The 238,011-nt window shown below is 40.0% G+C and overlaps 11 protein-coding genes across 21 annotated transcripts; 7 read left to right on the top strand and 4 right to left on the bottom strand.

Annotated features, from left to right (window-relative positions):
- Positions 1 to 7,077: 7,077 nt before the first annotated feature.
- nbeaa (neurobeachin a) lies at positions 7,078 to 80,768 on the top strand. Its single transcript, XM_026328555.1, has 60 exons — positions 7,078 to 7,377; positions 29,536 to 29,767; positions 31,436 to 31,536; positions 32,998 to 33,093; positions 33,346 to 33,467; positions 35,388 to 35,514; positions 36,382 to 36,501; positions 37,620 to 37,766; positions 42,508 to 42,705; positions 43,766 to 43,899; positions 44,180 to 44,288; positions 44,674 to 44,826; positions 46,569 to 46,737; positions 50,613 to 50,692; positions 50,824 to 50,886; positions 51,269 to 51,366; positions 52,241 to 52,333; positions 53,243 to 53,351; positions 53,458 to 53,539; positions 53,802 to 53,925; positions 54,064 to 54,256; positions 54,840 to 55,526; positions 55,726 to 56,175; positions 56,716 to 56,933; positions 57,174 to 57,327; positions 58,328 to 58,411; positions 59,138 to 59,318; positions 59,887 to 60,011; positions 60,127 to 60,195; positions 60,319 to 60,487; positions 60,854 to 61,236; positions 61,862 to 61,998; positions 62,712 to 62,866; positions 63,746 to 63,872; positions 65,018 to 65,137; positions 66,093 to 66,226; positions 66,873 to 66,934; positions 68,558 to 68,622; positions 69,155 to 69,263; positions 69,493 to 69,659; positions 70,763 to 70,887; positions 70,991 to 71,140; positions 71,551 to 71,687; positions 71,865 to 71,982; positions 72,295 to 72,397; positions 72,502 to 72,617; positions 73,336 to 73,448; positions 73,789 to 73,929; positions 74,035 to 74,154; positions 74,433 to 74,585; positions 74,711 to 74,875; positions 75,039 to 75,128; positions 75,728 to 75,920; positions 76,786 to 76,857; positions 77,271 to 77,426; positions 77,791 to 77,961; positions 78,131 to 78,232; positions 78,377 to 78,573; positions 78,685 to 78,836; positions 79,145 to 80,768. The coding sequence occupies exons 1-60, from the start codon at positions 7,078 to 7,080 to the stop codon at positions 79,233 to 79,235; spliced, it is 9,111 nt and encodes a 3,036-aa protein (XP_026184340.1). The 3' UTR covers positions 79,236 to 80,768.
- A 958-nt stretch (positions 80,769 to 81,726) lies between these two features.
- sertm1 (serine rich and transmembrane domain containing 1) lies at positions 81,727 to 90,252 on the bottom strand. Of its 2 annotated transcripts, XM_026328679.1 has the most exons (3): positions 90,160 to 90,236; positions 83,825 to 83,937; positions 81,727 to 83,081 (listed from the first exon to the last, which is right to left on the bottom strand). In XM_026328679.1, the coding sequence occupies exon 3, from the start codon at positions 83,066 to 83,068 to the stop codon at positions 82,727 to 82,729; it is 342 nt and encodes a 113-aa protein (XP_026184464.1). In that variant the 5' UTR covers positions 83,069 to 83,081; positions 83,825 to 83,937; positions 90,160 to 90,236; the 3' UTR covers positions 81,727 to 82,726. The 2 variants fall into 2 exon arrangements, with proteins under 2 accessions (XP_026184464.1, XP_026184463.1); XM_026328678.1 differs by lacking the exon at positions 83,825 to 83,937 and having other exon boundaries at positions 90,160 to 90,252.
- Positions 90,253 to 99,344: 9,092 nt separating this feature from the next.
- Positions 99,345 to 101,385, top strand: ccna1 (cyclin A1). The gene is made up of 7 exons (XM_026329360.1): positions 99,345 to 99,503; positions 99,629 to 99,848; positions 99,966 to 100,081; positions 100,230 to 100,456; positions 100,611 to 100,839; positions 100,935 to 101,048; positions 101,158 to 101,385. The coding sequence occupies exons 1-7, from the start codon at positions 99,345 to 99,347 to the stop codon at positions 101,293 to 101,295; spliced, it is 1,203 nt and encodes a 400-aa protein (XP_026185145.1). The 3' UTR covers positions 101,296 to 101,385.
- A 489-nt stretch (positions 101,386 to 101,874) lies between these two features.
- Positions 101,875 to 114,038, top strand: LOC113143088 (spartin-like). The gene is made up of 17 exons (XM_026328554.1): positions 101,875 to 102,139; positions 102,797 to 103,612; positions 104,854 to 105,048; positions 105,517 to 105,673; positions 105,936 to 106,130; positions 106,323 to 106,484; positions 106,597 to 106,687; positions 107,485 to 107,745; positions 108,058 to 108,064; positions 108,577 to 108,656; positions 108,753 to 108,835; positions 109,518 to 109,628; positions 109,866 to 109,906; positions 111,049 to 111,147; positions 111,635 to 111,688; positions 112,184 to 112,284; positions 112,764 to 114,038. The coding sequence occupies exons 2-17, from the start codon at positions 102,818 to 102,820 to the stop codon at positions 112,930 to 112,932; spliced, it is 2,601 nt and encodes an 866-aa protein (XP_026184339.1). The 5' UTR covers positions 101,875 to 102,139; positions 102,797 to 102,817; the 3' UTR covers positions 112,933 to 114,038.
- Positions 114,039 to 116,069: 2,031 nt separating this feature from the next.
- dclk1a (doublecortin-like kinase 1a) lies at positions 116,070 to 156,837 on the top strand. 3 transcript variants are annotated; one of them, XM_026328056.2, is made up of 18 exons: positions 116,070 to 116,176; positions 116,423 to 116,489; positions 117,109 to 117,498; positions 118,134 to 118,483; positions 130,965 to 131,064; positions 133,697 to 133,804; positions 140,829 to 140,923; positions 147,874 to 147,955; positions 148,774 to 148,946; positions 149,428 to 149,547; positions 151,190 to 151,336; positions 152,226 to 152,359; positions 152,480 to 152,557; positions 152,761 to 152,857; positions 152,982 to 153,062; positions 153,159 to 153,272; positions 153,487 to 153,560; positions 154,456 to 154,652. In XM_026328056.2, exons 3-18 carry the CDS (start codon positions 117,144 to 117,146, stop codon positions 154,511 to 154,513), a joined length of 2,166 nt encoding a protein of 721 aa, XP_026183841.1. In that variant the 5' UTR covers positions 116,070 to 116,176; positions 116,423 to 116,489; positions 117,109 to 117,143; the 3' UTR covers positions 154,514 to 154,652. The 3 variants fall into 3 exon arrangements, with proteins under 3 accessions (XP_026183841.1, XP_026183840.1, XP_026183842.1); XM_026328055.2 differs by lacking the exons at positions 116,070 to 116,176; positions 116,423 to 116,489; positions 117,109 to 117,498; ... (1 more) ...; positions 130,965 to 131,064; positions 133,697 to 133,804 and adding an exon at positions 139,258 to 139,401; XM_026328057.1 differs by lacking the exons at positions 116,070 to 116,176; positions 116,423 to 116,489; positions 117,109 to 117,498; ... (2 more) ...; positions 133,697 to 133,804; positions 153,487 to 153,560 and adding an exon at positions 139,258 to 139,401 and having other exon boundaries at positions 154,456 to 156,837.
- A 693-nt stretch (positions 156,838 to 157,530) lies between these two features.
- rfxap (regulatory factor X-associated protein) lies at positions 157,531 to 160,965 on the top strand. 2 transcript variants are annotated; one of them, XM_026328383.1, is made up of 4 exons: positions 157,531 to 158,216; positions 159,160 to 159,270; positions 160,067 to 160,180; positions 160,890 to 160,965. In XM_026328383.1, the coding sequence occupies exons 1-3, from the start codon at positions 157,791 to 157,793 to the stop codon at positions 160,169 to 160,171; spliced, it is 642 nt and encodes a 213-aa protein (XP_026184168.1). In that variant the 5' UTR covers positions 157,531 to 157,790; the 3' UTR covers positions 160,172 to 160,180; positions 160,890 to 160,965. The 2 variants fall into 2 exon arrangements, with proteins under 2 accessions (XP_026184168.1, XP_026184167.1); XM_026328382.1 differs by lacking the exon at positions 160,890 to 160,965 and having other exon boundaries at positions 160,067 to 160,828.
- Positions 160,966 to 161,509: 544 nt separating this feature from the next.
- smad9 (SMAD family member 9) lies at positions 161,510 to 167,730 on the bottom strand. Of its 2 annotated transcripts, XM_026329014.2 has the most exons (9): positions 167,576 to 167,730; positions 165,870 to 166,035; positions 165,497 to 165,648; positions 164,503 to 164,718; positions 164,034 to 164,294; positions 163,715 to 163,825; positions 163,341 to 163,562; positions 162,520 to 162,776; positions 161,510 to 162,096 (listed from the first exon to the last, which is right to left on the bottom strand). In XM_026329014.2, exons 3-9 carry the CDS (start codon positions 165,537 to 165,539, stop codon positions 161,953 to 161,955), a joined length of 1,254 nt encoding a protein of 417 aa, XP_026184799.1. In that variant the 5' UTR covers positions 165,540 to 165,648; positions 165,870 to 166,035; positions 167,576 to 167,730; the 3' UTR covers positions 161,510 to 161,952. The 2 variants fall into 2 exon arrangements, with proteins under 2 accessions (XP_026184799.1, XP_026184798.1); XM_026329013.2 differs by having other exon boundaries at positions 165,497 to 166,035.
- A 3,367-nt stretch (positions 167,731 to 171,097) lies between these two features.
- On the bottom strand, positions 171,098 to 175,452 carry alg5 (ALG5 dolichyl-phosphate beta-glucosyltransferase). Its single transcript, XM_026329401.1, has 10 exons — positions 175,154 to 175,452; positions 174,254 to 174,422; positions 173,867 to 173,913; positions 173,547 to 173,615; positions 173,334 to 173,426; positions 173,117 to 173,230; positions 172,960 to 173,019; positions 172,716 to 172,867; positions 172,110 to 172,195; positions 171,098 to 171,711 (listed from the first exon to the last, which is right to left on the bottom strand). Exons 1-10 carry the CDS (start codon positions 175,214 to 175,216, stop codon positions 171,596 to 171,598), a joined length of 969 nt encoding a protein of 322 aa, XP_026185186.1. The 5' UTR covers positions 175,217 to 175,452; the 3' UTR covers positions 171,098 to 171,595.
- Positions 175,453 to 175,623: 171 nt separating this feature from the next.
- exosc8 (exosome component 8) lies at positions 175,624 to 178,744 on the top strand. Of its 2 annotated transcripts, XM_026328218.1 has the most exons (11): positions 175,630 to 175,687; positions 176,097 to 176,133; positions 176,546 to 176,609; positions 176,685 to 176,758; positions 176,848 to 176,893; positions 177,065 to 177,170; positions 177,276 to 177,321; positions 177,419 to 177,515; positions 177,716 to 177,836; positions 177,926 to 178,032; positions 178,521 to 178,744. In XM_026328218.1, the coding sequence occupies exons 1-11, from the start codon at positions 175,671 to 175,673 to the stop codon at positions 178,637 to 178,639; spliced, it is 834 nt and encodes a 277-aa protein (XP_026184003.1). In that variant the 5' UTR covers positions 175,630 to 175,670; the 3' UTR covers positions 178,640 to 178,744. The 2 variants fall into 2 exon arrangements, with proteins under 2 accessions (XP_026184002.1, XP_026184003.1); XM_026328217.2 differs by having other exon boundaries at positions 175,624 to 175,687; positions 176,546 to 176,758.
- Positions 178,679 to 190,039, bottom strand: supt20 (SPT20 homolog, SAGA complex component). 4 transcript variants are annotated; one of them, XM_026328214.2, is made up of 24 exons: positions 189,896 to 190,039; positions 189,395 to 189,504; positions 189,247 to 189,282; positions 188,952 to 189,077; positions 188,138 to 188,264; positions 187,950 to 188,053; positions 187,684 to 187,800; positions 187,469 to 187,522; positions 187,185 to 187,324; positions 186,898 to 187,054; positions 186,429 to 186,485; positions 186,214 to 186,288; positions 185,483 to 185,652; positions 185,363 to 185,395; positions 185,139 to 185,250; positions 184,911 to 185,016; positions 184,619 to 184,774; positions 183,774 to 184,086; positions 183,584 to 183,699; positions 183,294 to 183,346; positions 182,552 to 182,656; positions 181,833 to 181,923; positions 181,033 to 181,121; positions 178,679 to 179,671 (listed from the first exon to the last, which is right to left on the bottom strand). In XM_026328214.2, exons 2-24 carry the CDS (start codon positions 189,395 to 189,397, stop codon positions 179,525 to 179,527), a joined length of 2,487 nt encoding a protein of 828 aa, XP_026183999.1. In that variant the 5' UTR covers positions 189,398 to 189,504; positions 189,896 to 190,039; the 3' UTR covers positions 178,679 to 179,524. The 4 variants fall into 4 exon arrangements, with proteins under 4 accessions (XP_026183999.1, XP_026184000.1, XP_026183998.1 ...); XM_026328215.2 differs by having other exon boundaries at positions 183,584 to 183,696; positions 189,937 to 189,981; XM_026328213.2 differs by having other exon boundaries at positions 189,937 to 189,980.
- A 36,855-nt stretch (positions 190,040 to 226,894) lies between these two features.
- ugt5d1 (UDP glucuronosyltransferase 5 family, polypeptide D1) lies at positions 226,895 to 231,003 on the top strand. Of its 2 annotated transcripts, none has more exons than XM_026328178.1 (4): positions 226,895 to 226,950; positions 228,588 to 228,883; positions 228,987 to 229,700; positions 230,242 to 231,003. In XM_026328178.1, the coding sequence occupies exons 2-4, from the start codon at positions 228,593 to 228,595 to the stop codon at positions 230,824 to 230,826; spliced, it is 1,590 nt and encodes a 529-aa protein (XP_026183963.1). In that variant the 5' UTR covers positions 226,895 to 226,950; positions 228,588 to 228,592; the 3' UTR covers positions 230,827 to 231,003. The 2 variants fall into 2 exon arrangements, with proteins under 2 accessions (XP_026183963.1, XP_026183962.1); XM_026328177.1 differs by lacking the exon at positions 226,895 to 226,950 and adding an exon at positions 228,367 to 228,450.
- The last annotated feature ends 7,008 nt before the right edge of the window (positions 231,004 to 238,011 follow it).

The raw sequence follows: 238,011 nt of genomic DNA, 5'->3' as shown, positions 1-238,011 counted from the left end.
TGGCACTGCCTTGGCTTTTTTGTTTCTGCTCTAGGCAGCGTTGCTATGGTGTTGCTATGATACAATATCTCTGCAGTGCCACCAAAATCCTATGTGGATGCTCTTTGCTGGAGAACAGTCTGGTGCGTGTCTGTGCGTGTAAATATGTGTGTATGAGAGAGTGATTCTGACGTGAGCCCTCGGCTGTGTTGGGGAGAGGCTCCAAATCTAGCTGAGTTACTGAGATCAAGTTGATTCATGCTTGGTTATTTCTGACAAAATGGCAGAAAACAGAACCATTGTTTCTAAACAAGACAATAAAAAAATTAGAATTGAAACAAACATTGCCTTCAGTTTATGTAAAATGTTCTTCAATGTTTAATATTTCAAGGAACAATAGCAAGGAAATCACAGCAGATGCAGTCTGTGCACTTATCCAGCAAGTGGCGCTGTTGCCCCATTGGAGTGTGAAGGTCATGAATGAATCTGGAAAGTGTGCCATGAAACATATTCTTAGAAAACTGAATGAAGAGTCATCAGAGCATCATTGGGTTCTCCCTCAGGACATTTCACTTTTCTCTCTGTATGTGCTTTGGATGGATGGAGGAAACGAAAGCTCCACAGCCCAGATCAATACTCAATCACATTTACCTACTTAGCTGAGTTAGATGGGGGCTCTCAGAGGACGATGAAGGAGTTTGAATAAAGATGCTGCTCTCGTCGAGCCACCTGTAGGCCAAGGTGTCAGATAGGAATAGAGAAAACATTGCTTTAACTTCTAATTCATTTAACATGTCAGTGGTTTTATCTAGAAAGTAGGGCACATTATTACAGCTCCTGAATGTTAATGATCTTTTACTTTGTGGGTGTATATTAGTTCCACTGCTACATGTGCACTGACAAATGAGGAACAAAGTGTAAACTAAAATGTGCAGTTCCTTTAGAACATGCAATGTGATTGGTGAAAGCTGCTATGAGAATTAATCAGCGCCATAATATATAAGGAAAAAATAGGCTATTTCAAGCTGGAAGCATAAGGGAGTAAGGAGGTTTAAACCTGCTCACTAATAACATCTTAGAGTTATTTACGGTTAGTGTCTAAGGATGTCTAACTCCAGTCCTCAAGGGCTACTGTCCTGCTTGTTTTCCAACTATCCCCGCCCTTGCGGCTTCTGACTGGCTGAACACGCCTGATGTACCTGCATCAGTGAGAGTGAGGTGGGGGGGGCAGGTGGAAACCAGCAGGACAATAACTCTCCTGGACTGGAGTTTGACACGTGCACGCCAGTGGCTCGTAAATGTAAAATGACTAAATGCATTGATTATCACAATATTAAAATCCTTGAAAGTATAATTACACAGGGAACTGAAGCAACAAAGAGCCGTATTTAACAAAACCACGTCTAAACTGGATAGTCTGACTGAAGCAGCAAACAGTGACTGCCCTGTCTGCGTGGAAGTGACTGGCAAAGGCGCCACGAAGGGAGAAGGCAGAGAAGGGATGTGAGAAGAGCAGCTCTCCGATGGATCGTGGCTTCAGGACGCGAGAGCACAGGCCACACCTGAGGTCAGTGTTGTGGTTGCAGAGTAAATGTTGACGTTGTGACAGAGACTTTTTTTCACATCGCAGGCAGCTGGAGACTGAGCAGTTTTGCAGACTCAGATCATTTCTCCCCTGTTTCCACTGCAAAATGATGAGCTCTAAAAACAAATAAAAACTGGCAGAAATATGTAACTAATACCAACAATAATAGAACCCTATTTTATAGCACAAAGCTTTTGGGACTGATTCTGCAGAAAAACTTTCTTGTATGCCCCCAGCACTCACACTAATTACACTGTGGAAAAAACACACTGACAAGGTGAATGACGTATTTTCCCCCTAAATCCACTTCATTCAAGAGAATTAGGTGGATTCGATTGTATTTTTGTGGTATTTTTGGAATGGTAGTTCTGTCTGCCTTCATACTCAAAGGCAACCTTTAATTTAGAGCAATTCTGCACTGGGTCTACACATCAAACCTAAAAGATCAGCAGTGTTTTTTTCCCACACAGTGACCCTGTTAAAGGATTTGACAGTGATCTCTTCTGTTCAAAACGGAAAGTGTCTGTCCAGCTACTCCCTCTGCCCAAAAACCTTTTAACCAGTTCAGTTTGAAATAGTTGATTTTTGTCTAAGACATTTAATGGATAGAGAAAATATATGGAATATAGAAGCATGTGGATGGGACAATACAGAGTGACAGTAGTGATGACATAGTAAAGGCACAAAATTAATCATTTAAAAATTCAAATTCTAACTATAACACTAGGAGAACCAACACATTACATTTCCCTTTGTAAATTACTGCAGTGTATAGCCTGTCACTTAAGTCCAGATCGCTTAAGTCTAAGTTTTGTTTGTGAATTCTGAATGCTGAAAAAAAGACTGTACCATATTTGATACTAAATACTATACTAAGTATTCTTATAGAAAATATACTTGAGTGTACATTTTTTAAAAATTGATAAATAACATTAATGTTGAGGAACTAACTTTCTTATGGCAAAACTAATCAGATTTTGTCTTTCTTTCCAATTCTTTGTTTTTTTCCTCCACCAAAGATATAAAGAAATTATTGTACAAGTGATGGCAAATCTTAATTAACTCAGCCTCACTTATGTAACTCTCTAATTAACAGTTCAAAAATAATCAGATTTGAAGAAATCTCTTCTCATCACTCATTAAACAGAATAACATCATTCACGCCACCTACAGAACTCAGTAGATGTTTGCAGTTATGAACTTTGAATGTTTTTAATGATGTTCCTGTTTGTCTGCACCACGTTCACATTATGAACATTAGGCAGAGAGGAGGGAAAAACAAGGGGGCAACAGATGTAGCTCCTCTGAGACTGGCTAATCCACTATCTCCTTCCAGACACCCATGGTAAGGTCATTAATGAATAAATTATCCAATGAATGAATTATTGATGAGACTGTGTTGTCAGTTGAGTGTACCAGTATCTGTGAGTGGCTGGCCTGGTATCTGCACACTGTTACAAAAACTGCACAATTGATGTTGACCATGATCAGACCGCTATAGAAGTGATAAATGAAGATGATGTCATTTCTGGTTACCATGTTTGGATTTAGAATCAGAGCAAATTACAAGTAAAGATATAATGTGCCGTACAGCAAATAAAATCCAGATTTCATCCAGCTTAGAAGAGGGGAAATGCCTCCAGAACAGCGGGAAGTGTTGTTAAATAAGCTCGCTTGTTTCCCAAAGATTGCCAGGTAGTGATTTTCCATAAAATCAGATGCTTAACTCCGTGACTTAAACCTAATGGAAAGGCACAAATTGGGGCTAGAGCAGTGTTTGTCATGATGCCAGCTAGTCTAGTTATTATTGGCTGGTCGGAGATACTGAGAGATGTTACACTTTTTATAAGTAGAACATAAACAGGATGAAGCCTTCATTATATGTGGTGGTACCATTTATGCACATGGGCCTGAACCCAATCCCTATAATTTTCTATTTAATTTCCCCAATTGCCAAATTATTAGAGAAAAACACACTTCTCATATTGTTCAGCACAGTCAGCTGTGCCTTTATTCCACTTCCTCTAGAGCAATGCCATACTTTTATATTATATAAGTAAAATGGCTAAACTCAACATGCTTTTATTGCCATGGGTGCAACACTACATAATAAATTATGTCAGTGTTGTGCATGTGTTTATACACAATCAGCAGTATTTCAGCTTGACAGATTAGACATCTTTAGACATCCTCAGGTCTGGAGTAGAATTTTTCTGAGGGTTTGTCTGCATGATAATTGGCTCATCAGGCGGTTGAGGGTTTATGGGGTTGAAACGATTGAGCCATACTGGGTCATTGTAATGTACACTGACAACAAGTCCACATGCTGCTAACAAGCAATGCTAGTACATTGTTCGGGGCTCTCTGGTATATACTTTTTCAGAGCTGCCCTTGCAATTCTTCAAAAAAGCCTTCAGGGAGATATATCGTACATAAGCTTTTTCATCAAACTGTTTTAACAGGTGGGTTTTTCATTATTGCAGTTCAGGGGCTCTGTGTTCTCACCCAGTCAAAGAGCCAAGGCCTTGATCCAAGTTGTATAACAGGCTCCTTCATCACCGGTGACAGTTTCCAGACCAAAGGGAGAGTTAATACAAACCAGTGCCTCTCACCATTTGAATAATTAAAATGAGGAGCTAGCTTATCATAGAAATTGAAGTACTGGAATTTTTACTTTCACTAAGACAAAACTGACTTTTTAAACTTTAGCATTGTAGATTTCTGAGTTCATCCAAAGTGGGTTTGATTCATAAGAGCAAACAGTTAGTCTGGCTAGCCAGGCTATGCCATTCCATCAGTATTACAGTAAGTGAGTGAATGTCACACAGAATATGAACCTGCTTGTTGAAAGTATTTAGTACCAAGATCTCAGGGGATCTAAGCAAAGAGCCACTAAATGTTGCCTAATGCTCACAGAGTTAGAATCTTTTAGTCTATTACCAAGTCTCATTTCCAGTAAATGAGTGAAAAAATTGCCAATAGGAAGAGAGTTTAACACTTTATTTTAACATAAATTCATGTTTCCACATTTTTTAGTAATGTTGTATTGAAACTGATTAAAATCTTCAGAAAATAATGTCCAGAAAGTTCACAAAGGGAATGGCACAGGGTTCTCTGAAGTCTGAATGACAATTAAATAATACATTTTTAAGACAGAAGCAATATAAACAGTAAGACTGAAAATAAATGACTATGACCTATGTAATTATAACATCTGTCAACAATAAGAAATTCTCAGTAATGCCAGAAAAAAGATCTTTTGACCTAATTCAGCTCATTAGTGTTTTTAATCAAAAGTTTCTTCACAGGAAATGTTCAGAGAAAGAATTAAAACTAAAATGAAAAGGCATAATCCACTGCATGGAAGGAGACAGCAGCTGTAATCAGTTTGATCTCACATCTTCATCAACCTCTGGATACACAAACACATAAACATGGATGTGGCCACACACAGCCATCATGATGCTGACATACATCCGAAACAGAAAGTGTTACGTGTTTCTATCTGAGATCAGCCATTTTTACATCGACTCTGCTTTTCAGTTGACAGTCAGAGCTTGGGAAGCAAAGTGGAAAGAGTAACATTTTAAATTTAGAACTTTTGATGCTGCCTTGGTATTTTAAAGGCTATAAATTGTGGTGTAATTTTTGTTAAAGTCTGGTCTGGATTAGCAGCAATTTAAATGACAACAGTTCATTGATCCTTGTCAAATCAAAATCAGCCTCAACTGTTACACAGAGCAAAAAATCCCAGCAAACAAACTGCATTTTCTCCAGTATGCGCTGATCAAACCCTTTCTGAAAGCTGTCACCTCGGCTGCACTCTTGCTGCCTGATCCTCCCTGAGTACAGTCCTCTCTGAAGCTCCAGCACTCTGATCATCAGTCCACATAACACACTGGAGCTAATTCCATATAAAGGTACACCAGAAAAGAGAAAAATGACTGCCTGGCCCCACATGCCGCCCATCTACTGGAGGTAAAGGAGGGGAAACAGAGAGATAAGGTGGAGGACAGATGAGAGAGAGTGAGTGAAAAAGAGAGGAGAACAATGTTGGTGCTTTCACCCAATCACCAAGCAGATCCCGGTTAAGACCTTTCTTTCTGCTAAAGAAGTCTTTTGTGGAATCATGACAAAGCTGGAGAACCAAGCCTTTGTCTGAAAACAAAGGGGAGCGTGTTTGCCAGAGAGAGCTTGCCATTGTGATTGCGTTTGTGCATGTGAACCCGAGTGTGTGCACATTCGAGAGCAAGATAGCATGTGTTAGTTTGAGAAATTGCTTCTGTGAGTGTGAGGGAAGTGTGTAACAGACACAAGCCTCGTATGTGAGTGTGCAATTGACGACTTGTGTGCATGTGTGTTTGTGTGTCTCCATTTCCTTTGTGCTGATGATTGGGCTGAGAAAAAAATAACGAGATGGCCTCTGCTCATCTGTAAAACTCTCTAATGATCTCACATGTGCACAAAAACATGTGCAAAGCACACACTGACACACACATACCCAGAAAATGACACACCCATGTCACCCCCCAACTTGTCACCCCTGTCAACAGTCACCATTTCAAAGAAAATAAGGAGACATCACAGAGACTGCCACTGGAGCCTATATGGAAACAAATATGCCTCTATAGCTTCCCTGCTAATGGAAATCCTACCCAGCAGATGTGCCCTGTTGGAAGAGCACATGGGGTGTGAAACAGGCTTATGCAGTGGACCAGTAGTCGCGGTGTGTGCGGCTACCATGGGAAGACTGTGTTGAAGGAGGTGAAGAGGAAGAGACAAAACAAGGGTACAAGAGTGAAATCAGGGTCAGTAATAAGCAGAACAGGCTTCTGAATATATGAGCAGCCTTTGTCTGGAAACGAGAGCTCTAAACTGCATGAACTCCACCTGATTTGATCCCTGCACTGCTCCCAAAAATATCCCACAGTATTTAGAATTTTAGAATTTGTTTTTTTTTTTTTTAAACTATGTAAAACCAACATTTTATAGTTGCGCCTCCGGGGCTAATAACTACTAAAAACAACCTCATGGGCACAAAAAAACAAAAAACAAATTTAAAACCAGTACAAAACACCCAGTAGTTTAGATGGTGTGCACTGTACGAACCCATGCGCGGACAGCTCCATGTTATTCCGCTTCTGCGCCTCCCAGAAAGTGTCCAAATGCGCATGTGCCGCTAGAGCGCACTACCGCAGACAGGGGGCGTCAACATGGCGCTCTCTCCTCGACGACCGCACTGACTGCAACCTGCCAATAAGAGAGGGAGAGACAGGAGAGAGAGAAGCGTAGGCTACCGCTCTGTCAAACCTCCATCCTTCTTCCCAGCCCTATGAATCCACACACGTTTCCAGGAGGATAGGGCGCATTCCGAGGATTTTATTTTAAACACCACTCTTCTTTGTTTTTCCTGCGCATTGGATGGTTTTTGTGCAGCAGCAGACGCCCGAGCTTGTAGAGCAGGTGTGAGAGACAGCGGCGACCGCTCCTCTCCTCCCTGTTTCCAAAGGGAAATGTCGAGCGAGAAGCCGGTTTCAGCACCACCGGGCTCTGCTTCTTCGCTCACGGACACAGACCGAGACTCCCATCCCCCGTCGGGCTCCTCCGTGCAGCAGCAGTTCGCCTCGGGCGCTGGCTCCGGCGCCACCGGGGAAAGGATGGTGTCTGCAGCCGGCTCTATGGTCCTCCCGGCCGGGGTGATCAACCCCGCTGTCCCAATCAGGAATATCCAGATGAAATTCGCCGTGTTGGTGGGCCTGATCCAGGTCGGGGAGGTTAGCAATAGGGACATCGTGGAGACCGTGCTGAACCTGGTGAGTGGAAACGGGGCCAAGCGGTGTTAAAAAGCACAGAAAGGCAGCCATAGAGCACAGCAGAATCACTGCGCCCTATGTTTTATTTACGATGCTTCACTACCCTGGTTATGTGGCTTTTAGAGGGTGATGTCATTTGTTTGTTCGCAGGATGGATGTGGGATTTTTCTTTCCTGCAGATAAACATGAGCATACATAGGACCGCATGTTGGGGAAGAAATAAAGCTGTAACCTTATTATTGTACAGCCTAGAGGACTTGAAGGAAGCATGTGACCCTACCGAGGCACGGAGGAGACTAATCACCAGCCATTGTTGGCTAAATCACACGTCGAAAAGACACTGGCAGTCAAACAGAGGTGGATAGGGGAAAGTGTACGCAGGCTTTTCTCCTGACCCCAATATGTTCCCTGAAGTGATGCATAGGCAGGTTGGAACAAACAGTGCTGCGCACAACACCGAGACCCAAACGTAATTAATTCGTTTTCCTAATGAGAGAAATCACGCAGGTATGCGCGTCAGTCCAGCACAAAGGCCGACTAGCATGCTGCTACCCATCGACATATGTGTGTGTGCATGAGTATGGCTCAAAATTATGCATAGGCCTTTTGTTGAAGGCAGGGCCGTGCATCCCTGTGCGCAAAGAAGTGATGTAGCCGTGAAGCGATGAGCAGTTTGTATATATGCTGCGCGTCAAACAGCAGGTATTATATTCATGGATCAGATATGAGTTGCCATCCACCTTTCCATCTTTCCGCCTCCATCTGATGTTGTGTCGGCGATGCTGGGCCTACCCAACACAACACATCAGAGGATTTAATCCAGATGGGGATTTTGACGTGACTGGTGTTTTCCCGTTACGAAACAGATGAACAAAATGTACAGCACATGTAGTTCTGGGAGACTAACGCGTTAGGAGGATATAGGACGTGTGTGGTGGATGCTGCCAGGCTGTTTTCCCTCCTCCATGCATCAGGCGATGGTGTGTGCTGCATGATGAAGGGGGGCACTGATCATTATTCATTTTCTTTTAAGGCAGAGGTAGGATAATGTAGACATGCAGGTATTTATATCCCAATTACAGTGCAGTGCTTTCTATATAGTAGGTTGACTACTTCGTATAGCCAGTGGCCTATTTACTTAGTGTATGCTTGGAGCTGGGACAGCCTACAGCTGGGCTAAACCATTTTCCTCTCAGTCAGACTGGTGAGCCATCCAGATTCAGGTCGCTTCTCATCTCCAAATCGATTATTGGTACTACACAGGAAAGCAGGGGGGCTTTGCTGGCTCAGTCCGACCTTGTCTTCTTCCCTTATAACCTCCCTCTGGTAGCACAGGATGATAACAATCCATCCTGTTCCACAGCGTTCTCCTTCACTCTGGAGGGGCTAAGGAGTGATGCTGCCTGCATAGCCTGGCCTGGCAGGGCAGCGCCATGCATTTAAAAGCAGGTGGAGAGGAGGAGGAGGAGGAGGTGTAGAGGGGGTTGAGGGAGGGTGGGGGAGGAGAAGAGAGAGAGAGAGAGAGAGTGGAGGAGGAGGATGAGGTGGTAGGATGCTGCAGTGGCTATGTGCTCAGAAATCACCAGCTGATGCAGCGGAAGAGGAAAGGACTGGTCCACATTAGATGAGTGAAAGCTCATCAAAGAGAAATTGACTCTATTTTACAGAAATACCTGCATTTAGCTCCACGCTTTATTTATGAACGTTTGTCTGATGCAGTAATACACAAAAGCCTGACACCCTGACAAGGTAAAGCAGTATGCATTGGCCCTATAAAGCTTTACTTGCCTTAATCCTGAATTGAACAATCAGTTGTGGTTGCAGTGCTGCCAATAGCTAAGCTTGTTAGGGAATTCTGTTGCCCAGATCCTTAATTAAAAGAGTTGAAACAAAGAGGTGTGGAAGCAGGAAACCTCAGTGGTCATGCTGCTGGTACAATGAGTCCACTGTGACCCAAAAGCTGATCCATTATTCCAGTCAATGTGGGAGACCACAGCAGCCACATTCTCCATCCACTGTGGCTGTATTGATCAGATCCCACTGCAGCCGGTGAAACAGATGGCTTGCCGGCTGGATCAGATAGGCTCCCTGCTCTATATGGTATGATGCCGGCCTTTGGCTGGAGATGAACTGCAGAGTCTCTAGAAAAAGGGAGCAAAGACAATAACAATCAACATGAGCCACAAAGACAAACAACAGATCAGATCCAGTTTGTTATTGTTGCTGCCTTGCTACACAGGATGTTTGTTTCTAATATTGTGAAAGTAGAACTTTTTAAATAAATGTGAAGCTACAGATATAGTGGCTGCAGCACACATATAGAAACACACAGATTTTGTGTGTGTGTGTGTGTGTTGGGGTGGGGGGTTGCTGGTGGCGAGGTGCTCAGTGATTACCATCAACAAGGCATCGCAGTTGTCAAGGCAACACTGGTCTTTGACTGCCTGCCTCCAGACGCGCGACCACCTGGTATTGCTTTCCACTTCCGGGCTTCTGTCACAGTGCTCTGTTGCAGCATTTCTCTCCGTCTCTCACAGTCTTTCTTTGTCTCCCCGTCTCACATTGCATGCTAAAATTAAATGGCTTGAAAAACTCTGTTTGAAATAGCAACATTGACTTAATCAGTGCTGACTAACTGGAGAAGGTGCACACAGGTACAGGTAAATACAGGGGGAATAAAGCTTGTTTAATGTGCAAATGTTGGAAGAATTAAAGTCAAAAGCCTTAACCAGGACTCACCAGACAGGCCACACAGTGCTTCTTGTTTGAAATTGAAGTTCTGGTTCTCTAATGGAGGCATAAACATAATTTCAAAAGCTATTTCCTCATTTATAGTTTGGATGATGGTGGAAAGCATGTTGGATGCATCACTCCCAGATCTCCCATGTTAGATGTGTTGTTTTAACAGGTAAAAAAAAAAAAAAGCTAGGGTCTACTATTCCAAACGGGCTCTACAGGACAGAATACTTTATGATGTGGTGATGGACCCATTTAATGTTTGTGTCATCTGTTTAGAGGACGGTGCTTTCTTTTCCCTGACCTCCCTGATACATCTGCGGACTGAAACCTCACATTTTTTGAGTTAATGGTCAGCCATTTCTGCCCCAGGCTGTGGTTGTTTGCTTTGATATATTGTGTTGTCGGATACCGGAGAGAGGAACACAGGCGAGGAGTAATGTTTGTTGACAGAAGGATGAGGGTGACATGTGATCTATCTATCTGAACTGTACTGCATATATATTCTTTATAAGAAGAATTGAGAGGTATGCTTCAAATGCATCCAAGGCTGTGCTGTCAGTGAGGCTGCCTAAGTACAGCACCAGCTGTGCTTATTTATAGACAGCTTTATCTTGTTGTAATGCTTTTTTGGGATCAAAATGGTGTGTTTGTCTGGTAGAGAAATAGATTGGTGACACATTCAAGCCTCATACTTGGTCTTTGTGCTCTTTTTTTTTTTTTTGTTTTTTTTTGTTTTGTTTTTTTCTGCTTTTCTTTCTTTCCACTTCCTTCCTGGTCAAATGCGATATGTTCTGGCAGTGTCAGTCCCCATCCGAGCAACTTTAGCACTCCCACTGAGTCTCTGTTAGTAAATGTCTCATTATTCTTGTCCGCACACTCAACATTCATCAAGGTCACCTGATACCACGTCCACAGCCAGGAGAATCAGTCAGCACAGCACATTGAGTATTATACGTGAACCCAGACTCAAAGAAATACACATAGGAGCCCTCAGATGTTCATATGTTAATATTCAGGGCCAAATGAGGACAGCATATTTGTGTTTTGTCATATTCTCAGTTAAGTTGATAATACAGAATCTTTATTTTCAGAGCAGTGACAGCGGCATCCTGATTTACGCCTCACAGCTTTTTAAAGGAGTAGGTCACAGAATTTGTAAACATGTTATGCATTATGCTATTTTTGCCCTGACGTGGTTTGAAATGCGAATACAAGATTTTCCAAGTTTGCCTTGTGGCTGCAGACATAGAACATTGGCTAACAATCTCCCCACAGCACTGTAATCTGCTAGCATGGCCAATCAGGGGAATAAAAATGCGTCATCACATGCTCACTCAGCCAGGCTGATGACTCTGATAACAAAGGTCAGAAAAATAGTATATAGAGTAAAATATGATGTGGCTTTACTGGTGTGAGATTTTTGATTTGTGACATAGAGTATAGTGCATTGTTCATCTCCCATAATTCTTTAATGTCACTATTTTATTGTCATGTTTATTTTGCTGGTGTCTTTGTATTCTTGTCATTGACTACTAAACAAGATGATGCTTGTTCCATCAAGCTGTTTGTAGTGTTACTTTTCATGGACTTTGTTGAACAAACTTTGAGTGATTTCTGTGATCCTGTCAGTTTTGATGTCAGATGTGCAGTGGTCCTGTTGGTATTACAGCCGAAATGATTCAGTTACTTAATTGATTGGTTGATTGACAGAAAATTATTGGTAACTATAATACAAACATGGCAGGTTCCAGATTGTGAGATGCGAGAATCTGTGGTTTTTCTTTGTCATAAAAGGTACTTAATTGAATATCTTTGCATTTGGAACATATGGTGGGATAAAACAAGACATTTTAAAGATGTCACTTCAGGTGAACATGAAATTCTTCTAAGAAGCTGGAACATTTTTTGCATTTTTGCCTGAAAAATAAATGAGAGGTAGGGGATAATTAAAATATTTGCGGATAGTTTTCTGTTGATAATCTAATTGGTGAGGCATCTAATTCCTTAACTTCGTTATATTTTAAGTGAGTTATGAAAGTTATGTATTTTCATATATCAGATTCTGTTTTTCTCAGGGGGAGGAGCCAACATTAGCCTCAGGATAATGTTATGCAAAGAGAAGAAAACGTCTGCAGGAACGTTGAAATTATGGGACAACTCAAACTCAAAATGTTTTTACATAGGTGAGCTGTCAAGTTAACTGCATGACCACACACAGATATACGGTACACGCACATACTGGCATTAGAGGCGGAGGACAGAGGGTGTGGCTTCCACTGCAAGGTCAAAGATGCTATTACTGTCTATCAAGCACCTGGGTTGTTCTGACCCCTGCATGTGCCAGAGAGAGACAGAGCGTGCCTGACAGGTGAAAAACGATGATGTGGGGAGGACGCTCATCTTTACTTCAGGAAGAGTTGAATGCGGGAGAAAGATGGTGAAGTGAAAGGAGAGAAGTGATGAGAGAGATTTCTGAGAATTTCAGAGGGAAAATTGATTGTCCTTCAGGTGCTCTTTCCTTCTTGAGTGTGACCCAGGTCCAGCTGCATGGTGTTCTGCGGGGGTCTGATGAGTTTCGGCCCCCCTGTGGAGCCTCATCACGCTGTGTGTATCAGTGCGCTCCTTTCCTCTGCTCCTGGTGACAGAGGAGTGAAATACAGTAGGAGTTCTTTGGACCAGAGTAAACAAGAGAGTTTGCAGACTTCCATTATAAAGCAGAAAGCCTGTTAGAGATATCTTGACATTTTGTGTTTTAATTGGCCATTTTTCTTCATCAGTCACATGTCACATTGTAGGATTAGCTTGTTCTGGCTTGTTAGCATGGTTCTTATTCCCTCTTGAAAGCAAGGACTGCAGTAGTAGTTTCCATGCTCTGAGGCATGCTGGGCCAATGTAGAAACCCTTTCCACAGTGCAAAAGATACCTTGGGAAAGGAAAATAACCAATTAAAAATCTAAATGTCAGGTAGTCCCTTGAACAACAAACACTGTTGCGCTTAAATTCTGTTACTTCTTCATAATGATCTGCTTTAGAGCCAAATTAATCTTTTTTAGGTTGCTACGCTGCTTCTTGTAGGTTTCATTATAATTTTGATTTCAGCCTTTTTAGGTTAAATTATAAGATGATTTGTGTTAAACGCTCTGCAGTCAAATTTGTATGTGTGCGAGTGTATGAGTTAAGTATCCATTCGAAGCCGTTCACCTTTCTGTGTTTCAAAGTGCCTCAATTCTGCTCCACTTCTCTAAATTCCTTTCATCCTTTGTTAGCTGCTATTTGCAAATGCTGGGATTTCTCTGAGGATAAGCCATGTCAGAATTTGGATAGGGCACCTTCTGGGAATGGAGGGAACAAAGAATAAAAATGTCCCTTCCTTGCTTAACACCTTTTGTTGCTTTTACATGGCCTCTTCCATCTCTACACTCCTTATCTTCTCTAAGCACATCCATTTCCCTAACCCATGGAGTAATCTCATCCCTTGCTCCCTGGTTCCTGGTTGGATGAAGCAGCTGGTATGGATGATCCCTATTGTGAGGAGGTAATGGAGCTGTCTGCAGTGCCATCCCTGTCTTGTCCCTTTTCTCCACTCACCGTCTCCTTACACTCATTTTTGCTACGTTTTAGCCAAAACAGCCTAGAGGGAGACTGTCTGCTGATAACCATTTGTCTGCCATTGTCGCATACGTGGTGGAGTGATGCTGTTGTAAGTGTGGATGCAGAGTAGAAGAGTAGAACGGAATAGATGTAAAAAAAAGGAGCTGAGAAAAGGAGAAACTTTTAGTATTTTAAAGTATTTTATGTGCTTGTCATTTCTGAAGACATTTAAAGAAAGCAATTGTTGAACTGAATAATGAAATAGCTACAAGTTGTTGTTTTTTTAAGCTCTTGATTGTCATCTAAATATAAGGTATTGTATTTTTGATCTCTTTAAGATGCAAGAATATTACAGGATCTTTCCCAACAATTTCCTTTGTATTGATGCATAAATTGTCATCTGACATCAAATATCTCCTGCATTGATCTACAAAAGTAGACATCATGAATGAAATATGGATTTCCAAAGGAAAGCATGTGCTCTTTAGCAGCTACATTTCACTTCTGCAACATACATTTGACCAGTTTTTGTTTAAACCTAATACTAATTATATTAATTAGAATAATTGTTCTACTTTTCTTGTTGTTGAATTTATATACAAAATCAATTCATATAAATTCCTATATTTCCTTTTTTATTAAAACAAAAAAACAAAAAAAAAATATTGAGCTCTTATAATAATTAAAACTGTTAAATGTACAAAGAAATGTTTTCATTTATTTAACCTTTCTTTAACCAGGGTAAAATCCCATTGAACCTAACCCCTAGGGTCCCAATGGAAGCATTAAAAGTCAGAGAATACAGCATGAAACATATATTACTCAACACAGACAACGGTGAATAAAATAAAATAAAAACACAAAACTGTTTTCAGTGTCAAAATCTAATTTTCTAAGAGCAAGTAGAACAAGTAGAAAAACAATTAAACAGAGAGTTTACAGTAGTTTAAAATTCAGTCAGTGGTACAATGAAATAAAGCAAGGAAAACCTCAAGTACTGTCTATACTAATATTAGTGAAACTGTGACCAGCTGCTCATAATTTTTACTCCATAAGTAACTAAAACTATAAATTGATTAACAATGAGTTATTTCTTGTTATTTTACTAACCCTAATAAATTATTCATTTCTGCATTAATATTTATTTAAAGGCTTTTTATGGCTTTAATGTTCTTGTTTTCCTCTCTGCCTCTTGTTTCCACACAAGTATCTGCCTGGTTCATACTATTGTGTCTGGCTGCTTTGTGTTTTTTGCTAAATGTGTGCACCATCTGTGTGTGTTTGATGGCAGGAAGGGCTGATTTTTGTGGAATCTTCATGTACGTTATTTGAATCAAAATCATGGTCAAAGCATTGCGGTTGCTTTGCATGCACATGTGTGTGTGTGTGTGTGTGTGTCTGTTTCAGTCTGGCACCCTTACAGTGCACTAATCTCCAAATTATAATGAGCTGGTTTGTTTGAATTACCTGTGTGCTTGTAAATGTGTGTGCCCCCAGTGTTCCAGTGCGAGTTGATAAATGAGTGTTCCTACAGACATTTGCTTTAGTCTCCTACACCTTCACCTGCACAATTTTCTCTGGTAACATACTCAAACACATGCACATGTACACAAAAAAATACACACACTGCTCCCTTCCTTCTTGTAGCCCACATCATTGCCTGGCAGGGGTGATTTTATATTCATGCTGGCCTACTTCGCCTCTCTCCCTTGGTACCTCTCTCACACAAATACACACACACACACACACACACACACACACACATACATCTGCTTTACTGTGAAGTATAGCTAACTGTGTAGCTATTCATCATGCTGCATACTGCAGTGGATGAAAGTCTATTATAGCAAACTTTGTAGTGTGTTTGTATGAGTGTACCAAACTATTCAACTTCTCCTAATGTTATTTTATACCTAGGACATCTTCCCTCTCATTGGTATGCTCATACATCCCCTGCAGCACGAAAAACAGTGTCAGTAGTCGTAACAAGTCATTTAACACCACATTAGATTGGTTAGTAGATCTACACTCGCTACCAAACCAGAACATTTTGCACTTCAGTTTACTTCCATCTATATTCTGCAGGGAACAGTATGTCAGGTGTATATTGGCCACATGCAGTAGACTTAAACTAGCGAATGCTCATGAGAGCTGCAGTCTCTAAAGGATTTTATCTGATAAATCCACTTCAGTAATGGCAGAGAGCTGGAAATGAAGAGTAGCGTTGAACAGGGATATTTAAACTTTCAGATAGGATTTTTTTTTTTTTTTTTTTCACAAGGCAGCACAGTGTGATGAGAAAAAAACCCTTAATAATATCTTGTACTAGTTAAACATACCAGACAATGACAATGTGCTCCTTCATTGTGTTCCTTTCATTTGGAGGTGATACTGCCTGGCTAGTACTGCAGCAGAATTGGCTTTAGGGTGCACAGTAAAGTCAGGTGTGTGTGCTCTATGGGTTCAGCGGGGAAAGTAAGAATCCTGATCTGCTGTGGAGACGTTGTTCGACAGTAATAGTGGCTGTCTTTCAGTGCTGTCTACAGCTCACTCAAAGTAGAAGGTTTTGTAGCAGCATTTGATTAATCTTACATTGTTTATAGTGTTTGTAACTAATAACAAGCCGTGTGGGTGGGAAGTTGCTAAAAGCATTAAATTAAATCATACACAGGAAAAAGTTTGTGCTGTTTGATTTTAAGTGCAGCTTTTTAGAAAGAAGCTATAAAAAACTTTGTTCAATATGGATGGTGTCATTCAGCTTTAAACTAACTTAATAAAATACATTAAAAAATCACCAATTCAGATTTTTTTAAATTACACCAGTTAAAACAATGCCAATGGCAATATGCTTGATTGACAATGCAAACATGATATCTCTATGCAGTTATAAGTACGGCTGAGGCTGCTGGGAATATCATTAGTTTTGTGGGTATTTGAATGAATATGTAGAATACTGTGCCAATACATCCAGTATATGTTGAGATAATACAGACTTAGCAGGTTTATGTCTTAATTCAAGTTTTACATGATTGTGAACAAAGCGACACAAAGCACATTATCAACAAACAGTTTAAAATATAACTGCAGTATAAGAGGATTTATACCCAGTAGTACAGTGCCAGGTTTTGCATCACCCCTCCTGCGAGCACTTTCACACTTTGAAACATTGGAGGAGAGAGGGGGAGGAAGAGGTTTTTCAGCCAATACCTGGTGGTAACTCATTGTGCTGCACTGCTGCCTCCTGTCTCCACCTTGTCCGCACGCCCCTTCCATCACGCCGCTCAGTTCCATTCCTCGACCCTCACCCTCCCTCTGCTGTGTTCAGGCTTTTGTTCCAGGAAAACTATTAGGCTGAAAAACAGAATGTGGATGAGGAGAAGCATACTCGTATAATCAAGCTGATATATGAAGCGAAAAGGCGTTTTGTTTGCAGTCTATGTTTGCTCATGTTGCTATGGGGGTCACATGCTGAAATATCTAGTTCATTCATGCAGACACTGAACTAAAAAAATGTGACTGCCTCATTGCTTTTATGGATTATTCACACTTATAGTTAATTTTTCTTTTTGATGTGTTTTGACATGATCCCTTCCTCTGTATAAGAAACTCGACTTGCACCAGCTTCTTTTTTTTTTTTTTTTTGGCTTGCTCACTGTCCTCACTCATCCTAAGAGTTATTTTAGACTTTGCAATAGTACTTGACGTTTTTTTATGTTAATCTTAAAATCACATTTGAAAACAGATGTTTTTGTTTATTTTCTTTTCCAAGTGTTTGGTTTTCTGGAGGAAGAGAGTGTGAGCTCGCATTTTGGCAATGGGCTGTGATATTTTATCTTTTTATGTTGATTTGACCTTTTAAATAAGGAAATTGCATTTTGTGGGAGAATTTGACATTTGACATCTCCATCTGTGGAGACTTTATTTTTTTAGGTTACTTCTTTGATACCATTCTACATTTACACTGTGTGTATGAGTGTATAATATTATTGTAGTAATTTGTGTTATTTGGAAAAGTAGTATTATTTTAATTGAACTACACTGAAGCTGGAGTGATGTACTGTATTAGCCATTAAACCTAATGGTTAATTGAACAGCAGCTAATGAAACTGAATCTCATCATTCAGAGTTTAAGCAGCATTATAAAGCTTTAAGGTATGAGATGCTTGTAGGCCATGCAAGGCAAAATCTCCCTGTGCAAAGACATATTTGAAAAATATGGTGCATGTTAAAATTCACAGTTGGTCAATATATGCAACATTTGGTCACCACAAATGCAAACCTTTTTCAAGGTTTTTCTTCCCAGGCCTAAGCTCCTGAAAAGCGTTATACTGTTACTGCTGTTTGTGTGTGTGTGTGTGTGTGTGTGTGTGTGTGTGTGTGTGTGTGTGTGTGTGTGTGTGTGTTTGTGTGTGTGTGTGTGCACTATGTGTGGTCTTTTGTACAAAAACATCACACCCCCTGCTTTGTGTGTGTGCGCGTGTACATGTGTCATTGCTGACTCTGTCTTATGATGATGGATTACCGAGACTCATTGGAGCTGCTTGCCGCCTCTCTTATATTTCATCGGCTGTTACTCATTGGAACAGTTATGTCTATTGTTCCAGTAGCCGGTGAATGCGGACATGGATTTAGTGTGTGTGCGTGTACATCCACACATCCTACAGTATCTGCTGCAGTACACACACTCCAACCAAACAAACAGATTAGGGATCCTGAATTGCCACCAGCCTGGCCTGAGTCAGCTCTGTCGGGCTTATCTGCTGACCTTTGAACTTAGCAGCAGTTAGTCTACACCTGCTTCCCCTCACAGACACACTGATACAGTCTGTGTAAAGGCTCTAGTCATTCGGATACGAAACATTTAAGAAAAGCAGATAAATTCTAAACTATGGTTTTGTTACTCTGATCACTGAGTGAGTATAGGGGCAAGAGGAAATATAAGGAGATGACTTGTAACTCTCAGTTGCCCTCTCTTGTCTCTGTTTTCATCTCTAATAAGCCCAGTGAGGTGTAAGCAGCATGCAGGATGCCCTGTAGGGCTTCACTTCCTGTCATCTTCTTTGAAATTAGCACATTTGAGTCAAGTCTGGAGACTAGGCACGAAGCCCTTGTTAAAGTGCAGCATCTAAGCCTTGAGTCCTTCCTTCTGATGCTTCCACGAAGGATGCCCTCGTTACTGCCTGTCTTGAGGAAATAATGAAGAGAGGAAAATCAAGCTGCCTCTTGTCCTTGACAGAATCTTATTTTTACAAGTAGAACAGGTTGAGAAAACACTAAAGGACACCCCCATCTTTCACCTCACCATTCAGCTTATGCCTTCTTTCTGTCTTTCTCTGTGTCAGGTAGAAAATACAGTACCATGTCTCATTTGTTTTATTCTTTCCTTTCAGTGGTGCCATGGTGGACTCTCTGTCACCACCTCTCCTTGATGCTGTTTTCTCCCTGCCTCTTAGTTCTTCTCTTTGGTCTTTCTTCTTTTTCTCTCGAAGATGTTTTCTCGCTTTCACTCCTTTCTCCTACTCTAAACCACTTTGTCCCTTAATGACAGAAGTCGCCCTTGGTTCTTTTCTATGAAATCATACAGTAAGTATTAAGGTGATAACACATATCTCATAGTAGTTTTTGTTCTGCTAAGACCTTGGTATTTCCTTGATAGAGAGCACTGTAGGTGTTCTCTTGCTACCACAGTATTTAGGTTTTAGCAAAATCTGTGCTCATCCAGTTCTATGTTCATTAGCTGACTTTCTGAGTTTCAGTGTTTATGCTGTCTGATCAGCTGTGTCACTGCTAATGCCAGCTGCATTTGGTAATGTCACTACCTTATATGTTTATTCTTTTTAGTCCAGTTTATTCCTTCTCATTTTTTTCTGGGGAGGGATCTGGCTAACACTGAATGAACTGCTAGAACTCAATTGAAAAGACTGTAGCTTTTTGAAAAGGCTATAGCTTGAGTTGGTAGTACGTTGAATAAGAAGGATGTAAATTTATTCATGAGAAAGTGCAGTGAATTATTATTTAGCTGGAAGGCATGATTCTAAGCAATTCTCTGCCATTGTTAGTCACAAGCACATACTTTCTGTCACTAAATTTATATGCTAAAATGTTTTTTTGCAGGAAATATACATAGAGGGTGACTTCAGATCCCTAACTCCCTTATAGTCATGGTTAAAATGGGAGTAAATGGCTTTTAATGTGAGTGAGTCCAAATGCAAATTACTAACAAAATCAAATCACTTGTTCACTGGCTCACACCTGCTCTGCCAATAGGCTGAAAATAAATCTTTTAGGACATTTTGTAGGTAGCCTGTTGGCAGACAGTCTTTCTTGGTGGGGGTGAAAAGTGTATAGTATACTGTAAAAATAATGCCATATTTAGGAAATCTGGCTACAATGCAGTAATATTATTTGTGTATTTAGTAACATAAACATGAATTTGTTTTTCTTTTATTTGTAGTTGACTGACGTATTAGCACATAACTTATTTTCTTTGGTTGGCCACCTCTTAACTGGAGTATTTTCTATGAAAAGGTCCAGTAATGATGCAAATTAAAGTCAGAATAAATTTTCATGCAGATGTTAGGATGTTGATGACCTACAGTTTGTGTAATAACTTGTATGTGTGTGTGAGAGAGTATAGTGTGGGGTTCTGTAAGACAAAAAATGGAAAAAAATGTTTTTTTGTTTGTTGCCCAAAGGCATATGACAAGGCTTTCTGCTAGATCCGTTACTAAGCCTCTTTGGCCAGTCAGGTGGCAGACATTTTAAACTGCAGTTGGATGAAGTCAGAGTTGTGATCACTTGGCTGCAGCCCTCAATCCCTGCAGTCTTTGTACATGCATTTGTTTCTGACCTGGATTTTGTGTCATTCGTGGTGTTTTGCTGTGCTGCCTACAGACAGCGGAGCTCTTACATCTTCGAATTTCATATCATATTTTGTTGTCACTAACTTTCAGTACTTGAAAAAAATCGTCGGTATTAAAATGGAAATTAGCACAGTTGCAGTTTCAGCTGTTTGTCAGTGAATTTTGCAGTTCTAGAATTTCTCCTGTAGCCTCCCACTGTCAGTGAGAGTGTATCTGTCAGCAGACAGAGCAGGAGCTGTCCGTTGTGCTGAAAAGAGTCTGCTGTATTTGTCTGTCTGCTCTGTTTTTCTGTCATTTCTCTCTGCATTCCCAAGCGAACGTTCATACCATTACTGGTACTGCGCATTTCCTTTCCACCATGTTTGTGACGTCTGACCTCACTTTTTTGCAGTCTCCCTTTTCTCTTGTTATTTTCTGCTCTTTTTAAAGCTTCTCCGCCTCCCACTGCAGTAAACAGACATTTGGAGAAAAAAAAACAACATTTTTTTTCTTCAAACTGCTTGTATGGTAATGACGTGTCACCTTGTTATTATTGGATAATTTTGGAAAGATTCATTGTATCCCTGCAGTTCTCTCCTTCTGTGTTCACTCATGCTGTCACTCACATGAATTGCTGCTGCGGCTGTTGTGAGCATGTACGAGTGTGTTAGTGACGAACTGAGTGAGAGTGCATGTGTGAATGACTAAGACCTACAAGACTTTTTTGCAATGAATTGTTTAAAAGGCTTCTGCCCTTTGCACACTGAGAATGTGTGTGTTATGGCTGACTTTGTCAAGTGTGTGTGAATGATGGTGCGCCTTTATCTGTATGTGTGATGTTTTAAGCTTGCACTTGACAAGGATTGAGTTGGATGTCGGAGGTGGGAAAAAGCACACTGAACTGGTCTGCAGTGAACTGGAGACTTTCTAGAGGCTTTCATAAAGACAGCTCTCAGCAGGTATTACTGTCTTATCTCGCCCTCTCCCATTCCTTCTTTATCCAGCTCTCCCCTTTTGGTTTCTGGCAGTGTTAATAGAAACTGACAAGCCAATACATGGGAACACTCAATAGCTTGTCTTTTCTTTGATGTATGTACAGACGCACATTCAAGGTTATTTTTGTGGAAAATGTGCCCAGGGTAGAGCTGTTGGCAGTGAGAACATAAGTGTCTGTGTTTTGAATCACGCAGAACTCTAAAGAAAACACTTATTTTCTAAATTAGAGGTAGCAGTTGCTTGATTAGAATTTTTCACCTTTTGATCAGAAACAAGCTTTTTGCCCCACGGCCACAATGTTTATGCATACCCAACTTTTTCCATATGGCAATTTAAGCCCTGAAATGACTCAAGGAAGGAGGAGCTACTTTTTTTTAAATTTTAATTTACTGCATAAGGGCTCACACCTAAAACCTATTCTTCACACATAGTCTGGCTGGATTCTAAAAAATTCTTTCTTTGTAGACAATTCCTCCTTGTTGATTTGATGTATTTTTTTCGTTGATCTTTCATATTATGTATTAATGGGACAACATAAATATATTTTTGCCATCTGGCTTCATGTTTGCTTTGCACTGTGGTTGCTTACAATCATTTTCAATCAAAATTTTGGTTCATACTTCCAGTGCTAAGGGAACAAAGCCAAAAAAAAAAAAAAAAAGCATGCTGAAAAAATGCAAATACTGATCCAAGCAGGCACATAAACACTCTCAACCAAGCCTTTAGCCTGGCTTATTTTCTCCCACTTTGTCTGTATTGGCTCTGTGATTGGATGGCTTATGTATGAGAGGGATGAGAACAGTGTTGCCATCAATGAGGGAATAGTGGTTGCTGCATAGAGCATAGAGGTGAGTGCTTGTAATGAACTGCCATCTGCACTCTACCATGGTGAAATTGCAATGTATGCATTAAACAATTGCAGCTTATATTGTGTGTGTATTGTGCATTGAAATGAAAGCAGGTGCCATCGGTCTCACACCGTTCAGTACAACTGTTTGGATGTATGATCCTCCAGTTTCCATTGATACATTACCTTTTCCTCACAAATATAATGCAATCTACAGTTGGGAGATACACATAGCCCAAGAGGTAATGTAATTATTTTTCAGGCATAGCGATTTTTTTTTTTTTTTTTTGTTCTTTGTAAAATAAATAAAATCCAATATATTGACACTTAATTAGAAAATAAGATCAAGAGTCGGCTCTGTGAGATGGTACTGTGGCACAGCGGTCTTTGAGCTAAATGCTAATGTCAGCATACTAACAAATTGGAATTTTGACCCACCGGTGGTTCTAGATGAAAAGTTAGGAGATCACCAACGTTATTACAATTCATCTTGAGGGAGGCAAGAATGTCTGTGCCATAGTTTAAGGCAAGTATATGTAGTACGTGTGGTAATACATTAAATAGCTGGCCTTCACTGCTGATATATACACACAAAATCCTGCCTTGCTTGTGCTGGTCTAAACCACATTTATATCCGCCGGTGTGGATTTACATAATCGCTGCTGTATTTTTGCAGTCTTTTTTTTTTTTTTTCTTTTATTCAAACCGTCCTTTTTTTTCTGTATTCTTCCTAACTCTGCACTGTTGTGATTTCTGCAAGATGCTTCACATCTTTCTTCCTGTCAAGTAAAAATCCTACACTTGATGCAGAACAGCTCTGAGATATTCTGTGTACTTTTTGCTATAATCATTATTTTGCTAACTTGTGACCATCTGACTGTGTGTGTTTGTGTGCTCGTGCTAACTCTGATTATGATGTTGCTGCTGTGAATAGTGTTTGATGAGTGGGGGCTGTCTTGTCATATCTGCCATCTGTGCAGACACTGGTACAAAGGCCCATGGGAAATGCAGTCCAGGGGTTCCCCCTCCTCCCTCTGTGTCGGGAGGCTCCAGTCAGTCAACATGTCATTGTGGATCAAACTCACAGAGAAAGACAAGTACACATCCTCCACTTTTCATAGTTCGCGTTACTTCTTAAAATGCCAATAAATACAAATGTACATTTGAAGTCGTGGAGACCAAGATGATGCCTTCAGGTTGTTTGTTTTGTCTGAGCAAAACCCAAACATCTTCAGTTAAAGACATACAGTGCAACAAATAAAAGCAAAACTCCTCACATTTGAAAAGCTGTAAAGCCCAAGATGATATATTCAGGATGCATGTTTGCCTCACTATCAGTGGAAAACCCCAAAATATTCAGATTAAATCATGTTAATATGATGACAAGCAGTAAGTCCTTATGTATGAAAAGCTGGATGCGGCCAAATGTTTGGCAGTTTTGCATGAAAAATGAAGTAAACCGTTATTTGATCATTCTTCTGTGGATTGCCTCATGAATTAATTGCCTAATTGCGTAAGTGCCCCAGTGACTTTCACTAAAAAGACTTTGCCAACATTCAAACATTTTTTGTCATTGTTGTCTTTAGAGCCATTGAAGCCAATAAAACCACATAGATCCTGTCTAAAGCCTGTTACAGTATGTTTGCCTTGAATGGGACTTATAGCCAGAGATAAAATAAACTGCTGGTCTTATCAATGCTGTTTACCAGAAACGAGGTCATATAGAAAACAGAATGCGGATTATTGAGTGTTTAGTGGCCAGTTTAGCCTCAGTGTAATCCATGTCTTTTTTAGAGATTTGCTATGGTCATCATCAGCGCACTAAACCCCCTATTGCACATTGTATGGCTGTGGGCAATAAAATCGCTCTGCCATCCAGATAAGAAAGCACAATAACATTCAGTTGCTGTGTTGCCCTCTTTTTCTTTTTCACTTCATCCCTTGCGTTCGCTCTCTCAAACACACACACTTTCTCATCAGTTTTCTCTTCTGGCCAGTCTGTTCTTCCTGCCCTCTGCAGTTCACACCATTCATTCTCTGTTTGTTTTTCTCCCTTTCACCTCCCTTTCTAGTTCCCTTTTTTCCCCTCACTCTCCTTCAATTTTGCTCTCCTGCGCCTCGTTGAGCCCTCTTGGCGAAGCGTTAAGTGTATAATCAGTGATCTCATGTCTAGATGGGCCTCTCGTCTCCTCTCTCACTCTGTGCACAAAGGGACTGAATGGCCGCGGCTCACTCAGGGGACACAAATGAGTAATGAGCCACACACACACACACACACCAAACAAACACATACTCATACCCACACCTCTCTAGCACACTCCCAGAGGCTTTGAAGTTGCATATTGATGATGCTAGCTCCAAAGGCTCAATTTAATGTGCAGAGGCAGAGGAGGTAGCTATTGACCGTCCACTCGCCCCACTGACCTGTCATCTTTGACGGCTGTAATGAGCAACAGGTGTCTCTTTTGCCAGCTTTGGCCTTGATAATCACCTAGTATTCAACATTCAGTCATAGCAATCAGTCAGCGTAATAGCTCGTTTGATTGCATAATGGCCTATGGTGGGTTGTTGCGAGATCCTTTTCAATTAAATAATAATTATAATTAATATTACATACACACACACTAGGCTAGACTTAACCAAATTTACAGTGGCAATAATGTTTATTTTTATGATAATATATGAAATGTATAATTTATGAGAGAATTTCCATCTAAATCTGCAGCTTATTTTGGTTTTTTTTAAACTTATTTTTAATTTTTAAAAAACAATTACATACATGGTATAAAACCATTACAACATACATTTGGCATTTTCACCCATTTCCACCGAAATGACTGATAAACAGTCTTAAAGACAAACAATATTAAGAATAAATTAATCACTATCCAGCAATTAGAAGAGTCATTTTTTAACAATACTTGCTGGGACACCTGTGCTTTTCCGACTATGAAATAACTGCAAAGTGTAAAAGGCCTATTGCCCTTGGAGTAAGTCAGGGCTGTTTCTGAGCAGTGGGACTGTTTAAAAGGGTCAGATGGACAGAGGGACTGTTTGTTTTTCCAGCCTCTTAGAAGAGCTGGTTTTGGCTGGTCAAGGTGCCTGCTCATATAAGCACTTTGTGGTGTGAAGACGGTTCTGGCACTGACCCTGCCTACCCTCCTCAAACTCCCATCTCCCTGACACAGGCAGAGTGATGCCAAGCTGAGTGCCAGCTTCCTTCAGGCTCTGAATGAGCAGCACTGCAATCCCGGCCAAGAAAGAATTAGAAATGGAGGAGCAGGAAGGACAGGTAACACATAAATGTGCAAAACAGAATAGATACATCACATGAAATAATGTCTTTTTTCAGATGAATTTTAATAATCACCACAATTGGAGTATGATGAAGTGAGAAAGATCTGGCAGACAGACTTCTCTCAAGCCCATAAATACTCTACTGTAGGAGGTTAGTCATCAGCGGTTAGTCCTGTGGGAGATACTCTTACATTTCAGACTGTTACTGAAAGTGTTTCAAGGTTAAAGCAAACACACAGTGCAGTGAAAGAAGAACTAAAGCTTTTAGTTATATTTCAATATTTTACAGTTTGGTATATTTTGAGTGTAACACAGCTCAGCATTCTGTGTTGGCACACAACATGCAGAATCGCATTAAAATGAAGCAGCTTTTGTGCTAGTATTGTTTAACTGTCAGATGTTCATAAAACCTGAAATATGAGCTGTGGGGAAGAAAGGGATCTCCTTGACGACAGTCTCAGTTACTGGTCTCCTTGTTTTTTTTTTTGTTTTTTTTTTAGAGGTTTGTAAATATAACATACAGATATGAGTGCTACACATGCAGAGGAATAATATAATGCTGGCAAAATAAAATTGTTGGACCAGTTGCCAGTTCCTTTTATCCTGAGATATGTAGCATAATGTAGGTTCATACTTACATGTGTGTGTGTGTATCCTTTAACCACCTGGGTACATGTCAGGGTAGCGAAGGCCTCTTGTGTGTGTTCATTGATGTGACTGCACACAGTGTTGGATGAAAGGACAGATTGAAGGATACAAGTGTTTATGCAAAAGGGTGATGTTCCCTCATAAAACTAATTAGTAGTTTTTATTTCTGTGTGCATGGTGACGATGGCAGTGGTTCTTGAGTGCACTCAAGTGTGTTCAGGCTGTTTGTGATCAACCTTATTGCTATTTAGGCAGCATGTTTATTTATATGTCAATTAAAAGCCCCACTCAAGCAAATAATGAGTGCAGAAATGCTTGGGAGTCTATCATTTTTATGGATGCCTCATTAAATGGAGGATGTATTTTTGATGTGAGCATTTGCATCCTGAAAAATATTTTCTCCCATATCCTTTATTTGTCCCCCACCGCCTCTCTTGTCTGACTGTCCTTCCCTTTTTCCTGGTGTTCTTGGTCCAGTATCACCCATGTTGTACTCACGTTTCAAGGTGTTGACTCTGGTGGAGAAGAGACAGTTATTATCAGGGAGCCTCATTCTTTCGCTTACACTGCATTTACTGTGCTCGTTCTTGTTTTTCTCTTTAGTTTTGGTCACGAGACTCAATTTGTTGCCATTGTTTGCATCACCCCTTTCGTCTTCCTGTGATGCTCTGAACTGTACATGGGTGGGAAGTGTGAGCAGAGAGAGATTATGCTTTTGCTGTACATGTGTAGGTATGCCCTGGGGATGTGTGCGTTTCTGCGTTCAAGTCACTGTGTATCTATCGGCGTGTTTCCACAGTGCGAAGACTCACTGCGCTCTCTTCCTTAAGGCTTCTCTTGCCTGGAATGTGGAGCATCGTCACACTGGCAGGTTGTATAGATGTTGTAGGATACAGTGATCCCCAGTGTGCTCTATAATTGGGAATCTCAAAGGAGAAGGGAAAATTCAATGTGGGATGAATTAATTCTTCCTCTTTTTATTCCATGCCTGTTTCAGGGGTGCTCTCTAATCTGTGCTAATGCATTCGCAGAGTGCACTGAATCAATTCACTGCACTGAGAGACAGAGAGGAGAGAGAAAGGGACAGAATGAAAGTGTAGTTTAAATGACAGAGCCTAAAGTCTAAAACCTGATCAATCACAAAGTGACAGTGAAACTTAAGGCAAAGCTTCACCTAAGGCATCTCACTGGAGCTGAGCCTAAGTCTGTCAATTAGCCAAAACGTGAAGAATGCATGCTTGGTGTTTCTAATGATTACTGCTGCTAATTTTCCATTTATGTCAGTATTATATGTGGCAGCATTGGAGAGACAATGCACCGCCCTCAATCTTCTTTGTGTTTTTTGTAAGACCATCCGTCCAAAACCTCCAAACAATAGAAACACAGACTGAAAGCTTGGTGGAAAGATGCCATTTATCTTTTTCATTCATATTAATGTGAGAAACAATAGTCTTATTGGTCCACACAGATCTGATGTTTTCATCTGTCTCTGCTTTTAGCTTCAGTGGAACGGGAGCTTCAGCAAAACAAACTGAAAATGCACATAGAAATAAGAGGACGGAAATGCATTTTCTAAACCTATAAAGAAACTTAGTGTGGTATCATTGTAAATATGAAAATTTGCTGTACTAAGGCAAGTTAGAAAGTCTGTGAACTGGTTGTAGCAGCAAAACCCATGAGTGTATTTAATTTACCCAGGGTACATTGTTTCATAGTCTCAATGAAATGAATATCATGGTATTTGTTTTATATTAATATGTATGATGTAGCAAGTGACAACAGTTTCACATATCACAATTATGAAATTTATTTTGCGTTTTTTTTCCCCCCAGAGCTTTTAACCACATTTCCTCCATGGATGGTGTTTGCTCAGTTGTCATGGTGATGGCTCAGGCAGCAATGTGTCCCACTGTTATGCAATAAATAAGAAAAAAAAAAAAGTACATATATGTAAAACAAAAATGTCAGCACCACCTTTTGTTTTTCATTTTATAAACTTACAACTGCAATTACAGTATAATTTTGTAAAAATATAATCAAGCCATTAGGACAGACCACTGATTTAACTCCCAGCTCTACACAGAATAGATTTCTTTTCTATTGAATAACCATATATCAAATGACCTATCCCTTTATTAAACACATTCCGTTTTTATTTTTGACCATGTTCGCATATTCTCTTGTTCACGTTAGAGGACAGAAATCACAGGACTACTCTCTTTTTTCATTTCACTGTCAACATAATTTCTGTACTTTTTTGTTTTTTTTTTTTTTAAAATTAGTTTCCTACTCGGCCCATGTGAGGACCACAGTTGTATGGACACAGATAATCACATGCACTCTCTTTAATTGTTCTTGTAATTTTTCGTCTGCTAGCTTCTCTTTGCGTCCTGCATGTTTCTGTGAAATCTGATTTAGTAACCTCGACGGTGTGCTGTCTTAGCTTGTTGGTTGCTATGGCTACGGTTTTTCTGGTGAGAGTATTATGCCGAGGATGAACTGTGTGGGTATGTTTGTGTTCATGTGGTGCCTGAGTGAGTGTGCCTGTGTGTGTGTGTGTGTGTGTGTGTGTGTGTGTGTGTGTGTGTGTCTGTGTGTGTGTCTGTGTCTGTGTCTGTAATTACAGTGCATTGGCCATTAAAACATTTGCACTCAATTTTAAAGGTATGGTATCCTATGATTAATGCTGTCTGAGAGCACAGGGACTGAAAGATGTTCTAACAGCACCAGTGTGTGTTTGCATGGTTGTGTGTGTTTCTGAGCAGGCCAGTTTTATACCTGCTGTATTTTGAGAGTGATTGTAGTTCGCACTTCACAGGAGAGAGAGTGGAATAGAGACCAGGTTTTGTGTGCGTGTGTATGTGTGCAGAGAGGGAGGACATCTATTTGTTGCAGTATGTGCGGCCCCTGGCAGAAGAAATGCTTTCCTATCCACAATCAGCATCCATCAGAAGCCAGGCTTACCTCTCCTACAGACAAAAGGTTAAATGCTTCACTAAATCATTCCCTCTTTTTGTTCTCTCTCTCCTCCCACTTGCTTCACACCACCCCCCTTTTTTTCCTGCTCAACACACTGCTTTCACTATCCTCCTTCCTTTACATTGGTTTCTTGACTATTCCTGCCTCCCAAACCATGTCCCTCCCCCTCTCTCTTTCTTCATCCTCCACCCTTCCTCCTCTTCCCTCACCCTTTTCCAGTTGGTGGGTGGCGAGTTTGACCTGGAGATGAACTTCATCATCCAGGAGGCAGAGAGCATCGGCTGCATGGTGGAGCTGTTGTCCCACTGCGAGGTGACGTGCCAGGCTGAGATCTGGAGCATGTTCACAGCCATCCTTCGCAAGAGCGTACGCAACCTGCAGACCAGCACAGAGGTCGGCCTCATCCAGCAGGTGCTGCTCAAGATGAGCACTGTGGACGATATGATTGCAGGTGAGCGACGGACAGATAAATGTGCATATGTTGTACATATGGCTGAAATCTCAATGACGTGTAGCACGGTTACATCCACATATACATGAAACAAAAAACTATTTTCTTTGTTTTACATTTTGCAGTGATTCCAATTATGCATTAATTTGCACAGCAGGCTAAGAGATAAGACAGTAAGTTCAGAACTGATAGCTGTTATGTTTAACACGTCATCGATCCATAAAATTCCTCTCGTGCAACACAGTAATATCCTCAGCTCTGCTATTTGTATGTAGGGTGTGATTGCACATACAGCACATACACAGCCATCTCTTTATATGACCATATTGACCTTGACTTCCACTTAATGATGCTTTCGAGTGTATGTCCTCTCCTGCCGTCCCCCCACAGCGTTCTTTCTGTCCTGCCTAGAACCGCAGGATGCATAATCTGTTTTATAACTATAACTACAAGCTTTCTATGCTCAACACAGCACTTAAATCAATCTCATGCCAATTCTCACACACTCCCTTACTGAACCATGATTCTAAAACTTATTTAAAATGACCTACATGGATTGATTGTACCAAAAACAGAGCTTGGGGGGTTTCAAATCTAGGACATGATGTATTACGTTTTTCTCTCATACCGAGCACCTCTGTGTGCTAGCCTCCTGCTTTATTCCCAATCGCTGGGCTCTAGCTAATGAAATATTGTGGGAAGACTCTATTCATATCTAGCAGGCCTAATGGGAAAGAAGTGCCTTTGTAAGCAGATTGCCTCAGTCAGAGAGGGCTGTGCTGTGGCTCTGCCATACCCAAGCTGGTCTGTTTTATTGTATAAAATGAAAGTCAAGGAGTCAGGGAGGTCATTTTGACTAAACAAATGTCTTTTAACACAATACATTTTTTAATTAGCTGCTTAAATATTCAGAGGGAAATATTTCTGAAGCCTTGCTTTTTCAGCTTCATGACATGTAGTCATTAAACATGGAGGAGTCTAGGACTGGTCTGTGAGTCTTAGTGAGGTTGTTTCCAGGATGCTACATTCAGTGCCCATTGCCTATTAATATGCAAACATATTGAAGGAAATACTGCATTTACTTGACAAGAGTTAAATAAGGATATTGATGCCATTCATGATGTCTGTATGGTACATTTAAATCTAGAGCCAGCAAGTGATTCATTTTATCTGAGACTCCTTTGGATTTTACATTACATTTTTACATATTTTACATTATTTTTTGTAAATGGTGCTGGTGGGTTTCATTAGCTTTTGGAGATGCCCTCGGTAACTGTTTCACCGTTTTTCCATCAAGACTCATTCACATAACATGCAATCTTATTGTCAATATTAGCTGAAGTATTACTTTACACAGCTCTGTGTTTGTTTAGCTAATATCTGAGAGTACTTAATACTTTCTCATGTTTGAATATTTGGTGTTTCAGGATCAATATGCACTAACAAGATATTACATTGTGGTTTACACATGAATCACTCAATTGCAATGCACAGAAATTCTCCTTAAGATTCAAGGTTGTATGCATTTCCTACAGTCGAGGTTCCCTGAGCACTTTTTGAATGCACTTACTAATTGATTCCTGAACACTCAGTGTGTCAGTAGAGGTACTGACTCACAGGATGCCTTGTTTTAGCTGTCTTAACACTCACTGTCTGCCTTTCTCTCAGACCTCCTGGTGGACATGCTGGGAGTCATGGCCAGTTACAGCATCACAGTGAAGGAGCTGAAGCTGCTCTTCAGTATGCTGAGGGGAGACAATGGCATCTGGGTGAGTTTCTGGACACAGATACTACATGATGCTCTGATAGCAGAAGAGTGGCAGATATCTAGGAAAATCCCCCAGTTTTTATTTCCCTATTTGTATTCTTTTACCAGAGCTGCTCTTGATTATTGGGTTTAAGACCAATTTTATATTTATACTTTTTCCATTTTTCTACAATTAATATTTAGGAAGGTAAATATATATGATGCAAGATTACAAAAGATACAAAGATTAAAAAAACTGTCACTAGTCTGAATGTCATTTAATGGGATGATCATGTTAATAGACCAGAATAGAGGATGTATCTCTGTTTATGTTTGGATTGATTTGTGCTGCATGTCAAGACAAGGACAATTTAGCTTGTGTTTTTTCCTATAATTGATTTTATTAATGCAACAGACGTTTTATTCTTATTGGTATTAGTAAGTAACAGTCTAATCAGCTGTGAAGGTGAAACATTCATGAAATGGACTGAAATCATAATAGTTTTTTTTCCCAGGCAAATCCCTTGTTTCAGTTTTTAACGTCTGTTTTATTTTTTATTTCACTCATACACTTATTTTATACTTATTTTATTACAATTTCATTCTCTTGTTTCAGTCTAATTGTAGTGCTGTCTTTTTAACGGCTTCTTATTAATAAAATTGGTTTTTGGATTAGGTGAAGAGGAGAAATACGTTGCTCTTTTGCAGTTGCTGACTCAAGTTTACTTTAGGACCTATGGTGCCTTTGAGTACCTGTTAATGAGATTCATTTAGGAGTTAAGAGTCTTGAGTGCTTACTGCAAATTCCACTTATAGTGCTGCTTGTTGTTGTCATTTTTAAATGCTCCCTGCAGTTTGCTGATTGGCTTCCAGTCACTGGGTTTAGTTGTGGAGTGGATGCTTTAAAAACTGAACTGTGGACATTTAGCGTGGTTTTATTGGTTTACCCTTCGGTGAGCAGGGACGGCAGAGTTCTCCTCCGCCGTCCCTGCTCACCGAAGGGTTTTGTGGTGCCTTGACAGCTGCTGATGCCTGCTAGCTATGTCAATATACCTCGTCTCTTCTCGCCAGTCTAACCCTCTACTCAGCCTCCGTGACATCCACCATCAACAATCCCTATTCACTGATCAGTGGTCCACAGCAAGATCACCATCCATCCCCTGTACACTCTCTCCATACCACCTTTCTCCAATAACTATCAACTCCCCATCTACCTAGCCCCCATTTCCCTGTCATTTCCAATTTCTCCTCCTGCCAGCGACCCTCTCATTGATTTAGGGGTTGCCATGGTATTGATCAGGTGTTGTCAGGGGAGGGTGGAAGGGATTGAAGCGTTATTGACCGAGTGGAGTTGTGATAGAGATGTGAGGTCACACCATGTTTTTTTTCCTGTGTGTTTTACCAAGATCTCACTCCTGTGTCACTGAAACGCACCTGTCACATGATGATAAAACTCACCTTCTTCCTTCCTCATCTCCTGTAGCCAAGACACGCTATCAAGCTCCTGTCTGTGTTGAACCAGATGCCTCACAGACACGGTCCTGATACCTTCTTCAACTTTCCAGGACGCAGTGCAGCGGTGAGACTGAGCGATATACACAAACAGCACACACACCTCAGCTTTATTATCATAAATTTGTCTAATTTATTCTTTGTGCATCCAAATTGCTAAAGAGCCCTTCATGGCATTCTTGTTTGCAGTCAGTCAGCACTCCTTAATTGGCACTTACTCCACCAGTGCACGGAGTTGAATGGTGAAAAAGAACTAATAATAAAACTGATTACTATAAACATTTGCAAGAGCTGCTCTGATGTATGTTTCCTTACCCAGGCTATAGCATTGCCGCCAATTGCCAAATGGCCTTACCAGAACGGATTCACTATCAACACTTGGTTCAGACAGGATCCACTCAACAACATCAACGTGGATAAAGACAAACCATACCTCTATTGGTGAGTAGTACACCAATCATTTGGACCATTGCATGATAAAATAAAATCCCTGCAATGGGGATACAGGGACTATAAAACATTGTGAAGTACTTTTTCTGAATTTAAATGAAACATTCAGACTCAGCACGACACTATCAGTGTTTCTTTTGGCCATGAATCTTTCATTTCTGTTTTGTTTACTCAATGACATCATGTCAATATGTCTGCCAGTGCTCTAACAGAGAAATTTAATAGAAGACGAAGAAACAAAAATGTCAATGGTAAACATTGGGTCTTTGTGTCAGTCCTTCAGAAGAAGGGTGTCTGCAGATTTTTTTAGTTTAGAGAGAAAAGGCTGTACAGGATGCACAGGGCTGAATAAAACAAGTTCAGGGAGGCTCCCTCTGCGTGTTGAAAGGTATTCTGGTGAAAGTAAGAAGTAACTAACTAAAGTGAACAAAAATGGAGAAATATTCACTGGACTGCAGACTTTTGCTCTGCTAAAGGAGAATTTAAAGTCATTGTTTTGTTCAATAATTGTAAATTCAAAAGATAAGTGTACACAGGCAAAGCAGCAAAGCCATTTGAAAAGATACAACCATTTAATAAGGGACACTTTAGTTTGATATATGATAAAAACAATTACTTTAACTGCCCATTGCCTGAAATACAAAAGATTTTTCTTTTTTTTTCTATTATGGGAGTGTTGGACATGATCACATAGCTACAGGTCGCTGTTGTTAGTAATCCCCCTTCTACAGGTGTAAGAATCCTAAACAAATAATCTCTTAGCTGAATAAATTAATATTCAGAATTTACCAAAAGTTTGTTTACTGAAGCAGTTGAGATGACAGACATTTAACCAGACTGAATGACACAGACAGGAAGTTAACAGATAAACAGATAATGAATTAGCACATAACTTTAAATGTCATGGCACTCTATTAAGAGTGTGCTGCTGGGCGGATGCGTCTGCTCGTTGTGCATCCATGGACATCTCTGGCCTTGAAGGTAGCGTTGCAAGTGTAAGCCGTTAGCCACTGTGAAGCTTCATTAGCTTTGACCTTTTATTTAATTGAACTCTTTTACTCCTCTGCTTGGCTTCTTCCCTCTTCACTCTGTGATGCTAACCAACAGCGTCCTGCCTTCACCTCTCCCCCCCTCCCAACTTCAAACTCTGAGTCAATACTGACAGAAGGATAATACTGAAGAATCAGGGAGCTAGTCGGCTTCAGGAAGGATAACATGCGTCTGTATATTCTCTGGGTACCATCACAGGGATGAGTTGTCACCATAAAAAGTGTTCGGATGTTATGCTGTTTCCTTAGTAACCATTTGTCAGGAGTGTAGAAAGGGGGAGGGTCCGCTCCTCTGGCCCTGGTCTTATCATCATCCCCCATGTGCAGCTGCTACTACAGCCACCTGTCTGATACTAGGCTCCACGGCTGCGTGAAGGCTGCAATAACCCACTATGTGCAGTCCTGACATGGACGAGGGATTCGCTTGAGAGGGATTTATATCTGCTTTCTGGTTCCACTACATGTGTGATCCTTCTGCGGCTATTTTAGTAGTGAAGTGTGTCTTCTTGTTTCATGAAGTAGCTTAGCTCTGAGGCTGGGTTTTACATGGATGTTACGAGTGCAGGAAGAGAAACATTAGGGGGAAGAATGGAGAAAAGGGGATTATTAGTATTTCTCACTGGGAGCCCTGGTGCTGCTGCAAAGAAAGGACTTTAAAATCCTACTTTTTCATGGCTGGTTTTTGCTTAAATAATCTCATACTGTAGGCGGCTGTGAAAAATGCCCCAGTCGTATTGTAGGAAGATTTCTTTTCAAAGAATCTTGTCTGTGCGTTTTACTTGGTTCATTTAACAGGTGACAATGAAAACACTGAGTTACAAATCAACTGAAATGAGTGCAATTATTTCTGGTTCTTTTGCAGTTTTCGCACCAGTAAAGGAATAGGTTACTCTGCTCACTTTGTGGGGAACTGTCTCATCGTGACGTCATTGAAATCAAAAGGAAAAGGCTTTCAGCACTGTGTGAAATATGATTTCCAACCCCGCAAGGTAAGGAAACACACATCCTTGCAACCAAATATCTCATCTGAATGATTTTTAGCCATCTTAGTGCCACTTGTTAGATGAGACAGCAAGACGCCAGTCTGGCTGCTCTTTTCTTCTACATATTCTCTCTTTGCACTCGCTAGGTGTGTTGATGACTCTTGATAAGGTCTGTCAATTAAGACCGCACACTGCCTCTCTACCGCACTGTCAGCATTCTGCTGCTGTCCTACACACAAACATACACACACACACACCATTGCATGCGCACACACACACACACACACACATACACATACACATACATTCATTTGATGAGATAGCCTTCCACAGTGTTTGCTGACCCGGTAAAATGTCTACACTGCCTAACAAAGTTCCCAGTGGTTTAATTTAATCAATTTATAAGTCACCATGTCTCACAGCATTGTGTCCACAGTGTGCATGTGTGTGCATGTATGTATGGTTAGTTCACTCCCCGTCTATGCATGCACCAGCAAAATTTTAGCAATTAATGGTATGTTAAGGTGAGCTAAAAACATAGCAACAAAAGCGATGTGATAGGTAGCCCTCTTATAGAGAGACTAAATGTTAGGAGGAGCATTCTCAGTATTGCAAAGACAGCAGGAGGCTTGTACCAATATTCTTCAATAGTTTGTATTTATTAAATAAGTTAAAAAAAAATCAGATAACTCATTTCACTCACCACATGCTTCAATATCCTCAAATAAAATTGTCTTTCGGTACCAATGTACAAAATAATATACAAAAGCATCTAAGAGTAGAGCTAAGGCAGTGAAGGTGAGGCAGGGAATTCAGAGTTTTACAAAAGCAAAAGAAATGCATTCAAACAAAATGTGTGTTTATATTTTTCAGTGGTACATGATCAGCATTGTCCACATCTACAACCGCTGGAGGAACTCCGAGATCCGTTGCTATGTCAACGGTCAGCTGGTCTCCTATGGCGATATGGCCTGGCACGTAAACACCAATGATGTAAGGGATGATTTTTGTCATGTGCACTGATCTGTATGATGAACAATTATGATTTAGGATTTCAGAAAAACACATAAGGTAATGAAGAAACTTTCACAGACCTAAAAGGCAGTGGTGCAGTGCAGGGTTACTCCTAAATAAGGGCTTCTGTACCTGCCTCAGAAATCCATTGCTGCTGTGGCTCTACTTCACATTGCCCTCCTATTGTGATATTGGCAGACATTAAAGGTTTGTCCTCTATATTCATCAGCTTGGGTGGAGTTGCCCTTGGGCCCTATTCCATCACCACTCACACAAACTCCAACTTCCAACTTTTCCATTAGCAGGCGGCAGGTAGCATGACCCCTCAGTGGCAGCACAGCCTTCATTACACTTCTTCCTGGTTGGCTCTTGACATTGCTGCAATTACTGAGGGGTGGTGTTATTCTATAAACTATAAGTAATTCCTTAGCCTTGGGTTAAAATGCAGCGTCTTGAAAACACTCTTACGAAAAGAAATGTACAGTTCACAAGGGAAAGAACAGGTCTCAAAATGTGTTGATGCAGGATTTGTTTTGTCCTAAAGGATGAAGATAATGCTGTGATAAAGGCTCTCACAGGAATGGAGCAGATGAAAGATGAGTGGACAGAAAGAATGTAAGACTAGGTGATGCCAGGGTTGGAACAGATGGATTAGAAGCCTAAAAGTCCATCTGTTTTTAAACACCATCCTTTAACATGCATTTATGACCAGACCAATTAATTAACTGAGATGTATTAAAATTTTAAGATCAACAATCTCTAAGCAGTCATTTGTACTCAAAGGTGTTGGTATGTCCTAAAACTGAAAAACGCATAATCTATGAGAGAGATTTTATGGCTGGCTGGAACTTGTAGTTCCACAAAGCTAGAATTAGATAAATAAGTAAAAATGTCATGTCTGTCATACATAAATAAATAAATAAACAAATAACATGTCCTTCTTCCAAAGTGACATAGAAACAGAACATGAGACTTACTTGTCCACTTACTTGCGGTAGTCATGTTAAACCATATTAGAGTTCACAAATCTCTATCGATCTCTATCTTGTGTTTGAAAAGATTAATATGACATTTTTTGTCTTCTGCCTTTCTTCCAGAGCTATGACAAGTGTTTCCTGGGTTCATCAGAGACGGCGGATGCTAACAGGGTGTTTTGTGGTCAGCTGGGAGCCATCTATGTTTTCAGTGAAGCTCTTAACCCAGCTCAAATTTTTGCCATTCACCAGCTTGGTCCAGGATACAAGGTAAAGTGTTCATATTACCAAATACAGTATTTTTGTATATTTGTGCAAACAGTGTATACCCCTTTTTCATCAGGAGTACTGAGAAAACTTTAGAATAGATAAGGCATAATGTAATTTTATTGTCCACAACTGAGCATTTGATGGCTGAGCTGTCTTCATGGTGGTTATTCAGTAGATACAGGAATATTTTACATCTTGATTCGTTAGTGTGCATTTCTAATTCAAGAGGGGGATATTCTTAATTCTCAACAGTAGACTTGTGATTTAAACAAGCGGCATTGCTGAAATCATTTTCTGAGTGGTTACCTTGATGAAAAACACAACTATAGAGGCTAAAGCAGCTTTGCTATACACTAAATAGCTCCTGTCTGGCTCACACCAATTGTAAATGCTGATGTGTCGAATTTGTGGTTTGGATGTATCTGAGGCTGGATTTTTGCCGTGAGTTTGAACGCAAAACTTTGCGTTCCTGTGGTACATACTAGGGTCCGCAGTGTTGGGTGTTACTGGTGCATTAGAAATCACCATCTCTGCCTTTTGGCCTGGTTATCGGTGACAGCTGAGGTTCTGCAACACCTTGCCAGCTGTCTGCTTCTTAATTTGGCAGGCATGCATGCTTCAGGCCACTTACAGCTTGTTTATGGAGGTGTCCAAAGCTGTCAAGACTCCTGCACCATGAGATCGCACAGGTATCTGGAGCTACTGATGTGTATGAACATCTGCTGGCATTTCAATAGAAAGGGTAGATGTATGCTGAATCATAAATGTGCTTTAATTAGCTAATAAAGTGACACTTCCGAGGAAACACATTGACAACTTTGTCTCACATGCAGGCTTGGCTGAAAGTATCTTTACCAACATTGAAACAATGCTCCACTCTTCTTGAAAATTGTTTCTTAACTTATTAATCACGGCGGAGAAATTTAGGTTTTGACAGATATAGAGACAGACATACCTTTTGGTTTGGCATAGAATCAAACAAAAACTGGAATATTGTTGTTTATTCTGAAAAACTCTTCTGTAGTGGCCTGACCTCCAAGATGAAGGTACAACAATATCATCATACATCACTTTAGGACCCCACTTCTCAAATAGAAACATAGAAGACTGACTGGAGTTTGCAAAAATGCATATTGAAACTCCACAATCCTTGTGGGAGAATGCCCTGAAACAAAATGAGAGCTCTTTGGTAAGCTGCAGTACATCAGCTCTATGGTCGCAGAAGAAAAGCTTTCAGATATTCAAAGAAAAGAATACCACCCCCACTGTGAAACGTGGAGGAGGCTCAGTGATGTTATGAGGTTGCTTTGCTGCGTCTGCCACAGGGTGTCTTGAATCTGTGCAGGGTAGTGCAGTGAAATAAGAAGATTATCAAGACATTCTGGAGGGAAACATGCTGCCCAGTGTCACAGAGCTCTGTCTCAGCTGCAGGTCAAGGCCTGTCCGACAGGATAATAACCCAATAACACAATGGATGAGGAACAAAAACACTGGAGCGATCGGAAGTGGGCTGCTGTGAGTCCTGATGTTAATCCATTTGAACGTCTATGGAAAAAGCTTGCAGCTGCACTTACATCAGACCTGGGAGAGCTGGAGCAGTTTGCTGAGAAAGAGTGGTTTAAACTACCAGTTGAGAAAAGTAGAAGTCACATTAAGAGATACAAGAAGCACTTGATTGCAGTGATTAACTCAAAAGTGGGGGCTACAAAATAGCAGGCTAATATTTTTTTCCCTATGCCATTTCATTAGTTATAATATTTGAAATAACATGTTACATTAAAGGTTAAAAGCAACTTGTCTGTTCTACTACGTCTGGAATAGGGAACAGTTGGCGCCAATTAGTTTTGTCAGTGTAAACTTGTGTTTTTTAATTATGTTGTTTTCTTTTTTAACTGTCAGTCACATCTGTAGGAGCATTGAAGCATACACATTCTACACTGAACCACACATGCAGCATAATGGTGGGATTCAGTGTATAGTTTAACACACCTTATTTTTCTCTCAGTCCTTGTCTCTCTCTATTTTGATCTTACTTTCTCACATCCTATAACATAAGGCCCGTTATGGACTGGAGTCCCCACATATTCCTCCTAATGATCACATGCTTGGGGTTTGCTGTTTCTCCACTATGAATACTGATTCCTCTCTCTGTCACAGACCACAGTTTCCTGAGGCTGATCAGTCAGATGATTGCCTCTCTGCATGGCGCAGAATGGGCTTCTCAGATGCCCAGAAGAGACCATTAAATGCCTCAGTTGTTTCAAAGCCTCAGGCCTCTGTGCTGGTATTGTAATGATGAGTGGGCGGATTTTGCAGTCATTTAAAGAACACCACCAGTGGAACTCAGCTTCCTGTCCTAATGCAAATGTAGGCCAGTCCTTGTTCTCCTGACTTCATGGTGATGTTGATGTGTGTATATGACAAGCTGCTCTTGGGGATTTGCTTAATCGGTATAGAAGAGAAGTGTATCTATGTATGGTGTACAGGGTAACTCTATATGTCTGCTTGTCTGCTTAGCTGTATAAGATTCTTGGTCTCAGCCACTGTCAGTGTTACTGTTCAATAATGAGGAGTAAAAACAGACATTGTGCTCAGTCTGCTAAACAAGCCTTCAGCACAGTGAGGGTGTTCAACGTTTTCCCACTTGACGCGGCTCATGATGCCCAACATGCTGTGTGTACTCAATATCTGTACGTGTGTGCAGTTCAGCACTCCCATGCTCCCCTAATGACAGAAGAAGATAGAACATAACATCTTGTTTTTATGTATGGGCTTTAGTCAGAACAAAACTTGTTTGTCTTTCAGTGTGTATCCTGTGTATGTCCTGTCACGCCGTGTATGTCGCTGGTTGTGCGCTTCATCAAGAGTTCAGATGTTGTCATTGCGCAGCACTGCCAACACTCTGGCCACAACATAATTAATGACGCGTGTGACTCTATCTGGACACCTGTGTTGAATGTCTGCGTGTGTTTTTGTGTGTGTTGGTGAGGTTTCATAATTACATCAAATGACATGCCCTTAACTGTCATAAAACATTTATATCTCAAGCTGGAGAACTGGTCTTCATTCAACTGTGTGCAGATGCTCAGAGGCACAGGCTGAGCTGAATGGAGTCTGTGTGTGTGCTGTTATCACTTGAGGCCAGTGTTGTGTCTGCAGCAGTCGGGTAGGAGTTGTCGCTTTGATTCCTCTGTGTGTGTGTGCGTGTGCGTGTGTGTGTGTGTGTGTGTGTGTGTGTGTGTGTGTTTGTGTAAGTAGGTGAGGGACACACATATAAAAGCACGACTGTGTAAAGCTTTACATATGTAAAAGCATTCACTTTCCTGTAGTCTTGGATGTTTCTCCAGCTGCCTGTAGAATGCCTCTGTACATCCCTCAGTACTTTAAAAGAGTCAGCAAAGCTCTTTTACACTTTCATCTACCTGTCTCTCGGTTAGCACAGCAACAAGCTCACATTTACGCAGCCACATCATTACATATGCACAAATACACACACACACACACACTTTGTAAACACACCACAAAAAATGGTCTTACATGGCAAAAAAATGTGCATCTTAAGTGTTTTAATTTTACACTCAGGCAATTAAGTTTTTTTTTTTTTTTTTTCAATCAGAGGGCATGCTAAACTTCAGAATATCTGCAGTATTCTAGGTTACTTGTAGGAGATGAGTTTTTTTTTTAACACAAATGTTCACACTATCAAGTTAACATTAATTACTCCTGCAAATAATGTGTTTGTGATAAGACTGCGTGCGTTAAAGGTGTGCTTCAGATCCAGCATAGTGGTCTCTATCAGCTCCTCTTTATACAAGCAGTCTGTTTGTGTCATAATTCTGATAACTGGAATGAAAGTGGAAACCTGTGGTCGACACAGTGCTGCAAAACAGTAGTATTCAGCCCTTGGACAGAGATAAGGATGTCTCCATTGTGCAGTGTTCTTTTTGCTTCCATGTAAAAATTTGTGCTGGATGGTTAAAACTGCTCAGGGCACATTTTCTACAGCAGACCTCAGATGAAAGGTTTTAGAGCAAGACAGGCCTACAGATCCGTGAGCACCCGGAGGTTTTCCTTTATAGTCAGACTGAACAAGGCACCTGGGAACCCACCCGCTCGAAGGCGAGAGTGGCCTTTGCCTGAAGCTGCTGCAAAGGGCATCAGAGCAGCTCGAAGGCCATTCATCTGCAGGGCTTAATATGTAGCAGCACTACTGCACGATATATGGATCCACCAACCTGTGCAGACAGATATAGACATAGACGCACACCTTGCACTATCTGCATGAAAAAATCTGCTTTATATTTCATTTTTCTTAAATAACTCTAAAATAGTTTAAATAAAAGGTTTAGATTTCAACAAGATATTTAGCACATTCTTGGAGACAATTTTTGTGCCAGACAAATAGAAAGTAATATGAATAAAGTGAATAATACAAATGTGCCATGTTCTGTCTGTATACTGTATGTGTTTTTTGTTAGTAGACTACAAAGATAGAAGATAGATTTGGAGCTCAGAGTGCTTCTCTTACACACATGCGCCTCCTGGCTCCATCTCTTATTCCGGGCTAATTGAATTAGTGCCTGGGTTAGTGCTGTGTTCATTAAGCTAATGCTGTGTTGTTTACACACGGCTCATGTTGCAATTAAGCAGACTCCATTTTGGGTGTTGAACTTGTACACACAGACACACACAAGTTTTTTCCCTACACAGCGTTTGACTTCTTGTTTCTCCATCACTGCAGAGCACTTTCAAGTTTAAGTCAGAGAGTGACATCCACCTGGCTGAGCACCACAAGCAGGTGCTGTATGATGGCAAGCTGGCCAACTCCATCTCCTTCACCTACAATGCCAAGGCGACGGATGCACAGCTCTGCCTGGAGTCGTCCCCCAGGGAAAACCCGTCCATCTTCGTCCATTCGCCACATGCACTCATGTTACAGGTCAGTCCGACTGGATTCTTCTAAGTGGCCGTTCATCATTAGCCAGGTTCAGACCTCTGAATCACTGCCCACATCTCTTGATTTGTTCAGCAATTCACATATGAATGATAGATGAGAAATGAAATGGCAGTTCAGTCAGTTTATCAGACTAGTGAGTCACAGGCTGACTCACACAAATTGCATTTGTGAAAAATCTGTAGTGCTGTATTTACCTTGCTTGGAGTGCTATAGATATGAGATTTGCCACAGGAGGGCAATGCAAAGTTTAATAAAGAAAATACTAAATGCAACTTATGAAAGCGGTTGCTACTGCACTAAATACAACAATAGCAGGCTATCAGATTTCTTTTTCATTTTCACTCTGCTGTTAATTTAATAATTTTTTGTGGATAGTGCTTAAGGTTGTTTTTCAGGTGTCCATTCAATGTTGCTTTTGCTTTTATTTGCATGTCATCTTGATTTTGATTATAGTTACAGAATTGTTTTAGTTAGTTAATATACAGTAGTTTGTATGCTTCTGAGAGCCAAACAAGGGATTTATTGCACTATAGCAATAAGAAAATATAGTGTCTTTACGAAGCTATTAAACCTAAAATAGCTAAAAATCAGGATATCTGCAAGTTAACAAACAGAGAATAGATATTAAGCAATGAAGAACAATCCAGTATGTACATCATGTATTCAATATGTTCACAGGTTTAAAAATACAAGTTTTAAGTTTTATTTGTAACTGTAGGAATGCTGTATTTCAGTAGATGTTCTGGCGTAGGTTTGTATATGAGAACTGTATTTTGTAATGGTGGTGAGTAACTATATGGTTTTATTTGTTGTATCTCTGTGTGTGTGTGTGTGTGTGTGTGTGTGTGTGTGTGTGTGTGTGTGTGTGTGTGTGTGTGTGTGTGTGTGTGTGTGTGTGTGTGTGTGTGTGTGTGTGTGTGTGTGTGTGTGTGTGTGTGTTGTGTGTGTGTGTGTGTGTGTGTGTGTGTGTGTGTGTGTGTATAGGTACATACAGTATAATACATGTCTCTGTCAGCATTAATAGTCACTTTTCATCCCACAGGATGTGAAGGCCATTGTTACTCATTCCATCCACAGTGCCATACACTCTATAGGAGGCATCCAAGTCCTGTTCCCTCTGTTTGCTCAGCTGGACTACAAACAGCTCAACGACAGCAGTGTGGACACCACAGTCTGGTGAGTGGTCTGAAAAAACGATGGCACGCAACAACTGACTGGAAAGCAAAGATATGGACACTACTAATGATTTCTGAAGACGTTACAGTAAATTGGTAAAAACAATATAAATGCATTTTCTTGTTTTCTACTGCCAAAAATTCAACTGCTCAATAAAAAATCATGGAGAAGGTGAACGTGTGTGCGAAGAGATAAAGCAAATACAAGACAATTTGAGGGAACATGTAGAAATCCACCTGTGATCTCCACACATCATTACTGAAGTGTGTTTGTACTGCAGTGCTACTCTGCTGGCATTCCTGGTGGAGCTGTTGAAGAGCTCAGTGGCCATGCAGGAGCAGATGCTGGGAGGAAAGGGCTTTCTGGTGATTGGGTACCTGCTCGAGAAGGTAAGAGGCCGTCACAGTGAAGAGTTTTTCAGGTGAATGAGGAGACTAGCCTTGGTTTTCAAGGTTAATAGTCCATATTTATGATGCTTATGTGACTACATACTTTCTTCCTCACGGGTATTGCTGTGGGTCTTAATTACATTTGCGCTCATCACTCATCCACTGTATATGCACAAGTGCTGAGTTGTTTTATATTTACTACACAGCTCAATTCCCGACTGCAGCATCTTCCTCTTACAAATGCCTTAAAGGATGAAATGGACAGAGATGATCTGAATTCATATGACAGACATTTTCTAACATTACTGACTTTGTTTCTGGTGTTAATTTATTGACACCTACATGTATCACAACGTAGTCACATCATCTCCTCTCCTTTTTCCAGTCATCACGAGTCCACATAACTAGGGCGGTACTTGAACAGTTCCTGTCCTTCGCCAAGTATCTGGATGGTTTGCCTCATGGAGCCCCACTCCTCAAACAGCTCTGTGACCATGTCCTCTTCAACGCTGCCATCTGGATACACACCCCTGCCAAGGTCTGTTTATTTGTGTGTATGTGCCGAAAAAATATATGTGTTTTTGTGTCCTTGCTGCAGAAAAAACAGATGACAGTCTGAAAAAGAGAATTCCTGGGGTGACTCAAGACAGATGTGCCAGACAGAGGGGGAAAAAAAAGCAAGAGAGAATGTGTTTTTTGTGGTTTATATTCTGCAGGTTTTATCTGAATACAAGGAAAACTGATACAAGCAGGCAGCAAAAAACAAAGTGGAAGGAGGGTCTGATGTGGTGATTGCCCTTTACAGTAATATAGAAAAGGGGTTGTAGGACAGATAGGGTGGAGCTGGCACATCACCCAGGGAAAAGACAGAGCATGCAAACAAAGGAAACAAAGAGAAAAAAGTGACATTTGAAAAGACCCCAGGACAGGAGAGAGATGTGCAGTCTTCCTTTTCTTCCTCACTCTGAACTAGATGTGAGTGTTCCTGGCATTCCCGTGGGGGCCAGTCAGCTCTAGACTCTATTATTTTCAAAACTTCCTGACTCCTTGTCTTCTTCCTTCTGACCCTGAAATGTGATTGGCTCTTGGGTACAGCAGATGTTAAAAGGATGTTAAGGTAAAATAAACATGAGGGTGGTTGTAAAAGTGAGAATCCAAATCAGAAGAACCACGTCTAGAGAGCAGAACATGATCAGAGTGGTTGGACTATGTGGTAACCTACTGGGGGTTAACTTTCAATTAACAGCCATTATAGAAAATATCAATTATTTGCACACTACCACAATTCATCAGGTTCAGGGTCAGAACAAGCCAAGCATAACAAATGTAACTAAACAGCAGCACACACAAAAAAAATCTATAATCCTTTAATCTTACTTCCCTTGTACTGTTCTGTCTCCCACTGAGCTTTATTATTTCCATTTCTCGGGGTATTATTATCACCTTCATTACTGGCGAGAATGACCCTGGTCATATTCAGGTCTTAATGACACACTTGAGGAAGTTGCATCTGAATGTCGTGTCCCATCTTTCATGCCATTGCCCTGAGAGCAAAGAGCATGTTTTCTTTACCAAGCACCCCTGCTAAACGTAATCCTTTCTGAGATGGGGGAATGTTTGTTACAAGCTATTATTGGCAGCACTGCAGCCTGAGCTACTGATGATCAAAGAATTTAAAGATTTTCTACAGCTCAGCCTGCTGTAAAGAGCATGAGAAAAATACATCAGCTCTGTGTGTGAAATGTAATGTAATGAAGGTCATTAAGGTGAGCTGAGTGCACTCCGTTGTAGATGAGTTGTGACATGGTGTGGTTAGGCCGCAGCACTCCTCTAATTTCATCCACCTGAACAGAGATACCTCCTTAAGGCTGGTCCTTAGTGTCGTGGTCACTGTAATGAGATCAGGCATTTGTGGACAGGTTCTAATCTGTGTACAGGATTGGTTGAAGGACTTTCAAGAGAGGGGGAAAGGGTGCGGAAGGAGCAAATGAGCAAATGGAAAGAACCCTCCTGAAATGTTAGTGTTGACATTTAAGGTGGATTTAAGGATGCTTGACAGCTTCAGGCACAGAAACTTCAAAATAACACAAACCAGAAAAGACTGGTGTTTTTTGCTGGAGGGAAGTTGCCTCTCATTCTCCTGTAGTCGTCTTTTCACAATAAACACACATGTATTATTTGTTTTAGGTGTCTGAGAAGTTATATCCATCTGTCCACCTTTGTTAATGTATATAATACTATACCTTGATTTACTTTAAAAATGGGTGTGTGTTTATACAGGTCCAGTTATCCCTCTACACGTACCTTTCATCAGAGTTCATCGGCACTGCCACCATCTACACCACCATTCGTCGTGTGGGCACGGTCCTGCAGCTGATGCACACTCTTAAGTACTACTACTGGGCCATCAACCCGCTGGAGTGCAGTGGAATCACCCCCAAAGGTCTTGGTAGGTCTGTGTGGTGTGCAAACAGAAACAATGGGAGTCACTTCTGCACCTCCTAATAAACACCACTAGAGATTCAAACACAGTATTCCTGACCACTTGCTATACTACATACATGTACATATTGTTTTTATTCTCTATTCATATCTAAAAATGTACCACTTTGTACAAACCATCCCTTCCTCTGCAGATTCTTTACCATCCGTTATTGACGTTTTACTGTTTTTTTTTTGCCGCATCCTCTCATATCTTCTTAAAATAAGTTCACAAACCCTGTTATGACTTCAATAGTCGTAGAACTATTTGAACATGGCTTTTATCTGTATGTGCAGTGGTAATGTCAATCTCTGACACACATCAAATATGAATTTACATTATCCAACTGTCTGTGTTTGTCTTTCATCTTCTAAGGTTATCCTGTGTAAGGTCACATAACATAGGAAAACAAAACACATTCACACAGATACACACAGTGCCATGGCTGTAAATTTTCAAATCTGACAAGCACACAACAGTTGGCCATGAAACGAGCAGGGTTTGAAAATCTTTCTCGAGCCAGTTTTTTTCATTAATTATGGAACTATTTCTGGAGCCTAAAAAGCCCATTGTGATATTGTGTGAGATATCATTCAACACAAATAGACCTGAAGTAACTCTGCTTAATATAGGATTGGATTAAACTAGCAGCTCTTTTAAAAGTAGCTGATGGCTTTGTATTAGTTAAATCTACAGACGCAATAGACCTTACTAAAAGGAGGACATCACTAGATAAAGGTTTCAGTGGATTAATACATAGAGAGTGTGTGAGTTTTACATTTTTAAATCAGAATTTTTTTCTGCCACTTTCACATTATGCCCCAGTAATAAACAGGTTAAACACAAGAGCAGTTTAAATTTTAGCCAAATAACAGTAATACAGTATATTTATACAAATTCTACAGTATTTCTGGATCTATACAATAATTTACACCTTTAGGTACTTGTTAAAAATGTCTTTCTTTTCTTGATTATTGGTAAAAGTCTGTCTTTTGTGGAGCTGTGTCAGGAAACAAGTACATGTCATGCTTGATATGCAAATAGTGAGCAGGTTTATAGGTATCTACTCTACAGAAGAATTCTGCTATAATATACCACGTCCAATCTGCATAATCCGTGACAGTCACACAAAAGCAGCAAAACATTTGAAGCTGTATTTCTGGCCTCCCATGGTACAGTAGTAAGAAGCTAAGTCACTGCTTTTTATTACACAACCTTATATGATCAAAATCTTCTGTAGTACCCCAACTTACATGATGCAAATAAGAATTATCTGTATTTTGTAACACAACTATAGCCTACAAGAGTTTTCTATATTTGAAGAAGAATTGCAGTTACAATATATATAATATTCCAGTCACAACACTGTGCCAAATCCCATTTTATTTCTTCACTGCCTTTGTAATAGAGCAGAGAACAGTGTTACTGCAGCCACTGTTGTTACACATCAGAGCTTCAGAAAGGTCAGAGCAGGCCTTTCACTTTAATCAACCTCTTTTGCCCCGGACCCTCCACTGACTGAGTGTATGCATCCCGTGTTGCCATGGCAACATACAGGTTTGACTGGCAGATCCAAGGGAGCTTTTGGAATTTCTAATCAAGTGGCTGTCTGACTTCCTTTCTGTTTGGTTAGACTGCTGGGATTTAGCCCCATAAAGAACCGCTGATAACGGCAGCAATTATCTTTTGACGCATATTATTGGTTTTTTCAAAGCTACAAGATGTGCAGGTTGCGGTTTGGAAATCTTAATATGTGTGTACTTGACTATACTGTGTGAGATATGCATTGGTGGAATTAATTTGCACGGTAATAGATAAATAATTTAAACATACACAATGGGCTTTGTGCATAAAAAAAAGTATTCAGTTGTGCCTCAGTTTGAAGTAATGAGGTTGAATTCTTTGAATCAGGTTAGAAATATGTCCTCTTCAGGTTTTACAAATAACTCTTTGATGTTAATGGAAAATTGCTTTCAGGACCAGAAAAATGGAGAGGCTTACCTAATGAAAACACCTCAGGCCTTTCGTACCAGTCATGGGCATTGCTTTTGAACTGCAACACAACAGAAACATTGAATAAAGGGTTTGAGTGAAAATAAGAATGTGGCTGAAACACATTTATAATGACATACTGTAAAATGTCTGACTATATACTTTTGTCCCTTGTTTCTATTCATTTTTTTTTTACATTTCCTTTCCATATTATCTCTCCATCTCTCAATCTATCTATCTATCGATCTATCTATCAATCATGTATATATATAACACCATAACACCAAAAGCTGAGAAACAGTTAAACTTAATATAAACCTTTCCATTTTTATTTTATTTATTAAGTCAGAGGTTGCACTCACATTCATGTGATGCATCCAAGCATTTGTTTGACACAGAGATGCTGTGTAACCTTGATTGATGGTGAACATCACCATGCCACCGACATGTGCCAGCTTGACAAATAAGGATGATCGATCACAGGGGACTGCTTAAGTGTCATGTTTCATCTCATATGGTTCAGTGCCAGCAGAGCATGACAACAGGAGAAGCTTTATTTATATCGTCTTTCTTTCACGCCCTCTATCTTTTATTCTTCTCTTAGCTTTCACTGGCTAAGCATCCATGGGTCAGATATCAGTTTAAATGTTCTCAGAGGGCGAAGTACATTTTTATTCAGCTTATAACAAACGCCGCTTCCAATTGCAGTACTTCTTGCTTTGTACCTCACATAAAACGAGGCAAATTCCAAACGTCCTGACACAGCAACTTGTGCAGCAGCAAATGCACACAAGTTGGATGTTTATTGTTACCTTTTAAACTTAACAAAGCTCTGCTGGGAATGGAGAGTGCTGATGAGAACAGGTAGCTTGGAAGGTTTATTGTGTACTGAGGCTTTATTTGATAATGACATCTGTAGGGAAGTTGTTGAGGAACATGGGGGGTGAGATGTCTTCTTTACCTGCAATTATTTATTTGGGGCCATTACAAGAAAATGCCCTTATTTTTAAAGGTGCGGGGCTTATATCATCCTTGCTCTGATCTGAATTAATTAATGTATGTTTAGAGTATTTGACAAGATATTCCATTAGTGAGCAGATTCATTACAGCCGTCATAAATTTCTAGTGTATCTGATGTGCACATTACATACAAAAATGAAGCAGATCAATGAAAATGCAGTGCCAACATCTTGAGTTGACAGTTCTCATGATAAACATTTTAAAAGTGCCATTGTGCTCTAGTTTCAGACGTGAAGGGGAACTTTGAAGCCTCTATTGAAGCTAAATGCAGTCAAATGTCAGAATAAACGAACCACAGTGATGTCTCCTCATAAAGCATTTGTTTGAAGGCACTGGACGTCTGAATCATGGTACAATGGAGATAAAGATTTCAAGAATGGTAAAAGACATCAGACCTTTTAGAAAGAGAGAATGACGTCCGACCCGCATGAGAAACTGCTTGTGTTATGCATCAGATGTATTTGTGTTTTTAGCTGGATTATTTCTTTGAACCCCACCACAGCCAACAACTGATGGAGTGCCAGAGCTTTAAAGGAGATACAGTTGATTACATAGGGTGTTTGAGCCATCAGTCGCATTTTTGCAAATTGCCATGTTTTTGCTGTAATCTGTAAAATTAGTACAACTATCCAGGCTGCTATTGTGTCCCTGGAGTTAATGACAGTGATTTACAGTCCACAGGTCTGTCATAGTATTTGTGTTTTCTGTGTTTTTCCTCTGCTCTCACTAACCCGAGATACCATATTACAGTAGAGATTACTCAGCTTGAACTAGCGACTTATCCAGCCAATCCTCAGGTATAAAAATGGACTCTTGTTTTCTGTGTTCAGATGGACCGCGGCCGTCCCAAAAGGAGATCATCTCGCTCAGAGCCTTCATGCTTCTCTTCCTCAAACAACTCATACTAAAGGTGCAGTGAGAAAATCTGATTATCTTCATCACATAGTTTAAGTTGCAATAAATCACAGTTTTTGCCATTATTTCCAAAAAACAGAAGCCCCCGAATATTTTGGTGAAACACACCATGTCTGTTTTTCACAGGACCGGGGTGTGAAGGAGGACGAGCTACAGAGCATTCTCAACTACCTTCTGACAATGCATGAGGTAAATGCTCAGCCCTGTGTTAAAATAGACACTTTGAGAGAGGGCAAAAGATGGAGACAGAGACAGTGAGAACAGTTGAGTGGAGCCGGTGGCAAAATATGAATTATAATTTGTGGGCTGGAGTTATGGTCCACTTGAACGAGTGAGAGTGTGAGTCAGCTTCTGCACTGTGACAGAATGAAAAATGGCGCAACAATGAACTGAACAGAATGTACTCTTCTGTAACAATTGTGTCTATTCTTGCTCTGAAATGCCACCTTCCCTTCCACAATGCCCCATCGATGTCCACCCCTGTAACTCTTCCTTTGTCCTTTCATCCCTCTGTTGATCTGTAGCTTTGGTCTTCTTCCTCCTGTTCAACTTCACTTTCTTTTCTCTGCAGGATGAGAATATCCACGATGTGCTCCAGCTGTTGGTGGCTCTTATGTCTGAACATCCAGCATCCATGATCCCTGCTTTTGACCAGAGAAATGGAATAAGGTAAATGCTGCCCACACAAGCATTTTAAAGATCTGATGCAACACCGGTTCCTAACACCATGAAAAAGAGCTTTTTCTTAAGAAAATATGATCTCTCTTCAAGGAGCAGTTGCATTATATACAGTATGCCTGATCTGTGATATTGACATGTTTAAAGACTCAAAGTAATAATTTTGATTAGAAAAGACTTTTCTAATAATATAGGAACAGTTAATAATTTAAAAGCAAGGGAGAGTTAGAGGAAAGTATCACTTATTGGTTTAAAATGTACCAAATGTGGTTGTTAAAACAAAGAAAAAAAACAAACAAAAAAAACATTCTCGGTCATTATTTTATCTGTCTGCAGGCAAAACATAAATTCTTCCCTGTGTAGCTAAGTCACTGTTCCGTTAAATACTAATTTCACATGTAAAAAGACTTCGAGCTTTAGCCGAGCTGCTTGATTTTTCAGCGGTGGACTCTAACTGTGCTGGTAATTCCCCAAAAGCACAACTACACATGGATGTCTTTTTGGTTGCCATGGTAACTCTTCTGTTGCTGGAGAGCCTGTTAGCAAACGGTATTGTGGTTTTGTTCTCCCATTTTTTTTTCTGTTTTGATTTGTGAGGAAAATGCTTAAGTCAGCCCATGTGTTAGCAGGTGTCTCCTACACACGCGATTACGGATATATATATATATATATATATATATATATAAAATATATAAAATAAAATATATATAAAATATATATAAAAAAAAAATATATATATATAGATATATATATATCTATATATATATATATATATTTTTTTTTTTTTTAATTTTTTTTTTTTTTAATTTTTTTTTTTTACTTACTGACGTATAATCTGTGTGGCTTTGTGTTTGACATGCTGCAGGGTGATTTGCAAGCTACTAACCTCTAAGAGTGAGAGCATTCGGGTCCAGGCCCTCAAAGTCTTGGGCTACTTCCTCAAACACCTCGGTCACAAGTAAGCACCTCTTTGTCTCTGTGCTTTCTGTCTGTTATATTCTGCAGTTTGGCTTCAGGTGTTCAGCAAAAGGTGAATCACAGAAACAAGGGAACAGCTAAAAATTTCAGAGAAGGATAAATTTTTTTTTTGTCACAGCTAAATGTAAATGTTGCATCAGTTTAAGGACATCTAGAGGCCACACATTTTGGTTTAAATGAAAAAAGACACTGCAGTAAAAATTGAAGAACTATACCAGCGCAGTCTCCAGTGAGCCTTAGGAGTGTTTGTTTGTGTGTGTAATGTGAAGATAATGTCCTCATCATCACGTCCAGGCAGAATAATCATTTTGACAGTGTGCACTGGAAGGGAGGTGGAACCTTGATGAGCAGCAATGAATGCTGGGGGATTTATTCATCCCATGTGACATATATACCTCTCTCTGCACGACATGGGAGCAGACTGCCACGCTGCACCTGAGCCCCTGCAACTTCAATCCCCCACCCACTTAATATCTGCTTGAACCAAACATCCTGTAGGGCTGCCTCTTTAAGCTTATATGTCACAAATTTTAGATGTAGCCAGATAGTAATTTATTCACACATAATACACCACAAATACAGCCAAATACATTTCAGTGTATTTTTATGATAGTATTTAAAATACAAAAATAAGTCATAGTGATTTTTTATTTTTATTTTACAGGGCTACTAAATTTTCGGCGTTAATTTTGTTAGTATTCATTTTTCCTCCTCCATGGTCCTATCCTAACTGACAGGGCCACATGGTGCCACCTGCCAATATTAAACTGTCATCAAGCCAGCAACCATCAATGTCAGTTGGAGTTGTTGTAAATTGTGTTATGAATGGCAAACTGTGTGTGTGCGTGTGTGTGCGTGTGTGTGTGTTGTGTGTGTTGTGTCCTTGCAGAAGGAAGGTAGAAATCATGCACACACACAGTCTGTTCACACTGCTGGGGGAGAGGCTAATGATGCACACCAACACCGTCTCTATCACCACCTATAACACTCTGTACGAGGTAGGTCATTTATGCACTGCATTGCTGTAGCCTTGTGCATGAAGCAACACACTTCTAGTCTGTTTTGGGTGGTCAGAGTTTAATTCCAATTCTTTTGTCTGCACAGATTCTTACAGAGCAGGTCTGTACTCAGGTGGTTCACAAACCCCACCCTGAGCCTGACTCCACCGTCAAAATCCAAAATCCCAGTAAGTACTGAAAGACTGTAGTCTGTCTCTCTGTGTTCTTTGGTCTGCATTATTTTAATCCAAGTAAACAGACAACAAAGTCTGAATTCAATAGCTCATACTGCTGCCACCTCCTACTTGATCTGCCTGACACTCTACTGCACCTGATAGCTTTCTCTCGAATTCAAAATATTTTTTATGTATTTTTGCTTCTTCTACTCTCTCTCTTCCCATTCCTTTCCCAATTTGTCTCACCATTACCTAATGTTTTCCTCCCACCCAGTGATTCTAAAGGTAGTGGCGACACTGCTGAAGAACTCCACTCCCAGTGCTGAGCTGATGGAAGTCAGGAGACTTTTTCTTTCCGACATGATAAAACTCTTCAGTAACAGCCGTGAAAATCGACGGTAAAAGCACACAAATGGCTATGCTTGCATTAATATAACTATACGTCAATTATTTCTTTCAGTGGTTGTATTTTTTTTTTTTTATGTTAAGCTCATGCTGCAGCCCTACTCACATGCAGTGCTTGTGTTTTGTACCAGCTGCCTGCTGCAGTGCTCCGTGTGGCAGGACTGGATGTTCTCTCTCGGATACATCAACCCCAAAAACCCTGAGGAGCAGAAAATAACTGAGATGGTGTACAACATCTTTCGGATCCTACTCTACCACGCAATCAAATACGAATGGGGAGGGTGGAGGGTCTGGGTTGATACCCTGTCAATTGCACACTCCAAGGTGAGGATGGGATATATATATTTTAAGCCATATACAGTATGTAATTTAAGGAGCATGCGATCATGTATTCACAGCCCAATGGATTTGAGCTAAAAATATTGACTAATGGAGATACTGACTTGTTGAATCGAGCTGAAGTTTGGAGAGATTAATGGGGAATATTCTCTTTACCATGGCAAAATATCGATGTTTGTTTAAAACTGCCTGCACTTTACTGGTGATAGTGATTTTTAGGTATTGATTGTATGACTGAAGCTATAATAGTCTGAAAACAAAAAGGTTTCTACTGTATATATTGACTATTGCAAAACCTGTAGGACACAATATGATTCACAATAAAAGTAATTTCCAGTAACTGAGCCTTTCTTTTTACTTTTGACTGGTAAAACTCACCCATTTTCTCATAGCGGTCTAAATGAGAGAGACATTATGGATGATTGTAATTGCCCTGTTTCTGCTAGTGTCCTAGTTTTATCCATCCACAAGAGGCACCTGGTGGAGACAGTATTGATGTGGAGGCTAACTATTGTTAGTGCTTGTGTTCTGATCACATATCCAATTATATCCCCACCATCTGTCACAGGTGACGTATGAAGCCCATAAGGAGTACTTGGCTAAGATGTATGAAGAGTACCAGCGTCAGGAGGAGGAAAACATGAAGAAGGGGAAGAAAGGCTCTGTGTCCACCATTTCTGGGCTTTCTGCCACGCCTGCCCCTGTTGTCAATGGCAACCTGGAGATTGATGACAACTCCCAGACACAGACCCCTGAGAGCGAGGCAGAGTACAGCGAAGGGGCTGGTGGAGACTCACGCAACCTACTAGCAGAAGGCGCTGTGAAGCGACCCAATGGAGAAGCCCTGACACCTGGGGAACAGAGTGCTGGTCCAGGGGTGAGGGTGGAAGTCCATGACCTGCTGGTGGACATTAAAGCAGAGAAAGTAGAAGCCACAGAAGTGAAGCTGGATGACCTGGACTTGTCTCCGGAAGGTCTTGTTGGAAGTGTAGGTGGAGGGGGTGGAGGAGGAATGGAGAATGGACCTCTAGTAGAGGTGGACTCCCTCCTGGACAGTGCTTACTGTGCTGTAGTTCAGAACCTGAATGGGAATCTGGCACCTAAAGATGACACACCAGGCTCAGGGGTTGGGATGGGGCCAGGTCTGACCCTGTCAGGTGTTAACCTTGAGGATGATGGGAACATGGGTCCACTCATCACACTGGCTGATGAGAAGGACAGTGTCCCCAGCAACAATGGATTTCTCTTCAGTAAGGTAGGATGTTATATGAAGATTATTGTGGTTAAATTAAAATCTTATCTGTGGAGCCACATCTTCACTCACTGACCTTGAATGTAATACCACCAATCATTCACAATGGTATCTCCATTATTTTCTTTCCTTCTTAGTCTTCCTGCTTTCCCAAATGTTTTATTGTTATTCTATTTTTTATTATCCCATTCATCAATTCCAGGTTGATGAAAAACTGCTTCCTGCTCTGGCAGCCACAGACCCTCTTGTCCTACCCAGTCCAGACCAGTCCACTCCATCCGGGCCAGTACCGGCTCACTCAACTACCAGTGCCAGTGATGACCTCAGTCTGCTGGCCCATATGACGAGCTGTGGCTCTGATTTAACACAATCCCAGACCCAGGCTTCTGTGGAACTTCCGGAGGACGGACCCTTCAAGATCCAGAGCCCTCTTGCTGACATCAGCTCCATTGCTGAGGCTGAGAGTCAAACCCAGACCCAGAGAGGCCCTAGACCAGATTTCCCAGAAGGAGAGGGAACATCAGGGGCAGAGGGAGAATCTGTGGGTCTCAAGACTGGTGGAGACACAGCAAGCACCACCTCTGATACAGAGAGGTCAGATGATGGGAAAGACAAGGACACAAAAAAGATCCAAACTACTGCAACCACTCAGGTTTGTTTATATGTGTTTGTACATATGAGACAATGTATTTTTTTCTACTGTTTATGAAAATATGGTGTAAATATGCTTGGCTTTGATAGTTAAGTTAGTTAAGTTACAAGAAATCTAAAAGGAAAGTTAAAATAAATGCTTAATTGTTCATCTAAAATTAAACATACTTGGGAAGCATTAACTCACTTGATCTTGTTATTTTGTACTTGCAAGTAGTAAGAACTGTTCCTGAAACGAAATTACATGGGGAAACTGTAACCAACAATTACAGTCTGATGTGTTGTTCACTGACCTGATAGAGTAGAAAGGTTTAACAGCTTATGTCAAAGGCACCTCAGTGGCAGTAATGGCTGAGGAAGAAGAGCTTTTTCACTTTACCTCAATTCATCCTGCCAGTCCAGGGAATGAACAAGTGAAATTTGCCTCCAGCCTTTAGGACATTGCTCCTTCAACGTTGGTGTCTTTGATAGTCCTATGAGTTTGTTCTCTTTAGAATTTGAATTTCATATCTCTGTATGCAACCCCCCCCCCCAAATGAAGGCCCTTCACGGTCGAACTGCAGCCCAGCTTGAGCGGGATCTACGAGTTGATCTGGGTTTCAGAGGCATGCCCATGACGGAGGAGCAGCGCCGGCAGTTCAGCCCTGGCCCACGCACGACCATGTTCCGCATCCCAGAATTCAAGTGGTCACCCATGCACCAGAGGTTGCTCACTGACCTGCTGTTCGCCCTAGAGACTGACGTGCATGTGTGGAGGAGGTGAGTTAGGATGTTTGGGGTGTGTGATCTTTTCTACAGTCAGTCAAAGCAAACCTTTAACAGTGTGGGGAAACTCTCTATGTTACTGCTGTGTAGTAGCAAGGCCACAGCTAATACTACTAGGACTGATTCTCCTTTGTCAGTATCAAAGATATTCAAAAGGTCAAATGATACCAGTGATTCTTAATGCCCAAACTGTGTTTTTGTATTTTCTGTCCAACTCTATTTGTCGTTTTTTAGCCACTCCACCAAGTCAGTGATGGATTTCGTGAACAGCAATGAAAACATCATCTTCGTCCACAACACGATACACCTCATTTCTCAGATGGTCGACAACATCATCATAGCTTGTGGAGGCATCCTGCCTCTCCTGTCTGCTGCCACCTCCCCCTCTGTAAGTGGCTCTGTTCCACCCCTCTGTGGAAGGAGAGAACACTGCAGGTCAAAAGCTGCTTCATAGGCTTGTAAATGATGAGTTAATGGCAAACACCTTTTAGAATCAGCTGAACATGATTCCCCTCATGTTCACGGCAGCATTAATCTTGCATGATTGAAGAAGTTAAATAATAGGTTGTATATGTTGTTGTTTTTTTTTTTTTGCCTGTATGGTCATGATATGTCACAAATGACTTCCTAAAGAGCCTTAAAAGTTACCGAAATTATATGAAAAGTTCTGTTTTATTTCAAGATAACTTTAAAATTGGAGTAAACTCATTCAACTTTCAAGAACTTAATCTGGATTCTTTGCATTTGTGTCTCTATATATTTAACTGTCAACATAACCTGTGCAGTATTTTAACCTTTATTTGATCTTTGTTCTAATCCTTTTTATTAACAATCTATTTAATTTCACTGTTTGCTAATTATTTATTTTAATCATCTTTCTTTTCCTCTCTGTGTTACATGTTTTTTGTATATTTTCTTGTCTTTTTTGTCTCTGTTTTTGTCTGTTTTTGCATGTGCAGAATTCTAAGAGTAGTGCCAACACTGTAAGTTGTGTTTTCTTGTTCTCTTTCAATTCTACTAATACTTTGTTCTGGTTTATTTATCATTGTCATTGGCACTAACCCCTGCCAGTCTCGCATCCATTGTGTTTCTCTGTTGTGCTCCTTTGCTGCTAATTAATATTCCCCCTTATATTGTTTGTAAATATTGTGGCTATTCCTTGGTCACGCTGCATCAGTGTATCTGGCTCTTAAAGATATAATATTCTAACATTTTTAGAATATTATACAAATATGGGGATAGAATAGAAGGTGGTGGATCGATAATAAGGTGAAATTAAAGTGAGAAGACATTTTTAGAGGTGAAAATAGAGAAAAAGCATGAGATTTCTCCAAAAATCCTTGGGGGTTGCATCTGCTAAGCCTGTCCCGTTTTTATCAATACTAAAGAAGGCAGGAGGAGCCGGACCCCAGAGAGGGTCAAAGGGAAAGGAGGTGACCCCTGTTCCTGGGGGAAGAGGCGCAGGGTTAGAGGTGCGTAATGAGCCTAAGACTTCCACCGTCACCAGAAGAGCTAAGAGCACCAACCCAAGACTATCTGTCCTCACCTTGTGTGTCTGTTATTCCCCAAATGTCTGTGATCACTTGCTCTGACAAGCCTCGCGATGCTTGCACTTTGTGTACTCTTCACAGCCTTGCACATCCTGTTTACTGAGGCAGAGACACAACAATCTGCACACTGAGTTTGATTTTTTTTTACCCCTGACATGCTTTGGTCATAATGTAATCTGGCAATTAAATGCTTAAGTTGGTGCAAATATTAGCGTACTTCAATTTCCTCTGAAATGTTTTCTAGACTTGCCACTGTTACTGCTAATAAGCCACACGGGTACTGTTACAGTCCCACTGTTACCATTACTGTACCTGTGTGTCATCAAGCTGTACATCCTTTGTGTTGTGTTGCCAGATTTCATCATACAAGTAGGCATTTCACTTAACCAGCATGATACTCAAGGTAGCGTTTCCTACTTGTTGGTAAAACCAGCCACAACTGCTGCGGTCGTGCTTGTGTGAGACCCAGCTGCATCAGTTTTCACAAGCATTCCTCTAAAAAAAAAAAGAGGACACAACAGTATTTCGCCATCTTTGTAAAATAAGTGAGAGAGCACCCTGTTCATTGTGTTTAGTGTTGTGTAGTTTTACACTGAACAACTGGCAAGCATTTGTGATTTTTTTTTTTTTTTTTTTTTCCCCCCCTAGACGGAGTTGGAAAATATTGAGGCAACACAGGGCATGTCCTCAGAGACAGCGGTCACCTTCCTGTCTCGTCTAATGGCCATGGTAGATGTGTTGGTGTTTGCCAGCTCCCTCAACTTTAGTGAGATCGAAGCAGAGAAGAACATGTCTTCAGGAGGGCTGATGAGGCAGTGCCTCCGGCTGGGTGTGTGCTAATTTGATGCCTTTAATCTTGAAATTTTAAACCTATTCTAGCTTTACTAGGCTCACACTGATGAATTTGTCAGATAATTAATTAACCTATAAGATGTCAGCAAAAAATGTCTATTACTATCACACTTCAAGTGATGTCACCAAGTGTTGCAAAACCCAAATACAGTATATTCATATGATAGTGATGATGTAGAAGATTCAGTTCCTCTTATTAACAAGTTGGAAACAGTCAATTCTTCAGTTTTGCTGAATGAATTAAATTTGTTGTAAATGAAGTTACTGTTACCTTATCAATTAATAAACTGTTTGACTCAGACTGTTGACAAAATATTCTCCCTATTGATAAATAGTGTTGAAGACAATAGATGTGCTTACAGTCACTCCAATTGTATGCAATTTGTGATTTAATCTAATAAGTGATTCAAGCTTAACAAATAATCACTAATTGATTTGTTAGTTATGGCAGATTCATACACCGATCCATTTTTTTAAACAGAAATACACATGAAGTGTAAACACCCCACTATTTTATGGTACTTACATGTTTCCTACTGCGTCAGTGTGCTGTGTGGCAGTTAGGAACTGTCTGGAGTGCAGGCAAAGACAGAGAGATCGAAGCTGCAAGTCCTCCTTAACCAGCAGCAAGTCACAGGACAGCCTTCACAGTGCCTCCACCAGCAGCAAGGTACCGCACATACACACGAATCAAACGCACATCCGCCACACAGCACTTAAAGTCTGCCACAGAGACATGCATATGTATGACAGAGCGCATTTGGCTTTCTGTCTTCCATATTTAGCAGGATCCAGACAGACTGCTGCAGGATGTAGACATCAATCGTCTTCGAGCTGTGGTTTTTAGAGATGTGGTAAGCTTGTGTTTTTGTTTTTTGTTTTTTTTTAGTGTATATTGTATTTGTCTGAATAATATATTTAAGGAAAAATGTGTATGTGTTTTTTTAATATAGTTTTGCATGTGTGTGTTATTTTAGGATGACAGTAAACAGGCTCAGTTTCTGGCACTGGCAGTCGTCTACTTTATCTCAGTTCTCATGGTGTCTAAGTACCGGGACATTTTGGAACCCCAGCGAGAGATTGGCAGGTCCACAAGCCTATCAGGAAGAAGCATTCGTCACGAGATCAACTCCCCAACCAGTACAGGTGGTTCTCATTTTTCTTTTTGCAATATCCTTGTTATTATAGGGTAATCTTGGATGAGCCTGTGGTGACTCATCATTGTAGCGCTGGTGTAGTGAATATGAGCTTCCGACGAACAACAATACCTTTGTCAAGAATATAAGACCATTAGAGTAAGGAAGATGAGAAAGGATGAAGAAGCGATGGCATTACTTGGCAACGAAATTAAAGCTTAAAAGCAAAAAACAACTGACAGTGAAATGCTAAACCAAACAATAATTTGTGGAATTTCTTGGCAGTGCATTTAACAAAAAGAAATAATTTTTTCTATAATTACATCACTGTTTATCCATGTAAAATCACACTGAATCCAATATGTTATTTCTCCAGAACACCCATCCACAGCCTTCCCTGACCGCGACAAACAGACCCCCACCCCTGTGGATGACTCTCCCCGGGCTGGCCTCCCCCACACAGACTCAGGCATCGGAGAGGAGGGCCATGTGGCCGGATCCTTGAACGGCTCAGAGATGGGTCTGGGGCTTGGCCTCAGCCTGGTGGGGAGAGAGACGGACAGAGACAGAGACATGGGAGTAGTAGGAGGTGGTGGAGGAGGCACAGATCTGTTGTGTAGCTTGTCATCTGACATTAGGAGGTCACAGGAGAGCCTTCTGGATTCTCCCCACAACCCAAGCTCCACCCCTAACTCTAGCCAAGCCCCGCCTTCATCCATCTCCAGCATTAGTCAAACAAATAAAGGCATCAATGTCAAGGTGGGTGTGTGGGACCCCATTCAGACCCGGCTGTTTGCAACCATAAGTATCTAATTAGGTTCTGAGACAGGCTGCACAAACCATTACTTGGTCAGTGGATTTCATTTCTGCAGCCAATATGCAAAATGTTTTGTTATGTGAATGTTAATGTGTTTCTATTAAAGGAGATAATAAACATGGTCCATAGTCAGAAAATGCATTTGTATTTAGTCAACACTATTAAGTTCACATGTATCCATAAGCAACTTAAATGTGTTTTTAATTATCAATCTGTGCTTTTAGCTGTGTGGTTGCAGATAAAATTTAATGCCACGTCTGAATAGTCAAAATGTTTCCACATGTATTTCACAGAGGTTGTATAAGATTATATTTTGTTAAAACACACACACTTTTGTACTCATGTACTGTGGAGGAAAAAAAAGTACATTATGTTGGATTTGGACAAAAGCAATAAGAGTATTTTGCAAAGTGATATATTCTAAAGCTGACACTGAAACGATATTTAAAATATCAGAAAATATTAAGTTGAAATACAGCCAGGAATTAGTCAAACCATTAACCTGCTCACAGTTTAAGCAGCTTTTGTTTTATATTCACCAGATTTGTTGTTCTCTGTGAAATGTAGGAGATCCTGAAGAGCTTGGTGGCAGCTCCAGTTGATGGCGGGGATTTGGGACAGGAGTCTGGGCCGACACCCTATCATCCAGACCCTGCCCTGAAGACACACCCCATGCTGCCCATGCAGTTCCACTCCTTCGACAGGTTAGCCCCAGTTACTGTTTGATACAGAAGAGGAAGGAAAACAGACCAAGATACCAGAGTCAATACTGCCTGAAACAGCCATCAGTGAATCGATATTTCCAGCCAATACTGATCTTTTACAAATAGTACACTCTTATTTGTCAAATCAGTTGGGTGCACTTCTCAATCTGAGAAAAATAGACTTTCAGTTTGAGAATTCTCTTGTATAATAATCTATTATAAGCTTTATAATATAAAACCAATATTGTTGTTAAATGTGACAGGATATAACGGTCTGCCCAAATTTTTTAATGTTCCTCTTGAAACTATAAACACATTAACTATCCAGAGAGTATCAACCTGCTTCCACTATATCTTCTGTGAATCACTTAGCCTCCTGCTTTGTGGCAGCTCTTGAAGACTAAATTACTGATTGAAGGAGGTGTCCATCCAAATCCATCCCTGAGATGTCCACCTGATGTGTGACCCATGCAGACGGGTTTAAAGTAATGACATGTCAAACAAATGATAGACCAACAGTAATGCTTTCACTTCTGAAGCTTTCATCTCAGAGGCAGCTAAAGTCTGATGTACAGTCATCCTCATCACCACCATGTTCTCGCACCCTGCCGGCACTGATCAACACCCAGAGCTAGGACACCACTGAGGAGCATTTAATGAGAAATATTGAACATGTAGGTTTCTTTCATTCATTTGTGTGTGATCTCTTATAGGAGTGTTGTGGTTCCAGTCAAAAAGCCTCCACCTGGCAGCCTTTCAGTGAACACAGTGGGCACACCCACCACTAGTGGAGCAGCGACTGCTGGCAGCACACCCAACATTTTTGCTGCTGCAACAGCAACACCCAAGAGCATGATTAACACTACAGGTGAGAGATGACACACAGAAATAATGTGCTCATATTTAGGGAATATTTTTAGTCATATAAATGTTTGCACTGCATCTATTCAGTGTGCATTTAAAGAGAGGAAGCAGACAGACACCTACAGGGTGACAAAGGAGGTTGCTGAAGCTGTTCTGTGCTCTCTGCTGAAAGCCAGAACAATCTAAAATAGAAACAAAGTGTACAAATAGCACTTAGATTGTTCGCATATTTAATGATCAAAGTAAGTTGATGACAGCACAGCAAAGTGCAAAATACCTTTCTTCTCATCACGGATGTTGCACCTTAGCGAATAATAGGAAAGTTGATTTAGCCACCTCTCCTACACTAGACTGTACCTTTCACACAGCTCACATTTGTTACAGGAAATACAGAGAAACAAAATGTCCGATTATAAGAAAAATATGTGTCAGATATTCTTTGACTCTTGGTATTAAATAGGATAAACCTTATGATAACAAGATGATCATAAAACACACATGAGCTGACATATGGATCAGTGTTTTTTTTTATGCAGCATCATACTCAGCAGATCCATTTTAGCAGAGTGGATTTGTATTCATGGCTTTGTCAGCCTGCCAGACATATTGTACTGTATCATAGATAACTAATGGACAGGGAAAGTATTTCCCTGGAATGGATTCTGTATATTGATTGCAAAGCTATTTTCACAAAAAGGGGCCATTACCAGAAGACAAGTAGCTGCATGTCCGGTGAAATGGTATCCAAATTGAATTTAGTCGCAGCTGATCAGAACATTAATACATTCCCCTGTGCGCTAATCTTGGTGTCTCCTGATTCATGTTACTATAATGCTTGTCTCATTTCTCATCACTCTCCTCACTCATTCTCTGTCCTATCTAGGTGCCGCAGATTCTGCCTCCTCTTCCTCCTCCTCCTCTTCGTCATTTGTCAACGGCGCAACCAGTAAGAATCTGCCAGCAGTGCAGACGGTGGCACCAATGCCAGAAGACACTATGGAGAATATGAGGTCAGCGCCCTCATCATCAGGAAGCTCTTAATCTCTTCAATCATTTACTTTTCTCCTGCAGTTTGTTTTTGTTTCTTCCTTTTGGCTTTTTTTATGTGTCTGTCTTCTTGGGTGCCTGTCCTTTTTTCCATTTCATTTCTGTCCTTGTTTCACTTCACACTGAAGTCTTCACCCTTCCCAAAGGATTCTCACCAACAAGTCACTCGCAGTCATTACAGATATTATGCGGTGTGGTTAGATATGTTTGTTTGGAATCAGGAATCACTGGGGTGCACCTTCATCCTTTTTGAGGCCTAGGTAACGATAACTAATATTAATCATTATAATTTCCTTAAGAATGTCATGAGCAAAAATGTTTCAGATGTTCAAATAATTAAAATAAGTTTTAAAACAATACACAGTACCGAGTGAGTGTTACAGATACTGTACAGTCACAGGTATAAAATTTATAGTGATATAAAATTGTATATAGAAAAAATATTGGTCTCATTCCAGTATTGCTCTTTAAAGCTGCTATCAACTATAACAGTCTTCTGGAAGCTATTAAATCTGTGTTATCTGTGTAAACTCACACTCATATTCATATTGATGCTCACATGCACACATACTGCCTACACTTCTTGCTCACTCTACATTATGGTTTGCTTCATCCCTGACATGACAGCTGTGTTTTACTGTAGAGATTGAAAATATCTGCACTAATTAATGAGCTTTAATGATTTTTAAACTCCACAAGCGTGATGTATTTCATATTATTTCTCATAAATATACTGTATTATGTTTTTTTGTATTTTGTTACTCTGTGTAGGCGACTGAAAATTAATACAAATATATATATATAAATATATAAGGATGATCAGCAATGTGAGACTGTTACTAATTAGGAAATAGCATTTCAATAAGAAATATATAGTTCCTTTGAACATTGTAGAAGTTTGTACTGTAATATTTCTGTTAATGTCCTCTCTCCTTACACATGATAGATAAGTTGTTATGATATGTGCAGTTAATGTGTGCTTCTAAAAGTGCACATGCGTGTGAGTGGGTGGGTGGGTGCATGTGTGTGCATGTGTTTCTTAATCAGTGTGCGTGTCTGTATGTGTATGTTTGTGTGTGTGTGTGTATGTGTGTGGTTTGTATTGCAGTGCCTATTGTGAGGTGGCGCAGTGTGCACTGCGCAGCGGTCAGACGCCTCCTGAGCTCAAGTCTTTTAGCTCTCTGGCAGGCTTCCAGGCAGCCCCCCGCGATGCAGGACAGTGCTTTAGGCAAGGAGATACTCGTCCTGTCCCCATGCCCCCTCTCCCCCTCTGCCCTACCTCCACCACACACCTCTGCTATGCCCAGCCACTCCTAAATGTTCCCAGAATGCCATGCGAGAAAGGACAAATATGTTTGCCAAAAGCTTTAACACTTGGGATCACTTTTGTTTTAACATAGTCAACTGTGTCACTTCTGTCATGGCTGTCCTCTCACACTAACTGCAAACTCGAGATCAGACCTAAATCAAATACAAATAACTTGTGCATTCGTCTGCTTAAACCGACTCGAGTGCTTGTTTTAACCTCCACTGCAGCTTTCACAAATGTCACTCACCTGGCACGCTCAGCGGGTTAAAACAAAGTTCAGATTTGTACACATTAGTGACCCAGGTCAGCTTCAGACATCACATGCTTATAAAACCAAGAATGCACACTTCACTGCCATCATGGCTCCATATTTTACTCTGCTTTTCTTTACTCTTCCAACCTTGATTTCTCAATTTCTTAACTGAATATAATCCACTATAAAGATGTGTACCATTTACGGTATAAGACACGTTAAGATTAACATTCCAGTGCAGTTTTTAAAAGTTGATTAGCTCAGTGATTAGCCTTTAAAGTGTAGTACCATGAAGATTTTCTTACCCATACTAACACAGGCGTAGTGCTTTTATACCAAACTCTCATTACACACTCTTTAATTCTGTCAGTGTGTGTATTCCTTGTTCATTTCAGATATATTATTTCTTTCTCTTTTATGTCTCTGAGCTTGCCTTTTCCCTATTCTGTGTAATTTGTCCTCCCTTTTCTCACCTGTTGCCACTCAGTTCTTTCTTGCATGTGGTTCTTGCTCCTTTTATCACCTACTGTACACAGTTTTCTTGTGCTACCCTCATCTGTATGTTTCTTATTTTATCTTCAGTCCTATTTCCTTCATCTTTCTCTCTTATTTCGACCACAGCATCACCACCAAGCTCGAGCGTGCTCTGGAGAAGGTGGCGCCCCTGCTGAGGGAGATTTTTGTGGATTTTGCCCCCTTCCTGTCCAGGACGCTGCTGGGTAGCCATGGGCAGGAACTGCTCATAGAAGGTACAGGTGCTGTACACGGCTCCTTTTTCTCTAACTGGCGTCTCTCTGTGGAGTCTCCCCATTCACTGTCCCTCACAGCAATGTATGTGTATGATGAAGAGTGAGAGAAAAGGAAATGAGTGAGCAACTGTGTGTGTGATGAGTTGAGAGTGATTGAATGTGTGTGTGAGTGAGTGTCTGAGCTGGCTGCGTCACTCATTCGTCAAACAGGTATGAAGTCTGTATTTAACACCATTTTTAATTAGCTAGCTAGATAATGGCAACTTTTTTAGACCAGATTCTGCTGAGTTTTAGTTCTAATACTGCTAGTAGTAAATGTGATGCATTCTTCCCTCAGCCCACCTGCTTTCTGGCGTCCTGTTGTCATGATCCACTGTCTCAATGTTGATCTCTCCTTCTCATCACTTCCTGCTCCTTCTCCTCTCTCCCCCTCCTCTCTCCTCCCTGATCTTGTTCCCTACTGTCTGTTCCTGTCTTCTCTGTGGCATGCTTTTTATAAACTTGACTGTGATGACTGTATACAATAGCACAAACCACTGACACTACAGTGTCTACTTTGATGATATTTTTGTGTCTCGCAGCGGTGTGTGCTTGTGTGTGTCAGAAAGAAAACAGAGTGGCTTCTGACTGCGCTGTATGTCCTTGTGCGCAGGTCTGGTGTGTATGAAGTCTAGCACGTCTGTGGTGGAGCTCGTAATGCTGCTCTGTTCTCAGGTTGGTTATTCCTCACTTACCCTCTGTCTTTTTTTTTTTTTCTTTTTTTTTTCCAGCCCATACACATATAATCAATTTTGTTAAAGCCTATGTTGTCACTGATTTGTCACATTTCTAACTCTTTTTTTTTTTTTTTTTTTTTACACCCATAATAATTGGCTCAGCCTAATGCAGCCAGGAAGCTGTAGAGCTATTGATTTGCCCTGTGAGAAAGGATTGACTAGATAATGAGCACATTGCAGATGTCATATAACGTCAACTCATATGCATCATCACACCGTAGTTTTCCATTATCAATATTATGACTTTTCTTCTACTGGATTTTACGTTCATGAATGTCATTAAATAACAAAGACAGCATCACTAATTGAATTATTGGGGCTATTTATCTATCTTGCACTCAAATCTCTATCTTGCACTCAAATCTCTATCTTGCACTCAAATCTCTATTTTACCAAATAACACTTAAAAAGCTTAGTGACAGTGAATAGGCACTTACCGCTACAGAGCTTTCCCCTTTATGGTGTAGGTGACCAATGTTCTGTTTCTTTTATGTTATGAAGTTTGTTTCCAAACTATTCTCTGTTTTGCTGGATTCTGGCAGCCTGAAGGATCTCACTTCTTCCATCTTGCTCAGCTCTATCATGGTCCCTGCTTCTTCTCTCCTTTGTTCTCTCTTTATGTTCAGCTGTGCCTTCAGACAACTCTCTGCTTTTCTGGTCCATTTCAGTTGGAACTGCTTTAATCTTCCACCACTCTCTACTCTGCCCCTTCCTCTCACCACTCCCTTTTCTGTCCCTCTCCTTTACTCTCCAGGCTGACTGCTCGTCAGCATGTATAGTATTACCCCTGTCTCCGGCCTTGTCTGCCATTAGAGGCCCGGGAGAGCAAACCCTAGCCCAGATATCGATCCTCTGGATGGGGGGGATGTAACAGGAGATGCTCCCACGTGTCCTTCACAGCCTTAAGAGCTAGTGGAGCTAATGGAACTCTGATAGTTTGAGGCTTTCAGCAGCACTCTCATCCTGCTTAGAAGTCTCAATTCACATATGCACAAACACATAAACCACTGACATACTCTTAGACAAGGGCAGTCTCACTGACACTTATATAGAGAGCTCTAAAGATATTTTTTATCCTTACTTTCAGCAGTATTTACTAGTGTACCATTATACTGATGATGGTGACTGATTAGCCTGTATATTTACTCTTGAATAAAACTGTTATCTCTTTATTCACAATTTGTACATACTGAGCATCTTATTAACCACAGCAGTCACAGCTCTTCCAACTAGGGTTGGATGATGTGACAATATACTGTACAGTATACTATATACAGGAATTTTGTTGTAAAAATATGCAGCAAAAGCTGTACATTGGGGCTATTACTGGGGCTATTATTGGGGCTGTACATTAGTCCACTGAAGCTAGTGTTGCAAATTGAGACAGCTTCCTGATAATATTGGACTTACAGGGTTTTTGTTAAGTACCTTGAATTTTATCTGTAAACTTGTCTTCAATTTAAATTTCAGAAAATTTACTGTGTCAATATAAAATTACATGTATGGTGATAGGTTAAAATGCTTCTAACCATATTCATTTGGGTTTGTCCTCTGCACTTAGGAGTGGCAAAACTCCATTCAGAAGAATGCTGGACTGGCCTTTATAGAGCTCATTAATGAGGGAAGGTAATCCATCACACTGACTATCACCCCACATAATTCCCTGTAATTCACACATTAACATTAGTACTGTTATCAGTGCTTAACAACTAATGGGTACGATAGAGCCCTAATGAGAACCTTGCCAGGATAAATGCACAGTGCCATGTGTGTTCAGTAGGAAGCCGAATCATTAAAGCGCAGTTAAGTTTACAGCTGATTTGTGCTGGTCTATTTTCAGGGCCTGTGATCTTGTTATTTTAGTTCAGAGTGTTTATTGGAGTATTGGTGCAAATTTTAATTAACGAATAATTAAAGAAAAAAGATAAATATACATAATTAAACAGGATCTCATGCAGCGCTACTCTTTAGACATACTGTATACTCATGCATACATACGATAAGCTTTAGCAAAAAACCAGGAACTATTATCAATGATATAATTTGCCATATTGAGGAGAATTTGTTCATACACCCTCCTGTTGAGAATTAGACTTTTTTTTCTAAATGGGAATGTTGCTAATTCCAGTAATCTTTGTCACATGCCCATGTTTACCAGACTTCTGTGCCATGCCATGAAGGATCATATTGTGCGAGTTGCCAACGAAGCAGAGTTCATCCTGAACAGACAGAGGGCAGAAGATGTGCACAAACACGCTGAATTTGAGGTACACATACATATAAATAACCTCACCTCTGTTCATGATGTATATGACATCATTATGGACTTTAGGTATATATCCATGTGAAGTGGCTAAAATGTAATGCTTAAAATATTTTTTAATTGTCATCTACAAATAATTTTAGTAAAAACTCAGATGTGCTGTACAGCCAGTCAATACTGTTTCTCACTGTTTGTCTGGTCCTTTTATCTCTTTACCTCCCACTCTCCTACAGTCTAACTGTGCCCAGTATGCTGCAGACCGGAGAGAGGAGGAGAAAATGTGTGATCACCTCATCAGTGCTGCGAAGCACAGAGACCATGTGACTGCCAACCAGCTGAAACAGAAGATCCTCAACATCCTGACCAATAAGCATGGAGCGTGGGGGACAATGTCACAGAGGTGAGGGGAAGATGCAGGGAACTGCATGTCTAATTGTACTCTGGGACATTGTTAGACTATACAGGATGTAATTACACTGGTTGAGTGCTCACATGGAGCATTTTAGAAAGTGGTATTTGTATGTAGTGGTTATTAAATCAGCACAATCTGTCATATATGGATCATAACACCGTGATGCATTTCCACTATGTATTATTGCTTATATTTGTGTAAATACAGTAAATGTAGTTTTGCACAACAATTGCATAATAAATTCATGAAGCCAGCTGAGTATCATCAGCTTCATATCACAAACTCTGAAAATGAATTTCAAGTTTTCGTATTGTTTCTGTGCTCACTGATGAAATGCAGAACAATAAACACATTTATAAAACATTATGATTCAAATAAAGCAGGACTGTGGAAAAACTTAAACCTTATTCAACATAATTCAATGTACACCAGCAGCACAAACAGCTAAATCTTAACATTGTAGCTGGCTGGTATCTATGAGACTGATCTCTTTATTTAGTACACTCACATACACTCATTAAATCGGTGATTGCTTGTTATCCAGATCTGCCTCCAGACTGGCAGCTACTCTGAGGTCATGTGATTTAATTTGAGGACATGTGACAAGCAACATCTGAAGCCTGTCTTCATCCTGTCACTGTTGATGAAGTAAATTGTTTACTGCAAAGTGCATGCTGCTAATAGAAATCTCTTGCAGTAAGATAAAAAAAAATAAAGGTAAAATTGGTCTGGGCCCAGTATTTTCAGCATCTGTTCACATTAGCAACATTTCAATCACGTTGGCATGACTTTAGTTTCCTTAATAAAAACCCTTTTACTTCATAGGTTATATTAGTAATTTTTATGTCTTCTCCTAAAGTCCATTATTGGTCAAGCTTACAACTGTGTTCAAATGCTGCCCTTTATCACAATAAAAAAGAACATTTTGTCTGTAGGAAATCAGTTTTGTAATTTGCTAGAATAAATGTCACATGTCACTTCAGCTTAACCTTTAACTTTATTGCCCCAGAAGGACACGTCCTGATATGCATGTTATTTTCCTGCCACGACTGTAATAATTCATCTTGACTCATACACTTTTATATCTTCAGCCAACTACATGACTTCTGGCGTCTAGACTACTGGGAGGACGACCTGAGGAGGAGACGGAGATTTGTGCGAAATGCCTTTGGATCAACTCACGCAGACGTGTTACTCAAAGCTCTGGATGACTACGGTTTGTAATGTGTACTGATGTTCTCACGTGTGGTACTTGGTCAATACCTCCTTTTTGCATACACATGATACTCACAGGCACTCTTAAAAACATGCACACACAGGTACGGAAGAGGAAGAGGAGGGGCTTAGGTCGAAAAAGAATTTCCGCAGCCAATCAGTGGTCGCTCAGAACCCAGAGGCGGAGTTAATGCTGGAAGGAGACGATGATGCTGTCAGCCTGCTACAGGAAAAAGAGATTGATAACCTTGCAGGTTAGATGGATACACAGGCACAAACACACAGACACTATACTGCAGTACCATTAAACTCTAAACTGTCTGACGTCTTGTTTTTAGTTCGTTTCCGTCCAAGACTTTTTACCTCCAAAGGCAAGTTGGACATTTGAAAGTTTTGCAGCTACACTAACAATCCGGCTAATTTATCTGACCTAAGAAGATGAAATTATAATTTGAATGCTGATCCAAATCAGACCAAACACTGAATTTATTCCAGCGGTTCATCTCTAATTTACAGAAGTGATTATGACATGCTAGTAGGAAAAATCAAAGAAGCAAATAATCAAATGCCATTTATGTGCCATGTGCTTATATATCATGATCATGTCAGAACTATGTACAGCACCTAAAGCAGTAATACCTGAATAATACAACTTTCCGTCCAGGCCCTGTGGTTCTGAGTACTCCAGCTCAATTGGTTGCTCCAGTGGTGGTGGCTCGAGGAACTCTGTCCATCACTACTACTGAGATCTACTTTGAGGTGGATGAAGAGGATTCTGCATTCAAGAAGACTGACGCTAAAGTGAGGACAAGTTACCTTTCTTTGTCATTGTTCAGTGCACCTAAAGCAAAAATTTTGATGTAGAGGCTTACATGTACTGACTATAAATAGTTTATGATTTATGATTATGATTATTTATTTGTACATATTGTTCTTTATGTTAAAATATTGTTTTCAATAAATGTTTATCCTGAACAGGTACTGGCTTACTCGGAGGGTCTGCACGGCAAATGGATGTTCAGCGAGATCCGAGCTGTGTTTTCCAGACGCTACCTGCTTCAGAATACAGGACTTGAGGTCTTCATGGCCAACAGAAGTAAGTGCAAATCTCTTACTACTTACAGTAACATGCTTTACATTTAATATCTCAACCACTATATGCATCTGTTACCAAATCCAATAGTCTTAAATCCTTGCCACTTATATATTTTTTTTATTATTGGCCATCACTACAGCCTCAGTTTAGCAAAAATAGCGACTTACTGTCTACTTTAGTTAAGAATGAAGACCACTAACTCTAACTGTGCTTAATGATTTATTCCTATGCAGCCCCTAAATAATAATGTGAGTGACTGACTGTGTTTTCAACATATTAATTATATATTGTTTGTTATTGTTTTCTCTGCAGCATCTGTGATGTTTAACTTCCCTGACCAGGCCACAGTGAAAAGAGTGGTCTACAGTTTGCCACGGGTTGGGGTAGGAACAAGTTACGGCCTGCCGCAGGCCAGGTAGGCGCAAGGTGTAGTCAGTCACTTCATGACTGTTAGAGTGGCAATTTTTCAGGTTCTGGACAAAGTGCAACTGTTTCATTGTTCTTGTGTGTTTGTCACAGGCGGATTTCCTTGGCCACCCCTCGTCAGCTCTTCAAGTCGTCCAACATGACGCAGCGCTGGCAGAGGAGAGAAATCTCCAACTTTGAGTACCTCATGTTCCTAAACACAATAGCAGGTAAAGTCAACTTTCAGTCATATTTCATGAGCTAGGCCAATGCACAACAAGCCTGAAAATACCAGGTGAAGTACTTGAAACATTTGAATAAGCTGAAGTCATTAGTAAGACCTGTAAGTACATATGCATCAAAAATATGAGTAAATGCAGCACAATGACCATGCATATATATATAGTATTACATGAAATTAATTGGAATAATTACTGCAAATATGTATTTTATATTTTATATTTGTCTTTTATGTGCTGAAAATATTTAATTTTCATGTTAATAGATATTCTAAATCATATGTAGGACCATATTATAAAATATAATGATTTATGTATGTAATAGTGCAGTAAAAGTGCAGCGTTAGATACTAATACTCATCTAGATAAATATCAGCCAGTGAAAATGTATATAAAAGCTTTTAAATGTGCTGACATGTAGCACTTTGTCAGCAGCTTATGGTTTTATGCCTCTCTTTGTTGGACTTTTTTTTTTTTTTTTTTTTTTACCACAGACTTGGTTGGTGTAATTGTAACACCAGTCTGTCACTTGCATTAATCTCATAATGCAAAGACGTGTGATATAACAAGACTAAGATAGACACCAAAAACACCAAAGCATGTTGTAATGGTGTGGGAGCATCTTGTGACACAACTAAAATGGAATAATGGATCCTTTCATCCACTTTGTCATTTATTTCCCTCTCATGTCCATCTTTTGTCCATGCAGGGAGGACCTATAATGATCTGAACCAGTATCCTGTCTTTCCCTGGGTCTTGACCAACTATGATTCAGAGGAACTTGATCTCACTCTACCTGGCAACTTCAGAGACCTCTCCAAGGTTAGAGCACTCAGACAACATTTCGACACTTTTTTCAATGAATTGTGCTAAGATAGTGCTGTGAAGCTAAAAGGGTAAAAAAAAAAATGTCAAGCAGTACCACTCATACTGTACCAAGGTTCAGCAGAAAAACCTCTTTGTTGCCATGAGAGTAAAAATGAACAAAACCACATAATATTATTGATTATCTCTAATTGGCAAGATCTTTTAGTGCCAGTCATGATTAACCATTTTGATAATAATAATAATGTGTGATATGCTGTATTAGGGAAGAAGAGGAAAAACTGCATGTTTGGTTTAATCGTTGACATTATAATTATTTCCCTGTGGTTTCTTCTAGCCAATTGGTGCACTGAATCCCAAGCGGGCAGCGTTTTATGCGGAACGCTACGAGACCTGGGACGATGACAGTACGCCGCCTCACCACTATACAACCCTATACTCCACTGCTCATTCAACGCTGATGTGGATGCTCAGAATAGTGAGTACCTGCATAAGACACTGACAAACTATGACCAACAGCTTCTATTTAAACACATGCCAGACTCCCAAGGCTTCTCTTGAAATGATATTATTGTCCCTGTAGGAGCCTTTCACCACATTTTTCCTGAACGCAAATGATAGCAAGTTTGACCATCCAGAGAGAGCCTTCTCTGGCATAGGCCGCTCGTGGAGGAACTGCCAGAGGGACACAGCTGATGTGAAGGTAACTATTCCTGTTGGGCTAAAAAAACGACCTACAGAAGTGATTGGTAAAGATTATTAGACACTATTAAAATCAGACTGAAATCAGTCAGTGTTGAGACATATAATTTAAAAAAAAACAAGTTTTCTGAAATGCCTAAAATAATCGGTTGTCTGAGCCTGGAATTGAGTTTATGGTTGAAAGTAATTCCAGTTGACACTTTTTGATGACACAATTCACTTTTTGATGTGAATTGTAAAATCCTGAAACAAACAACATGCATCTCTTGTGTGCATTAGGAGCTGATCCCAGAGTTCTACTACTTGCCTGAGATGTTTGTCAACAGTAATGAGTATGAGCTCGGGGTGCGTGATGATGGAGTCCCTGTGTGTGATGTGGAGCTTCCTGCCTGGGCCAAGAAACCTGAAGACTTTGTTCGTATTAACAGGATGGTGAGAGACACAGAGTCTATTTCAAAATAGAAAATCTAAACGTTTTTCATCTCTGCCCTTAAAGCCACTGGAGACACACTAAATATATTCTTGGCTTCTTTCTGCCCCTCTCTGCACCTGACCAGGCGCTGGAGAGTGAGTTTGTGTCGTGCCAGCTTCACCAGTGGATCGATCTAATATTTGGCTACAAGCAGCGAGGGCCAGAGGCAGTCCGAGCTCTCAACGTGTTCAGCTTCTTGTCCTATGAGGGAGCCGTCAACCTAGACAATTTAGACACTGTTCAGCGTGAGGTCAGCTTTCTACACGTCAGTTGTTTGACTCATATTAATGCAGTGCAGATATCTCATCTTCTCTCTCATGCTGCCAGATTTCTTCAGCAGATGTTTTTTTCTCCTAAGTGAATAAACGTGCTCTTCCTCTCCGCCCTTAACATCTCTCTGTCTCTGACTCTAGGCGATAGAAATGCAGATTCAGGTCTGTGGTCAGATTCCCTCCCAGCTACTCATAGAGCCACACCCGCCTCGCTCCTCCGCCATGCACCTGGTGAGAAAACTGAGCCTATCTAAGCAAATTTAACTTTTTATAATCTTAATTGCACAATGGTTTTTGTATTTTTTATATGTACTCACAAAGAGATTCTTGTGATAAACTCTAAATCAACTGTGTACACACCTCAGATGTCAGCTAAGGTGGAATACGAAACACAAATATACTTGCAAATCTTTTACATTTTTTAAGCCATTGTCACTAATATATTTCAATCCACTAATATCTGAATTACTTCCATTACCAAGGTCAATGGAATTGTTCTGCCCTGGTTTTAGCCTCTTTGTCCTCCCTGCTACCCTCAGCATCACAAGGCGTCATTGTTTTAGCATCAGAGCCACCCATGTCAACCCAAACCTGTCAGTCCTGAACCTCGACCAACCAGTGCCTCCTCCTCTTCTGGGCCCAGAGCCGCCCTCAGTGTGTGTACCTGTTCTGACCCTGTGGTCCCACTAACATACCTTTTCCCTTCCCTCCCTCTGTCCCATCTGTTCTGTCTCTCCCTCTTCCTCCGTCCCCATCCCTCCCTGCTCTCGCCCCCGATTTTCCCTCCTTGCTCTGCCCTTCTCTCTTCTTCTTTCTCTGTCTCTCACCAGTGTTTCCTTCCCCAGAGCCCTCTGATGTTTAAGGATCAGATGCAGCAGGATGTCATCATGGTGCTGAAGTTCCCCTCCAACTCTCCTGTCACACACGTCGCAGCCAACACTCTCCCACACCTCAGCATACCAGCGGCCGTCACTGTCACATGTAGCCGGCTGTTTGCCGTTAACCGCTGGCACAACACAGTTGGTGAGTGCTTGTGCTGAGGGGAGTTGGTGTGTGAGATGTGTGTTTGCAGTTAATTCCGTTATTGGGAGTTATTTTCTGTGTAGCTGTAAAAGGCATAACATTCCATCTCGTGCCATTTAATTATGATGTCCAAACATGAAACTTCCCCAAATCTTCATCTCATCGTCGTTTCTGAAATTATACTACTAACATAACTTGATAATACAGTAACATCCAATAAGGACAGTTAGGTGTTATCTTTTATCAAGGAAAATGATAAACACTGGTGGTTCCAGCATTTTAGATTCAAAGAATTTCTGCTTCTCTCTTTTTATAAATGTAATAACTTTTTTGGTGGTTGGTCAGGCAAATGCAGAAGATCCTGTAAACAAAAATGTTCATATAAATGAAAATATATTCAGTAGCTGTGCAATTATAAGAACCTTATGGTAGCAAGTAATGCTTCTAAACTCACTAAGATGCTAGTTCATTCCACAGCCCATAGTATTTGGTTTTTGTTGTATTGAATTGTATAGTATAGTTGTTGCTCTAATGTTATCCACACCTTGTATGTTGACATATAAATTGTGTTCATTAAAGCCTCAGTGAACCTCATTGATGTCCTAATTAGCACAGCAGGCTAGACCTAATTAATCACCGTAATGTGATTATGGAGGTCATGGCGCAGTTCAAGTGACTTGTATTATTGATTGTCACATGAGGCACTTACTGTATTTTTTAAAATAAGCCTGCATCAGGGCTTTCATCAGAGACCACATGACCAGTGGATTATACTGCATGAGAGCATTTAGCAGTTATTCTTCACTGTTTTATGATGTGTGTAAATATATATCTGTGTGTATCGTTTGAACCCTCAAATCTTCAGGTCTTCGTGGAGCTCCAGGATACTCCCTAGAGCAGGCTCATCATCTTCCCATTGAGATGGACCCTCTCATAGGTCAGTGAGCATCTCCACCACAGATTTGATTGGTTTAGCATTTTTGGCCCTTAAAATCATAAGGAACACTTATATACAGATTTGTTTATAAAACATTAAACTGCAAAATAATCTTAAATTACCATGTCTGCAACATTACAGTGAGTAATAATAATTATCATTATACACCTACAATTGTCTGTAAGCAGGTAATGAGGGCAGCAAGGGCACTAGTTGGACTGTTGTATTCCAACATACACACTGAGATACTGTAGAGTCTGGGAGGGTTTACTAGAGTGTTATCGATACAAACATAAAACCCTGAATGAGTGATGATTGAGGAGCAAAGCTTTGAGTTCATTCAGTAGCCTGTTAACTGTGTCTGCATGTGTATGCTCTCATTAACCCACTAACCTCACTGTGCACTCATGTAGCAAACAACTCAGGCGTGAACAAGCGGCAGATCACTGACCTGGTGGACCAGAGCATCCAAATCAACACACACTGTTTTGTGGTAACTGCCGACAACCGTTACATCCTGGTTTGTGGCTTCTGGGACAAGAGCTTCCGTGTTTACTCCACTGAAACTGGTAAGTTTTGTCTTATTTGCCACGTACAATGTGAGCATTGTACAGTATAATTTGACAACTGTCAATTTTTTTTTTTTTTTTTCTCTCTTTATTAAAGCTACGATTTGTGATTTTGTCATAAGTTTTACTTCAAGTCATCTATGTTTTAATCTATTTTAATCTAATAGGAGAGATTTGGAAAGCTGCACCTACATAACCATAAAATACAATGTTGTACGTATTGATTCAGATTTCCACTAGTCTCTAACATGGTTGTTAATCCACTATCTTGATGTGCATTTCGTCCTGAAAGTTACAAAACTGTTGTCCTTCAGAAGTAGAGGGCAAACACTGACTTAACCATCTACCTCCCTCCTCTCCACAGGAAAGCTGACCCAGATAGTTTTTGGCCACTGGGACGTGGTGACGTGTCTGGCTAGGTCTGAGTCCTACATCGGAGGAGATTGTTACATCGTGTCAGGCTCCAGAGATGCCACTCTTCTTCTGTGGTACTGGAGTGGACGACACCACATTATAGGGGACAACCCTAACAACAGTGAGTGGCTAACATGGTGGAAAAAAAGCTTGTTGGAATGTTTGTCTGTCTTTGTGTGTCTGAGTGCATATTTGTTCCCAGCTCACAAATTACTTTAGAAAACACTAGAGCTAGAATGGTCTGGTTTGGGAAGCTCTAGCTAGAGGTTTCTGTGCCTGTTCTCTTCCAGGTGACTATCCTGCTCCTAGAGCAGTACTGACAGGACATGACCACGAGGTGGTGTGCGTGTCTGTCTGTGCAGAGCTGGGATTGGTCATTAGCGGCGCTAAAGGTTTGTATCATTCATATGTCTGTCTGTATTTAGAAAATATTTAAATTTTACATGTAGATTTATTAAATGATTTGTGCAGTGAGTATTGAATATCAGTCTAATTCAATATCTTCTACACTATCTTGTTTTGGTCTTGCTCCGCAGAGGGTCCATGCCTAGTCCACACTATCACAGGGGACCTGCTTAGGGCCCTGGAGGGTCCAGAGCTGTGTCAGCGGCCCCGTCTTATTTCAGTGTCCAGTGAAGGCCACTGCATCATCTACTATGAGAGAGGCCGCTTCTGCAACTTCAGCATAAATGGAAAACTGCTGGCCCAAATGGAGGTCAACGATTCCACCCGGGTAAGGCTGTCAGTATGTAAACATACTGGGATATTACTGTGATACTGTGTTTTCTTTTTTTTTTTTTTTTAAATTACATATGAATGTTTTCTTTTTTTTCCCTCTCACCAGGCAATCCTGCTGAGTAGCGATGGACAGAACTTGGTGACAGGCGGTGATAATGGAGTTGTAGAGGTGTGGCAGGCATGCGACTTCAAACAGCTTTACATCTATCCAGGCTGTGACGCCGGCATCCGTGCCATGGACCTCTCACATGACCAGAGGTAAAACAGACAGGGTCCCACTGTGACAGATAGAAATAGATGTAGGAGGTGTGGTGATTTAGAAGAAAGCAGACAAATTCAGAGCTCTGTTTTCCTGAGGTCTAATGGTGTTGAGGAAACTGGGTCACCTAAAAGGGGACAGCAGAGGATAATAAATGTGATGAGTAATGAGGCAGTTTTTTTACCCAAAACTCGGATGATGTTCTAGGCACCAAGGAAATGTGTAATGATCCTCTGCAACACTATGAATATGAATAATTTTATGTTTCTAGTTTGCAGATGTGACTTTTAGTGTGCTCTACCCTCAGGACTTTAATCACTGGCATGGCATCTGGCAGCATTGTGGCGTTCAACATAGACTTCAACCGCTGGCACTATGAACACCAGAACAGGTACTGAGGTGGACAGCATGGGGAAGAGGAAGATGGAGAGGAGAAAAGAACAAGAAGGGGATGAGATGATGTATTCTGCTGTGTATCTGCAACACGGGGGAAAACTACAGGTACTGAGAAGAAGGAAAAACAAGTACCGAACCTTAGGCTCTATTCCCTTTAGAAGTTTACTTGATCTGAGGATATGGCCGTGCCGGTGGAAATAACCTCCTCTGTGCATACGTGTGTAACCACAGACACATAATACCCTGAAGATACACACCAAAACCTGCTAATGAAATAGACAAGACTGCAGAAGGGGGAAAAAAGAGCAAGTCAAGCAGACCTTGTAGAGGTCAGTCATACCCGTACCACTCACAGGACTGGTGCAGTTGCTGTTCCTGGTACGCTTAATGCTTCACAGACAAATATCCTGAGTTCTCTTTATTGTTTTCTCGCTTTACAGTTTTGTTTTATACTTTACATTTGAGGGGAGCTCAGTCTTGGAATTATTTGGGTGGACTCTAAATTAAGACTCCTTCAATGTGTTTAAACTGATTAGAAATGGTCCGAAATGATCCAGCCCCACCCAGTATTTCAACACCGGTGCTATTGGCTTGATCTTAAATTCCTCCTTGAAAAATTGCCTGGGTTTATAATTTCTTCTTTCTCCTTTTTTTTTTTTTTACTTTAACTGTTTAAATTTTATTTTATAAGATTTTTTGTTTGTTTGTTTTTCTTTCACCTGCAGCAGGGTTAAATCTGATTTCTATGTAAATAAGGCTCTGCTTCCTTCAGAGTCTACACTTGTTCTTTCACTACACAAACAGTGCTTATCACCTTTAATTTATTATGACTTGCTATATGTAAAATATTGTGTAATAATTATTGTAATGTTGACAAAACTGATGGTAATAACAGCGGTGTCAAGGATGGTGAGCGTATTGCTGGAGATGATAATGATGATCTTGCCAGTGCCACCAGGGATGACAACCACAAGACTGACATGATTTCCTTTGTATATTTAGTGATTGTTTTGTCAAATATGTACATAGAGTCTTGGTTCAGGCTTGGTTGGAGACATAATCAGCTGAATAAGACTGAATTGCAAAGGAAACCTTCACATACCCACATTTGTTGATTATTTAAAAAAGAGAATCAAATCAAGGTAAAAGTTTGTTTTGTATTGCACTTTGCACCAATCACATATCTTTATTTATTAGCTTGGTTCTTTCTGGTCGGCTGCCATTTCATTTAGATCCATTTTACCTACTGGATTATTTGTGCATTGATGTTTGTATTTAAAACATGAGCTCATGTGTGATTATTAAGTTTTACAACCTCACCGTTGTAAGCAATATCATGATTCTGTAGCTGATAGACGTGGGAAGGAAGGAGGAGGCGGGATGAAATGTGAGATGTACTGTATGTGTGAAGCCATCTGGATCAAATGCGCACATGCACATACTCTATCGACAGGTTCAACTTACGTATCCAAAAAAAAGGTTAAATATTTTTGGATCTATGAAACCCTAAAAACTATTGTATTCATGTTTTATTGCAAAGATGTAAAATATGACATGTGTGAGTTGAAAAAAATCATAAGAAAAATAAAATATGCAAAGAATTTGATGACTTTTCATTGATCACATTGTGTGTGACTGAAGGTTTCTTTATTGCTTCATGACATTCAAGGGCATCCGACCGTAACATTTATGATGCATGAGTTCAAAATGAATCTAAGATGATTTCAACACATGTAATAAGTTACACTTTAAGGTTGTAGGGTCACCTCTCATAAAATCCCATTAAACGAGACAAGTAACTCAAAGCCACTCCTGTGGAGCAGTGTCACAGTGTGCAAATTTAATTTACCACGGGTGGATTTAGTCAGTTGTTGCTGTGGATTTGTTCTACTAAGGTTCTGGGAGTTTCAGTTAAATTACTTTACACAGCCGACCTAAAAAGAGAAGTATTGTCATTACAAGAATTTTTAAAAAATGTATATTCAACGTTTAAGAGGAAAAAAATCATTAATGTCACAAGTTACATAGTACAAGTAAATAGTACAAGGTAAGGTAACGTCACTCAAGTTGGAGATGAAAATATTTTTAATATACTTTGTATCTTCATTAATTATCTCTCAAATTCAACTGACAAAATAACATTTAGGATGATTAAGACAAATATCTGCAACCTCTCCAGATTAAAGTAGTGATTTTACTTCTTGGTTAATTTGTTTTAACAGCTGTTTTAAACCTTGATTTTCTCTTAAACCAAAAGAACACAATAACCTCCTAACTGGCATGAAGCGTTTTTTAATTGTGTGCCTTTATTTTTCTGAACAGTATAGTTGGGATTTGATATAATATGTGAGGACAGTGATGACCAACTCCTAGTTTTTGACAATCATCACTACTTTCTGAGCTTACAGTGTTGGTTGCCATTGAATTTGATTAAAAAAAACAAAAAAAAACAAAGATGTATGAACCAATCTTTAAATAATTTTTGTTGCCGTGTCATAGAAACTGCATCTCACATTATTAAAACAAAAGTACATGTTTTGTGCAGAAACAACCATTTCTGTAGCTTAACTCTGGAATACACATGACGCTGACAGCTGCACAGTGCTCTCGTTCTCGTTTGAGCTGACAGGCAAGAGAGGGTAATCCGTTCCGGTGGTAGGCCTGTCTTTCACAACCAGAATTTCATCTTGTAGTTTGTGACAGTTTTGACCTGGGTTCTTGAGCTGCAGTCAGAGGCTTTCTGTCTGTCGAAAGTCTACCACCTTCATTTCTTTCTCTCTTTCACATCCACACCACCATGTCTATCATCTCCTCCGTGCAACCTTCTTGCCACACAACCTGGGGGATCATGAACTAGTTTGGCATTTTTCAACGTATTATAGCCTTTGTTATGGTTTTAAAAAAATGAGTTACAGCATGCTAAAATCATCCTGAACATCTAAGACACCAGTATACATTTCTGTACAAGATAATGGACTTTATTCTTATTTAATGCAGATTTTGCAGTGTAGTCTAGAGACATTGTGGAACATGCTGTACAAAGCTTCACTTCGAAACAATCTTATTTGCTCTACAGTAAATATGACAAGTACAGTACAAGAAATTACTTTTACAAAAAAGGAGGAAGGAGGATAATAGTTCGTCAGTATGCTTTTTCCTGCAGATGGAAGGCAGTTTCACAGGTTCATTTGTCAGTTGTCTGCTGAAATGTGTCTCAGAAGTGTTCAGTCACCCCTTAATACCCTTTTCTCACAATGTGAGCTATACATCCCCTGTGCCACCTGACCCACTGGATCACCTGGAACAGAATATGCATGCATGAAGTGTAAAGTCCCGCTGTCAGTTCCTTCCTGGCTGGTGGTGTATGTTAATATGTCACAGTGATGTGGGGCTGGGCCTATGTGCATGCTTGCTTGTTATTTGCATGTAAGCATGCATGCTAGAGTAAACACACATGACCATATGTGTGCGTGTGTCATCCCACCCATCTCCCTCAGGTGGACAACGAAGAGATGGTGGACCTCTGAGATGAGATGCTACAGATTTCCATGTTGGTGAAGGAGCTCCCTCCCTCACTGCTGCAGTCTGGGACAGAGGAGGAGGAGGAGATGATGTTCTTCAGCCTGTGGAGGGAGATGATGAGCAGCGTCAACAGGAACACCAGCAGGCCGAGGAAAAGCCACACATAAACATAAACGTTGCCAGGACGTCCTGGTGATGAGGCAGCTGCAGACGTAGAGGCAGAGGTTGGGGAGAAACGGAGGAAGGTTCCATTGTCTATTGGAGAGATTCCAGTCTCATTGTGGTCCACCAACGGGACATCCATCCCTGACATCCTGGCTGACGTTCTGCATTGATTTCCAGGAGGAAAAAAAAAGAGTGAGATTTATTGTAAAACAACAGAAACACACTTCTGCATTTATTATTTAAATGACCAGCAGGACAAATTTGTCTTTTGCCCAGTGGAGCTGCCAGGACAGTTCACTGCAGCAGGTGCTTGCTGACACAGCTTTCAAATATATTCATAGGAAACTTCAAAAAAACTTTGGCTGATACTAAAAGAAAGACAGAGAGCACTTCTCCAGGTCTGAGTCAAGGCCAGCAGTTTACTACAAGAGCCCAGATTCAGAACATGCTTCTATGAAATGACAATTGCAAATAATAGTTATTGATTTTGCCATTTTTTCACACCCAGTGGGAAGCTAAGGTCATTATGAACCCCCAAATTGACTCACACACCCAAAACAGAAAACAGAAACAGAACAGTTAACAGAAAACTCTTTTATGACATTGCCTTAGCTGGTTTTGGGGCTGAGGTGATTTTACATTATACATAAATAACTATATAAGTAACTAACTATACTGACCAGACTGTAAAGCATAGTAACAGCAGGGGGAGTGCTTGTCTCACTGAATCCTTGTCAGGTTCATTGCCAGGAGCTGTGTCTGCTCCTAAATGAAGGCATCCTTATCTGATGAAATTAAACTCCACATAATCAGCTTTCATAAAGACAGCCGAGAGCCAGCCCTCCTCCACTCTATGTTAATGCTGCTAATAGTGTTCCACTGCAAATTATTGCATGGCACCAACCTGACTAGAAGATGTGCCTGAGCATTGTGATGTAGAAATGTTCACAATCTTTGCTTTGGTGAGCCACAGAAGGAAAGAGGCTCTTTTGTATTTGGGTTGTGTCTTGACTTGATCTATGACAAAGCAAAAAGACACTTCAAAGAGCAGAATAATTGACCATGACCAAAATGAAAGCAAGAGGTCAGCACACACTCTTTTCATCACCCAGTAGTGTGTGTTCATTTCTCTCTCATTCCTGTCTTATCTGACAGCTCTCCCCTTCTTCCTCTCCCCCTCATGGTTATGTATTTCACCATACAGCATATGTGTGCATGGCCACTTGTGTTACATTCAGAGTGGAGGAAACTATTTTCATTGTGACATTGTGAAAAGCAGAACTGTACAGAGTGAAGTTTAGGTTTAGAAAACAAAAATCTGGAAATTGGCTTTTTTATCCGCTGTGCCAGTGACTGTTTACTATGTATGTCTATGAACAAAAAATTGAATTAAATTCAATAAAAGTAAAAAAGTATAAGAGGGAGGGGTTATTTGATATCGCGAGATTGGACGGTTTTTTGGGCGCGCTGTAAAAATTTGAGCTAGTTAGTTTTTGCAGTTTTTTACCTAGCTAAAATAATCCAGGCTAGTGTAATGCATTTATAAGGTAAATAAAAACTGTGAAAGTGACAGATACAATGCAAGGTGGTATTGAAATAACAGACAATAAGTTATTGTTGTCCGGGCCAACTGTAACAGTGGCAGTGATGAACATCTTGTGGAGGCCATCAAGGTAGGCAACTTTAAAACTACAAACGCCAGATTACGACAATTTGTGTTAAAACTGGAGTCTGAACATAGACATGATACACGTATTTCCCGATTCTGTCACTTTACGAGGGTGTCGTTATATCCGATATTCGTTGCCAATAAACCTCAACAAATGGTTAAAGAACGACATCCCTAGTGTGTGCAGAACCTGCCTGAGAATAATTAGGTTTTTAGGTTTTCTCCAGTATCAAAGTGAGTCATTGACACTTGGTGTTACATACGGTGGTGTTCAGGAACAGCTAGTGGTAAATTCGGCGTACATAATTTGCCAAACTGTAAAAAAATATAAGTTAAAACAAGGGTTAGGTTTTGACCACCACAAAACTCACTACATACATAGCAGCACTTTTAAAAGTTTAGCTAGTTAGCCTGCGTTTTGTAACTTGTAATATCCGACAATAAACAGTGTTTCTGGGTGTACTACAGTGGGGTTATTGTGTGAAAATACAGTGTAAACTTTTGTACACACTTTAGGTTATTGTTTAGGTCGGTAATAATACTGTTAATTTAAGTTTTCTTGCACGACAGGGATATTTGTTGAAAACTGTAGCAACGTGTTAATTGACATTTGGTAAAACTTTATTTTCTTTGATGTCATTTTATAGTTTTTTTTTTCATTTTATGGTGTATATGGTGTGTTAAATTCAAGAACAATGGTTTTAGACGGGCATAACAAAACGTTTCATATTCCTCTACTTAGTTACATCACTTTTGAAGTAAAGTCAGCAACTCTGTTCCCAAACTCCTTTCTGTTCTTTTTATTTGCTCCCTTTTATTCTCTTTGCCTTCTCTCTGCTTCTCTCTGTCTGGATGGTAAAGTTGACAAGATCTCTGTTCTCTTTAATTTAGCCCACTGTACCTTCAGGGAGATACGCAGCATAATGAGTAAGGCCGTATTCTCTGTCTGTGATTGCATGGTCTCTTGCCTCAGCTCTGTTTTCTTTATCAAGTACTCCCAGTGGTCTTACCAGTGGAATGAAAAACTGTCCTGCCACTTTTGTTAACTTCTGTGGCCTCCTACTCTCCTGCAACTTTTCAGAGTTGAAGTATTGATGGTAGCTCAGCACAGACAATACCCTTCCCTCCCGCTGCTGCCTGATGGCAATTTATCTTTTTTATGTTCTGTGTTGTCACTGACATCATAGCTTTTGTTCAGTAAAGTGATTTTTTTTTTTTTTTTTTTGTTTCAAATTGCTCATGTACTTTTAGCTCAAAATGTGTCAGGAATGTTACATTGAACTCCCCCCTTCTAGCTCCTTGTACATATCTCTGCCTTAATTTATTGTGCTCTTCTAATTCTGTCCAGTGTCCTTCTCCTGTCTTTCCCTCCTACTCTTACCTGCTCTGTATATGTTCCTGTGATTAATGATGTTTTGAAATCTGTGACGAAGCTTGTTCATTGTGAGCCGAAGTGGCTGATAATTGTGCCTAATGATGCTTTTTGTATCCAGGCAACAAGGTATGTTCAGTTCTTTTTCAAGCTGATCTACTTTAAGAGGGCAGGCCATGCAGGCCCGCTGAGGCTGAAGAGGTCAGACATACATGTGCGCACACATACTCCCGCCTACATAAATTAAATACCAGTAGTTATTTTCTTTAGCAGTAGCAGTAAGCGTACTACAGAGAACACAAAGGGTTAATGGGCTTGGGACAGTGATAAATCCTGAGGAATAATATTAAATGTTTTGATATTTTTCATGAATTAGGCAGAATGACGTGTTGGATCTGTGTAGTTTATTCTTCTCTAAATGGTCAGGAATCTTCTCTATGTATTTCCTTCCAAGCAACTCTGACACATGTCCGCTCTCTTATTTGCTTCATCTTAAAGTGTAACTTTTAAAAAAATACAAAAACTGTGTTTGACTACCCTCTCTCTTGTTTAAAGTTTCAGGTCTGATTCACCCCTGAGCACATTCAGCATCACACTCGGGGTACTGACATTCCCTGGAGTACACGTCTACATTAGTGCAGTTAGGTGAGAGGTGAAACCCCTGAAGGTCAGCAAAAATAAGAATTTGAGTGAGTCCCCTTTAAATGATCTTTGTTTGACTCCTCCTCAAGATGTCATTTTCTGGCTGCTGTTTGCTGTTTCTCGCTCAATTTAGTCTTCATCCAGTTCTTTGGTCAGCTGTGCCAGCATTTAGCTAATAGTGTTCTCTTCTGAGTCTGTGCCTCCTTTTTTATCACTCCCCCACTGAGCTGTAATCTTATTTGTTCTTGAGTCTGTGTAACAAAAGCCTGGCTTAACTTTAGCTGTTGCTGAAGTTGCTGTTTTAGTTCTTTGAGACCTTGCATCCTCTTGAACAGCTCAAAAAACATGTGTTTTAGCTGCTTGATGAGAACTGCTTATCAACATAAACATGTCAAGCCCAGTTTGTAGCATTAGAAATGATTACTACTTATTACATATTAGGTGTTTTTGAATTCCTTTTAAAAAAATGCATGCATGTAACGAAAATGGCTCTAAGGGCCTCCAATTTCTTTTAAACATCAGCAGATAATATAGTTGTCAGGGTTGAATAGACACCATGTACAGTGGCTATGTGCTATCCTCACTGCTCTTCTGTGTTACTCTGAAGAGATTTGGTATTTTGAAAACATGAATGGCTTCTCCGACTGCTGGTCCAGGAAAATAGAAGCTGGCTGTAGCTGCTTGTGTGAGAGGCAAGGGCAGTGACCTCACTAGTTTCAGGAGATTTGTCAAGATCAAACATCACTAGAACTGAAGGTTGTTTGACTTCCATCCATGTCCTTTTTTAACAACCTTCCCACTCAGGGGCCCTTTAAAGCTCAGGAATGTTAAGGCTGTTCTGCTTTGAAGTCCTCCCATGTTTCCCAGCCCGGACATCATCAATGGGTTCTTGCAGTAGATCTCTGCCTTTTCACTCTGTCACCATTGCCCTCCCAGCTACGTCAAGAGCTTTTAATATATTCTCAATAGCCTTGGCTATCTCTGCTTCACACTCTTCAAACTAGGCTGCCTTGAGCAAATTTCTCTTCATAAGTTTCATAGCTTTCTTCTCTCTTTTCTAGCTTTGCTTGTTCAGTCTTGGTGCAAGCACATGTTCTGAGCACCAGACTGTATCTGTTGACAATGAGCTTTGACTCCCAAAGCTTCCTCTTGTCCTGATAAAACTCTGTTGGTAGAATATCTTCAGCCAATCTCCTCCTGAGACATTGTGGTGCGTATCTCCCAGTGCTCCACTTTCTCAATCTGTTCCTCGCCCTCATTTCCGCCTTCATTTTGTCATCATAGCCTTACAATCCTCACTATCACTGCTCTATGAATATTCTCATAATTAGTTTATTATGTCCTGGCTGCATAAATATGTGCTCTTGGAGTCCTCTTTTATTATATCATTTTGTTGCTTTTAAAGATTCATATGAGTCTAGTTTATATTCTTAGAAAACATAGAACTTTTGCCTAAGGCTTTTTTTGTATTCACAAAGGGTTGTCCTTTAAGGGCCATAAATAACATAAACCAACGCACTGTCTAGTGTTTCTAATTAAGTCTTGTGCAACCTTGAGGCAGAAAATATCCTTGGACATTACTGGAATTTTTACAGTCCATCCATGCAGCATTAGCAAATATTTACTAAAATCCAAACTTCCCAACAGAGACACCTTCTGTTGTCTGTTCTGGTATAAGCTCTTTGCTTCATGAATAATGGACAAGATCCATGTGTGGCAAAATGTCATGACATTTGAGCCGTGTGTGTGTGTGCGCGTGCATACTTTCTCATCAGTATTCGTACCACATTCCTGAACAAACAAAGACGAGCTGAGCCAATAGCAGAGGTACCAGGGATACTCTTTCAACATGCACAGACATATGTGTAAAAAGCAGATTTTTACAGACATACATGCATACATACACACAAATTTCCATTTCGCTCAGCATCATTACATTGACTTTCATTCATTTCCTGGAGACTTGCCATAATCTTACCCGTAACCACTACCGGCCTAACACTATCCTTAACCTTAACCCTAACTTTAAAACAATTTGTCTCTTTTAAAATGCAGTGCTTTCAGTCTCCACAGTCTAGGAAAAACAAGCACACACACACCCATGTATACACAGCTTCAAATCAAACAACAGATTGCCAGGAGAGAGGAGTAGCGTGAATTTTAAACATGTTAAGTTCCTCATATTATGAGCCTGATCAGCTGAAAACAGACCCGCGGCTCAACCACATAAATTAGAAATCAGCCCTATATACCACAGATAACCCACGCAGAGCGTGATGAAAGCCGAAGAAAGTGATGTGTTTCAGTCAAAAGGTCTCAACTATTTTCCCACCATCAATTTCTCTCCAGGTTAGATTGTTTCAGTGTTTACTTTAAAAAGATGTTCCTTTAAAAGACTGTGTACTTTTATAAATACAAGTAATGCAAGCCATTAAATGATGGACACATCTCCAAATTTAGAAAAAAATGAATTTGAATGAGTTCACAGAACAATAAACTTATGTTTTTATTCATTGCCTTTACATTTGAATGACAAAATCTAACTGGCACCTGATTGCACTCGAGGCAGCACCAGGGGTCGAGTACGGCTCAACTGTTACCGACATGAAAGTAAAGATTTCAAACAACATAACTGAAATGAGATCCAAAAGGTGCTCCAAAGGTTTATTAAAACAGATGTAAAAGTAACATGAATTAAAACCTTAACAGATGAGAAATGGTGATCATTATGAACAGGAAGTATTGGCCGGTGTTGATAATGAGCTCTTTTGCTTTGATGTCTGAGTATTTGTGTGTGTGTCTGTGTGCCTTAGTTTATCCCTGTGGCGAAGTGTATTTTTACACCTCGTTCTCATAGCTAGTAATTACTCCTGATAATTCTGAGCTCAGTTGCCGATAAATTTGATATTGACTCTGTGTGCAGCAATTTGTTAGTCTGCGTTTATTATGAAGAACGTGGTGATGCATGGCCATTCATCATTTTAAGCACAAACAAACCCTTCTTGTTCTCATTGCCTTGAAAGGACACTCTCAACGTCCTCTTCCTTTTTCTTTCAGTTTGGGGTCACAATTGCTCCACTCTTCAGTAAATCTGTCCCTCTTTTTCTCAGCTGCCACATAGGAAGCCCTGTTCATTTTTTAAAATTACTGAATGACTGAATATATGAAATCTTCCCACCACCTTTTTTATGTGATTCTGTAACTAAAACTACTGACAAGTCTCTGAACATTTATATTTTTGTCCTCCGTCATTTTAGTATTAGTTTCCTGTTACTGTATGTCCTTTCCATTGCTGTGCCAGTGCATTTTCTCACTGCTGCTATGCAGTCAGTGAAAAACCTCTGAATAAAGTTACCAGCAGCTGAAAGGAGACAGGTACATTTGAGGTGAATAATGCCTTTTTGTATTCAGCAGGAATTCCCTCTTACAGATCAAATTAATGCAGTCTCTGCTCTGTCTCCCTCCTAAAACCAAATTTGAAACATTTCATCAAAAAAGCAGCCCCAGTCATCAGTAACATACATGAAATTGGTGCAAAAAAGGAATGGTTACAGACCGTCTTATGTGTGAGGGAGCTGTTCCTCGCCTGTGTTCACATCGTGGAGAAATCCATCCCGTTGTGTTTGGTCTTTCAGCCGAGCAAACCAGATCTGCTGCCCCTGAGATCTTTTCTATGAGCCTATCCGCGCTCTCCCTCCCCCTCCCTCTCGCTCTCTGTGTCATTCAGCGTGACACACACAGTCAGACACGCAAAACAGGCACTACAGCTGGAGTAGACGCTGTCAGATGTGGACCCTCTCTCTCAATGGACTCATGTACAAAAGGGAGCACACATACGAGGCCTGTAAATGGTAAACTGTAACTAATGAATGACAGTGATCTTTTCTTTCTTTTTGTGGTGAAGAGGAATAAAGAGGTGGCAGTGTTCACTCTAATGTGCTCCATTTCTTACTTTTCTCTCACCTTTCAGTACTGATCACATGAACAAGTATAAATGTTTTATACTCATTCAGCAGTAATTAGGAAACATGGGCAGATGGGGAAAAGCTAGCATACAGTCAAATAAGTGGTTTGATAAATTGAGAAAATCAATATTTTTAATTACATATCCATCCTCTCTCACACAATCAAGCCTTTATTTTGGTTTTCATCCATTTGTGGCCTTGCTCCCTGCTCTCAGCAAACTACGTCAGTAGTCAGTATCCAGCAGAGAGCAATAGCCGGTTTCTATTGTGCTGGCAGACTATAAACCGTTCAGATGAGCCCCCAAACTGGCAGATGAGTAAGCACTGCCCAACAAGAAACAAAGAGCCTTTAACACAAATTCTTAGTGCTGCTCTCAAACCTTTCCTTCATCTTCATCTTTTATTTAGTCTTTTCCTTTCCCTCTCTGTCTGTTCGTCTGATCCCCCACTAGACAGTGTTGCTGTATGTCAAGATTTAAGCACCTGTGTCTCTTAACTTTTCCAAAACACCTATTTTTGGACAAGAATAATCAATTAATATAATAAAGATCATTATGTTCTCAAAGAGATTTTGTGAACGAAATGCTGAAAATAACTCAAAATTATGTACTTTATGTACATTAAAGGATCAGTTCACCCAAATGATACTTTTATCACTTTTAGTGACAGGCACTTTTATTCTATCTCATTCACCTTTAGAGGTATTAAAGTTGTGAATTTATCTGTACAGATTTTAAAGTAGGCATCTAGTTTTTTTTTTTTTTTTCCACACCAATACAATGAAGGTGGAATTTTTTTGTGGTTCTGGCAGCTTCTTTTACACTTAAACAAGCTCTTGGGCACAGTGGTGCTTTAAGCTGAATGCTAATGTCCTCACCGTGATGTCACTAGCACGCTGATGTTGTGCAGGAGCAGTGTTTACCCGTTCACCATCTTAGCTTTGTGTGTTAGCATGCCAACATGGTAACAGTTGAAGGGGATAAAAATGGGGTCTGTTTTGAAGGTGTTTGGTCATGAATCAAAGCAAAGGACTAATCTGACCAGATGGTGGCACTAGATGAAAGTTAATAGAGCCATGAATGACTGTCTGTACATTTAGGTGTTGAGGAAGTTTGCCTGTCTGGGCAGTTTTAATAAGAAAACAGCAGACAGGACATATTAACATGTCCAGCAGCAACAGCTTCTTTCAGGTTTTGCAACATGTATTAAAAGTGTGTTGACAATTCCTGCCTGATGGCAACACTGAAGGGACACAGCACCTTATAACTACAGAAGAACATAATAGGACCATCCCTTACATTTGTGTGAACAAGCTACACAATCTATATTGAATACTTTTTTTTTTTAAGAGAATGGTTCTGGTTGAGAAAACATTACTTTACTTTGATGGCAAAAAAGATTGTATGAATCAGTGGCTCCTTTTTGAAAGAAGAGCTTTTTAATAAGGTTCAGACGCTGTTGCTCTGAAATACATATGTGCATGACTCTGAATCTCATTTAGGAGCTTGTTAGCACCTTAATGGTATTCATGAAGGTGTTAATTGTGTGGCAGATGACGCCTGTCTCTGCTCTGTGAAGGGGAAAAGGCACCTCCTCCTCCACAGCTGCCTCTGTCTTGTGCCATCTGCCCACTGACATGGGAACCAGAGGGGAATAGCAGCATTGGAGAACTGAGAGAGTGCAGATGAGAGGAAGATGACTTTATTTCACATCCAAATCTAACATTTACGAACGTTAGATGGCTGGTATTTCTGTGTGCTTCAGACAGAAATTTGACAGCTATGTGAAGAGTTCTGGGATTCATCTGACGAGCATCCATTTGTGAATATGTTCTTAATCTGAACCAACCGAAAAAAAGAAAATGTTGATAAATAATTGAATGATCCTGCTGGCACTTTCAATGCTGACAATGTTCTTGGTGTTGAGAAAGAAACCAGGGCCAGAGGAAATGAACATCACATTTAACTATTCTAATAATTATTTCCCCTAACCTCCAATATACTAATCACACTCTGCAAGACCTTTTTTTTTTAAACCAATGACAGGGAGTCATTATACACATAATACCTTTTTTTTGTTGTTGTTTTTTTTTTTTTCTTTTTCTAAAAAGAGGATAGGTTTGGCAAAGCAAATTAAGGCTTGTCTGTGTGAAAACTCAAGTATTATGTGCTTTTGTGTTGTGTGTTTATGTATGTGTGTGTATGTGAGAGAGGACTGAAGGATGGAGATAAGAGCTTTGGCCTCAGCTGGCTTTTGTCACTAATCCCGGAAGGCAAAGAAGTGGCCACTGAGTCCGTGTCATTCCCTGATATTCCAGCCTGTTCTGACTCTGTGCCATCCTAGTGCTGCCCTTGTGAGGACACCAGTCTCTACACTGCATTTTAATGAGGGGAAGATATGCAGCAAAAAAGGGGTGGGAGCTGCATTTGGGAACTATTTTGGGCTAAAGTGTCTGTGTATGTTTGGAGATTTGACAAGCTACTTCTGCTAAACTGATGGGAGCATCTTTAAACTCTGAAATGAGAGACAGGAATATATCAAAATATTAGTTGAAAATATGTTAGAAGTTCAGTGTATTTTGGGTGCAGCAGATATGCTTTACATCTTTAGAAATCTGAAAGGGTTTTCAAAGCTTGAGAGGCTCACAAAAGCAAAATTTAAGACTAATGAGTGCAGGAAAGGTTTTTAACTTGTGTTCTACCAATTGCAGGTAAAAGTATCTTTGTATCCATCATCTCAGAGACAGAATGTAATAATTTTGTTTTTTTTTTTGCACCTCCATGATATTGCACAGTTATTTGTTGATGTTCAGTGTTCTGAAGGTTCTGGAGAGCAGACATTAGCCAATAAATATGTGTTACTCTGAGTTTTTCATCCCTCGCAGTGTCATACCAATCAAAATGATCTCCACAGATCTGATGGCATGGAGCAGAGAGAACATCCTCACACATACGCTCACAGGACAGCAGCCTGACAGGCGAGTACTTGTCCAGAATAACAATGAGAGAGATGACAATGTGATATCGGCACTGTAAGATATCCCCCACAAGCAGAGAAACAAAAATGACAGGATCCACCTACAAAAAACATGTCTGTTGAAGAAACCCAAACTGGACTAAAGCCTTTGGAAAACACCATTCTACTAAAACCATGAGCACTAATATTCTTGTTAATTTTGCCCTATCCCTCTGAAGAGTGCACTCTAAATTCATGAAAAAGGAGAAGAAAGGAAAAAAATATCTGGCTCATTTGAATATATGAATAATTTAGTGCACCAAAAGATTTGGGACTCTTAAATTGCAAATAAAAAAAAAAAGTCCTTACTCTTCAGACATTCATAATTCATACGTTCTATGGCTCAGGATGGAAAGACCAGTAGCTATTTGATGAACAAGTTAGTCATGTAAGGTATAGTGAATGCATGTTGTCAGTACAATGTCTGAATCATTTTCATGTCCTTTTACCTTTCGGTTAGAGAACATCAAATGGATGACTTCTACTCTCTCTCTTTCAATGGCTTCCTCTCTGAATCACTCATTAATAGAAAAAAACCTTAAACTTTCATAAAAGGTTTGTGCCGTTATTGCAACAATTGCATATTCAATAAAGTGTTGCCCTCAGGTTACTGATTGGATAAACACTGTGCGTATATTTGTGTGTTGTGGCATTCTGGTTTTAAGCAGCGTGATTATTCTGCCATCATAAGAAATGGACAATAAGAGTGTTTCAGTCAACACCGGCTCTCAGAGCTGATTTTGTTTTCATGCCCCTGGCTCATTACGGTGATTAAAGAAAAAGATTGGTGCCAATGTTTCACATCATATTGCTCAAAAAAACAAAAAACATTTGATCCATCTGAAGATCAGTACATAAAGCATCACTGCGTGACCTTCAGAAAGGATTATTTTGAACATCTAATATTTGACAGCATTTTGATGTTTATTAGTTCTGTATTTTAGCATTTTTCTTGACTGACACCAGTGCAGTTTGTCCCTGATGAGTTGGTACTGTTAGTTGTCCCATATACCTTTTAATATTTAAGTTCTGAAGGGCAGACAGCCCTCATTCAGAGCTAATTAATGCTCTTAATTGCCTTTAAACTCAACATGACCTGTCTATGTAGTTGTGTTTCCAGTTCAAGTCCTTTTTCTTAGGGTGCATGCATTATTTTGTCTAGCCTGTGGACACGTGAAGAACGAATAATCATACAGTAGACTCCTGATTTTAGTTGCAGCCAGCCAGTAATCAGATTGTATCATGATGGTGTGTGTAAACTGTGAGCTGTCTTGATTCATTTCCCCAGTGTTTTATTAACCTAGCTGGGTGATTACTCACACTGACTTTAAGGTGTAATGTAAGTGGAGTGATAGAGAGTGGAGGATTGTGGGGAAAATTAAATACACTTAAAATAGTCATATGACGGAGGGCATCACACTGTAGTATCAGTAACCAGATGTTATAAAATAGCACAACTTCAAATGCTTGTTTGTCTATGAATCTTAAATTCAGATCCAATCTTGATCAGTTAAGCTGCTTATCTCCGTACCGAATGTGATGGGTAAACGCTACTTCAGCATGAATAAACTCAGAGGGTTTGGTTGCCTCTTTCTCTTTATCCTCCAGGTTAGTTGCCTATTTCACCTTTTTTTGTTTTTCTGAATTAACACTGGCAGAACTTTTTTTTTTTTTTGTGCTGAGTATCTGAGACAGTCTCAGCTATGATCCCTCCCAACAAGTATAACATCACTTGATGAGGGTTTTTTTGAGACATAAGACGTGGCCAGGGCAGCACAGAGGATGAGTGGTTAGCACTGTTGCCTCACAGCAAGAAGGTCCTGGGTTTGCAACCCGGCCTTTTTGTGTGGAGTTTGCATGTTCTCCCTGTGCTTGCGTGAGTTTACTCTGGGCACTCCGGTTTCCTCCCACAGTCCAAAAACATGCATATCAGGTTGATTGGTGACTCTAAATTGCCCATAGGAGTGAATGTGAGTGTGTGGTTGTTTGTCTCTATGTGGCCCTGTGATGGACTGGTGACCTGGCCAGGGTGTACCCCTGTCTTTCACCCAAAAGAGAGCTGGGATAGGCTCCAGCAGATCCCCGTGACCCTGTTTAAGGAGTAAGCTAGTATAGATAATGGATGGATGGATGGAAGATGTGGCCATGCTCAGCTGGGAGACTCTCTAGGATGGCACAGTATCTTAGAGGTGACAGTCAAATCAACAGCCCATCTAGCCCACGCCTGTCACCAGCAATACATCACACTAATGAAATGGCACCAGCCCAATGCTAACTGTCATAAGCAATCTTTGTCTGCTTAGTAACTGAATGGAAATGGGGAAGATGAATTAAAAGACAGAGGAAGACAAAGAGACTTTGTTTGAAGGAGGAGAGTAAATATGAAAATATACTAAAACAGTCCATGCAAAAAAGAGTGAAGGAGCCCTCCATCAAATACAAAAGTCAGGAAAGTATTAGGAATGGTGGTTGGCAGAAGGTTCAGTATGAGGCCTTGTGACCAAAAGGTTGCAAATTGGAAACCTTAATCCTCTTGCTTTACTGGAGCTGCTCATCCTCAGCAGCAGCAGCAACATGACAGGACTGCAGGTTAGACTGGGTCCTCTCAAGATCCCATACCTGCCTGTTTCATATACCTCCTCTAGTTCTTGCTGCGACTAAATAACAACTAACATAACAGGAGTTTAGCTGAAAAATGTTCATGTGATTTGTGAAATTACTTAAAACATGGCCAAAATATCTTAGGGTCAGTCATATATTTTTTTTCAAACATATTACTGATATGTTACGTCTTAGGCTTGTACCCTCATAATTAGACTGCATCTGGTTACATATCCTGACAGGCTCTAAAATGTGTGTGTCAAACATATGTCAAAAGTCTTCTTGAATTGAATACAAATGAAACTCATCAGGATGTTCAATCATCAGTGAAGAGAAATCCTGCCATCTGATGGACAATGGAAACACTTGCAAGCTGTTTACAGGTTAGTGTTCACTCGCAGAATAGATCTTTTTTAACTTTAACTTATTATTTACTTATTTAACTTTTTATCATTTGCATTAATTGGTTATTATCGTTTTGTGAGTTTCTTACCAATTTACATTGTTTTTAGTGGACTGTAGGTTTTTTTTTAAAGCACCTTAGTGCAGCAATTTACAACTGTTTTTTGATTATACAATCCAGTGTTGTATGATGACTGTATAGGTAAAACCTTTCTTTCTCTTGATATTTATTTTAACTAATGATGGACTAGTTTTGCAATATATTGTCTATTAAAATAGGTGTCACACCTTAGCTGGAGGACTAAAAAAAATGTGTGAGCAGGTCCATAGGTTGTGAGGACACACACCATTTGTGTGTTTAAAAAAAGAAAAGGAGGAACTGCAGTCAAGAGATTTGTGAGCATGAATAAATCACAGTAAAATCTATGTTGATCACGACAGCACTGCTTTGTTACTGGCATCAAGTACAAATCTCGGATACAAATCTTGGAGCAGCTCCCAGTGATGGAACGAGGGAAACAGTGACTGCTCTAGATTTGTGAGACAGACAGGACATGTATAAATACATACTGTAGCACTCTGCTAAAACAAGCTGTTTTGCCACTAGGAGGTGTGAGACATTTTGATGAGAACTAGAGGTGATGTGTTTCTAGCGCTGAGGTTATTAACAGAAATGATTCGTTTCTCTGTGTAGGTAGCTGTGTAAAATTAGCTGCTCATAGTATTTTGAAGTCCAGAGACTGACAAGACCATAAGATCCATTTTTACTGTCCATATTTCGGATCAAGCGTTTTTACATTTATTACCCCCAGAAAAGCCATGTTACCTGCCCCCATTTTTCATGAGCTGAACTCACAGCTCTAAGACTTTTTCTATGTACACAAAAGGCCTTTTTCTCTTTTATTGTGGCCAGCCTAAGACACACCTGTGCAATAATCATGTTGTCTAATCAGCATCCTGATATGCCACACCTGTGAGGTGGATGGATTATCTTGGAAAAGGAGAAGTGCTCACTAACACAGATTTGTGAACAATATTTGAGGGAAATAGGCCTTTTGTGTACATGGAAAAAGTCTGAGTTCAGCTCACGAAAAATGGGGGCAAAAACAAAAGTGTTGCATACATTTTGCAGTTAAAGTTAGTAAGTTAGTTTGTTTGTTTTTGAATAAATTCTAATTTATAAAATTTAGACTATATTTATTTTAAAAAGACGATCCATTGTTCCAGTTAAAAATCTGAGTATTAAAGTTTTAGGTTCAATTTTAATTAAATGAAATCCCTAAGGGGGTCTTGTAAACATTAGTTCTATAATCACAATAAGACCATTAATAGAATTAAAAAATATGGTAGGGATTAATTCATACTGACACTTCAAATAAAGCTTGATGTAATTCTTAAAGGGGACGTCAGGTAAAATGCAGTGGGGGAGGGGGGGATGTATGACGTAGGCTGTCAAGTGTTCCGCCCCGGTACGTGATTGGACGAAGAAACAGCTGATCGGTTAACAAGGCGACACCCTGCAGAAAATCGCTGGGCAAGCATCGCACACCCAGGGCTTTAGCGAGAGGTCGCTGTTTGCCTCCAGATTAGAAACTGTTAAAAAAGTTAGTTGTAATTACTCCTCTTAGGTCGTTAGTGGAATACACAGGTTTCTGGCCGAGTAACGGTAAGATGTTAACTATTCTGATCCTGAGTCTGCAGTGAGAACCAGATGGAAACCTGTGTCACATTTGAAGCTGACCAGGAACAATTGTTTATGTTTTGTGATGCCATAGTGAAGCTATGCACTTTTAGTTTGCAGGCTTGTTTTCTTTACGTGTGTGTGCGTGTGTGTGTGATTCATGAGATTTTACTAATTATTGTAACCATGGTAATGTTGCTTCTGCCACCTTCGCACCTGCGCGCAGGAGATTTGTGCACCACGTCTTTGTGATTTCACCAACTTCTTCAGTTTTCTTCTACTGCTACACTTTCTTTGATCGGGACACTTTAAAATGTTCCTTTAGTTTTTGTACAACTTTTATTTTTATTTTGTGCATTTTCTAAATGTAATTTTCAGTAAAAGTTGCCTAGTTTGTGTGATTTTTGTTTAGTTTTATGTGCTGAGCTGAAACTAATAATTAGTCGAGCTATTTTCATTTTTCAAGCAGATTTGCCAAACGCTGAAATGTGATGCCTTAATGCTCTCATTTGTCATATATGGCTTTGAATTCTGAAATGCGAACAAGCATTTTTTGTTTTTACCTTGTGCTCCTGGAAATATATAATGGGGGTTTTCATAAAACAGTCTATTACTTTTTGATGCTGTACTGTAGTCAGGGAGGCCATAAACTAATCACTTTAACACTGGCATATATCCTGATGCTGACTCAAGCTGTTTAATTTGAGCAGTTTTTGAGACCCTTAGAGTTAAAACAATCTAGTTTTTCAAAATAAAAACAGGTATGTGTACCTGCAGGTATGTTTTTAATATATTTTTAATAATGTTACAACCCTTTAAATTTATCCTGCATTGCTGCTGGGTTTTTGCCTTCCCTAATAACAAGCCAGCTGTATAGGACATACTGTGCATACGGTTTAGGGGACTGACAAGCTTTGCAAATGGAACATAACACGGTTTGTTGTGTTTAGGTGCATATGTAATGATTTTATGTATTTCAAAAGAAAATTTTGTGTTTCTCTTGTTTTTACTTTCCTTTTTACCATTTTGGGCACTTTTTTTTTTTTTTTAAACGTTCCTGATTTCCTTTTTTATAAGATGAGCTTCAGCACAAACGCCCACTGTGGCAATCACACTACAAAAGAAAATATTCCCCCATCAAGCAAAATAGACTCATCTCAGGTCCAGCGGGCCAAGCAACGGACAGTACTCGGTGTCTTGTCAGAAAATGAGCAGCGTGGTCAGTCCCTCAGCCAGGTAAGTGTAGCAGCCAGAGTGGAGGAGGGCATTAAATGTTAATGATTTTGAATGTCACTTCTCCTCACTGAACATGCACATTTCAGCTTAGTGTGCCAATCATGTTGACTCATTTGTTTCCACAGGGGAGCCAATTTTCCAAACATAGTACCGTCTCGGACAGCTCTCAGCTCAACTCTCTTGACTGTGCCTCCAGTTCCAGCTATGATGTGTATGTTGAAGAGGCTTGTGAAGTTGTTCTTGCAGCATCTGGTAAAGAAGTGTGTTCAGACAGCTATTACCTAGATACCAAACCTGGTGCCCTACAAAATGAAGATTTGAGACTCCTGCTGGAGTTGAGCTCCAGTGAGTTTACCACAGTACAAAACATATTGCCATGTAAAACTCTTTTTTAAAATTTTTTATTTTTTTTTTTCCTTGTCCTTTCTTGTTATAGATGATAACTTCTGTTCACTCTTTCAGGTTCTTGTCAAGATGCTTCTATGCAGTCTGAACCAGGTGAATGTCAGATGTCAGAGAAGATGCTGTGCATGTCGGACTATGCAGAGGACATTTACCAGCACCTGAGGGAGAGTGAAGTGCGAAATTACCTGAATTATCAGCATTGAATTATTTCTGTCATGTTACTTTTCATGGTCAACATCATTGCACAACAGCTATGGGGTATTGTGCCTCACTTCATTGCAAATGCTTTATGATAACAGCTTTTTTTTTTAATAATGCCAGAAGACGTTCAGCCCAAGGCCAGGCTACTTGGAAAAACATCCAGAGATCACCGGTGGCATGCGTGTCATACTGGTGGACTGGCTGGTGGAAGTTGTTGAGGAGTATAAGCTCCGTTCAGAAACGCTGCACCTTGCTGTCAACTATTTGGACCGCTTTCTCTCCTGCACAGCATATTTGAAACGAGACAAGCTGCAGCTGGTAGGAACAGCTGCATTGCTGATTGCTGCGTAAGCACCTGTTTCTGTTTCTCATTCACACTTTTCCTGCCCGGTCGTTGATTTGTCTCAATCATTTTGTGGCTACAGTAAGAGTCTGTCTTATGGAGGAGCACCAAATCAATGACTGACCACAGCTTACAACCTGATATCTCTCCTCTTGTAGAAAATATGAGGAGATCTTCCCTCCTGAGCTGAATGAGTTTGCGTATATCACAGACAACACCTATACTAAAAAACAGCTGGTTCAAATGGAGCATGTTGTCCTAAAACTGCTGGCCTTTAAGATGGCAGCACCCACCACAAACCAGTTCCTTCGTCTTTTCATGTCCATCCACTCCGTATGTGGCAACACGGAGAATCTAGCCCTGGTGAGGAAAATCAGCTATTTAAATCTCAGCGAGACTTTGGGTTTATGCCCACTGCCTTTGAGGATAAGTTTTTCCATTTCCCTGGATCATATTTTGGTTTGTCTTCTTTCTTCTTCTAGTATTTAGCTGAATTGAGTCTGTTGGAAATTGATCCATTCCTACAGTACAGCCCGTCTCTAGTGGCAGCTGGAGCCTATTGCTTAGCCACTTACACTATAAACAGATCTCTTTGGGTAAGTTTGTTTATATCAGTGTCTTGATTCCCATTGAAAGATTTTAAGGAATTAAGCTAAATATGACTTTTTTTTTAGCTGAATCTGTTCTGAATCTATCATATTTTAGCCTGATTCTTTGTATGATTTTACTGGATATACCATGGCTGAAATTATTCCCTGCCTGAGTGACCTCCACAACCTATATGTCAGTGCAGAGAGTCGTCCACAACAGGCAATCAGAGACAAATATAAAAGTTCAAAGTAAGTCATGACTTAGGCCAATAGGTTTTATAGTAAGTACAAATATGTCTTTCATGTGGTTTGCAGTTTCTATGGGTTGACAAATCAGACGTTTACATGACTAAATGGATGTTTTCTGTCTATTTATTCCAGGCATTGTCATGTTTCATGGATCACTCCACCTGCTGTTCTGCCTTTCTTATAAATCACTGTTTCTCCTTCTGAGATTCTACCACCAACAGTAGCCCATACACGCCACATCACTCTGGACATTTTAACTTTAGATTTTTTTTTTACAGTTTATGCTAATGCAATAAACAATTAAAAAACTAACTTCATGATATTTTCAATACGTCATAAAGCTGTTTTAAGGTCATTCGTTGTAATGTATGTGTGATGAGACAAAATTCATGTTAAATCATGAACTATAGCGGCTTCCATATTTTTTTTAGAATGATTATAAAATATGGTCAAGGACTTTTGTGAGCTTTATTTTTTATGTCTTTTTTAATGTGTGTAATGCTACGTGTAATGTGCATGTGTGACCAAATAAAGTAAAACAAATTACGAAATCAAATTAGTAAATAAGGTAAATCTGTTTATATTCGCCTTTCATTCCTTCGAAAATAAAAGTCGCCGTGCATTTATTTTGAAAGCGTTGTCTGAAGCTAACGCGTGTTAATTTGACGCTTGAGTTTTGCTACTTCGGGTGAGTTGAACCAGTGAGGAAAGTGAACAGCTAATGATGTGAGAAGGCATTGTTACCCTCCTGAAAGTACAGAAGAACTTTGAAAACCGAAATAACTCTGAAACTTAACTTATTGTTTTTCTTCCTGTTCCGGTTTAATAAAGTCTAGGTAAAACTCAAGGTAAGCCAGATTTAAATTCAGCTTTATGATGTGTTGCCCAGTGGGTCTGTTAAGTTACCATGCATTGTGTGATATGGTTAATAATGAGATATAAAATATTATAATAAATAAAGTGTAAACTATTTTAAAAAGCTATTTTAAATGTAACGTTACATCCCATGTCTGTTGGTTAAGCTTGCACGCAGGTCCTGGTCTGGTTCTTCAGGTAGAACCTGATGTGGTTGACCTCATCCACATTACAGAGATTTTTCCGAGGTTAACTCATGCACTCTGCTTTAATTCGTTCAGACTTTGCGAGTGTTGTTGATGCATTTAAATTCCTTTTTTATAGCGTTTAAACTGCCTCCTGCTCAGTTTCCTTTCTCACGCTAAACTTAGGTGCATATCTTGGCGCCGCAGGTAGCTGTGCTGACTTTCTGCCTCTCACCCTTGACTCATGCGTTTTTATATTAAGCTTGTGATATATTGAACTAATTGAATTCTTCATTTTCAAAACAATTACTCCTAAAACAGTAGTTTTAGTTGTAGTTGACCCTAGCTTCACATTCATTATTTGTATGTTGTAACTAACTAATTATAGATATATATTTTGGACATCATTAACTTTTGTAAAAGTCTTTGCAGATAAGTTTCTTGATTTGATTATTTCTCCTCTAGTCTCTGTATCTACTCCTCAGTATGGCTGAGCCTGCTGAGTTGCTGCTTATCAAGGATCAGTATGAGCTGGCATTTCATTCTTTGAGTCGTGGGTTGGCTGCTGAAGACGCTGGGAGAAGAGCGGAGGCTCTGGAGTATTACAGAAAGGGTCGACAACACCTTACCCAGGGCCTGCAAGTTCCTATTTGGGGGAAAATGCAGCAGGGAGCACCCTGGGATGAAGTCAGGCAGCTTCAGCAGAGGATGAGGGACACTCTGGGTACTGTCAACACCCACCTCTCTGACCTGGAGACCTCTCAGCTGACAGCAGGAGGACAGAGGAACCGACTGTTGAGGAATCTTCCTCCCACTCTTTATCCAGACCTCACACCTAACAGTCAGCCTCCCCATAGCTCTCTTCACCATCTATACCCCACCATACCACCTACTACACAGAACGCATCCCTAACCCCAAATACTGCCCCTGCCAGGCCGGCTCCACCTGCTGCTCGATACAGACACACACTCCCTCCAGCATCTACAGAAACTATAGCCATGGCTAACCCAGGGGACCAGCCTCCAGCTTATACACCCCAGCCCACCGATGGGCACCGTAGCCTGACTTATGGTCTTCCTGGAAACCGCTTTAGGACAGGAAAGCAGACTGGAGCAGTAGGAGGGTATGAAAATGTGCTGCTTTTCATTCCCTTTGGGGTGCAGATGTTTTTTGTGGGCCCGAATGGACAGGTCAGCTCCCTGTCTAATCCAGGGTACCTTCGCATCATTGCATTTGAAAGTACAGATCCCACTGATAGAAGACCATCAACATTTTTACATGTAAGTAAAGTCTTTTATAATATTTATATATATGTCAAGAGCACATAAACGTGGAAATGGCTGTTAGCAAAGCTTTACCTTTGAGTGTATGTAGTGTAGTGTAGTGTATGTGCAGATAATGCTCACATTTGAAGAACAGGAATCTATGAATTTATGGCACTTTTGTCTCAGTTGATTGAAAGAGTTATAGAATATTTTTCAGTCAGTCGACTAATCCTTTGTTACTAGTTGTTTTTGCTCTGGTTACACTGATATGAAAATTAATTGTGGCTCAAATTGATGACGTTTTGTGGTCCAGTTGCAACAGAAAAAATGTTAGTAAAACAGTAGTATTTCAGTTTTGGCAAAACCATGTCATTTAACTTTTATGGCACAAGCTCCCATCAAATAGTCTCATCCTGTGTGTGAACCGTTGACGTATGTGACAATTTCATATGTCTGTGTGACGATTTTTGTATTGAGCCCCTATAAAACTCGTAAACAACAATAATGCATTCTGCGGCCTCTACAAAGAACGTATTATGCCATGCTGTATAGAGCAGTGCAACCCATGACTCTTGTTGCTCTCCAGCTCAGGCTGGTAGGCTGCCCTCTGACTCTGCTTTGTTTCCCTGTAAGACAATGGTCCCATTAACAGATGACTCTGCACTTCTGTTGTGCCGCTGGTCAGTCTCCTGTGGCCTCACAGAGGTCGTTCTGTCAGGTGGCATACGAGTGGTGTGATACAGCAGCAACTCTGTATCTCTGTATCTGTATGTAGGGATGACTGACATAAGCCCTGACAGAGCTAATGTTGTTAAGTGTCTTTGAGAAAGGAAACCATTGATGGAGTAGGACTGTGTCTGCTGGGAAGAGACAATACATTTTTATAGGGGAGAAACTGGCTGATGTAACATTTATTTAGGCTTTACAAGAAACCAGCCTAATTACACCTGGAATGATTTTCAGTTAACATCTTATTTTTGACATGACCCTGGGAGAAACAAATAAGGACCTATCCAGGCCATTATGTCCTGTTTTTTTTTATTTGAAAGGACATCATTGTATTGTGTGAGTAGAGGATGTTAAATGTATGTGGTTAGTTTTAATCCTGACCAACTACATTTGGTGATAGTTGGAATTAAAGCAACCATACGTCTGACCATTCCCAACCACCACACTTGCTTGCTTTACTTTACCTTAGAAGGAATTCCATGAATGTACAATGTGGGAATTATTTTTGTGTCTAATGTCTGTTCAAGGTGTGTGACCGGCGGTACCTGCTGACAGCAGACATTCCAGTGTTGTTGGCTAACTCTGGGATCTTCATGTTCCCTGACTCTTTGGTCGAAACCCCAGGGTCCTATGTGGGCATAGTGTTGTCCTCTGAACTGCCTGCTGCTGACCGCGAAGCGTTTCAGGACCTTCTGTCGCAGCTCGTTGAACTCAGGATCCAGGTTAGTATGGAGAAGATCTGCGCATGTGTATTTATATGGATGGAGCAAATGCTTTATTACAATGTGTTGAGGGTGTTATTATCCAATTAAAGAGAAAACAGGATGGGCTGTGGTGGGGATGTTGAAATTAGCTGTTAATGTCTAACTGTATATCTTATTGTAGAAGCCAGTGTCTCATAGCCTGCAAGTATGTGTTTTTCCTTTTACATTTACCCCTCTATTTGTGTTATTTATTTTCTCAGCAAAAACCCAAAACTCATTTGAGGATGTGATAAATCTGTTATGATAGTGTTTTAGATATAAAGTGTGCATCACTTTTAATCTCTTGCAGAAAATAGTTTTCATGTTGTGGGTAATAAAATCTCAGTCAGGCCTTACAGGAATGTATGTTACCTGTTTGAGTGTGCGCACATTTTAAAAGCATGTGACTCGGTGTGGCTTTCATAATAACTGTGGCTTTTCTGACAGAGTCAAGATGAGGCAGGGAGTGAAGTCATCAACTTGAGTACAAAAGTTCCTCTTGCCCCCCCACAAGAACAAACTAAACTGACAGTACCACTCAGGGATAAGGAAGAACCACCACTTCCTGGGTGGAGTGAGAAGATGGCACAAGGAATCTTGTCAGGTCTGTCTGTAAGCACAAGCCATAATAAAGGAAAACAAAAATCGAAATTTCATTACACGATGTTGTACGCAGACTGTAAACACAGTAGATGTTCCTCTACAAAAAAGACCACTAGAGGGTGTTGTTTACTAATGCAGCAAGCTCTCCTGAACAGGATTCAGGTTTTCAGGGTACAATGTCTTTATTTGCCTGCAACAGATATTTTGATAACACAAAAATCGATAATATTCCTAATGTATCAACCAAAGTTTTCTGTCTGTAGGAGCTACACGATTGAGTCAAGGGCTTCTAAAAGGAGCAGAAGCCACTGATAGGGCCATACATAAAGGAGGAGCCAAGATCCGGGACCATATCACACCTGAGGAAACTCCCAAAGAGGTCAGCCCCCGTGTCACCAAAGGTCTGCAGGTGACTCAACAGGCCACTGGGGGTGCTCTGCGAGTCAGCCAGTTCTTAGGTAAGAACATAAATCAGTATAGGAAGGACTAGAAATCATCCCACACATAGAATACAGTCATACAAAGAATATAAGCCCAAGAATTTTTTCTTTTGTTTCTTTCTGTGTATGTCAATTGTTTCATGTACTGTAAATTAACATGGCTATGCACTTATATGCACATGTCTACTGTATATATGTGTATATTTACAGTTAATGGATTGAGTACAGTAGCAGGACATGTGGTAGACAAGATGGCACCCCATGTGAAGAAACATGGTGCTAAGCTGGTTCCAGAGTCTATGAAGAAGAACAAAGATGGCCGCCCTTCCAACTTAGATGGAGCTAAGTTTGTGGCAACCAGTAGTGTCCGAGGTATGTACCGGAATACTTGGTCATGTTTTGGCATTTGAAATGTTTGATTAAAGATGGGAGATCCAAGTCCTTATAGAACACTCCACATTTTTTTCATTCACATCCATTCCAGGTATCTCTGCTATTTGGACCAGTCTGGAGACCGGTGCAAAGCTTGTTGGCAAAAGTGTCGCAACTGAGACCGTCACAACAGTGAAGTACAAGTAAGTTCTGACATTTGCCATTTCCTGTTTTTCATTTACAGAAATGTTCTGATCATTAATTAGTTATTGTAGATCTTACTTTTATTTTCAGCCTGTAACTCAATCTGTTCAAAGAATAATACAACACTGGATCTAAACTTCTTACCGTCTTGCTTTCTTCTTGGTCTGTTGGGGAACTGACCTGCTTTCACAACTATTTCTTTTCAGATTTAGGGGCTTAGAGAATCTATTAAACACGCCCAGCAACATATGACTGCACGGGGGGAGCAAAGGCAAAGAGTTGTGAACTAACTACTGACCCTGACTAACTCTTTTACCTGGACTCTTTAACCAAGTCTGAAAACAACCCTAAATAAGACATATTCCAAATCTAGTGCATCAACTATCACAAAATTATCATCAAACTAACTTTTGTTGCGCTCATTTATATATGGACAGTATCTGGCTAAACAAAATATAATTTTGGGTTGTTGTTGTTTTTTTTTTGACTTTTAATCCTTTGGTGTGCGTCTTTTCAGGTCTGTCCATGTTAACTGCAGCTAAAAGTCTGAATCTGTTGGGTGGTGATGCTCTGGCTGTTCAACCTTTGTATAGCTCTTTCTCCTGGTTTATTATTAATAAAACCACTACCCAGCAAAATACAGTTATGGTTTTCTTGGACCTCAGTGTTTTGACATGAATGACAGCAGAACAAATATTACATATTTGCTCCAGCATTCTAATTTTGCATACATCCTCATTTATTTGGCTAAACCAAACAATATTTTCCTGACTCCACCATATTATTTGTGGTGAAGGTATGGTGATCCTACAGGGCAAGCCACAGACACTGCTCTCCGGTCAGTTACTAATGTTGGCGTGGCTGCATACAACTTTGACAACCTAGGCCTCCAAGTCTTTCTGAATACAGCAAGCAGAACGACAGCCAAGGCAACGGCCAAAAGCCTGGAAGGACAGTCAGCAGAAGCCAAAGGCAATGATGTACAGAAACAAGAACATCAAGCTTGGACTGAGGGGAAGAAACTACAGAAGAAAGAGGATTCAGAGAAGAAACAATAGTTTGAAGATTGTAGATTATTATCTCAAATTGATAAGTCACCTTGTCATTTGCAGTAAGTATAAGCACTTACTTCTGGAGTAGATATTTTGTTGTATTGGTTAAGAATGTCAACAAGGGTAAGTACAATTTTACATCACAAGCACTTAATTACATATATGTATATAGGCCATAGTTGACAACATTATTTTGTGTTGCATGTTTGTAAACTTTCACACAAAAAAAATGTTTTTAAATAATGTTATACAAGTGACATTATAGATTTATATATATTGTATTTTTGTATGTTTTTAATGTAAAACTTCATCTATAGCCTACCAGTAAACTTGTATAACTAACAGTTTAACTGTTTAAATCTGTATGAAAACTGCCATTGGAAATTACAGCAAAATAAAAGCATGTTGTATATAAAAATGTCACATTTGAACAGTGAATATTAATTTAAAAACATACAAAAATTTGAGTAAAACGCTACTCTCGTACGCATTCCGAGTTCTGCTTGTTTATTGTAATTAGAAAATCTGCGACATAAATCAATAGGCCTATATATGCCATTAATGATGACTGTTGAATTAAGAAACTTAACTTTCAGACCTAATTAAGCGTGAAATGAGTTTTACAATATGACCGCTTGGCAAAAAAAAATGTTATCGTGTGTATTGAAAATTTACAGATGTATTTCTGCGCTGTCATTTCAAATCAAGCAGGAGCTTTTATTTTTAAACTTCCCGCTAAATCAGTTCCTTTTTTTCCGACGCCGCCTGAACAAACCGGAAGCAGCAGTCTCCGTGGAAACTTTAAATCGCAAACTTTTCTAGAGTTGATTTTCTGAAACATGGCTGGAGAAAACGACTACAGCAAATGCGATTTGGCACATCTGCAGGCAGAACTAGAGCAAGAGAGGGAGATAAAGTAAGTGTTTGTTGCAGCATTATTAAGGAAATTAAATGTTATTTTTCATTGCAAATAGCTAGCTAGCTATATTTCTCATCTGACTCTTGGCCGTAGAGAAATGCTTGAAGAGTCGGTGTCTGATCTGCGGAGCACCATGTGTGAACTGCAAGAAAGACTGCACAGCGTTGATGGAGAAGGTGAGTAAAACTGGGTGAGTTCTCAGAGTATTATTTATTATATATCTACAGTTTTATAGAGATTTAGGGTTGTTTGACATAAAGATGGAAAGTTTTCTCAAAGATATTAGTCAGATATTTATGGGTCCACTGGTGGATAGGTTTGTACAATGGAGATTATTTAGTACTGTGGCCACTCTCCCTAGAAATGAAACAAGTCATCATCCAAATAAGTCATCACCATCCTCTCTTTGCTGCCTCTTGGTCTGGACACCAGTTGTCCTCCAGGATAGCAACAGGGTAGTTATGCCAGCAGAAGCTCAGAGGAAGTTAGGTGATGCAGCAGAGCAGAGATCCTAAACATCTGTGTAAATGTACTACAGAATTGCATCAGACAAGAAGGTTTAATCAGTTCAGGATTTTACTTACTCTTCCACCAGCATCAAAGGTTTAATGATTTGACTAGTTTTAGTAACAAAATATAACAAGACACTATAAGATTATAATTGTTTATGTCTATTAGCTAAAAGCACATTATGTTTGTCTGTTCTTGTGAGTTTCTTGTGACTTAAAACCAGGTAATTAGAGTGTTCATATGCTTTTTCTTGCCGCTGTATCTAGCACCTTGACTCTCAGGGGCAAGATGTTACCAAACAGAAGCCTAGCTTAGCTCTTCAGTGTTTTCTGCTTTCTGCTGTACCAGAAAATGAGTGGAAGACAAGGTATGAGACACAGATAGAGCTAAACGTGCAGCTGGAAAGACAGATCTCTCTCATTCATGAGAGACTGGAGGACCTAAGAGGCAATCCTGTTGGTAAGTTCACAGGCACAAGATGAACATAAATCTGTCCACTTTTATAGGAAACTGTAAAATTAACTTGTGTAAGTTGTGTGTGTTAAATGGCTGTTGCTCTTAACCTTATTAATGTGTAATAATAACTGGAATGTAAAAAAATTAAGAAAACATTAAAATATATTCACCCATCTTAAGCATGTTTGTATTTTAATACATGTACACAATATTGTTCATTCACTCTCTTGTCTTTCACAGATCGATTGGCCTCAATTCGATCTTATGATGATATGCCAATAGTGAGTGCTCTGTTTTTTTTTTTGGTTTTTTTTTTTTTTTGGACTGGTATCATTTTGTGACTTTTTTTCCAAGTGCAGACTAACAAACAGATGATCCACTGGAAGTGTATATAAGATAGAAGCTCAGACTAGCAGAGAGAGACAGAGACACAGAATGAGAGGTGAAGGCAGACAGGACAGTAAGGACACTGATGTCAGCTTCTCTCCATCCTCCCAGTGATGCAGGCAGAATGAAGCCAGAGTTTAATCGCAGCACTGTAATCACAGGATTACAAACCATGGGAGAGTAATGCACACTAATTACATCGTTTTAACACGCATGAATGGCACACACTGAAAGGTTGCACAATACAGTCTAAATATGTGTGTATCTGTGCGCCTTAAGGCAGAACTAAAAGGAGCTCATTAGTGTATCCACTGGCTGCAAAATTGTGGACTGAAGATCTGTAGGGGAAGTCTGAGTAGTAAGGCAGACAATGTGAGAGGAATGTAGATTATTTTCACTTAGTACAGTGAGTAAATGTTGGGACCATTGGTCATTGGCCATTGTCAAAAAAAGCAATGCAAGATAATATCACAGTGTATACGCAACATGAGTACTTGTCAAGACAGACTTCACAACTATTGATTAGAATGATTGTCAGTGTGATATAATACATAAACAGAATTATTGCACACATGTATGTATGTACACACATTCAAATGCACAAATATGTCAGTGCAAGCTGCAACCACTTCTAAAATATTAACTAGTTGACTTGAAAGTACCAGACTGATTCTTGAAAACTGGTATTAATACATCTCATCATTAAACGCCCCGCTGACAGTGACATTCATTACTGACGACTACAGGTGCTTTTTTTTGGGGCCCAGGAATTGTATGAAGTCTCATTCCTCTGCTTTGCACTATGGGCCTCATGTTACCTTACCATGTTTAAAGGTTTATTTGGCTATTAAATAATGTAAGAGCCTAATCCAGTTGTGTAGTTCTGTTTTCTGCATTAACTGTTCTGTTATTGATTGATCCTAGCAGACAGCCGTGTACTTCTAGTACAAAATGATTCGTAATTAGCACAGCAGCTTCATATTTTGTGGCCTCTTTGTTCTGAATGTTGCTAATTAATGGAAACACTTTGCTGCAGGAAACACTGAGACAGCGTCTGAAGCTCCTGACTGAAGAGAAGTCTGACCTGCAGGGTCAGTTGAGGGACTGCCATCTCAGTATTGAGCAGGAGGGAAAGGTGCGGGTTGCAGTTGTTAAAGCATAGCAATAGGGATTTTGTGCTGAGTATTATTACAACGTCTGCCGGTCTACTTTTATTATTTCTGAGACAAGCAGCTTTAAATTTTTCCAAGTAATAAATAATTCAGTAACAAATTACCATCATTAGTAAAGGATTGAAAAAGATTTAGCTGATATTTTGTTTTGCATTCTTTTTTTTTTTTTTTAACAGCCACTGATGCAAAATCGAACACTAACCTTTGTCCTGTATTTCAGCGGCTTGGCCAATATGCTCTTAGTTTAGCAATTTGGTTCTTTGTGTATTGTTCTTCTCAACAAACAGCAAGATATTAGTGTAATAAAGGTTTAACATGCAGCATGCTCAGCCAGCAATCCCTGTTGTAATCTGTTGCTCATTAACATTAATGACTTCTCTAGTACAGAAACAAGCACTACACACAAGCAGACAGGTGACTGACAGTTTCTTTCTTTCTTTCAAAAATCAGGCGTTTCATAAAACCAATGATGAGAGGCGGGCATTCCTTTCAGAAATTGCTAAGGTAAGCGTGCCCTGTCATCCTTGTCCATGTATTTCTTACGAGCCATTGAAAGTTAAATATATGGCACACTGAAGTACATCTGTAATGGATGAGTTCTACAAAAGGTCAATACATCATACAGAGCAGTCTGACATGCTCTCTAGCTCTCCACTTTTAGGCCTAATTATGATTTCACATTCACCCTCTAATGTTGGTCTGTCTGGTTATACAATAGGTGGGTCTCTGTTCAACAAAATAAGCGAGTCAAGGACTTTCTGCCTTATACTGCAACAATGTTAGTTCCTGTAGGGCTTAAATTAATACAGCTGCAGGAAAGCTCAACTACATCCGTCTCTCAAAATTTTAGAAACAAATCTTTACATATGAAGTGCATGTGACGTGGGCTCATGCCTGCACAAAAGTGCACATACAGTACATGTGCAGACAGCTAAACATAATGTTTCTGTATCTGAAGTCCACTCATTGTAAGTACTCATGAAGTGTCCACTGGCCCAGCTGTCCTCCACAGTTGAAGCCCAAAGAAGGCAGTACTGCACTCAGCCACAGAGGGCACTAGAGAGCAAGCAGAGGAGCTCAGTGAGGAACAGCACTTACAGGTAATGAATACAGTAACATGAACAACAATGCAATGAACAAACTACACCTTCAAAAATGACCATAGAACTGAATTAATTAACAAAACATAATATCAGAAGCTTCACAGAAGTAACATTTAAGAGATTCTGGTTGCTTGAATTTGATACCAGCTTGTTTTTATTTTCATTTTTATTTGATTTATTATACCTCCTTGACTCTTAAATGGTGTACTAATAAAAGCCATCTTAGAATTTATGGGTCAGTTAATTTGCTTTGGGATCAGCCTTAAGTTTGCCGTTAGCATACCGTCTTTTTTATATGTATCTAATAAAGTAATCATGTTGGATATATCACCAGGAATTATTGAAGGGATAGTATATTTCAGAGTGTTTTTGTTGGAAAAGTTGAATTGAGGAATCTGTTAGCACAGTGAAATACATATTTTCTGAGCTTCTACAATCATGCTTTCATTCCCACACACTTTTTCCTTGGTTTGTAGAGGGAAGCAGACCACCAGGAAGGCAGAGGCTGACTCTATGAAAGGAAAAGAGAGGGAAGATGGAGGAGGAGGTAGTGATGGAAGAACAACTGAGAGAAGAGAAGACAAGAGATCTCAAAGGGGAAGCAGGTTACCCACCTTAGAGCGCTACCTGAAATACAAACCCTAGTCCAGACCTGGTGTTTTTAGGAAGAATTACCGTTGTTCTCTTCGGGTATGCTAGATAATGTCAGAAGAAAATTTCTATGCACATACTGTATATTTTCATAGCCAGAATGTAGCTTTAGGTCCTTCAGCTTTCTGTGACTTTTCTTTACATTTCTCAAAGGGTGACAAGAAGAAAACAATGTAGATAGTTTCTAAGCCATGTTCATTATTGTATTGTATTATTATTACTGTTCATCATTCTTCGTTTCAAGAATAAGACCAGTTGTAACGGTAAATGCTTGAGGGAGGAATATTACAGTCTGAGTGTACTGAGGTCATCTCCTAATGTGCCAGAACCCTGCTGAGTCTGACATTTCTAGTGTCACTGCAGTTTTTACAAAGCACCCTCCTACGACTTGCATTATGTAAGCAGCACCACATCCAACCACTCTCTCTGTATGTAGTCCATCTTCATCACCAACTAGTCACCCCCGTTCCACCCACTGACCGCCTTTAGAAATGTAGGTGTAAGAAAGCTGTGTCAGTATAAGATGCAGTAGTTATTATGAAAATTGTCAGAAGCTGTTTTGTTTCTGTTTGTGTGGAGGTTGGAATTGGTTCTTTTCACTTTTAAAACTGTCCACCTTAAAAATCTGGTAAAAAAGTCTCTCCCAAGCTGAATTTTAAGCTCTATATTCAGATATTAAGATATTCCAGCTAATTTGGATGTGATATTTCAAATATGTTTTAATATCATAGAGTAATTTATAATTCCATTCAATGAATAAACCAACTCTAAATAAATTACTTGAAGACATCATCAATCCAAATCCTAATGCTCTAATTTTCAGCTACCGGACACATTTATTTGTGTTTGTAGTGTAGTACTGTAAGGCTGGCTGAGGTGGGTATGATTCTGCAGTGACAGGTTGTTTGTCCCAGATTAATGACTTAATTTAAAGATAGCCAGTCCATGCTTCCATATGAAATGAGTGAGCACATTTACAGTGCACCACTCTCTACCTTTGTTGTTTGTTTCTTCTTGTCTCTTTTTCTCTGTCTTTTACGCACCAGCTCATTTTAGTACAACTCACTGCATCCTGCCTGTGAATAACAGATCCACAGAGTAACCACCTAGATGTGTTCTGCTGACAGGTAAACCACTGACAAATCACTACAGTATCTGTCAAAACACAGTGAATCACATTGCTCCTGTCTGCCCATGGTAATCCAGTTAGCTCTTTTTACTGTACTCTCTATATAAACATGCTGCAAGCAATGCAGCGCACACACACAGTAAGAGCATATGTGTGTGAGACTTATTTCCAAGTGTGCATGCTTGTATTCACATGCATACATGTTAAGTAAATATTCATGTGGAATGAATGTTCTTTCTAGATGATCCCAGTATTTGCACACTATATACTACGTTGTATGAAACTGTAAAGAAATGATCGTAGCACAAAGATGTACTGAGTACAGATAGATATCTTTATAGTGTGAGTGGGTGGGCTTTTAAATTTTTCTCATGGGCTGTGAAATTAACAGATTTAATTTTCAGATTCTCCACAGTCTGTCCATTCACACCTGATCTCCAGCTTTGTGCGCATCATTCACTTCGTAAATGCATTAGCAGGGAGGTGTGGAATTGTGCTTTTTACTTGTTTTATAGTGTCTCTGAAGTAACTATTAGTCAAAAAGTGCCAGTCATAGTGACTGAGAAAAGAAACCGCTGGCTTTTTTCATGAACCACAGCAGATCATAAAACTGTCTCATCCACGTTAAATGTCCTCTGTACAGTGTGATTTACAGAAACAGTAAATTGTGCCTGCAAAGAGACTTTGATGGCCATAATTCCACATCTGTTTTTATACTAACCAACTAAATGTCAGGAAATTGCCTCATCATGCTCGAGGAGCAAAGATGACCTAACTTAAAATTACTCTGCCCCACATGTGCCCTGTTTCCCCAGGATTAATTTAGCTAGGAACTCTGTTTGTGACGCACACTGGGTGCCTGTGTGTATCTCCCCAAAATAGAAAACTCTGTGATTTCTCTTTCTGTCACTGTCACACACTGATGCATTCATGTGCATGATCACACAAATAGGTCTGCTCATGGAAGCAGTCATAAAAGAGGCTATCACATGCTGCATTTGGCCATTAAAATGTCTGGTATTGTTTGGTTCAGAAAAGACAGAATTGGATAGTGAATGGCCTTTAAAACAAGCATTAAGCAAATATTACACAAATACAAAGAAAATAAAACGTCTTACATAACACAGCTGTAAATGTTCAATATGTAAAACAGTGTCTTCCACCTGTTAAACCACTTTAACAGGATGATAGGAGAGCAGTATTTTAAATGACTGGAGCTGTAACTTTCACCATCAGTGGCACAGATAAAAGCTGGGACTCACATATGGTTCATCACGGAGTGGTGATGGAGTGGAGCTGGGTGGTCTCTGGAGGCCAGGATGTAGGTCAGCGCTCTTTATCGCTTCCACTGCTGAGAGGGACAATTTCTCGCTGTCACAATACCAACAAACTTGAGAGCATATCAGAAGAAACAAGCTTATGATAATGAGACAGCAGCATCGTCTCCACCCCCCTCCTTCATGCTGCTTTGTGCAGTCCTGTGTAAATCAACATAATAGAGAGGAATCACTCACACATGCAATCCCAACGAACTATTCATTCAAAAAATGAATAAGTGGGGTTGCCTACAAATCATACCTATCACACTGCATTTCCATAGTCATAAAAGCTGATCTGCATAGTTTGCTTTTCAGCTGCCTCAGAACCCCTAGTACGTAGAAGAGGGGACTAAATATGTTACATAACACATCACATGCAAATATTCTGCTGTGTTAACACTCCAGTCTCAGGGTTTTAATCAGCTGAAACTGCCCCATACACTGCAATATGTATAACTTAGATTTGTCTCTTATTGACTGACTTCACTTGTAGCCTGTTTATGATATGAAGATTAATAGTTAATTAATAGTTAAATAGATTTTGTTCATCGACAAGTGAAAAATAAACGGATTTCTATTTTTTTCTTTTCTTGCTTCTCCTAACTGAGCATCACAGTCATGTGGCTTCAAAGGAGAAGCCCACCTCCTCCAGCCGACGCGTGTCTTCTGGGCTGGGGGTTGCAGGACCAGCAGCATCCCCAGCACGGGTGTGAAGCGTGGGTCTGCATCCTAATAAAGGGTGGGCTGAATGAAAATCACGACAGAAATGACGTGAAGGAGGAGAGAGGAGGTGGGTGAAAAGGGAATGGGAGGGGAAGCAGCTGCTACCTAGTTCATTCCCAGCCCAGCCTCTGCTTCTTGCTCACTACGCACACACAAAAACGCATATACAAACACGCACACACATACACTCTGTCTGGTGTTTGCTGGTGGAGCACATCAACCGGACAACAAAGGGACGCACCGTGGGGGCTCTCTGCAGTCAGGCCAGGATCCAGTGTCAGTTCAGGCTCACTGAACTATTTTTTCTCCACAGCCACAGGGAAACAGAGCATCAGTCAGACTGGAGGTGACCGTCACAGAAGCGTTAATCGCTCGTGTAGGTAAGCGTGTCCCTGTGCGTGTCCCTGTGCGTGTCCCTGTGCGTGTCCCTGTGCGTGTCCCTGTGCGTGTCCCTGTGCTCCTTTTCAATAGATATGGAAGTGATTGATTACTCAGTTTGTCTTTCGCACCGTGGTCTGAAAACACACTTCTCCGTGTTTCCTTTTAATGCTTCACGCCTTTGATCGTAAGACGCGAAAGTGAAATGTATCTTTAATGACACTTTAAGTGCTGTGATAATTGTTTTAGGGTTTGTTTGTTTGTTTGTTTGTTTTTTGTGGGGCAGCTCCCACATTGAAAGCTGCGCTGTGCGCGGAGCTTCTGAATATTTATAAAGAGGAAAATTATTGGGCCGTTATCGATTCGTGACTGTCGCTCTCTCTCCATCCGTCTGCGCTTCAGAGCAACTCACTCCGTCATGAAGCGCACTGTCCGCTGTTCGGCTTAAGAGCACTTAATCTGTCATTAGGGAGTTATTTTGGGACTGTGCAGCCGCCACGAGCGCAGGCAGGCAGGCTACTTTATCAGTCGTGAAAACGCCTCCCCGGGTTGTGTCTTCCTTTTCGGCACCTCTTGTTTGAAAACTTTTCCCCGCAGCTTTATCCTCCCGTTGTCTCCCAGACAGTACAGCCGTACTTGTGACCCTCGGCAGAGAGATGGAGATGGAGCATTTCGACGAGCGGGACAAAGGTCAGAGACACGGCCGCTCCAGCGCCAAGATGAACGGGGTGCCGAGTCCCACACACAGCGCCCACTGCAGCCTGTACCGGACCCTGAAGACTCTGAGCGCGGAGAAAAAAGCCAAGAAGGTCCGCTTCTACCGCAACGGAGACCGGTACTTCAACGGGATAGTATACGCCATCTCAACAGACAGGTTCCGGACCTTTGACGCCCTGCTGGCTGACCTGACCCGCTCCCTGTCCGACAACGTCAACCTGCCCCAGGGCGTCCGGACCATCTACACCCTAGACGGCTCCAAGAAGATCACCAGTATTGAGCAGCTGGTAGAAGGTGAGCAGAGAACCATAGCTGGACGCACCTGTACATCACTCCTGATTTCTAAAAACACAGTCTGAGCCGTCAGCTGCTTTGTTATGCGATGTTCTCTTCCTCATCGCCCTGTACAGAATAGAGTCAAAGAAAAATAAGACAAAATCAAAGATCAGCAGTGGAAAATGTGAAGTTGGACCCATTTACATTTAGAGGATGATGTAAGGTCAGACCCAGTGACATGTTTTATGGACAGTGCGCTGTTGAAAGGATGAATCCAATAGAGCCAATTTAGATTATTATGAATGTGAGTATAAAGCCTTTCATCTGATGGGCACATGCTGATACAGACAGTGTTTTGACTCAGATTAGCTCTATCTTGGTTTTACTGTCTAATATTAAATTAAGAGAAGTGACATGGGAGGGATTGTAAGTGGATCATGTCATGGTCGGCTGTGCCAGCTGTTGTTACATGGTTAAAATATGTTGAACAGAACAAAGGTGCTATCCCAAGATGATGTGTCTATTTGCTTTCTTCTTCCTTTATCTACCTTTCTACTCTGTGTTCTTTCATTTTTAATATAATGTTATTTGAGTGTTTTTTTTAATGTGGTCTCTCCTTGCTTTCCTCTCCTCGTCCTCCCTAACCCCAACAGGCTGCAGCTACGTTTGCAGCTCCATTGAAGCATACAAAAAATTGGATTATGCAAAAAACGTGAACCCCAACTGGTCGGTGAATGTCAAGGCCTCAGCGGTGTCCTCCCGCGGGCCTCCTTCCCTGAGCAGCGCCAAGGCCGTCGACCTAGAGAGCCGTGAAAACAAAGACTTCATACGTCCGAAGCTTGTGACGGTGGTGAGGAGCGGAGTGAAGCCCCGCAAAGCTGTGAGGATCCTGCTGAACAAGAAAACAGCCCATTCCTACGAGCAGGTCCTGACTGACATCACTGACGCCATCAAGCTCGACTCCGGTGTCGTGAAGAAGATCTACACGCTGGAGGGGAAACTGGTGAGAGATCTTTGCATTGGTCAAACAGAATGAATGATGATTCATTTGTTAGTGTTTTGCCGTTTCATGATGCCAAAGGACATCAGACATGGTTGGTTGGCATCGCTGTTCAAAGTAACTTTATGTTTCTATGAAAATGTCCAGTCCAGAGACAAACCTTTGCAATACTGTGAGTAGGAGGTCGTGTTTTGTTCCGTCCCATTGAGATAAGATGGAGTTTTCTTGAACATGGTTTTAGCTGCGACAGAGTGATTGAAAACTGTAACTAAGAAAAATGTATGAAGGTTTGTGGTTTTCCATTAGTGTTACTCAAAGAGGGGGAGGATAAAGATCAACAGGCTGATAGGAGGATCAAAAAGTCTAAATATTTCATGACCACACTCTCATTTTTGTTTCATGAGCCTTTTATGAATGAACAGCATTTGTGTCCCCGTTCACAGCCAGAGCTGTGGAGACAGCGACACAGACGCTGGAAGAGGTCGAGAGAAGGTAAAGATGAAAGAAGCTGGTGATAAATGGAGTCTGGGTTCTCACCCACGCTGTAGAGATGTGTGCCAGAGCTTTGCGTCTGAACACAAATAAATCAGTCTCCATCCCCTCCATAGTTCACCCACCTATCCAGCTCCCTGTCTCAGCTGTGGAGTGAGGCGCTATAAAAAGAACACACCTTAACATAAACATAGACTCATGCACATATTCTTTACTACAGCTCCACAATGAGGTGATCCTGTAATGGCAGTAAACATCATGCATGTTTTCCTTGTACTTGTTCATGTGTGTGTGTATTTGTCAGAGAGGTGAAGGCACAAAGAGACAGACAGCATATTAAGAGTTTCAGCTTTTATTTGGAACCTGCTTTAGATCTCTGGTCTTCATGTCAGCTCTCCATCACTAATGCCACCCCCTGCCTCACTGTTTCTCTCTGTCTGCTCCCCTCTCTCGGGCTCATGTTGTTATTGAATGTTGTGACAAAACCACGCTTCCCCTGGCAGTTGCATCAGAATAACACAATTATTTTGAAGCAGATTTTGTTTGATGCCATCCTGCCATTTTGTTTCGTTCAGCAGTACTAAATCTCCTAAATGGCCATCTTGTGACCCATCCTCTTGGATACCCTCTTTGCCCTATGGACTTTTCATTCCTAATAGACATGATCAATCAGTATGTGCTGGCATTGGAATGTCATCCTGTGTGTGTCTATTTAACGATCCAGTATAAACCCAATCAGTCAATCATTCCAGATTTCCAGCTCTGACCTGCTCTTAGATCCCAGCACCAGCCAATGAAATCCTACGATCAGGTTTTCCTATAAAAACCTCCCTTTGGGGATTAAACTCTTGCTTTTGCACAATGCTTGCTAAGTCTGTGGTCGCCACTGGTTACGGTTATCTTGGAGATTACACAATAAATGCAGCTTTTGCTCAGTTACCCACTCTGCATTTGGAAGTAAGACTATTATGGTTATGCTATTTTTAGATGCTGTATTGATTGGGCCTGTAGGCATGGTAACACGCTCACTGCCAAATTGGCTGGGCTGAGTGCAGAACCAACTCCTTCCTGTTTTATGTGTGTTTGTGTACACCTGCGTGGGTTAATGTATGTGGGTGAGGTTGCATTTGTGATTATTAACTGCACTGAAAAGGGGAGAAAGAGGAACTCTTAAGGCAAGATGGAATTAAAGATGAAAAAACAGATTCAAACGTAGACTGGATCAGAGCATCATTGCATATAAATGAATGTGTGAAAGGTCTCAGAAAACACTGGTTAAGAAATTTAAACTCCCTATGAAATGTGATTAATCCATGGTAACCATTATGGAGAGAGAAAGATTATCAGGCTTAGAGTAACAGAAAATAAATCTCACTGCCATTAAATTTGAGACACAATCAAATGTGTTTTATGAAGTAATAATGAGCTAACAATTACTTAAACTATATCTAGATATACAACAAAATTAAAAAAATATAAGTATATTGATTCATGAATACAGCAGAGATGTGCTGGCTAGTGGAAAGACTGTATGTGAATGACTCTGCAGTATACATTATTGAATATCAAGAGTATATGCTAAAGGTAATTACTTGAGTGCGCACTGGGATGAGGTTACTTGAATGGCTAAGTAGAATACGTGTGTGTGTGTGTGCAGGTGCATTCGTATGTAGGTACTTGTTTTTGTGGGCGGGGGCTGATGCCGTCAGCCGAGCTGTGTCATTGAGCCTGACGGAAGAAGTAGGTTTCTGGGCCTGGCTGCCAGTAAATGTTGAGTCCCAGCAGAGCTGCAGTGCTGAGAGAGACCATCTGAGAACCAGAGCTCAGACTTCTTGCCTTCATTAACCCCTGTAATGAGGCCAGAGACAGTGGGGCAGGATGTACATCCCCACAGGCCTATTCTTCATTGCTTTTTCTTCATCTCTAATCCTTATCAAGGATCGCAGCAGCCTGCAAAGCTGTTTACATGGATATTTTTTTTGGCGTAATTACTCTAATTATTTCATTCTATTTACAAATGTCTGGCAGCTAGAGTATTATGAGATGAATAATAGATCATGTTTTTCGTATTTGAAGTTCAACTAAGAGTTCAACTCAGAGTTACTGCTGATAAAGAGGAGACGACATATGGCAGGCTGGATGGAAGAATATTTGTTATTTGCTCACTGGGAGGTTGGCCCGTTGTGTTCATTTAGGATATCATATTTCTGTCTGTAATACCTGAAACTGAATGAGGAAGTATATCAAGTTCCGCCCCCACTGCTATATTGATTCTCCCACTGTCTCAGGTTAACTATGTCAGATGGGTGGTATTTTTAGCTCCATCCTCTCCCCTTTGGGGTTACCACAGCCTTGTATTTCTGGCCCAGCTTTCACCTTGGCCAGTTTTCTGTAATGATTTGCTGTAGTTGCCTAGAAACCGGCCAACCTGCTGTGATGTCATACAGTAGCACGGTGGGATTGTGTAGTTGGATTCGTCTGATAAAGAAGATAGACGGGCTGTAAGTGGCTTAGGACACGGACATGGCACGCCTATTAATGCATCTAAGCTCTGTTTACACACACATACACACACACACATACACACACACATACACACACACACACACACACACACACACACACACACACACACACACACACACACACAGCTGCACAGCCCAGCTGCCAGCACTGAGCCTTACGAGGCTCACACATGCTTAGACACAGACAGTGACACACACTCTATTTAATGGACTCATCTCAATTTCTGCTCATGCATCACTTGCCATTAACTGTAGGCAATTATCAACCAGTGCATGGAGTGATGCCACTTAGTTATCTCTAAGTTTGGTTGCATTGTGTGTGAGTATTTCATTAATAAGATCTTTTGGTATGTCTCTCAGTGGGCAATAGGTATAGATATATCTATATTGTAGTCTATTAAAAGTTTAAAATGAAAAAGTCCATGCTGTGACTCTTAAGTCTAGAAAAGCTCATTCCAGAGCTACAGAAAATATAAATTTTTTCACAGAGTAGTATGCGCCATGGAAGCAAATTAGAATTTATTTTGTAGAAGTGGTAGAATTCCTCTTTTAAAAAATGTTTCTTGTCTTTCCTTAAACAATGGATGTAGTATGAAACATTTTAGGGGGTTTAGGAAAGAGATGTTGCCATGTTGGGTGGTTCATTATTCTGGTCCTCATAAAATGAGATTTTTGATTCTGACACCCACTGGACAGACCTTTTCTGGTTTGTATCCAAATACCTCCAAAAACAAATTTTATTAACAGTAGAATTAGCTATAGATTGTGTTTAATGCTGATTAGGAAATATTAACTAATTGAATTGAATGGCAAACAGCCTGTTAGCCTTTTCGCTGTTAGCATATTAGCTCTATGCACTGCTGTGCTTCTACAGCCTCAGAATCATGAGCTATAAACTCCTTGTTTGTCTGTGAAGTTTGTTGTCAGGAGTTTTCAGACTTCCTCGAACCTTGATATGGTCTGTCATTGAAGCGACATTCCTAATTATGAGCAAGTTATTTTCCTTTCTGTGCAGCCTCTGTTATCTGTGCTGCTCAGCCTACTGTGGCATGTTTCTCTACTGGTTCAAAGCCACATGTTAAATAGAGGTTATTGTAGAAGTGTGAGGATGAACCACTTAATCACTGTACTGTATCTGCAGTGCAGCCCTCACTTCTCAAACCGCATTGTTGGCCTGTTCTTCTCCTTGTTGGCAAGGCTAAAGAGCTTTTCATATCTTTTTTTTATCTTCCTGTTCTGTTTTCTCTGCAGCCTCCGTCTTCTTCTTTCTTTCTTTTATGCTCTTTATTTCTCTCATCTTCCTTTACTTATTTATTTCAGTCTGTCTGTCTCTAGCTGTTAACACACCATTGTTTTTACAGCTATTTAGTCCTCATTTAATTAGCACACTCTGCATGCACCCCCCAAATCCAAGAGCTGCAACATATGGCTGTGCTGTCTCTCCCCCACACTCTGGTCTCTCTCCCTTTCTCACCCACTCCCCTCTCTCCATCTTTCTGTGTGTCCTTATTCCACAACACCCCGCCTTCATTTTTCATTTTCCCTCCTGTTTTCTCAGTTTGCCTCTCACTCTTTGTCGCCTCCCTGTCTCAGTTCTCTCCTTTGGTCTGTATCCAGCTCTGCAGGGACTGTATAGAGGGTGATACAGCAACATCACTTGAAAATATTACATATTACGTGCAGCGATTATGCTCTGCTCACAATAAAAGCATTTAGCTGTTTTTAATCGCTGTTTGATGGATTGTGTGCTGAGGATATCACTTTTTGTTCTGCAAAGGAGCATTATGGGAAACAAAGTCCATCTGCTCCTGTTGTTCTGCTGAGTCACAGTTACTCAGCACAACATCTTGTGTGTGTCTGTGTGTGTCATGCACCTAGTGCACAGTTCTTTAGCTAATAATATTAGGAATAAACTACCATTTTTTGTGTAAATAGGTTACTCACAATGTGTTGTTTATGGATTTTTTTTTTTTTTTTTTGTCTGTCACTGTCTGTTTCAGTCACTTTGTTTGCCTGTGTGTGTCTCTGTCTATACCAGCAGGCGACTGTGGCAGATCGGGGGGCTGTCTGTAGTTACAGGATCTGCTGCCAAATTAGGATCGATGGCAGACGTTTCAGGCACTGGCAGACTGAATCTAGTCACATCAAAACACACACACACGCGCGCGCACACACACATACTGACTCATGCACTTCCTGCCTCTCTCACTCTCTAATCTGCATTTGAAAGATTGTGTCCCAGCTTCATGCTTTTAGCTGCTTAAAGAGCAGGACTGTGACATATGTTGACAGTCAGAGGTTTTGTCTAACGGTTCAGTGAGGGAGTCACTGAGGAACCAGGTTGTAACCATTAGCAGGAGAAATACTTCCTGACTCCAAATTGAAGGCAAAAGCTGTGCTTTACTAATAAATTTATTGTAGTGTAAAGTATGTATATACTCCAGTAGATACAGTGCAGTGCATGGCAGGATTCTTGCACTCTGCCATTTTGAACTAATTCCCTGTTTCAAGTTGCATCTTCTATAGACACTGAGTTGTCATCAGTTGTCATATGGAGTTTTTTATGATGTTTTTAGTCTTATAAGATAGTAAACCAGCTATTGGTCAAAATGTCATATTTTCCATACTTTCTATACTTTCTGATATTTTATAGACTAAATGGTTAACTGAGAAAGTGATCAACATGAAAACAATTGTTAGTAAGTTTAAGTCTCAAACAAAAAGTAATGAAAAGACTCGCGCACTGACTAAATGTCCCCCTACAGCATTATACGCACGCTTGCTCACATATGCACAGTCATCCCTGAAAATAGATTTAAGCCACTAGACTGAAGGGGCAGAGAGATCAATAAGTGAGAGATGGATGAAACCAGCGGAGGAATGAGCGTTTTGAGAGAGGCAGTTGGATAAGAGCAGGATGGGATGACATAATTTAACCAGTCAGATGAGGATGACAGAAAATTATGAAGTTAAAATTAAGGGATCCTAAAAAAAGCAGAGAAAAGTTTTAAAAGAAGGAGGACACGTTGAGGCGGGTACTATGTTGCATCCAATTAGTGTCCTTATGGGAACAGCATTGCATAATTCCTCATTTTTTATTCCTTTCATGACTGCAAAAAGTGTCTTCCCTTTCAATGCATACAGGACAGGGAGAGAAATACAGATGCAGCTCCAAAAGAAGTTTGCTCTGCCCCTGTGGAGAGCAGAAGCTGTTACATAAGTTGTTATGCAACAGAGGAGGCAGGCAGTCTGCTGTGCTGGTTTGAGGTGAACGCAGCAACACGAGCATTAATTGACCTCACACCACTGCTGCTCACTTTTCTACTATTTGTCTTTTAGTTTTTCCTGACTTTCCTCGTTGCCCATATCTCACTGTCATTTGACATCCTCAGATGACAGAGTAATATTACATGGCTATGAGCAGCCTGCAGACTGAAGCAGTGGGAGTTCATGTGCTGTGTGATTTCTCTCTCAGGGTCCCTCTTCTTTCTTTCAGATCGATTCCTGTCTGCCTTTCCTCTACCTTTCAGCCACCATGGCTCTTTGTCTGCACATTTCTTTGTCTCCTTTAGTCTAGGGAGATTTTTTAAAAAGTTGCCAGAGACTAGGGAAATACATTTTATCCACTTCATGTTCAGAGTGAGAATGAAAAATGTATTTGCAGATATTTTAATGTACTTTATATTCCTGACAGCAGGTCTCTACAGAGACTTCAGCACCAGCTGTTGTACTGCTACAGATCTTAAGTGGCCACTATTGATATCAGTGCAAGTTGAGATAAGATAAGATAAGATTTATGAATGGAAATTCAGCTGTTTGTATTTCCCCCCGTAACATCAAATGACATTTTCTCTACAACAAATGTACTTTGTAGTTATTGATTTGTTGCACCTACACAACATATTGTATTGTATATATATTTCAGAAATACTGACGAAGTCTGTTGCAGCCCTAACATGCTGTTGTCTAAATAATAAAACCTTGTCATTAGTATTATATTTTTAATGGCTTTACTGCTAGGTATTCCTTCACCTCTGCAGCAGCTTTGCACAATTTTATCCCCTTTGTGTCCCTGTCTCTCTTTATCTGCTGTCAGTAGATCTCAGTCTTTCAGTATCCATCTTCTTGTCTGTCTCTTCAGTCTGTGAGTGTTTCAGAGCAGCAGGGCAGGCACTATCAGCCAGCTGCTGGTTGATTCAGCACCGTGGACAGCTACACTGAGCTAAGCTCTCCTGGCAAGCGTGCAGCGACAGCTTGTCCCTCCAAAACATGCTCTTTCTGTTGGCAGGATTATGTTGACCTCACCATGTCCTCCATGTAACCACTGTGAATCTATTGTGGCACAGGAGATTAGAGGCTGAGTCTCCAGTCTCTTTTTCTGTTTTGTTTTCTTCTGGCTTTGTTGTGGTCTGTTTGTTTTGGTCTCAGAGAAGTGCCGCTGTGTTTCTTACCAGAGTAACTACAATTAAATTATCAGTAATTGCAATTAATTTTTTTTTTTTCCCCCACAGTGGATACCCTCACACATTTACACTTCACTTACCTCTGAGTGGCTGTCAGAAACTCCCACTCAACAGCGAGGAGCTGACAAACGAGTCCTCAAGTAGACCTGAAATTTGACAGGGAGCCAGAAATTGTTACTGATCATTTGTTCTCAGCAGCTGATTCACAGGAGCTACTGGTGATAACCAGACCAGACAGACCGTTTAAACACTAAAAGCTGCGATTATGCACCACCAGCTCTGACTGTGTGTGTAGCTGTGTAGTCACATGTACATATATGCATCAAAAATGACCATTGGACGTATGACTGTGTGTTGTTGTATTTTGACAAAAGGTGAGATTAAATACTCTGTGTTTATGTTAATTGTGTTTTGCAAGCACATCTCCTCTTCCTTTCCCTGAGCGTACAAACCCCCTCCCAACCAGACTGACACTTGAATGTTATTGACCAAAATGCGCTGCACAGACCCAGATCTGGAAATGTTTTACTCTGTCTGCTGCTCCAGTCTGCTAACTCAAATAAAACCACATACGGTTTTAAGTCCTTGTGTGCCTTTCTCTTTCTTTCTGTTTGATCCTTCACTTAAAATCCAGATATTTATTGTCTTATTTTATTCAAGACCAAATTTCCTATCTACTTTTATTATCTGCCATCAATTCAATATGTTTCTATCTTGCATACCACCTTTCCTTTGTGATAGTACTGATGTAAAGGCTTTCTGAATTATTGTTGTGTGGAATGGCTTGAGTCTGTCCACCTCGTGTGCTTATTAAACAGCACCACCATGTGGTGTAAGGCATTTGTCTGTCTCAGTTTGTGATCAGCCTTTTCAATAAGGTTAGGCAGATTAAATGAGCTGGCCTCTCATATCTCATATCCCTAAACCAGCAGATTTCGTTATGCTATTGGTGTTTAATGTCAAAGAAGAAGAAAGAAACAAAGAAAGAAAGAGAAGAACAAAAAAAGGCAGAGACACTCCAGTAGGCATAGTGATTCCACACTAGGTGGCGTAGTGAGAACATGAATTGTTTTATTGAATCCATTACTGCATTTGTTGTGTAAAACATTTTCAGGAGGAGAAGAGTTACACCTCTTTGGTCACAGAGTAATATCTTTTTGTGTAGTCCTGCTATCTCACTCTTGTTGTACTGTTTTTAGTTCTGGGTATTTCTAATACCAATGTCCTTTGCCCTTTTTGTTGTGTAAGAACTATGGTGTTTATTGGACTAACTAGGTGTGAGTGGACAATAAGGGAAGGAGACTGTAGTTTGGCAGGTGCATGACATGTGACATACAATCTGTAAACCTGCCAACCTCACTCCTGTAGCCTTGATTTTACAATAGTATTACGGAAATTTAAAGTTTTATATAATGTGGTTGCATCGTGACCCAGAGTGTTTTTGTTACTTTAATAAACATGGGTGAGAAGTGATGGCAGGGTTATGAAATTGCCAATTTCCAGACTCTTTGTTGCTCTTTTCTCTCATCTTATTTTAGTCTCTCTTTCCCTCTGTTGGTTTCTTCCTGTCCTTGTTTCAGCAGTGGTAGATGTTGTGTAACGCTGGTTCTCTGTAAGAAGGAAGCACCAGAGACATCAAAGCAGCTTGTTTTTTCATTGGGCTGAGAGAAGAGCTCAGAGGAGCAGGCAGGAATAGATCGCCAACACTGCTCTTTTCCCTCCGTCCATTTCCTTCCTTTTTTTTCCCTCTAAATCTTTGGTCCATCTGTCTTTATTTAGCTTGTCAGGAGAGTCCTGCCTCTTCTCAACATCATTTTTTTTACAAACGGGACATATTGTGTGTGTGTGTGTGAGTAGTTTAATATTAACCAGGTCATGTGCCACTTGTATGTGTTTGTGTGTGACTTTTGTGTGAATGACACAGTTCTGTAGCGTATCGTGCCCATAGTAGATAAAATATGAATGATGGCGTGCTCTATCACAGTCTTCACATCGTGGCACGCAACAGCCATGCACCACTGCCTAGAGGCAATATCACCATGGCAACCATACTTTTTCACACCCTACAGTAGGGTGTGTTGGTGTCTTGGCCCATGTTAATTTACCCTCAGCTTAATGTGTGCCCTCAGAGGCTGGCCTACATGAAGACTGTCACTCTTGTCACTCTTTCCCCCTCACTTCCTCTTCCCTGATTTTTCATCAATCTGATGACTCTCTCTCTCCTCCCTGTTTATCCAACATTTCTGGTGTAGAACAGTTTCTATCTTGGGATGAAGCTTCAAAGAGCCTCATTTCAGCAACCTCCTCTTAGCTGACTCTGGTATCAGCAGCAACAGTCCAGGCCTGAGGACATGGTCTGAGTCAGAGAGGCAAACTCACATCCCTCTGCTCCCATTAAGCAAAAATCCTCTGCTTTACACAGATAAGTTGTCCTTTCAAAAAACACAAGCATAAAACCAATGAATTATATCCTGTATCCTTTGATTTCAAAAAATCATTTCCATTACATAAATGAATACATCAAATCAATTGATCAGCAAATCTTGAACATGAATGAATCGTTTTTCAAGCATAAACTTTCCAGTTCAAGCTTCTCGATGATGTGTGTATTTTATTCTTCTATTGAAGCGTGGTTAAAAAGTAAATATACAAAGGAACTGTATTTTGGCTTTATAGAGTACTTTTACCTGAGTACTACAGTAATCTGACAGTTATAATCCTTGCCTGTGCTAGTATAAAACATGTCTTCTTGTCTAAATTTTAATAATTAAATAATCTTTTGATTTTTTTTTTCTTGAGTAAAGATGAGATGTCAAACACTTCAGTGGCCAACACTCCAAAATGTAAAGATTAAAAAAGTCAAATAGCAACTAAGTATTGATATTTATATAATCAGTTGTTTAGTCCTGTATCAGCCTGAACATAATGAGACATGTCATCAGTATTTCTCAATACAACATCTTCAAATTGCTTCAGGTACTATGAGAAAGCCCTTTTTATGAATATATGACTACAGATATGAGCTGAGACAAGAACAGCATATAAAAATATTAATTGTAATCTTGCTATATTTTGAAAGTAAAAAATGACTCTGCTAAGTGGACAGAACATAAATCAAATACTATAAATGGTTTGTAGCAATATAAAACTGATAGAAAGATAAAGATAATGAAAATACTGTAAAATTAAAAAAGTACTCTTAGAGGTAGACACATTGGGGAAATGATTACAGCACCAGCGTCTGTATCGCAGCCATCTTGTTAGAAAGTCGAGCCTCTCACCTCTGAAATAATCACCAACACCATATCAGGGGATATCAGGGAACAAAGCAATATGCACTCCGTTATGAAACTAGAATAACATTGCTTCTGCACATACACACACACACACACGAGTATCTGTGTGTGTCGATGTAAAAACGTGTGTCCAACAAAGACACAGAGACTTGACTTGAATATTTAAGAAGAGCCATACTCCTCAGAGAGTCTATGTCTGGGATTAAACCTGTTTTTTGTCCCCCGTTGGGTTCATTTAGAGTCTGTGGGGGGTAAAGCAGGATGACTCCCATCTACACACACACACACATACATGCATACTATTTATCTGTTTATTGGGTATTTTGTTGATGCGGTTATATCAGCAGTGACTTTCTTTTGGGATGTTGATCGTTGTCTAATATGAATCTAAATGGATTCTTGGCTGTTAATTCCCATGAAAATGCAATAACAGTAGCTTTGCATTTCTATGTACACTCCAGGTGGTGCTAGACATGCGTGCAGCATAATTGTAATAGCTCTTAATCGGTTTTTAGAAGATTTGTCATAGTGAATAAATGAACTATTGTCTTCCTGTAAATCCCTCTCCGCCTATTGTGAAATGTAATTTGGAATATTGATGGCTTGGGATTGAAATGTGATGGTTGGCCTGCGGGGTGTAATTAAAATTATTTGACTAAATCATGCAAAGTTTAGATCAGGTATAGAATGAGCTGTCGACTAAATCAAATAGAAAATAATACATGCCAGCATGTCACTTAGCGTGTTTGTCATAATAAATACCCTATTTCTGAGGCAGAGTAAGGGGTTTACAGACGTAAGAAAATCAACAGCATCCGTCTTGTACAAACAGAATAAAAATGTTAAAAGCTTGGGCTGAAAGTTTATGAAAAATTAGTTAATCAGCAACCTCTAGACAAAATAATTAAGATTCTGCAGACCTGCTTACCAAGAAAGGATCGCTTATTTAATGATCCTGCTCCTGTTGTGCTGCATTTAGTGACCCAGTGTTTTTAAATCAGTGCCTATCAGCATGTAAGTGTAGGTTTGGTATTAGCTTCACAGCATGGAGAGTGTCAAAGAATGACAGTGAATGATTTAGATGTCTAACCACGTATATCTCTGTGTAGCTCATATATGCACGCCACCTCTCTTGTCTTACTTTCTTCTCTTATTCATTACCATTTATGAGATACTAGCTTTCAGGGAATAGAACTGCCCACCCTGCTTGCTTCCCTGGATGTTCGGTGCACGAGCTGCAGCGCATCAGCAGATTAGTGAGTCAGCAAGGTCTCATTATAGTCACTTGATAGACTGATTAAGCGTAAAAACAACACAGCCCTGCAGTTCAGGGACTCGTTGGGCATGCGCACAGAGCGCCACTGAGCATGCATGCAAACAAAAACACACACGCACAAATAGTTTCCTATCTGTCTCCTGGGGCTCACTACATGTGCCTCTTCACCTGGGCACAGGCAAAGTCAATTTTGTAAGCATGTAGAGCAGAGCACGAGTGTCTTCTAAAGAATGCAGTTTATGTACTATATGTGTACACATACTACATATCTGACTACCAAGTTGCCATTTATAAACAAGCTGTGAAATCGCTGTTGTGGTAAAGATGCTCTTGGCAGCTGTCAGAGGTGAATTCCTGTAACAGTGTAAGAATGAGGCATAGCTGACTATGACTTAGAGAAATAATAAAAAAAATCTGTTTCTTTCTTTCTAGGTCTCATGTCTGCAAGACTTCTTTGGCGATGAGGACATTTTCGTTGCTTGTGGACCAGAGAAGTTCCGCTACCAAGATGACTTGATGCTGGATGAGAGTGGTGAGTCGACTGTTGCTTCCCCTGACATTTCCATGCTGACATTTCACGTTTGTCTGTTCGGCCTGTCCATCTGATGATGCTCCTTTTCATCCTTCAGGCAGCTTCATTCTGCCTTTTTTTTAAGCTTAAGCAAATCATCATTTAGTGATAAAACAGAAGTTGTGGTGAAACTTTATTCTGTTTTCTATTCAACTTCAAGTTGATCATTTCACTATACCATGCAGCACCACATTAATCTAATCTACAGTGGCCCTTGTAATTTACATAATTATAAAATTACTATTTTCACTCTTTAAAAAGAAATTACATTTTTGCAATTCCTTGGCTATACTGGTGATGTATTTTAGTTCTTTTCTTTGATACTGTTATTTGATCCCGTAGGTGTTCATGAAAGAGGCTGAAATGGATGTTAATTTTGATCAATGTAGCTTCAAAGTGTGAGCAGAATACGAACTGGCATTTGTATATTTGTCTTGCACTTTTGGACACATAGGAAAAACAGGCAGTTTCTTTAAAAACAAATGTGGTTATGAATGCAGTGTTATCTGGCTGTTCATTTCCTGTGTATCACTGACCCCTACCTTCTGTTCTCTTCTTGTTGACCTGTGAAAAGGTCATCATGTCTTTTAAGTTGCACAACACCCCTCATCCTCTCTGTGTATGACAAAACTCCCCAGATCAGATGGCAGAAGTTGTCCAGTTTATTATTCTCCATTGTCTTTTGCAGCTCCTCATATCTTCTCCTCTCCCTTCACTCAAGTCATTGTCTAACCTATTGTTCCAATGTTCCTCTTCCTCCTCTGTCTGCCCTCCCACCATGGTCTACCAGGGATACATTCTGTCCCCACTACACCCATCTGTTTTGTTGTCTGTCTCCCCCTCATGTCCCTCCCTCCCTGAAGACTCCTGCCATTTAGTGCTCATCTGTATTCTCACCCTCTTATCTCTGTTCTTGTCTCCTACATGAATGAGTGTGCACTGGCCTTTGTTCAAAGGTTTATTCATTTCATTTGTTTCCCCTGTATCCCTTCATCCATTAAATAATATTCATCCCACCTGGGTCGTCACCTCCACCTCCTTCCCGGTTTTGACTCTCTTTCCTCCCTCTCTCCCCCAGTACTCTCCTTTCATTTGCAAAATATAATAGCTGCTTCCATTAACCAGTTTCCCTTTGGTAAGCTTCTTCTCTCATGAGAAGGATCACAAAACACCCTCCTACATGCAACAAGGCATTTTAAGACCATGTCTGCAGGCTATCTGAATTTTCATTTGTTACTGATGATGGTCTCCACAAGCATCTTGTTTGAGTAACAACCAATAGGCAAGAAATGAAGCGTCTCTCATGGCCTGCAGCTTAAGCTCAAATTCTACTTTCCCTGTCCATGCAGCCTAGTGGTCTGTGTGGTGTAAATTTCATTACCTGCTTATGTCAGCCAGGACTGTATGTGCAGACCACACATGTACAGTTGGAGACGATAAATATATGCCTCTAACTGCCAGACACCAACTTTAACCCTTGTCCAATCAAAAAGCTAGACACACTGTATTTTTTTTCAGTGAGCTAGAAGACAGCAAACAGTCTGACACCTTTCATGTCCTGGAACACAGAGGGCATGAGGCAGAAACAGACAGATGGCAAACAGACAGTGTGAAGACGAGACAGTCAGTCTTAGAGCTGCAGACAACTTTGCCTTCTCTCAGCATCACTATAATTATCGCCTCTGCCGCAGCCCTGGCACTGTCATCATGTTAACACGCTGCATTGTACATTAATCACTGGGCCACAAAGGCTGCCACACAAGCACATGACACACACACAGACATGCATTCATATACACTTATACACAAAGGCGCAGACAGACACACACACACAGCAGACTGTGTATAATTTCCCCTTCCCGCTGGTCGAAAATGGTAATGAGCTTTAATGGGGCTGGGTTAATGAACAGGAGAGAAGTGAAGTTTTGGGGTTGAGGGAAGCACGGAGGCTGTGTGAGTACCATCACATGGCTCATTTATCAGGGCTGTGTGTCTGTAAAATATCAGACCTCTATGAGACATAGCTGTCACTCTTGAAACACCACAATAATTGTATCTGGAAAGTAAGTGAAGGTCAGACCTCATTTTTGCAGGGGACCTGAAGGTAAAACCAATTACAGCTGTATGGATACATTAATGGTTTGGTGTTTTCTTGCAGTATAAAGGTCAAAATCAATCAAAATATTAAAATGATAGTTAGAAAACCATAAAATTAGAATTTCTGTCAACGGATCTCTCATCTATATAAAAACCCTCATTTGTTATTGGGTTAAGGCTTTTTGATTAGATATGTGTGTTACAATCAAGAAGTAATGTTATAGGGTTACACTTTTAATATTCTCTGCTTCACTGCATCTGTTTTGTGTGTGCCATCAGCAAGATTGCAGCGACTTTCTCGTCCTTCACTTGTAGCGGTTCAGTTTGTATCTTGTTGGGTTTGGGCTTTAAACACTACAGCTGCTGGATTTGTCCCATATGCAGGCTCCTTTTCTAAAACCCATCAGTTTTTAGAGACTATTTGAGAGGATGAATAATGGAATTTATGGTTTTCAAATATTTTCTGAGCACATATGTGTGGTCTGTGTGCTTGCAGAGTGTCGTATGATCAAGTCGGTGACATATGGGAAGATGACTGCTTCTCTGAACCGAGGTTCCCCTAGAACCATTGTCCAGTTACAACGTAGCAAGTCCCCTGCGTCTGGTAAGACAGTAAAACAAGTTTCTTTCTTCTTCTTGTCTCTCCTTCCTCTCAGGGAATCAATTTTGTGATGGTATTTGGTGTCCTGAGTGCCTGTCTCTGTATCTTTGCATCTGTGTGTTTGTGCATGAAGAGTGTGTGCAGCATCTCTGACCTGATGGACACAGTTGGGAATTGTTTGCATCCTGATACATCCTCATTCAGCTGCCTGGTACTTTCTAGCTCATTACTTAATCAGCATCGCAGCAAATGAAAAGAGTAAGAATAAACACTGCAATGAAATCAGAGCACTGCGGAGTGTGTGCCAGTATTAACTGTGTGTGTGTGTGTGTGTGTGTGTGTGTGTGCATGTGTGAGCTGTGCTTCACTGCATGCAGAATATGAATTCAAATGAGAATGTTTTCACAAGGGATTGGAGAAAAAGGCAAACAGGGATGAGAAAGAAAAAAAAAAAGAGGGGGAGCTAGAGTGAAGATAAGAGGGAAAGAAGAGGGTAGGGGGTTGGTGACTCAATCCTGCAGCTCCCAACAAACTGTTCTTCACCTGACATACTATTAAAATATCATAAAATGGCAAGAGATTTTTCTGGTACCTGCTGCATTTTGCAAAATGTGTTCAACACACACAGCAGACAGCCAAGTGCAGCTCTGTGTGTGGCAAACATTCACTCTGTCCCAACGCTGGTAGGTGATTAGTTTTGAGCTTTAGCAAACATCGGGTTGTTCTATTCCTGATTGCACAGCTTGAGCTTTGGCTGTGTGTAAAACACCTAGTTATGCAACAGAGCACCTGACTTTTCATCCTCTCTGTTATGATTTTCTGCTTTGAGTGCACAGAGGCCTATTAAGTTGGGGACTATTCAATGGATGATGCAACGTACTGAAAGTCCCCAGAAAGAAGCTGCTCCACCTGTTATAACACGCAAGCAAGAACAGACACACTTTTTGTGATATCTTCAAACAGCTATGTAGTGTTGCAGAATGAAAACTAACAGTTCTAAATATGCTTTCTGAGATGTGAGGGAAGAGGTGAGGTGGGGGGCCAAGGTGTAGAGAACCTGCTGTGGTGAGAAGAGAACGTTCTTGATGCTGATGTCTTGAAAAGTTTGGGGAAAAGGTTATGAGTGAGTCATTCACTCTCTGATCTCATTGGCTGAAGGAAGTTGGGAATGGTTTATACTAATGTGTGTGTGTGTGTGTGTGTGTGTGTGTGTGTGTGAGAGAGACAGAGCAAGAGAAAGAAAACAAGAGACTGAGACAGAGGGAGGAAAAACACTCGTCTTGGTTGCTATAGCAACATAGCACAGTAGGCGCATGTACTGTAGCTACAGACACAATAGCCTGTGATAGCCATATATGGCAGCGACTTCCTGTGAAATGGCCTGCTGACTGACGCTCAGTCCTGACTCAGACTGTCCCGGTGTTTTTTGCTTCAAAGAAATGTTCCCTTCTGGCACTGCTTCCGCCACTTAACACCATCAAATGTTCCCTGAACCGCTGGGGATTGTTTTCTACAACACTGTATTCTTTCCTTAAAATCACCAGTCTGTACCAGAGGAGTTGCTAGTGGAACAACAGGAGAAAATGAAAAATTACTGATGGAGCCACTGCTTCTCTTTTCTGACTAAAAAGCACACAGTGTCCCCTTCAGCTGAGAACAGCTGATCCTGTGTGTGGTACCACATATAGAGGTGCCTGTTCATGTGTTCATAAGAAGCACTTTCTAAAAGGTCAATGCAGATGAGTGTCACACTATAGCTTCACTGTTTCAGGCACAGTTTTACATTTACACTTTTTATTTGCAATTAGTTATCACATAAATGTCTAATATACAGTATAACAAGTGCATTTTCCCAAAACTATTAAAAGTAAAAAAAAATCTCAAACTCTTGATGATTAGTTATTAGCTGAGTTTCAGAAAATGTACCAATAATGTTGATAACTGATTAACAACCAAGCCAAAGTGCAGAACACTGATGGCTTTATCTTTTTAAAATGGAGACTCTTGTGCTTTCTGTTTTAGATCATTGTGAACTGAACATGTCCAGGGTTCATAGGCTTTATAGGACAAAACAAGTGATTTAAAAATGTTACCTGTGGATCTCCGAAAATTTGATGCACTATTTTTTGCTATTTGTTTAAATGTTTCTAAACATTTTATTCAGTGAATTAAAAATATAACAAATAGATTTAGTGAAAGTACTTTTTAGGTGCAACCCTGAATCAAATTAAATACATATGCATGTGAGCACATAACAAAACAATCGGCTGTGAATCCCTCACATTAACATATTTCCTATAAATGTGGATTCGGCGAGTGATTTTAGGGATGTTGGTTGTTTGCTTTTTTCTGAGTTTTCAGCCTCATCTGGAGTGTGTGTGTGTCATTGCCAGCTCCTCTGCTATCTACCCTCATGTCACTGAGTCCTCTTTGACATCACGGCTGAAAGTACAGCCAGGAAACGTGAGATGTTCTTCATATAAACCTGCTGTAGTTTAGCTGTACACAGGAGAGTACTCTGACCACATATTCACCTTAATTGACATCACTGCCATCTAATCTCCAGCTAAAAGAATACAGTTTGCATAGTTGTTAAATATAAAAATCTAATTTATACATTCATTCTACACAATAAGACATTTAGAGGGAAGTTGTATGTTATTGATGCAGCTATACTTAAAATCATTTCTTTGAGATCTTGGCAGTAAAGTTAAAAGTATGGACACCTCATGAGAAGGCTCTATCTATTTATTCATATAGAGATACAAGAACTTTTAGACTTTTTTTTATTATTTCTTATTATTTCTCATCCACACTTGTGGAAAGCACAATAAAGAATAGTTATAAATAAAATCTCTGCAGGTCTTCAGGTTGTCTGAAAGCAGCCTCCAAATCCCATATTCATTTTCCATTCAGCCAGTGTTAATAAAATTCTTCATCACATCTAATGATCTGGACTGAAGAAGCCGTGCAAAGATGTGAAGCATGAATTCTGTCTGACATGGTGAAAGAGAGACGGGGAGAGTGAGAGAGCATGTAAAAGCCTTCACCACCTGATGTCTGTCTGTGTGTCTGGCTGCTCCTCGTTCAGTTTGTTTGCTGCTGACACCTGGACCCCAATGAGTAGCAGAAAGTGTGTGTGAGATGTTCAGACGTTACACTGTAACATTATAATGCTTGGAAAAAGTAGCCACCCATCTTGGAAGTTCTCATCTGTTGCTACATTACATTTATATCTAAAATTCTAAGGAAAAGATAGAAAATGAAAGTTTTCTGTATAAAATTGTTGATAAAAGTCAAACTAATCAGATGATGGAACAGCGAGTGTTGTGAAGCTTTGTAGTCGGTTTTGTTGCTTTATTGGAGTAGAGACACAAGCTTTCCAGTCAAGTTATATTAAAAAGTTATCAAGCTGCTTCCCAGCACAGTCAGAAGCTTCCTCCCCTTCCTTGGGCCGTCAAAGCGTCGAGACATGCAGCATGTGTTGTATGTTGGGTAGCTGAATCATATTGTGGGTCTCTATAGTCAGTGATTCATGAGTCTTTATCGTCATTACACAGAATCAAATTACAGTTTTAAAAAGCAACAAAATGATTGAAAATGTGACACAAAATCTCATCATGCTTTCATGTGTTTCAACTGATTGAACTATGCAGAACAGTTTTACTCACCTTACAATTTTAAGGTATCCACACTCATAGTGTAGAGGGTCTGATGTGGTGTTATGTTCTCTCAGTTGTGTGTGTGTGTGTGTGTGTGGGCACGTTCTTGTATGTCAGCTTGGCACTTTAATCACTCGAGCTTCATTCTTTGATGATCTCACAACCCCAGCTGAGTTTCTATACACAGACCCAGAATAATGTGCGAAAACAATTTGCACTCATACATAGATTCTCTCCCTTTGCTTCCATCTGTCTCTCTGCTCTCCTCTGATGCCTCACGTCAGCCAAAATTAACAGAAAACTGCAGATGGTGTCAGCAAGCGTCGCTCTGATACTTCAGGCTCTCACCTTCCTCTTTCTGTCATGAGCAACTCCTTATGACGGGAGAGGCTTCACGGTGAAGTGTGCAGGGTAACCCACCCACATGTAATGCCAGTATTTCTCCAAAGGCTCAGCTTCTGGCTGTGACACTTTCCAGACTGTGATCCGGTGATGTCTGCAGCCTTCACCACTATAAAATCTCCTCACATCTGCCTACACACATGGACCTTCTGAAACCAGATGAACACAGGGATCATAACAAACAAGAGTCTGCAAGAAAAACAAATTCCTAGCCAAGGCAGTATTGTTATATGCACTAAAAGCAAGATAATGACATGCTGCTAGGCATGAAATAGTATTGGATTATCTGTTTCCACTCTTATGCTCTTTCAACCATCATAAATAGGTGATGTTAGACTTTTTTCCCTATTTTATAGGTCCCAAAGCTTCTGTCATGACACATAGCTCTGGTACACTGGCAGATTTTGTGTGGTGAATTCCTGTGTGTGATAATATAGTTATGTGGTACAGAACACATCTCATCAGAGATGTACAAAGAAGTTGAATGGTCAGTCTCTAAGACCGATCCATTGATTACAGATGTTTTTCCCAGAAATGGAAAAACGGAATTGAGAAATAAAACAAACCTTTATCAGGATAACTACATACCTTTATCAGGATAACTACAGATCTTGTCAGTCATTGTTAAAATATTAAATAGACTCTCCTGGATATATGTCTGTATAGCCATGGATGCTTTGTTCACAGCTGATGTGTTAAAACAACAGTGTTTTGTTTTGTTAGTCCTGTGAATAGATGCATTGGGGCCAACTAAGAGAAATGCATGGGCCCTGCAAGAAGACTCTACAGGGAAATCATTATATTTCAGTCATCTGGCAAATGCTTTTGTCCACTTATATCCCATAGACACACATCATGAGCAAGATGGGGCCCAGTGTGTTGTTTCAGTACACTGTGACATGTAGACTGGACTAACGATGCGTTTTTGAATTAGTCTTTTTTTAAAGCACCACTGATGTTTCAGATCGTTGAAGGTCTTTCTGCTTTCACACATTATTCTCCCTCCTCTGTTCTTCACCACATCTTCTCACCTGGCCAGCTCTTTGCTGGAGTAGGAAAACTCCTAAAATAGAGATGTTGATGTTGTTTTGTGTGAGGTTTCAGGTCATAAACAGCAGTTTTTTTTGTTTCTGGAGCGCGTTTCCACAATGAACGATAATGCCTTCAAACTGCCTGTGCCCATTCTCTCTATCCGCACTGACCTCTCCTTCCCCTTTCACTGGAGTCTTAAATCACAACGCAATTTTTTGGCATGGAAAATTAAAAACGAAATTAAAATATTAAACTTTAATATATATATATATATATATATGTATTACTGTTCTTTCTCTCTCCCTCCTTTTCTTTTCCCGGTGCGCGTCAGAGTTTGCGCAAGCAGCCTCCCCGCCCCTCTGAGTAGTACAGCTCTGCTCCGTCTCTCCCATTCACCACAGTTTACTATCACACTCGAGCGGAGCGCATACAGAGGTGCTGTTCTTCTTCTCTTTATCCCGCTTTGGATTATCACTGTGTTTTTCATCATGCTGGAAGTGGAAGGTAGGAACCTAACACTACACTTTACTGGGCTTTTTTTTTTTTTTTTTTGTTAAACGGCACCTGTCATTTTCCCCGACAGCGTAAACTTTACGTGTTCCCGCCCGGAACAAACGGTGCGTGGACATATGCGCGTTGTTTCCTCCACAGGGTGTGACTTTCGATACCACCGAATCGGCCAAGTACCTTGTTGCGATTTTTCTGAAATAAAGCCGGTGAGAAGCGTGTTAGATGTCAATGCTCATGTTGTGTAACTGGGAGGAGTGTCTGCGTGTGCGTAACGGCGATGTTGAATGAAGATGTCCAGGAATTGTTTAAACAATGGCATTTTCCTATGTTTTCATTTCCCACGTCGCGTTTGGTAAAATAAAAATACTTATGTAAAGCGCGGGGAGCCGTGAGGTTGTAGTCTGGTGTTGGCTTTGTCTCCTTTGTCTTCGATCATTCAGAAAGTTGTTTGATCTCGACAGGGGAAATAAACATTAAACACTGAAGCCTGGGCCACATCGCTCCCCCTGCTTTGGGAGGAAGGATAGATGGCTCTGAAAATGCAGTTTGGTGCAAATGAAACATTGTTTGTGTCCAGGTTGTAGGTTAATACATCATGTGATGACAATGGCAGTGACAGAGAACAAGGAATCTGCTGATGTTTTATTTTAATCTGCACATTATTTACCATATCTCAGTTGAAATCCACCACCCAAGTAGTCACAGTGTCCAATTACTGCAGTTTCATAGACATGTACTTCAATCTGGACAACCTTGGGTTCACTGGGGTTGTACCAGGATCTTGTTGCCAAGAGACAACAGCCCATGTTTTCAGTAAGATGTAAACCGGCTCATGTTTTCTATGCAGGTTAATGACGCTGTCAGGGTTTTTAACTGAATCTGTCTTTTGCTTGACCACACACAGGATTCAAGTGCAGCGTTGATTAATCCAATGTTCTTGTTTAATGAAGTGGTGCCTCTGGGTTTTTGTGCTATGCCGCAGCTGGAAAAGTAGACTGAGCTGAGGTCACAAGTCCATTAAATAGAGGATCTGAAAATGAGGACAGCTTGGTGTTGTGTGTTGACTTGCAGCCATGAAGCCTGGAACATCCTGTAATTATTAAATGGTCATTTATTTAAAAGCTGAGATATAACTGACTTGTTTCAGGGAGATTGAGAGCAGCAGGCGTTGTATTTTGGGTGAAGTAGAAAAAAAGAGCAGTGTGGACTTGAGTGCTCTTTTCCTTTCTCTCTTACTCCCACTCTTGTCCTCCTCCTCTTCTGCCTCATTCATGTGAATGGATAGATGTTAAGGGCGGAAGCGTGGGCTGCTGCTAGACACTCAGAAATATAACTGTTCTAGGACACATGCATTCACATTTAAAGGATCATTTATTTTATTATTCTTCCACTCTATTTTCTCTTTTGTTGTCTCCCTCCAGTGAACGGGACGCCGGCCAGTCAGCTGTCCACTCCTCATTCGGGAAAGTCTCCCAGCCCCTCCCCAACCAGCCCGGGCAGCCTCAGCCGACGCCGGGTAAGACATGAATGTAGAGGCACATACACACACAGTACAGGCACCCTTAGCAACAGTCACACCTGAATCTATAATACGTTCCTTCTATATTCTCAGGAAAAGGACAAAAGCCGTGACTGAGCATAGGCCGACTGCATCTTAAGTGTTGCTAGAATATGAAGAAACCTCGTTTTGGGGCAGGGCGTTGACCTTTGACCTCACGCAATGCTGCTCTGTGGTTCTGGGAATTTCAGGATCCTCTAATTTTACCAACTTTATCCAGTGTTAAACATTTTCAAGGGCAACTCCTCCTTCCTTTCATTCTGATAGTCTGTCTCATGCGTACCCATATTGATCTGGTTGTCAGTACCTTTTGCCATATCTGGTCTAGAGATGAGACAGATGACTGGCTTTGTGAGTAACATGCTCCAAACCCCCTGTGCATTTTTATTCTGCAAAAACTGATTTCCATTCCCTGTTACCTACAGAATAGTGCATTGTTGCATTTTAGCACAAGAGAAGATGTTTTTTTTTTTTTTTATGAAGTCATGTCATTTTGTACATGTCCTTTTGTTTAAACCTTTTAGAAACACTTTTTATACTAGTACAGTGAATTATTTCAGCTGTTTTTGTCAAGTACATCATTGGCCTGTGTTGACAAAGCCCTTTTAAACCTAATATGAGACTTATCACCTGTTTTCTGTAGCTAAGAAGTGAGAGGATCTGAGATGCAAACGCACTATGTACACTGTAAAGGTTTTACTAGAGGAAACACTACTGTGCAGAGCAGGAGCATGCAACTCAAATGGATAAGCTTGATTTCCACATTAAGAGCAGCTGAGTTCATCTACAAGGTGTGTGTGTGTGTCTGTGTGTGTGTTTGAGTTTAAAGCGTGTGTTAATCCACTCCTTGACAGAGATGATGGTAAGCTTTTAATATCAGCCTCAATCCTAATCAAGGCCTGCTTTCTCAGAGCTGCTCTTTAATTTGAAGGAGCTCCTAAGATTGCTGCTGATTTAGGGACTTCACCATCATAAACAAACCGTCACCCTCTCACATTTGCATACAGCTGTAAACAACTGTGTATGTGAACCTGTAATATAGTCAGGTTCTGACCTGCATGTGTATTATGTTATTTTTCTTAAGGATACTGACTGAAAGCCCGCTGCATGTGTGCTACTTTTCTACCTCACAGCAGGGGTGCAGCCATGATTTATTGTGTAATTATTCAGCTAGTTGTTGGTGCAGGCACAACATTTTTTTTTATTTTTTTTTTTAGAGAGGGCAGGAATATGTCTGGAGTCAGTACAAATTTTAACAGGGCACAAAGAAAATTGAGTTGTTGTAAATGACTTACTGTATGAGCATAAATGAGTATGTGTGGCTGTGACTCAGTGTACACTATACACTAAAATGAACATAGCCTTCATTTCTTGGGCTAAGTAGCCTCATGCTCTCATGCTGCATTTGATGTGCCAGGGAGAATTAATGGATTGTGGTGATTCTGGCCTTCAGGGTTGTGAATCCATCAGTGCCGAGGTTATATTGATGTGATATGAAGGTCAGCCAGGGCATCGAGAACATGTCAGATTTGGGTTGTAGCTACTAAGAACAGAACACTGAAGGCGCACTGGAGCTTCCACAGTCATCTGTATAACAGAAATGGGTCACCACAGATTTCACTGTTGAAAGAGGAAGAAAAAAGGCAAATATAAATTCTCTCTTCTTCTCAATTCCTCTGAATGAGTAAATGTGAGGCGGTTAATGTAGACAATTACAGTGCTCAGTTTCAGCTGCTCTTTTCTGAAGAGTCGGCTTTAGAGGGGTGAAGGGGGATTAACCAAATGTTGTCCCATCCACTCCACATTCAGCCATACTATCTGTGTTTTTGCCTCCATCCACTTTTCTCATCAGTCTTTAGTCTTCACAAAATGAACTGAGTAATGCAGTTTTGACCCCAGCATTACAGCAGTCAGATTCTGGTTCTACACAACACACACTCAGTGTATATTTTTCAAGCAGAGATTATTCCAGGCTTTATACTCGCGACACTCGATGCTAAGCCTGCAATGGTTTGGCTGGAAGTAGGGGAGGAAGCCTCACAGGCCATTATCTCTACCCTCCACTCTGCAGCTCCACGCTCTTCAGCCTTATTACAATGTAATCTTCTCCTCCGCTTCTTACTTTTTCTATACGCCCTGTTAGTGATTCTCCCTCTATCCATTCTCTCTCTGACAGTTTCTGATTTCTCTCTCACTCCATTTCTCACCCATTCTCAGTTACCCACACTCATCCTCCTCTCCCTTCTGAAGCGTATTACCTTCACAGAGACACATTATTATAGTTCATCATTTCTTCTCTAGATGAATTGTAAGCTTCTTTGAAAAGTAGGCACTAGGTTGCACACTTGCACATTTCTCGTTCTGTGTCACTTCTTGAAAATCATAACTGTAGAATACTTGCAGATCTTGTTATGCTGATAGAAAGGAAGTACTATTCTCTCACCCTTGTCTAAAATGCTTAATTTAATATGGGCAAGTATTCTACTGTCAGAAATGACCCTTTTCCCTAAAATGAAACCTGAACTTCTGGGGCTTTTTGAAATGGTAGCTAATAAAGTATTGAAAGCTACTATACATCCTTTTTAGTGGCAGCCACAGAGCCTTGGTTACCAACTATGAGTACTCCATTTAAACAGTTCACCTCTCTGGACCCTGCATTTAAAGACTTTGCTGCTTTGAAGTAGGTTGCCTGCACAGCTCAGACCATCCAGACCTATTTCCTCGAGCAGAATAGACTGACATACTGTAGCATTGCACTGTGGCTTTTTCCTCTTGCTGTCACACATATACACAGACTCACGTATACGTTCATGTCTGTTTCAGGCAAAGTACCACTTTTATACATTAAATTATTATTTGTGCACTTCCGCACACCCACACACACACACACACACACACACACACACACACACACACACATATATATATATATATATAGCCCTAGTATATCAGCTGTAACCAAGTCAGGTTACTATGAGAGTGTATGAGAGGAAGAAAGTGCAAATTGTTACCTGTAGTATGCCAGCCACATCCTCATCTCACCACTGAGTCATTCATGTCCATAATCCATTGAATTGCATGCTCCATCTCTCACTCTTCCATATTTTCTTGTTGGGCGATTCATAATTAAATTATGTGTGTGAGTGAAAGAGCATAGACTGAAGGAGAAAGTGTGTATTACGAACTTGTTAATTATTGTCTCTTCCATGTGAGGTTGCTGTTACTAACGGTTGTATTTGTTATTTGGATGTATTATATTTCCTATTTCATGTTGTGTTGAAGTCATTAGATGGCTTGTTCAGTTTTGTTCCTGTGACTGCCAAAAAGACTGGCTGCAACACATGAGGAAAATGCTGTGAAAAATGCATCCAATCCAGTTGATGGTTGCTTATTTTAAAACTACCTAAAAATCAGTAACATCATTGTAGAGGGCTTTGTTTTGCACTGTGATTTTCATACATCAAAGAACATGAAGCTTGTATGGGAGAAATTATATTTGATAATCTGGTCCATCATCTACATATTCTGATTTTCTCACGTGTGGCTGCCAGTTCTTCTCGGCTCCATTTGTTTTCTGTTTATTTTCTTTGTTTAATGTATTGATTTCCATTTGTTGTCATTAAATTTGTTGTCATTTCATTTTCATTTTGTGTTTTTTCTTTATTTCTGTGCTTCTCATTTGTGTTAATAGCTCTTCATCATGTTCATCATGTTCATCACATACAAAAAAACAGCTGGAGATGATGATTATCTGCTTATATATGTTATTCAGGGGTTCTCCCATCCCCTCATCTTCTGTATTCAGCAGAGAAGAGATTACAGCACTAAACCAGTCCCAGAGGTGCATTCATCTCCCCAGTCCTACTGCTTCTGTTCTGAAGTGTTTTTTTTTTTTCCTGAGTTGAGCAGCCCAGGTCTCCCTCCCCATTTTTTAATTTCCCTTGAAGCATTTAATCAGGTTTCGGTTATTCTCTGGGATTGCAATCCAGAAGGGTCATGATTAGAAAAATTCTGGCAGACCAGGAAGACGAAATCCCCAAACCAGAGTTGATCTCTGTAGATGAGAGTCAAGTAGATTGCTTCCTGTCTGTCTAGACACCAAAATAAGAGCCAAGAAATATTATTTCCTGTAACTTATGAAAGAGGGAGATAGTAGGAACCTGGGACAATACAAAGTACCCTATTTCTATTAGATTCTTTCCACTGAAGCAAACACCAATATATCCTGGATTCTTGGATATTGCATGACAGTGGGAGTGACAAGAAATGTTGCTGGAGAAGGAATTTGGCTCTCAGCTTAAAGGACAGAGAGAAAAAGAGCTTTAGGATGTGTGTAGTAATCATATTCAAACAGTGGCACTGAGAACAAGGTTAGCATTACCCTTAGGATGGTTATGTAAATGTGTGTCACATTCATTATCACTGAATTTTACAGTTGACAGACTTCCTTTTCAGTTAGAGCATGCGTAAGTCATTATTTCTACTTGCCTCTGCCTCTGAGATGTTTCTCCAACCATAAGGTCAATCCTGGTCATACTGTTTAACTCCTAATTTTTCGCTGATCAGTATTCAGTCTCTGAGTGTTGCCCTTGTTGGTTTGAAGAGCAATGACTCCAGCCATGATGTAAAAGGTTAGTCAGTGCCTTTTTTTTTTTTTTAGTGGTGTGAGTCATAGCCAGAGCAAAAGTGTAGAGATGTCGCGCTAGGAATAGTTTATGTTGTGTTGTGCAACAGGGAGAGAGCTGTATGGTCTAACAAATCTAATGATCGATATCAACCAGACCAGGCTCCATACATCTTTCTTCCTATTTCTTTGTTTCACTTCCTCTCTGTCTTTCTCCCTGTTTCTCAGTGTCTTTCTTGCTCTGTCACTCCATCTGTCTCAGTTTTTCACACAGGAAAGAGACACAATGTTCATAGAAGGTTGAACTCGGCAGGAAATGGCCTTATATGGGCTGCTGTCTCCACACTGGAAGTCTCATAAGCTGCCTCTCTCCTCTCTCTGAGCAGTTTCCATAGCAACAGTATTTTGTTTCCCTCGGTGGCAAGAGGAGAGAGATAGGGAGTTCAAAATGAGAAAGCGAGTAGACGAACGGGCTGGATGCAAGATAAGGGCACAGGAGAAGTAAATATATGTATGAGGATGAGAAAATAAAAGAGCAGAGGGAGGTATTTTGGAAATAAAGCACAGGAGGGTCATTAGGTTTATGGGTATTAAGTGGGTTTTCTTGTTCCGCAGTGAGTGCCCGTCTGACTCACAGCTACAGTCACCTGGGTGGCTTTCAGGTCACAGCTGCAGAGATGAGTAAAAAAGCTGACAGCTACTTGGGTAAAGATATAGGACAACTCATCTTAGTGAATAGTTTTCAGATCTAAGTAATTATGATGGGTGACCTTTTCCTCTCTTGGCTGTGTTGTAGTCTGACTGGACACCACAGAAATAAGAGGGTACCATGAGGATGTGGTGAAAGAAATCAAATATGATACTTTTATTTTGTCGATGGATTTCCTTTGACACACTTTCAGAAGCTGTTTTAGTTTAGTTTTATTAAAATTTGCCCTTTTAACTCTTTCTAATACTGGGTTTATATCACAACAGTGGACAACATTCATTAATTCAGTAATGCGTTTTAGATTTAGATAGGACTTGGCTACACTTGGACTAAAATGAGGAATAAAAGAGGAATGCATCGTCTGCAACCCAACATTAAGTAGCCATGGTCACTAATAAAACGCCTCTTTGAGCGCAACATTTTTTAAGCCAGTTGCACACAGACAATAGCTCAGGTATCACACACAGTGCACAGCAGGCTTCACTTATATTATAGAGAAACTGCGATGGTATTCACTTCTATCACTGGCTAGGCTACATGTTCAACTATGAGGTTTATTGGAGTAAACCAGTGGAAACCTCCAAATTCCAAAGCTCTTTCACTGCTATGTTCTCTGGATTGATTGTGATTTGAGCAGAGCAGGGAGGAGAGGCGAGTGAGTGGAAGTAAGAAATGATATTGAGGACTTGAAAATCTTACGGATCTTCAACTTACAAATAAAAGCCTCTCAGCATGCATGAAGACAAATAAAACAATCTAATCTTCCAAATGTAGTAGAAGAATATGGTGGAGAGAAGAAGAATAGATGGAGAGGACTGGAGAAAAGCTAACAATGCAAAAATGGGGTAGATTCTCATTTAGAGTCTGGACTAGATCCTCATCCGCTTCCCATCCTTGTTGCTTCCATGACAACCAGACAGAAGGTTACGAGGTGGAGGGCGTAATGAGTTTTTGCCTTTAGATAGATGTAGATGCCTTATCTCATTCACTCTCATTCCCTCTAATGACCTCCTACCTACCGACCAGCTGAAAGGCAGCATTCATCCGCCTTTATTAAACCAAATCTACCAATATACCAAATCTGTATATTTATCTTTTATTAAAAGCAGCATTGAAGAGTGAAAGGAAAATGCATCTAGATTGCATCTATTTAAAGTTCTGTGAATGGAGAAGAGCTTACTGGGATACACCCATCTGTCCAATGTGGACACACACAGGTGGTTTGCTCAGTGACTAACTGGTCTATATTCAGTTCACTGGCTTAAGTGAATGTGTTTTGGCTCTTTTTGGGAGCACAGTGTATACACAGCACAGGACATCACGAAACAACAGACAGACATCCAAACACCAAGACAGGCTGAAGGATGTTCTGAGGATGAGATAAGTTGCACAGTGTCCCCTTGCCTATTTTTGGAACTACATATTTGCCTCAGCTGGCCTTGTAGCAGAAGGGAATGTTTTATTGTATTTTGTTTGAGGAGGTTTATAAACTATTTCAGTTAATGCTACAGATTTAAATAACTGTCTCACACTTTGCCATCCCGGCTCTTTGTCCACTCCGGTCCGTCTCCGCAGGGGTCCCAGGGTTCTTCCACCTCTCTGTCTTCCCCTAAAGTTTCCAGTCCAGTGCAAGATGTGGATGGACTTGTCAATGAAGGTGAGGAAAATTAATATTACAAGAGTTTTCAGTCTGTCGAAAGGCAAAGGCAATGTCTGAATTATATTAATGACTTTTAATTCATGTCTCTCCTGCCCATCTTTCCTGTCTCTAAGTTCTTCTCTACATCCAGTTTTCAGCATGTCACACTTTCCCCCTCCTCTGGTGTCTTTCTTCACCAACTCCATCAAAACAGTCATGTGCTAATATTTTTTTTTTTTTTCGAGAAGCCCCTCATCTGAACTAAAGAAATACCAAAAATTTTATTAATCTCTTGAGTCAGGGAACTCAAATCACATCTGACAGTTTGAAGTTATTTACTTATCGAGAACCTGCCAACCCTTCTCAGATGTGATAAATCAGTTCATGAATTAATATTTAACTGAACATTGATTGCATATTTTTGCATTTTGATTAATCAGTTGGTTCCACATTTACTTTTCCATTTGCCAGCTTGAATATCATTTATGAGCACTGAGCCTTAGTGTGACAGAATGTCAAATTGAGCTAGTGCCCTCGTTGTGTATGAAACTCTGTTTCGGTTTATAGCTAGTAATGGTTTTATGTTTGTATTTTTCAAAATATATATGATATTTATATTTATTTCATCTTTGTTAGTCCTTTTGCAATTAAAATCTTTATCTTAAGCACACATTTATGGTCAGTTACCTCAGCCTGTGTTGTAGGCTCTCTGTGTCCACTGTCCTTAGCTCTGTGTAGCCTGAACAGTGACTTCTTATCAGCCTGAAAGACGTGTAAACTGGTTCACATTACCAAGTCCCTCAGCACTAAACCAACCATGTGCTTCTTTCCTGCAGCTGAGGTTCTAGTTGATGAGGTTCCAGCTGTGCCGTCCTATATATCAGACCGCTACAAGGTGGGACGCATGTTAGGTGATGGGAACTTTGCAGTAGTCCGGGAATGTGTGGAGCACTCCACGGGACGGGAGTATGCCCTCAAGATCATCAACAAGGGCAAATGCAGAGGGAAGGTAAGCTACGAATTATAATGCCCAAGGCAAAAGAGTACTGTACATTTATACCCCACTGAAACACCACTGCTTGACATATATATACTCATGTAATATGTAAGATTTTCTGCTTGAGTATAGCTCTAATCCTTTGCTGTATCAAAAATCAATGAATTTGGAACATTTATAGCTGGCACCTGATCTTGACTGCAAGTGCAAACATTTAAAGATTGCTGGTCAATGCACCCAAATTCTTGGCACAAGATGATAAATAGTCCCATTATGTCTCATTGATTGTAATCTTTTTATTCACAACTTAACAGCACCTGAAAACCTTGTTTTTGCTGGCCTCCAGTGGTCCCACTGCTCCCCGTGCTGCAGTGATGTAAACGTTTACATCACTGCAGCATGTACCCTGTGACATCTGTGCGGGTACAGGCGCCAGAGAAGCTATTGCTAAGGCACCTTCCACTTGAGAAAATCCTTTCAATTGTTTTTTCAGGAGCACATGATCCAGAACGAGGTGGCCATCCTCCGCAGGGTCAAACATCCAAATATTGTTCTGCTCATAGAGGAGGTGGATACCTACAATGAACTCTACCTGGTCATGGAGCTGGTCAAGGTGTGTGGCAATGTTTATGTATTCACTTGTTTTTTTTTTTATGTGTTTGTGCACAACCTTCTCTGGTTAGGGACAGGCTGAGACATTTCCCAACAGAAAATGAAAACAACTATTTATATATGATGGTGTGATCATTATCTCCAATTTTATAGTGACAGAGGGGCAGAATCGGTGACAGAGACAGAGCAGCAACATTCAGTGACTGAGATAAATGATGAATTCCAAGCAGTCACAGAGTATGGCATTGAGAGAATCGGTCCTCTGGCCTGGAGCACTCATGTGTTCGCATTCCTCATTCTCTCTTGATCTCGAAGTGAAGAAATGTTTGTGCATAATTTAGGAGTCAGGAATTTGATCCATCTGTTCTTGTTGTGGTGTGGAGTACTACAGAATATAAATGAGAGGCACAGTGTGGGAGTCGTGTGTACGTGTTAGCGTGTCCAAAGTGGGAGGATCGAGAGGAGGCTCTGAATGAATGAGGTGGAAAGAGTCACTGCACTGACAGGGATTAGGAGTGGGAGAGAGACAGATGGATGCATTGGAAGGAGAGGCAAAGTGTAAGAGCATCAAGAGAGGCAGAGTAGTGGTACAAAATATGGCAAAAAATGACACTGGTGCTATTTTGGGTGAGATCCCTTAGTTAGAATTAAAACAAAGTTTAATCCTCCAATATACACAATAGGAATATTTCAGGCAATAATGTGCTGCCAACTTATGGCAACAGTTTTGGGAGGATCCTCTTCTGTTTCAGAATAACAAATTGAAGCCCATTAAGTTTTTTTTAAATATGATCAGGAAGAACTGACATCATTCCCATCCGGTACCTTTGGGATGCTGCCTGTGAGTCAGGCTTATCAATATCAATATCACTGGCTGGCCTCCCAAATGCTCCTATAGCTGAATGAGAGAAATCGCAGCCTATATATAAAAAAAAAGATTAGAGGATGTTATAGCAGCAGAAGCTTCTCGGATGAGAGGTGGAACATCTTTACGAACCTCAAACAAATTCAGCTGCAAACTTTTAAACTGTTTTTGACATACTGTGACCTGGATGACTGAGACTTTCCACAGACAGTGCAGGTGGAGAAGTGCAAATGAGGTGGCTAGTGGCATTCAACAGCCCTTATATTTAAATAAGTGTTGCTGTGCAGACTAGATGCTGACAGTCTGAGTCTGTGCAGGAAGAGAGAAGTATTCAGCCCTACTTTAAGCTTCTGCTCTACTTAGTCCACTCAGGAAGAGAGACACACTGAGGATAAAACTGAGAGAGGGGTAAGAGGACGGTGAAAATCAGACAGAATGAAAAATATGAGGTGAGGCCAACAGAAAAAACTCCAGAGAGATCAGTGTGAATTAAAGTTAAAGCACAAATGAAAGGGAAATATTAAAGATGGGGGAGGAGATGTTTCAACTAAGGTGAAGAATGAGGGCACAGTTTATCCCTCAAGCTGCTGAGCGGACGAAAACACTTCGCTACTAAATCAACTTTTTAGCCAAAAAATCGTTTCAGCAGAAAAGATGAACAACTGTGAAAAACGCAGAAATGAATCTGTCAAGTTCTCTATGTGAAAATGCCAAAGAAACTCCCATGGCATTGTTCCTAAAACTGACAGCCCACTCATCCATCATGATTTGTCCACAGGGGGGAGATCTGTTCGATGCCATCACCTCTGCCAACAGATACACAGAGAGAGATGCCAGCGGCATGCTCTACAACCTTGCCAATGCCATCAAATACCTCCACAGTCTCAACATTGTGCACAGAGACATCAAACCAGAAAACCTGCTGGTGAGTTCACACAGTGTCTGTGCTGTACACAGTCATGTAATTTGCTGCATCCCTCTTTTCGTCCCTCCGTTCTGAATGAACGGTGAAGTAATATCACTCACTCTGGACCCTCACAGAGCAGAGATGACTCATCTCTGCTGCCCTCACACCTCCCGCACCTCTCCTCCTCCAGCCTCCCTCGCCGGGGCCTTCCATCCCTCCTTCTCCCTTCTATCGACCTCCTCCCTGCCTGCTCATCCTTCATCTGCTGTTCTTCATGACTTTCTTTGCCTTGTTTAAAAAATGTGATTGTGAAGAATTTCCCCCCTGCAGTGATTTTTTTTTTTTTTAATGGTGTTTCTGCTGCTCTGGACCCCCTTTTCTGCTTTCCAAGGGTTCACAATTTTAGTTAGATGACAAAAAGGACTTTATTCAACTTAAATTTAAAAACTGTACTTACCGCTTTTTTTTGTCCACTTGGTGGTGTAAATTTTATATATGTTGTTATATATATAAAGTTGATATGGTGAACATCCAGCAGACTTCTTCTACAGTGCAGCTACTGACCGCAATCACTCAAAGTGTGAACTAGAATTTGAAGCTCTGAGACTTGGTGCACCTCAGTGGTACTTTAAAAGAGAGACTTTAGCAGACAGCAGTGCATGCTGCTGTTTCCCAAATGCTCACAAGGATTTGATCTGGGGACACAGAAAATAAAGGGCTGAGGATGCATTGATCATTTCTGGCACTGTTTTTCCTTTTTTTCTGATTTACCAAGCTTACACACATCAGAATGCAGCTGCAGAAAAAAAGAGTTATGTCACACAGCCCAGATCACACTAATCTCTTTGCAGCCATCTAAGATCCTACTTTTAACAGCATTTCTTTTGTGTATTTTCTGTGAGCTTAGGTGTATGAGCATGCGGACGGCAGCAAAAGCTTGAAACTGGGAGACTTTGGTTTGGCAACTGTGGTGGATGGACCTCTTTACACTGTCTGTGGGACACCGACATATGTAGCACCTGAAATCATTGCAGAAACTGGGTAAGAGCAGCTGCAGAGCTAAGGCTACTTAGAGAAATTATGTTTACAGTCAGCTGTCTTTTTTCATTAACTTTACCGCTCTCTTGAAGTCATCATATTTTTTTTTTGTGTTTTGTGCAGGTATGGCCTTAAGGTGGACATCTGGGCAGCTGGAGTCATCACCTACATCCTGCTGTGTGGTTTCCCACCATTTCGGGGGTAAGCTTACAGCAGAGCTATTCCAATAAGACAAATTCCATATCATTTTTTCTGCTTTTAATATGAAATAATGAGTGTATATGAGTATATGAGCACATGAGTCCCCCCTAATGGTTGGTGGCAGTGCTGCATCTCTGTTCTTGTTGATAGTGTTATCAAAGCAGTGTCTGATTTAAAGACGCATGGAAATGTTTTCTTTGCAGGAGCAGTGACGATCAAGAAGTGCTTTTTGATCAGATCCTAATGGGACAGCTAGAATTTCCTCTACCATACTGGGACAACGTGTCAGAAACAGCAACGGTGAATAACTACATATAACTACATACTCCCTGGTTATGTATATTGTCAATCAATTCACATGTCGGAGGGAATTCATTTTCTATGGAGGGAATAAAAACTCACCGGTGTGTTCTTGCTGTTGCAGGAGCTGATCCGATCCATGCTGGAGGTGGAGGTGGATCAGAGATACACTGCCCTCCAGGTGCTAGAGCACCCTTGGGTCACTGTAAGTACTGTGTTCATTGAGGTAACTGGTCCACTCAGTTGCATTATTTACCCACAGACACTGAATCTTCTTTTTCTCCTCCCTTGCTTGATGCAGGATGAGGGTCTGTGTGAGAATGATCATCAGTTGTCAGTAGCAGGGAAGATTAAGAAGCACTTCAACACCAGTCCGAAGGTCAACGACACTACTGCAGGAGTGTCAGTCATTTCTGTGAGTTCACTGCTACTAGAAACCACCTTAACTAGCTTTCCTTGTTGTTTGGTAAAGCTGCAGCTTTAACACTAAGTTGAGCTGGTTTAAATAAAGATGTGTTGTTTTCTGCAGTTCCTTTATTCTTTTGAGTGAATGAGTGACGTTTGTGTCTTCTGGTAGTTCTGTTGACCTGGGGTTTAGATTGATTGTGCTGGTTTCTCTTTGTGTTCAGTTGGATGACAGCTTTTCTATGCAGAGATCTGGGTCGTTGGATTTCTACCAGCACCCGGCCATGTACTGGATAAGGTACGCCAGGTTTCCATAGACACACAACTGAATAGATGGTCACAAACCTGCGAGAAATTAAAGCAAACCAAAATAGTGCCTCTGAAATGAATGTCTCCCTGCGTGCTACCCTGCTGACTGGTTGCTGCTGTGCTGCTTTGATGGCTTCATGTTGTCCCTGCTCTGTAGTCTTTGTGCTTGGCTTTTGGCCTTATTTCTTTCATCCCTCGCTTGCTGTAAACACAGATTCAATACAGCGCCTGCACCGCTGTCGTCTGTGTTTTGCTAATGCCTCGTCTGTGTTGTGTCACATGCATTTCTGTGAATGTTTCCCCCTCTGTTGAACATGTCCTGTGAAAGCTCGTACTTCAATAACAAAGTAAACAAACTGGTGTGTTGCTGAGGTTTTAAGTATTCCTTTGTGAATGCTGCCTTTCCAAAGAAATAATCATGTTCGCTTGTTTGTCTCACTGAATTTCTGTGATTTTTGCTTGATGTGATGTTTCCCACTTGGCTGCTTCTATGCTTCTACTAATACCAGGACTTTCTAATCACCTCCCATTGCCAAGCCCCTGTTGTGTGACCGTATGCATTGATTTATGGAGGACCTAGAGGTTTATTGTCACATGAATTGAATTTTCCTACATTTTCCAAGATTGTCTTGAGTTAGGCTGTAAGTAGAATGGTAAGCAATAGCAACAGCTATTTGAAGTTTGCTACCCTTAGCCACTAAAGGTCTGGATCATGCTCTTTGTACTTGTCACTCCCTCTTCTGACTGTACAATTAAATATCAGTTAATAACTTAATGAACACTTGCAAAACTCTCCTGACCCTCCATAATGCATACTCCACTGTGCTGCTGGATCACTGCTTCAGAGGCTCTAATCACAATGTTCTTGTTCCTCCCCGATTCAGGCCACCACTCTTGATAAGGAGGGGCAGGTTCTCAGACGAGGACGCCACCCGGATGTGAAGCCACTGCCTTTGCAGATGATGCCGACGGTGACACCAGTAACAACATCAACAACAAAAACACTACGTGCGGAGCCTCCCAGTTGCCTCCCTGGCCTGCCCATGGCCCCTCCCTCTCTGACCCCTGACATTTGCTCTGACCCTTCCCCGAACCCCAGCCTCCCATCTGACTCTGATGACATCTCCATCAGCTCAGCCAGCACTCTCTGTTCCCCTAGCTCATCCTTCTAGACAGGCTGCGGGGGTGACAAGAGGGATGATAAGGAGGCTAAGGTGTGCAGAGGAGGAACTGAGTAGGGAGAATCCTCATCCAGCTTCTCCCTCTAAATGGAGGAGGAGGAAGAGGACACAGTCTTCTCACTCTCTCATCTAAGGCTGGGGTCAGAGCATACTTATAGCCCCCCTAAATCAATCTTTCCAATCGTGGAGGAGAGATCGATCAACGGGTGGATAGAGGAAAAAGATGGCAGATAGGTTGGGAGAAAGGCTAAAGAGGAAACAAGAAACAGGGATCGCAATGAAGCGGAAAAAGGCGCAATGAGGTGAACGACTTTTGTTCATTTATTTATAACATTCTCTCATCTGAGCACATGTTACGAAGCTCAAGGAGCGAGAAGGGGTGACAGTATTGTCTGCCTTACAGTGATGATCTGGGCTCAACATGCAAACTTTCTTATGGTGGAGCAGCTCTACAAGGCAATATGAGAATATGGACCAATGTTCATGTTTTATTGAACCTTATTTCTCCATTCTTTACTCACTGCTTTTTTAAATATGTATTTGCCTTTTACATAAACTATAAGGTTTTGTTGACATGTCCTAAGAGTTTGGTTGAATGAAAATAGCAGAAAAGTGTGTAGAAGTAGAGCTAAGACATTTTGAAATAGGCTGTTGTAAAGTTGAAGAACAGTTTACTGGGAAACGAGAGGCAAAGTCTGTAGAAATAGGACTTTTTCTAGTAAGATGTGTTAAAAGCTGTTTTCTGAAAAAAGATGACGATGCCCTACACACTACTGGCGTTGCCTTCCTGTGATGTTGGATTGCAGTATTACAGTTTACATTTTACACTGACTGCTATTAAAACAAAGGTGCGTTTGAGTGCTCATCGTAATTTGATTAGCTGCTTCATTGATGACATCTTGATACGCAAAATTCAGCAGCATTCAGGTGCTTGTGTAGCAAACTCAACTTCTGAACTATTTTTTCCTCAATACATACATCTTCACAGTCATCTGTATTTATTTCATACTAATCTTGATAATCTGTGATATTCATCTACACACACAAAGCCTTGTTTACATTTTCTCAACACTTTATCATCCACATTTTCCAGCAGTAAAGAAATGTAATTGATGCAACCCAGATTTGCCACTTGTATGGGTTTGGAGAAACGTTTTAGCTGGTAAACATGTACATTTAACAGTATGAGGGCTGCCTATTTGCACAAAGTACTGCAGTTTAGTTGCCGTCAAACAGGACTGAGTACAACCAGCAGCACTTCTGGAAAGCAGTACCATTAAACAGAAGGAGGAGGATTTATTTCAGCTCTGTACAACCTCATTCATGGCTTCATTTATTCAGATGAAAGCATGACAGACATACAGTAGCCTATTCTTATAAGAAAAAACTGTTTAGTGATGATGTATTGTTTATATGTTTCTGTAAATAACATAATTTTATTTATTTTGATAGTTCACAATACAATATATTTCTTTACTAGTAGTACATTTATGAGAACTGTAACAGAAACAATCTGTCATACATGTGTATCAGTCAGTCGAGGAAAAAAAAAATCTAAAGGAGATCGTCAGATTGAAATGAAACAATACAGCTGATTTGAAAAAGACCAGTGACATTTTACTGGTCTGGTGAATCCAGTAGGACCAGTCTAGATAAGTCAAGACCACTGGCCATGTTTCTTGTCAGACACTGGGAATGATGTCACGTCCTTTGACAAAAGCAGCTGGTAAAGAGATTTTCAGTAACTGATATGATGTTATAGAGAGAGAGAGAGAAGAAGCCAGAGGTGTGAAAGAAATAATTTCCGTTTTTGGCAGATGATCTCCCTGCAGTCGTCACACTTGTCTGTAAGTCTCTGTATTTACTCTCATCACAACACATATACAGTAATGTGCCGCCATATTGACAAAATCAGTATGAACTTGTTGTGCTGCTGAAATTCACTCCAGCACCTGGGCACATGCGGTTTACCAAAAAGTGCTCCCACAGCCTCACCTCAGTATTCCAGTCTGTTGCAATACCAATACATGTACCTCTGTTCAACAGTCGTCTATCAATAATAATGCTAATAATTAAAATATGTTTCAAAAACAGATTGTTGGTGTCTTTTGTGTTTTGGCATGTGAGGTTCAGTGGCTTTGCATTCCTAACTGGATTATTGGCCGAGTGGGCAGTACACAATTCCTGTGACTATTATTGTGAATTTCACAGCAGTTTTTGGCAGAGAACCAACATTTTACTTGATATGGCAGATGCTTGGCCTACAGCTGGGATGATAGAGGGAACTTTATCAGGCCAATTTATTACTGAAAATGTGTTTTTTGGCCTCCATAATGCACAACCTTCAAGCACAACTGTTATCAGAAGTGAACAGGTGACATTTGATAAAACTGGGAAGCTGCATGTGGAATTAACAGTAATAACATTTTTTGTCCCCTGTAAACTCCTCTGGTGGAGATTTTGAAAGTGTGACAGTGTGCATCACAGTTTTCTACCTCCTGAATCTCCGACAGCTGTGCCTGTGATTAATCTATGATCTATCTTGCATAGCCAAAACTTGACAGTAATTAGAATATACACACGCAGAAGTGACAGTGGTAGAATATAACCGAGGGCTGAATTACAATGTTGAGGTACTTGAATAAGGACGGGCCTACTTTTATTAAAGTATATATTAAAGTAAATTATGACTATGTGGCTTTTACTTGTAGTGGAGCAGCATGTATTTGTGTTTCCCGACCACCAGGGGTCGCCGTTTCACATGCAACCAAAGCAGCGAAGAAGAAAAACCTCGTTGTGGAAATGGTGCGTTACGGCACTGGAAGTATCTCGGTAGCTAGCCAACAATCTTAAGAGTTATTTCCCAAACCATGATGTGTTTTTGACGTATCGTCTTCACAAAGCAACAAAATAAGTATTAACGTTAACACAGAAGACAGGACGATAAAATGTCAAGGAATATGCGTATTAGCTAACGAAAAGCTAGTTGCAACGGGATGCTAGCTGGCTAGCTAATGTATTGTTAGCGCACCGCAGTCATGAGCGAAGATGATAATTCCTCCTCAAACAAAGATAAAGACTCAACTCTTTTGCTCACTAAAGATGGACAGACGTACTACGTGAGTAAAAGCGGAGTAGTCGACAGCAGGAATGTGGTGACGCCGCACGAACCGGAGAACAACGTCTCCTCGTACGACCTGGACGATCCGGACGAGGAGAGCGACGTCTTGGACACTTCTGATCCCAGAGACAGCGCCGCTAGCCCGGAGGAGCTCAACGACGACGAGGCCTCCGAGGGCGACAACGCTCCCAAACAGTGCACCTATGAGGGCTGCACGGAGACCACGACCCAGGTCGCCAAGCAGAGGAAACCTTGGATGTGCAAAAAACACCGCAACAAAATGTACAAAGACAAATACAAGAAGAAGAAGAGTGACCAGGCCATGTCCAGTGGGAAACTTGATGTAAGTGTAAATACTGTTTATAACGTTACACCCTGAGGCAAAGATCATAGATCCTGACATGGTTAAGACACTAATTTCAGGTTCTGACTTGGCATGCAGTGAAATGCTTTATACGACCGTCCATATAAACAGTAGTATGAAAAAAAGTAATATACGAGAAGATCAAAATAAACAATAAATAAGGTGCAGCGTGCAAATAGAGTAAGACAATAGGGCTGTAATGATTATAGATTTTTGTTGGTACTATAAGTCTGAGGGTTATGATGATTATCATGCTTTCATTAATTTCACACTTATGTATAAAGTTATATGAAGACTTTTTATAAAGGCTATAGAATGTTATTTGTTGCTGCCTCTAGAAACAGATACAACACTAAATAAAATGAAGACAAACAAAAATTCATCACTCCCTTTAGATTTAAAGGTGACATCTGCTCTGCAAACATCTGTCAGTAGGGTTTAGTGTTAGTGTTAGTGGTTAGGGAGTAACGTTTAGGGTTTTAGGGTTAGGGTGAAACATGGATGAGGGGGCGTGATGGTGACACTGTTACCACAGCAATCTGCCGCAACACACCATTTCATCTGGTTTGGACTAAGTGGGACCATTTTGACCCCAGACGCACCACTGGGCAATGTAAGAGCTATTTGACCAAGGATTGTTGGAGGGCTGCATCAGGTGACCTGGCCTTGCATAGTTTGAAGTCTTTAGTATAAATCTAAAATGTAGGCAGCAATAGAAATAAAGTAGGGGGTGCATGCAAACTTATGTCTAGTGTTGTAGATGCCTGGAGAAAAATGAATTTGATTTGTGTAACCTCAGTTTCCAATGAATTTTACAATTCCTGGGCTGAAATTACTGGCACGTGTGTTTTTCCCAGACCTTACTGAACCAGAACCCTTCAGCTATTTGATTGTTTTTTTTTTCCTTTTTTGTGATAACCAGGAAAACTCAGAGGAGAGGCCTGTATCTGTGAACAAACAACGTCTTGGTGCCATTGGGGACCGTCCGGCCAGACCTTCACTGATAGAGCAGGTCCTCAACCAGAAAAGACTGGTAAGTCACAGCTGGACAGATTTTTTTCTTCTATCCTTTAATCAGAGTTTTTCCTTAATATGTCACCCACCCAAGTTAATTTACATTTTATGTAAAAAATTAAGAAATGACAAAAACAAAGAAATGATGCTAAAACATCCATACAAACGTGCATGTTTGTTTTTGAACTTCCGTCAATGCAACAACACAATACAAATGTTCCCACATCGGCAATGTAACGTTTGGTTTACCAACGAGATCCATGGCTGAACTTGAATTTGCTGAATTGTACCGAACCATGCCGTATGTATTAGTGTGTGTATTATTTTTATTTAATAATTTAGTGTTAAAAATGTATTTATCTAATCTCGAATGTTTTCTTAAAAGATGTAACTTGCCCATGTTTTCATAATATTTTAGATACAATCTTAAATCCACATTTTTAACTGTTTGGCGTTTCCACCATTTTTCATCCACGCAATGCATGCAGGTCTTTTCTGCCCATGTAGTGACCATCGCTGCTCACTACCTTTTACAATGAATTGTGGGAAATTTTGAGGGCACTGCTTTTCAGTTACTAGCGATTCGGCCATGACTACAAAATGGCATACTCACTATACACACAGCCTAAATTATAGAGCAGGGCTGAACATTGTGTATCTAATTAAGTGAAAATGTTTGACAGTCTTTATGACATTTTGGCACAAGGCTTTTGGTTCCGTAAAAAGGCAGAAAAAGCCAAGAAAGCAGATTTAGATTTAGACAAAGAATTGTCTTTGCTCTGAAATGTAAAGATTTGTGTATGTTTGTCCTTTAGTCACTGCTCAGGAGTCCAGAGGTGATCAGCTTCCTGCAGCAGCAACAGCAGCTTCTGGCCACACAGAGTCGCACCCAGTCACAGCAGCAGTTCCAGGGTTGCTGACGTCAGCTGGTCAGTGTTTTATCTTAGTATTTATGATGTGTAGAGAACAACGAAGAAACACTTGAATATGATAAATACACAGCCCCAGTAGCCAAACACTGTTACCAGGTAGCCATGCTGAAGAAATGCCATGTTGTGCTGGCTTAGAAAGTAAACTTTTAAAAATACAAGACATTCATTTTACGTTTAAGTTTTAGTTACACTGTCAAATCCTGGTTTTCTTGTTACTTACCTTTTATTATATTTGTAATGTTTCTCTTGAACCTGAAGTGTTGACATATGTGACAATCATTTGTGTAGTGCATGTCTGTAGCCTTATTTTAGGCAAGTGGGACTTTCAGGACTTTAAACACAAATGGTTATTTCCCTGTTAATTAGAAAGTCTTGCAGTAAATTCTGCATTATCAGTCAGAAGTTTGGGCACGCTTTCTCATTGAGGTCATTGTGAAAATGTGTCTAAACATTTGACTGGTTGTGTAACTGCATACAAGAAGGGACACAAATGGAGTTTAGTGAGGTGAATATTGGTCGTGATATTTCTGGTGTCTACATATTGAAAAGTGAAGGAAGAAGTGACATCCTTTATGTGTCTGTCTTCATGTTTGAGTGTAGATCCTGTTCTGTGAATAAAAGATTAAAATTATGAAGGTAAATAAAGTTTGTCAGTGTTTATATTGTTCTTTACTCAACCAGCAACTATACTTTTTATCTGTTACAGGGTTGTGTGGGGGCTGGAGCCAACCCCAGCAGACCTGGTGTGAGAGGACAGGTCACCAGTCCATCACAGGGCTACCAAAAATAGACACTCACACCTATGGGCAATCTAGAGTCACCAGTCAACCTAACCTGCATGTGTCTGGACTGTAGGAGGAAGCTGCGGTACCAGGAGAAAACCCACACAGGCACAAGGAGAACATGCAAACTTCACACAGAAAGGCTGTATTGGGATGCAGGCTCAAACCAGAACCTCCTTGCAGTGAGATAAGTGCACAGTGGTGCAGTGGCTAACACTCTCATGAGAAAGATCTTTGTACAGGCAGCATTGCTGCCTCACAGCAAGAAGAGTTTGCATGTTCTCCTTGTGCCTGTGTGGGTTTTCTCCTGGTACCGCAGCTTCCTCCTACAGTCCAGACACATGCAGGTTAGGTTGACTGGTGACTCTAGATTGCCCATAGGTGTGAGTGTCTATTTTTGGTAGCCCTGTGATGGACTGGTGATCAGTGGAGGCTGTAACCTGCCTCTCACACAGTGGATGGGCTCCGGCCTTCTGCGTGGCCCTCGATAGGATCAGTGCTACAGGTGGTGGATGGATAAAGGCTGCATAAAGCTGAATTTTAAAGAAAAAAAATTTAATGGAAGAAACCAATACATGAAGTCAAACATCAGTCAACACATGGAAATACAGTACATACCATTTATAACACATAGTAACACAAGTCTAAGTACCTACAAATATATTCCATTTTTTCTTGTCTTGAAGTGCACTTAGCATGTCCCAATGCAGACAGTGAGCAGGTAAATGCAATATCATACTGAAATTAAAGAATACTTGCTCATTTCATTACATGAGATGTCAGTTACCTAAATGAAATTCAGTTACAGTTGTCTTTGAGTTTTGCAGCATGATGTAACAAAGCTGTAACCAATAATGTGACTTTGCATGAGATTATCAAGAGAGGGACCACAGGACATAAAATCTGGACACATAAGAACATACAGGATCTACGACTACCTGTGTGAAGGACCGAGAGCACACACTGAGAAGTGTGTGTGCGTTTATGTTATGACACTGAAGAAATTGGGTTGTGCGGAGAGCCCATCTGTGTGAGGACCTTGTCCAGCCACTGCAGGGGCCCGTGCAGATGTACCTCAATCCAGCAGGGGGTGCTAGTCACATCTTGACGATGGTATTCAGCACCCCAGCCCTGAAGAGAGGACACAACCATAAATCTCAGCTAAACATGCTGGCAGTAAAATTAACTGTTAAAATTAAAGGATAAGATCAGGATTTTTCAAGCTGGTCTTAAACAATACTGACATGCACTTACATATTAGATAACAGGTTAAACTTTTCCATCTCTCAGTATCAACCCTGAGGTTTTGCATCCAGAATGTGACTATGCTGAGAAAATGAGGGCCAATACACAGCTCTTCTTCTGTGCAGAAATAAGTATCTTGTGCATTTTTGCACAAAAAGAAAGCTGTGGATTTGACACTCAGTTTTTTACAGCAACTAACACATTAAAAAATATCCTGGACCTATCATTTAAAGCATGAACTGATGATCATCAGCTACATTTCTGTTGCTACATGTCACATATGCCCAAATATTTAACAAAGCTCAGTACCTTAACAAAACTCATGCGGATGGTGCACATCTTAGTGAGCTCGTAGACGACCTCAAAGCCGTGGTTCACGGACTGGGCGAGGAGCTGAGCGAACAGCTGGTTGTTAAAGATCTTGAGGCTGCAGCCGCTGGGGATCTTGCACACGGTGGTGGTGTGGAAGCCATGCTGGAAATTACAGTTACGGCTCTGGACAAAGATACTGCTGTCACTCAGACACTCCGCATACACCTCGCCGCCAACATAGTACAGGTGTAAACCTAGGAAGAGAATCACATAGTTTTTAAATGCTAAAGTCAAGAGCAAGATTATTATCAATATTTAAAACAGCATAAAAATCAATCTTCGTTCTTTTAGTGTGGTACAAATGCAACACTTAAAATGCTGCAGCATGTCAAATGATCATAAAAATAAGAAACTTTCATAGCAAACATTACCGAAAGACATTTAATTGAATACAAACTGAAAATTTTAAACCACAATGCATCAGCATCTGTTTATAAATAGAAATGTTTGTCAGCAGTGTCTGTGAATTAACAGAACTCTGTCACCTATATCTTTTCAAAACTGTACGCTGCAACCTGCAGAGCTGTTGATATCTGTCTATGCAACAGAGACAGGCTTCTCTGATTCTTCACCATGAAAAAAATAACTGCAGGATTCACCAAAGGAGACAAGCTGAGCTACAGCCTGAAGTGAGGTGATGACCAAAGTGGGCATCTACAAATAAGGGTGTAATATGTACATTCATTTAGGAAACAACCTTCCCTTCAGTTCCTGCTCTCATCTAATGTATGTCGAGGAAATTATGTAAAGAGCCTTACCTTTGCCTATGTGCCTGCGTGTGTGTTCAATGGTGGAGTTGCGGTTGACATTGGATAACAGGCCGAGGCAGAAACGGTTCTTGTTGTTGGATGGGTCTGTGAAGCCGTCCACCAAGACGCTGCGGGATGACGCGTGGAACGTCTCCCCCACCCTGTTGTTAAGCTCGTAGTAAGCTATGGAACACCAGTACTCTGGCTCCTCGTAACACACAGGCCGTAAATCTATGAGGGAAGATAAGTAAGGGTTGACTTATGGTATATTTAGCTTCAGATTCTTTATCATGTTGAGGCAAAAATCCAGTAAATCCAGTTCTGACACAAATTGGTGCTGCTGTATTCTGTGGACCTTCTCTGTCTAGTATCTATGAAGTTACCTCTGTGTGGAGCGGAAAATGTAAGTTTAGTGGTTTCCGTGGAGTTGCTGGGCTTCACATCCTCTGGAGGGCTTGTCTCCATCATACTGTAAGGAGGTGGGGGAGTTTCAGCTGGAAAAATATAATCACAAATCACAGGAAGAAGATGAATTTGAAAAGTAATTGATGTACACTTGATTGAAACGTTGTTGTCATGTTTGGTGTTAGAATCTGCTGCTGTCATGGTAAAACTGCAACCTGCTTGCAAGACAGATGTTGGAAAATTTCACAGGCTGTGACACTTAAAATGATCAGCTTGCTAATTTTGATTCCTACCTACCTGTGATATGATACGGACTGCCAGGCTCTGCGGAGCTGTTGGGGGAGTTGGGGTAGCTCTGTGAGGTGGGAGACTGGGTGAGGGAGGAAGAAGGGGAGGAGGAGGAGAAGGAGGGGCAGGGCAGCGATGGGAAGGAGTCTGGATAGGTGGCGTTCTGGGGCATCAGAGGCTCGTTGTGCAGAGAGGCATTTCTAAATTTTGCCAGTAAACTGTGCTGAGGATTGAACTCACTGTGACGTGGGACCAGAACTGGTGGCAGAACTAACAGGACAAAAGAAAGAAAAGGGTAGAGACAATATGAGACAAGAACAAGAGCCAGATGCTGTTATAAAAGATCATATTACTGTAAATCATTTTTGCTTGAGAATTATTGGATTATTGCCCTGTTTCTATTTAGGAACCCATAAATTCAAGAATTACCTGATTTTGAAAAGCTAATTTAGAAGATATTCACTGCTAATGTGTGTACCTGGAGTCTCCACACGCCTGTAATGGTAGGGATTGACACAGATGTCCTTCTGCTTGGAGCCGAAAGGGAACTCGCAGCACTCCAGGGCTTTCAGCTCGTGGTGGGACTGCAGGTCAGGCCAGCGCCACACCCTGCAGTAGATGACATGGGGAAGACCCTTCCTGTGGGACACCTGCAACCTCCCATCCAGCGACCGAGGAATCGTGACACACTTGCCTGAAGGAAGGAAATGACACAGCACAGACATCAACAGCTTGTCAAAATGAACAGATTGTGTTTAAAGCTTAAACCTCTGCTGCTTAAGGCATTTAATATTTATGACACGCATTAACTGCTATGGTGATAAGACACAAACCAACATTTTGTTTTGTACACAAAGCCTTTCTAATACAGTTACTACCTTTAATGCACTTCTGAGATGAATGTCTGGAAGCTGAAAGAGGATGAGTTGAAGCAAGTCCCAAAAGACTGCTGTACTTTTGTATTTACCACTCTATGTTTGTTCAGCTAATATGCCTGTGTCAAATCTGTGTAATTCACCTCACCTGATGGTATTTCACGTGAACATAAATGGCAAATATTGAGAAGGAGTGTATGTAACTTTAGGTTTAGAAATACAGTTTCCTAGAGCTGTTCAACAGAACACATTGATTCAAGTCATCAGTTGCAATCAAACCTGGGACCAAACAGACCTAACAGACTTGACTAGGCTGACCAGTGGCTCCAAAAACCTTTTTACTTTATTACTTGTAAAATAAATCAGTACTTGCATCTCCATGTCACATGTGGCATTGTTTTTCAAATAGCTGAGCCCATTTAACCCAATTAGTTGAGTGATTTTCTCTTGCAAAACATCTTAGAAGAATTTTCACAAGAAAAAAATAAAGGTAGAAAAAAAAAAAAAAAGATCTTGTGACCCTGGATGGGTTCCAAACCTCCAGATTGGAAACCATTGAACTGGACTGTGACTATATTTGAAGACTATAATACTCACTGGGCTGCCCTGGGCAGCTGAGGGCCCTCTCTAGTTCCTCCATTGCCCCCTTCTTCTTCTTTAGTTTCTTCACTAGGGAGTCCACAGCCTTTTCTGCCCACTTCTCCTCTTCATCTCCTTGTTTCCAGCCAAGCAGGCGCTTCACCGCCGGGCTGGTGAAGGAGAATAGGGATGTAATGGAAGTAGAGGAGTTCATTATGAGATGAATAAATGGGGAGGTGAGATGAGCTGATGGGTGCTGTTAAAGGGATAAAGGTTCCCTTGAGGACAAGACTGAGTAGCCAGGGCAGAGAAGAATCAGAGATATAAGGATAAAAGAGGTAGTGCGATGAGTCTGTGTAAACAGAGGGTGTTTTTTGTATTCCACTGTTACTTCCGAGCAGTGCCGGTGGAGGAGCTGGACTCCTGCCAGCGCAGCACAAACTCCAAATCCCCTCTCTGGGTTGGCAAAAGAGGTATTTGGCAGCTCTCAATTCAGAGTCTCCTGCAGGGAAGGTTATTCCTCACACAGCCAGAAATCCAGGTCAAGTTTCAATTACCTGGCAAGAGAAGTGAGAGACAGTATTAACTTCTATGTTAGCTCAAAAAGATGCAGGGTTGGAGAAAGAGTTCATCAACCTTGGGATGTAATTGTAGGTGATTAGAGCCAGAGTCACTAAGGCAACAAGCTGGTCTGCAGTGATTTTAAGACTTAACACCAAATAATCCAAATGTAACTATTTAATGGGTATTGGAGATGTCCTTTATTAAGGAGGCTGTATCAACACAACACATCCAAGTGATCTCACATGCTGAACAAGATTATTATTCTCTATGAAGAAAATGAAACAGGTACCCAAACTGTTTCAGAAAGTGCAGTACATGATGGCCAAGCTCGTTTCTAGATTCACCAACAATGAGGAATGTCCTTTCTGGCCTGTTTCTATGATCATGCCACTGACGCCCAGGAGCCATACTGTCTGGCCAGAACACATCACAGGACAGGAGGGGGAGAGGGAGGGAGACAGCCAGAGAGAGACAGAGAGGGAGAGCTCTTGCTGTTTCTCTCTGCCCATCCTAAAACTACTGATACATACAAAAAAAAAAAAAAAAGCCAACATTAAGGCACAGAAGTAAAAAAAAGCACACATTATATTTCACCATATTTAGGCAGCCGACTTGAGTAGCAGCAACAGCTTACTGATAAATAAACTACCCAGATATTAATACAGTTTTCTTTTACATCTATTGCGCATATGATGCAGCTAAAACAGCTCTATGGGCAGGCAGTTTGCAAAGGTGAACAGGAAGCTCTTTGTATGCTCTGTGTATCCTTATCTTTGGAAAATACACAAACAAAACCACGTTAGAGTTCCATCTCCAATCTAGGACTTTGTGGCTTTTCTGGGAGTTTGGGTCTCATAAGACACACATGTAATAAGCAGTGTGAAGCAGCATACCTATATGTCCCATGCTTGTTGATAAAAATGCCGCCAACAAACAGCTGGGGTTTACAATGACAGCACAAGCGCACAGGCTCAATGCGGCAGCAGTCCGCCGCCGCTTATGGAGCCTGGCGTCACTCAGTCTGCAGGCTCAGATAGGCTAATTACCTAATGCTTTATCACCAGGATACCCCCATCCCAAAAAAGTAAACACGCCAACTTCCTTTTACTACTACTACACGGTCATTTTACTGCTCCAAACATCCCGAGTTCTGCTCTAACCTTCAACGCACACCTCCACGGCAAAACGCGCATCAGAAAGTTCCCATCCAAAAACCATTCGTTTCATAGTTTTCCAATATGCAGCTGCAGACTAGACTGACCAGTCAATCATCCATCACACAGAACTACGTGTCTGAGTATTCTTGAATACATACTCAGCTAAAACAATATTTAGGAAACCCAGTCATGTCTGTATATAATTATAATAAGGGCAGCAAATTTCATACGAAAAGTTTATCAACAATAACAGAGGACACATTTAACAGCATTTAACAGTTTAAAAATATTTAACGGGGTGTAACCTCACAACATAATACATATAGAAAAACATTTACTATTTCTGGAAATACAGAAAATTAGGCCATTTTCTCACCTCAGTTGTGATAACAAGTGCAGCGCAGAGTGGAGCAGTGTGGAGGCTTCCCTGTCTGTAGTAGGTCAGACCAGAGCAGAGAAGGTGTGTGTCTGTCTGTACGCGTGTGTGTGTGTGTGCGCGCGCGCGGATTGTGTCTGTGAGCTTGTGTGTTGACGGTGAAGCGTCAAGTAAACGTCAATAACAATCTCCTCCAGCTGCACATTTCTAAAATAAAAGCCTGCTCTCAAGTAGACTATGGAGCAAAGTGTCAGCGGAAGCGAAAAGGAAAGATGCGAGATGTTGTAATTAGTGCGAGACTAAATACAACAGCCAAAAAATGTGTGGGCTCTAAGTTCAACTATGTTACTGTACTACTAAATACTTCAATTACATTATTCTATATTTAATATAGGCTACTAGATAGTGTTCTTTATACTAAATTTAAACTGCACCTGCAATAAGAGGCTTGTAATATGGTGTTCCTGGTTTTGGGAAATAATAAACTACAGTTGGAGTCCGCACAATAAATTACAGTGTTATACGTTATGCACTTCAATATTAATTTTGTGACTATTACTGTGAACTGGTCTAATGTAGAAACTATACAAAACATTCATTGTAGCAAGAGTAGAACAGAAGGCTAGTTTCAAAGTAGCAGAAGTAGCAAAAGTAAATCTGGGTTTTTTTTTAAGGTTATTGTTTCTTGGCCTTGTATTTGTTTATTATTTAAAGCTAATATAAGTAAACATGTAAACTACTTGCACTTGTAATAGTTACAATGTTTACTTGGTTTTACACAGCACTACTTAGATCTAAGTGCAAATGTACTTTTTTGCATTTAATATACTATTAACCACTGATTTTTTTTTTTTTTTTTTTTACAGGCACCTGAGCCCAGACAATGCACAGTGGTGCACGTCATGAGTTTCCGCGTTTATTGTGAAGGTACAGGGGTAATATTTTCCGGTGTTGCCCTGGTCCTCTGCGGCCCCATTGACGCAGGTTTGAAGAGCCCAGAGCCTCCACTCCTCCAGCAGCCCCAGCCGAGCGCCACATAGCCTCGACGGCGTCAGCCTGGCTGGAACCGCAGCGCCTGCACACGAGATCCCTCCGCCTCCCCCCCCCTCCTGGAAGTTTCCCAGGATTTCTGATTCAGGCCCCGCAGCAGCACGCGTGTGCGTGCGCGCATGCATGCCACCTGAGCCATTCTCTGTCAGGCAGCGTTGGCTCTAACTAACAGAGGCCAGGATGAAAAACAATCCCACCTGTTCCCTCTTTCCAGACTATTCTAATGAACAGGCTGACGTCCCTAAAGGACAAAAGCTGCCTGTTATTTTAAAAACGTCTTTATAGTGGTATAAAGTGTGTTTGTGCTATAGCTCACCTCAATTATAAAGGTAGATATGAAGTCTATCTCTGCACTATATTATTCTTTTATTCATGTTTAGTTATTTTTGCAGATGAGAGGATAATACTGAATAATGTCATGATGGAAATGACATGCATCGCTTTAATTATTTATATTTGTCCAACAGGTTGTAACTGTGGCTCTAGGCGTTGACTCACAAAGAAAATAACTTTATATTTTATAGGTTATTAAATAGCAGTTCCAACTTCGATCTAGTAAAATCTGTCATAATAAAACTACTTCGGCTATTATTACTTTCGTGTGCACGCGCTCACACGCACAAACAACGCACCTGTACCCTATAATGGAAAAGTTTAAAAATCGCATGGAGGAGGGACCATCTGCACTCTTGCTCCATAAATTCGCTCCTCTTATAAACATCAAGCTTTGTCTCAGTATCTTAATAAAAATCGAAGCTGTGTCATTATCTATTGTTTGGAGCCATACAGAGGTCTCTCTCATTGCGGATGGATACGAGCCTTTATTGGGAGTGCCGTGACTGGTCCAGTTAATGACGCAAGCCCGGCTGGCGACAGTGAGTCTACAAGTTTGACATTTTCACAGTTTACAGCAACTGCTGCGGAATGTAACAATACTCCCAACATAAAGTGAAACCTCTCGAGCCATCCTGTCTAAAACCTTATGATTTTTCACCCCAACTCACCAGGTGGATGATCCCAACCTACACTGAGAGCAGGCTGCCGGCGTGTCCTAATAAGTGGAGTTCCAATGAATCTGGAGATTTCCAAAGTCTGCTCCTAAGGAGCCGCGCTGAGGTCCCAGGGCAAGGCGTTTTTTCTCACCTTAGAAATACAGCAAGACATTATGCTAATTACCTTTGACATGAGGTTCTAGTCCCCACTTCACCTTTCAATAAACCCGCTCAGCGTTTCTCTGCAATCACTTTATGACTGAACGGTGATTTTGCACTGACACATAAAGTGAAACCCATTTCCCACAGCGAATCGGCTGGAATCCGACCCAGATCAATGAGATACATTTGTCATGTAAATGTTTAATTCGATGCCTTCTTACTTAAGTAGAAAAACAAATGCATGCAGCCAAGTTAAGAATCATCACGTCTCTACCGTGCAACGAGGCAGGGTACAAGCAGCATACGCGCCCCGGGGCTCCGGGGGGCCCCAGGGACATCCGCATCAGGCTCGCATAAGAAAGTAGCACTATGAAGAACTTTATATATGCCAACCGCAAAAACACTTGCTGGACGCTTTCCAAGACGCTGTCCACACACGAGGAGACAGGAAAAGGGAGGACTCTGTCCACAAATAATGTATACCAGGGTCACCCGTTCTCTTGCGTGCCAAGGAAAAGGTAAAGTCATGATAATATAGCACTCTACACCACTTACAGTAAAAAAATCATATAGCTGATCCCAGCTAACTTCATCCCAGGAGTTCAGCTGCAAGATCTAATTTTATACCAAATTAAATAAACTGTAAATGGAGTCAGATACTGCAGATTTCTAGTAGTAATAATGAAACTGATATTTCCTGATCCCAGTACTCAGATAGCCCTGAACCTTAATTGCAGAGTCAGTGTTCTAAGATGAAAACAGTAATGCATTATCAGAGTGAGTACCAATGTTAGCACAGTCCATCTGTCAAGTTTAGAAGGGAAGAGGCACTTCAATAAAGATTATTACATAAAGGTGAGGCTTCACCTGTGACTGTAGAGATACAGGAAGATGACTGATAGATCAGAACAACTTACCACAGATTATCAAAATGCTTAACAGCAAAAAACTTTCAAGTATCATATTTTCCACATTTGAGCTCCACGACAAATCAATGGTTGTCTTGCCTTTTTATCCATAGTTAACAGGGTCACTTAGCTTAAAGATTTAGATAAACATTTCAGATCTACTCCAGCTGGTGCAGAACTCTGCAGCAAGAACTTTTAACAGACGAAAGGGAGATCACATAGTATACACATTAGTCTCTATTTGATTTATGTCAGACAAGCCAAATTAGAATGTTTCTTCACAAAACTTAGTAGTAGGGCTGCAACTAATGATTATTTTTATTATTGCCTTTCTGATCATGATTTTCTCTGCTAACAAATTAATAGTTTGGCTTATAATGATAATGAATGATAATACTTGTCAAATCATATATCGCTGATTTTTTTTTTTATTTTTTAATTTGGTTTATCCAGCCCACTGACCCATGGTGTGTGTACAAATACAATGCCTCCCTTCTGAAAATCTCAACATTTAACAAGTCAACCTGTCAATGACACACAGATGATTAGATCCTTCACATTTCAAGTCTTTCTTCCTTGCAACTGATTGGCTTCAAAATACACATAAAGTAACATAATATATGGATCGGTCATATAGACATTCTGTAAGCCAAGAACACAAATGTGTGTAACAGTGGCCATCACAAGCCAATATCCCAAACAAATAAAAGGCAGGATCATGAGTAACTTAAAACTGTGTCATTATTTCACACCCAGTGACCTCTGGAAAGGAAAAGGATGTGACATAGTGTACTTGTTCCTTGTTGTTCATTACAGTGAATGATGGACACAGTTGTTATCCCACCTCATCCAATGGTTGATGGCCCTATCACAGGCTGTCTCTAAGATACCAGGGTTTGTCTGATTGGCTAGTCAGTCTTAAGTGGTGACTGCAGTTTCCAGGCTCCAGTGATGTAGCGCAGGCGAATGAAAACCAGGTCTCGTCCCATCTGCAACCAGCTCCAAAAAGGGACCAGCTTCGATCCTGGCAGAGCAAAGACACTTGCATTTAGTGGACAAATAATGGACATAAGCCAGTTTGCTGATATTTAATCCTGATAGGCCTTGCAAAGACTGTCAGAAATGATGTTTCAGAGTAGTGCTAAGCAGACTTGGGTAAATAATAGAAAAGACTGTTTGTTTTTTTTTTTTTTTTTTTTTTTTTTTTTTAAGTGGAGCATCGGATGGAAAACGGCAGTCACTATAAATGTGTCTGTCAAAGGCAGAAAACAAATGTGATGAGGATTATACGAAGAGAATAATCAGTGGAATGATTAGGAAACAATAACTAAGAACTAGAAACACATGCAACAGGGATATTTATATAACTACAAACAGGTGGTACAGGCAGGACACATGTCCCCATACACATGAAAAACCTACCTTCTATTTCAGTCCAATTGACTGCCACCTCTGCTATGGGGATTTTAAAACACTGGGCAATATACAGCAGCTCCACATCAAATGCCCTACAAGAACAAAGATAAAGGTTCACAAAGCTACAACAGTTGCATTAAAATGAATGGTTTAGTGCAAATTCCAGGAAGTCAAATTATAATAGCTGTGGGTTGCTTCTGTGTTATTTATGTGCCAACATATAATCAACTTGTATTTATCAGTGCATTAGTGACTTGGCTATGATTCTATTCAGGTCATGGCAGACCTTTTTCTCATTTTAAAGCCAAATGAAAGTTTGTGGTTGTAAGATCATACGAACTTACATTAGAAAGGCAAAATATGTCTTAATGAGAAATGTTGGTTTTGTAAAATAATGAGAAAGTTTTATGATATAAAGTAATATTTTGTTATGATGTGAAAAGTTTCATAGAAAAGTAAATAACGGGAAAATGTCATAATTATGAGAAAAATATTGTGCATCCTAAAAAGGATCTTTTCAAAAGAAGAAACTAATAGCAGCTGTACAAAACAGCCTTTCTTGTATCATTATATTTCATAGTGTAGTGTCCATGGTAACATGCGAGTCCTTACCACCGCTCTACGTGGAGAGAAGAGAAGGTCTTAAGTGCAGCCTCACGTGTAAAAAGCTTGAAGCCGCACTGTGTGTCCCTGATCCCTCTCACACAAAAGAACCACACCAGGAAGTGGAAGCCATACATAAGGAATGTACGAAACACAGATCGCTGTGGCAGACAGACAGTGGTTTTGTAATGGTTAGACATATATAGTCTACAATACTCTGGTCCCCAAGAAAACTAAAATGACAGATTATTACCTGAGCTACAGATTCTTTCTCTAGGTGAGCTCTGGAACCACAGGAAATTGCCATGTTATCCTAAATGTACAGACAGGAAATTTAAGAAAGGCCACACACTAACTATCATCTCGCAATGCACGTATGTAAGACTGAACACTAAAAAACACCGGCACACCGGTTTAGGGTTGAGGTTACTGAGTCCAGCCTCCACTTTCTCAATGTCAGAAAACTTTGTGGCTCCATCAGCATCTGCCATCAGAATGACTTTCCCTCTGGAGCTCAGAGTTCCCTTTAGGTAACACAGAAAAAAAGGCATGTAAAAATCAATACAAATAAAACTCCTCATTGTTGCTTGTGCTGCATTCAGAAAGGTTTTAGTTTAGCAGTCTCACCATCCGCACAGCTCCTCCTTTCCCCCTGTTCTTCACCAGCGTCAAGACTCTGACTTTATCTGCACCGTACTTCCTACTGTAGCGCATAGCAACCTGGCAAGACATTGCAAGGGTGTTGACTCGCAAAACATAATGTATACTTTGAATTGTTTAGATAAACAAATCAGAAATGCTAAAAAACTTTGTAAGACAAAGAAAGTTGAATTATTTTACCTCTGTGGTTTTGTCTTTGCTGCCATCGTCAACCACAATGATCTCATAGGTAAAAGAAGGGGTTTTTTCCTGCAGTAAGAAAATAACTATGAATTTGTTTGACAACAGGTACTTTAGGTTGAATGCTGCCATCTACTGACCCAGTTAAGAATAGCTGATCCAGCCATAAGAACTTTATTTCAGAGGATGACAGAAGTGCTTCTATTTGTGGCTAATTAAGTAAAACAAATGTTTGACTCTTAACTTTGTTCCTTCTATCAAACTACAATAAAGACATAATTACATTTTAACACTGCTGTCTGTTGAGGCTGAGCACCTACTTGTCTGTTTTCCAAGTACTCCATAGCTTCATCCAGCATCACAGGCACTGTAATGACAAATATTCACACACATATTAGCTCATATCACGTACCCTGGGTCACCAATTAACTGCCAACTTATAAGTTCTCCTAAATCCTGACTGCACCACTGATTATGCAACACAAAGTAAACTGAACAGCTGAAGGAAGACTTCAAACCTGGCAAACAAATATTACATCCTTAAAGCGTAGACTTAAAATGTAATGTAAAAATGACACTGTAAAAATACATTTTCACAATATAGCTGTATATGCAATCAAGTAAAGCCGAATGCTAATAGGGCATAAACAGGCACATGTAACTGTGCAGGAGTTCCTGAAACCTGATTTGCCAGTCCCATTACTCACTTCGGAGCTCCTCATTATAGGCTGGGATCACCACAGAGAGATCCCTGGAATGGGGATCTTGCAGGCTGGGGAAGAGCTCCTTCTCTCCTGAAGCAGTGAGGAAGTATTTCTCTTTCTCATGGCGTGTCAGGTTCACCATCCCAGCAGTGACGTGTGCTATTATGAGCACCTGAAAATAAAGAAACAGGTGAATAACCTGATATTTATCTTTAATTAATCAACAGCGACATTAGCTTAGCACAGCGATTTCCTTAATTGGCCTAAATTGATCGAATTCAACACCTTCCTAGCAGTAAAACATTGTAAAGTAACGTCTTTCTCATGGCATGTACTACTTGGTTTTGGCTTTTAATTGACAAGAACATCCAAAAGCAGCACAAACTCTGGTGTTTGTAACATCTAGACTGCTCAGAAGACCCAAACCGCCCCGGGCCACATGAAAACCCCGTTTCTCCACGGTAAAAACTCACACTTTAAGGTGTCTCCAGGGAAACGGCGACAGCTTACGTTACTGTCGTAACTTCAGCAAAGCACTGGCGTTTGAGTGGCAGCCGAGGTAGCACTATCTCGATGTTGTGACTTCAATTTTACATATTGTTGAAAAACTATGTGATATATCACCCAACTGTAATTAGTTACTAACATATTTGGGGCAGAGTGCAGTGATACATTTGCTCCAATTTTAGTTTTTTAGACTCTTCTTTCTGTTTCAACATTTCAAGCTGTGTATGCTGACTCCATGTCACATGTAGGGCTGAATGTGATACTAAATTTTCTACACTGCATATATATACTGTATGTATATACTTGAGTTTCCCAGTTTTTGCTTCACATTACAGACACAACACATGAAGACAAACTAGCTGCCATAAATGTGAACTGAATATTATAACTACTTACCACAACAACACCCAGAGCTGCCAAAGCGACCAGTGCTTGAACTATTTCGCAGAGAAAATCCATTTTCCATAAGACCCAGACAGAGACAGGCACTCAAAGTGACTAGCTAAAAAGCTAGCTCGCCTTCTCGCTTTGCTTCGTGTCTTATAGGCGGTTCTCTAACGATATACGGGATATACAAGAAAACAAACCCTTAGAAGATTGTATTAAAGGGCGAAACTTTAAATAAAAGCACTTATAAAGCCATTACTCTGAAGCAGTTCAATGCACTCCACTTCCAATCACAACTGAACACAACGGCAACTCGGAAGTGACACATTTTTCTCGACACATCATCAGTTTAAGGCAAGAGAGCACCGAGCAGCCTGCAGCGACACGTCTACTGACACCTGGTGGACCGGGGTGGGTTTTGACCGCAATACATCAAATAACCATATTCGCATTTGCTCCATGGCGCCGAGCCTGATACCGGCTACCGTAGTACGTACAACAAACCCACGTGGTTAATCAAAACATCATGGCGGCTGGTTTCAAGTAAGATTGCACAGACTATGGTTGTTACACCGCAAGTAACACTTTTTCAGTTTATTCTGAGCTAAGACAGTAATGAATGTAACAGTAGCGCTAGATTGGATGTGATCAGTCAGTGCTAAAGAGTCCACATGGCAAATCTTTAACATATCTGTTAATATGCGTTATATCAGAAATATCCGTTCTGATGATCAGGGGTGGAGTAATGTAATGTTACAACGTTAAATGTAGGCTAGTTTACATACATATATAATAATAGTAAATAATAATGATTACTTTAAAATCAATTTTAACGCGGAAATTTTCAGTTTTGTTTTCGTTGATGTAATTTTCTAAATTACAGGCACACATATGCATTTATGACAGTTTATGTAAGCCAGTAACTATTTTCTGCCTCCTTTTTATACACCAGGACTGCTGAGCCTCTGGAGTACCACAGGAGTTTTCTGGTCAGTGATAAAAACACAAATCGCCAAAACATTTGGATGTTCAGTCATTCAGCGATAACTATCAGTCCCCCACTAGATTTGCTCTTCATTATCACATTTAACGTAACTGATGCTGCAGCAGGTGATATTTCCACCTCATGATCCGGTGTTGAAGCCTGGTGCTTTGAAAACAGTACGGAAAATGTTACCCATACGAGAAAAGAAAAGGAAATAAATCGATGAACACCAGCTGAAATCAACACTGGAAAAACACAATATACCTAAAAGAAAAAAAATCGAAATATCCGATGTGAACCTGTCTACACCACAGTCCCAACATTTTGTCTTGTTTTCCCCCAGTGAATAGTTACACATTCCTGTTCATTACTAATGTTAGATTGAGCAGCCATGTAACATTCCAACTCTTTATTAGAAAGAAAACTGTCGACCTGATGGACGGGAGCTGTCAGAGTTCAGAACAACGACGCTGAACATAGGTGAGACACAGCAATGTTTCTGTTGGGTTCACTGTGTTCTTAAAGTTTACATGAAGTCATTTTCTCTCTGCTCAGGGTCCATATCCACAGCAGACGGCTCAGCCCTGGTGAAAGTTGGGAACACCACAGTCGTCTGTGGTATCAAAGCGGTAAATGATCAGGAGCACAGCAGTTAAAAACCTTGTTTCAGTTAGTGTAGACCAGGTCTGATTGATTTATTGTTTCTCATCACTCTCAGGAGTTGGCAAACCCTGCAGTGGAGACACCTGGTAAAGGTTACATCGGTAAGGACAGTACACTTTGAAGGTGTCAAGATCCTATACTTTTGTAACTTTACATAGTGAGAATATACATTTAGTGAAGTCCATCAACTGCATTGTGTATGTGTAAATTTGTATATGAATAGATGAGCAGATTCTGGAGGTCCAAATAAACAATCTCTCCATCCTTGTTAGTGCCCAACGTCGACCTGCCGCCTCTGTGCTCATCTCGATTTCGGCCGGGTCCACCAGGAGAACAGGCCCAGGCTGCCAGCCAGTTCATCGCTGATGTAATTGGAAGGTGCAGCACTGGAATACACATCCTTAGTTTTCATGAGCTGTGCGTTAGCTCTCCTAATGCTTTCCACTGCTTTTACTAACTTATTTTTTTAAATGGCTTTTGTAGCTCTGACATAATACAAACAGAGGACTTGTGCATCGAAAGAGGAAAGGTAAATCCAGATTTTTGCATATACTCTGGTGCTGTTAGATTGTGATTGTTGTAAATGTTAAGATGACCAGTCCTGATTTTGCTGATCTTGGTTTCAGCTCTGCTGGGTGCTGTACTGTGACATGATATGTCTTGACTATGATGGGAATATTCTGGATGCTTGTATCATTGCCCTGTTGGCTGCCCTGAAGTACAGTATGTGCCATAACACACTGGTAGCGATAAGGTTACAGCGTTACTGTAACTGATATGTGTATACTCAGGTTCATGCACACACCCAGCTTCCAGTTTTAGTGAACTAATTCTTTGGATCGTTGGCCACAAAGAGATGTATCTCTGTTTTGTCAGCTTCTTGTTTATCAGTATTTTTAATTCAGTTTCCCTGCTCTCCACAGCACAACTCCCAGAGGTAACCATCAACACAGAGACAGGTACACCAGAGGTGAATTTAGAAAAGAGACACGGGCTGCATATTCGCAAACACCCAATCAGTGCCTCTTTTTGTGTCTTTGATGAGTAAGTAAATGATTGTCTATTTTTGTAGCCAGGATAAAAAGTGTAATCATTATTCAGAAGTGTGATGATGGTCTGCTCTCTGCTTCCAGCTCCATACTAATCGTAGACCCCACAGCTGAGGAGGAGAGTCTGTCAACTGCTCAGCTCACTGTGGTGACAGATGAGGAGGATCGACTCTGCTCTGTACACAAACCAGGTCAGAAACAGGTCTTTAATGAGGCCTTTAATGGTCTTTAATGACCTGAAGAAACTCCTCTATACTTAGAGCTGTTTTTTGTTTGTTTTAGAATACAAGGGTTGTATTTCAGTTCTATTAGTCCAGTTTATAGTGGGACGACTTATGCAGTTAAGTTTTATTTTTACTTAGACAGTATGGGGCGAAAAACATCCCAGCTAAATGCCAAAGCAAAAATGCTATGTTTAAGGGAGGGAGCAGTGTGACTTCATGTCTTATATCTCTCAACGTACCTTTGACTTTTGTGTGATGAGGAAAGTGAGACAAAGTCTGCCTATACTGCTTTTCACTAGACAAATGAGGACTGAATCCCAACTATACAACAGGCAGAGTGTAAGACAGGAACACCAGCAGTGTGTAGCAACAAGTAACTCTGAATATTCTGTTTGTTTGAATGGAAGTAAAAACATAAAACAATCTGCTGCTAACAATCTTCAACTCTGCCTCAGGTGGGACATCACTGTCTGGAGACAAACTGCAGGAATGCATCAGCCGAGCAGCAGTGCGACAGAGAGAGATTCAGAAACTCATCAACAAAGTGATACACAGTGTGAAGACAGCACAATAATGCGCCACAGACAAAGCTTTTTTTTTTTTTTATCTAAAAGCTGTATTTTCCACTGTCAATATATATTCTTTTTTTTAATAACAATAAAACTGCTGACAAAGACTGCTTAAAAAATTATTTCTCAGTGTCCAGAAATGTCTCACACGCACACACACTCAATTGATGTCTCGTAAGAATATGCTCATGGCTCGAGAACTAATTAAAAGGAAATGCCTTTTCAAAATGTGCTGTACAAAAGCGGGTACACTGTCTTGCATGTTGATCTTGAGTCCTTGGTTGAGCTCTGTGCCGGGATTGCTAACAGAAGAAAGACTTCCAACAGACTGAGAGGTAGAGGGCTGCCCCCAGGCACTACTCCAAGATCAGATTTGCATTTTCACATGTAATGGTTTTTGAATGATTTGGTGTCAATAAACTCAGCTGGAATCCATGCTTAAAGGGCAGTTTCTACTGGGGTCAACCAAACAGAGTCAAGAGGATCAGGCAGCCTCATGACTTATCCTCTGAGAATGTGCATTCATGATCCTCTCAGTCTACAGAGCTTCCATAGAAAGAAAGAAAAGAAAGTCTTCCTGAAGGGGCAACTGATTATTGTGGGAGCCCGCAACCTATGAGAACCATCTTCTTCTGTTTCATCTCAAAAATATCACTAAGGTTCTTTAAGCATAGGGCATCTTAAAACCCCCGTGTTTTTATGGTGGACATAGTTTTGGTTCAAAACCTCTGTCAACCATTACATACAAATTTGTCAGCTAGAAAAAGACAAACAAAGGACAAAAAAGTCTTTTGCCTGCCATCTCCACAGTGAGGCAGACAAAGAGCACAGTATGAATCATTCATTTCCTCATGTAGCTGGGGAAAGGGTTTTTAGTGTGACTTTAGTCATCATGACTTAGGCAGGGGCTGAGGCGTGCTCCTCTTCCTCTTACTTCTTGGTTGGCTGGCGGTATGTTGCCGTGGCGCTCCCCCCTGAGGAGCTGCTGCTCCCATAGCCATTTGCTGCTGCTGCATTTGGTGCTGCAAGAATTGCAACTGTCCAGTGAAAAAGTAAAGATGAAAAACAGAGAATATCAGAAGCGAATTATATATGTTACAATAAGCAACATAATGCATGTTTTCATCAGTGGATCTAAGGTGTGTGTAAGCATCTGCAGCATGGTTAAACACATTCACTGGCACTAGCAGACTGCCTCACTGAAACTGGAAATGAATCATATCTTAGATTACCAGCTGAATGCTTTGACTCCTAGACATCTACATTGTAAGTAGCATGGGTTAGTGAAGCTCAACTAAAGGCTGGTATGACATACAAGAGGAGTGGGCGGAGAAACACAGAAGAGTGGTTAATGGGTTGTAAGAAGGGAAGGAGAAAAAGGAAAAGGTACAGATTTGGGGCGGGGCAGGGGTGTTGGGGAGTGAGGCAGGATACAGTCAAGCAGCACCAGTGGCGTTCTGGAGAGACAAGTTATTGGCCGTGATCCTGGCAACAACAGACATGCAGCTTTGCAACCGTGCTTTCTGCTCAGAGTAAGTCAGCAACTTTGACTTGGCAAAAAAGACATTTCAACACCTTAAACTTCATGCTTGCAGCGTGACAGACTTCTCTAATCTGCCATGATGCAGTCAGCAAAATTTCAACAGTATATACCCAATGACAATATTTCAGATACTGTCGCTAAGTGCTTTGTAAGAACATGCCTCCCACTTTGACACGCTGTTAGTTGCTGCCATTGGAAGTGCCACAAGCTTTGATGTGTTGGTTGCTGGGAGTACTGGGACTGCTGTGAGCTATGTCAAACAACATATTAACCAAACATACAACACAAGATGGAGTAAATGGTGTGGATCTACAACATAGACAAAAATAATGCCAGAAGGCAAGTGGTGAAGAAGACTTCTGATGAATATCAGACCTGGGCTAATAAAAACAACTGTTCATTCATTGGAAGTAGAAACATTTAGGAGATTTGTATTATTGTATATAAAAGGCTATTTTTAAAAAACAGTAAAGATTTAAACTAAAATGCTTTCGCTTGTCTATATGGTTGGTTATATCAAATGTGTTAAATGTGCAAAGCTCTCAAATGCATTTATATTTTATGAGACAGGGTAGAAAATTGTTTGCAAAGTGTTTTTATGATCAATTTAAACTTTACCCAGGTCTGATGAAAGTACTACAGAAAGATTAAGACATTCTTGTCATGTTTAGACTTAGATAATGATACACAGCTTAGATAATGATATACCTAATTCGCTGACAGTTTTATAGTGTAGCACAACATACACCTGCCTGCTAAGTGAAGGCATGGAGGGTTGGCTGCTGAATCTAATCTCAATGTCTGGCTTCTACAAACATGTATATGTGTATATAGATGTTTAAGTTGCTGTATTACTTGGATCTGTGGCTGGTGCTGCTGCTGAAGCCTTGGAGAAGGCAGCGGGGGCCCAGACCCGTCCAGCCCACAGCCCAACTGGGACAGCACTAAGGGGGAGGATGGAGAGAGGGAACCCCAGAGGGAAGGATGTAATGCCAACGGGGAGAGAAGCAAAAGAAGGAATGGAGTATGAAGAGAGAAAATGCACGAACAAGCAGAAGGAGGACATTAATGAGGATGAGGGGTTGGATGGTGACAATAACCACACACAAGCAAAGAGGTGAAATAAAAGAAAGACAAGACACAAGAGGGAACATTGCAGGGAGGCCAACAGCACAGGTAAATGACCATGTGCGTGGAGATTTTTTTAAAGTGGGTTATGAACAAACAGCATGAAAGGAATGAGCCAGAAAAGTGCAAGTGAGCAGGGAGTTAAAAAGGAAGACAGGAAGACAGTGGAAGAGGGAAAGACATAAGGGTGGGGGCAAAAAAAACAGAGAAAAAAGAAAATGTAGCAGAGAAGAAGGGGAAATTGAGTCTCTCCTGTCAGTTGTTACATGCTCCGTTGAGAGGAACAATGACTAACTTCAGTAAAATGGTCATGTTTAGTTACAGACAATGAGGCCTAATATACGGTAATTATGATGATGAATACATTAGTAAACCTTATCTTATTAGTACTAGTTAGTGGAATAGTGTCAGTTTCCTTTGAAAGAGGTTACGTGACTGAATGAACACAGATCGTTTAAAGATGTGTGTGGATTTAATGTGTGTCTGTGTTATCTGTGAGTGTATATATATATATATATGTATCATACCTGCCGCCTGTGAAGACATGAAGCCCCCGACTCCCAGGTTGATCACCGCTGTTTGCTGGTTTCCTAAATTCTGATCTGACCCCTGGTCACCCTGCAAAGAAAGTCAAACGTAACACAAGATAGGTCATCACACACAACCAGCTCCCAAAAATCACAGAATCACTGGACTACATAGACCTTAGCAGTAATGTGAGAGCACCTCATCACAGTATTTCACACTTGTTTTTTTTCAATACTTATCCCATTTTTAATACTTTTCTTTTTGGTCTCAACAATGCAGAGCACTGTACTTTATCAAGTAAAAGACAAAAAGAAGATAAGAGATAATCACAAATTTAGTAAACATTTGAAAGTCATTTTAAAAGAACATAGTGACTTTGCTCCAATCATTAGCTACTTGAGGTGTTTTGGCAGTGGTTATGATATGCCCTACGGTGCCTTGATTATGTCTAATTGCTGGATTCTGGGCTTTTCTCCCATTACTCTTTGCAGATTTGTTCAAACTTGCTCTCGTACAACAAAGAGCATCTCGACAGCTGCCACGAAGTCATTCTGTAGATTTTCCATTATGACTCAAGTCTAGGTTTGAGCTGGGTGACTCAAGTGCTTTCAAATTCTTGTTCTAAAGCCATACTTGTCAATATAGTTTCATCCTTATTCTGCTGGACCATGTGTGAGCTTGTTATGTATTTGCATAAAAATGTGAGTGCGTGTCTCACCGTCTCCCCCTGCTGTTGAGGACTGGAGGTGGCTGACTGACTCTGCTGAGGGGAGAACTGAGACAGCTGCTGCTGCTGCAGAGAGTTAAAAATTCCAGGGGGAATCTGGAAATGTAAAACACAAACCACGCACACACCGGCAAACAAAAAAAGTGGGGGTGTGACAGACACAAACATGAAGATAAGGGAAGGATATGGAGAGAGGACAGGCAGAGGGAAAAGAATGATGCACATATAAGCAAAAAGGGTCAAAAGCAGGGGGAAGGGGAGAATTAACACAGCAATTAAACAAGACAGGGTAACTAGACCACTATGACTAGCAGAATATCAAAATTATAAAAGACTATAAAGGGGCCATCTGTGACTATACTCATATAATCCTCTTTGTTCTTGCTAAGCTATTCCCTGACCTCCCCCAGCAAAGACTTTCCTAAGAGACTCTTTGCATGACAACAGGTAGGAGGTGTCACTAATACTGGGAGAGTCCACTAGTCCACCACATACAAAATATGTATGTACTAGTGGTACTAGAACAACATGAGAGTATTCACTGCATGACACATGTAGTGAGATGTAGGAAAAGGAGGTGTGAGGAAATTAAGAGGAGTGGATTCACACTGAATTCATCACTACTCTGAGGTGTGGTACCACAGGTGCAGGATCAGGACAAAGTCATCATGTCAAACAAATACCAAGTGCATGCTTCTAACAGTGTTACAGACTAATAGGTACAGACTCATACCAGTAGGTTCAGTGGCCTCAACCCAGCATTGCTGTTCAGGCCAAAAGGACTCCCTGCAACACAAATTGGTTACATTCACCACATAGAACAGTACAAACACCTTTTCTGTGAATGTTTCTTTTACACCTATGACTCCTGTTTGTGCACCCACGCAGTTAATACATTTGGATCTCTCTTTGAATTGGTTGAATTCTTTCCTTTAAACAAGATTTTTCAGGAGGGTTTTCAATAGGTTGGACTGCTCAAAACAATTATGGTAATACATTAGCGGAGGCAGTGAAACTTCTTACCAGTCTCTGCTGCAGACTGCATGGTGGACATCAGCCCCGCAGGTGGCAGGATTCCACTCAGGTTAAAGCTTGGACCCAGCATTGGACTGGAGCCACTCATCAAGGTCTGAGGACTGCTACAGAAATGGTACAACATCATCACAAAAATCCTATAGCAAGTAGCTGTATCAGAGGCTATTTATTTTCTTACCAGACGGAGCTGACCACATTGATGAAATTGAGCCCTGCAGTGTTGGCCATGACCTGTGACGAGGTGGTACCTGTGGTGATGGATGTACCCATAGTGGGCAGGGGAATGGTCATGACAGGCAGGGGCTGGCTTAGCGCCAGCTGCTGTTGGGCGAAAGGCGCAAGGAGGGCAGGCTGCGACTGGTTCTGAACCATGGGAGGGTCTGACGGGGTAGGGGTCACAGAGAGAGGAGCATTGAGGGAGTCTGTGGGGTGTGGGGTTGAGCACGGCGTGTTGGTGGGTGTGGGTGTGGATGGCTTGGGGGTCCCCGATCCTTCGGAGAGGGGAAATATGTCAAACAAACAAAACTATTAAAAAGGGTATGTGAGCTTTTCTGCAGGTGATACGATACATGTTTGTAAGGAAGAGTAACATGAGTATGACAAAATAATACAGTTTTTCTGAGAATCATTTTTTGATATTGCATATTTATGACAATCCTCCTGAATAACAGCAGAAAAGACAAAACTCAATTCTGAGGCTCCAGTTACATTAAAACTTCACCCTGTTTTCAGACTATTTGCATGGGAGTTGGTTATGATATGATAAAACCTTCTGTGTTTTCGGTAAACTATAGTGAAAATAGTTGATGCAGTGATGCAAAATCCTTGCCAAGTTCCAGTTAGACAATTTATGATATTTTTTCTTCATCCACATTTCTTAAGACTTGGACACTTGTCAAAGTCATCTTCATAAATTTAAAAATTCCACATCTGGAGCCAATGGAATACATTACACAACTGGCTTTCACAACTGTGAGTGTGCCCGATGAAAACAAGCAGTTAGCCAGCCTTGGCTGTACTCACTCTGTGTGGAGCCCATGGGGGAGAGGGAGGCAGGTGACAGCAGGCCCACCTGGCCCAGCTCCATGGAGTGCTTCCTGTTCAGAGACTGGCTTTTGGCTGGAGGGGGTGTAGGACACTTGAGTAGACCACTGGTGGTTTGTGAACTATATGGATTACCTGAAGAAAATTAAATTGACATATTTACTGCACCCTTTGCATCAACTGGAAGTATGAAGATAGTCTACTATTTTTAAAGAGGGAGTTTGACTGTGTAGGTATTCCACATTTACACCTAATCTTTTAGGAGACCTACCTGAGGAACTGCTGCCTGATCCTAAAGGCAGCTTGATGGGAGGGGGTCGGTGCTTCACCCCTTTTCCCAACACAGACGTCTGGACCAATGGAGAAATACCATCAGCCTGCAAATCACATTTTAGCCATTTTCTTAGCACCAAAGTGCATCACAAAAACAATTTCATTGAGTGAGTCTAAGCAAGTTCCACCAACTTAGGTCTCTACATCCCAGTAAAGCAGCACTCACCTCATCTTTGCTGGGGGAGGGAGGCCCCTGTCCCACATTGCCTGAGTTATGGGACATTTTGACTTGACACTTCACTTCTCTCTCATACACTCCTTTGTACTGACTAAGAAACCTATTAAACAGATATAACACAATATTTATACCATCCTCTCCAGCAGCATGTCCCTAAAAACTGTGTATTTGACAGAATTAGCTTGTCAACAAAAGACAAAACGGTGTCTCACCTGTCTGCATCTTTCTTTGAGCCTATGAGGAAGCTAGAAATGAGAGGCAAATATGAGTGAGTTTATTGTCATTTCACATGTAGTCATGAAAAGTAAACTGGTCCCACAGACTGTCCTTACGGGGGATGTATAAGCTTTAGGTCTGTGCTGTCATCCTCTGCTTTTGGTTCTTTAGTGCAGTAGATTTTCCCATACACCAGCGGGTCTCCCATTGACTGGAAGATAGACACCTTGGTCCTCTGTGCTTGGCCCCCCACCTCACATTCAAATGTGTAGTCATCTACAATTTCCTGCATAAACAAAGTGACAAAGACAACTGAATGAAAGAGGCTTGGATGACATGCAGAATAAATTAGCTTTGCATGTATGCATTTACCAAACGGTTTCACAGGCCACAGTAAGCTGCTAAATCTCATTAGGGATGAGGTATGTTGGAAATATGTGAAAAACAATCTAGTTCCATTTAAGGATAACAGCAATGTCCCTGTCACGGTCTATCTGCAGCGTGGTGTGGTGTGGTCATTTTTTCCAGAGTAGCAGAAGCACATGTTAAATTCAGCTATGTTCCATATTTTGTGCTGGAGCTGAGTAGTGTTTATGGCTGATTATTCCACATGAATGTGTTTAAGGTAGATTGGTCTTGTATAAGATCTTTTCTCTGTTCATACATTTTTGGTACCAAGAGTTGGTGTGGTCATTTGCATAATTTAGGAGGTCAACAAAGACCAATTGGAGTTTGTTGCCATGGAAAATGACAGACGACATGCAACTAATCTCTGCTTATTTATAACAACAAGCAGCCATGACAGATCTGCACTATCAAAGAATGTTAATGCTAGTGTCGCACTTACCTCAGCAGGCCAGATCACAGTGGTCTGAGAGTCTTCCAACTGCAGGGATTTCTCAACCACAGCGTACTTTTCCACCTACAGCAACACACAAACAAATCTATCTGGTTTTGTATGCCTCACATTATAACTGCCTGCCTTTCAGCTGAGTGGGTTTTAAGTGGTGCTGGCTCAGTTGTTTAAGTGACAGTGTTCTAGTGGAACATTGGTCTACTTACATCAATTTCCTTCGGTACAGTGAGCTGGCAGTTGCTCTGCTTCCACATGTCAACACACTGCAAGCAGTGACAGTGGAGCAGCCAGGGTGACAGCAGCAAAGAAAAACAAAAAATGGTATGAGCAATACCAAGTGACAGAGCACTATGACAGTACACGTTGACCTATGCTGAAGTAGGTTAAGACATGTTTCTCAACAGTGCTAAACAGAAAAGATGCAGTACTGAAATATCAGCTTGCTTTCACTTGTTTTTCTAGCAATTTTAAGTGTGCTCTAATATATCAGTTTTAACAAAGACATTTAGGAATCAGCAGTTTCTTTTTGTATATTAGTACTGTGAAGGACAGGCAGATGGGGGAGGGGCTAAATGCGTAAACAAATTTTATCATGGGCAGACCTACCAAAAGGTAAACAGCCTCAGTCAACCTCATTGTACCTGCATGTAGATAAGCTCTCACATCACTACTCACGTTTCCGATCTTTGAGATCTTTAGGTCTATGACAGGAGCAGGCTTCCTCTCCTTCCTCCTCTGCAGGTAGTCATACAGTCGTAGCTGTGGGGGCAGGGGCAGATGGGACAGTTCCTGCTGCCTGTTCAGTGCAGCTCGAGAGTGCCTTTTAAAACACCTATCATGCAAACAAAGACGTATGTGTCTTCTAATTCAATATGGAAAACAGTCATAGATGAGATTTTTTTTTCCTGCCATGACCATATTCAAAGTGGAATGATTTCAACCTTGGTGAGAACATTCAGTACCGTTTCATGGGCCGAGTGTTCATTTTCTGTTTGTTATAGAGCAGGCGGTTTGCTGTGCAGGTGACAGAAATGGAGGGGTCCAGGCACAGAGGTTCAGCTGTGGCTAAAATCAACTGACTCTCCAGCTGTAATTTGTCATCCTAAAGTAGAGAAAACAGATGCTATAGAAAAGCACCTGGGCCATGTTCTGATGCTAAAAGGATTCAAGACATGCAAGAGAGGATCGAAAAAGGGCAGACCAAGGCAATGTTTCTCACTCAGATGGCAATGACATGACACTTTACCTGTGTCCACTTGTGGTGGTCACTGGTCATGGCATGGACATCACAGATCAGAGTCTACAGGGCAAAAACACAGGTATAAGGAAGGCTTTTTGTAGGTTAATACTTTTTAAATCATTCCAGGTCCAACTCATGTTTGATCAGATATTATTTGACTATTAGTTTTAGTTTGTTTTGGTCAACCTGAGAGAGGTTTTCCCTGTATTCTGGTGGTTTACCTGCATGGTTGGCCGTAGAAGGATGTGTCTGCTTTGATAAGTGGGCATCTTGGTATTTCCTGACTGCCTGTAGTCTCTCACCTCTACTATTACACAGCCACAGTGGAAGATGTTCACCTGAGACATTATACACAGCAGGCGCCAAACCCACAGACAGATACGAAGGGGTTCAAATACAAAAGATTTAAATCATGTTTAACTTAAATTTAGTCGCAATACAACTTAAAATCTACTAAATGATTATATGCGCAGTTTTGCATACACACCTGTGATTTCTCCAAAAGATCCACCAGTATAGGAGGCAACTCCTCTTCATCTAGGTACTCCAACAGTTCTCCTTCTTCATATGGCAGACGGATTGTTTCGGAATCTAGAAAACAACAGACGATTATAATTTAAAAAAAAAAAAGACATGTAGGTGGGCTTTGGTAACTGCTTTATTGACTTCTCTTACCAGATCCATTTTTGCCCCTGAGCATTAAAGAATAGCCTTCATTACCAGGGTACAGGTTGACCACCAGACATGATACAGACTCCTGAGACACCAGCTTCTCTAGTAGATTCACATTTCTCCTCAAATGCTTTAGAAAGACAACAAGCAAAACACATAACAGACAAATCAGCCACATTAGCAAGACAAATTTCACAGTTATATGCATGCCAACTCTTATGTGAGAAAAAAATATGTTATTATTACTTTCCACCCACATTTACCTTGGGTTAAAGCTGTTAAGTAGTGGTTTCATTTGCTTTTTGAAAAGAAAATATTGAAATTTAACCACTACATTTATAATGTTTATATAAAATTCCTATAATTATGTATAGAATGACCTATGTGATAAGTAATTGCTAATGTACAAATATGCATCATTTTTATATTATCCTGCAAATTATTAAAATCAACACCATTACTTCTAATATCTTACTGGACATAGTATTAATATACTTCCTGCTGATGTACAGTAATTACAATTTATGATTTGGACAAAGATAAATGATTACATCAATCAAGCACCTAGAGTTACTTCACAATTAACAAATACATCTAAACCTTCTTAGCTATCTATAGTAGCTTCGTTAATCAACAGTAAACAAATAAAAGAAGCTAACCCTGAACACAAGTTAGAAAACAGGCCTACTGTAAACACTGCAGTGCTGCACAAAGTGTTCAATGTATAATGTCTTACAATTTTCACTACTGACTGGTATGAACAAAGTTTTAAAACATTATCAAGTGAAAACAGAGAGTCAAGTTGCATAATACAAACCTTAAAATCAGGCTCTTTTTCACATTCCTCTATGTACAGCTCATAGAGCTTCTGATACAAACTTTTCCTCCCGCTGGATGAAACTCTTCTTTTGGCTGGTCGTTGTCGAGCACTTTCAACAATGTACTGAGTAACAGATAATACACTGTATTAATATTAATGAGTGGTAGAACAGGTAGTGGGTGGTACACAGGCTGGGACATTCAATAGGTGTACAGGACTGTGAGAACACACTATAAGACTCTCAAGTCTCTTTACAAAAACACAAACACAGAGCTGAAATAAGGGCTTTTACCTCGGCACGATCCAATGCATATTCCAAAACTTGTTGCTGAGAAAAGCAAAAGTAAATGAAGCACAGATCAGTCACAATGAGAAGACTTCATCTGATATAAAACATCAAGTATATGTGGAGATAAACGAAGCTGAGAGATCAAACTTACCATTGTGCTCCACCACCAGCTGAAAGGCGAGTGATGCTGTCCTTTCTGCCCCACACTGTCACCTTCCTAAAGTGACCATTCACACCCCGCACAGCGACGCAGCACACGCACTTCACGCAGCACCACCAGACAAAAACAGACAGCAGGTAAATACCACTGAGAGATGCAGACGCTCGCTGTGCCCGGCACGTTAAGACAAACAGCGTGGCTGGCACTCGATCAGATGCCACATACAAAACAGCGAAGAAGACTGACGTACGAAACTCTAACATCTGTTTTATCAGTGACTTGTCGTTTTAATGCTCTGGCAAGTTAAAAACGTCTCGGGGTCAAACTGTGCTTCTGAGGTTAGTGACCTCTGAGCCCAGTGAAGGGAGCAGCTCGGCAGCAACAAGCTCGCTGACCGTTGAGGCTAACGTGGCTAACGCTAGCATGCTAGCCCGTTCCAAGCTGTTAAGTTACCAGCTACGCTAACGATGCTACGTCGTCTGAGACACACACCAATAAAACGACGTCAATCTCAACCGATGGGATGGACTTGCCTTCTAGGTTGCATAGCGATCGACTGTAGCTCCAACGCATGAAAACGAAATGAAACAGAAATTTCAGGGTCTTCATTGAAAAAAAGTCGGAGCGGCAGCCATTTTCTTCCAGTGTGACAACAACAGCTAAACTTCCGGTTTTAGCGGCGGTGGGCGGGGCCACACAAAGCGTCTACTTTACTGCGAACGGCCAACTTTCCCTTACACTTAACATACATTTTGTTGATTTATAAAGTAAAAAGAATTAAACAAAACTCTGCAGCAAACACGTCAAATGCAGTCTCTCCTGAAAATGTTTAATTCGATTATTTATTTATTTCCCAAACCTAAAGAATAAGAAATAAAACTAATTGTTGCATTTGCAAAAGTTCAGGCACCTCACAAAGTCAGTAGGCCCTATTTCCTAACTTTCCACTGCCAGCCGTTGGCACAGGAACACTGCACAGAGAGATGGAAAAATAATTTCCAACTTTAAATTCAGAAAATTGAATACAAAAGCCATTCATCAGTTAAGAAAGTGCATCTGAAAGACATTGGTTTCTGCAACAGGACAGTGATCCATTGGACATCGACCATGAACTATAAAACACAAGAAAACTGAAGCTGAAGGTCTTAAAAAAGCCAATTAACATCAGTATTAATCAGCTAGAGTGTAACCTGTGCTTAAACAGTTTAGCTATTACATTTTCCAACAATTGTAGGGTAAAAAGTAACAGGAGCTGGTGTTCATATTCTGCATTTGACATTACTAGTTTTTGTTGCCAATCAAAAGGGGAAGAGAATAAAATAAACAATGCAAGAACAAATCTAATAAAAAGGTGATGAAATGTAAGTGGCAAAAAGTGATTATTGAAGGTACTAAAAGAATGAATGGGATAGAAATAAAGTATGTAATAGCTATTGTTACAGTGTACTACATTGTGCTCATTATGAAGGCTGTAAAGTTTTGTTGTTTAAAAAGTGTCCAATGTGTGCATTTGATTTTGTTGCTCTGAAGAATTAGCCTTCTAAATTTTGAAAGATTTCTTACATTTTGACACATTTAAAAGATGATGAAAACCAACTATTATTATCTTCACTTATATTCTCAGGCTATATATAATATATAGCCTACTTTTTGGTAAGTCAAAATTCCATAATTGTACAGTAGGGGGAAGAGCAGGATAGCAGATTCATTAGGCTAAAAGCCACAGTAGAGCAGTGCATCAGCAGCCACATAAAGAAAAACAGGAATAAGAAGATCTGTAAGACTTTAAAATGACCAAAGCTTGTGTCTGTAATGTAAATAACTGTTTTGGATATTATCTCTGAATGTGTATTAAATGTCCAGAGAGCAGAGAATGAATCACAGGTTTAGAGCCAGGATACACGTGACTTTTTAAAACTTTTTACAAATGTAAACATTATAGTTTTCCTTCAGGTGTTACCCAAATTTTTTTTTACCTCTGACATTAGCTCCACAAACATAAAAATCTTTGTGTGCTCTTAGGAACCTGTCAAAACTATTACAATGCTGTTTAAGCACATTTAAGCACATGACAGAAAAGTAACATTTAAGCATAATGACCAGCTTTGCTTTTGCCTCCTGTCCTTCTGGAAAATGTATTTTCCATTTAAACGTCTCAACAGTATTAAGTATTTTCTTTATGAGGACAGAAATGTCCTGGGTGGAGCTCAGTTAGGACCAATCCTCACCTGTTGCACACACACACACACACACATTTTTAATACATGGTGGGGCCCCATGACTGGGACAGTCCTCGTGGGATCCACCCTTTCTGAATAAGAATTTAGAGATGTGATTTTAAATGCTAAATTCATGTTTCTTGAAATTCATGCTAAATTCATGCTTCTGCTGCCCCATGGGTATCATACCTGACTTTTAGCCCCTCCAAAATATGATTGGTTCTGTATATTATTACATTAATGTTGGGCAAACAAAATTAAATAGGTAATAAAAAAAATGGTTGACTTCTCTGACCTCGGTACCAGTTAAGATTCTTAGTTGTGACATGTTTAACATTATTTACAAAATGTAATTTGACTCTAAAGTCTAAATGTAAATTATTTTTTTAATTTAGCATTTTTATGTGCTTGGCAGCATGGTGTCTGAGTGGTTAGCACCGTGCCTCACAGCTAGAAGGTCCTGGGTTTGCAACCCAGCCTTTCTGTGTGGAGTTGACATGTTCTCCCCATGCTTGTGTGGGTTTCCTCCCACAGTTCAAAAACATGCATATCAGGTTGATTGGTGACTCTAAATTGTCCATAGGAGTAAGTGTGAGTGTGTGACGGCTCCAGCAGATCCCTGTGACCCTGGTTAAGGAATAAGCGGGTATAGATAATGGATGGATTTTTATGTGCTGTTTCTTCACTTTTATATTTTTTTGTTTTAACTGTATGTATATTTTAAATAAAATTGTTGTTTTATAAAAAAATGAAAAAACTTGAGGACTTTTCTGCCAACTACAAGTGTACCATGAACAGTATTTTCAATGCATCAGAAAGAGTTTCCAAAATACAATTTTTTAGAAAAAAAAAAAAACACCTGATAAAGCAAAGACCTTTAATTATTTGGACATGGACTTGGAGATGTTTTCTCAATTGTAAAATGAAAAAATTGGAAACCACTCCAACTTTAGCCATGTTTCTGACAAAAGGCCACAGTATAAACATTTGTATGCAACTGTTTGTAACAAAAATAAATCAATGAATAAATAAATTAATTTTGTCCACATTCTTTCAGTTTCTGAACACTGAAAAAAATGCCAAATGTCATTAACATTTTAACAATAAGGCTTCAAATGAATGAAAAGTGCAAAGTACAATATGCCTTAATATAAGTGTGTGTTCATTTCCTCCTTGCACGGTCACGGCGAACAGCAGTGATGTGATTTTTAATATAGAACTTAATGGCTTGCCAAGTTCTGTTTCTCAGTGCCATTGGAGAAGCCTTGATACAGGCAACAGTGTGACTTTTCCTGGTACTTTGCCAGACTAAAGACAGCCAGTCTTTTCCACAGCCTGAACTTCTTCATGGGACCAGGTCCTACTCTTTGAGGTTTCTAAGAAAACACAGGGGAAAAAAACAAAATTAAACCAATTTAAAAGATTTAGTAATCACTGAATTTTATTAATTTGATCAAATATAATGCATATTTCAAAAACCCAATCATAACTGGGATACTTGTCCATTTTAAAACAGATTTACAAAAATATATGAGACCTTATAGTAAGTTTTTCTGTATTTAAAAAAAACTTAGCTATATAAATACCTTTCCATGAATTATATAATTTGGTCTGTTATCTACATAGTTCAGTCCTGGAATCGATGGTTTTGATTCTACAGTTTGACAAAATAAAGCATTAGAAACACATTTCATTAACCCTCAGGAGTCAACAAATGTGCCGGCGTGTTTTGTGCCATCTTCTCCTGATAACACCAAAACAAAACTTAAATTACTCATTACATAGGAGTACATAAGTTTCAAGTATAATGGAAAATTACACATCATATGGGTGTATGTTTGTGCTGTATATTAAAAGTTGTATCACTGTCAGCTATAACTGCGAAAATAATTCATCATTTGCGGTTGGGGAATGTAGTCCATACATAAGTCAGTCCTAACCTGTAGACACAGTCAGCATGCCAAAGAAGCCGCAGCTGTTCCACTTCAGCCTCCAGCCACCCCAGACCCGCAGCCTAGGTATTGGAGTAACTTTGCTGGGTGATTGAGCAATTTTGATAGAAATATTATTTATATATAATTATTATGTTATTTTAAATGTTAATTGTTGCTTTAGGCAAATTTAACAATTACATCCATACATCCAATATATATATAATTTGTTTTATTTGTAATTTTAAAATTTGTGGTTTTAATGATTACATGGGTTCCCTTGCTGATTTTATGCAAATTAATTTTATATCATAAAAAGATTTTTAATATAAAGTGTGCAAACTATAATAATTTTGATTAAATATAGTTTTCTCAAATGCACACTTTAACACTTTGTCAGGAAAATGGGCCCCACCACTGCAAATTCACACACTTGCAATACCATCAACGACCACTCAGGGCACTGTGCAAAACACAAATGTCTGGAAAATCAATCCTCTGGGGGCCAATTTTCTTTTTAAAATAAACTGCACTAGGCATATCAGGAGGCTGTTTTCTATTGATTGCAATGCTTGTGCCCGTGGGGACTGAGACCTGGTCCCCATTGCGAAAACTGGTCCCCACGTGGTAAAGTGATATGTCACGGATATCACAGAATAGAAAAACAAGAGCACACACACACGCACGCACGCACACACAAACACACACGCACACACACACACACACACAGATTATTTCTTTCAAGAGCTAAGAGTCCGCATACATGACAGGGCTTGCCTGGGGTCAGCCATATTTCAAAAGCTTTTGAATTTTTGAAGTTTCTTTAGTATGCTAAGGTCAGGATGTCATGTGGCCAAAATTAGTTTGATTGAGTAATAAATATAGATGTTTCTTGATTGACTCAATTCCCAGTCTTACTTAGTTGAGTAATTATTTTTAATGGTAGTTTATGGGACAGTGATTTTTAAAAATCCCATAATCACATGGATGGACTACTGACTATGTTTTTATGAAGATTAAAAAAAAGGGGGTTTCACACTGACAGCACCATCTCTGGAGCTTTTTCCTCTGACTGGTTTTCATCTAGGATATTCTAAAAAAAAAAACAGGTTGTGGTGTTCAACTGACATACATCCTTAATAACTCGTTTACGTCCACAGCAGTGTACACTGCTTCGCTGAAACTTGGAATGAATTAGCATATAACACTGAACAGCTGAAGAGCTGGATATTCTATTGGAGAAAACCTTAATGGAAAAAAGACAGGTTTATGAGACTAAAATATGGCAGTATGCCGCAGAAACATGGTGTCTGCATTCATAAATGTAAACAGGTCTTCCATACTGGATTTGGACCATATGAAAGTGTTTTAACTCCATAATTCATTCAATAAGCTGAGTCAAATAAACCTACAAAAGTAACTGCAGGGCTGGCATGTTTATTATGAATGCAGTATTAGAAGTGAGATAGGGTCTGTTGTGATGACAAGGACATTTATGACTCCAGGTGTTCTATAAAATTCTCTTGTGAAGAAAAATGTTTGGCAGACTTTCAGATGTGCAGCAACCGTTTTCTCTTTTGATTTTATTGAATGTCATTCATTAACTACAGTTTCCTAACTGCAGTCAAACAAAAGAAAAATGTGCTTTTTTCAGACTAAAATCTGTTTCGTACACATTTTGACCACTTTTTCTATGGTGTTGAAGTTATTCTGGACAAAGTAACAGCTGATGAAAGCATCAATATGTCTGAGAGAGTTGGTCTTAAATCAAGGTATTATGTGGTAATGTTTTTTATACAAATGAGCCTTTCCCAAAAAAATAAAAAGTGACAGTTTAATAGCTGTAAGCCCATAACATAGTTCCTACATTGCAGTCCTGTGGAGAATGGTGGATGCTCTGAGTGTATTCATGTCCAAACTAGGATATGAAATTAATTATTCAGTGCATCCCAGGTGCACACTGGCAAAGTGGAGGGGGAATGTAGCCAATAGTGATGACTTATTGTGTAGGACATTTATGTTAACAGCAATTTGATTAAAATGTAAACAGCTCTTGGTTTCATAAGTTCATCCAAGCTGAGATAACAGGGAAGAGGCTATTTTGGTTGTAGATAGAAGGTACAATAAACGTGTGCAGTTCTTATTCCAGTAAGGCTTCCATATTTTGTTTTCTATTATATTCCAAACACTGTCTGTGGCCAGTATTTTTTACTGTTTTGAAATGGACTTGTTTGTAGCAGCTGTCCTCTCTAATCTGCTATGGATGTTGTATGTGTCCTTTGCAGTCAAGACACTTAAATGCAATACTGCAAAGGCCACATAGCTCATAAATATGCTCTTCCTTTCAAGTAATCATTCTTGCCTTTTTATGAATAACACACTAGATAAAAATGTCGTGTATTTGGGCATTGGCTCATGGTTAAAGTGAGTTAAGATGAAGTTGTGTCAGCTTCTTTTTATTTACTTTTACTTTCATCTCCAGTAGTGCACATACAAATGTACTGGATTGAATCTGTGTCCCTTGAACTTTATCAAGCATTTGCTTCTGATGAGTCATAACATACATGATTAAAAACGTAATAACTGAAAACAAAAAATACATTAACAAAATCATAGCTTAATAATGAGAAACAAACCTGCAGGGAAATAGAATAGAATAATGTCTTTCCCAGTTCAGGACATGTGGTAGACTTTTTAGCTAAAGCAGTTGAAGGATTTCAAATCCAAAATTGTTCAGGCATGATAGATCACTCACCATAAAAAAATAAGAAAGCTTCTCACACTAACAACACAGGGATACTTTATCCAGATGTCATTATTATTTTGCTGCACTGTGAGCTCTGAACTCTTTTCCAGTCCAAGAGTAATGGTGACACAAACAAGCACACATTAGTGAGAGAAAGGGAGATGGGAGATTACATAAATGAAGTGAATAGGCTGGTGGATCATTTAATATCACTTAGTGTGTAAATGTCAGGCACAGACTAACAGTCCAGTGGGAATGGGAGAAACAAATTCTTTACCTAGTATTATAAGCAGTTGACATTATTTTAAATATGCTGTGCCTACATCTACGCCTACTCGCCTTGGCTGCACTTTTTAGACTGACTCTTTTTCACGCCTATCTGACCTTGATAGACCTTTGAACTGTAGGAAAGAAGACTTTTCCATTTCAGTCTGTTTGTTCTCTTGAACAAAGAGATGACGAATGGAATGTGTGGGAATTTATGACATGAACGTGGGCCCAAGTCAAAGGCTGTCATAATTTTCCAACTGCAAAACTGTCAAAACCTGATTGTCAACTGAAATAATTCTCTGGAGGATATGGAGTATATGGAGCAAAACTGTATTGTAGAAAATAAAAATTTATCAAGTGTTATACATGTTTCATTGTATATACTGACAATTTCATGCACTTAAGGGGATGTAAAAGCATAGAAACATACAACTAATTTAAATGGAAATTCATTTATACTGAACATTTTTTATGTATATTTTATTTAAACAAATTGCAGTTTGTTTTGAAGATAAATGAACATCCTAAAATGTCACCACTTTGTGTGGCCACACATTAGTCTGTGAACTTCACGTGCATTAACTCTCACTTCTCATCATCTTGCATTCTGATTAAAACTTCAGAGAGAAAGAAGAAAAAAAGTTGTTGTATGTACAAAATGAATGAGACAAACAGATTATTGTTACTTTATGAAAGTGGGAAAAGCTAACAACAGCTTTGTGGAGCCGAGAGCCACCAGTCACTAGTTTATAGGGTCCAGTTGTGGCCCAGAGGGGATTATAGCTGCATATCTGGATGTTGCACGCCATGAGCTTCTGACTCAGCTATTGTTCCGAACAATGAGATACTCTGTTGTGTTGTATAGGATTACAGTGCTGAAGAAAAATCTTATGATTTCACATTAGAGAAGAGCAAGAGACCTACAGAGAAAGCCATTTGTCTCCCTGCAGCCACCAGCCGACCAAATGGCTTTCTCTTTACATATCTGGTAGTGTAGTCTATAATGTTTAACAAAACAGCAGTATTTCAGTTTGGGCTAATTGTGTAACTTCAGTTTACTTTCAATATTTACTCTAAGTCAGATATGATGATATGTTTGGAACTGTGTATTTTAGCAGAGTTGTTTGAGAACTCAGAGAAAGTAGTGTGTTGGAACAGTGTAATTATGTACCATATGGCAAAACAGATGAGAGAAAGAAGTGGGTTTTCCAAAGTCTGTCTTCAATTATACAACTGATCTTCAGTTTAAAAGCCTCTGTTCCTGTGACGTTCTCGAAACATACACAGAAATGAGTTCAGTTTTTAGAGTTATTCCTCAGCAACAGCAGTTTTTCTCTCTAAGGTCTAAGTGGACATCACCCATTATAGAGAGAAGGTATAGAGCTCAGAGAGAGAGGGAAAGAATAAGATAGAGGCCAGTTGTTCACGTTCAGTTTTCCCAAAGGCCCACAGGAATTGAAAAATTCTCAGAATTCCATCTTTTGTCCAGAGTAGCATTTGTCAGGTTGTAGTCCCACTGAGATCACACATTTGGCAGCTGCCCCTCTTTAATTGCACAAGCTTGTTGGCAGACCTTGGGTCTACATTTAAAAAAATATGACATTTTGTGGTTAATGGCATGTTCATGTAGCAGATTATATGATTGGCACAGGTTTCTGTACTGAAGCAGTGCAGAGAACCTGTACAAAAGCTGCTGGATGACCGGATAACGGATATCATCCAGAAACAGCAGAGAGAACCAAAGGATATGTATAGAAGGGGATGGGGATTCAAGAGGCTGGGGGGAAAGAGTGAGTAATGGATAGTAATGGTAGTCCAGCTTGACAAATGCTATTTAATTTAGTAGATTAGCATGGTGTGGTTATTAGTCTTGGATGCATTTCCCCTGTGGAGCCATATGAAACAACAGCCTTGATTGATTTATTGTGTAATGAGGTCTTTACTGGCTGAAGGAATAGGCATTTGCGTCTCCCTGTTTATTTCACTGTTTTTTGGCAATCAAAACAAATACACAATTGTTTTACAGCACCATTTATCATTCAGATGGTTTTGATTTCTTAGACTTCATGAACTCCCTAAACTGTGCTTAGAGAGAAACTTCAAGGAATTATAAATGCAACAGGCTCATAAAAATACTGTGATTACTCAAATAACAGAGAAGAAACAGGAAAGCTATGGCTGAAAATGCCTAACATGCCACCACTGACTTCACTTCTGCCTACGCCTTTGTGTTGTGCCAGTTATCAAATGAACACGTTGGAACTGCTCTGTGTAAAGTAGGAAGCTTCTCTCCCTTCTTCTGAAAATGAGCTCAGTGAGTTAAGTCTCCAGGAAGTGAAATTCCCATAAAGAAAGCAGTACATGACCAGATGCATTTATTTCTTCACTCTCATCACTGCCACTAACATAAAACTGAGGTGTTGTCTTTGTCAGTAATTGATACTTGTGAGTTTTTTTCATATTGCTGCATTGCTTTTACTTCTAGTGTGGCTCTTTTTTCACATGTGGCACAGCTCAGTTTTAATTAACATGCTGCGAACAGACACATGGATGTGTGAATGTATGCCCAGCAAAGGGCAGCAAGTCACTATTTTATGCAGTCACTCTCTGTTATAGGTTAGTTGCATATGAAAACTCAAGGGGACAAAAAGGACAGACAACACACACATACACACACACACATATACAGAGAACCTCTGTTTTTTCTCTTAGATAAGCAGCTGGATGGGTGTTAGCCTCCTCAGCCCAGCAGCTCACTAGAAAACTAGTGGTTCACATGCATGCAAAAACATCCAGGCCTAAGTAGAACACAGACACAACATGAACGGAGCTAAAATCATGATGCAACAGGATGTCTATAAAAATACATGTAATGTGATGTCCACTGACATACTGAAAAATGTTGTGCACAAAGCTATAGGTTGTAACATTCTGCTACATGGTTGTAGGTTTAGTGACCAGTCCTAACTGTGATTTTAGTTACTGCTCCACAATTACTATAGCTTACTTTTTGAATTGATGAGAAGATCTAAAAATGGCGAGCCTTCCACTATTATGAAGCACTGAACACAACTGGTAAAAACAAAAAACAGCTATAGCCTTTAGCATAACAGATGTAGACAGCCACTCTGACATGTGGTCTCCCCCACAACATTTTAAAGAAGCTGTTTGCTTGTAATAATTTCCATTTTCAAAACAATCTCTCTATCTACACCAAATTATCACCGCCAGAAAGTAATTAAGTAAATGGAAGCGTTGAGTTTGCAAGAGAAGTGCTAAAACAATGGTTCATCATCACGTCTTCTACCAAATGCTTAGATGTTCTTGATTTCCATAACCTCATAATAGCATGATGTTCAGATGGTAAAATAACTTCCTCCTAGCATCAGTCAATGAGTCATTTACAGTATTGTGTGAAAGACTGACAGGAAACAAGGTCAAAGTGATAAGAGGCGGGAAGAGGGAAATTTAACAAATTAGCAAGTGTGGTATTAAAGCAGGATGGTAAACAATTTTAACTTATTAAACCTTTTGCCCTAATCAAGTGTCAAGAACCCAAACTGAATGTAGACTGCCATACAAAAAACAATAAATGACTTTACTGTGACAAATATAAAGTAATTGAAGTGAAGTAATTTATGAAACAAACTCAAACGGTGTCAAACCATTTGACAAAGAAACACAGAGATATAAATTAAGTAAAAGAACATCAATTATCTAGTTTTTATGAACCTTAAGGGAGGACAATTAATCTGGCAGTAAAAACTGGCAACAGTCACATTTCATCCATGGAAGAGGGACCCTTCAAATGCTGTTAAACAAAAGTGTTTGGAATGGGTCTTAAAGGTTTCAGGCATTGACACTTTGAATTGTGATGGATTGCTGCAAAACAGGTGTGCAGGTTTTTGCCCTGTAAAATACACATCTGGGAACGCCAGATTCAGCAATTTATAAATGAGTCACTCAATAGAGTTAGCTGGCTTCCATTATAAGGTGCTGCTAAGAAAAATGACTCAGATTTGTTGTTTGGTTCCTTTGGGGCACAGATACAGTGCAGCATGCCCCCCCTGCTCTTGCTGTTTTACATCAGATCCAACTGATTCTTATCTCTTACTGCAAAATGCCCATAAGGTGATGATTTTAACATTTGCACACTGCAACATTTCGTACACGTTGAGTTTGGAAAAAGAACGGAAATGTGTGTGTGTGTGTATGAGAGAGAGAGAGAGAGAGAAGAAGCCAGGAATTATTTCAGACAAGAATGACCTGATGGGACAACACAGCATGAGATCCTTGCCAACAAAAACACACCATGAGCCAATAAGTGAACACATGGCCTCTATAGTTTCCAATGTAGTGACAAGTTTACTCCATTCCAATGCTGCCCACTTTCCTGCTACAATTGTCTGAGTGGATTAACTAGGCACACACTTGTAAGAACAGCTGCATGAAGTCAGCACAGGGAAAGGCCGGTTAATGTGCCCAGTAAACTCAGATCATCATTAGTACCATTAAATGTTGGTGGAAATCATCATATTCATAGATGTTGAATCTGCTGTTATTCCATTTTGACACTGTGAACTGGGAAAAAACTGCAGTTTAGCTGAACAGCAGACACTGCAATTTCCCATGCATAACAATGATCTTACATTTCTGCACAATTATATCATGGCACAGATTGTTGAGTTATGCTTTGCTAAATGTCTTTCATAATTTTAAACTACTGTCAAAAATGCTACAAAGTTAGCCAAAACACATAGGCTAAATGGCTCAGTAACGTTAAAGAAATCAACATTGGTACAGCTCGCTGATTTCTGGCGTCTCTGAGTCGTATTTTAGTTTATGCTTCAACATTTGGCAAGAGAGAAATATTTAGAGCCCTTTGATTTAGTTGCCTGTAGTATGAAGAGTTCAGTGAATTGACTGATGAATGTATAGCAGATGAAGTCGCTTCAACGTTGACACAAGTCCAGCTTCAGATGGTTGAGAAATGAATAGTCTATCATTTCTGTGGAAAACCAAACCATCAGGAAGGGAACTCTTTTCTGAGAATGAAAAATGTTTTATTAAATTTATATCTAGTTGATTCAGACTCCACCTTCCTAATCTTTCTCCTGTTTTTAACGGATCTCTGTTTGTGCCCATTTGGAGTTTCTATGTTTATATTTGATCCTCTAACCTGCCCTTTTCATACCCCTTCAGTGTTTGTGTAAAAAAGCTAGTCTTGCAGTAAGTGACTCACAATAACATTGACTTTTTAATATCCTGTTTCAGCATGTTGAATACCAAACTCCAACTCAGTTTTGTTTCCATCTCCTCATCTATTCTCCGCTTTATTTCTGTTGCTTTTCTTGTTTGAATTCTTTATTTGACTAAATCCCAAACCAAGAACCTAACCCTGTATAACCCAGTTTCTCTACCTTCTAGTTTTGACCACATAAGCTTGTATCCATTACAATAAAAAACCACAATGTCTGCTTTATAGGAAACCTTTTGAATATTTAAAATACTGTGCCTGATATAAGAAAAGAAATCACTGAAAAAAGAAAAATGCTATTTACTTCATTTTACCTTCAAATGTATTTCACCATTGTGCAGCCAAAACAATGATATATATTACTGCAGCAAAGCTTTCTGCCATAGCTGGGTCAAGGTTTGAAGGTTATTTAAGGAGAGCTTCACCATAATAAAGCTGTTAGGAATTTCACTCTGTCAAACATCCAGGAAGCTAGAGTTTTAACTGTTTCCCCCGTCTGTGTGCCTGAGACATATAGGTCATATCATGTTGCAAGGTTTGATCTACAGCAGCCTGCAGCTGCTGGAAACCCAGCCTTTCCTTCCACTCAAACTCTCTGATTAAATCAGTTTTAACCCCCTTACATAAGCTATGTTAATGTCTTGTCCATCAGTGCTACAACATTTAGATTTTTATTAGCTCTGTGGAGAATATTTAGACACCCCTGTATTGAACTAGTGTCATTGTAGTATACGCACACACACTATTATGGTATCTGGTAACCAAGCATGTTTATTGAGAAAGTAAAATCATGTATAAACTATTAGAACCAGGGCAAATCATATTTTAGACTGCATTTAAGACTAGATTTACTTTACAAAATAATGGTCCCATATTTAATACCTCTATATGCCCTGGCCTTGGCTGTCATGCATTTGTTTTAATAATAGTCTTTATTGACAAATATCACATTGTTAATGCAATGAAGGTTAATGTGTGTAAAAGTGCAACCAACTGTGCAACAATGACAAAACCAGAGTCCAAGTCTGAAACATGAGTTATATACTATATCATTTTGGGCATCTGGCATAAAACCTGTGCCAAATCCCATATGCGGATCATGGGATGATCTGCTGTGGGGATCCCAAATGGGAACAGCTGAAAGAAGACTGTATCTGACTTTGTGTTATACACTATATTATTATTTCATTTACATTACATCAGTCCTCTAATGTGGTCTGTTCTACCCTGGATAAAGGAGTTGGAAATCAAATTGCCAGAGTGGGATTTAAATGTGTTTACCATTAGTGCTCTCTAGCATCAGAATAATGAATAGTCACTTAGAGAAAAGTGTCAAAATGATGGAATAACTCTCATGCATGGATGGATGCATCCCCCTGGCTTGTCGACACTGGCTTATTCAGTTACACGCATTAACACACACATTAAACACATCTACATTATTTGCTGACTGTTGCCCTGTATGGACAAAGTTCTCTGTTAATTGGAACTAAGTGATTTTACTGGAGTAGTGAATAACCGTTAATTATTTGAAAGTAATAAAAATAGGACAACTGAAAGTGCTTACAGTGAGATCTGCTGCTTTTTATAATTTACTGAATTGAAAGTGTAAATGGGGCAGCATGGTGGCTGAGTGGTTAGCACTGTTGCCTCACAGCAAGAAGGTCGTGGGTTCGCATCCCGGCCTTTCTGTGTGGAGTTTGCATGTTCTCCCTGTGCTTGCGTGGGTTTACTCCGGGTACTCCGGTTTCCTCCCACAGTCCAAAAAACATGCATGTTAGGTTGATTGGTGACTCTAAAATTGCCCGTAGGAGTGTGTGTGAGGTTGTCTGTCTTTGTGTGTCTATATGTGGCCCTGCGACAGACTGGTGACCTGTCCAGGGTGTACCCCTGCCTTCCACCCGAGAGAGAGCTGGGATAGGCTCCAGCAGATCCCCGTGACCCTGAACCAGGAAAAAGCGGGTATAGAAGATGGATGGATGGATGGAAAGTGTAAATGAGGTAGCAATAGCTTAGCCTTTGACTAAAGTGAAGGCCTAATGATCAGATATTGTTAAAATTACCTCACATGATAGTGCTCTATTTAGTATGCTTTTTTTTTCAAAAATTGGTATCCTAATGCATCCATCCATCCATTATCTATACCCACTTATTGCTTAACCAGGGTCACAGGGATCTACTGGAGCCTATCCCAGCTCTCTTTTGGTGAAAGGCAGGGGTACACCCTGGACAGGTCACCAGTCCATCACAGGGCCACATAGAGACAAACAACCTCACACACTCACACTCACTCCTATGGGCAATTTAGAGTCACCAATCAACCTGACATACATGTTTTTGGACTGTGGGAGGAAACCAGAGTACTTGGAGAAAACCCACACAAGCACTGGGAGAACATGCAAACTCCACACAGAAAGGCCAGGTGATGACAATACAGACAACATAGGCCTAAAAATAGCAACGTAAAAATGGTCTGTCATAAGGTTGTAAATAACATTAGCGAAGTGTTTTACTTCATCATATTTAAAAGGGAAGTACTGCACATTTATTTTCCACTAAAACAAAATAATAGAGGTTAGAGCCCCACTTCTTTAATATAGTAGTTTTATTTCTGATTCATCTGTTGTTATATTTTAAATAAAAACATCCTCTGGCCTAAATGACAACATACACTACTTGTTCCCACCTTTGAACCCACAGAACTGTTCCAGAGCTTTGTCACTATGATGATTATAACACAACCTACAAGATGGGCCCCCCCCCGGTATGTGTACTAGACCTTTGTTGTCATGGAAGCAATTGTAATCATGCATCTATGGTTATCAAACCATCATGGTTTGGTTACATTTAGGCACAAAAACAAATTAGTTAGACTTACAAGAAGATTTTGGCTTGAGTTACAATATTTTTTGTTGTGATGGTTACAATAAAAAACATGCCAATAAAGTGGTGGAACGGTTATGGATAAACAGTATTTCACATTGAAATTGAACAGGTTTCCAGGAAAAGGTTCTGTGTTTTCTGACCCATCCATCCACCAACCCAACCTCCTCCTAACATGGCCTTTGTCATTCTATGGAACTTCCTACTTTGCATGCATGTATTATAAATATCACCACAACTAAAGGTCACCTAACAATAACACATAACTGTTGGCTGTAATAAACTGCTGGCACAGCAACATATGATTTTTTTTTTTTTTTACAGGGGAAAAGGCTCTTTTAACAATCCTCTAATTTTACCTCACGTAAGAAGATCTTCTTCAACAATGTTGAGATATGTTACATGATAGATATATTAGGAAATGATGAGGTTACATCAGTGTAGGACAATGTCTGTAGTAATATAAATCAAGAGTATTAGATCAGTGCATCCTTAGTGAAGACTGGAGAGAATAAAAACAAAAAACATGTGATTGGACTGAGGCGATGTGAAACTGATGACAGAGTGATGACTTAAGGTTCCTTCCCTTTGGTTTCATCTGAAAAAGCCTGTAACTAATAGTATCAAGAGAACTCAGCAGTTAGAAAATCCCAGTTGGCCAGCTCTGACCTGGGCGGTTTTTTTTTTTGGTTTTTTTTTGTAATTTGGAGCTGACATGCTTATGTTGATTTCTTGTCTTGCATTTCATTGTATGTGGTATCCAGTGGGACTGGGGCCATAGAGAAGAGAAGAACAGCAGGGATCTTAAAGCCCAATGCACAGAGGAACAATGAGAAAACAAAATTTTGCAATCAAAGCATTTTCTTTCTTGCATTATTTGTTGTGTAAGCTTAGTTTGTGCAGTGCTCCAGTTACCCCTCAGGAGAGACGTTTTTCTTTTTTGGTTACTCCCACACTGTCTTGTGTATAGAGAGCATGGATGCTTTCTGTCACACAATGCAGGACTTACAATGACACACAAGTCCTGTTACAAAAAAGTGAAACTGATGCTGAAACAACCAGAGCCCTAGACTACATTTCTAATAGGTGCAAAATTTACAGTTGAGAAGAATATAGGTTATTGTTATTTTTATCAGAAGAAAGTGATATTTTGATAAAAAACCTATAAATGGCTCAAATACACACTATATCGATGAGTTGCATTTAAGTATTTCCAGAGTTTGAACAGCAACTGAAACTTCATACGATTTCAATAAGTCAGGATTTTTGGCTTGCCATAATCTATGCCTCACCCTGCTTCATCACAGTTTAACATTTAATTGTTTTTCATCTGCTTTATATTGGTTTATAGTTTAAAAACAAAAATTCAACAGTGCAAAGTATAGCCAAAAACACCCTGTGTAGCACTTTTGTGGGGTGTGAAAATGAATTTAAGAGTTATTTACTGTTGATAGTACCATTGAAATAATGAAACACAGATTCATTTGGGAAACACATGCTGCCACACGCACACTCGCTCACACACACTTGGAATTTTCAAACCCTCAGCTTCCCATCATTGTCTTTCACTGTTATTTGAACTCTGTGACACTCCATTCAAGCTATGTCATACTGTTGCCAAACATAAATCTCCTCAAGACTGTGTTTAAGGGGACCAGCCCAGACATGAAATTTAACCTGCAGGTGTCAGTGTCTGTGTTTAGGTTTAGGAAAGTGAGTCCATTGCTGTGTTTTAAAAGCTACATTTGGATTTGGCTTTGGTTGGCCAGGGAGAGGACTTGGGTTAATACTGTGCTGGGTGACTGTGGCGCTATTACACATTAGTTTCATATAGTTTCATAACAAGATTTATAATAGTCATTTCATTGTGATTAAGAAAAAAAGGAAACATTCATGAAGGAACTCCAAGCATTAACAGGCAAATAAATAATGAAAGAAAGCAATAAAACCAGGAAAGCAGATCAATTAAGCAAAAACAGAAGAGTCACTGTGTTGTGCGTGTGTGCACACCTGTTTGCTTGTGGTGCAGCACTTTCTACATCAAACAGTGAAAAAATGCTGCACTAATGAGAAAGTTCTGCTGTGTACAATAAATAAACAAACTCGTCATATACACTTTGGCTCTGCTGTCACACAGTGTACTGGGAAAAAATGTCATGACCTACTAATAACAAAATCTAGCGTAACATGAATGAAGTGTGATTTCTGGCATGTTCATGTAAATGTTATAAACTTATGTTTCTGTAATTGAATAGAGCTGTTAATGTCAAAGTTCAAACAAGGTTGAAATAACTTTATATTGCACTGGTTAAAGGTTATAAGGCTTTAAAGGTTAAATGTGTAATATTTAGAGTGGTCTATTAACAAAAATGGAATATAGTATTCATAAATATGTTGTCAGTAGTGTGTCATCACCAGAAAATACAAACTGTTGCATTTTCTTAATCTCAGAATGAGCCTTTATATCTACATAGGGAGTGGGTCTCCTGTCACAGAGGCAGCCATGTTTCTACAGTAGCCCAGAATAGACAAACCAAACACCAGTCCCAGATAGGGAATCACATTTTGTTTTACAATTTTGTGTTTCCAATTGGAAATGGGGGGGTGGGATCTGTGGGGTGGTGACATTGCAGAATGCAACTGTTCACTTATTTGTGTCAAGTGCTAGAATCACCCATTGTCACAGTAACTCAAATATATACTTTTTATATTCCATAGGGCAAATACATGACTTTCCCAAAGTGTTGAACTTTAAATAATGATCATATTAACCCTCTGGGGTCGACGCACGCGCCGGCGCGTTTTGACGCATCTTTTTCTGATAAGGCCGAAACAAACTTAAATTACTCCGTCAATTCTGATCGTACAGATAAAAGAAGTATATCATTCAAATCTGTAAAGGGTCTAGTTTTAGTGGTATACCATCATAATAACAACAAAACATTGTGCTTTTTTTAAATAAAGAAAGCCGACAGGGTGCGCTCTCGGACTTTTCTGTCTCTGCCATTTCTCTTCACAGACGCGTAAATAAAACACCCAGAATCTCAGCGAATACTTGCCTCATAAAAATAAGAATTATATGGCTAGAAAGCTTGAAATGTTTTCTTTTGAGTGAAACAATTCAAGTCAAAAACAAATTATCACTTTTTATCTAATCCGTATGAACGTAAGGAGAAGTCCGTTTTTTCCTGTCTCACCTCATTACAGGTAATGCGGTCCCGCCTTGTACACTGTCCACTGTTCACATGTAAATAATGTCAGGTGAACCAGGTAAATATGTGCACGCCCCCGAGAAATGACACAAAATATCAAACTTCATCATAGAATTTACTCACTTTTTCTGCGCGTTTGGATGATGGCGCGTTACGCACGTGAAGCGGCGCTCCTTACATTCCACACAGAGACAAACAGTTTAGCTTGTCCTCAGAGTAAAAACACTGATTTTAACTCAAATGAGGATCGTTTGGCTCCTCATTGTGTTGTATTGTGCTGCACTAATCCGTCCCATCTACATTGACTGAAAGGCTCATTATGCGCGGCTTTGTCTGGTCGTTCAGTGCGTCTTTTGTGTTCTCAGGTAAATCACATGACTATTCATCCTGAGCCACACCCTCTTGCATATGGCCTTTCTGGACAAAAAGTGTCTTAGAAAATTTAAATCAGTGTATTGTTTACTGTGAATGTGTGAACAAGATGACATTCACAGCACTCTGAAGTAAACACTTTAGCCTACAACATGCTGGTCTCCGAAGTCTTGTGAACCAATGTTCTGTTTGTGTTTTATGGTCTTATTTCAGTGAGTAAAAAATTGTAGTTTTTCACTAACCATGCATGTTACGCCCCAGCCTAGGGGTTGCCGGAGCGTAACACGATTGTGGAGTTTTCCTTCAAACCTCTTCCACTCTCAACAAACACGAACTGGACAAACTACAATTAACACGAATATTTATTCTGTTTAAACACAGAATACAATACAGAATGTACAACACAAACAAAACGCTAATTTAGCCCTACTCAAAACAAAACGCTCCGTGAGCCCTACAATATCAAACAAACGAAAATCAATAACAGAAACGCTACAATAGCCCTACGATCTCAATCAAAAGAAACAACACAAAATCACAGGTCGCTAGCCTGGAAACTCCTAAAACAAACAGGAGAAAACAAAACACAAACGTAACCTAAGTCTTTAAGTATTTCTAATCTAAACAACGAAAAATACTATCAATACTAAACCTACCAAAATCGAAACAAAAATCTAATCACTAACTAATTCACTCGAAGTCGAAATCTCTAACAAATAGCTGGGAATGGCAAAGGTGGGAGAATAGCACTCCTGAGCAGCAGTCCGTGGGCTTCTTATCTTCCTTCCGGGAAGTGTTGGACCAATCCCGGAAGTCCAATCCACGGTCCTCGAGTCCACGCCCACTCCAGCATCCGATACACACACACACTCGAAATGGGGAGGGGAGAGCCCACAACACAAATAATGACCCCTAGGGTCATAACACCTCCCCCCCTAAGACCAAACATTTTCCCAAGAAAATGTTTGTCTCTCTTTTTTTTTTTTTTTACTATTTTTAACACCGGGATAGTGCATCAGCCAAAACATTATCCAAACCTTTTTTGTGACGAATCTCTATATTATAGTCCTGTAATAACAAGGACCAACGCATAAGCCGGTGATTACTATTTTGCATTCGAGTCAGGAATACGAGCGGGTTGTGGTCAGAGAAAACGAGGGTCTGCTGTGTATTGGAACCAACGTACACCTCAAAGTGTTGTAATGCTAACAATAAGGCTAATGCCTCCTTCTCAATGGTGCTATAATGCAGCTGATGTTTCTTGAATTTCTTCGAAAAATAACTGATTGGATGGTCTATGCCCGCATCATCCTCCTGTAGGAGTACAGCACCTGCTCCTAGAGCACTAGCGTCCACCTCCAACTTAAATGGACGGGTGAAGTTTGGGGCAGCAAGAACAGGAGCACTACAAAGTAAAGCCTTGGCGGCCTCAAAAGCAGACTGACATTTCTCTGACCACTGGAACGGAGTTTTCGGACTTACTAAGCTCGTGAGAGGAGCTACTACTTCCGAAAAGTTTCTACAAAATGCTCGATAATATCCAGCCATTCCTAAAAAACGGCGGAGCTCACGGCGTGTCAGAGGGGCTGGAAAATCAAGTATTGCTTGCACTTTGGTAGCAATGGGAGCAACGTGGCCTTGGCCAACCTGTTTTCCAAGGTAGAAAACTGTTGCTTTGCCGAATTCACATTTAGCTAAGTTGAGTGTAAGGGAAGCCTGTTTTAACCTGTCAAAAATTTGGGTTAGCGTGTCTAAATGTGCGGTCCAGGTGTCAGAATATGCCACGATGTCATCTAAGTACACTTCACAATTGTCCACACCTGACAGTACTATGCTCATTAGCCGCTGAAAAGTGGCTGGTGCATTTCTTAATCCAAACGGCATGACTGTGTATTGCAGAAAGTGGTCCGGAGTCACAAACGCTGAAATCTCTGAAGCACGAGGTGTCAAAGGAACTTGCCAATAACCTTTTAGCAGGTCTAATTTTGTGACAAATTTCGTGGAACCCACACGGTCGATACAGTCATCCATACGGGGCAACGGGAACGAGTCTGGTTTTGTAACGGCGTTTACCTTTCGGTAGTCGTTACAAAACCGAAACGTCTGATCAGGTTTGGGAACTAACAGAGATGGCGAACTCCAAGGGCTAATGCTTGGAATAGCGAACCCATGGTCTAGAAGATAGTTTACCTCCTGACGCATAATTGCACGTTTTTCTGGGTGAGTACGGTAAGCATGTTGCTTAATAGGCTTATGAGTTTCCACATCGATATCGTGACTTAACACATTAGTTTGGGTGGGAATGTCATTGAAAAGTGCTAGGTTACTGTGAATGAGCTTATGAATGTCAGCTCGGGCGGGTTCTGGCAAATAAGCTAAGTGACTGTCTAAATGGTTCAAAATTTCCGAGTTCTGAAAACGTACACAGGGGACAGAATCATGTTTGTCGCTTAACCCGTCATCACTGGGTTTGTATGATGGGCGGGTGACAGACACGGGGGTAACAGGAACTGGTTTAGGAGACGAAAATTCTTCCTTTCGACCAACATACTGCTTCAGCATGTTGACGTGACAGACACGAGTGGTTTTCTTACGGTCAGGGGTCTGAATTACGTAGTCAGTCTCGCTAAGCTTTCGGTCAACTACGTAAGGGCCAGAAAATTTGGTTTGTAAACCGGAACCAACAACGGGCAACAGAACCAACACGCGGTCACCTGGCTGAAAAGTCAGTGTAACCGACTTTTTGTCATAACGGTCCTTCATTTTGGACTGTGCCTTTGACAAGGACTCACGAGCTATATCACAAGCATGATGTAGTCTTTCTCTAAATGAACTAACATAGTCCAAAATATTCTTCTCAGGGCTTGGCTTCTCTGAGAGCCATGTTTCACGGAGCAAACGTAACGGTCCACGCACAGTGTGACCAAAAACTAAGTCAGCTGGACTAAATCCTAGCGACTCCTGGCAAGTTTCTCTCACGGCGAACAACAACAATGGTAAGCCTTCGTCCCAATCTCGACTTGACTCGGAGCAAAACTTTCGTAACATACTTTTCAGAGTTTGATGAAACCTTTCCAGTGCACCCTGACTCTCGGGGTGATATGCGCTAGACGTGCGGTGTGTGACTTTGAGCTCTGCCATGACCTGAGCGAAAACCTTCGACATGAAGTTAGAACCTTGATCACTCTGAATGTGCTTTGGCAAACCAAATGTGGAGAAAAATCTCACAAGTGCCTTGACTATGGCACGAGCTTTTAATGTTCGGAGTGGCACTGCCTCGGGGTATCGAGTGGCAGCACACATTATGGTGAGAATGTATTGATTTCCGGATTTGGTTTTAGGCAACGGACCAACACAGTCAATAATGACGTGTTCAAATGGTTCCCCAATTACAGGAATTGGTTTCAATGGGGCAACAGGAATTACCTGGTTGGGCTTACCTGACACTTGACATGTATGACAGGAACGACAGAATTTTACCACATCGGACTTGAGTCCTGGCCAGAAGAAGTAACGAAGAATACGATTGTATGTCGTTCGTATTCCCAAATGTCCTGCCATACTGTGATCATGTGCTAATGTCAAAATTTGGAAACGAAAGGGTTGGGGTATTACTACCTGACAAACAGAGTCATGTACATTACCAGAGCTCGGAGTCCAACGTCGCATCAACACACCATCATTCACAAAGTAAGACACATCTCTTTTACATTGTTGACTTTGTAACAGTGACATACAGGAAGACAACGTAACATCAGCTTGTTGTGCCTTAATTAGCTGTTCTCTGTCCACCGACAGAGACAGTGTTTTGTCATCAGGTTGTAGTTCAACACACACAGATTCTTCTATTTCACATTTTGTAGGTAGACTTGGCGGATCAGAAGTGCTCACAAAAGTATCACTGAGATCCACCAAGTTTCCAAACTTTCGTGCTTGAGCACGGGTTACAGCACACATAGGAAATACTACAGATGAGTTTAACACAGAGTCATCTGACACACATGCGGAAGCGATCGGACTTTCGATCACTTCCGGCGACGGGAACACTTGTCCGCCAGCTAAATCATTCCCAAGGATAAGATCTATCCCTTCTATTGGCAATTTTTCTCGAATGGCAACTTTACATTTGCCTGACAGAAATTGGGATGACAGTTGCACAAAGTGTAATGGGGCACGTACAACATTCATTTCAACTCCCCACATCAAAATGTCGGACCCGCAGTAAGACTGGGCCGAGAAATGTAGTACGTCATTACGTAACAAAGACTGTTTTGCACCAGTATCTCTCAGGATAGTAATTGGAATTTGGGTGGACTCATTTTCCAAAGAAACAAACCCTTGTGTAACAAACGGCTTAAATGCCTTGTCCACTTTGTTACTTCCATCCATGCCCACAGGTGGCAGGGTAGGTGGCGGGGTTTGTATAAGAGCCACTGGAGATGATGACTTAGCAGATTTAAGATTTTTATTCTGCTCTTTTTTTTTCAGAACGGGACACACAGCAATGAGGTGACCCTGCTCATGGCAGTAGAAACACTCGCGTTTTTCAGCGGTGACTGGGAATGTACGTCGGAAAACTTTTGGAGAGGGATTTTTCCTCTCAACGAAACTGAAGTCATGCCTGACGGGTGGAACGAAGACGGTTTTATGCGTTAGCGCAAACTCGTCAGCCATAACAGCAGCATTGTCCAGAGATGTGACTTTCTGTTCGTTTAAATAAAGTACAATTTTCTCTGGTAAACGATTCTTAAATTCTTCCATTAACATTAGTTCACGTAGATTGTCTAAGGTTGTAATTTTGCTAGCTTGACACCATTTATCAAAGAGAACGCCCTTCTCTCGTGCAAACTCTACATATGTCTGTGTGGCAGTTTTTTCACAGTTCCTGAATTTTTGTCTATATGCCTCTGGCACTAGTTCATAAGCACGGAGGACTGTGGTTTTAACTTTATCATAATCTAAGCTATCATCTATAGATAGCGATGCACATACCTCTTGGGCTTTTCCAACAAATTTGCATTGAAGCAACAGAGACCACACATTCCGTGGCCAATTTAAGGTGGCAGCTATACGCTCAAATGCGCTGAAATACGAGTCCACCTCAGACTCTCTAAAAGGTGGTACTAAAGCTATGTGCCTGCTCACGTCAAAGCCTTCGTGGGGTCTGGAAATAGGTGACTGAAAGGAGGGACTGGCAGCGATAGCAGCTCCCTGCTCCAACTCCAGAACCCTTACCTTCAGGTGCATGGCTTCCACCTCCAACCTTTTGTTCTGCAGCTCCACCTCCCGAATCCTCAGAGTGAGTTCCAACTCCTCTGTTGTTCGTCCAGCTTGGACTGGGAGGTCTTTAGGTGGGGTAGGAATACCAGCCAGATCACCCGGCCCGACTCCATTTGTAGGAGTTGGCCCACCAACTGACCCTGTTTCCGTCAGCTTTGATATGAGGAGTTGTTTAATCTCCTCCTTCTTTGCATTTAATGGCACATGCACGTCAAAAAAATTAGCGATCAACACCAAATCGGCCTTGCGGCACCTATCCAACTTATCCAAAGTTGGATCCATAGTAAAGTCCTCCAATTTGAACTCCATGCTGCCACCACCACAAAAAGAAAAAACTGCGAAACAGACAGAAGAGTAAACACTGACGTATCTCGTTGACGAATCCGGCAAAGGACGGACGACACACACGAGAAAAAAAAGCGGACGAGCCCCCAAATCTATGATTTGGGAACGGCAAGGAAAACGCAACGGACGAGCCCCCAAATCTATGATTTGGGAACGGCAAGGAAAACGCAACGGATGAGCCCCCAAATCTATGTTACGCCCCAGCCTAGGGGTTGCCGGAGCGTAACACGATTGTGGAGTTTTCCTCCAAACCTCTTCCACTCTCAACAAACACGAACTGGACGAACTACAATTAACACGAATATTTATTCTGTTTAAACACAGAATACAATACAGAATGTACAACACAAACAAAACGCTAATTTAGCCCTACTCAAAACAAAACGCTCCGTGAGCCCTACAATATCAAACAAACGAAAATCAATAACAGAAACGCTACAATAGCCCTACGATCTCAATCAAAAGAAACAACACAAAATCACAGGTCGCTAGCCTGGAAACTCCTAAAACAAACAGGAGAAAACAAAACACAAACGTAACCTAAGTCTCTAAGTATTTCTAATCTAAACAACGAAAAATACTATCAATACTAAACCTACCAAAATCGAAACAAAAATCTAATCACTAACTAATTCACTCGAAGTCGAAATCTCTAACAAATAGCTGGGAATGGCAAAGGTGGGAGAATAGCTCTCCTGAGCAGCAGTCCGTGGGCTTCTTATCTTCCTTCCGGGAAGTGTTGGACCAATCCCGGAAGTCCAATCCACGGTCCTCGAGTCCACGCCCACTCCAGCATCCGATACACACACACTCGAAATGGGGAGGGGAGAGCCCACAACACAAATAATGACCCCTAGGGTCATAACACCTCCCCCCCAAGACCAAACATTTTCCCAAGAAAATGTTTGTCTCTCTTTTTTTTCTTTTTTTTTTAAACACTTTTTTCTCAAAAACACAATAATGTATAAACTTGCTGCTCACATATTATTGTAGCCAATTTTGTGCTGATTACAGTGTTATCAGACTTTAGACATTAATATGTTTAAAAAACACTGAAAAAAGCACAAATGTCAGGACATGTCAAAATTTGTCCAGGCCCCAAAAACCCCCTCAGACCCCAGAGGGTTAAACTAAACGTGCTTTAGCCACAACTATTTTAAATGTTAAAGGTAAAGGTTCGAAAAGTTGTAAAATGGTCAGTTTTTCCACATTCCTCCAATGAGGTTTATTCATGCCTCTAATTTGAAAAATCACATTTGAAAAACTCAAAAGCAATTTTTTCCCCAGAAACAATGTGTTTTGGATAATCCCCAGACTATGCTTTTGACAGTGGTAGACAGTAGCGCCAATAACAACTGTCTATAGTCAGATCTTAACCCCTGTCTTAAACAGGATGTTGCTTTTAGACCAAAACCTTAATGAGGCTTATGTTTTGTTACTGCTTTGAGTCATGCAAAAAGAAAAAGAAAGAACAAAAAAATAAAGCACAAACATCATAACCTTAGTAGATAAACCAAAATTGTCCTTGTGATTATAGTTAAATTATATTTAATACACTCAGTTGGTTTTAGCTGTATTTTTTTTGTTTAATTATTATTTAATTGCCTTGAGACTATGAAATTGCCATTTACTCAGTGACTCATTCTAACATAATTTGACAGTTAAATCTGTTCAGTCTGTTAAACTGGTGTTTTGATACATATCTATGTACATATTATCATAACATATCTAAATTTAAATGTTTACACTAAGAAACATTACCTTTCATTAAACTTATTACTTTATTTTATTTTATTACTTTATTTTCTAAAATTCTGCATATGTGTTCTTTTAAAGTAAATATTTACACTACAAGTCAAAAGTTTGGATACACTTTATCTTTCAATTCAAAGGCAAAGTGTGTCTAAACTTTTGACTGGTAGTGTAAATCACTAAGGTGAAAGCTGAAAATATAACATCAGACCTGGCCACAAGCTTTGGTTGTTCTCCAGATGTTGACTTATGGTTCCTCCTTCTGCTTCCTCAGTCAGAGTGACTAACAGGGCCCAGCAGTTGAAATCTGGTCTGGGCCAGTCTGTTCTGGCCTTGTGTGCTATGTCTCCTATGCGTCACACAATGATACACAGCAGGTCAAACAATGAACAAACAAAAAAGACAGCTGCACAGACAAGAAAAGACATGAGGAAGACAGTTATAAAAATAATAATAATAATAATAAATTAAAAGACAAAATAGAACAAAGCAATTGGACTTTCATTGTCCAGAATAAGCCTTACACACACACTTCAAGGCTGTTGTCACATTCAGTCAAAGTTACTCTTCGCTTATAGTGAATTCCAGTGGAAATCTTATTTTTTTACAAGGACGTGTAAACTTGAAATTTTTAGTACACCGAGAAGGGACCTTTCGGTGAAGCAGGAGACATTTTGTGCTCAGTGGTTAAACTATAAAAAATACAGTATTTGCTTATGCATAGGTTGTGGATTTTTCACAATTTAATCAAAATTTTGTGGAGATAACTGATCAGTCACAAATGATTATCCCAATCACAATATTCTTATATGTTTTAAAACATGTCTGCAAGGGTTCTTTGAATCAGTAGGCTATTTGCTGAAATTGAGCTGATCAAAGTACCAGTAATGAATACAAATTGCCTCCATCTAGCTACATCAGAAGTATTTTAAAAGTCTGTGTGTGAATGGCTTTGAATTGTATTTAATGGACTTTACTTAGAACCAATCAAATCAGAAATGTGATTAATTCAGTTAAAGTACACTTAAATATGCACATCTGGCTACAGCACAGTACAGTTTTTTCCTTTCCAGCTGCTGGTGAGGACTTTGCATAGTTTATAGGCTTATTATATTTCAGCAGTTTTAATTTTAACAGAGATAACTTGCACATTTTCTGTACATATCTATTTCAGAACATCCAGTACAGTAAATTGAACTGCTTTTGCATGGTTTTCATTAACATATTAACACAAATGCTTTGTAACCTATACAGATATCCAGACACCCAGCTTTGAAAAAGATTTACCATCACATTTGCTTTCCATCTGGTTTTTACAGTATGTGGTCCCTGTTTTGTCTTGCTGGAAACTTGCTGCAGTGCAAAAGCCAGAATCTAGCACTTAAAAAAGCCTGTAGGTAGCCTTTAGAGAGCCTGTAGATCTCTGAAGGAGTTAGTCAGCCCCCAAACATCACATGTTGTGTTTCTGTGATGGAGACATCTCCCAATTTGTCTGTCAACACAAACATTAAGACACAATGTATTTTTATTTTTCTGTAGATTTTAAAATATATTCAGTCTATATAAATAATTATTTGTCTTAAGAATCAGCAGAATTTTATCAATACATGAAGAAATACATTTTAATTCAGTTTATCTGAAAATTTAAAAAAAAAAAATCACAATTTGTATATGCAGTGTATTGTTTCCATGTATGACAAAAATAAGAAAAGGGAAATCGATTAATAAGAACCTAATTAGCATCTGTTTTATCATTTTATTATCATTTTATTTTTTATTGATATGATTTTGAAGTTTAGGAAGACATGAGAAAATAAATCAGTTTAATTTCTTTTAAGCTTGTGACAATATTACAGAAGCTCCAGGTGGAACTAATAAAAAACACATACGGTATGTGTCTCATATGTGTTACATTAATACCAGTGGAGTAAGGCCTATGGGAGAATATTTGGATTGTGTTAGTGTTGAGTGTGGTGCTATACTTCAAATATTTTTGAAAAATAAAAAAAACGGATATCAAAATAAACCCTAAATCCTAAAGTCTATTGCTAATGGATGGATTCAGGCACTGAAACAGTTAAATTCAGTTAAACTGCTGAGGAGAAAATCCTGAACGGTAGGAAAGTACAAATGACTTGAAAAATAATAAAAGCACAGTGGTCATCCATCTGGTGACTAATGTTAGCAGTCACTATTTTGTTTCATGCTGTATTACAGAACATTCAGCCTTCACAGGAAAAATAAACTTGCATTCAGTCAGTGCTTCACTAAACACATTGCTGAAAATACAAATGGGTCTATCATCACAGCAGGGGTTGTGCAGTGCATTGGCCAGGAGCCAGCTGGAACCTCAACAGAATTAGACTGACATTTACGAGGTACAGTGAAGAAAAGGGTGAAAGCGGTGTGTTAAAGAGCACTGAGCAGTTATACTGTTGTACCCAAAAGACTACCCATAATGGTAAAAGTAGCAATCAATACATGTTGATTAGATCAAAACACTGACTTTGGTTAAGGTTATAGTAAAAACATGTTGCAGTTAATCTTTGTTTAGTTAACACAGGTCTGACGATTGAAAAGTGGTGTCAGTGGCATAATTACTACACCACTGATGCCAGGTGTTCCTTACGATTATGTCAGTTATATTTTATAGAATAGGTGATTATTAAAAACGCAAGGTTTAAAACCTGGTTTCAATAGAAATATTTAACATAATGAGGGTGGAAAGTGGCACTCAGACAAATGATTTTCAGTATCATCATGGTATTTCGTGTGGAAGTAAGGTAACTCTGATCTCCAAATTTTGCAGTGCCAGGTTTGGAAGTGTGCCAAGCAAGCTCCCAGCAATTTTAATATCAAAACAGCGGTTCCAAGTTTGTCTTAGACATTTCAAATCATTCCTGTAGAGAAACTGCAAGAGTTGTCAGTCCATCACTTTTATCACAAATCCCAACACAGTGGGATTAGTTGTGAATTCTTTACCTTTAAACCTCTCAACAAAGCTGTCAAGTAGATTGGATGCTGGAAAAAGTGAGGAAAAAAGATAAGTCACAAAAAACAGAACAAGGGAAGGATTGTTCATCATCGTGTGTGCATCCGTGCTGTGATATCACTGGCGATGGCTGTTTGAATGGAGCGTCAATCAATATATTGTCTGCAGACAGAATACTGTTTCAAGATCAGAAGGATTTCAAGCCTTTTTCAGTCCGTTGGCTTGAAATTCTGCCTGATTGATTGCACAAACAGGCCTTGGTAATTTAATAGAGGACCAGAAACTTTAATAAGTTCAACCAATGACGGAGGCCAGTGAATTAGACTAATGGTCCTGTCTACTCACTGGCTGCAATTCTCAAGAAAAGTGCTAAAGACTATGATAAATAATAATTAGTTGCTGACAGTCAGAGTTTAAAGCAGCCACTGAAATATGTCTGAAATATCATATCATAGCTTTGATTGTTTGTGTGTGTGTATGTGTGTGTGTGGCTTGTTTTAAAAAGAAAAAATTCTACTTAGGGACTTGTGAAGACATTTATGAATAACAAAGAGAACAGCACTGCTAGGATAGGGACAACTCTGTTCCCCTATTAGTAATGTCAATGGAAGTTGTTTTCTTGTTGAGTAATAGTTGTTGAACTTACTGTGGATAAGATTAGGTAGCATTTCCACAGTCTGGTCTGTGTTAAGGGAAAAGCCCAATGTGTCAATCACTGCCCACCAAGACAGCACTTTCCATCTGGAGGCAGACTCTGCACACTTTGTCCATAAGACCGACTGACTACATTACAATATGTGTATGCATGAATTGCCAAAGTACAACATGATTATGTCTATTAGTTGTGGAACACTTGTGCAAACAGCTTTTCTTCTGTTTCCTGAACTGGACTGTGGACTTCTAAAAAACCGCCTGGGTGAAAAAGAAGAAAAAACAGAGTGTTTGCTTTATAAGATACAACATGTATTAGAGTCACTAAATGAAGAGAAGTGGATAAGATTTTGGAACAGATCTAACTGTGCTTATCACTGAAACATCTATATTTCACTGACGAAATAATGATCACACATTGCACAATAGCTGAAAGAAACACAGATATGAATGAATGCACCACAACTTGCATGCGCATCTACGCACACACACACGAAAACCCATATTTCTATTTTTCTTAGGACACTGACATAATGTACTCTCTACATCCTTACCCTAACTTTAACCATCAAAACTAAATGCCTAAACTCAACACTAACCACAATCACACTAACCTAAACCTAATTATAACCCTAACCCCAAAGCCAAGTTTTAACCCCCAAACAGCCTGAAAGGGTGATGACCTGCCAAATGTCCTCATTCAGATGAGATTCTGCTCAAAATGGTCCTCACAAAGGTAGAAATATGAGTACACACTTGCACGTACACACAAACACACAAACACTCAACATCAGAACACAAGTACTTGCACTGAAGCTGCAAATTTGATTCTACTTTACAGAGAACAGTACCACAGTTGCATCGTGTGAGCTACCCAGACCTTACATTGACAACACCAGGGTATGTAAGATATTCTAATTGATTACAAATAGTACTGAATCTATGCTTAATATCAAAGCTGAGTAATCCCAGACTTACAGCACTGCCTAAATACTGACACACAAACATATAAAAGATTAGGTTAAACTACACTGGTTTCTGGTTTGTGAGTGTACGTATATTATGTGTCTAGGGTTGGAGTTGACGTGTCCAGAAAAGAATTTGAAAATGAAAATGTTATCTTTTTGCACATTCCATGTGATGTTTTGGGTCTGTGATTACAGGGGTGGTATAATATTCTGAGGAAGGAGCTGAGACTCCTTTTGAGAGGGAGACAGATATTTGGCTCTAAGTCAGGGCTGGAAGTTAAAAGGCAATTCACAGTATGGGCAACACTGGGGGTGGGAGGAAAAGGCATGAGTGCAGGGCCTGGGGATGTAATTACAGCTTAAACTGATCCTGAGTGGGACTGTCAGGTGGGCGCGGACAGAGGACAGATAGTGTAGTTTATACGTCTCAGACAGGCTCTGTGTTAAAGTACTCAGTAATTCATCTGCCCAACATTTAGAGAGTCTTTAGGCAAGGGTTCCTGAATTTACTGAACATTCATTTTGACCTTTACAGGTCCTACACAACTATGGCAAGGCAATGTTTCAGATTTAGACCATGAAAATGTCTCCACAGATGTGCATAAAATTCAGTACTACATTGCATGAAATTACATCAATGGGAAACAACGTGAGGACAGCTACATTGTCCAGACAAGGCCCTGTAACAAGAGTAACAACAGATTACAGATGTAGCAAGTTCTTAAGCAGAATACAGGGACACCTTTTTGCTCAAAGGTGAACAGAACTCACTTCTTACAGTAATAACAAATTACATCACCTTCAAAAAATATCTTATTTTTTCAATTGCTATGCAATGCCAAACCCAGTATGGTTTAAGTGTAGTTACTGCAACTTCATGGTTACGTTTTGTCCTTCACTGTCAAACTGGACAATTTTTACTTTGTCATTAGTTGCATAAATGACCATATTTGAGTAAATCATATGTTTGTCTTATTTTTTCTAGTACCACAATGAAAGTTAGGCCTATGCTTTTGCTGTTTAGTGTAAGATATTAGTAGTGGTTTTGGTGTGTGTGTGTGGGTGTGTGGTGGCATCATGAGTTGAATTCTCCACTGCGTACATCACGCTGTGGTCTTAACCTTTTCACTATTTATAGATATTTACAGAAAACTCTCCAGTTAAACATTACGCCCTAGGAAGTTACAGGAAACTTTGAACTATGTGTGACCAAACTATTCTGTGTTCTGCACAAGGTCCTCATGCCTAAACGCACGGTTAGTTCATACAAAACACTTCTGACTATAACGTTTGATGCTTTAAACAGACCTGAACCTCTGGCTCCTAAACACACATTTACACACGCCCAGTTAACATCATCTACAAATTCTCCTGACACAGAACATTACCAGTATTATCTGGTCTGTGTTTTAAATGGTTGTTTTGCAGCTATGAACCTCTGTGTGTATATCTTGTCAGTGTTTCTTTAGGAAATAGATATCTAGTATCTTCCTTTGATAAGAGTTCATGCCCCCTCACATACTCTGATTGGAGCTCTGAACAGTCCAGAGTCTGTCAGACCATGAGAAACACATTCACAGAGCTTATGCAACACAATAAACAGTCAACGATTAGAATGTCATAATCAGAGACGTGAGGGCAATTTCACAAGGATCCTCATCCTCAAATGACAGCTAATAGACACCTGAATACACAACAATCAGTATTTCCACAGTATAATGATCGACAAGCTTATTGTTGTGTGGAATGAATGATGCAAAGTTCGTGGTTTGATGAGGTTTGACAGCTGGGGGGCTGCAGTTTTTCACATTCAGCCTTTTTTTTTAAAGGATATAGTTAAGTGATTAAAGAGTTTTAAAAAATTGACTTTTACTGGAACAAGCGAAAGCTATTCCCATGTGGAATGGAACACCACAGAGATGTGAATATGAGAACCACATATCAGACATAAGAATGCATCAGATAATGAATCATCCCAATCATCAAACCAATCTGTGTAAAAATGTGTGCATGTGTGAAACACAACTCATGCACATGTGCATTCTCATAGCCACTCCACACAGCTGTCAGTGCTGCACTGACAATCTCCATGTCCACAGTGCAATACAGACTGAGCATTATGGGTGGAAAAATAACTTCTTTGTTCACATGTGCGTGCAACTGTGCATTGGTGTGCACACGTGCAGGGGTCAGTAAGGGGCCCAGGCTCAACCATGAAGACTGAACAAAAAATAAACGAATTTAAACTAAACAAATAGTTTAATGCTTTGAAAAGCTGCTATTCCTGCTATATATATTTGCTCTTGCTGAAAATGGATTGGATGTTTTGCATTAAAGTTAACTCTAATATTGCCTGTAGTGCTGTAGATGATTTTGTTTGGTTGTTTTTCTGGATATTAGCAACTGAAATACATTTTATTCTCACCAGTCAAATATACTGTACATCCTGACAGTCAGTCCTGTGAGCCAAAAGCAACTAAAATATTGCTTTGTATCTGTAACTTCCACACTTCAAAAACTGTAAATGATGCCAGAGGCTCCATTACTGTGTGGGGTCTTTATGCAAACAGCCCAAAGATCATATTGTTACAGCTGTTTGTGTTCTAATTAGCTTTTATCTTCAGTTGCTTCAGCTGATGGACAGGAGAGGAAATTTGAGTTGCTGGAAACAATTTGCATTTGTATAGTAAATAGACTTTGGGAAGCTATTTGGCTTCAGCTGTTTGTTTCAAAGAAGCTTGCTTTGTTTTTTTTAAGTTGTATTTCTTATCGAGTTATCTGTTTGCAATAAGAAACACTGTGTAGTAATAAACACTGGAAAACGTGTTGGAAATCTAAGAAGGAAGGAAACATTAAAATCATTAATGTTTTCAAAAGCTGATTTTATTACAAAAAACGTGACTTCAAATGCTCATCCAAATTGCACTACAGAGTTTTAGATTTCCTTTTAGTGCAAACAATTTGGAAAGATGTAAGGATTGTTCCAGCATTTATTTTTGGCATTTTTTTTAAATCAAAGGTGATCTACTATATTTACTGTACATAAATGTGAACACAAGTCTTGCGTCTTTGCATAACAAACAGCTTTCAGAAAACCCTGACATCTGAAATGTGAGAGTCAGATGTAACGTTTTTAAAACTAGAAATAACAAAATGGACCAAATGTCCACCTGCTTATTGTTTGTGTTTTGGGTTCTCTTGTTGTTTTTGACATCTAGTTTTAAATCGTGCTATCTGTACGTTTCTTGAACAAGGAACTGTTGGTAGCTGATTTTAATGCAGTGACAGTAACTGCATTTTAACAATTAAAAAAAACATAATTTAAACAATAAAAAATAATATACATGTATGTATGATTATGTTTATTTTCCAATAAAAACATGAAATAGATTATAAACTGGGATAATCTAATGTATAGCCATAATAAAACATGCTCTACAGCTGCATCTAATTGAAGTTAGCTTGTTAGATGTGATTAAAATAAGCACCCAAAATCATAGGCACTTGGTTAAGACAGAACCTGTAATCAGCTTTATATTGTTTTTCAGTGAACTTATCTGTCCTTTAATTCAGGAAGTGTATAGGAAGCTGGTAGATTAAAGGTCAGTTTGCTTGTATCTGTATAAATAACAAACTAAGAACAAAAAACCATGGCCTCATATAGAAGTAACATACAGTGCAAGGGAGGTTGGATTGAACCTTGGATGTTGTTCTCAAAGGACAAAGAATTTGACATTTTTCTTGAAACACGATCCATCATCAAATCACTGAGACTGCACATGCAGCAAATTTCTTCCTCGAGCAGGTTGGTACATGACATAGGCATTTTATCAGGGTGTATCGTGCTGTGTTTGTTTTTTAAGATCTTCATCTGTCAGCCGAAGGATCCTGCATTAACTTACTCAGTTCATCATCGTCTCTTCTACAAAGAAATTTGAACAGCTCTATTCCAAACACACACACACACACACTCAATGACTCACATACAGAATGCCACCATAATGGGAGAGTAATTTGGAAAGTGTTAGAGGGGCATGAACAGAGGAATGTGTTAAAACCTGTTCAACAGAGGTGACACTGACAGACCACTAAGTGATTACCCCCAGGGCTTTTCCTTAGTAATACACACAGCTGACAAGTCTATTTAGAGATTCAGTGATATTAATATAGTTAAAATTCTTAATAATAGAGTTTAAAAGAATTTTGTCCAGTTTCTGTGCTTTCTATTTTGAAAATGAACCAAATAACAATGACCCTCTTTTCTTTCTTTTCACTTGTAAAAAAAAAATCATGTCTTAGTATTAGTGACAGCTGCATGTCTTTAAAAGCTGCAAGAGCTTAATTTTACTTCAATTGTGTATTTCATTATCAGGGACAACACATAATTGAATACCACTGTGTTGTGATGGAGATTGAGCCAAATTGCATCATTCCATCGCTTTAACTGCATGTGACACATCCTGTTTGTAACTTATTTACCTGTGAAAGCACAAATGTTCTGAGTTTGAACTCAAATATATAAGGATTCTTTTAGATACACTATCAGTTTGCAAGCAATTAGGACCAGTGTTGCCACTCTTAAGCATGGGTAAGGGAATTAGAGTAACTATTAATTTTGTGGTGGATACTGTATATTTTCATGCCAGAGGACACAGCATTACAGTGATCAGGGCCTCCACCAGCTGGTACCTTGCAGAAAAGTCTCCTCTCTACACACTGATTACAATTCAAATGGACAAACAGAAGTCCTTTTCAATGCATACCTAAAGGAACACAAGTCACGTTTTGAATACTTTTTTCTAACAATCGTTTTTCAGGCACAGAGAGAGGGGGCTTCAATGCTTACTTGCTTTAAACTTAAGAAGGATTTTCTTTCTATGGTTTCTCAGGCCCATTATTTGTGGTGTGATGCCTTTGTTCAAATGTTCTATGATGAAAATATGGTCAGAAGTTTAATAGAGTCCCAGTATGATCTTGTTCTCACTGATCCAGCCATAGAACCAGGAGTTGTACTCACCAAATACCTCACACTACCCGTTGTGTTTAATGTCTTATTTATTGACTGAAAAAAATAACTGCAGAAACTTGATTTGTCCATTCATCTGCTATTAAATTCTGAGTGCTCCATAGTTTCCAGCTCTCTTCTCATTCATCATGTGCAGGACTGCAGAGATCCCTCTGAGAGGCATGAGTCAGCCATCCCTGGGTTTCTAAACAGTTAACCGATTCAAAGCTCTGCTGACAAATGAAATGGCTTGTGCAGACTGTAACAAAAATAGCCCTTTTGATACAGTAATGGCAACTTCTATTTATTCAGGCTGAGGCTGTTTCATAAGATGTATGACATTGTATTCTTCTTTTGGCTTGGCTGAGTAGGTTTGTGCTTTTTTGTTTTCAATTCACTGTTAAATACCCAAACTATAAAATATAATGGGGAAAGGCTTCCTGCGATGTCTGCTCAGTGTCCTGGTGGGCAAATTAAATGTTGTTTACAAAGTGATCCTGAGCTATCATTTTATTTCTGTAAAGCACGCAATTTCAAATAGCAGAGGTTGTGATGGCATCCGTCAAGTCACCTCCTAATTCAGTACTAAAATAGTAGTGTCCCTGAACACATCATGAATTCTTCAAACAGCACAAGTAAAGTAATAAATGTTATTATAAGTGTGTAAATTACAGATACTGCCTTTGGACTCTTAGTCACAACATGTTAATTCACTTTCTGTACGGGAGAGCTTGGAACTGAGATGGCAGGATGGGATTTGTCATGGAATAAACTGTCCTGGGCCTCCATTCTCCTCCAGCTGATTTGCAAACACTTTTTACATCAAACATGGGGTAAACCTTTGTTTTTAGTAAGCTGCAATAAGATACATTTTATGTGCATACTATAAAATTTTGATCACAGTATTTCGCATGTATTATCTCCTAGTCAGTGCAATATTAAAAGCTGTGTGTGTATGATTTCCTGTGATGGAGGCTAATTTATATCAGACTGCTTCTCTACTACAGACCTTGTGTTCCAATTGTTCCATGTACCATTGATTTCAGTCAGACTGTGATGATTCTAGGTCACTATTCATTGAAACTACCTCCCAAACAAAATATGTACCACTATCAAAAAGTACCTTTTTTGTACTTGTATTTTAACATTGAGAAGCAGCTAAAATCTGGAATAGTCTTCCTGATGATTTAGACAGGCCTCATCTCTGGCAATGTTTAAATCCAAGCTGAAAACTTTTCTTTTTAGTGTGGCATATGACAACTGAAAGTGTTAAAGTATTTTATCTGCACTAATTTTCCTTTAATTTTCCTTCAAGCTATTTTTTTACTAGTTGCTGTCTCCTGTTTTGATTTTTGCATATGTACTTTTAACTATATGTCTTTTATTTCTGTAAAGCACTTTGAATAACTCTGTGTATGAATTGTGCTATACAAATAAACTAGCCTTTCCTTTTCCATCTGCTTTATTATAAATCTTGTAACAGTACAAAACAAGAAGAAATTCTAAAATGGAAGACATAAGGACCCAGAAGAGAGTGTACAATGCATGCTTTGTGTTTTTCCTGGTAAGGTAAGAGGGGTCATTTTTTTGCTCCTTTGTGTGTATCTGAGGAAAACAAGGGTGAAGCCACAGTGGATTCAAGAAACTGATTCACAAATTTGAAGGTTAGCTTTAAAATATATCCGTAGAGTGCAGAGACACCCGTGATTACCTGAATAGATGCGAACAGATACTAATGGTGACAATATAATATAAAACCGTTGCTTGTTTGTCTGGGTTAGATGAAAAAAAATACTTGTAGTGTTCTGCTGACAAGGAACTGATTGTACTGTGCCCTGTTCTGTGTAGAGATCGAGCCTACATGAACAGTTCCCAGGGGGACAGCATGGACATAAATACAGATTTCCTTTCCATAAATACAGCATTTCGGAAGTACAAAAGCAGGAGCTGCAGTTCTCCATTCAGTCATATTACTGCTGTTTAGAAGCATTTTAACAGTATTCTCCACTCAATAGACAATCATGTACAGGCGTGAGGCGCAGTCCAAACAGAAGAACACAAGGTGAAAGAACTTTTTTTTTTATCTCAAGAAATCTGACATAGTAGCAGCACTTCTGGTTTTACTATGAGTTGCAGCAATGCAAGTTCAAAAGAGTTTGTTGTGGGTGAACTTTGAGCCAGCGCAGAGATTCATGTAGTAAATACTGTGTTACAGTCAAACATTTGAAATATTTACTCTCTTCTGGGTCAAGCAGGGATTTAAAGTAATCAAGAGTTTATTTAGACAGAACTCTTCAAAACCAGGGCAATAAAGTGCTTCACATTTACAATACGATCAAAACAGATACCTATTTACTCTTTTCAGTGTGACAGTATAGCACTCAAAAGGTCACACTCTTGCATTAAGTGCATTAATATTCTATTTTTAATGCTGTAAGTACATTTTCTTGACAATACACGCCTTTACTCAAGTAACATTTTTAATGCAGGAACTGGAGTACTTTTTTTGTAAAGTATTGGTAATTTTACTGGATTAAAGGACCTGAATGCAAAATGAAGGGCTCTGAAAGTGATATGAGAGGACCGGCCCCAGTTCAACTGAGTTCAGTTCTGGGACCTCCATTCAACTGGCAGCTATATTTGGCATAGGGAGTTGTAGTAAACAGATCTGCAGGTCAAAAAAGATGGAGAAAATAACCAGACAACATGCTAAAACCATTAACCATCATTATCCAGGAAATCCATTTCAATTTCCTCTGGGATTTCATTTGCATGTTTATCATGATGTGTGTAAAACTCATGTGGGTTACTGTTACATAACTCACTCTAATAACATTATCAGAGGTCAAAGGTTTGTATGACACAAGCATTACGTGACAAACACATTCACAAAACTACATACAGTATTTAGTGTACTCTCAGTTTTTTCAAAAGCATATTTTCTCAGTTTTTGGGTTGGCATAGATTGAAGATCATGCATCATTGCATCATGATTCACTGCATCACTTTAACTGCATGTGATATGCGCTGTGTGTAACTCATTTACCTGGGAAAGCTCTGATGTTTTCTGAGTCTGGAGTTTGAACTCAAATATATAAGGATTCTATTAGATAAACTATCAGTCTGCAAGCAATTAGGACTAGTGGTGCCACTCTTAAGCATGGGTAAGTGAATTTTAGTAACTTTATTCGTTTTGTGGTTGATACAGTTTTTATCAATGTGAGAAACTTCATTTATAGTACAGGCAAATCCTATCCAAGTTCATTAATAAAATACATTTATTTTGTATCCTACATTTTAGGAACTATGCCAGTGAACGTGGGTGGAATATTTGTATTCCTCAGTGTATGTCTGATTTCCTTCACACCACTGTGCCATGGAGGGAATATTCTGGTCTTCCCTCTAGATGGCAGTCACTGGGTCAACATGAAGATCCTGCTAGAAGAACTTCATGCCAGAGGACACAGCATTACAGTGATCAGGTCCTCCACCAGCTGGTACATTGCAGAAAAGTCTCCTCTCTACACATCGATAACAATTCAAATGGACGTTGGATTAGAGAACTTTTTTGATGTGTATCTCAATGAACAAATGAGGGTATGTCATTGTAGATGATGCATATAGGTCATTCACTCATTTGGGTATCAAGATAATTACCTTTTAAAATAGTTTTACCTCTTTTTTCTAAACTTTTTTTCAGGCACAAAGAGAGGGGGCTTCGGCGCTTACTTTCTTTAAACTCACCAAGGATTTCCTTTCTATGATTTCTCAGGCCCATTCATTGTGGTGTGATGCCCTTGTTCAAATTTTCAATGATGAAAATATGGTCAGAGGTTTAATAGAGTCCCAGTATGATCTTGTTCTCACTGATCCAGCCATAGCATCAGGGGTTGTACTCGCCAAGTACCTCAAACTGCCCATGGTGCTTAATGTTCGTTGGATCACCTCTGGAGAAGGTCATTCTGCAATTGCCCCCTCACCGCTTTCTTACATCCCAATGCCAGGGTCAGGATTAACAGACAAAATGGATTTCATGGAGAGGGTCAAAAACTTGTTCTTCTACAGCATACTAGTGCTGCAGCAGAAATTCATGGTGGGGCCAAGCTATGATGCCATCTGTAAAAAATATATCAAGGGTGGATGTGAAATCATCTCGCTTCTTCAGGAAGCAGATATTTGGCTGTTCAGGTCAGATTTTGTGTTTGAATTCCCTCGGCCTACGATGCCAAATGTTGTCTACATAGGAGGGTTCCAGTGCAAACCAGCCCAACCTCTGCCAGCAGACCTGGAGGCCTTCGTTCAGAGTTCTGGGGAACATGGAGTAATCATCATGACTCTGGGAACTTTGGTGAATGCTTTGCCGAAAGAGATTTCAGAAGAAATTGCCAGCATCTTCGCTAAAATGCCTCAGAAGGTAAAACATGCTCCGTAAGTCAGAAATTTCCACAACTCAAATGGCTATTTGACCCTAAGAAACTTATACTACTACTACTAGTAGTATTACTATAATACTATTACTAGTATTACTGCTACTATTGCAGTTACCCATTCATCATGAAATGAAGCAAATTAAAATCAATATAAAATTTTAAATAGAGAAACTGATAAAAGATGAAAAGTGAATAAATCAGTTAATGAATACAATGAACATATGAAATTAAAAAACCATATAGACTTATGACAAAATGGCAGCCTGAGGCTGCCTAATGACCCTAACAAATGGATATAGGCAATAGATGGATTGCTCTTCTGTTTAATTTGTGATGTACAGCATCAAAAGTTTCTTGAAATTTGCTCTGAAAATAAATAAATTACTGCTTAGTTTACAGTTGCGAGGTAAGAAGAACTTAACGGCCATTATTGCATAATTTCAATAATGACATCATTATGCTGTATGTCAGTTGGTGCATAAGTACAGTATGCAGTAAATGAATAATTCTGTTTGGTTTGTTCAGGTGATATGGAGACACAAAGGGGTGCACCCCTCTACTTTGGGTAACAACACCCTGATAGTGGACTGGATGCCTCAGAAGGACCTGCTGGGCCACCCACAGACCAAAGTCTTCGTAGCTCATGGAGGGACCAATGGGGTCCAGGAGGCTATTTACCACGGGGTCCCTGTGCTTGGCATACCCTTGTTTTTTGACCAATATGACAACCTTCTTCGTTTGCAGGCGAGAGGGGCTGGAAAGATCATTCAGTTAGGTGATGTTAACAGAGACAGTTTTGAGCAAGGGCTTATGGAAGTGCTCCATCAAGAGAGCTACAGGCAGAACATGCAAAGACTGTCACGGTTACACAGAGATCAGCCAATATCACCCATGGATCAGGCCATCTTCTGGGTGGAATACGTAATGCGTCACAAAGGGGCTTCACACCTGCGTACAGAGGCTTATAAGATGCCCTGGTACTCATACTACTGTTTAGATGTACTGTTAGTACTGATGACTCCTGCATTAGTACTGCTGCTCTCTGTTTTGGCCAGTTGCAGGTTTCTAAGCTGCAGAAGTAGTAGAAAGACCAAAGACAAGCAACACTGAGGTAAATTTATTTTAGAATTATGCTACAGTAGGTTCTCTAAAGCACTGCATTTAAACAAAAACATACATATTAAGGTATCTAATTGTACCTCTTTATGAACCTGTCTGTTGATTGTTTTAGCACTTAAAAAATAGCAAATATATTCCTTTTTCTGTTTCAAAATCTATTCCTAATGTCACAGCGCAGCTCATAGGCTGCAACAAAATGCATAGGACGCACGAGGAATTGGCTTATTAAAGATTTATTATGTATAAATCATAACCAATTAAACAAAAAATAGGTCTGTAAGAAAAATAAGTAGAAATCAGCAGTGATCTGTGTGGATGTGTGCTGCATGGAGATAGTGTTGATTAGAGCCAAAGAAAGATAAAAAAATAATTCCCAAATTGCATGGGGGAGAGGTGGCTCATCTCTCTGCTGACTGCTTCCAGCTTAAAAGGACATGTGCAGGGCTGCATAGATCACTCTGAGAGGCATGAGTCAGACATCCCTCCGTTGTTAACTGATTCAAAACTCTGCTGACAAATGAAATGGCTTGTGCAGACTGTAACAAAAATAGCCCTTTAAATACAGTAATGGCAACTTCTATTTATTCAGACTGACGTTGTTTCATAAGATGTATGACATTGTATTCTTCTTTTGGCTTGGCTGAGTAGGTTTGTGCTTTTTTGTTTTCAATTCACTGTTAAATACCCAAACTATAAAATATAATGGGGAAAGGTTTCCTGCAATGTCTACTCAGTGTCCTGGTGGGCAAATTAAATGTTGTTTACAAAGTGATCCTGAGCTATCATTTTATTTCTGTAAAGCACGCAATTTCAAATAGCAGAGGTTGTGATGGTATCTGTCAAGTCACCTCCTAATTCAGTACTAAAATAGTAGTGTCCCTGAACACATCATGAATCCTTAAAACAGCAGGTAGTAAAGTAAAGTAATAAATGTTATGATAAGTGTGTAAATTACAGATACTGCCTTTGGACTCTTAGTCACAACATGTTAATTCACTTGCTGTATGGGAGAGCTTGGAACTGAGATGGCAGGATGAGATTTGTCATGGAATAAACTGTCCTGGGCCTCCATTCTCCTCCAGCTGATTTGCAAATACTTTTTACATCATACATGGGGAAAATTTGGTCCTGAAAAAATACATCTGGTCCAGAAGAATAGGTCTGGTATACAAGTGGTCTATGAAAAATAGGACTGGTCTCTGAAAAATATATCTGGTGTATGAAAAATATGTCTGGTCTCTGAAAATTAAGTGTGGTTTAAAAGATAAAAAAACGCATCCAGAAAAATATGTCTGGACTCTTAAAGATATGTGTGGTCCAGAAAAATACATCTTGTCACTGAAAAATATGTCTGGTCCAGAAAAATACGTCTGGGCTTGAAAAATACGGCTTGTCCTGAAAAATAAGTCTGGTCCTGAAAAATACGACTGCTCTCTGAAAAGTAAGTCTACTTCTGGAAAATACAACTGGTCGAGAAAAATATGACCGGTCAAGAAAAATACGACTGGTCTCTTGAAAATACGTATGTGTCTGAAAAGTACACCTGGTGCCTGAAAAATCCGTCTGGTGCATAAAAAACATGTATGGTCTCTGAAAAATAGGTCTAGTTCTGAAAAATACGACTGGTCCAGAAAACTACAACTGGTCTTAAAATATGTCTGGTCTCTGAAAAATAATTCTAGCCCTGAAAAATACGACTGGTCTATGAAAAATATGACTGGTCTCTGAAAAACACGACTGGTCTCTGAAAAACACGACTGGTCTCTGAAAAGTACATCTGGTATCTTTTTCTGTTTCAAAATCTATTCCTAACTACATCTTGACAAATTTTTGTTATATACTGTAGTACTTTTAATTCATATAATGAGTCTCATCTAATTGACAATATTCTGCTGTTTTACATAAGAATAAGAAAACCTGTATTTGTCCCGCAATGGGGAAATTGCATCCACATTCACTTCATAATAAAAGTATAGAACCAATCATCCAATCATCACAAACCAGATCAATCAGTCTTATTGCCCAGATATTATCATAATCTGACGTTGTTCCAGTATCTTATTTGTACCTCTTATTTAAGAAGCACTCAGTTGATTGATTTAGCAATTTAAAATATAATGTAGTTAATATAGTCCTTCTCTTTCAAAATCAATTACTATTTTGACAATAACAATTTTGATTATATACTGTCATTTTCTCACAAATTGAAGTCAGAAATAACCTAACCTGCCTGTGTTTGGACTGTGGGAGAAAGCCAGAGCTCCCACAGAAAACCCACACAGACATGGATAGTACATGCAAACTACCCACAAGTAGTGCTAAACACTGTTCCACCCCCAGATGATCCACATATGATATGAACATATTTTACAGATTTAAATTCAGAGTAAAGCAAAGATCAACAATTAGCATCTTTCCCTGAGTTGTCTATGGGCACTTTATTTCCCAGACATTTTCCAGCAGCAGCCCTTGTTCACATCCCAACATTGTATGATTAATGGATGTTTTGGAAGCAGGATTACAGCTGACATTTTTTTGGTGAGGCTGAGAGACCAATTTTCCACAGGACCAGAGGGCAAATGAGAAAATCTTCTATTCAAGAAGACTTAATGTTGTTAAGATACGAATGTTCTTGTTGAAGAAACTAAAAAACCTCACACAGATGTACTTGGGACACATACAGTAATCTGTTATGTGTTACAAAAGACAATGCAGTGTTCTCCTGAGATGCCACTGGTATCTGACTGTGTGAGTAATCATGATATCAAGAACACATGCATGTATCAATACCAGGACACCACGCGCACTAACTTTCTGTGGAAAACCTGAAGATCAGCTATATCCTCATTGCTATTCTTTGCAGTTATACTGAGGCATGTAAATTACATCATCTGCTAAACTAAAATCAGTGTCAGTGAGACAAAAAAGAAAAACTCAAAAATGTCTATGTAAAATCCTATAATTTCAGAAAATAGAACAATCCAGTTCCCCTTCTTAAACAGTCCAAAGACAGATGCCCGGAAACAATCAGAGGTTGGAAAAGGAAAGAGTTCTGATAAAGGACAAGCTCACATGTTTTCGATTTATTATATGAATTAGGTTGTCTTGGTAAATCTAACTACAAGCTAAATTGTATTTCACTTGTCATTCAGTGATCCTCTGCTGGAGACTTCTGAGCTGACTGATGAGGAAAGCAAATCTGTGAAAAGGGTCCAAGCTACAATGGCAGGGAGGTGATTTACTGTATGAGGCCTGGAAACACATTAAGTATAACTTTGAAATAAAAAACAGAAATGAAGAAAAAGAAGGGGAAAGACATTGTTTGTGTGTAGGTTTGCATGCCAAGTGTATCATTTGTGATTTTAATATTTTGCTATTCAACAAAGTGAAATCTGAAAAAAGTACCTCTGTGAATCAGATGAATCTGAGAAAATCCAGTATTAACATAGTTTTGTAATTGCAGTGATCTTACCAACATTTACAGTAGTTGATAGAAACAATGCTATTATTCAAAGCTAACAATACAATTTATTTTAGATCAGTTTCACTTTTTAAGTGGAAATATGTTCTTGTGTGTTTATATATGAGCACGTTTTCTTACAAATAAAATGTATTTTTATTTCATTTATGACTTTTGATCAAAGGGCGTTTGTGAGGGGGCTGGTTTTCAGACTTTGAAAAAAAGTCTTTGAATATAGTAGTGGAAGAAGTAGAAGTATAGTACAATATAAATTTGCATAAAATGAAAACACAAATGTACAAATTCGATATACCTGTTAATTATAACTAAAAGTTATATATGGACCAGCTACATGTGTCTCACTAGTATCAGTAATTTCCTCCCTTTGTGTCCCCACAGTCTGTTTTCTGGCTCTTTTCCTGTCCCTTCTGTGATCATGGTTTATATTGCATGATGTCACTGTGCATGTTCTGTGTTAGAGACTTGTCAAGACTAAGCTGTGAATACAGGGAAAACAGAGGCCTTTACTTGATTAAATGCTCCCTTTTGAGTATGGGTGAAACATCACCAACAGATCCTACACCACAGAAGCAAAATAAAAGCAAGAAAGTGTGAAAAATTAAAAGATGGATGGAGTAAAAACAGTTCAATGAATTGAGAAAACTATTTCTGATTTTAGTCAGAAGTTGTTTTAGTTGTTTTAGAGTGGAAGCATCTCTGCTGCACCTTTTTAATGAATCAATGGATGAATTAAATTAAGCAAATTAATTATGAAACTGACCGGGGCTGCTGTGCACACAAAAAGGCCTATTTTGAAACTGGAAATTGCAGCTGATATTTGGCCTAAAACTAGTATTTAAAGGCTGTGGATTCTGTTTTTAGACCTGCACCTATGGATTATTTTAATCAGTGGGTATTCTACTCATTATTCCATTCATTAATCAATAATTAGATCAAAATTAACTTTGCATTATTAAAGAGCAATTGTATTTACCTTCGGGTCTTTTGCCGGAAGCCAGTTCACTGTAGAAAATGTCCTTGGGGATCTGACCATCTTCAGTACACCACAGGACCAAGCCAGCGCAGTCCGCATTGTCTAAGCATCATGTACGTGGTGGGGCGGCCAGCATGGGCCAGGACCTGGTTGCTGGGCACTTTGCTGTTCCAGCTGATGCCGAGGATGCGGTGAAGGCATCACATGTGGAAATTGTTCAGCTTCTGCTCTTCCTTGGCATAGGTTGGCGGTTCCCACAAGGAGGCCTAACCTTAAAAATGTAACACACAAACACTGGTTTGTGCTCCTGAAGGGCATCTGCAAGACCTGACATCATTTTTTCCACAAGCACACAAATCACATTAATTATACTTCTTAAAAAGAGGAAATACTGGCCAGAAGTGGAGCCACTGATTTGCATAAAGAGGCCTGCTCTACTGTGGTTGGGCATTTATTAAGTCTTGGAAATTGTAGTCATACTTCACTAATGTGAAATTCTCCCAGACAAACTACATTATCCTTCACCAACATCTCTAGTGATGATAAATTTTATTTTCAAGATCTATACTGATCTAAGTTTTAGAACTTAGTGACATGGTGCTGTTGGGTCCTGCTTTGCACAATTGACCAAGCTTACTTTTTTCATTTAAAGCTATTCTTAACTATTAACTATTCTATATATTTGATACGTGGTTATGCATCTTATTTTAATGTTTTTTAGCATTAAAATACAAAGGACGTGTGGTGGGCTTGGGATGGCTACCTTTGCATCATTGAAAGAACTGGACAGGACAGATGCTAACACACAACACAAAAGGTTGACATATCTTCGACAATGTTGGTAAGGAATTTAGGCAGATCTTAGGAAGCCAATAATAAGTAATGCCTAGTAAGGCCAAAAACAATGGAGTATTATAATTCCCAAATATTACTGCTGGAGAAGTAACCGCTACATGCAGAGTAGCTAATGGCGGTAAGGAATGCTAACATTAGCCTGTATATGCCGCTAAGACGTACACTTCCCTCGAAAAAACAAAAACTAATACAACTGTAACGTTACTGTTGTCACTCTGCCACTTCAGAATCATAGTTAAAGTGTAAAAATGATTTGGTTTATTTTAATACTTACCTTATAATAACGGAATTGCTGCTGGTCTGTCTCATAGTCTCCCTGAAGTCTGTCCCTCAGGGTTTGTTTGAAACTATTGAAGCATACGTGAACCACGTGATCGCGCAGCGGCAAGATAAAAGCTAACGCTACAGCCACAAGTGGGACAACCTACATGAAATATTGATAGATAGATAGATAGATAGATAGATAGATAGATAGATAGATAGATAGATAGATAGATAGATATGAATCCTTTATAATACTAAAAATCCAAGCACTTTATATGAGATCAGATAGGTATAGTCAGCTTGTTTCAATTTAGACTTGGAGAAAAATGCTGTCTGGTACTGAGCTTGGAAAGAGCGTGCTAAACCCTCAGGACAAACTCTGGAACAGTATGCGGTGCAGTTTCATCATACTATTGTATATTTTGGCCAAAGTGTGTTTTCATCGAGGGAAGCAGTAATAATACAAGCACTGCTTGTTTGTAAATTGTTTTGTCAGATGGTAATAGTAAGTTACTAAGAATAATGATACTAATTGCATATTTTTAAACAATAACCTAAATGTGACACATGCACAGATGAGCACAGAGATGTGAAAAATGTAAAGACATGAAAAATGGGAACTGCTAAATGGGAACAAAACATAATCCAAAAATATTAACTATCAAATATAACACATTTACTAATGAGCACACCTAAAGTAAGGACTGGAACAGCAACACATACCTCTCTAGTGGCCAGTTATAACACAAGTTACTCCTATTTTAATAAACTTTTTACATATTTCTTATGCTTGCATTTGAACTATTACAGCTAAAACTTTGATGACTTAAAGGCAGTATATTTGTATATTTTTTCAGTATTTTCAGATTCAGCCTTCAGTATGGATCACTAAAAAACATATTCATGGATTTTATGTTGTCCATGTTAACTATTAATTCTACCACTGCTACTAATAAAATGATTGTCAGTAAAAGCATATTATTACCTACTATTGGATTCTTAGAGAGACAACAGGTCAGTTAAGACTGAATTAGGGCAAATTTTAACCCCAGACGTTAACTGAAATAATAAACTTACCAAGACAATATTATTATATTCTAAGTAGTTAACAATGTTTGTGTTTATGGTTTCCTGAGCTGCAGTTTTACCAAAACTGATGATTTTAAAACAAGTGGAACATTCCTGACAGTTCTGTGACTGACTTTATTAATTGCTTCAACATGTTGGTGTATCTCCAAATTTTTGGATACGGTATGTGCTCCTCATAGATAGCATCAACCTACTGTGCAGCATGTACAGTGTCATTGTTAAGACTGATTATTCACATCAGAATTCACATTCACATCTTTTACATTCACAGGCAGACACCGTGTGACCAGAAGATGCAAAAGACAAGTTTATACTAAATGCGTAGCTTAACCAAATAAACACTTTTGTCACTTCTGTCACTTTTTTCACTTTTCGTCTCTTGTGTTGGTGAATTAATCTGGTCACCATGGTAATATCAATATTATTAATGTAAGACAGATAGCAGTATGGAAAATACAATTACTGTAATGAAGACTAGGTATAATAGGACATAGACTACTAATGAAAGGAAATT

The sequence above is a fragment of the Mastacembelus armatus genome, chromosome 14 (genome assembly GCF_900324485.2).
Source record: "Mastacembelus armatus chromosome 14, fMasArm1.2, whole genome shotgun sequence".
NCBI classification, from domain to species: Eukaryota; Metazoa; Chordata; class Actinopteri; order Synbranchiformes; family Mastacembelidae; genus Mastacembelus; species Mastacembelus armatus.
This window is presented reverse-complemented; position numbering and strand designations above follow the sequence as displayed.

Coding starts and splice junctions, on each gene's coding strand:
- nbeaa (XM_026328555.1), top strand. CDS start 7,078: ATGTCGAGCGAGAAGCCGGTTTCAGCACCACCGGGCTCTGCTTCTTCG. Junction 68,623..69,154: donor GAGCTCATTAATGAGGGAAG/GTAATCCATCAC, acceptor CATGTTTACCAG/ACTTCTGTGCCATGCCATGA. Junction 78,837..79,144: donor GACCTCTCACATGACCAGAG/GTAAAACAGACA, acceptor CTCTACCCTCAG/GACTTTAATCACTGGCATGG.
- sertm1 (XM_026328678.1), bottom strand. CDS start 83,068: ATGTCAGGGATGGATGTCCCGTTGGTGGACCACAATGAGACTGGAATC.
- ccna1 (XM_026329360.1), top strand. CDS start 99,345: ATGAGCTTCAGCACAAACGCCCACTGTGGCAATCACACTACAAAAGAA. Junction 99,504..99,628: donor GTGGTCAGTCCCTCAGCCAG/GTAAGTGTAGCA, acceptor TTGTTTCCACAG/GGGAGCCAATTTTCCAAACA. Junction 101,049..101,157: donor CTATAAACAGATCTCTTTGG/GTAAGTTTGTTT, acceptor ATCATATTTTAG/CCTGATTCTTTGTATGATTT.
- LOC113143088 (XM_026328554.1), top strand. CDS start 102,818: ATGGCTGAGCCTGCTGAGTTGCTGCTTATCAAGGATCAGTATGAGCTG. Junction 103,613..104,853: donor GACCATCAACATTTTTACAT/GTAAGTAAAGTC, acceptor TGTCTGTTCAAG/GTGTGTGACCGGCGGTACCT. Junction 106,688..107,484: donor GTCACAACAGTGAAGTACAA/GTAAGTTCTGAC, acceptor TTTGTGGTGAAG/GTATGGTGATCCTACAGGGC.
- dclk1a (XM_026328056.2), top strand. CDS start 117,144: ATGGAGATGGAGCATTTCGACGAGCGGGACAAAGGTCAGAGACACGGC. Junction 131,065..133,696: donor CTTGATGCTGGATGAGAGTG/GTGAGTCGACTG, acceptor GTGTGCTTGCAG/AGTGTCGTATGATCAAGTCG. Junction 153,273..153,486: donor CAGGAGTGTCAGTCATTTCT/GTGAGTTCACTG, acceptor CTTTGTGTTCAG/TTGGATGACAGCTTTTCTAT.
- rfxap (XM_026328383.1), top strand. CDS start 157,791: ATGAGCGAAGATGATAATTCCTCCTCAAACAAAGATAAAGACTCAACT. Junction 158,217..159,159: donor TGTCCAGTGGGAAACTTGAT/GTAAGTGTAAAT, acceptor TGTGATAACCAG/GAAAACTCAGAGGAGAGGCC. Junction 159,271..160,066: donor TCCTCAACCAGAAAAGACTG/GTAAGTCACAGC, acceptor TTTGTCCTTTAG/TCACTGCTCAGGAGTCCAGA.
- smad9 (XM_026329013.2), bottom strand. CDS start 165,692: ATGAACTCCTCTACTTCCATTACATCCCTATTCTCCTTCACCAGCCCG. Junction 164,295..164,502: donor CAGGCGTGTGGAGACTCCAG/GTACACACATTA, acceptor TTGTCCTGTTAG/TTCTGCCACCAGTTCTGGTC. Junction 162,777..163,340: donor ACGCAGGCACATAGGCAAAG/GTAAGGCTCTTT, acceptor TTCTCTTCCTAG/GTTTACACCTGTACTATGTT.
- alg5 (XM_026329401.1), bottom strand. CDS start 175,216: ATGGATTTTCTCTGCGAAATAGTTCAAGCACTGGTCGCTTTGGCAGCT. Junction 173,020..173,116: donor GTAACCTCAACCCTAAACCG/GTGTGCCGGTGT, acceptor CTGTACATTTAG/GATAACATGGCAATTTCCTG. Junction 172,196..172,715: donor TCTCTCCACGTAGAGCGGTG/GTAAGGACTCGC, acceptor TTGTTCTTGTAG/GGCATTTGATGTGGAGCTGC.
- exosc8 (XM_026328217.2), top strand. Junction 176,759..176,847: donor TCGTCTGTGGTATCAAAGCG/GTAAATGATCAG, acceptor CATCACTCTCAG/GAGTTGGCAAACCCTGCAGT. Junction 176,894..177,064: donor ACCTGGTAAAGGTTACATCG/GTAAGGACAGTA, acceptor CATCCTTGTTAG/TGCCCAACGTCGACCTGCCG.
- supt20 (XM_026328214.2), bottom strand. Junction 186,486..186,897: donor AGATCTCAAAGATCGGAAAC/GTGAGTAGTGAT, acceptor CACTGCTTGCAG/TGTGTTGACATGTGGAAGCA. Junction 183,700..183,773: donor AATGTGGTCAGCTCCGTCTG/GTAAGAAAATAA, acceptor CCATTTCTGTAG/CAGTCCTCAGACCTTGATGA.
- ugt5d1 (XM_026328177.1), top strand. Junction 228,884..228,986: donor ATCTCAATGAACAAATGAGG/GTATGTCATTGT, acceptor ACTTTTTTTCAG/GCACAAAGAGAGGGGGCTTC. Junction 229,701..230,241: donor TCGCTAAAATGCCTCAGAAG/GTAAAACATGCT, acceptor TGGTTTGTTCAG/GTGATATGGAGACACAAAGG.